At 43.8% G+C, this 238599-nt stretch overlaps 1 protein-coding gene across 3 annotated transcripts; it reads left to right on the forward strand.

The window, feature by feature from the left end:
* The first annotated feature begins 7093 nt into the window (after positions 1-7093).
* On the forward strand, positions 7094-196342 carry pard3ba (par-3 family cell polarity regulator beta a). 3 transcript variants are annotated; one of them, XM_014151297.3, is made up of 23 exons: positions 7094-7552; positions 25974-26078; positions 55796-55988; positions 67892-67995; positions 76733-76827; positions 85034-85120; positions 85247-85372; positions 86270-86766; positions 95879-96018; positions 96386-96514; positions 103349-103534; positions 106943-107134; positions 113431-113590; positions 118265-118400; positions 122963-123081; positions 128886-128930; positions 138123-138338; positions 141166-141373; positions 161204-161311; positions 161539-161856; positions 169539-169647; positions 185926-186002; positions 193231-196342. In XM_014151297.3, the coding sequence occupies exons 1-23, from the start codon at positions 7436-7438 to the stop codon at positions 193595-193597; spliced, it is 3834 nt and encodes a 1277-aa protein (XP_014006772.3). In that variant the 5' UTR covers positions 7094-7435; the 3' UTR covers positions 193598-196342. The 3 variants fall into 3 exon arrangements, with proteins under 3 accessions (XP_014006772.3, XP_014006773.3, XP_014006774.3); XM_014151298.3 differs by lacking the exons at positions 7094-7552; positions 25974-26078; positions 55796-55988; positions 67892-67995 and adding an exon at positions 76256-76593; XM_014151299.3 differs by lacking the exons at positions 7094-7552; positions 25974-26078; positions 55796-55988; positions 67892-67995 and adding an exon at positions 76256-76540.
* Positions 196343-238599: the final 42257 nt, after the last annotated feature.

Genomic DNA, 238599 nt, shown 5'->3' on the forward strand with positions numbered 1-238599 from the left:
CAGAGACTGTATTTCCTACGGAAACTGCACTTTTTTAATGTTGATCTAACCATCATGGTTCTCTTTTATAAATCATTCATTGATATCATTCTGTCCTACTGCTTAACCTGCTTGTTTGGGAATATCAAGGTTGCGCAGAACAATTGGTTGGGCACTATAGTCAAAAATAGCAGAAAAATCATGGGGCAGCAACAGCAAGAACTGTCATCTCTCTACCTGGGCAGAGCCTGCCATATGGAGAATAAAATAGCAGTTGACTCTTCCCATCCACTCCACCCTGAATTCCAGCTCCTTCCGTCTGGCCACAGGTACAGACTACCTAAGGTTAAAAATTCTGAATGCAATTCTGCAACTTAACAAAATGTTAGACTAATTATACTTAGCACTTGCACTATGAAACTGCACTTACCCTGCACTTACGCTGCCTATTTACTTGCAGTCTGGCCCAGGGGTGCGAACGTGAATGGCAAGGCACTGAAGTGACGAACCACCCTTGCTGTCTCTGTCTGACCACCTCCCCTCTCTCCACTGGTATTCTCTGCCTTTGAACCTATTACGGGGGCTGAGTGACTGGCTTGCTCGCACTTACCCATGCAGCCCCTAGGAGGGTCAGGGAGCATCATGTCATGCCAGCTATACTCAAATTGAATGGCTTAAGTCACTGACGTGACTCAGTCTGGTCTCAGAGTAGTAAATTAGTGGACTGTTGATATCCCTTTTGTGGTGTGGGGGCTGTGCTTTGGTAAAGTGGGTGGGATTATATCATACCTAAATTTGGAGGGGGCCACAATGTCCCCTGACCCCCTCTGTTTCAGTCCCCAGAATCTATGCTGCAATAGTTTATGTGTCGGGCGTTAGGGCCAGTCTGTCCTATCTGGTGTAATTCAATTCAATGGGTTTTATTGGCATGGGAAACATATGTTTACATTGCCAAAGCAAGTGAAATAGATAATAAACAAAAGTGAAATCTCTCTGTCTCCCCTCCCATAGGACCATGACTCAGGACTACCTGGCTTGACGACTCCTGGCTGTTCCTGTCCCCAGTCCACCTGGTCGTGCTGCTGATCCAGTTTCTTCTGTTCTGCCTGCGGCTATGGAACCCTGACCTGTTCACCGGATCTGCTACCTTGTCCAGGACATGCTGTTTCAAGCCTCCCCACATGAAAAAAAAATAAATTTTATACTATGGCATAAATACTATAGTATTTATGGGAACACAGGCCTCCCATGTGGTGCAGTGGTCTAAGGCACTGCATCGCAGTGCTAGCTGTGCCGCTAGAGATCCTGGTTCGAGTCCAGGCTCTGTCGTGACCGGGAGACCCATGGGGTGGCGCACAATTGTCCCAGCGTTGTCTGGGTTAGGGGAAGGTTTGGCTGGCAGGGATCTTCTTGTCCCATCATGCACTAGCGACTCCTGTGACAGGCCGGGCATAATATATGCTGACACAGTCGCCAGGTGTACGGTGGTTCCTCCGACACATTGGTGCGGCTGGCTTCTTGGTTAAACTGTCATGTTTCTGCGGACTGTAGTGTTTTTGTGGACATTACTGTAGTATTTCATAATTTTTTGGGATAATACTGTAATATTTACTATCGAAGATATGGGCAACTTTGATTGGCGTGGGGGTCACAGAAAATCTGAACTCATCATGAGGGGCCACAGTGGATCATAGATCTGTGTACCCACATCCAGTCAAACCCTCCCTCTTGACAGTGGAGAGAAAAATATGTAGATTTAGAGTTCATTTCCTGGAATTCTATACATTTTGCCACAGGGTGGAGAGAAATGTTTGCCATGACAGTGACTAACAAAATCAATTGGGGCCCGCGGTCGGTAATTCAACCATGATTACTACAAGTTTAGATAGCTGGCTAGACGAATTTACCAATCTACAAAATGTTAGCTGACTAATTGAGTGACAGTCAGTGACTGACATAACAAGAGAAAAACTGCTACTGCACAACCAAATTTCAAAATTGCACCTTGTGTATTGTATTATTCTAACTCTCAACATTAAGTGGAGACCCTGACTGAGTTCCAAAAATGTATCCGTTTGCCTACAAAAGGGGAGCCGCCAGTTGCCCATCCCTGTACTGCATAGTATTCTATACTACAAAATGCTACAGTAAGTACTACACATAATTGAGGGATACTGGTTCCTCTCTAGGATTCTTCCTAGGTTCCTGCCTTTCTAGTAGGTTTTTCCTAGCCACTGTGCTTCTACATCTGTGTTGCTTGCTCTTAGGGTTTCAGGCTTGGTATCTGTATAAGCACTTTGTGACAACTGCTGATGTAAAATACATGTGATTGATTCATAGAGATAAAGGAAAGAACAGCAAGATTAGTGTGTGCCATAGTTGACTGAACCGCTCTCACTGAGACAATAATGTATCTCTTTCTTTTGTGTTGAGTCTTAATGCATGACCACACTGGAGCACCAATGTCTGTGTAATGGCTTTCATCCTTCACCTGCCACTGCTCCAGTATGGACATTGACAATACCGCAGCACAATAATGCCCCTACAATGACACTCATGTACTCATGTAAGTTGAATGGGTTTGACCACTGCCAAGTCCACAGTACTATACAGTTAGTCCTACTACAATCACATTGTGGGGGAAAACATCAATTGAATCATATTTCTCCTCAATGGCGATGAAATGCTAGGTGTAAGACTGTGTAATCCAACATACATTTTTATTCTGAGTGTGTGTGGGATAAACAGTCCACCAGAGAGGAGGACAGGACACAATGCAGGATTGGCTAGCTTGGCCTGGGCTACCTACACAGATGTTTTTTTTTTCTCTCTCTCTCTCTCTCTCTCTCTCTCTCTACTGATGAGATGAGCAGAGGGAAGGAGGCATTGTTCAGTTCATAGTAGGGATATCTAGAGGGGATTACAATGCCAGAAAAAGTAATTGATTGTTGTGATTATGACTGCGTCCCAAATGGCACCCTACTCCCTGAATAGGGTGCCATTTGGGACGCATCCTATATGGATCCATCAGTTTGCGCTTTTGGGGTAGATGTGGCCAAAGAAACTCCCTTTAGAAAAAGGAAACAGACAGAATAAGAGGGGGAGTCTGTCTATATGCATGAATGTGCTATTTAAAATGTAAAAGCAATTTACCAGCTGTTTACAGTAGTAATGAGATGACAGAATAATTAAATGATTATTTTGAGGATAGAAGAGAGATGGGTGAGATATTTATGGGATCCTGTCAGGAATGGGAGGAGGGGATGAGTTGAGTGGATGTGATAGAGACGAGGGTAGTGAGTTGTGGTTGCGCTGTAAATGGGGTGAGGGAGTGGACTAATTCTGAATTCCAAATCGACTGCAAACCAGTGAATTGGATAGGTGGAAGCCATTTTTTTATTTCACGTTTATTTAACCAGGTAGGCCAGTTGAGAACAAGTTCTCATTTACAACTGCGAGCTGGCCAAGATAAAGCAAAGCAGTGCGACAAAAACAACACAGAGTCACACATGGGATAAACAAATGTACAGTCAATAACACAATACAAAACACTATATATAGTGTGTGCAAATGTAGTTAGATTAGGGAGGTAAGGCAATAAATAGGCCATAGTGGCAAAATAATTACAATTGAGCAATTAAACACTGGAGTGATGGATAGTGCAGAAGATGAACGTGCAAGTAGAGATACTGGGGTGCAAAGGAGCAAAAAAATAAATAACAATATGGGGATGAAGTAGTCGGGCGGGCTATTTTACAGATGGGCTGTGTATAGGTGAAATGATCGGTAAGCTGCTCTGACAGCTGATGCTTAAATTTAGTGAGGGAGATATAAGTCTTCAGCTTCAGTGATTTTTGCAATTCGTTCCAGTCATTGGCAGCAGAGAACTGGAAGGAAAGGCGACCAAACGTGGAGTTGGCTTTGGGGATGACCAGTAAAATATACCTGCTGGAGCGCGTGCTACGGGCAGGTGCTGCCATAGTGATCAGTGAGTTGAGATAAGGCGGGCTTTACCTAGCAAAGACTTAGATGACCTGGAGCCAGTGGGTTTGGCAACGAATATGTAGCGAGGGCCAGCCAACGAGAGCATACAGATCGCAGTGGTGGGTAGTATATTGGGCTTTGGTGACAAAACGTATGGCACTGTGATAGACTGCATCCAATTTGCTGAGTAGAGTGTTGGAGGCTATTTTGCAAATGACATCGCCGAAGTCAAGGATCGGTAGGATAGTCAGTTTTACGAGGGTATGTTTGGCATCATGAGTGAAGGATGCTTTGTTGAGGAATAGGAACCGATTCTAGATTTAATTTTGGATTGGAGATGCTTAATGTGAGTCTGGAAGGAGAGTTTACAGTCTAACCAGACACCTAGGTATTTGTAGTTGTCCACATATTCTAAGTCAGAATCGTCCAGAGTAGTGATGATAGACGGGCGGGCAGGTGCGGGCAGCGATCGGTTGAAGAGCATGCATTTAGTTTTACTGGCATTTAATGGCATTGAAGCTCGTCTGGAGGTTAGTTAACACAGTGTCCAAAGAAGGGCCAGATGTATACAGAATGGTGTCGTCTGCGTAGAGGTGGAGCAGAGAATCACCAGCAGCAAGAGCGACATCATTGATGTATACAAAGAAAAGAGTCGACCCGAGAATTGAACCCTGTGGCACCCCCATAGAGACTACCAGAGGTCCGGACAACAGGCCCTCCGATTTGACACACTGAACTCTATCTGAGAAGTAGTTGGTGAACCAGGTGAAGCAGTCATTTGAGAAACCAAGGCTGTTGAGTCTGCCAATAATAATGCGGTGATTGACAGAGTCGAAAGCCTTGGCCAGGTCGATGAATATGGCTGCAGAGTATTGTCTTTTATCGGTGGCGGATATGATATCGTTTAGGACCTTGAGCATGGCTGAGGTGCACCCACGACCCGCTGGGAAACCAGATTGCGTTGCGGAGAAGGTACGGCGGGATTTGAAATGGTCGGTGATCTGTTTGTTAACTTGGCTTTCGAAGACTTTAGAAAGCCAGGGTAGGATAGATATAGGTCTGTAACAGTTTGGGTGCAGAGTGTCTCCCCCTTTGAAGAGGACCACTGCAGCTGTCCAATCTTTAGGGATCTCAGACGATAGAACAGGTTAGTAATAGGGGTTGCAACAATTGCAGCGGATAATTTTAGAAAGAGGGTCCAGATTGTCTAGCCCACCTGATTTGTAGGGGTCCAGATTTTGCAGCTCTTTCAGAACATCAGCTATCTGGATTTCGGTGAAGGAGAAATGGGGGAGGCTTGGGCAAGTTGCTGTGGGGGGTGCAGAGCTGTTGACCTTGGTAGGGGTAGCCAGGTGGAAAGCATGGCCAGCCATAGAAAAATGCTTATTGAAATTCTCAATTATCGTAGATTTACCGGTGGTGACAGTGTTTTCTTGCCTCAGTGCAGTGGGCAGCTGGGAGGAGGTGCTCTAATTCTCCATGGACTTTACAGTGTCCCAGAACTTTTTGGAGTTTGTGCTACAAGATGCAAATTTCTGCTTGAAAAAGCTAGCCTTTGCTTTCCTAACTGCCTGTGTATATTGGTTCCTAACTTCCCTGAAAAGTTGCATATCGCGGGGGCTATTCGATGCTAGTGCAGTAAACCACAGGATGTTTTTGTGCTGGTCAAGGGCAGTCAAGTCTGGAGTGAACCAAGGGCTATATCTGTTCCTGGTTCAGAACTTTTTTGAGTGGGGCATGCTTATTTAAGATGGTGAGGAAAGCACTTTTAAAGAATAACCAGGCATCCTCTACTGACGGAATGAGGTCAATATCCTTCCAGGATACCCGAGCCAGGTCGATTAGAATGGCCTGCTCGTTGAAGTGTTTTAGGGAGCGTTTGACAGTGATGAGGGGTGGTCGTTTGACCGCGGACCCATTACGGACGCAGGCAACGAGGCAGTGATCGCTGAGATCGTGGTTGAAGACAACAGAGGTGTATTTAGTGGGCAGGTTGGTCAGGATGATATTTATGAGGGCGCTCGTGTTTACATATTTAAGGTCGTACCTGGTAGGTTCCTTGATAATTGACGATATGGCGACATTTCCTACTCAGCAGTTAGAAGATGCAGAAAAACTGAATTTAAGATTAAATAATAATGTTCCATCTCACCAAATTAAACAGACATTTTCAGGGATTTCAAATTAGCAAAGTTGGCCTGCTTGAGGAATAAATTGAATAACCTAAACAAAAATATTCCATATCAACAAGTCTCTTATGCTAAGGCTGAGGCTTGAATACCATGGCTTTGTGTTGGAATTACATGCTGACCACACCGCTCGTGTGCCATCACACGCTTGTTGATTTTGTCCACCCCACCAGACACGCAGGTTGAAATATCAAAACAAACTCTGAACCAACTATATTATTTGGGGACAAGTCAAAAATCATTAAACATTTATGGCAATTTAGCTAGCTAGCCTGCTGTTGCTAGCTAATTTGTCCTGGGACATAAACATTGAGTTTTTTTTTTTTACCTGAAATGCACAAGGTTCTGCCCCCGACAATGAATGCACAGATTAAACCCAGTTCATTTCTAGTAATCTTTCCTCCTTCAGGTTTTTTCTTTGGACTTTATGTGGCGGTGGTCAGCATGTTAAGCTCTCATTCACTCGCCATAATTGACGTATTGGCCCTTTAACAAAGTTTCGGCAGTGATTTATTTGGTCGTGTTTTTTTGCTAAGCATGTTGCCGCTTTGAATTTGTAACTTTTTAAAACTTACCTTAGGGTATAAAATCAAAGCAGGGTTTATGGTAAACAGGCTCTACATAGTTTACAATCATTGTCATGTTAAAAAGAAAATGGCTTAAAGTAGGAAAGACGAGGAAGTTGAATCTTTGAGAAGATACATTTTCGAAGCAATCGTTACGTTTATCAACAGCCGAACATTGGGTTGTCACTAGTTACCACAGCCACAGTCATAAACCATGCCCATTTCAAAAACGTATCTTCTTAAAATCTGATTTTAGAACTAACCACACTGCTAACCTTAAATTCATTTTTATTTGATACATTTTTTACGATAGGACTATAGCCAATTTTGACTCTGTGTTTGTGGTAACTAGTGGAAACCTACCATGACGTGATTTATGTTGATCAACTTCCGGATGTCAGTGCAATGACCAACAGGTATATTTCAGCCGACAAAACAAGGAAGGCTACTCCGTTTATTAATTTGACCGATAATTGAGAAAAGCAAATATTTTTTATTATCGTAAACTGTAGTTTTGAGTAGTACTTTTTTAATGCGCGCGTGTCATTTTGCCATTGTAAATTTGTCCAGTGACACCTTTGCTCCGGTTTCGGTTGAGGCTTGTGGGGTAACAAGCGCTTCGCAGCCTCTCGCATGTGAAGGAATCACAGAGGAATATACAGATTATCAAAGAAGGTCTGTTCTTCAAATAACTTTTTTTCGGATGACAAAGACAACATGAAAGTCACTGTAACTTTTGGAGCAACTGCAGTGGTCGTTCCGTGTAAAGGAGAATGGACAGTTCGGGAGTTGATAGACCAAGCCAACCAGAGGTATCGAAAGATTCTGGAACAGGTAAGGAAAATGGGCTCTTTTGGAATATATTGACGTATTTTACTTTGGCTGACGTTTGTTTTTATACCCCCCGCCCTTTTAATCTGGTTTGTTTGCCACTTAAATTATTATTTATTTGATTTTTAAACAATAGTCTACTACATATTTTCCTACATTAGGCTATATCCATTAACTCTTGAAACGGAAACCGTTTACCATTAACCAAGCGGAAGCAAATGGTACGAAACGGGGAGGGACTTACCTGCATTTGTCCAATAGAAACTGGTTTTCGTTGCAAAATAATTTCCAAGCCATAGATACACAGATACTTGAAACCCCCATTGTATTCTTCTGGACAGAGTGTATATGCCAGGCTACAAATCAACGGGACACATTGTAAATAACTTTTAATCACTTTCTTTGTAAGCACCAGAAAGCCAGGTGTTAGTGATCTGAGTATCATGTGCCCCAGCTAGCATGCAGCTGTCTAGGGATGTTCTATGTGGCTCTGTTGAAACGGTTAGTATCTCCCTGTGCAGGTGGGACTCTGTTTGATGTGCTCTGCATCGTTTCGCCTAGCCCGTGTGGCAGACAACAGCCTTTGTCCTCTGATTGATGGGGGATTAGGGTGGCTGACAGCTCAGTGTTATCAGCTGGTTTTCCCTGGCGTGGTGGTGGGAGGCCGGTGATGGACAGGGTTATGCCAGGCAGGCAGTGGGGATGGATAGCTTCCCATTAGAGCTTCCACCCAGGCACCCACCTGCGTTGGTGGGCTCTCATCTGCCAGGTCTCCCCAGGCCCTGGGCTGACTGGGACTGTGTCCCAAATGACATCCTATTCTCTATAAAGTGCACTACTTTTGACAAGGCCCTAAATTGGAAAAGTAGTGAGCTATAGTAGTGAACTATATAGGAAATAGGGTACCATTTAGGACGCACACTGAATTTCAGTTGCAGTCCAACATCCAGGCAAGTTTTCCCCTGCCATTGGTTATAGGACTTGCAGTATGTGGTTGCCTAGCTACCCTTGTCTAAATTATGTTTGGCTTCAATTGGTAGAATTAGTAGATTATGTGTGAAACACATCTCACTGACCTAGAAATCCCTCCGACATGATCAAAACAAACCCAGGGTCCCACAAAGTGAAATTCCCTGCGTCTAGTGAAATTCATCCTAGGAACAATCAAGGGTTTGGCTGGCGAGGATCCACTCTATCGTAAACCATGAACTTTACAGCTCTCTAATTGCCTGCCACTGGTGTGACAGGATTCATAGACCGTGTCCGGTGTCCTTGGCTTAAACAGAGATATCCTGGGTCTGTGTGGAGAAGGCACACAGAGGAATGTCAGTCACCTTCTCTCAGTGGAAAAGGGAAGGTAGTGTACCTGCATGGTTTGTCCTGCCACTCAGGTTACAGCCATAGCCCGTGCCAATATGGTAAGACTCAGACAGCCATGAGTTCTCTGTAGCTATGTGTCCATCAATATTATATATTTTTTGACCAGTGGAGGCTCCTCAGAGGAGGAAGGGGAGGACCATCTTCCTCAGTGAACTTCATGAAAATATAAATTGTGAAACAACATAAAAAATAACATACTAAATATATTCACTTGTCACCAAATAATTGATTAAAACACACTGTTCTGCAATGAAGGTCAATAGTAGCCTCAGCAGCACACACAGCTAGCTTCTGTCCTCCACTGGGTACATTGACTTCAATACAAAACCTAGGAGGCTCATGGTTCTTAACTCGTTCCATAGACTTGCAGCATGAACTGACATGTTTTCCACCCAATCAAAGGATCCGAGAATGAATCTAGTACTGAAAGCATAAGCTACAGCTACAGTGGACATAAAAAGTCTACACACCCTGTAAAAATGGCAGGTTTTTGTTTTGTAAAATAATGAGACAAAGATAAATCATGTCAGAACTTTTTCCACCTTTTAATGTGACCTATAACGTGAACAATTCAATTGAAAAACAAACTGAAATCTTTGAGGGGGAGAAAAAAAACAACAAAAAAATCACACTAACCTGGTTGCATAAGTGTGCACACCCTTAAACTAATACTTTGTTGAAGCACCTTTTGATTTTATTACAGCACTCAGTCTTTTTGGGTTGGAGTCTATTAGCATGGGACATCTTGATGTGGCAATATTTGCCTACTCTTCTTTGCAAAAGCGCTCCAAATCTGTCAGATTGCGAGGACATCTCCTGTGCACAGCCCTCTTCAGATCACCCCAGAGATGTTCAATTGGATTCAGGTCTGGGCTCTGGCTGGGCCATTCCAAAACATTAATCTTCTTCTGGTGAAGCCATGCTTTCATGGATTTGGATGTGTGCTTTGGGTCATTGTCGTGCTGAAAGGTGAACTTCCTCTTCAGCTTTCTAACGGACGCCTGAAGGTTTTGTGCCAAAATTGCCTGGTATTTGGAACTGTTCATAATTCCCTCCACCCTGACTAAGGCCCCGGTTCCAGCTGAAGAAACAGCCCCAAAGCATGATGCTGCCACCACCATGCTTCACTGTGGGTATGGTGTTCTTTGGGTGATGTGCAGTGTTGTTTTTGCACCAAACATACCTCCGAATTATGGCCAAAAAGTTCAACCTTGGTTTCATCAGACCATAACACATTGTCCCACGTGCTTTTGGGGGACTTGATGTTTGTTTTTGCAAACTTCAGCCGGGCTTGGATGTTTTTCATTGTAAGAAAAGGCTTCCGTCTTGCCACCCTACCCCATAGCCCATTCATATGAAGAATACGGGAGATTGTTGTCACATGTAGCACACAGCCAGTACTTGCCAGAAATTCCTGCAGTTCCTTTAATGTTGCTGTAGGCCTCTTGGAAGCCTCCCTGACCAGTTTTCTTCTCGTCTTTTCATACATTTTGGAGGGACGTCCAGTTCTTGGTAATGTCTCTGTTGTGCCATATTTTCTCCACTTGATGATGACTGTCTTCACTGTGTTCCATGGTATATGTAATGCTTTGGAAATTATTTTGTACCCTTCTCCTGACTGATATCTTTCAACAATGAGATCCCTCTGATGCTTTGGAAGCTCTCTGCGGACCATGGCTTTTGCTCTGAGATGCAACTAAGAAAATGTCAGGAAAATCCTACTAGAACAGCTTAACTTTATTTGTGATTAATCAGAGTCACTTTAAATGATGGCAGGTGTGTAATGACTTCTATTTAACATGAGTTTGAATGTGATTGGTTAATTCTGAATAAAGCCACATCCCCAGTTATAAGAGGGTGTGCACACTTATGCAACCAGGTTATTGTAAGGTTTTTATTTTTCATTTTTCCCCCTCGAAGATTTCAATTTGTTTTTCAATTGAATTGTTCACATTATAGGTCACATTAACAGTAGGAAAAGTTCTGACATGATTTATCTTTGTCTCATTCTTTTACATCACAAAAACCTGGCATTTTTACAGGGTGTGTAGACTTTTTATATCCACTGTAGCTAGCACTGCAGTGCATAAAATGTGGTAAGTAGTTAACTGAAAGAGAGAGAGAGAGACAATAGAACAGTTTTTAACGAATTAATTTCTTCCAAAATTAAGGAGAAGCAAGCAAGAGACAGCGAGCTATATATATTCACTTAGCTAGCAAATGCAGCGAGCTAGTTTAGCCTACTCAAACACCTGGCACAAACAGAGAGGGACTCTATGTTAGCTAGCTTGTTACGGCTATCCAACACTGGAACTCTTCCAAGTCAAGGTAAGCTTTTGGTTTTATTAATTTATTGCCACCGGGGCACGCCGGTGTAACTGCTAAACTTCTTTCTGACTGTACACTGTAGAGTATGATTGTAGCGGGTTTACTAACGCGTTAGTTCAAGTTGACTATGACATGACAACAATGTAGGCTCTGTGTAGTGGTTAGCTGTCATGATATGAAGGTTTGGCTTGGAAAGGTTTTTTCACCTGTTCACAGACAGCTGATGTGTTGTGCACTGAAGGTAAAAGGTGGGAGGAGGAGAGCGCGTAGAAGGAATTATATATGTGTCCGACCGGCTCGATTTGGTCTCATGTAGCAGAATTTGAAATAGTTTTTTACATTAGATAAAAGTAGAGACTCGGCGCTAGAAAATTGTATATCATACACTACAGTTGAGGAACAATGGGAAAGTAATTCTGCTTTGAAAGTTGATAAACTTGTAACCTCACTTTTTGAGGAAATGGCCCTTTGAATGTTTTGGTACATCTACTAGAGAGCTCTACTTTGTCTACACCCATTCAGCATCGTTCACACCCACTTAAGCCTTAGCCCCACCCATCTCTTTAAGGATTCACATGTGAGGCCATGTACTAAACATCCAAAGATGTCAAGAGTGAAGTCGGGTTTATACTACGGGTGTGTTGTAAGTTAAATCAGGAGTGCCAGAGTGTGCTCTGGGCGTTGTCAGATTGTCAGTTCGTAAATTCGGAGCATTCAGAGGGCACACTACACTCTGGCCGAGAAGTAGGGTTGATCCGAGCGTTCTGACCTCACAACAGCAGTCAAGCACCCAAACTAACTGGCTAGCTTGCTAGCTACTTCCAGACACATGAGGGAACAGCTCACTTTGACCATTTTACTCGCCTTAGCAGAGTTGTTTAGGCTGTTTTTATGTTATCCAGAGTGTTGGTACCTGTGCTTCTGGCAACAATTTTATTCCGCTTTTCTGCCGACGTTTACTGACCCCGGCCATATTCAACGGGTGTTGAGCATTCGGAAATTCATCAGTTATTCTGTGGTCTGGCACACTCAGACGTGAGTGCTCTGAAATCGGAGTAGATAGGTCAGAGCAAATTTACCAGCTACATCTATCGACAGTTGTCACATTGACATCATGAACATTCTATTGAAATGGTTACTTGCATAGTGGCGTAATTTGTTTAGACATCTAGCTAGCTAAACAATGAACCATAATCCCAACTCATAACATTTACTACCCTGCATGAATCTTTAGGTAACTAACCAACCAGGTTCAATGTTAGCTAGCTAGCTAACATTAGGCTATAACTAGCAATGCAAATGTCTCTGAGATACGAATAATATTACCAAACAGATCATACACGTAACGTTAGCTAGCGAGTCAGCCAACTAATGTTAGTTAACGGTACGCTTGAACTTGAAATGAAAAGCTGCAGTGTACTGTGGCACAGCTTGCATGGTGCCGCAGAATTCTATGGCACGTTATTTAACTGCCAACCACTGGTACCATGAATGCTAGTTAGTGCTAGAATGACCACCAGAGGGCATTTGATAGCCTTCAATAGTGTCTGTACTAGAGAATTTAAAACCTTTTTTAAAAAGAACATAGTATATGGGACTGATTTTAAGAAATGTAGCTTAATTTGATTAATATTATGGTGTTTCTATTCCAAGGGAAACCCCAAAAAAACCCTGGGTTTCCATTAGGATGGAACGGAAAATATGGCGCTGTACAACGTGACGGTCGGGAGTAGTCTACAGTACTTGGTTATTTAGCTAAAGAATCCCTGTGTCGTGCGGACACGCGGGAGACCGGGGTTCAATTCCCTGACGGGGAGGAAGGAGTAGGCTGTCCTTGTAAATAAGAATTTGTTCTTAACTGACTTGACTAGTTAAATACAGGTTACATTAAGAGCATAACGTTTCTACACCCTAATTGTATAATTGTAGTCTAACCAATACCCAAATGGAGATTCAGTGGAAATAAAAATCTAATTGATTTATCAAGACCAGTCCCCATGCTTGTCTCAGAGCAGCGTGAAATGGTGCTAAAATAGTTGTAGGCTATTGCTTCAAATCCTATTGCTTCTAACTTCAATATGCGTTTTAAATAAATAAGACCTACACCACTTTTAACAGCACATTACTCAACACTGTTGAGACTCATATTGCCTATGGTAGGCCAACATAATATAGAAAAATATGATCTGACTCTCCACCAATAATTACATATAGAGGATTCTAAATTAAAACCAAAAGCAGCCTCATGGGCCTCCCGGTGGCGGCCGGCACGGGTATCAAACCTGCATCTGTAGCATTTTGCACTGCGGGAGCCCCCATCCACTCCGGAGCCCCCATCCACAAGGTATCAGAATACAGAGGGGTGTTGGTAACGGTATATTGGTGTCCAGGCATGTCATATTTTTTGATAAGACTACATGGTGTCCAGGTCAGGATAACCAAAACATTTCTTTATTAAAGACTATCAGAAAGCATGTTGGTACTTACTTATTTTGATCCAAATCCATGAATGAGTGAGTCACCCAGCTGTATGTAGGTGCCGGGCTATATGACTGTGCCATCAACTTGATAATATATAATTATATTTTGGAGATTTTCATTTTCAAAAAGACGAACGTGAGCGATTGTAATCTAAATAAAGGCCAAAACATTTATTTCTGTTTTTAGAGGGAGAGAAACGCTGGGCCAATTGTGTGCCGCCCTATGGGACTCCCAATCACGGTCGGATGTGATACATAATAATAATAATAATACTTTTTGTTCTATTATTTGTTTTGTCTTTTCTGGTGGATTAAACTGAAATTGTAACCAGTCACGGCTGGTTGTGATACAGCCAACCTAACTAAGAAATACATTTGACGATAGAATTCTCCCCCTACCCTCCAAGGCAAGTCTATTGTCCAGTTACCTGCTAATAGCCATAATGGTGCTGTACAACGTGACCGTGTGTGTTTGAAAGAGTCTTTTCCAGTAAGCAACAATTTGTTTACCTTCATTAGACAACTTTGTTCCAATATTTCTGTAATTCAGTGATGTTTATTCCCATTGTAATTCGTTATGTATCCATAACTAAATAAACATTGGCATTTTGAAAGCGTATTTTTATCATTATTTTATTGACGAAAGCATAAAGATGCCATTATTAGTTAAATTGTTTTGGTTTGAACGTGCAGACTGGCACTAAGAACAGCAGCAACGTTTCCCTAGTCAGCTCCATTATTAGTGCAATGCCCCTTAAAGTGTTGCTCTGTGCTACCCAGTGTGTCGGGGTGGGGGTCCACCTCCCCTCCCCTTTCCTCCTCCTCCCTTCCCCATGGTCTAGGTCCGTCTTCTCTGCGGCCCATCCCGTGCCCCCTGCCCCCGTGCCTTGAACCTCAAGCGCTTTCAGTGGATACAGCTGGAGAACTGCAAGGCAATCCCATTGTGTGCCACTCGGCAGCCTTGATCAATATATATTGTCCTGCTGATAACAGGGTTAATAATATATTTGTGAGAATATCCAAGGGGCTTTTATATAATTCTAAATTAATAATAATAGCTTTGTTTAAAAAATAACTATTTTGGAGATTTTGTTTTCAAATAACGTAAAATGAGCGAGGAAAAAGGTCATTCTTGAACATGGGGTGAGACATTGTTACTGATTTGTAAATAAAGCCAGTTTGTTATTTAGAATGATTTATTTCTGTTTTTAGAGGGAGAGAAACGAAAAACCTACAGTCAACTCATGGGTCTCCCAGTCGAGGCCGGCACGGGTATTGAACCAGCATCTGTAGCAACACAGCTTGCTGTGTCTTAGATCGTTGCGCCACACAGGCGCTGTACAACGTGACCGGTCGGGAATGGGTTACAGTACTACAGTAAGAGCAAAATAATCCTAATAAAATAATAAAAACCTTAGTGTAACAACAGTTTTAGTAAGTAATACTGAAGTTGTACACAATTATCAGTTTCTATTTAGATTTATGTCGCCCATTCATTGTCAGTTCGAGACACTGTAGGACCCAAAATCACAATCAGTGCTCTAACTCCCCCATGCGCTGGTCTGGAGCAATGAAGTTGTGACGCAGAGTACCGTACTAAACTACAAATTACCTCTAAGTCTCGCAGCATAATCGCAAAACTTTTAGTGAAGCAACCACTGTAGCACACAGCCAGGACAAAGCAGGAGTGGCTTCAGGACAAGCTTCAATGTCCTTGAGTGGCCCAGCCAGAGCCCGGACTTGAACCCGATCTAACATCTCTGGAGAGACCTGAAAAGGGTTGTGCAGCAACGCTCCCCATCCAACCTGACAGAGCTTGAAAGGATCTGCAGAGAAGAATGGGAGAAACTCTCCAAATACCGGTGTGCCAAGTCATACCCAAGAAGACTCGAGGCTGTAAATGCTGCAAAAGGTGCATCAATAAAGTACTGAGTAAAGGATCGGAATACTTATTGAAATGTGATATTTCATTTTGTATTTTTTCATACATTTGCAAAAAATGTTAAACTTGTTTTTGCTTTGTTATTATGGGGTATTGTGTTTAGATTGATGAAGAAAATCAACAATTTACTACATTTTACAATAAGGCTGGAACGTAACAATATTTGGAAAAAGTCCATCTGAAAACTTTCCGAATGCACTTTATGTATTGTCGGGAAAAGTCTGTTCATGAATTCTTCTGACCTAGTTAAAAACAAGTTATCATCCAATAGGTTTTGGTTAAATTTCCAATCCTCGCCCACGTGGAAATTCTGTAAGGGTAATGTATATCCAAGTTGATTTGTCACATGTGCCGAATACAACAGGTGTAGACCTTAACGTGAAATGCTTACTTACGAGCCCCTTAACCAACAGTGCAATTCAAGAAATAGAGTTAATAAAATATTTACTAAATAAACTAAAGTAAAAAATGTAATCAATCAAAAAGTAACACAATAACTGTACATAACAATAACAAGGATCTAGCAAGGGGGTACCGGTACTGAGTCAATGTGCGGGGGTACAGGTTAGTTGAGGTAACTTGTAAAATGACTGCATAGATAATAAACAGCGAGTAGCAGCAGTATAAAAACAAAGGGGGAGGGACAGTGTGGTATTGCGATTTGAGATTGCTTCATCTGTGGATCTGTTGGAGTGGGGTTTCTGGTTTCTGGCATGATGGTGTTGATGTGAGCCATGACCAGCCTTTCAAAGCACTTCATGGCTACTGACGTGAGTGCTATGGGGAGGTAATCATTTAGGCATGTTACCTTCGCTTTCTTGGGCACAGGGACTATTGTGGTCTGTTTGAAACATGTAGGTATTACAGAGTCGACCAGAGAGAGGTTGAAAATGTCAGTGTAGACACTTGCCAGTTGGTCTGCTCATGCTTTGAGTTCACGTCCTGGTAATCAGTCTGCCCCGCGGCTTTGTGAATGTTGACCTGTTTAAAGGTCTTACTCACATTGGCTATGGAGAGCGTGATCACACAGTCGTCCGGAACGGTTGGTGCTCTCATACATGCTTCAGTGTTGCTTGCCTCGAAGCGAGCATAAAAGGCATTTAGCTCGTCTGGTAGGCTCGCATCACTGGGCAGCTCGCGGCTGGGTTTCCCTTTGTAATCCATTATAGTTTTCAAGCCCTGCCACATCTGACGAGCGTCAGAGCCGGTGTAGTAGGATTCAATCTTAGTCCTGTATTGCAGCTTTGCCTGTTCTGATGGTTCGTCTGATGGCGTAGCGCGATTTCTTATAAGTGTCCGGATTAGTGTCCCGCTCCTTGGAAGCGGCAGCTCTAGCCTTTAGCTCAGTGTGGATGTTGCCTGTAATCCATGTCTTCTGGCATAATGTATGCCAATTATTTGATGGTCCGACCGCATTCTGTCCAATATCAACACTTTTTAAACGTTTTTGTGCCAGAGAGAATGACATAAGAAAGAAGTCAGGATGACTAGCTTGATTGAGCCTCCACCATGTATATCTCACTAGGTCAGAATATTTAAGCCTCCAATATATCCATGACATTTGTGATTTCTAAAATGCACGAGGGTCATAGTTTGTTGTGTGATATCCTTTACGGTCCATAGAGGTATTTTAAACTGTATTATTATCTCCCACCATAATAAGAGTATTGTATTGCTTGGTGGATTTTCCAGTCCTGTGGGTGCGCTCCACCACAATCTTCCTGTGGTCCATCTTCCGAGATAATTTCCCTCACTTTGTCCTCAGACTCTGTCCAGGTCTCACGTGGAGAATCTGTAATTCTGTCCACAATCATGTTGTTCTGCTGTGATTGTCCCTTGAGATAATCAGATTTCTCTGTCATTGTTATCATGGTTTCACGTACAGAACTGATGCCACTTCTCAATGACTTACAGATTGCTTTCATCTTGCCATTCTCCTGTTTAAACTCAATGAGCTGACCCTGGGAGTACTGCAAACTGTTCTTCAGGTTCTGGACCTCTCTGGTCAGGTCGTCCATTCTTTTATTAGTTGACTCCACCAGTATTTGGACAAAACACTATTTTATTGTTGCTTTTTTCTTGTTGTAACCAACTGCATGTGTAACACTTGATTTATTTATTTTTTATTTATTTTTTAAAGATCCTTCACCTTATACCACTGTCCTCAACAGTACTCCCGCCCACTTTGGTCTTTGTCGTGGTAACAATATAGGTTATGCTCTGACTCCTCGCAGTTCCAAACAGGGCAGGTTGCAGAAGGGGTCTAGACAACCACACGCCTGGGAAAATACGCAGTTCCATCCACAATGGCTAACCGCTTCGCGGCTGTGTTAAAGCCCTCAACAAATCCATGCTAGCTTGATGGGTAGCTAGCTAGCAGCTAGGCTGCCTCCTCAGACTCTGCCTTGGTTGGCAGGATCGCTGAACAGATGGTAGCGCTCCCAGCAACTGATCCCAAACACGTTACGGGATCCAAACTCATAAGGTAGCTAGCTAGAAATGAACTTTTTCAATAGACTTTCAAAACTTTCCAAAACAACAAACTGAGCTATCCCTCGTTCCGCATTCAACAGGAAGTGACGACAGGAAGTGATGTTTGTCACGGTCTGTCACCTTGATTACTGAAAATTCTCTTCATCAAATCAAATGTATTTATATAGCCCTTCTTACATCAGCTGGTATCTCTAAGTGCTGTACAGAAACCCAGCCTAAAACCCCAAACAGCAAGCGATGCAGGTGTAGAAGCACGGTGGCTAGGAAAAACTCCCTAGAAAGGCCAAAACCTAGGAAGAAACCTAGAGAGGAACCAGGCTATGAGAGGTGGCCAGTCCTCTTCTGGCTGTGCCGGGTGGAGATTATAACAGCACATGGCCAAGATGTTCAAATGTTCATAAATGACCAGCATGGTCAGATAATAATAATGTGCACCTATATTGTAAGTGTTCATTCATAGGCTAAGTTGTAGCAACTTCACAATGGGTACAGGAAAAATGTGAGTATCATGTAGTAGCCTGAACCTGAAGCCTGTAACTGATGTTACATTGAGCTGGGTGAATGGAATATGCTATAAAAGAAATGAGGCCATGCTCATAAAAAAATATATTGTCCTCCCTCATCTTAAACGGCACCGACCGCCACTGTTGTCGACATTTATAAAGTTTACATAGAAAATAGATTTGACAATTGCTTGCTATGGTGCATTTCCATTTAACAATCTTGTCTCTATAAAAACAGCTGGAAGTAATGACGTCACACCTAAAATAAATAAATAAATAATAATCATTTTTAAAAAAACTAGCGTTGAAAAAGAAAAGTGGTTAATGTGTTTCCATTACCCATTTAGGCAAATTGCGCATTATTAAATTGGCATCAGCTTGTATGCCCTCTCACCTATCTGTTTCATGTCTCAGGTCGCCCGCAAAAGCCAGCAAGCGTAGAATGCAAATTGAGTAATATTTGCCATTATTCTAATAATTCTCATGCCATGGTGAAACTTGCCCTCCTGTAGATCTGTAATAATTGGATGGTGAAACTTGCATCCAGCCAACCAGAAATGCAAGGCGATGCAATTTAGCGTTTCTTGAAAGTCAGTTCAAGGATCCTGCAAAGAAATGTTGTATTTATAGTTAAAACATTGATTTAGCAGAATGAAACGTGAAGTGGAGCTTCACGTGCCCCGCCTCACAAATTATTTGGCTATCATCGTTTATTCGAGAATCACATCATTTTCCTTAATTTGTCGCAATCAATAAAATTAAACAAAATAACTGTACTCCTGTCGAACGGATCCCAAAAAATTTGGGGAGACATTGCTTTTGTCGAATAAACCAGTGTCAATTGTAACCTGCCTTGTGTTGACATTTGACAGCTTGGCATTTTCCTCTCATACAGTTGTTGCTGTTCGAGAAGTGGGCATCCAAAGTCTTATACGGGTTTCTCACAAACTCACGCTTTCTCCAATACCCTTTTTACATTATCGTGCTGACACTTCTATAACCACTTTCACTGTCTGTACTGTAGCTAGAGCAAAGCACTACTTCCTATGTACAGTAGGTAGAGCAAAGCACTACTTCCTATGCTGCTGTTCCTCTCCCTTCTAATAATACATTAAAGTGCTATGTTCATTACAGTTCCCTTTCTCTTGTACTTCCTCTGAGGTACTCCATAGCTTTCTATTGGCTTGTTCATTAATGCTTTTTCTTCTCTTACGCTAATCCAACACATTTCCCTTCAGCTGTGTAATTGTGTTGGGAGGATTAAAGTGTGAAAAACCAGCGCCCTGAATTTAGCGACGAAGCGCTTCGCTAATCGTTATGCGCTTCAACGCTCTCGAGATATTGCTTCAAATGGGCGACTTAGCGGTGTAATTTCCCGAAATGTACCCTCTGACTGTCACTGTTAGGCCTAATTCTATTGCTGACTGATCCACCATTGCCACATGTCCCATTGGTTTGAAGGGGACCCAAGAAATGTGAATGTCCATGATACATGGGAATTTATGGAGTTTGACAACAACAACTTAAGACAGATTTTTCTGGCCTGATTTTTGTTTTTCAATGTACTCTTGAAGTGTCACCGAGTGAGACAGGATTAAGGAAGAGTGGTAGAAACTAGGTAAGATAATAATTCAAATTTTTTTTTTAAGTGCCTTGAGATGTTTGGCAAAATAATCTACATACTAACCAAATGGGAGTATGCATATATCAAGAGAGCTAGCTGAAATATGCCAATTAGGCTAATGCCTAATGCATAGTAATATGCACAGAGTGATTTGAATAAGCAGTCAGGTGCAGTGTCTCCCTCTCTAGTGTTATGGGTGTTTCCTTTGGCTCTCTCCCAATGACAGAGGAATTCATCGGCAGTCTCCGTTCCTGAAGGTTGCCAGGTGAGGTTGCCCTGATATGCTGATCCTGGGTCACTTTAGTATTTTACCCACTAATGGTTAAGGTATGGATTGGGGGTGGGGAAGGTGATCTTATATCTGTACCTCAGGGGAAACTTCACCCTCCTACAACTGTGCCATGCACCTGCTCAGGGAGAAAAATGTGCAGGTCTTCCCACAGGTGAAACCTGTTTTTCAAGGGAGCTATTTGTGCTATGCCTGGAGATTAGATGGCCTACAGTTGGGTTCTTGTTTTGATGTGTTTGTGTGAGAGAGGATCTGTGTAAACCTAAATCCGTTTCTCTGCTCCCACAAGGTAACACTGACTACCCTCGACGACGTGTGTGTCCGTGTGTGTTGTTGAGCCAAACACACATATAGCTTTTTGTTATAATTCACAATCAATTTACGCTTGTACATTTGAATATCTCTATTTCTCAATTGTTCTATGTACCACTCAAGGAAAATAGAGGCTCGCCCTGTGTCTGGCATTGAGATTACAGCTTGACTAACTATTTGTTTTAAGAGAATTTACTTTTTTTGTCTGTCATGGGCCATTGTTAAAGCCAGACCCCTATTGGTAGTGTAAGCCTGACTTGGATGCAGTAGAGCAAGAGGCCCATTCGTAACATGATGATGGTCCACTGACGCCGGGTTACCAGTCTGGAACCCAGGCTAGCTAATGATCCACTAAAACACTGAGACTATTGGCCTAGTAGTTGCCTACACACTTGCTATTGTAAATATTATCGAGCTGTTAGCAGGGTCAATCTGATGTGATTTGTATTGTATGAAGCTTGACACTTATTCTCCGCGCAACATTAGGGACTCTATTTGAACAAACCTAACACAATGGTAACTCTAAGCATAGGCGGTAGCGCTATAGGTTCAGGGGCGTGTCAAATATTTTTGCTATTTTCAGTATCACAGTTATTGGCGTACTTGCTGACGTTGGCGCGAAAGGGATGGGTTTTGATAAAAAAACAAGTTGTGGGTGTGACCCTCACTGGGCAATCAGGATGTGATCAATGGCAAAATATGTGGTTGTTTCAGGTTGTGTATTTATGGTATTTTATGTATTGCCTTGGAATCAAATCTAATTCCAATGTTAGTCCGTTATAGTTTAAATGGCTTACAGAAACGAAATAACAAAATGTAGGCCTAACTAGAACCCATTTGCAGTCCACATTGTTAAGTAACTGTATGTCTTCAACAACATTCACAGTGATTTAGGGGCTAGGCCTACTGTAAATTGCATTATGGCTGAGCATGGACATGCCAAACATTGTCAATAAACAAGATTAAATTAGTTTTTGATAAGGCCTAACAAATTCTAAACAAAACGAAACCACTTGTTTTAAATAGGCTATGTCACACTTACAGGCACCATCATTTTCCGCCGTGGGCGTATAATATTAAAACAATGCAGACTATGGAAAGTTTTACGCACATCTAAAATGGGGCCTGCTTGGCTAAAATAATGTGACCCTGCCTACAATGCATAGCTAAAAAGGGAATGTCGGCTCACTGTTTTACTCCTCTCAAACTTGATATTTTAATAAAGCTTTGGTGATTAACATTTATTTCCAAGCGGTCTCAAGAGCCAATCCCTTTATCGACAGTCTTGACTACTTTGCGATTGCATTGGGCAGACACAAAAAAAAGCCTTAATTGAGAGGGGAGGTTATCCTTGGGAAAAACATTTAGTTTTTGTTTCTAAATATGAAGAATACAGGCACCAAAAGCACATTAGGCTACTCTTGTTCCATGCGTATATGGGCAGTGTGGATAGGCTACGTTTCTGCTGTGAAAATTCATGCCATAACCAACTTCGTTTCTGCAAAAACTTTTGTTTGGACATAAATATCCCTATCAGCTCTCAAATATTTCCACCCCGCCCATCTGAGTGCAAGCGTGCTGATATAAGACAGGTAAATTGCTGAACCCAGAGTTAGGGCTGGAAAATGCCAATGCACCAGTTTTTACAGTGGCTTGCAAAAGTATTCACCCCCTTGGCATTTTTCCTATTTTGTTGCCTTACAACCTGGAATTGAAATTGATTTGATTTACACAACATGTCTACCACTTTGAAGATGCAAAATATTTTTTGTTGTGAAACAAACAAGAAATAAGACAAAATAATTGAACTTGAGTGTGCATAACTATTCACCCCCCCAAAGTCAATACTTTGTAGAACCACCTTTTGCAGCAATTACAGCTGCAAGTCTCTTGGGGTATGTCTCTATAAGCTTGGCACATCTAGCCACTGGAATTTTTTCCCATCCTTCAAGGCAAAACTGCTCCAGCTCCTTCAAGTTGGATGGCTTCTGCTGGTGTACAGCAATCTTTAAGTCATACCACAGATTCTCAGTTGGATTGAGATCTGGGCTTTGACTAGGCCATTCTAAGACATTCCAATGTTTCCCCTTAAACCACTCAAGTGTTGTTTAGAAGTATGTGTAGGGTCATTGTCCTGCTGGAAGGTGAACCTCCATCCCAATCTCAAAATATCCCTGTATTTAGCACCATCCATCATTCCTTCCATTCTGACCAGTTTCCCAGTCCCTGCTGATGAAAAACATCCCCACAACATGATGCTGCCACCACCATTCTTCACTGTGGGGATGGTGTTCTCGTGGTGATGAGAAGTGTTGGGTTTGCTGTGGTGCCATATTCTTTCAATTTATTTAATAATGGATTTAATGGTGCTCCGTGGGATGTTCAAAGTTTCAGATATATCTTTATAACCCAACCCTGATCTGTACTTCTCCACAACTTTGTCCCTGACCTGTTTGAAGAGCTCCTTGGTCTTCATGGTGCTGCTTGCATGGTGGTGTCCCTTGCCTAGTGGTGTCCCTTGCCTAGTGGTGTTGTAGACTCTGGGGACTTTCAGAACAGGTGTATATTTACTGAGATCATGTGACAGATCATGTGACACTTGGATTGCACACAGGTGGACGTTATTTAATTAATTATGTGACTTCTGAAGCTAATTGGTTGCACCAGATCTTATTTAGGGGCTTCATAGCAAAGGGGTGAATATAAACTCAGCAAAAAAAGAAACATCCTCTCACTGTCAACTGCATTTATTTCCATCAAACTTAACTTGTGTAAATATTTGTAGGAATATAACAAGATTCAACAACTGAGACATAAACTGAACAAGTTCCACAGATATGTGACTAAGAGAAATGGAATAATGTGTCCCTGAACAAAGGGAGGGGTCAAAATCAAAAGTAACAGTCAGTATCTGGTGTGGCCACCAGCTGCAATAAGTACTGCACTGCATCTCCTCCTCATGGACTGCACCAGACTTGCCAGTTCTTGCTGTGAGATGTTACCCCACTCTTCCACCAAGGCACCTGCAAGTTCCAGGACTTTTTTCTGGGGGGGAATGGCCCTAGCCCTCACCCTCCGATCCAACAGGTCCCAGACGTGCTCAATGGGATTGAGATCTGGGCTCTTCGCTGGCCATGGCAGAACACTGACATTCCTGTCTTGCAGGAAATCACGTACAGAACGAGCAGTATGGCTGGTGGCATTGTCATGCTGGAGGGTCATGTCAGGATGAGCCTGCAGGAAGGGTACCATATGAGGGAGGAGGACGTCTTCCCTGTAATGCACAGCGTTGAGATTGCCTGCAATGACAACCAGCTCAGTCCGATGATGCTGTGACACCACCCCAGACCATGAAGGACCCTCCACCTTCAAATCGATCCCGCTCCAGAGTACAGGCCTCGGTGTAACGCTCATTCCTTCGATGATAAATGCGAATCCAACCATCACCCCTGGTGAGACAAAACCAGATGAGCAGGGACCCCGGGCATCTTTCTTTTGTGGTTTTTCAGAGTCAGTAGAAAGGCCTCTTTAGGGTCGTACGTTTTCATAGCTGAGACTTAATTAGTGTCTTAATGACCGTTCTACAGGTGCATGTTCATTAATCGTTTATGGTTCATTGAACAAGCATAGGAAACAGTGTTTAAACCCTTTACAATGAAGATCTGTGAAGTTATTTGGATTTTTACGAATTATCTTTGAAAGCAGGGTCCTGAAAAAGGGGCGTTTCTTTTTTTTCTGAGTTTATGCATGCACCACTTTTCCATTTTTATATTTTTTTCGATTTTTTTGTTTTTTAAACAGTTATTTTTTTTTCATTTCACTTACACAAAACAGTCCAAATTGGTTATGTTGATTACATGAAATCCAAATAAGAAACAATTTTAAATTAGAGGTTGTAATGCAACACAACGGGAAAAATGCCAAGGGGGATGAATACTTTTGCAAGGCACTGTACATAATGAAATTGCAAACTAATGTACGTTTGACGCTAGTGCCACCTTAACGCCAGCTGAAAATAGAGCCCTACATCTTAAACTTCTCCAATTCTTGCTTTTTGTGCATTTAACCTGTTGGCCACAAAAAGGGGAAGCTAGTGTTGTGTGGCCACCTCTCAGACAATACTGTTTAGTAGTGTTATTATTTATTTAAACGACTAATTGACCAATGTCGGTTCAATTATTTGAATTCTATTTTGTTCATGATTTTCTGAGCTAGATGCACACATTGCTGAGTTTCTCTAGAGATAAATCAGATCAAGCCCAAACTGTGTGATGTAGTAGGGAGTTGTAGTTTCCAGCAGGCCAATATTCTACATAGTTTAGCTCAGAAAACGTGGTAATTAACTACAATGACCATAATGCATTGCGCGACTACTTGTTCGGTCTGTTTCTTTTACACCTGCTACTGATATGTTAAAGGAACAGAAGAATGTGCGATCAAGGGGGATAGACTTGAAAATACATGATCGAAGGGTTTGGTAGTTGGTATTCAACAAGTATGCCTTATTTACTTTGAAGAACTACTAAGATAGTGATTTTTGTCAGACAGCATAGGCAGCAGATATATAGAGATGAGATGACTTGGAATAAAATAATAATAAAGTTATCAAATAAAACAAAAAAAAATGAGGTAAGTAAAGAAAAACAAGACATACACAATGTGTTATCCTTTTCCCAACCATATTTCTGAATCTGTAAAGATGAAACAGTGTGCAGCCATTTGGCGCGTCATAACCCAGTTTTGTCTTATGAAGGTTTGAGGAAATGACACTTTTGCTGCAGTTTACTGTATTCATATTAGCAGGTTGCAAAAGGTACCATTTCAACAATAACTGCTTTTCAGAAGTGTAAATGTATACAATTTAGCGGCTGCTTTTATCCAAAGCGACTCAGTCAGGTGTGCATACATTTTATGCATGGCTGGCCCCGGTAATCGAACCCACAAACCTATCGTTGCAAGCGCCATGATCTACCAACTGAGCCATACAGGACCATAAAGTGTGTTTTTACCCAATAACCACCCGATCAGGTACTTATCAGGCTAATGTTTCCATGTTTTCCATGTGCCTACCAGAATGGGGAGGACTTCCTGGTTCGGACCCACCGCATGGAGTACTGTGACGGGGGCATCTTGGACCTGGATGACCTGCTTACTGACCTGGTGGAGGACCGAGACAAGGTAAGGCCCAATGATGTCAACGTTAATATACATCATGAAAATATCTACGTCTGGGTGGAGCCTGTGTCTGGGTGGATAGGGGCAGGGTGAACTTGGCCCTAGACCTAGACCTCTGGTCAGTAATGCGTTTTCCCCACTACTGGTTAAGGTTATGAGTGTGGAAGTGGAAGTTGATCCTCGATCTGTACCTAGGGTACACTTCACCTCGGAGCAGGTGAACAGAGTAGTACAACTCAGTGCCTGGTATTAGCACAACACACATGTAACCTCTCACAGACGGGAATCTCTCATTGCCTAAACACCTTTATCAACTGTCATGAAGGGATGACAGCAAGATGCAGAAATTAATTACTGGCTTTCAGAGGCAAACAACCCATACCATGTACGTACATTCAGTAATTTGTGAACTATGACTGTAGTGTGTGCTGACGACTCTGTGGACTTGCTTATCTGGTCTGGCCTGTCTGATAATGGTTGGTTCATGATGGATTGCATCATTCATACTGAGAGGCAGGGTTTAGTTATTATCACTTAGTGTTTTGCAGTTAATCTTGTTCACGCCTTTTCTTTTTCACTCTGAAACAGCTGAACCATGAGGGAAGGGAGTTCCTCAGATGGGGAGCAATGGTTTGGTGTGAGAGTCAGAGGATGGGCAACCATTGTTAGTGTATCATGCCTTACCTGTGTGGTCTCCTTCATCTGCTGTGTACGCACGAACCCACACAAACTGCTCCACTTTCTAGGAAGAAAAAAATATTTGGCATTATACATTTCTAAAATGTGCTAATAACTGCTTGTAAACCATTTGCATAAAGCGGGAAGCAGAATAGAATGATACATTACCAACACTTACTCAGCAAGAACGGAATACAGAATGAAAAGGGAATATTCATATTAATTCGGTGGCGGTGCTGTGTTCTGCAACAACAATTTATATTTAAACTTACTGGGCGAGTGTAATGCGCTCTGTGCTTGTCCTGTGCCTCCAGGACTGAAACTAAAAGTATAGTTAGTTCTGAATATTAAAGGCACAAAGGGATAAATAATAGATGCTTGAACTCAGTCGCTAACTTAAAAAAAAACTGCTTCTCTTTCTTTTGTGATATGCTCTGTGGTAATTTTTATCGAGATGTTAAAGTTTGAAGTTTTATTAGTTGTATTTACAGGATACACATGGTATACGGCGTCTAAGGAAATGCTTACTTGCAGGTTCCTTCTCGACAATGCAACAACAATAAGAAATAATACAAGATAACAATACAAACAAAGTAAATGTAAAAGGTAGGGGAAGTGTGTTGCATCATTGTTTTACAAGGCCTACTGTAAGATTCTCAGGAGGAAAATATTTTAAAACAAAATGTAAAACTGTAAACATACTGTTACTGTTGGTGTTACATGTGCTTTTACAAAAAGTAGTAGAGGATATCCATGTGTAAGCCATGGTTAGCCCCCTATGTGATGACTTGAAAGCTTTGTGTGCTGTTGCCTATTGACTCCTCATCACAACATTTTTCACTGAGGGATGTTTGTTATATTGTTTAGCACATTGTAAGCGGTATAGCATAGCAAACATGCAATTGCTTTTCTGTTAAAAACACTCAAATCCTACTCTGAGACGCCTTATGTAATTAAGAATATGAAATTACGCTTGATTATATATTATTTATTTCTGTGACTATGGATTTGTCCCAAATTGCACCCTATTTCCTATATAGTGCACTGCTATCTACAAGCCATCAGACTGCTGAACACTTGAACTGACCACCCGACTGATTCTCTGCTCCTTAGCATACATGCACTCACTCATACAAACAAGCGCACAGACATACGCACACACGTACACTGAGTGGACAAAATATTATGAACATCTTTCTAATATTGAGTTACACCTCCTTTTGCCCTCGGAATTCGTCGGGGCATGGGCTCTACAAGGTTGAAAGCATTTCACAGGGATGCTGGCCCATGTTGACTCAAATGCTTCCCACCGTTGTGTCAGTTTGGCTGGATGTCCTTTGGGTGGTGCACCATTCTTGACACACACGGGAAACTGTTGAGCGTGAAAAACCCAGCAGCGTTGCAGTTCTTGACAGACTCAAATTGGTCTGCCTGGCACCTACTACCATGCTGCGTTCAAAGACACTTAAATATTTTGTCTTGCCCATTCATTCACTCTCTGAGTGGCACACACACAATCCATGTCTCAATTGTCTCAAAGCTTAACAATCCTTTTTTTAACCTGTCTCTACACTGATTTGAAGTGGATGTAACAAGTGACATCAATAAGGGATCATAGCTTTCACCTGGGGCAATCTAAGTCATGGAAATTGCAGGTGTTCCTAATGTTCAGTAGCAGTACAGTCATGCAACACACACACATCACAACTGCTGCAACCACACTCCTATTATACAGCTCAATTTATACACTTGCTCCCCCATCCCCCGCCCCCTACCCAATACACGTGTAGATATTGGACTATAAATTGTACTGCCATTTACTTTGTTTGTATTCTTTTATTATTTCGTATCACTGTTACGTTGTCGAGAAGGAACCTGCAAGTAAGCACTTCGTTGGACGATGTATACCATCCATATCCCGTACATATGACTAATAAAACTGGGCCCTGGTCAAAAGTAATGCTCTGTAAAGGAAATAGAGTGCAATTTGGAGCGCAGCCCATGTCAATGGTTTATTATTACTCCTCTCTGTGATGAAAAAAAGTTGTATCTTTATTGCTTTTGTCCTCTCATTCCCAGCAGCACTCCTCTCTCCATCAATGATCTATGAGGCGACCATTGTGAGATCGTCCACTGCACAGTATGTGTGCAGCGTTAGCCACGGATGTTAATGGACGATAATGGCCGTCTATTTGTCTGCTAGCGTAGCGACTAGCGAGCCCTTTACAGCCGAGGCTCTCCTACCTGTGGAGCCGTGGCCAAGCAGGTTAGCATAGCGCTGTATGTGTGTAGCGTAGCTCCTGCTCTACTGGTGGGAGATGAGGGGCAGGGGTGATTTGATTACAGTACACACACACACACACCAGAGGCTCCATTAACCCCCCCAGTCAGGAACACAGGCCAGAAGTCTCCTCATGAATATTCAGGCCTGCCTGATGAATGATGAGGGGAATACAGAAAGATGGAGGGAGGGAGGAGGGCGCTGTATCTGTATATGTGGCCCCCCTGGAGCAACAAGGGGCTGGGGCCACACCACAGAGGAGAGGGAGCTACCTGCTCAGTCATTTAAATACTTACATGTTTACCACCCATCCAACAATGTCCCACAGTTTATCTCTGTGTCTCTAGTAACAGAAGCAGGGCCCAGGAGGCAGCTGGTGGTATCCATAAAGAATGACATTCTACATTCATTCTATTTCTATGGTGGTATCAAATTATATTTGTCACATGCGCCAAATACAACAGGTGTAGACCTTACAGTGAAACGCTTACTTACAAGGCCTTAACCAACAATGTTGTTTTAAGAAAAATACGTGTTTAGTGAAAAATAAGAAATAAAAGTAAAAAATAACTAAAGAGCATCAGTAAAATAACAATATCGAGACTATATATAGGTGGGTACCGGTACAGAGTCAATGTGCGGGGGCACCGGTTAGTTGAGGTAAATAAGGTAATATGTACATGTAGGTAGAGGTAAAGTGACTATGCATGGATAATAAACAGAGATTACCAGCAGCGTAAAAATGGGGGTGGGGGTGACAATGCAAATAGTCCGGGTTGCCATTTGATTAGCTGTTCAGGAGTCTTATGGCTGTTAAGAAGCCTTTTGGAGCTAGACTTGGTGCTCCGGTACCGCTTGACATGCGGTAACAGAGAGAACGATCTATGACTAGGGTGGCTGTAGTCTTTGACAATTTTTAGGGCCTTCCGCTGACACCGCCTGGTATAGAGGTCCTGGATGGCAGGAAGCTTGGTGGCCCAGTGATGTGCTGGGCCGTACGCACTACCCTCTGTAGTGCCTTGCGGTCAGATACCGAGCAGTTGTCATACCAGGTGGTGAATGGACCAGTCAGGATGCTCTTGATGGTGCAGCTGTAGAACTTTTTGAGGTTCTGAGGACCCATGCCAAGTATTTTCATGTCTCCTGAGGGGGAATAGGTTTTGTCCTGCCCTCTTCACGACTGTCTTGGACCATGATAGTTTGTTGGTGATGTGGACACCAAGGAACTTGAAGCTTTCAACCTGCTCCACTACAGCCCTGTCGACGAGAATGGGGCCGTGCTTGGTCCTCCTTTTCCTGTACTCCACAATCATCTCCTTTTTGTTTTCAAAACGTTGAGGGAGAGGTTATTGTCCTGTCACCACACGGACAGATTTCTGACCTCCCTATATGATGTCTCGTCGTTGTTGTTGATCAGGCCTACCGCTGTTGTGTCATTTGGCAAACTTAATGATGGTGTTGGAGTTGTGCCTGGCCATGAAGTCATGAGTGAACAGGGAGTACAGGAGGGGACTGAGCATGCACCCCTGTTGGGCCCCCGTGTTGAGGATCAGCGTGACAGATGTGTTGTTACCTACCCTTACCACCTGGGGGCGGCCTGTCAGGAAGTCCAGGATCCAGTTGCAGAGGGAGGTGTTTAGTCCCAGGGTCCTTAGCTTAGTGATGAGCTTTGAGGGCACTATGTTGTTGAACGCTAAGCTGTAGTCAGTGAATAGCATTCTCATATAGGTGTTCCTTTTGTCCAGTTGGGAAAGGGCAGTGTGGAGTGTGATTGTATCATCTGTGGATCTGTTTGGGCGGTATGCAAATTGGAGTGGGTCTAGGGTTTCTGGGATACTGGTGTTGATGTGAGCCATGACCAGCCTTTCAAAGCACTTCATGGCTACATATGTGAGTGCTACAGGTCTGTAGTCATTTGGGCAGGTTACCTTAGTGTTCTTGGGCACAGGGACAATGGTGGTCTGCTTGAAACATGTTGGATTTACAGACACCGACAGGGAGAGGTTGGAAATGTAAGTGAAGACACTTGCCAGCTGGTCAGCGCTTGCTCAGAGTACACGTCCTGGTAATCCGCCTGGCCCTGCGGCCTTGTGAATGTTGACCTGTTTAAAGGTCTTACTCACATCAGCTACGTAGAGTGTGATCACACAGTCACCTGGGAACAGCTGATGCTCTCATACATGTTTCAGTGTTACTTGCCTCGAAGCGATCATAGAAGTAATTTAGCCCGTCTGGTAGGCTCGTGTCACTGGGCAGCTCGTAGCTGTGCTTACCTTTTTGTAGTCTTTAATTGTCAGCAAGCCCTGCCACATCCGACGAGCGTCGGAGCCGGTGTAGTACGTTTCGATCTTAGTCCTGTATTGATGCTTTGCCAGTTTGATGGTTTGTCAGAGTCATAGCGGGATTTCTTATATGCTCCCGGGTTAGAGTCCCGCTCCTTGAAAGCGTCAGCTCTACCCTTTAGCTCAGTGAGGATGTTGCCTGTAATCCATGGCTTCTGGTTGGGGTATGCACGTACAGTCACTGTGGGGACGATGTCATGTGGTAGCAAAACAGGCCTGTAGCTTAGCATCTGCTTCATCTGACCATTTTTTTTTATTGACCGAGTCACTGGTGCTTCCTGCTTTTAGTTTTTGCTTGTAAGCAGGAATCATTAGGATAGAATTATGGTCAGATTTGCCAAATGGAGGGTGAGGGAGAGATTTGAAAGCGTTTCTGTTTGTTGTATAAAGGTGGTGTAGAGTTATTTTTTTACTCTGGTTGCACATTTAATATTCTGGTAGAATTAGGGAAAATGGATTTAAGTTTCCCTGCAGTGAAGTCCCCGGCCACTAGGAGTGCCGCCTCTGGATGAGCATTTTCCTGTTCGCTTATGGCCACATACAGCTCATTGAGTGCGGTCTTTGTGCCAGCAGCGTTTTGTGGTGGTAAATAGACAGCTACGAAGAATATAGTTGAAAACTCTCTTGGTAAAAAGTGTGGTCTATAGCTTATCATGAGGTACTCTACCTCAGGGTAGCAAAACCTCGAGACTTCCTTAGATATCGTGCACCAGCTGTTGTTTACAAATATACATAGTGTCACCCCTTGACTTACCAGATGCAAGTGATCTATCCTGCCGAAAAAGCGTAAAATCCACCAGCTCTGTTATTAATGTCGTTGTTCAGCCACGACTTGGTGAAACACAAGATATTACAGTTTTTAATGTCCCGTTGGTAGGATATACGTTCTTGTAGTTAGTCTTTTTATCATCCAATGATTGAAGAGGACCGATGGTAAAGTCAAATTACCCACTCGCCACCGGATCCTTACAAGGCACACCGACCTTCGTTCTCGATATCTCCATCTCTTTCTCCTGCAAATGACGGGGATGAGGGCCTTGTCGATTGTCTGGAGAGGGCCTTGTCGAGTGTAATTCCCTCTCGCCCGACTCGTTTAAGAAAAAATTGTCTTTCAGTACGAAGTGAATATTCGCTGTCCTGATTTCTAGAAGTTCTTATCGGTCATAAGAGACGGTGGCAGAAACATTATGTACAAAAACACACACAATAGCACATGGTTAGGAGACTGTAAAACGGCAGCCATTCTCTCCAGTGCCATCTGATCAATCATGGCCGGACTTGATAGTAGGGGGCAGCCAGGTTAGTATGACGTGGTCACATATGGTCTTGTGTTGCTCAATATATCTTATAGTTAGGGCTGGGCGATATGGCCTAAAAGTCATATCATTATTATTAATTTTATTTTTTTGCTTATGGGCGATTCACTATTAAAATAAATAAAAAAAAAATATTATTTTCTCTAAATAAGCGTTGTCCAATTTAAAGGTCACACACTGCATTTCAAACCATCAGCAATAATCTAATGAATTCAGGGCTTAAACATTTTTATGAAATGTAACCTTTATTTAACTAGGCAAGACAGTTTAGAACAAATTCTTATTTACAATGACGGCCTAGGAACAGTGGGTTAACTGCCTTGTTCAGGGGCAGAATGACAGATTTTTACCTTGTCAGCTCGGGGATTCGATCTAACAACCTTTCGGTTACTGGCCCAATGCTCTAACCACTAGGCTACCTGCACCACCTAGGGTAAATATAAGCCTTCCACAACCATAAGACCCACTAATAATTACATTATTTTATGAAAATAATAATTTTTGTCAGTTATCACTGATCTGGCTTTCAAGTCAATGAAAATGCCCTTTTTTGTTACAAATGTAACAAGAACCATGCATAATGTAAATTCACTAATAATGACTAACTTCTTGTAGCAGGCATTAGGCTTTAGAAAATGAACACAGGTCTCATCAGCAATCTCTCAAGCCCACGTATTTGTGTTTATTATGGATCCCCATTAGCTGCTGCCAAAGCAGCAGCTACTCTTCCTTGGGTCCAGCAAAATTAAGGCAGTTTATACAATTTTAAAACATTACCATAACATTCACAGATTTCACAACACACCGTGTGCCCTCAGGCCCCTACTCCACCACTACCACATATCTACATTACTAAATCCATGTGTGTATGTAGTGTGTGTGTGTGTGTGTGTGTGCATGTGTCAGTGCCAATGTTTGTGTTGCTTCACAGTCCCCGCTGTGCTAGTGATTAGCCAGCTAATCTTTATATTTCAAGTTCAGCCAACTTGGATCTAAACTAAAAGTATGTGGACACCCCTTCAAATTAGTGGATTTGTCTATTTTAGCAACACCCGTTGCTGACAGGTGTATAAAATCAAGCACACAGTCATCCAATCTCCATAGACAAACATTGGCAGTAGAATGGCCCGTACTGAAGATCTCAGTGACTTTCAACGTGCCACTGTCATATGATGCCACCTTTCCAACAAGTCCGTTTGTCAAATTTCTGCCCTGCTCGTGCTGCCCCACTCAACTGTAAGTGCTGTTATTAAGTGGAAACGTCTTGGAGCAACAACAGCAAAGCCACGAAAGCGTACAGAACGGGACCACTGAGTGCTGAACCACAGCACGTAAAGAATCGTCTGTATACTGGTCTGGGGATGTTTTTCACGGTTCAGGCTAGGCCCCTTAGTTCCAGTGAAGGGAAATCTTAATGCTACAGCATACAATGGCATTATTGACGATTCTGTGCTTTCGTGCACAAAGCGAGGTCCATACAGAAATGGTTTGTTGAGATAGGTGTGGGAGAACTTGACTGGCCTGCACAGAGCCCTGACCTCAACCCCAAGTAACACCCTTGGGATGAATTGGAATACAAACTGCGAGCCAGGCCTAATCGCCCAACATCAGTGCCTGATCTCACTAATGCTCTTGTGGCTGAATGGAAGCAAGTCCACCCAGCAATGTTCCAACAACTAGTGGAAAGCCTTCCCAGAAGAGTGGAGACTGTTATAGCAGAAAATTGGGGAACAACTCTATATTAGTGCCCATTCTTTTGACCATGTAGTGTATTTGCTAGCTAACAGGGTTGAATTGTTATATTCACACCCTTAGCAAGTTGAAACCGTTTGTCAGAGAGTAAGTTGTGATCTCTCAACTTTGTTGGGGGGGTGGAGGAGGGGGGCTTGGTGTGTGTGTAAAACAGCCTCTTTCTCTAAGCAAAGCTCTCGCTAAAACGGGTCCAAAATAAGGCCAATGCATTTCTTTGAGCTTATTTTGGATCTAAGCTTGTCGCCTGCCTTCCTGCGGACAATGACTCCCATTGTTAGGACATCTCGTCATTATGTACAGATCTCTGGTGTAAATGGGAAGGTGCACAGAGGAGCGGAGATGACGAGACCAAAATCACAACATGAGAACAAGCGGACAAGGCATTTGGAATATCGTGCAAAAACATACATTCAAATTAATCGCCCAGCCCTACTTATATAGTCTTACTTTTTTTGTAGCACACATACACACACTCCCCTCTCCACACACACACCCACACCCTCTCTTGACAGAACCTTTTTGTGCTAATCAGAGCTCCAGCTCTCTACTCTCTCTGTGTGACTAATCCCCAACATCAGCCCTTGGTTCCTGATGAGTACCCATGATGATGTGAAAGTAGTCAGTTTCTCAATGTAAGGGGATATGCACGTCGTTAGAAGAACATCACCAGAAAGCCTCTCTACTCCTCGTAATAACTGGTGGCAGCACTTTACCTCTCCCAGACAGTCATTTACCCAGGTAGACCTGTCATTCACTGCATTCAACCACCAGAAAGGCTACATTATCACAACAATTAGCCTACTCTCTAAGTCTCGGGCTCTCCATATTGAAGTCCTGTCATAATAATTTACCATTGGGATAGTGCATCATTCAAATGGAACTAGATGGTAGCATATGTTTTCTATAGGCCATAAGTCTATAGGTACTTAGGAAGTCTATCATTTTGCTGGTAATAAGTGCACTATGCTTTATGTTGCTGTACTATTTTACCAATTCGTATGGATCGACCCATCAGAAATGGCTTGAATTTCTGTGTGTGTGCATGCATGCATGTGGTGTACTCGCTGTGTATGCATGTGTTTACGCATGTCTTTTGTGTGTGTGTGTGTGTATACACGCTGTGTGTTTTGCCTTGTGTGTGTGTGTGTGTGTGTGTGTGTGTGTACACTCACTGTCTTTCCCTTCTCATGTGATGGTCTTGTCAACCAATGTAATTAAACCCAGGGTGCATAGCCGTCCTCATGAACGGACTGCCACTCCTTATTACACATGTGCACGCACGCACAACCCCTAACCCATATGGACATACACTCTTCAAAAACTACCAAACGCGGCCAAATTAGAAATCTAATTTCATGGGAAATGTAATATAAAAAAAACAACTAATGATTCAATCCATCTCAACTAATTTGCCTTTTTAATTGCTGAGTGTACAAGTCATCAAGGGCCCCGGCTCTGTTTACACTGTGGTACCCTATTTCCTATTTAGTGCACTACTTTTGATCAGGACCCATACAAATCAAATCAAATGTGTCACATACACATGGTTCGCAGATGTTAATGCCAGTGTAGCGAAATGCTTGTGCTTCTAGTTCCGACCATGCAGTAATATCTAACAAATAATCTAACCTAACAATTACACAACAACTACCTTATATACACACACAAGTGTAAAGGAATGAATACGAATATGTTCATAAAAATATATGAATGAGTGGTGGCCGAACGGCATAGGCAAGATGCAGTAGATGGTATAGAGTACAGTATATACATATGAGATGAGTAAAGTAGGGTATGAGAACATTATATAAAGTGGCATTGGTGTGACGACCCTCCCACTCTGTCTGCCGTATTTTCTCTCTTTGCTCTTGTTCCTTATTAGGATGCCGGTGGGCAGAGTTGGGAGGGTCGTCAGCTAGATGGGAAACACCTGGGCTCGGGTGTGTCCCAGGATAAAGGCACCTCTTCCACATTCATTGGGGAGACTCTCTCCACGCAGACACCTCGTTGTTTTTGGTTGTGCTAGTTGTGGTATCTAATACATTTTTATTTTGATACTCCTTGTCTCCACGTTGTCTCCCTTTTGTTGCGTACTCTGAGCCGGTTCGTAACAGTGGCTAGTGATACATTTAATTACCGTAATTTCCGGACTATTAAGCGCACCTGAATATAAGCCGCACCCACTGAATTTTAAAAAAGTATTATTTTGAACATAAATAAGCCGCACATGTCTATAAGCCGCAGGTGCTTACCGGTACATTGAAACAAATTAACTTTACACAGGCTTTAACGAAACACGGCTTGTAACAACAATAAATAGGCTTTAACGAAACATGGCTTGTAACAAAAATAAATAGGCTTTAACGAAACACGGCTTGTAAAAAAAATAAAAATAAATTGCAGTAAGCTTTAGTTGTCTTTTTGCACTGAGTCAATTCCTCACGCTGCTGTTTCCAACGTCTTATCATCGACTCATTAAGACCAAGCTCCCGTGCAGCAGCTCTATTTCCTTTTCCAACAGCCAGATCAATCGCCTTCAACTTGAAAGCTGCATCATATGCATTTCTCCGTGTCTTTGCCATGATGAGGGTGACAATGACGACCGTAATCAGAATGATGGGAAGTTTGAGAGCGCTTGATTTAATCTAAACAGTAAACAAAAAAGTTGTTTCACCGTAACCCGTTTGGCAATTTCATTGGTCTAATGAAAGCTTCATGCCGCCAACAAACTGAGCATGTCACAGAATGTGTTTTTTTGGAGAAAAGAAAATTGAAAGCGGGAAAAATCCATATATTAGCCACGTCATTGTTTAAGCGCGGGTCGCCGGAAAAAAGTTGCGGCTTATAGTCCGGAATTTACGGTACATCAAGATGCAGTAGATGGTATAGCGTACAGTATATACATATGAGATGAGTAATGTAGGGTATGTAAACATTAAATAAAGTGGCATTGTTTAAAGTGGCTAGTGATACATTTATTGCATACATGTTTCCATTAACGTGGCTAGAGTTGAGTCAGTGTGTTGGCAGCAGCCACTCAATGTTAGTGATGGCTGTTTAACAGTCTGATGGCCTTGAGATAGAAGCTGTTTTTCAGTCTCTCGGTCCCCACTTTGATGCACCTGTACTGACCTCGCCTTCTGGATGATAGCGGGGTGAACAGGCAGTGTCCTTGATGATCCTTTTGGCCTTCCTGTGCCATTGGGTGGTGTAGGTGTCCTGGAGGGCAGGTAGTTTTCCCCTGGTGATGCGTTGTGCAGACCTCACTACCCTCTGGAGAGCCTTACGGTTATGAGCAGAGCAGTTGCCGTACCAGGCGGTGACACAGCCCGACAGGATGCTCTCGTTTGTGCATCTGTAAAAGTTTGAGTGTTTTTGGTGACAAGCCGAATTTCTTCAGCCTCCTGAGGTTGAAGAGACGCTGCTGCGCCTTCTTCACCACGCTGTCTGTGTGGGTGGACCATTTCAGGTTGTCCGTGATGTGTACGCCAAGGAACTTAAAACTTTCCACCCCCTCCACTACTGTCCTGTCAATGTAGATAGGGGGCTGCTCCCTCTGCTGTTTCCTGAACTCCACGATCATCTCCTTTGTTTTGTTGACATTGAGTGTGAGATTATTTTCTTGACACCCCACTCCGAGGGCCCTCACCTCCTCCCTGTAGGCCGTCTCGTCGTTGTTGCTAATCAAGCCTACCACTGTAGTGTCGTCTGCAAACTTGATGATTGAGTTGGAGGCGTGCATAACCACGCAGTCGTGGGTGACAAGGGAGTACAGGAGAGGGCTGAGAACGCACCTTTGTGGGGACCCAGTGTTGAGGATCAGCGGGGTGGAGATGTTGTTACCTACCCTCACCACCTGGGGCGGCCCGTCAGGAAGTCCAGGACCCAGTTGCACAGGGCGGGGTCGAGACCCAGGGTCTCGAGCTTAATGACAAGTTTGGAGGGTACTATGGTGTTAAATGCTGAGCTGTAATCGATGAACAGCATTCTTACATAGGTATTCCTCTTGTCCAGATGGGTTAGGGCAGTATACAGTGGGAAGGCTCTGGTCATTAGTAGTGCACTTTATAGGGAATGGGGTTCCATTTGGGATGTGGTGGCGTGGATGTCTCGATCGATGTCATTCATGCATATATCAATGGTAAAGCATTGGTGCCGGTCATACGTGATCATATGTATGGGCAAATCTATGTCTGCGTCCCAAATGGCACCATATTGCTTATTTAGTGCACGCATTTTGACCATGGCCTGTAGGCCTCTGGTTATTAGTAGTGCACTATGTAGGGAATGGGGAGCAATTTGAGATGCAGACTATGAGTAGATGTGAATGTTGGTTTAGGTTTGGAATGGATCTGATGAAGGGAATGGGGAGGTTGAATGGATCTCATTTGGAATTGTGATAACTCAGGAAATGGAGAAGGATATAGGTCTATGTATTATTCCAAGGAAAATCATTCGGATGCATCGCTCTGTCCTATGAAAAGCTTATTGAGAAACCCATTTATTGACATACGTTTATATACAAAATTCAGATTTGTACATTTCTTTCAACAAAAGCTAAAGCTTTTCAGATTCCATGAAAAGTATAGATTTGTGAGTCACAGAAAAAAGTTCACTGAATGAAGACTGATTTCAGGAAATGGGCACCATGCAAGACTTGTTGATTAGCCAGTGACGTTGGCTACATTGGGCTTTGTGAGAGTCGTTCAATCCATTCAGTTGGCACAGATGGCAGTATTTGACTGGCATCTGATGAGGAATATTCTTCTAGACATGGGAAAATAAGTAGTGATGAATAGGGTTGCACATTTTGGCGGAATATTCAGAGGTGGAAACTTTCCGTGGAATTAACAGTAATATATGAGAACATATGCAAATTAATATTAATACCATTTAAATGTGGATGTGTTTTTGCATTGGATTTATTTACCATATCATATGGAGACAGAAACATAAACCTTTTACCTTATCATAAGTAGACATAATTGCAAATGATTTAAATCCTTCCAATAGAAAAAAAAAAAAAACGATTTAGTAGCTAATTGAACTTTAATTAAATGAGTTGACTCCCAAAAACGTTTTCAATATACATCTGTAAAATGATCGTCTAGAAACGAAAGCTTTGGTTGTCTTCCTCTCAGGCTTCCACGTCTTCTCCCTGGACCTCCTCAATGTCCACCTCTTGAACATCAGACTCTGAGGCCTCATCTCCACCGTCACTTTCCAACCTCGTTGAGGATGGCTCGTTGTCAGGCTCAAAAAGCCTCAAATTTGCCTGGATGGCCACCAATTCTTCAACCCTTGTATTGGTCAGCCTGTTGCGTGCTTTGGTGTGTGTTCCCAAACAAGGACCAGTTGCGCTCTGAGGCGGCTGATGTTGGTGGGATTTGGAGGATGATGGAGGCAACCGTGGAAAGAGCCTCAGATCCACAAAGTCCCTTCCACCAGGTGGCTGATGATCTATTGGCACGACTGCCATATTGCATCTCCATCCCAAAGCCCTTGCTTGGAAGTGTACTTCACCAGACTGCAGACCGTGGCTCTCTTGTAGAGTGTATCCATTGTTTTCAATGCCATGATGTCCTTGAGGAGCAGATTCAATGCATGAGCAGCACAGCCAATGGGTGTGATGTGAGGGTAGGACTCCTCCACTTTAGACCAAGCAGCCTTCATGTTCGCAGCATTGTCTGTCACCAGTGCAAATACCTTCTGTGGTCCAAGGTCATTGATGACTGCCTTCAGCTCATCTGCAATGTAGAGACCGGTGTGTCTGTTGCCCCTTCTGTTTGTGCTCTTGTAGAATACTGGTTGAGGGGTGGAGATTATGTAGTTAATTATTCCTTGCCCGCGAACATTCGACCACCCATCAGAGATGATTGCAATACGTTCTGCTTTCTCTATGATTTGCTTGACCTTCACTTTAACTCTGTTGAACTCTGCATCCAGCAAATGAGTCGATAAAGCATGTCTGGTTGGAGGGCTGTATGCTGGGCGAAGAACATTCAGTAATCTCTTCCAATACACATTGCCTGTGCGCATCAGAGGTGAACCAGTTGCATGCACAATTAGTGCAAGACATCCATCAGCATTTCTCTGACTACGTTCCTCCATGGAGTCAAAAAAACCTTCTGATTCCAGGAGGACCATGATCTGTTGCTATCGATAAGGTGTTTGATTCAGAATTTTCACCTCAAATAGAAGTAGAGGGACTTTTGTCAGAGGTTACTTGTTGTGAGCGCTGAGGGAACTTTATGCACTTGGCCAGATGATTCTGCATCTTTGTTGCATTCTTCACATGTGATTTGGCACAGTATTTGCAAATGTACACAGCTTTTCCTTCATTAGCTGCAGTGACATATCTCTACACATCAGATAGTGCTCGTGGCGTTTTCCTGTAAAGATTTGATTTTTCCTGTAACAATTCCATGTTCAGATAAATAGTTAACCTCTCTGGGATATGTGGGATGCAGCGTCCCACCGCGACAACAGCCAGTGAAATTGCAGGGCGCCAAATTCAAAACAACAGAAATCTCATATTTAAAATTCCTCAAACATACAAGTATTATACACCATTTTAAAGATAAACTTCTTGTTAATCCAGCCACAGTGTCTGATTTCAAAAAGGCTTTTTGGCGAAAGCATACCATACGATTGTTAGGTCAGCACCTAGTCACAAAAAAACATACAGCCATTTTCCAGCCAAAGAGAGGAGTCACAAAAAGCAGAAATAGAGATAAAATGAACCACTAACCTTTGATCTTCATCAGATGGCACTCATAGGACTTCATGTTACACAATACATATGTTTTGTTCGATAAAGGTCATATTTATATCCAAAAATCTCAGTTTACATTGGCGCGTTATGTTCAGTAATGTTTTGCCTACAAAACAGCCGGTGATTTTGCAGAGAGCCACATTAATATACAGAAATACTCATCATAAACTTTGATGAAAGATACAAGTGTTATGCATAGGATTATAGATAAACTTCTCCTTAATGCAACCGCTGTGTCAGATTTCAAAGCTTTACGGTGAAAGCACACCATGCGATAATCTGAGTACAGCGCTCAGCCACCAAAACAAACCATACAGATACCCGCCATGTTGTGGAGTCAACAAAAGTCAGAAATAGTGTTATAAATATTCACTTACCTTTGATGATCTTCATCGGAATGCACTCCCAGGAATCCCAGTTCCACAATAAATGTTTATCTTGTTCGATAAAGTTCATCTTTATGTCCAAATACCTCCTTTTTGTTCACACGTTTAGTCCAGTAATCTAAATGCACAAGACGCGGGCACTAAGTCCAGACGAAAAGTCAAAAAAGTTCCATTACAGTTCGTAGAAACATGTCAAATGATGTATATAATCAATCTTTATGATGTTTTTATCATAAATCTTCAATAATATTCCAACCGGACAATTCCTTTGTCTTTAAAAAGCAAAGGGAACGGAGCTCGCGCTCACGGCCGTGCACGATCAACAACTAAAGGCTTTCAGCTGAGGCAGTTACTGTGCCTGGTCTTATTCGCTCCCCTTTCACAATAGAAGCCTGAAACAATGTTCTAAAGGCTGTTGACATCTAGTGGAAGCCTTAGGAAGTGCAATCTGACCAAATTTACACTGTATATTGGATAGGCAATCACTTGAAAAACTACAAACCTCAGATTTCCCACTTCCTGGTTGGATTTTTCTCAGGTTTTTGCCTGCCATATGAGTTCTGTTATACTCACAGACATCATTCAAACAGTTTTAGAGTGTTTTCTATCCAAATCTACTAATAATATGCATATCCTAGCTTCTGGGCCTGAGTAGCAGGCAGTTTACTCTGGGCACGCTTTTCATCCAAACTTACAAATGCTGTCCCCTATCCTAGTAAGGTAAAGCAGTTAGATTAAATAACTCCAAGCATTTCGCTACACTCGCATCAACATCTGCTAACCAAATTGTTAGAAATTAGTTAAACACACTTTGCTGTAGGCTACTATTTACTAGTTAACAAAAAATAATGTATGTCATATAAAACACCCCGCCCTGTATTGTAATCAAAACTTACCGCGAAGCATGTAGTCCTTGGCTGTAGTAGTGTGGGCTCAATAGCATCTCGAGAATCAGCTGTACATGTGATGGAATAATGCGCTGTGCATGCAGAGGGTTGCAATTCCATTGAATTATGGATAGTTTAACCAAAAAATGCCACAAGACCTAGAATTGCCTTGTGTATCCCACAAAAAGGTTCACTGTTATAAGCTAACTTTTTTTTGATGAATTTAAGCAAAATTATCCAAATTCCAGGACTTAACTTCACATTAAAATGTTTGGAAATTTACTGGAAAATGTCCAACCCTTTGCAACCCTAGTGATGAATATGAGCTCAACTTAAACCAGTATCACAATCCAGACATGTCTGTAACCATTTATTGTAATTCAATTGCCATTTATAAAAAATGGATTGTGATTTATTAGTGTTTATCAGAATTTCTAGGCTTATGAGAAGTCTAGGCCTTTAAAAAATACGATATTTTTTCATATTGTTAGAGCCCACCACATTAAGTCTTTCCTCTCAAAGATAACAAAAGTATTAATTTAGCCTATGGTCAGGTTCTGCCCCTACTGTGGAAACCTTCGATGGCAGTGGGGACAAAATGTTTAGTGTGAAGTGGCTATCAGGTTTCGTATGGTCATGAAAATCCTGGAAAAGTCATGGAATTTTAAAATGGTGTTCTTGAAAAGGATCAAATCCTAAACATTTTGGAAAAGTCATGGAAATGTATTTCTATTCATGTAATTTATTTAGTCTCGATTTAAAAAAATATATTTTAGCAATCAAGTAAAAATCCACATCAGCCAGGATCGGAATGAAGCTTTACCGCATCTGCATGTCTGCTCACATAACCTGCATATGTGCGGCTGCTGCTCAAGGAGAGAGAGACAGTCGGACATTGCAGCATCAGGTAGGCATACCCTATAAAATATGATAGAGTACAGACTTACTAGGTACCCTGTAGTTAACTGTTTAGCTATTATTAACATGTAGGCTATTCATGTTTTCGTCATGTCCCAAAAATCTTATCCCTGACACTTGCGAATAAGGCCATACAAAGTCGATTTACTATTTTGAACAATTCATATGATTCATTTAAACATTATTTTTGACCAAACAAACTGTTCACTTAGTTGGTATTCGGTTCAATCACATTGAAACAAATCATGTGAATCAAAATAAGAATTGGTGACTCGTGAACATTTAATTTTTTGTAAAAAGATTAGATGTAGCCTTTCTTTTGGATTATGTGGCTTCAGAAATGTTGTAGATTGAGTTGAGATTGAGTAAACACTTAAGGTAGCTAAGACAAATTTGACTAAACTAGAAAATGTACATTTCACGACAACAACAAAAAATGTGAGGCTTGCTTCAGCTGAATAAAAAGATTTGTAGCCTGCCATACTATTTGATCTTTGATATATTGAATGAGTGAATTAATTCAAAAGGCATTAAACGTATTTGGTTGGAATGTTGCAGGGTTTTACATCAAGGGTGGTCCACCATCCTCCCAGGAGAGCTAATGCATGTGCAGGCTTTTATCCCTGTCCCCCTCTAACAAACCACATTTTAGAAATGAGCTGCTCAACCAGACCTTGATCAACTGGGTTCATCAGACCAGAGAATCTTGTTTCTCATGGTCTGCGAGTCCTTTAGGTGCCTTTTGGCAAACTCCAAGCAGGCTGTCATGTGCCTTTTACTAAGGAGTGGCTTCCGTCTGGCCATTCTACCATAAACGCCTGATTGGTGGAGTTTTGAAGAGGTGGTTTTCCTTCTGAAAGGTTATCCCATCTCCACAGAGGAACTCCGGAGCTCTGTCAGAGTGACCATCGGTTTCTTGGTCACCTCCCTGACCAAGGCCCTTCTTCCCTGATTTCTCAGTTTGGCTGGGCGGCCAGCTCTAGGAAGAGTCTTGGTGGTTCCTAACTTCTTCCATTTAAGAATGATGGAGGCCAATGTGTTCTTGGCGACCTTCAATGCTCCAGACAATTTTTTGGTACCCTTCCCCAGATCTGTGCCTCGACACAATCCTGTCTCGGAGCTCTATGGACAATTCCTTCGACCTCTGACATGCACTGTCAACTGTGGGACCTTAAATAGAGAGGTGTGTGTGCCTTTCCAAATCATGTCCAATCAATTGAATTTACCACAGTTGGACTCCAATCCAGGATGATCAATGCACCTGATCTCAATTTTGAGTCTCATAGCAAAGGGTCTGAATACTTATGTAAATAAGGTATTTCTGTTATTTATTTTTAATGAATGTGCAAATTTAGTTTTTATTTCGTCATTATGCAGTATTGTGTGCAGATCCAGAATAAACATGTATTTAATAAATTTTTGAATAAGGCTGTAACGTAACATTTGGAAAAAGTCAAGTGGTCTGAATACTTTCCAAATACATTGTAACGTACCCTGCTGCGTGTTCCCGCCCCATCCAGCCTCCCAGCTAATCGCTCCAATTAACTTTAAGTCAAACATCTCTATGTGAGACCGGTGAGTGTGACGGTGTGTGCGTGCTCTGTGCAGCACGTGGACCCGAGCCAGGGGTTGTGGGGTTAACCGAAGGAGGGAGCAAAAAGCACGGGGCGAAATGCTTTACCGTGTTCCCGCCGCAATTAAACGTCTGAAACTGCACCTGCGTCCTCTCTGACAGGTCATTGACACCGTCGTCATTATTTTTTATCATCCGTCACAATCAATTTACACCAGGCGCCACCCGCCCGTACAAATGAATTGATTGTCTTAATGAATGGACATCTCTTGATTAGACGGTAATGCAACTGAATAGCCCACTTGAGTTGTTATTGTGACTTTCCATAAGCCTGACATGTAAGTGACAGGTAATACCATAGACCTCACAAAATGTAGGAAATTCATGGGTTTACATGAAAACCTTGCCAAGGCTTGCCACTACTCTTTAACAGCTGAAAAAATAACCATATCTCACCATTTCTAACAGAGTGATTTTTCTATATGCTCTTCTGTCTTTAAAAATCCCCCAACATAAAAGATCATCTTTTTATTTTTTAACATGTTCTATTTTCATGTTTTGAAGTCTAAACATTACCAACCACCATCCAGGGTACAACATGACACTCTATTCCATATAGTGCACTACCTTTGCACAGAAAGTAATTAGCAAATTGGTTAAATCTGAAATGGCACCCTCAGTCTTAGCTGTTCATAATTCCGTTCGACATTCATAATTCTGTCTTGGAGATTCTAGAAGGCTCTAAAAGATTTTAAATTCCTAGCCATAGCTGCGAGGGTTAGCTCACCATGGCAACAGTAAGTATGTTGAAGCCAGTAGGCTAAATGTACTGCCCATGACTGTATTATGATATGAATGGACAGAGTGCTTTCTGAGCCTTGGGTCAACACTGTAAGGAATGAGGATATTAGCACGGTTGATGACCAGAGGCTACAGGGAATATAGTGACTCAACTGTAAGCCTTTATCGCATCTGCTATTTGTGACACTTATGAGTGGTGGCAGAAACAGACTGGCCAAAGGGCAGTTTAGGCAAATGCCAGATGGGCTGGTCCATCTTTAGCCCAGTGGGCCAGTCTAAAAAAATGTGGGCTAAAAATGGGGTCTTGAGGAAAATAATGGACCGGTATGGGGAATGCATGTTAGAAATGCCGGGCCGATTTGTATTCCCGGTCCGTCCTTGAGTCGTGGCATGGAAAAATACCTGTTGAAAACCTAATTGCCAGAACAGCTGACTTGTTCTTTGCTGTTACTGTTAGTAATAAGCAACATTCTGTGGAGCATCAGTCTGATTTAAAATAAATGAATAAATGTTTTACTCAACAAAATGTGTGTCCCAAGTGTTTCCAACACCCACTAGTATTATACTGCTGTGAGCTTGAGAGAACAGACACCCACTCACTACTGCAGAGGTTGATATCACCAAGACACTCAAATTGTTCTCATTGCTTACTTGCAAGGTGAAGTTGGAACAAACATTATATGAAGCTGAGCCTGCTTTTCTCTTTTACTTTCTCTCTTCCTTTCTCCCCATCTTTCCCTTTTCTGCTCTCTCTTCTCTCTCTTCCTTTCTCCCCATCTTTCCCTTTTCTGCTCTCTCTCCTCCCACCTATTTCTCTCTTCCTTTCTCCCCATCTTTCCCTTTTCTGCTCTCTCTCCTCCCTCATTTCTCTCTCTTCCTTTCTCCCCATCTTTCCCTTTTCTGCTCTCTCTTCTCTCTCTTCCTTTCTCCCCATCTTTCCCTCTTCTGCTCTCTCTCCTCCCTCCTATTTCTCTCTCTCCCTCTCACCGTCTTTTTATAAATCTCTTTCCCCCTCCTTTTTTCCCTCTTCGCCTTCTCTTTCCTTTTCTGTCTCTGTTATCCTCTCCTCCTCCCCCTCTCCTCCCTCCTCTTCCCCTCTGTTCCTCTCATCCAGTCAGCACACATCAGCAACATAGTTGGCTAGTCCAAGGCTTTGTTAAATGAGGAGTATAGGAGGAGGTGTCTGTTAAGTGCCTATTAAGAGGTGGTTTAGTGTCTATTAAAAAACTAAGCGTGTGCCGGTGGTAATGAATTAATTAAGGAAGTTTCCTTTCCTTAATTAAAGAAGAACAATTAGGAGATGATTAACAGAAGTGGACTTGATTGACAGCAAACAATGAAGTGATGGGGAAATATAAAAACAGAGATGGCGTTTATGAAGAGAGAACAAGTGTGTGTGAATGCAAGAGAGAGCAGCAGATCTCCACAGGTGCATGGTTGTTCCAGCCTGCCAGCTTCCAAGTTGATCACTCCTTCCATTTCTCTCCCTGACGCTCGGGGGGTGAATGTGGAAAAGGAGGGATGAGGAGGGGAGGGGTGGTTGCGGGGAGCAGCTGGCCTTGCATTCGCCACAGGGTAAAAATAACCCGATTTTATTAGCTTCTCACAAGGACTTTTGGGAGGAGGTGGATGGTGGAACAGAGTAGGGGAGAAAACAGTCAGTGTGACCGTTAGTGATGTGTTTGCGCTGTTGGGGTGATAAATTCATTTGTAATTTTTTTTTTGTTTGTCTGTGACTTTGTTGTCACGTCCTGAGAAATATATGAAGCCTCAAGCCCCCCCCCCTTCCTCCCTCCCATCATAAATTGACAAAGACACACACATACACACTACCCTCCTGTTCCCCTGGGCACCGTGTGATTTATGAAGAGTTTACCCTCTGAGTGTGCATAACTAATAATAAGGCCTGTCACAACGCACAGCAAGCAAACAGTACCTCAGCTGATTTTGTGTGTGGGTGTGTTTGTGAATTAGAATCATCAGTCAGAAATGGAACGTGTGGGTGGAGTGGGCACACACCAGAGAGAGCACTCCGTCATCACAGTGGTTGATGGAAGAGATCAGGCATGCGAGAGGAAGACAGCTTTTACACCTGGAGAGAATGAGACATCCAGCTTTCTGGGCAGAGTAACCCTTCAAATCAACGTTTATATGTCGCGTACACAGATTAGCTGATGTTAAAGCAGGTGCAGCGAAATGCTTGTGTTTCTAGCTCCAGCAATGCAGTACAATGTCGAACAGTACAATACAAATAATCTCCCCAAAAAGCAAGGAAAAAATAAGAAATAAGACATTGAGAAATATCAGCGTGTGATGTCGGAGTCCAGAATATACGTGTGTGTGTGTGTAGACAGTATGGACAATATATACTGTAAATATGTAAAAGCTATGTACAGCAGTAGATGAATAAGATGAGCTACTGTATGTCAAATACAGTATGTACACTGGGTGTGCAGCAAATTAAGGACACCTTCCTAGTATTAGTCTTGTCCTCAGAACACCCTCCGTTCGTTGGGACATGGACTCTACAAAGTGTCGAAAGCGTTCCACAGGGATGCTGGCCCATGTTGACTCCAATGCTTCCCACAGTTGTCAAGTTGGCTGGATGTCCTTTGGGTGGTGGACCGTTCTTGATACACACGGGAAACTGTTGAGCATTAGAGTTCTTCACACAAACCGGTGCGCCTGGCACCTACTACCATACGCCGTTCAAAGGCACTTACATTTTTTTTGTCCGTCACAAGGCTTAAAAATCCTTCTTTAACATGTCCTCTTCATCTACACTGATTTGAAGTGGATTTAACAAGTGACATCAATAAGGGATCATAGCTGTTTTTCAGTATCTCGGTCCCAGCTTTGATGCACCTGTACGGTCTCTGCCTTCTAGATGGTAGCAGAGTGAATAGACCAGGGCATGACATTTTCTTTTTGGTCCACCAGCCACAGTGGTAGGTAGATTTAAAAATCTACCAGCCACTCCAGATTTTGTACCAGCAAAAATATTTTTGCCCACTAAAATTACAACAAAACAAAAAAACCAGGTGATCCTGCTTTGTAATGTTTCTAAACCAAATGTATTACTAGTAGGAAGTAATGTGGTAAATTGTTTAAGTACATTTTTTTGTGGCCTGAATCTTTTAACCTAAATATCACAGATGAGACAAACATTTTCACCTGGCCTTTTAAGGGTGGGAGGTTACCGTGGTAGCGGGACTCGAGTCAGGTTTGTGTCTGAGATTTGAGTATGAATAGTAGAAGCATTGTCTTCTCTTCCTTAGCAGTTGAAACGTAAACATGGAAAAACAACCTAGCATGTGAATAAAACAATGTAAATAGCCAAGAAACACAAGGACAAAGTCTCACTTCAGTAGACTTTCCTTTCAAGTAAATTAGACAGACTTTTATGCCAGTACGCAGCGCTTCTAAAAACAAATCTTTCCCTCAGCTCTTCACACGTGCACAACCCCCAGCCAGGCAGTGTTGCTGCACGAGGTGAACTAGCCTATATATGATTCTTAGTTCTTTGACTTTGTACGATTTAATTTACCAGCTATGAAACGAAAAGGCAGAAATACTTTGAAAACACCTTCTGCTGCAATTATTTTACTATAAATGTGATCATATTTGACACTTTGTATTCATAAATGAGATTGAAATGTTCCTGTTGAGCCCTGACCACCTGCCAAAGTGGCTGGTGAATAGGCATCTTACCCGCCAATGCCAAAATCTACCGGCGTTTGGCAGGTGGCGGGTGTTTATTTTAGGCTCTGGAACTGGACTTGGCTCGGGTGGCTGAGGTCCTTGATGATCTTCTTGGCCTTCCTGTGACACTGGGTGGTGTAGATGTCCTGGAGGGCAGGCATTGTGGCCCCAGTGATGTGTTGGGCTGACCGCACCACCCTCTGGAGAGCCCTGCGGTTGCGGGTGGTGCAATTGCCATACAAAGCGGTGATGCGGCCCAACAGAATGCTTTCTGGTGCACCACTCCGCCAGGCTCTCAATTCCTCCCTATTGGCTGTTTTGTCTCTGTTGGTAACCAGGCCTCCCCAAGGCCATGTAGTAGGGGTGTGTCTGTCGTTATTCATGGAGAGTGAGAGTTGGGTTGGCTGATGCTCACAGCCATGTCTGTGTGTTTAGGAGTGTATGTGTGTGCGTTTTGTACTGTGTGTGCATGCATTTCTGCGAGATTGGGGTATGCTGAAACCCAGCTGTGTGTTTCAAGGAGGGCTCCCGAGTAGCGGTATTAGGCACTGCGTTGCTAGTAGGCGTCACGGCAGACCCGGGTTCGATCCCGGGCCGTATCACAACCGGCCATGATCGGGAGTGCCATAGGGCCTTCCGAGTTAGGGGAGGGTTTGGCCGGGGAGCTTTACAAGTAGGCCATCATTGTAAATAAAACTTTATAGTTTTACTTTATTTATTTAACATCTGGATGTATGTTACAGATACACAAGGAAGTAGACATACGATTAGGGGAGTCTAGATGGTAATCGGTCCAATTTCCTACTTGTTTTAACAGCACTGTTTAGACTGAGCATGTGTTTGCACAGACGCATAAAGCATTGCATCATTAGAGTACATTTGGGTATGCATGTACTTTTAGCATTGCACCGCATGAAATGATAACCTGCCTACTGATGTCATGAGTCTTCTTCCATTCATCACACCCTCAGCACCAGAGTCACCTGACACTGGACTACAAATTCCAATTGGGCAATGCTCAAATGCATTCTTTCTTCCTCCCTTCCTTGATGACTTGATTAGTGTAGGGTTAGGAACGATTCTATCATATACAGTAAGTAGCCTTTCACCAATCCAGAAATGTCAGATCAGTGATTGCTTCAAGGAAAGGAGGAAGGAAGGATGCATTTTAAGGGCCCAGCACTTTTCCCTTCGTCCTATTTTTCACTATTTTGACACGTGATTCCGCAGGCATTTCAGTATCTGAAAAACGTCTTCCATCAGGTTTTGACATCTGATTCAACCTATGACTAAGGCTGTGTACCAAATGGCACCCTATTCCGTATGGGTCCTGGTCAAAAGTAGTGTAGTACATAGGAAATATGGTACCATTTGGGAAGCTGACAGAGGTGTAAGGTATTCTACTTCTTTCAGAGGTTTAGAGTAGGCCCTATATTTAAGAGAAGGCCCCCCACGCTTTAAGCTGAACAGTTCCCTGGCAGTTTGTGCGTGGGGGGGTAGAGGGAGACCGAGATGATTGGATAACTGTATTACCATCAGGATGCAGCCCGCGCCTCGCTTCCGCATTACGCATGCTAGGAGTTTCAAAGGAGAGAGGGGGGGGAAAATAGGGAGAGAGAGAGAGAGGTAGACTCTTAAGATACATGACAGGCAGACAAAAGCACAGCAGCCCCATAGAGATGTGGCACACAGCAACGGAGGGGATGGAGAGAAGAGAAGGAATGGTTGGAGAGAGATTAACTATGTATGTGGGGAGGGGCAGGTGTAGGGTATTGTGGTGCAGTGGTTGCTACTGTGTGTGTGTGTGTGTGTGTGTGATATGTTTGAAAGACGCTGAGCTGTAGTTGCTGTTGCTTCGAGCTAGGTGGCACTGTTCGTCTGTTCCCATGTAGGGTGTGTGCGCAAGCATGTTTTCCAGCTGCTCCTATATGTGAACCTCGAGACTGAATTTAACAATAGTGGAAACTCCTTCCAGCTAATGATTCACCAATCCAATGGTTTTAAATACATGATGGGAAGTGTGCCTGTCCACACTTGGGGTAAAGGGTGGAGAATCGGGATAGTGAGACCCACTGATTCAGAGAATTGTATATATTTAGGTTGAGATGGCATGGTATGGTTGACACCGCATGTCACCTGTCAGAGTCGGGCGGTATACCGTATACCGGGGTATTTAGAAATGCACACTGGATGGTGTTTACATATACCGTCGATACCGTTCAAACTATTTTGTTAAAGTATTTGAACACATTGTAATATTTGTAGCTACTTTTTAAGTAAATACCTACAGTCAACTTGTCCAATGCGTTAGGAGATAAAGCAGACAGCGTTCTTCATTTTGCCTGTCACATCATTTTTCATGATGAAGCTTACCGTAGTTCCCCAGAACAGCAGCCAGTCAAGTGTTGGTTGTAAAGAGCACAATGGGAGAACGCGGGCGCAGCTGACTCCGCTGCGTTCTGTATCTATCGCTGAGTCTCTCTCTGCTGTGCGTCGCACAGGTGATGAACTTACACTTGTATGCAACTCACTACTAAATGTTTGCTATCAGATATCTTCTAACTGTCTAAGATGTGTTGTGCTCTCCAGCTGGGTTTTCGTTAGTTAGCTAAGTAAGTGGCTGAATTAATATGGAGATGGGGTGTTAGCTTTCTGCTGTGTTTGAGAATGATCTGTACAGCTGCCATTTTGTCCCTGTGCTTCCCACTAGTGTTTTCTCCCTCTCCATTCTTCTCCTCTCTGCTCCGTGGACACATCAAATCAAACTTTATTTGTCACATGTACCGAATACAACAAGTGTGGACCTTAACATGAAATGCTTACTTACAAGCCCTTAACCAACAGTGCAGTTCAAGAAGAGTTAAGAAAATATTTACCAAATAAATAATAAAAAGTAACACAATACAATAACGAGGCTATATACAGGGGGCACCAGTACCGAGTCAGTGTGAGGGGGTACAGGTTAGTCGAGGTAATATGTAAGTGTAGGTAGGGGTGAAGTGACTATGCATAGATAATAAACAGCGAGTAGCAGCAGTGTACAAAACAAAAGGAGTGTGTGTGTCAATGTAAGAGTGTGTGTGTCATTGTAAATAGTCCGGTGGCCATTTGATTAATTGTTCAGCAGTCTTATGGCTTGGGGGTTGACGCTGTTAAGGAGCCTTTTGGTCCTAGACTTGGCACTCCGGTACCGCTTACCGTGCGGTAGCAGAGAGAACAGTCTATGACTTGGGTGACTGGAGTCTCTGACAATTTTATGGGCCTTCCTCTGACACCGCCTATTATATAGCTCCTGGGTGGCAGGAAGCTTGGCCCCAGTGATGTACTGGGCCGTACACACTACCCTCTGTAGTGCCTTGCGGTCAGAGGCCGAGCAGTTGCCATACCAGGTGGTGACACAACCGGTCAGGATGCTCTCGATGGTGCAGCTGTATAACTTTTTGAGGATCTGGGGACCCATGCCACATCTTTTCAGTCTCCTGAGGGGGAAAATGTGTTGTTGTGCACACTTCACAACTGTCTTGGTGTGTTTGGACAATGATAGTTGGTTGGTGACGTGGAAACTCTCGACCCGCTCCACTGCAGCCCCGTCAATGTTAATGTTCTTCCATCAGACAAGCATGCGTCACAATTTTGTCATCTTTCACTTTCGCTTGTAAATGTCCACGTTCTAGCTATAGCTATACTTGTGTAACTTCATGAGCTGGATTTGCCCGTCTTTGCAATTAGTACACTCGTTAGCATTTTAGTTAAAAGCTTCCATGAAAATTTGCACTGACTGCCTGCACGTTTGACTCATCAGCTGAGCTGAGCGATAGGGTTAGATAAACAGTAAGCTTGCACGTGTGTGTACACACACACACACACACACACACACACACACACGGCTATTGGCTAGACAACCTGTATTGCCCTCTACTACCAATTTACATGCTACTCTAGGCTATCCTCGGTGCTAGTGTCCCGAGGCAAGACTAATTGAGGAGAGCTGTGTGTGTGACACTGAGGATGTGTGTATCAAGGAGTAGAGATGGCTCTCGCTCTCTACAGGTGCTTGTTTTTGAGCTGTTCGTGACACTGTGGGGTTTCTCTGAATCTCTCACCTCATCACATCCACATGAGTCAACTCTCTCATCCTCTCTGAGGGACAAAGTCATCTGATTTAGAAAGCGGTAGAGGAGGAAAAGAGCAGGGAAGAGAGAAGGAGAACGGAAGGGACAGAGGCACCCATCAATCACATAGTGGATATGCTTTTCTCTGCTGGCCCCTCCCTCCCTCCGGCTGATGCTTTGATGCGGCCAATTTCCTCTGGTTTGGGGCGTGGAGGTGTCAGGATATTGAATCATGGCAGAAAGGGAGAGTGAGAAGCGTGACATTCACACGGTGATGTATGATTTATTTCTACCCACCGTGTTATTGCTTATTGTTTTCTCGCCCCCCCCCCCCCCCCCCCCCCCCCCCCAGTTATGGGTGCAGATGATTTTGAAAAACACCCCCTCTCTCTCTTTCTCTGTGATTCTCTTCCTCTTTCTCACTCATTTTCTCTCACTCACTCCCTCTCGCTCTGTCTCGCTCTCTCTCTCTCTTTCTCATGCGTGTGTGTGCGCGCGCGTACACACACCTCCCTCCTATTCATCTCTGGCTCTCTCTTTCTTCATTCATTTGTGTCCCAGTGTTCTTCCTCTCTGTCTTTCTTCATTCATTTGTGTCCCAGTGTTCTTCCTCTCTGTCTTTCTTCATTCATTTGTGTCCCAGTGTTCTTCCTCTCTGTCTTTCTTCATTCATTTGTGTCCCAGTGTTCTTCCTCTCTGTCTTTCTTGTTTTCTTCTTCCCCCTGTTCTGATTGTCGTTCTCTTTCATTAAGTGGTCATTTCCTGTGCTAGCACTGTTTAATCAGAGCGTCACGCCACAGTGCTAATTTGTCAAGCGACAAATTCACGGCAGCGTATTGGAGGAGCGCTACCCTCTAATCTGCCGTCTGTCTGTCTGTCTCTCATTTTCTCTCTCTTCACCCTCTGTTCTCCATCCCTGTCTCCATCCAGCTCGTGGAGGCAACTGTGTCATTGTGTTTGACAGGTTCTGATTCTCCTGTCATATTTCATTTGACTATTTATTCCGATGCGTACACAACTCAAATCTTACTACTGCTGGACTGTGTTTGTTTGTGTTTGTTTGTTTTAGTGAACACAGTTAACCAATAGCGATTAACACATGGGAACACACACACACACACACAGACAAACAGACACACACTGTGCATATGTATGTTTCTGATTTTGTATGGCTAACTGGGTTTTCTAACTGGGTTTTCTGAACTGGCTTCATGGAATGCATTTTGCTGCCATGATAAGACAAGCTAGTCCTAACTTCAATGTAGTATTATTATTTTTGAACGCACAGATCACATTCGTATGCTGCTCTTGTTGGTATGCACTCACGCACCGGCTTGGGTTGACAGAGAGCGATAGAGCCATTCTGATCCCTATAAATCACATTATGTGGGAGGGGAGTAACAGTAGAGTTTGGCTGGCATTCACACACACATTCTCTCTCTCGCTCTCTCCGCTCGCTCGCCATCCCTCACGCTGTTGATTGATGGTATTTGTGGAGCACCACATACTCCTCCTGGCCTAGAGAATGCACAGCCCTCTCCCTACTGTTTGGTAGATAAGTCTGTTTGTGCGTTTGCGTATGCGTACGTGTGTGAGGAAGCGGGAGACGGTGTCTGTCTGTCAGGCTTATGCTAATGTTAAATGCATTTCCCACCCGTTTGCTTCCCACAGAGATGAATTGCAGCTGTATGTGCAAAGAGCATGAACATGAGCGTTTACTGTTGTGACACCACTACATCCATAAAAGGGTCTAACTAGGCCAGGTTGTCCCTCTGTCTGTTGGTAAGCACTCTGTCTTTGTTAACGGTCTGAACGCTTTCACACATTCTGACACCCGCTCACTCAGGTTTGACTTGCCACCCATTTGAAAATGGGCCATTTGCCTCTGTGTCTGGTTGGTGTACAGTATGTCTCTATTACAGCATGATAATATTGTATTTAAATGAGGAAAATACATGTTTTATTGTCACATACAATGGCTAGGTGCAGTGAAATGTGTTGTTTTACAGGGTCAGCCATAGTAATACCCCTGGAGCAAGTTAGGATTAAGGGCATATCAACAGAGTTTTATTTTTTTTTACCTTGTCGACCTTTCAGTTACTGGCCCAGCACTCGAACCGCTAAGCTACCATACCGCCCTATTGTTTCTACTCCTGTATGATTCCAGTCCTGTTGTGCCTATGTGCTTGTATTTCAGCTGGTGGCAGTGTTCGAAGCACAGGAGCTCCAGAGGGGGGCGACAGTGAGCCCAGCGGGCAGCGGCGGAGGCTCCACGGGCCACTCCAGCCCCAGCCCTTACTCCGATCCTGACCCCTACGAACGCCAGCCCCCCTACTTTCAGCCACCAAGAGGAGGAGAGATAGAGGTCAACGCCTACACCCTCAAGGCCAGTACGTACCACAGTACAGCACCACTAACTGATTTGAAGTTCAGGGCTATGGCATGAACACTAAAATTACACCCATGATTTGGTGTTGGTGTCGGACAGTGTTTGAATTGGGCCAGTACACAACTCAAATGTTCAACTGCTTGAGTACCGGCACCTAAATATAAAGACTAACTGCAGTCAAAATGTGTACTGGCACATACAGTATTTCAGTCCACTTCAACTATTGATATAGGATAGTAACACTGTTGGGTGGTAACATAGTAATTCATTAAAAAATATATATTATATATGCAGGGGCGCAACTTTCACTGGGGATGGGGGGGAACGTCCCCCCCACATTCTGAAATGGCATTTTTGTCCCCCTCCCCCCAGTTTTATCATTGGAATGCGATACAAAACAAAGCAACGGTGAGCTTTAGGACCATGCAGATGCATCCGAGCAGTCTGGTAGTCTGTTTGGAGTGTTTGTCCGACTTCATAACAAAATGTATGTATAAGAATTATGTCCCCCCACTTCTAAAACCAAAGTTGCTCCCCTGGTTTTACGTGTTCCTTGTATTAGTTAGTAGTGTTGCTCAGCCCTAGCCTATTAGTCGGGGAAACACCACGGCCGTGTCCAAAGTTTGTCTTGCCTACTCCTTACTAAAACTACATAATCTGCACTAATCAAACTACATACTATTAAGAGCGTACTGTTTAGTAAAAATGTATGCTGTAAGTAACAAATATCAACATTGTAGGCTCACACACACTGAGAATGTCATCTTTTTCTAAATTGTTTAGTAGATTCTCTTCCTCCATAGCATGCAGTGGATTCGTACTAAATGAATGAATGAGTGTAACGTTCTGGCATTTATAGCATACTCAATTTCACATATTATACATTGCACATACCCATAGTTGCATCCTAAATAGTAGGCCGCTGGGGTATCTGGACACTACCCACATCTCATGTTTTGTCATATGTTGTTTCACTGGCTGTGTGACAAATATGAGCATCCGACAGCGAAGTATGGCTGTTGAGCCAGAGGCTCTCCCTGTATATCCCAGCTTGGGGCCCTCCTAGACAGCTGAGCCCTTTTTGGAGGCTCTCCAGGGTTAAACAAACACTACGTTTCCCAGGGCTCTCCATGCTCCCCGGGTGGGTTTCACTTTAGCTGACTGCCAAGGCCAGGCTGAATGCAGGCACACGCGCACACACACACACTCATTAGATGGGAAAAACATTGGGGCTCTCTCTGTGTGTGTGTGTGTGGGAGAATGTGAACGAGTATGAGTGTGTATGAGATGGCGCGACAATGTACGTTTGTGAGTATACGTGTGCAGTTATAGGTGAGTGGTTGCATGACTACGCATACTTGCTTGCATGTTCATTTCACAACCTCACATAATTTGAAACTGCTATGTAAAGAGAAGCTCAGCTTTTAATTCACTGCCTGTGAAAGAGGATTTAAGTGCGGCTCTGGCATTCTTTGGGATAAGTCATGTCCTTTAATGTAAACATCTAGGCCAAGGTGTACCGTTACAGAAAAAACGTAACCTCTCACACTTTTCCCTACTCCACGTTTCCCTGCCTCCCCTACTTCTCTCTTCTCCTTTCCCTATCCCCCCTTTCTCCTCATATTCTATGCTTTCCTTCGTCCCCTTTTCTCTCTTCCTACTCCCACTTTTTTTCAGTCTCTCCTCCTCTCCCACCATCCTTTAGATGTTCCATGACCCAGAGCAGAGTGCCAGCCCCTCTGACCCCCTCGTCCGTCTTCTTTCTGCCACCCCCTACCACACCATTCACTACCTGCAAGTCACTGACCCAGCCCCCCCATCCCTCTCACCGCGTCCCCCCTAACCCCTGCTGTTCTGGGGCACAGCTCCTCGCTAACTCCTCCAGCACTCTGAGATGGGGCTCGGCCACTAACTGGATTAGCACTGTAGCCTGTTAGCATGCCCAGGGTCCAGCTGAGCATGAACACTTTTTTCAATGCCTCTCTTTTTAACCCTTTTTTAAAACCTTTTAGGACCCCTTCCTGCCACCCCTCAACCCCTTACTAACCAAGTTAGGACGTGACCCTGTGGAGCTCCCCCACATAGACTGAGACTAATTCAATAAGGCTGCTTTTGTCATCTCCACCTACTAACAAAAGCCTGGGTGGAGAATTCACTTAAACAGGCTCAGCCTAAACCCGATCATCCAGCCACTGCTATGACTGTCTGGCAGGGACCACTCTGTATGTGTGCACAGGGACCTTTTTTTGTTTTCTTTATCACTTAAGTTAAGCAGATTGGCTGTTAGCTGCATATCGTATCACATGCAGCTGGTGGCCGGCGTTGTGGGGAGAGAGAGAGGGGCAGAACACACAGAAATCTGGACTGAAGTCAGTAGTTCTACCAGTAGCCATTCTACTAGCTATGTGCAATATAAGTATGTCCCACTCGTTATATATTCATGTGTTAGGCTACTTCGCCTACACAGTGTTACACTCAACAAAAATATAAATTCAACATGCAATATACCATAACCCCACCGCCACCATGTGGCATTCTGTTCACAACGTTGACATCAGCGAACCGCTCGCCCACACAACGCCATACACGCTGTTTGCCATCTGCCAGGTACAGTTGAAACCGGCATTCATCCGTGAAGAGAACACTTCTCGAGTGTGCCAGTGGCCATCGAAGGTGAGCATTTGCCCACTGAAGACGATTACGATGCTGAACTGCAGTCAGGTCAAGACCCTGGCGAGGGTCACGAGCACGCAGACGAGCTTCCCTTTGTGCAGAAATCCTTCGTTTGTGCAAACCCACAGTTTCATCAGTTGTCCGGGTGGCTGGTCTCAGACAGTCCCGCAGGTGAAGAAGCCGAATGTGGAGGCCCTGGGCTGGCGTGGTTACACATGGTCTGCGGTTGTGAGGCCGGTTGGACGTACTGGGAAATTCTCTAAAACGACGTCGGAGATGGCTTACGATGGTGAAATTAATATAAAATTCTCTGGCAACCGCTCTGGTGGACATTCCTGCAGTCAGCATGCTAATTAAAATAAAATCAGATTGTATTTGTCACATGCGCCGAATACCACAGGTTTGGACCTTACCGTGAAATGCTTACTTTCAAGCCCTTAACCAACAATGCAGTTAAATAAATAGAGTTAATAAAATATTTACTAAATAATTGAGCAAGAGGTTGTTGTCCTGGCACCACACTGCCGAGTCTCTCACCTCCTCCCTATAGACTGCCTCATCGTTGTCGGTGATCACTGTTGTGTCCTCAGCAAACTTAATGATGGAGTCGTGCTTGGCCACGCAGTCGTGGGTGAACAGGAAACACAGGAGGGGAATAAGCACGCACCCCTGAGGGGCCCCAGTGTTGAGGATAAGCGTGGCAGATGTGTTGTTACCTACCCTTACCACCTGGGGGCGGCCCGTCAGGAAGTCCAGGATCCAATTAGTGATGAGCTTCGTGGGCACTATGGTGTTGAACGCTGAGCTGTAGTCAATGAACAGCATTCTCACATAGGTGTTCCTTTTGTCCAGGTGGGAAAGGGCCGTGTGGAGTGCAATAGAATGCATCATCTGTGGATCTGTTGGGGCGGTGTGCAAATTGGAATGGGTCTAGGGTTTCTGGCATGATGGTGTTGTGAGACATGACCAGCCGTCATGGCTACCGGGGCGGTAATCATTTAGGCAGGTTACCTTCGCTTCCTTGGACACAGGGACTATGGTGGTCTGTTTGAAACATTTAGGTATTACAGACTCGGCCAGGGAGAGGTTGAAAATGTCAGTGAGGACTCTTGCCAGTATGGCAACGCATGCTTTCAGTACATGTTCTGGTAATCCGTCTGGCCCCGCGGCTTTGTGAATGTTGCCCTGTTTAAAGGTCTTGTTCACATTGGCTACGGAGAGCGTGATCACACAGTCGTCCGGAACAGCTGGTGCTCTAATGCATGCTTCAGTGTTGCTTGCCTCGAAGTGAGCATTAAAGGCATTTCGTTCGTCCTTATAGGCTCGTGTCACTGTGCAGCTCGCAACTGTAGTCCGTAATAGTTTAAGTCCTGCCACATCCGATGAGTGTCAGAGCCGGTGTAGTAGGATTCAATCTTAGTCCTGTATTGATGCTTTTCCTGTTTGATGGTGTTCTTATAAGCGTCTGGCTTAGTGTCTCGCACCTTGAAAGCGGCAGCTCTAGCCTTTAGCTCGGTGCAGATGTTGCTTGTAATCCATAGCTTCTTTTTTGGGAAATGTACGTACGGTTAACCTCTCTAGGGTCGGCGGGACGAAATCGTCCCACCTACGTAACAGCCAGTGGAATCCTGTGGCGCATTATTCAAATACCTTAGAAATGCTATTACTTCAATTTCTCAAACATATGACTATTTTACAGCATTTTAAAGACAAGACTCTCGTTAATCTAACCACACTGTCCGATTTCAAAAAGGCTTTACAACGAAAGCAAAACATTCAATTATGTCAGCAGAGTACCCAGCCAGAAATAATCAGACACCCATTTTTCAAGCTAGCATATAATGTCACATAAATCCAAACCACAGCTAAATGCAGCACTAACCTTTGATCTTCTTCAGATGACACACCTAGGACATTATGTTATACAATACATGCATGTTTTGTTCAATCAAGTTCATATTTATATCAAAAAACAGCTTTTTACATTAGCATGTGACGTTCAGAACTAGCATACCCCCCGCAAACTTCCGGTGAATTTACAAAAAAATTTACTAAATTACTCACGATAAACGTTCACAAAAAGCATAACAATTATTTTAAGAATTATAGATACAGAACTCCTCTATGCACTTGATATGTCCGATTTTAAAATAGCTTTTCGGTGAAAGCACATTTTGCAATATTCTCAGTAGATAGCCCGGCATCACAGGGCTAGCTATTTAGACACCCAGCAAGTTTAGCACTCACCAAAGTCAGATTTACTATAAGAAAAATGTTATTACCTTTGGTGTTCTTCGTCAGAATGCACTCCCAGGACTTCTACTTCAATAACAAATGTTGTTTTGGTTCAAAATAATCCATAGTTATATCCAAATAGCGGCGTTTTGTTCGTGCGTTCAAGACACTATCCGAATGGTAAAGAAGGGTGACGAGCACGACGCATTTCGTGACAAAAAAATTCTAAATATTGCATTACCGTACTTCGAAGCATGTCAACCGCTGTTTAAAATAAATTTTTATGCCATTTTTCTCTTAAAAAAGCGATAATATTCCCGACCGGGAATCTGCGTTTAGGTAAAAAGACGAAAGAAAATAAAACATGGGGTCGACTCGTGCACGCGCCTAAGGCCATTGTCCTCTGATCGGCCACTTGCCAAAAGCGCTAATGTGTTTCAGCCTGGGGCTGGAATTACATCATTCAGCTTTTTCCCTCCTTCTGAGAGCCTATGGGAGCCGTAGGAAGTGTCACGTTACAGCAAAGATCCTCAGTCTTCAATAAACAGTGTCAAGAAGCTCAAGGAATGGTCAGCGAGGGCACTTCCTGTACAGAATCTTCTCAGGTTTTTGCCTGCCATATGAGTTCTGTTATACTCACAGACACCATTCAAACAGTTTTAGAAACTTTAGGGTGTTTTCTATCCAAAGCCAATAATTATATGCATATTCTAGTTTCTGGGCAGTAGTAATAACCAGATTAAATCGGGTACGTTTTTTATCCGGCCGTGTAAATACTGCCCCCTACCCCCAACAGGTTAATGTTGTGACAACGACATCGTCGATGCACTTATTGATGAAGCCAGTGACTGAGGTGGTATACTCCTCAATGCCATTCGATGAATCCCGGAACATATTCCAGTCTGTGCTAGCAAAACAGTCCTGTAGCTTAGCATCCGCGTCATCTGACCACTTCCGTATTGAGTGAGTCACTGGTACTTCCTGCTTAAATTTTTGCTTGTAAGCAGGAATCAGGAGGATAGAATTATGGTTGTATTTGCCAAATGGAGGGTGGGGGAGAGCTTTATATTTCTCTCTGTGTTTGGAGTAAAGGTGGTCTGGAGTTTTTTCTCCTCTGGTTGCACATGTGACATGCTGGTAGAATAAGGTAAAACGGTTTTAAGTTTGCCTGCATTAAAGGCCCCGGCCGCTTCTGGGTGAGCATTTTCTTGTTTGCTTACGGCCTTGTGCAGGTCGTTGAGTGCGGTCTTAGTGCCGGCATCGGTTTGTGGTGGTAAATAGACGGCTACGAATTATATAGATGAGAGCTCTCTTGGTAGATATTGTGATCTACAGCTAATCATGAGGTATTCTACCTCAGGTGAGCAATACCTTCAGACTTCTTTAATATTAGACATTACGCACCAGCAGTTGACAAATACACACACACCCCCGCCCCTCGTCTTACCAGACGTAGCTGTTATGTCTTCCCGAAACACGGAGAAGCCAGCCAGCCCTATATTATCCGTGTCGTCGTTCAGCCAAGTCTCGGTGAAACATAAGATATTACATTTTACAATGTCCCGTTGGTAGGATAGTCTTGATTGTAGATTGTCCAGTTTGTTTTCCAATGATTGCACGTTGGCCAGTAATATCGAGGGTATTCTTCCTCCCTTTTCTCTGTCTTTTCTTCACGCTGATGACGGGTTTGGGCCTTGTCTTGACAAAGCAATATGTATTTTACGTCTTATTCGGAAAAATCATCCAGTTCGAGGTGAGTAATCGCTGTTCTGATGTCCAGAAGTTTTTTTCGGTCATAAGAGTCGGTAGCAGCAACATTATGTACAAAATTAGTTTCAAACAACGCAAAAAAACGAATAAAATAGCACAGTTGATTAGGAGCCCGTAGAACGACAGCCCACCCTTCCGGCGTCACGCTCCCTCAAAACATGAGACATCTGTGGCATTGTGTTGTGTGACAAAATTGCACGTTTTAGAGTGGCCTTCTATTGTCCCCAGTTCAAGGTGCCCCTGTGTAATGATCATGCTGTTTAATCAGCTTCTTGACATGCCACACCTGTCAGGTGGATGGATTATCTTGGCAATGGAGAAATGCTCACTAACAGGGATGTAAACAAATTTGTGCCCAGAATGTGAGAGAAATAAGCTTTTCGTGCTTAGGAAACATTTCTGGGATCTTTCATTTCAGCTCATGAAACATGGGATCAACACTTTACATGTTGCATTTATGTTTTTGTTCAGTGTCCATGGTCTTGTTTTATGATCGGTCATGATGTCCTACTTATGTGCCATAACCAGGGCACAGAGTTTTTTTCTGGTCATAGTTTTTTCCTGTGGTGAGTACATTTTTCACTTCAGTTTACTCCTCAATTCATGTACCTTGTTTGGAAAGCGAGATAGCGGCAGACAGCAGTAGTTCCTTCGCTAGGCTCTGTGGTGAGGAAATACTTCTGGCCCCAGTCATAACACTGGGTGTTGTTTAGTGGTACAATTTGACGTGTGTGTGGATGTGCTATAGCACTGTCGAGCAGGTAGAGGACAGGGTTGGAACCTGGTTGTTTTAACAGTGTGATTGAGCCCCACCAGAGTCCCAGTTGGATGATTAGACCTGCATCGATCGCTGTACTGCACTGAGCACACACTGGTGTCAGCACACTCCCGTCGACACACACACGTACTCCTGTCGGCGAGAGGGGAAGACAGTCCTTATCACTGCGTCCCATGAGCACCCTGGGCAGGAGGGTTCTATTGATCTGACGAGACAAGATCACTCTGGGCGCATACACAGACATGCCACACACAGACACGCGCACACTCACACACAGGACTGCATGCAGCCAAATGGGAATGGTTATTTCATTTGTGGCTATCCCTTTGTTTAGCCATTTTGAAGAGTGAGTTTTTTTTTCGAGATTATTTTTCTATTACAGATTACAAACTGAATTAGCAGTCCATTAGGATACATACTCCTCAATGGATTATCATTAAACTAAACATTGTGACAAAGACAGAGAAGACTGAACAATCTACTGCCCTCTCTTCTGGGCCATGATCTCCCATGAACGTCTGCTCTAGGGTCAGAGGTCGAAGATGTTTATCTGTATGGGGCGGGACCTCTGAAAATTCTACTTAAAAGTGTGTGTTAGGATTTGCTTCTTAAAGTGGGAGCATTGAAGAGAGACATTTAACTGATCTGTAGTTAAACTCTGATCACCAAGGTAGAGGTTTTCCTGGTCAAGTCAGGTGAAGGAGAACTCGGCCCAAATTATGTGTACTCAGCCTCTTCACATACCCAAAGCATTGGTACTTTTCATGACTGAGCTGGTATTTGGTAAGGCTGGGAATTGCCAGGGACCTCTCGATATGATATTATCATGATACGATACTGTGCCTTCAGAAAGAATTCATACCCCTTAACTTATTTCACATTTTGTTGTGTTATAGCCTGAATTCAGAATGGATTAAACATTTTTTTTTTTTTTTTACTCACCCGTCTACACATTATACCCCATAATGGCTACGTGAAAACATGCTTTTTGCCAATTTATTGAAAATGAAATACAGAAATAACTCCGTTACATACGTATTCACACCCCTGAGTCAATACTTTGTAGAAGCACCTTTGGTGGCGATCTCAGCTGTTTGTCTTTATGGATAACTCTTAAGAGCTTTGCCTGGATTGTACAATATTTACCCATTATTCTTTTTAAAATTCATCAAACTCTGTCAAGTTGATTGTTGATCTTTGCAAGACAGCCATTTTCATGTCTTTCCATAGATTTTCAAGCCAATATAACTCAAAACTGTAACTAGGCCACTCATGAACATTCAATGTCGTCTTGGTAAGCAACTCCAGTTTTGGCCTTGTGTATTAGGTTAATGTCCTGCTGAAATTAGAATTAATCTCCCAGTATCTGTTGGAAGATGTATTCCATTTCTTTTTATCCCCCCAAAAACCTCTAGTCCTTGCCGATGAAAAGCATACCCATAACATGATGCAGCCACCACATGCTTGAAAATATGAAGAGTGGTACTCGGTGATGTGTTGTGTTGGATTTGCCACAAACAACCATTTTTCCAGTATTACTTAAGTGACTTGTTACAAACAGGATGCATGGTTTGGAATATTTGTATTCTGAACAGGCTTCCTTCTTTTCACTCTGTCATTGAAGTTACTCCATAATATTAACCTAAATGTTGTTGATCCATCCTCCGTTATCTCCTCTCACAACCATTTAACTCTAACTGTTTTAAAATCACCATTGGCCTCATTGTGCCGGTCTTTATATGTACCACAGAAGAACCAAGAAATGAAGAGCGACACCATGGCTGTCTTTTTGGGATTTTATGTAGATCTGCAATGGTATTATGAAAAGTTGGTGCATTGAATACTGATGTATTCCTAAACTATCTGACAAGTTGTTCTTTCTGTTTTCACGGACCCACACAATCACATTTATAGATAAAGCAATAATGTTTAGAATAAAATAATGAGCAAACTTCAATACAAAGACTGTATAATAGTAATTTTTAGACAATATAACCATACCTGCAATTGTATTATGAAAAGCCAGGACAGGAATACATCATTCTTCAATGCACGATCTGACAAGTTGTTTTATAGAGGAGCATGAAGAAAAGTAAAACACATATCCTGTCTCACATCTTCATGTATTTGTGTGCTTAATTTAACATTATGGACTTCTACACAAGAGTAATCAGCGACACATACATTTCTCTTTGTGTTTTCACGGACTGAGGAGAACGGGAGCTACGGGTAGTACCAGGGTGTTAGTAGGTGATGTAAGCACCCAGATGAAATAAAATAATTGTTTATAAAATAAAAATCGAATATGTTAATATCATCCAGCTATTATAGCTAGCACCTTAACATCAACAGGCAGTACTAGTAGTGCAACAAATGAAAATATAATTCAAAAGTAAGACTCCTAGCGATCTGATTCCCCCTTCAGTCTGAACTTGGAACATTCTTGTTCGCGAGCTTGGGCCTCTGAACCTTAACCTGGATGTTCTGTTCTGTGTTGTGTACTTTTCTAAGGCACTGCATCTCCGTGCTAGAGGTGTCACTACAGACCCTGGTTCGATTCCAGGCTGTATTGCAACCGGCCGTGATTGGGAGTCCCATAGGGCGGCACACAATTGGCCCAGTGTTGTCCGGGTTAGCGCTTGGCCAGGGTCGGCTGTCATTATAAATAAGAATTTGTTCTTAACTGACTTGCCTGGTTAAATTAAATAATAATAAAAAATATCCAGCTGTGTGTATCTGTGCTCTTACGTATGTGTATGTGTGAACGTAAAGTGTTCATGCATATGTGTTTTAGATTGTGTTTAAATCATATTGAGATGTCATGCGGGTAGGTCCACCAGTAAGAGAGACTGGGCCAATATTGGTTGTACAGCTGTCCATTAAGGTTTTACTAGGCTACTGCTTCTATATACAGAACCCTTTTTAAATCTACCCTATGTGTACAAATGGGAAAGATCTGGGTTTGGGGTGTACCAAGAGTTGTTGCCTGGTCTCTGCGCCTAGATGTCATGAGCCACTTTTAGACATTCTAAAGTATAATAATAAAAAGAATAATAATAATAATGTTTAGTTAATTTAAGCATCAGTCAGAGAACCTAGAGTAATTGAGAGCGATAAAGACAGACACATGCACAGAGTAACAGACAGGCTGTGACAGTGAGACAAATGGGACACAGATCCAAGTGACATAGAGAGGATTAAACACAGAGCTTTACCACAGACAGACAATACATCATCCCATAACAGCAGCAGTGTTGGGTTAAACATTGGGGACACTATTCTAAGGTGTCTGTTTCTATGTACATCCTTGGAAAAACGGGCTTCCAGATGGTAGGCCTATTATAGGAGCATGGCACTGTAGGGGTTTGGAAAGTGGTCGTTGAGGGGGATGTATTTCTGGATTCCTTTACTTTGTGTGTGTGTGTGTGTTTACTCTAGTAGAGAGCACCTCCTGGTAGGTCTGGTCTGAGGTTGTCTGCCCTCAGTCAGACAGCCAGTATGGTTGAGGGTGACTTGCTTGGCTGACGTGGTCAGCAGCCTGGGTGGGTCACCACTAGAGCAAGGAGCAGTTGTCCTGGTCAGACATCCTCTGCAGAGGAATCAACCGTTAGGCCTTACGTACCGCCGCTACCATCGGGACGGAGTTTCCATCATGGTCCAAACGTCGACGCAAGGTCTAAGGAGCTAAGGGGGACTGGCCTATGAACTTTTTTCTAACCAACTCTCTTTAGGTTACAGTCGTATAAAAAGCTCAGCTGCCCCTACAGCTCTTAGATGTGGTTTTACATGATATGTCCCGAATGGCACCCTAGTCCCTATGTAGGGCACTACTTATGACCAGGGCTCACCCTGTTAGGGAATATGGTGCCATTTGGGAGTTTACCTGTACAGGCCTATTTGAGCTCTGATGCCGCTTTTAAAAATGGAGTGAAAACGTTTTCCTCCCCTGTAGTTCAGTGTACCTCTCTGGTACCCCAAGCCGTTTCATGTGGTGTAATTGTCTTGATTGCGTAAGGGGGAGTGGGCTAGGTTGCAAGGCATGGGTGGGGCAGCAGCAGCTGGTCAGATGGACTTTCCATTTAAGGAGGGGTGGGGGGCGCAAAGTGTCTCCCCGCTCACTCGCTTTTTCTCTCCCTCCCTCCTGCCCTCTGTCCCTCCGATACTTATTTCATCCTCTCGTCAAAAAGCTACTAAGGCACCACGAATGCTCCTGTAAGACTCTTTTAAAAACTCATGTTACGATTTCAAACCGTCATCAGGTATCTTGACGATTTGAAATCTTGCGCAGATTTACAGGGGATTTGTGTTGGAGCTTCAATTGGAAAACAGTGCCTAACTTAATACCAGGCGTAGATCAGTTTACACAAACACAATCAGTGTATTACTGCATGAGGCTCACATTTGCATTGATGGAAAACATTCACCTCCTCTCTGTCTGTCTTTTCCAGACACCCCTCTACTGGTGAGGAGCAGCAGTGACTCTGCCCTGGCCCCGCCACTGGAAATTGTGACACCTCCCCCTGATGACCTCAATGCCAGACCAGCTGAAACGGTGAGAAAGATTTTGTCTTAAAGTACAAACTGTGCTCAGCTGAGTAAAATACAGCAAGCCTAGAAAATGTAAAACAAAAAAAGTCCATGAGTCTGTTTGTGTCCAGAGATGTGGTTGGAGTCTAGATCCCTCACATTCAAATCTGTACCTCAAAGACAGTCCCACTGCTTTAAAAAAAATGATTCCCTGCTAATCAGGTTGGGGACTGATTTTAGACCTGGGAAACCAGGTGGGTGCAATTAATTCAGGTACAACCGAAACCAGCAGTAATTTGGACCTCCTGCAGGGCCTAAAATGTCATTTCCGAATTAATTTCTACCGTTTTGTTTAATATCTAGTAATGCACAAGGAAATCTGACTCCTACCGTTATAGCTATCCCACCTCGCGCAGCAATACTGCCTGTGACTGAAGTGCTGAACGTTGTTTTTAGAAGCAATGCGCACAGGCATAAAAATTGGTCTAATTTACTCTAAAGTCTACTAAAGTGAGACTTTGTCCTCGCGTTTCTTGGCAATTTACTTTGTTTTGTTCACATGGTTGTTTTTCAATGTTTGATTTTGTTTCCACTGTCAGCCTCTACTAGTGAGATTCTCACAGGCACAAGTGATGACTTGAGTGGCCCTCTTACCAAGGTAACCTTAAGGGGCAGCTGAACATTTTTCCCTCTGTGATATTTTGGTTACAAGAATATTACATTAAATTGAGCAATATACCATCTGTTTTTTGTGTTATTTTTTTGGTGTAATTATACCGAAAACAATATTTTGTCTGGTAAAACAATTGTGAGTGGCTGGTAGATTTCTTTATCTTCCTGCCACAGTGGATTTGAACACCCCTGGTCTAGAGGTTAATTTATGTATTCTCTCTGTTTGAGACTTGACTATGTTTCCACCACCCGACAACTTGACAACTTACTTACTTGTCACCCTGACAAATCACTATGTTGCCCTGTCCCTGTGTTGGAGGACATGCAGTTGTACTCTTACCCCTATACCTCTATCTTTACCTCACACCTGTCCCCTCTTCAGAAAGCAGACTCCTACAGTCACTCCTTATAAGAGGCTCTGCCAAGCGTGTATACACACGCACACACACACAATGATCCCTCAGCCTCCCAAACAGTCCGTGACAGGGGCATGGAAGTATGATCTGTCTGGCTTGACACGTCTGTGTCTCTCCATTGTCTTTACCCGTAACCCTCTCTTCCCCTGTTTGGGAACGCTCCCTGTATCACCTATTGTATTCCTATCCTCTCTTCCTAGTCTGCAGGCTATTGCTACCTGTAACTCCTCCATGCCCCCCCCTTCTCCCTCCCTCCTTTTTGTCTCTCCTTCTCTAGCACACCCTCTCCCTCCTCCTTGCGCCCTCTAGCTCATTCTGCCCATCCTTTTCTCCCTCCCTCCTTTCCTCCGAGCAGCCCTGTGGTCAGTCATTTCCTCTCCCTGAGGTTGTTTTTAATCCTCAAGGCTAGCAGCACCTGCGGCCCTCTGTGAGACCTCACCGCCAAGCCCCCCTCCCAACCACAGAGTTATTTTTGTCCTGGGTCTCACAGCACACTCATAAAATATGTCTCTGTGCGATCGTGGCTTGTGTGATTTTATTTATTTCTGCCCATTTTCCTCTGAGACAGTGCTTCCCAATGTTCTTGTTTTCACATTTAACATTGGTGTAAATGAAGGTACGTGTGTAACTGGCCTCTGTCCTGTAAACCTATATGTTGCGTACCAATAGCAATAACAGCATTGGACTAGTGGAGGCATGGGCTTTCTTATACCAGTCATTTCCTTTCAAATCAGCGAAGGGATGTGAACAGGAGAACACTTTGGGATGAAGAAGAGATAATTGGGACACAATCATGGATAGAGAGAGAGAAAAAGGGATGCCGCCCCTTCTCAAAATCAAATCACATTTGTCTGTCCTTCTGCCTGTCCTTCTGCTGGCTCCTGCATGATGGGATGGGGCTTTTGCATATTTGAGTCACTCTCTCGTTCTGATGGATGGGAGAGAGGGACTGCCCCCCCCCCCCCCCCCCCCCCCCCGAATACAGACCCAGAGGCAGGAGTTTGAAAGGGTTCAGCGTTTGAAGAACTCTCTCCTTTTGAAAATAGGGAACCATTAAGGAAGCCCTCCACTCTCTTTTCTTTTCAGGGGTGGTTTTGGAGAGACAGGTTGAGTGGGGCCAGAGTGTTTTGGCCCATGTGTGCAGGGTTGGGTAGGGTACTTTCTAAATGTAATCAGTTACAGTTACTAGTTACCCATCCAAAAATGTAATCAGTACTGTAACTTCTGGATTACCCAATCTCAGAAACGGGATCTGACTATTTTCAGTTACTTGTAGATTACTTTTCCCCTTAGGAGGCATACGAAGAAGACAAAAATGAATATTACCAATCGAACAACATCTATTGCAAGGTAAATCAATGTTAGTTAGAAAACTGGCCATAAATTAATGTTGCATCTTACGTTATGGGTTGGTTATGTAGGCTTCTTCTAACCCATCACTTTTAACTACAGATAATAATATGATTAGACTATATCTTTACATTAAAAACCAAAGTCTATCAGAATTGCAGTCATTACAATTCATTTAATACCCCTTGAGCTTCAATAACCCCAAAACGAAGGACTTACAGTGCCTTGAGAAAGTATTCACAGCCCTTGACTTTTTCCACATGCTTTGTTACAGCCTGAATTTAAAATGGATTAAATTGAGATTTTGTGTCACTGGTCTACACACAATATATCATCATGTAAACGTGGAATTATGTTTTAGAAATCTTTACTAATTAATACAAATAAGTATCCAACCCCTTTGTTATGGCAAGCCTGAATAAATGCAGAAGTACATATTTGCTCAACAAGTCACATAGTGAGTTGCATGGACTCACTATGTGCAATAATAGTGTTTAACATGATTTTTGATTTGACTACCCTATCTCTGTACCCCACACACAGAATTATCTGTAAGGTCCCTCTGTCGAGCAGTGAATTTCAAACACAGATTCAACCACAAAGACCAGGGAGGTTTTCCAATGCCTCACAAAGAAGGGCACCTAGCTATTGGTAGATGGGTAAAATAAAGTAGACATTCAATATCCCTTTGAACATGGTGAAGTTATTAATTATGCTTTGGATGGTGTATCAATACACCAAAGGATACAGGTGACCTTCCTAACTCAGTTGACGGAGAGGAAGGAAACCACTCAGGGATTTCACCGTTACGCATGCCAATGGTGACTTTAAAACAGAGTTTAATGGCTGTGATAGGAGTTACTCCACAATACTAACCTAAATGATAGAGTGAAAAGATGGAAGCCTGTACAAAATACAAATATTCCAAAACATGCATCCTGTTTGCAATATGGCACTAAAGTAAAATGTGGCAAATAAATGAATGGCTGCATCATGTTATGAGTATGCTTGTCGTCAGCAAGGACGTTTCTTTTACCAAAAAAAAATCTAGGGAATCGAGCTAAGCACAGGCACAATCCTAGAGGAAAACCTGGTTCAGTCTACTTTCCAACAGACACTGGGAGACAAAATCACCTTTCAGAAGGACAACCTAAAACACATGGCCAAATGTACCCTTAAGTTGCTTACCAATCATATATTAAATGTTCCTAAGCGGCCCAGTTACAGTTTTGACTTAAATTGGCATGGAATTCTTTGGCAAGGCTTAAATGGTTGTCTAGCAATGATCAACAACCAACTTGATAGTTTAGAAGGGAGGAACTCCCTCATACATGTATTCCATCAGCTGGGATCCGCACCATGCATCTGTTGCAAAAGCACATTTTTCACTGGCTGTCCACTGGTCGTAAAAACAATGATTGATAAGCAGCTTAAACTTTTAAATTCAACCATTATTAGGTTAAAATACAGATACACATTTGTGAACAGCCATCCACAGCAATCACAATCTGTGAAGCGCAAATAGCTAATAGAGGGCAGCAGTGTGATTCACACCAATGTGGTACAGTATGTGGATATCAATAAAAGTGATATCCGTATCGCCCATAGGCTACACCACGGCTGTCGTCCTTACCAGTTTGAATAGCTTGTATCTGGTGGCAACCCTACCTCCCTTACTGTCACGCCCCTAAACCAGATTGAGGCTACAGTCCAAATGGCACCATATTTCCTATGGTGCACTACTTTTGACCAGAGCCCTATGGGGGACCTTGACAAAAGTAGTGCGCTATATAGGGAATAGGGTGCCATTTGGGACGGACTCTTTTTTTCCCCCCCCAAGGATCGATGCACTACCATCTCATCCATACTCCTCTACTGCATCCTTTCCTTCCCTCCTTTTGATCCAGCTCTCCTTCCTTCCCTCCCACACGTTTTCTCCTTCACTCTCTTTCCTTGGGAAGATCTCTATTGCATACTCCTCGCGTCATCTCTCCTCATCTCCTTCTCAAAACTCATTGGATGCGAAAGCCAGAGGACCCTCCCATCTGACCTTTTCCTCCAATGGGTTTTGAGAAGGAGGTGAGAACACGAGAAGTATGCAATTGAGTTTCTCCCCTTCTCTTCCCCTCCCTCCCTCCTCTCTTTCTGAAGAGGGGATGGTGAAAGTAAGATTGTGTAATTAAGGTCAGTGCAGCGATAAACATCCCAGTTCGGCCCGTAATACAGTAGATGTTTCTGCTACGGTGATGTTCTGGGACGACGCACAGAGTGCGGTATCAAAGTGTGCGGAGTGTGCGATTTTTATGAATTGTTCAGCAGTCTAATGGCTTGGGGGTAGAAGCTGTTGAGGAGCCTTTTGGTCCTAGACTTGATGCTCCGGCACAGCTTGCCGTGCGGTAGCGGAGAAAACAGTCTATAACTTGGTTGACTGGAGTCTCTGACAATTTTCTGGGCTTTCCTCTGACACCGCCTAGTATATAGGTCCTGGATGGAAGGAAGCTTGGCCCCAGTGATGTACTGGGCCGTTCGCACTTCCCTCTGTAGCGCCTTACGGTTAGATGGCGAGCAGTTGCCATACCAGGTGGTGATGCAACCGGTCAGGATGCTCTCGATGGTGCAGCTGTAGAACCCTCCCAAGTTATTACGAAGGTCGAAAGCACCTTTGGCAGCCATTTCAGCTGGGAATCATTTGGAAAAAGATTCTACAAACATATATCCATTGTTTTTGTCAAAATTGCTCAAGTTTATTCAATTTGGTTGGGAATCATTAATGGACAGCAATATTCAAACCTTGTCTCTGATTTTTAAGCAGATTTAAGTCAGGACTGGGACTAGACCACTCAGGAACACTCAGCACCTCTTGGAAGGTCATTCTGGTGTGTCTTTTGCATATAAAAATGTGTATAATTGTAAATATTTTTTTGAACTTTTTATCTGGTCTTTGATCCTTTCGTATTTATTTTGATCTTAACAAACTCCCCAGTCCCTGCCGGTGACAATTATACACATAACATGATGCCGCCACCACAATACTTGAAACCACAAAGGGATCAACAACATTGCATTAATTCCATTTTACTGGCCTGTATGACAAAGTTAAAAAAAAAAGTAAAAAAATCCACTCCAAATAATCCATTCTGTTTGCAACAAGGCTGTTAGGTAAATCTGCACGACAACACGGAAAATAAATTAACTTTTTGACCTAAATTAATAACTACAGGGTTGGGTCAAATCCAATACAACACAACATGCAGCATCATGTTATCAGTATGCTTGTCATCGGCAGGGACTGGGAAGTTTGTCAGGATCAATATAAATATAAAAGGAGCAAAGCTTAGGTCAAACATTTGAGGAAAACCTAACCCTGGGTTAGTTTTATTTTTCAGCGAGACAATTACACAGATGTATTTTATTTATATTTTTACCTTTTATTTAACTAGGCAAGTCGGTTAAGAACAAATTCTTATTTACAATGATGGCCTACCCGGACGACGCTGGGCCAATTGTGCCCTGCCCTATTGGACACCCATTCACAGCCGGATGTGATGCAGTCTGGATTCGAACCAGGTACTGCAGTGACGCCTCTGTGGAGTAAGCTGTGTAGATCTGTAGGAAAACAATGTAATTGAATCCCTTTTTAGATTACATTTTAAGGCAGCAAAATGTGAAAAAAGTTCCAGGGGGTGTAGACTTTCTATAGGTACTGTATTGGGACGTAGGCCATAGTTCACCTCCAAACACTAAAACTGACATTTCTTTACCCTGCATGTAAAGAAGGGGAGCGAAGAGCGTGAATGTAGTGAAAGATTTAAATGGCGTCGGTTTTGGTTTGGTTTTACTGCTCATACCTTGTAATGTTGAGTGAGAACTGTACAGAGGAGCTCACATCAGTTTTGTGTGTGTGTGTCCTGACCCCTTCCCAAGAGGGGTAATGCTTCAGCTGTGAGTGAGGGGCAATTCTGTGATGGATATGACGGGGGTCAAGGGTCACAGGAAAGTACACCCTGCCCCAGACAGACCATTTCTCACCACATCTGACGTGTAGCATTCCCAGAGAAAACACACTCACACCTCATTTCTCATGCGTATGACAACAACCACACACACACACCTCATTTGTCATGTACGTTGGCATGTATTTGACCCCAGAATACTTAATGCCTCCTGAGGAAAAAACAGTCACACCAAAATAAAAAAAACACAGCAGCATACTATTATATTATTTACTTTATTAAATTCAAGCCTCAGTGCGTTTTCATTAGAATGTATTAGATACTAATCATGGGAGATAATTAATAACGCAGTTGGATATTTTGGTCAATGGTTCTGAATTTGAGTACCACAGCAACAAGAAGTTGTCCACATCCTTCCTGCTAATTGGGCAACTTTTGCTAATGTTTTGTTGTCTGAGTGAGGGAAATGCTGTAATTGAAGAGAACTCGATGTATTTAGAAAGATGAGACCTTGAGAATTATAAAAAATACCGCTTCGATGTCATACATGCAAGCCAAAAAGTCCAAATGTGCACTTTCCATTTCCGTTTCATAAAACTCATGCGTCAACGTTTATGATCACAATGTTTAATGTACAGTTACAAGATGACATGCCGCCATACCCTGGGTTGTTCTGAACAGAATGAGCCTATGTTAGTCTATTGTTAATTTTTTTTGCTGTGGAACACTCACTTGAATGCACTCACATAACAATCTGTTTCTCTGAATTGCCTTGTGAAACCCTAACACTGTAAGATAGTCGTTTTTTAACTTAGCTAGTCATGTTGGCAATAGAACAAGCTTTGAAATGATGCCCACCTGACCCAGATAGCGATTTAAAATGGCTGGTTTTTGAATTGTGTAAACAACAACAGTAATTGTGTTATGGCGGTGATGCTGGATTTCTGTTCCAAACAAAACAACTACAAGTGTACTTGCTCTAGTTCCTCAACGGCACAGCTAGGAGAGCTAAAATAATATGTATTGTTGACTGTTCTTTGAGGCATAAAAGTGCATTGAAATAACTTAGGACCTGTGCACACTTTGGAGGTGTGTGTGTGTGTGGGGGGGGGGCGCGCACTTGGAGACACCACAGTTAGTCTTCTCTCTCAAACCCTTCAAAATGTGTTGTCTTATGTTGCACCTACCCCAAATCTTACAACAATATTCTTATAATGTTACTGAATGTATCCAGAGTATTTTCAATCTTTTTTTAATCAAAAGTACACAATGTAAAATGCACATAAAATCAACAGTGTAATGTTTGGTTTCAGTCTTGTCAGGTGAACTGTTGTGTCCTGAACTTTGGTCTAATAATTTTCCCATATTCTCCAACACGCCCCCTTTCAATTGCTACCATGCTTATGCATATTTCTTCTGTAAGAAACATTTCAATTTACCCCTTTCCATATAGACCAACTCCCACGAGTGTAAAGGGTTAAACCCAACCTTAGCCTGTCGTCCTCTCCCTCCCCCTCCTTCTCTCTCACTCGCCCTGTCCCCTTCTTTCTCTGTTTCTCTGTCCATTTTCCCCTGGGCCATGTGAATATAGCAGAGTTCTTAATGGATGAGATAGAGGAATAGAGGTGCGATGCACAATAACAATGGAGACATGGTAACATGTGGCCCATTGTGGATAACCGCTTAGCGGCCTAATAACTGGGTCACTATTTGTCTATCTGTGCACGGAGCATCGTGTGCGTCGTGGAGATGTGTGTGTTTAGGGGAGGAGAAGCGGGGGTTGGACAGAGGGTCCTGGCTGGCCAAGGGCGTAGGGATCGGGGGAGGGGTGAGGTAAGTGGGAGGCCCCCCTGTATGTGTCATTACGAGGGGGTTGAGACAATGGAGGAGGGGGGTGACACAATGAAAGTGACAAGGCAGAAGGACGTAATTGGGACCCTCCTTTTGTATTGGCCTTTTTCTCCCCATTCAATTTCTTTTCTTCTTCCGTCAACAGTCTGATTGCGCCGTTATTTATTTTTTTCCTCTTTCCTTTACATTTCACCCCGGGGCTGTTGTTGTGGTGCTAGCATGCGCGACTTAAAAATAGCCTCTCTCTCCTGAGAGATACAGAAGGAGAGCAAAACAGAAAGAACAACAGATAGAGTTGACGGAGGAGAGGGGGACACTCACGGATGAGGTTGGAACCCAGGTCCTTCTGGCCATTGTCTTGTCTTAAAGGTCCTTGACTAGGTGATTGATATCAACTGAAAATCTTGTTTGATTTATTAATTGATTGGTGTCCCTGTTAGTGGACTAGTGGAGAGCGAGTGACTGAGATACCGACAGTAGACTTGGCTAACTGTGTGTGTGTGTGTGTGTGCATACACAGGATGCCAGCCATGCACTGACCAACAGAAGAGAACCCAAAGACCGATTGAGGCTTGACATCCCCACTACAGCCAAGATGAGCCGGGTCACACTCAGGTAGGGGTGTGTGTGTGTGGGTTGATATGTTTACAAGGTTTGTTTGTGTGCTGTTGTCTTGTATCATAAGCATGTGTATGTGTTTGCATATCTGTAACTACTTGTGTCTCTTATGTGTGTGCATCTCACTCTCTCTGGGCTTGACTGGGCTGGACTGACTATTGAGAGGGATTACAAATGCCTCTGTTCTTTGTTCTCCTGCCGTGACTAGATTAAACTGCCATGTGTGTGTGTGTGTGTGTGTGTGTGTGTGTGCGAGAGTGCCAGTGCGAGAGAGTTTTTAGTACACCATACCTTTGACTCCTGCCCAGTAGCCGATCAGAGACTTCTCACTCTGCAAGCTGAATTTGTAGAGACCTGGCTTCTGGGGGGGGGGGGGGGGGGGTCTCTCTCCATGGCAACCTCGGCTGTCTGTCAGTGCCGCCCATGGCTAGTGCCCCAAGGGACCATAATATCCCAGTCTATCAGTGGTAATGTGACACCCTGTGGTGTGTGTGACTGACTGTGTGTGTGTCTCCACTTCCTGTAGTTGTCACAGTCCCAGGAGCCAGGATGCACAACCTAAACTGATATTCAGCAAACCATGACCAATATATTGACCGTGTGCTCCAGTATTTTCCTTACAATTTAAGAATGGATTCGATACGTACAGAGTTTAAAGAGCTTTACTTTGTAAAGCCTTCCCTGTAGCTCAGTTGGTAGAGCATGGTGTTTGCAACGCCAGGGTTGTGGGTTCGATTCCAACGGGGGGCCAGCACAGAGAAGGAAAAAAAAAGTATGAAATGAAATGTATGCATTCACCACTGTAAGTCACTCTGGATAAGAGCGTTTGCTAAATGACTAAAATGTAAATGGAGAGAACTCACCTAGCTTACTAGCAGTGAAAATGCATTCAACACCAGCAATTGGCTTCGTTTATCACCAATAATTTGCTGTTGACATGGCGACAAAAAAAAAATGGAAAGCAGGTTTGTTGGCAAGGAGATTCGTCAGACCAAAGTTAATCTACGACTAGTCAGTAAAGATTGGGTGTTCCATCTCTTTCTCCTCTCGCTCTTTCCATCCCCTCCCTCTCTCTCTCCCTCTTTGCCTCCCTCCACCACCTCAGAGGAATGGATGTGTTTGTTTGTGTATGCATGGGATGCTAAAAGGGGAGAGGAATGTAGCATGCATGTATTATAGCCTGGCGCTAACAAGCTCTGGCTTCCTCTGATGAGCTTGTTTGTGCCAGCGTTTGTTTTTATGAATGTAAATTTGTTGCAGAGAAGGTGTGTGTGTTGTGTGTGTGTGTGTGTGTGTGTGTGTGTGTGTGTGTGTGTGTGTGTGTGTGTGTGTGTGACCCTGACCCAGGGATGCAGGTGTACTCTTTATCTATGAACTTCCCCATAAACAAAAAGGACAGAGGAGAAAGGAAGGAAGAGGGAGAAATAGAATAAATGACAGTGATGAGTTTGAGTCTCTCTTTCACCAGTTTCTCTCCAAAGCACTGAGCTGGGGCTTTCAACCAGAGATGAACAAGGACAACACAGCCCGATACTGAGAGAGCACGGCCTTTGATAGAGATAGAGGTCTCGTAGATGAGATCAGAGGAAACCGCAGTTTGTATGTGTGTGCGTTTTCACATGTGCGTGTGTGCATTTGCGCAGTGTGTGGGAGTTTTGCACAAGTGTGTGTGTGCCCATGTGTTTGTGTGTGCGTGTGTGTGTAGAGCTCAAGGACATGACTAATGTATGAGGATCATTATGGTAGTCATTAGTGTGTGCAGTATAATGACTAGTGAAGGGTTGTTGTTCTGAGAAAGGACGGAAGAGAAAACAGTCACTGTGGGAAGACTGGGGATATGTTAGAATTGACTACCTGTTGTATCTGGGTGGAATGGGTCAGGTTCATTACCTGCATGGCTGGCATCATTTGAGGAGAGGACTCCTCTGTCTCTGTCACACTGTACTTTTTAACCTCCACAAGGGTCACACACAACCACACTGCATACATACAGTAGTGGATTGTACTGTGCACAACCTCTATCAAATGACATTCACACATACTCACACATCCAATTATGTCCACTATACATTCAGGCAAACACACACTCACACAGCCTTACCTAAATTGAATGCATGCAAACATGCATCCATACTAGTGCATGTACAGTGCCTTAAAATTATAAATATTCACCTACCTACCTACCTTTTAATTTAGTTGTCTAAATGCACAGTTGCTTACAAATCACGCGCGCACACACACATGCATGCTTTCTCTCTCTCTTTTGCTCTCTGTCACTAACGCGCACACACAAACACACACACCCTTCTTTCCTCCATTGTTCCTCCTTGGCAGACCTACCTTCAAGCTCATTTGTTTGTCTATTAATGTAGCCCTCAGGAAACAGCAAATGGATCTGAAGTGGATGCTAGGGAGAGGGCGAGTGTGTGCATCTGTGTTTCTCTAGTGTGTGTGTGTGTGCCTCTGTGTGTGCACCATGTCCTTTTTGCTCACCACTAACACATGGTCCTATGTTGTTGATCAAGGCTTATATGATAGACAGTTGATTACCTTGCTCATTCAGGTTGATTTGCTTGCGTCTAATTTTCTCTTGTCCTCCCTTTCATCATTTTATTCCTCTTTTGCTGACTTGCCTAATGCTCCTCCCTCCCTCCCTCTTACTTTTTCTTTGATGCATAACCACTGTAATCAGGCTTCTGTTCTCCTTCTCTCCTGTCTGTGTGTATGAGTGACAGTCAGTTCTCCTGTGTTCGTAGCAGACCCCCGGAGCCACACAACTAATTACACTGCCCTAATGAGCACAGTGCAGGACAGGCAGCCAGCCAGTAGGTCATCCCTGGTGTGTGTGTGTGTGTGTGTGTGTGTGTGTGTGTGTGTGTGTGTGTGTGTGTGTGTGTGTGTGTGTGTGTGTGTGTGTGTGTGTGTGTGTGTGTGTGTGTGTGTGTGTGTGTGTGTGTGTGTGTGTGTGTGTGTGTGTGTGTGTGTGCGAGAGAGAGAGGGAGGGAGAACATTTGTGTTTGCGTATGCATGATTTGATTGGATTTATTTGTATTATAGTGGCATCCATCTTCAGGATGCCCAGCCCACATGGGCCTATAAGACAATGAGTATGTTTACATGCACACTAATAATTTGATATTAAACTGATTATGGCAGTAGTCATTTAAACACTTTACTCTGCTAATCTTGAAAGGTCAAAATCGAAGAAAGCATACACTGATTAAAACACCTTGTTTTCTGAGCTAGCTTTCAAATGATTAGGACATGTCAACAGCTTAATCAGCGTTCCAACTGTGTATTTGATCTGCACCTGTGCCAGCAACGGTAGCGCAAGCCTCGCTCTTACATGCGAATGACGAGAGTTCAAATAAATACATACAGTTGAAGTCGGAAGTTTACATACACTTAGGTTGGAGTCATTAAAACTCGTTTTTCAACCACTCCACAAATTTCTTGTTAACAAACTATAGTTTTGGCAAGTCGGTTAGGACATCTACTTTGGGCATGACACAAGTAGTTTTTCCAACAATTGTTTATAGTCAAATTATTTCACTTATAATTCACTGTATCACAATTCCAGTGGGTCAGAAGTTTACTTACACTAAGTTGACTGTGCCTTTAAACAGCTTGGAAAATCCCAGAAAATTATGTCATGGCTTTAGAAGCTTCTGATAGGCTAATTGACGACATAATTTGAGTCAATTGGAGGTGTACATGTGGATGTATTTCAAGGCCTACCTTCAAACTCAGTGCCTCTTTGCTTGACATCATGGGAAAATCAAAAGAAATCAGCCAAGACCTCAGAAAAAAAATTGTAGACCTCCACAAGTTTGGTTCATCCTTGGGAGCAATTTCCAAATGCCTGAAGGTACCACGTTCATTTGTACAAACAATAGTATGCAAGTATAAACACCATGGGACCACGCAGCCATCATACCACTCAGGAAGGAGACGCGCTCTGTCTCCTAGAGATGAACGTACTTTGGTGCGAAAAGTGCAACTCAATCACAGAACAACATCAAAGGACCTTGTGAAGATGCTGGAGGAAACAGGTACAAAAGTATCTATAGCCACAGTAAAACGAGTCCTATATCAACATAACCTGAAAGGCCGCTCAGCAAGGAAGAAGCCACGGCTCCAAAACCGCCATAAAAAAGCCAGACTACGGTTTGCAACTGCACATGGAGACAAAGATCGTACTTTTTGGAGAAATGTCCACTGGTCTGATGAAACAAAAATAGAACTGTTTGGCCATAATGACCATCGTTATGTTTGGAGGAAAAAGGGGGAGGCTTGCAGGCCGAAGAACACCATCCCAACCGTGAAGCACAGGGGTGGCAGCATCATGTTGTGGGGGTGCTTTGCTGCAGGAGGGACTGGTGCACTTCACAAAATAGATGGCATCATGATTTAGGAAAATTTGGTGGATAAATTGAAGCAACATCTCAAGACATCAGTCAGGAAGTTAAAGCTTGGTTGCAAATGGGTCTTCCAAATGGACAATGACCCCAAGCATACTTCCAAAGTTGTGGCAAAATGGCTTAAGGACAACGAAGTCAAGGTATTGGAGTGGCCATCACAAAGCCCTGACCTCAATCCCATAGAAAACGTGTGGGCAGAACTGAAAAAGTGTGTGCGAGCAACAAGGCCTACAAACCTGACTCAGTTACACCAGCTCTGTCAGGAGGAATGGGCCAAACTTATTGTGGGAAGCTTGTGGAAGGCTACCTGAAATGTTTGACCCAAGTTAAACAATTTAAAGGCAATGCTACCAAATACTAATTGAGTGTATGTAAACTTCTCACCCACTGGGAATGTGATGAAATAAATAAAAGCTGAAATAAATAATTCTCTGTACTATTATTCTGACATTTCACATTCCTAAAATAAAGTAGTGATCCTAACTGACCTAAGACAGGGAATTTTTACTAGGATTAAATGTCAGGACTTGTGAAACTGAGTTTAAATGTATTTGGCCAAGGTGTATGTAAACTTCCGACTTCAACTGTAGTTTTCTCATACAAACTTTATATGTCCAAACTCCTAATAGGCTTCGCAAAAATAACATGGTCGCTGTGGTAAAACTTTGATTTGGTTTGGTGGTTGATTTTCTGCATTTATTTAAGTCCCATCAGTAGCCTGATTTCAGATGTGTCCATGTAAACAGGATTATTAGGGGAATCATTATTCTTGCAAAGCATGTAAACGTTTTAAACAAACTATTTAAGTATTTGGACAAGTTCACCTATGTGCATTAGGTAGTCATAAGTTTGGTATTTGAAATTGTCATTTTGGAGTCACTTTTATTGTAAATAAGAATAGAATGTTTCTAAACACTTCTACATTAATGTGGATGCTACCATGATTACGGATGATCATGAATTCATTGTGAATAAGGATGAGTGAGAAAGTTGCAGAGGAACCAAGGTCGTACCCGCAAAGAAAGGTTAACCTCCCCTGGTACTGGTAATGGTGAGAGGTTAACCTCCCCTGGTACTGGTAATGGTGAGAGGTTAACCTCCCCTGGTAATGGTGAGAGGTTAACCTCCCCTGGTACTGGTCATGGTGAGAGGTTAACCTCCCCTGGTACTGGTCATGGTGAGAGGTTAACCTCCCCTGGTACTGGTAATGGTGAGAGGTTAACCTCCCCTGGTACTGGTCATGGTGAGAGGTTAACCTCCCCTGGTACTGGTCATGGTGAGAGGTTAACCTCCCCTGGTACTGGTAATGGTGAGAGGTTAACCTCCCCTGGTACTGGTAATGGTGAGAGGTTAACCTCCCCTGGTACTGGTAATGGTGAGAGGTTAACCTCCCCTGGTACTGGTAATGGTGAGAGGTTAGCGTCTATTGGGGGTGTCTTTGTGCCTCTAACTTTCTCACTCATCATTATTCACGATTCGTTCAGGATCATCCGTAATCATGGTAGCATCCACATTAATGTAGAAGTGTTCAGAAAGCATTCCTAGGGAAACAAAAAAGAATTGACACTCAAAACATAAAAACCTTTGGCTTCTAAGCTTTGGAAATAACATTTGCACCCAGGAATACTTATTTTTCTAAATAGCCATTCAAGTTTGTCTTAATCACTAATCCAGAATTGTTATGGTTTCTGTTGTTGCATTTTATCCTAGTTACTCTTAAATCATCATATAAAGTACAGTAAAATAAAAAGTACCGTTCATTCTCTATCCCATTCATTCTTCTTCCCTAAATTGCAGACTGTACATAGATGCTTTTCTTCATCAATGGCATTGAACCTACCTACTTCAATTGCCAGAGGCACTATCCCGGTTCTCGACTGGGCATACAGGGTCTTTTGATGCACATTTGAGTGTGTACGTGTGTAAATTTGTGGCCAGCCAGATCTAGTCATTAGCTCCATCCCCCTGCTTAGTGGTGTGTTGGTAAACCTTTGCAGGTTCTCTGTGGGAATCCTTCCCCTCTGTCTACTAGGGTCTAATGGCAGCCTGGTGTGTGTGTACCCGATAAAGAGGGTATGTGTTTACAGCCTTGGAATGCGTCCCTAATGATACCACATTCCGTCTATAGTACACTACTTTTGAACAAAGTCATAGGGCTCTGGTCAAAAGTAGTGCACTATATAGGGTGCCATTTGGGACACACATTAGGTCTAAGGACAGCCTGCCCTGTGGCCTGAAGCCAATCATGTTCGAAAGGCAAGCAGCTGAACCTAGCATCACACACCTCTCCGCTCCACCACGCTCCAGCGCCGTACTTACACAACCTGACAGGGCAGGTTTCACACGCTTGCATAAGCGCAGCTGGACCATGTAAATGGCAGTTAATTCACCTTGACCTTGTTCACTCAACCACTGTCTGTCTCAGAGAGCGAGGGAAGGGGAGAGAGAGAGAGTGACTGTGTGTATTTGTCTCTGTGTCCAAGGGTTAAAGTTCTCAGTCACTGTGGCGGATATCCATCATATGGATTCTGGAGGTCGTTTTTGAGATCCGTGTAGATCCGCAATAAAAATCTCTTGGGGAGGGGGGGGGGGAGGCTGGTTTGGAGATGACCGCTTAATACAGAAGCATGTCTGTTCTACAAAATAAATGGCGTAATAAATATATTGTCAAAAGTAATTTTTTCTGTTACGCTTTGTGTACTGAACTGACATGCATGATTGTTGCTGACACTGATGTTCAGAGGAAGGGAATGAAATAGTCTAGAATGTTCACCACCACCACCGCGGCACTCAACTAAAACTGCGGTGCGTGGCTTACTGTAACTGCTGGGAAAGTAATTAAGACTCAACTTGATCACTCAGGGTTGAACTTTCCAGTGCTATTATTTTTGTCATGTTATTAAAACCAAATCAGACGGCCATCTAGTAGATGAGTTGACCTATTTACCCAGTTGGCTTGTTGTGTGTTCGATGAGGGAGAAATAGTCTTCACAAGGCACGTTCAAGTTGTAAGAGCCATGGGGGAGGAGACATGTATTCTGACAAGCAGCAATAATAACGATCAGGATGTTGTGTCCAATGGGGTAAATGCAGATGGACCAACCCCATGCGTTGGGCCTATATTTACTGCTACTATGCTGCATCATTTGGGCTACAGGTGATAATGCTTATGGCTAATGGTACATCTGATAATATAGCCTATCCATGGTCTATATGATCAGATGTGCCATTAGCAATAAGCTAATGGCACAGATTTTAACATAATAATTTGTAAATTATTTTTACCACTATGTTATTGGGCTAATTTCTGCAGGTGGAAATTATACTTTTGAATGTGTCAGTATAATTAAATGTTTATTAATTTGGGAGTAAAAAGTCACCGGACCCCCTAAACAAGGGGATTAGAATTGGTTTTACTTGCAGGTAAATACATGTACAAAATGATCCTCTTTCCCTAGAAACATGGTCTTTACTTTTTTACATGAAAGGGGAGGTTAACTTGGCCCCAGACCATCGATCAGATTTTTTGTTTGTTGCTTTAACCCCTGTGTGTGTGTGTGTGTGTGTGTGTGTGTGTGTGTGTGTGTGTGTGTGTGTGTGTGTGTGTGTGTGTGTGTGTCACAAGTGTATGTAAAAGCTTGTAAATGTAAAGACTGAACGTACTCTAGAAAAGTGATGTGGGTGTATGTTTTACTGTGTGTGTGTTCCTATTTGTGTGTTTCTGTGTTCCTGTTAACATTTTTGTGTGTGTGAGTGAGATAGTTTGTGTTTTGTCTCTGCAGCCCCCTGACCGAGACAGTGGAACTCTCTGGAGAACAGGGGCCGCTGGGGATCCACGTCGTCCCCTACTGCTCCTCGCTGAGTGGACGGTGAGGAACACACACATTTACTTTCACTCACTCACTGTAACTCACTCACTCTGACACATTCTCTCCCCATACGTTGAAGGCTGTTTGTGTGTGTGTGTTCAAACTGTATTTCTCATCCATTCTCAGGACCCTGGGCCTGCACATTAAAGGTATCGAAGCGAACAGTCGCTCCAAGAGAGAGGGCATATTCCGGGAGGATGAGTGCATTGTTCAGATTAACGGCACCGAGCTAATGGACAAGACATTTGCCCAGTACGTACCTCGGCTCTACGCTATCGCAGGATGAGTCTCAAATGTCTCCGTATTCCCTTTATAGTGCACTCCTTTTGACCAGGCCCATAAGTCCCTGGTCAAAAGTAGTGCGCTATGTAGGGAATAGGTTCCCATTTGAGACTCAACCTTGTATCATTTTGGATGCAAGCCTGCTCTACACTATCACACGTCTACCATTGTGAGGCCGGTCTGTCACTCAGTTTCCCTTTTATTAGGAGCCCTTAATCCCTGCTCTTACAAATCCTCCCTATTCCTGGATTTATCTCACACCACATCTCCACAGCAACAAAAGGGTGTGAGAGAGAAAACCAAAGCGAGAAACACTCATTCTCTCGCTTCACTGTTGTCGGGAAGAGGTTAATTTAGTACTATCACAACATTGATTAGACTTCAAAAGGAGTGGGACAGTAGCTGTGAGGGCTAGTGAATGAGAAAGATAAGGGAGAGACAAACAGTAAAAAGAGAGAGAATTGGTGGGGTATCAAGGAGGATTGTCTCATCCCGTACCTGAATGAAATGCCCAGTAAAAGAGATGGACCTTGTTAGACCTTGGACCTTGACAATAGGTCTGACACGGCTGGCCTGGTCCTGGATAACCAGTTACTACTAGTGACTACTACTATAGATTACTTGTCTCTAGCGAATTGACTCTTGATGGTAGTAAGCTTGAGTTTGTACTGGTGTTGATACCGATGGAAGCTCTGTGCTTGGTGTACTAGTAACTACTACTAGAGTGACAGTGTGATCTTCCAACTCATTTCCATAAATACACAGTGGAAAACCGTACAATCAAGTCTGATATCACAGTATTCTCAACCTTCAGTCATGTCCTCCGAAGACGGACATTGATGATGTATCTTCCTCCCACACCCACAGGTCACAGGAATTTTTCCGTCAGGCCATGTGTTCCCCTCTGGTGCGCCTGGAGATCCTGCCGCTGGCCAACAAGCAGCGCTACGAGAAACGCCTCATCGGGCAGCTCTTCACCGACGGTCACGACTACATCCCCAAAGCCAAGAGCCCCCTCATGATCCACCAAAAAATGGACGCAAAACCAGAAGTGAAACCAGAACAGATCAATCCCAAACTGGAGCCGAGACGTCCAGACCTCCATATCCTACGCTCCAAGACCCCTGATCTGCCAGCTTCTCTCACCCCGCTAGGGGAGCACCAGACTGGGCACATCCCAGAGGAGATGCCCCTCAGTGTGTCCCCAGCCCTGGTGGTCAGGGATCGGGATAGGGCCTCCCCTACGGCGATGGGGGGCAGCGAGAGCCCTCTGCCCCGGGGAAAGAGTCCCACTGGGCTCCCTAACCTGGCCAACCTGACTAACCAGAAGGGAGGCCGGAAGCTGAAGATTGACCTGAACAAAGGTATGGAGGCACTATGGAAAAGGGGGACACTATAGCTGTGTTCAAATACCCATACTAACATACTGTATACTACATACTTAATGAGTATATACCATTAGTTCATTTTAGTATACTGGAAATGAACAATATCGTTTCAGATGAGTGTAATAGAGCTTCATCTGTCAACCCGGAAGTTGATGCTGTTGCTATGCAACCTCTTGATAGCTTGTTAGCTTAACAAATGACTAGCTAAACATTTTATGTTTTCGGGTGTGTTCGTAAATTCGAGTTGGAGTGCCAGAGTGTGCTCTGGGCGTTCGTAAATCCAGAGCGTTGTCAGATTGTCCGTTCATAAATTCAGAGCGTTTCGCTCTCGGAGAGTTCAGAGCGCACACTGGACGCTCTGGTCAAGGAGTAAGGTTGATCCCAGCGTTCAATGGCAGTCAAGCACCCAAGCTAACTGTAACTCTGCTGCTGGCAACAATTTAATGACGCTTTTTTTTGCAGACGTTTACTGACACCGGCCATATTCAACGGGTGTTGCGCTTTCGTCAATTATTCTGCGCAATAGTGCTCTGAAATCGGAATAGATAGCCATTGAATCGCACGACTATACCACGTAGCAAGAATGACGTGAATAATCAAGTCAATAAACGTTGGTTAGTTAGTTAGATAGCAGATAGTTAATATACTGCCTGGCTAGTTTGATGTATTAGTAGCCAACTAACGTTAGGTAACTAGCTAACATACCAGTACATACTGCTGTAATGCTATGCGGTTTGTAAGGATAGCATAGCTAACCAATTGTCATCCAACATAACGTGTAACGTAACTTATTTGAAAAGGCATGACTTTACGTTTTCTTAACATTTGTCATAATTAGTTTGTATCCGCTCTCGTCGGACAGCCATTTTCTTCAAATCTGAAAGGTTATGAAGCCATGCCCATTTTCGGAAGAATTGCATTGTGGGGCAGCAGGTAGCCTAGTGGTTAGAGCTTTGGACGAGTAACCGAAAGGTTGCAGAATCGAATCCCCGAGCTGACAAGGTAAAAATATGTTGTTCTGTCCCTGAACAAGGCAGTTAACCCACTGTTCCCCGGTAGGCTGTCATTGTTAATAAGAATATGTTCTTAACTGACTAGTTAAATAAAAATACTAATAATAAAAATATATATATGGGCCCTAAAAGCACAGAAATGGTGTCCACTGCATGTATACTTCGTATTTTGCCGAATTTAGTACGTCATCTGGGAACTTTTGGCATACTAACTATATCTATATTAAGCATATACTCAATTCACGTCACAAATAGTATAGTTAGTGCTGTTAGTATGAGTATTCAAACACAGCTTGCAGTGGGGGGGAAAAGTATTTGATCCCCTGCAAATTTTGTACGTTTGCCCACTTACAATGAAATGATCAGTCTATAATTTTAATAGTAGGTTTATTTGAACAGTGAGAGACAGAATAACAACAACAAAAAATCCAGAAAAACGCATGTCAAAAATGTTATAAAATGATTTGCATTTTAATGAGGGAAATAAGTATTTGGCCCCTCTGCAAAACATGACTTAGTACTTGGTGGCAAAACCCTTGTTGGCAATCACAGAGGTCAGACGTTTCTTGTAGTTGGCCACCAGGTTTGCACACATCTCAGGAGGGATTTTGTCCCACTCCTCTTTGCAGATCTTCTCCAAGTCATTAAGGTTTCGAGGCTGACGTTTGGCAACTCGAACCTTCAGCTCCCTCCACAGATTTTCTATGGGATTAAGGTCTGGAGACTGGCTAGGCCACTCCAGGACCTTAATGTGCTTCTTCTTGAGCTACTCCTTTGTTGCCTTGGCTGTGTGTTTTGGGTCATTGTCATGCTGGAATACCCATCCACGACCCATTTTCAGTGCCCTGGCTGAGGGAAGGAGGTTCTCACCCAAGATTTGACGGTACATGGCCCCGGCCATCGTCCCTTTGATGCGGTGAACTTGTCCTGTCCCCTTAGCGGAAAAACACCCCCAAAGCATAATGTTTCCACCTCCATGTTTGACGGTGGAGATGGTGTTCTTGGGGTCATAGGCAGCATTCCTCCTCCTCCAAACACGGTGAGTTGAGTTAATGTCAAAGAGCTCTATTTTGGTCTCATCTGACCACAACACTTTCACCAGTTGTCCTCTGAGTCATTCAGATGTTCATTGGCAAACTTCAGATGTGCATGTATATGTATTCTTGAGCAGGGCGCTGCAGGATTTCAGTCCTTCACGGCGTAGTGTGTTACCAATTGTTTTCTTGGTGATTATGGTCCCAGCTGCCTTAAGATCATTGACCAGATCCTCCTGTGTAGTTCTGGGCTGATTCCTCACCGTTCTCATGATCATTGCAACTCCATGAGGTGAGATCTTGCATGGAGCCCCAGGCTGAGGGATATTGACAGTTATTTTGTGTTTCTTCCATTTGCGAATAATCGCACCAACTGTTGTCACCTTCTCACTAAGCTGCTTGGCGAAAGTCTTGTAGCCCATTCCAGCCTTGTGTAGGTCTACGATCTTGTCCCTGACATCCTTGGAGAGCTCTTTGGTCTTGGCCATGGTGGACAGGTTGGAATCTGATTGATTGCTTCTGTGGACAGGTGTCTTTTTTACAGGTAACAAGCTGCGGTTAGGAGCACTCCCTTTAAGACTGTGCTCCTAATCTCAGCTCGTTACCTGTATAAAAGACACCTGGGAGCCAGAAATCTTTCAGATTGAGAGGGGGTCAAATACTTATTTCCCTCATTAAAATGCAAATCAATTTATAACATTTTTGACATGCGTTTTTCTGGATACTTTTGTTGTTATTCTGTCTCTCACTATTCAAATAAACCTACCATTAAAATTATAGACTGATCCTTTCTTTGTCTGTGGGCAAATTTACAAAATCAGCAGGGGATCAAATACTTTTTTCCCCCCACTGTATGTGTTATAGAGCACACTAAGATGATCCACCACCTTATTGGTTCACAACATTTCGATCAAAACGGATCTTCAACAGGTTTTTGTTCTTTTGTAAAGGTATAAGGTCTTGCCGTGTTGGGGTCAATTTAGTTTCCAATCCAGTTGATTCAGTGAAAGGAAATTTAAATCATGAATTGAATCATCGTGGAAAACAACGGACATATCAGAGTTTTTAATTGAAAACTGAATTCTTAGTCTGCGTTTACACAGGCAGCCCAAATCTCTTATTTTGTCATATCAGATATTTTGCCAAAAGATCAGAATTGGGCTGCCTGTGTAAACCCAGATTTAGAGATTATGTGGTTGTGCTCTTCCATGGTTAAAGTGGCAATCAGCTGTAGAAACAATAACAATTTGATCCCTGCCCCTGTTTCGGTAAAAAGCTGAGGCATGGGGATGGAGAAATGTAACCACTCTCAAATCGATAGTTTAAGTAGTTTTAACCATGTTTTGAAGCTATATAGTGATTATTTTTTTAGTACATTTACTTTGTTTACAAACATTTGAGTACATAAAACATTTTTTTAACCTTTTTTTATTTAACTAGGCAAGTCAGTTAAGAACAAATTCTTATTTACAATGACTGCCTACCCCAGCCGAACCCGGACAATGCTGGGACAATTGTGCACCGCCCTATGGGACTCCCAATCACGGCCGGTTGTGATACAGCCTGGATTCGAACCAGGGTCTGTAGTGAGACCTCTAGCACTGAGATGCAGTGCCTTAGACTGCAGTACCACTCGGGAGCAAACAAGCTTATATTTTGTGATCTGATGGGGTCCGACATTTGAACTAAGCTCATGAGGCATTTATAAATTATGTTCTTCAAGAATCAATGGGTACATACCAGTCATTTATAAGTCCAAAAATGGATGTAGCATCTAATGATTACCCCTTTAAAGACTTCTCTCCCAGCGTGAGTGACTGCAAGGAGGTTTAGAAGCATTAATGGAAGATGGGCAGACGCTTAGGTGCCAGATGAGATTTGATCGCTCACTATCTTTTAGTACGCCTTTTTGGCTTTTCTCCACTGCTCACCATGGTGGCAGTTTTCACTCATTGCTTGGAGGCACATACACACACAGGCATGCACGCGCAGACACAAATAGATACACATGTGAGCTAGGACACACACACACACACACTGTGTCCACAGGGAGAGGTGCCATGGGAGGGAATGATATCTCAGGATACCTCGCTCTCTCTCCCTCCCTCCCCTCTCCTTCTTTCTCTCCCTTCACCTTCCTCCATCAGGCAGTGTGAGGCCTGCTCACATGTGAAATTGAAGGCAGCCCTCCTCTTAATCCACATAAGAAAACAGTTGTCCCTCTGGCTTTGTGGCTGAGGTTACGTCTCGAATAGCACCCTATTCTCTTTGTAGTGCACTACTTTTGACCAGGGCCCATGTGCACTTTAAAGGGAATAGGGTGCCAGCAGAGAGGGCTCCACAGCAGACCAGTGGAAGTTGATCACCAATTTACTCAGGAGGAACCCACTAAACCCCACACAGAATGCAGGGTGAGTGGAGAGATGTCGCCCTCCATTTATTGGCACACCAAGTGACCTTATTGCGACGTGATGGGATGATGTGAGGTCATGATGATGGGGACAGGTCTGTCCATATTGAAGGAAGGCTCTGCTTTTTTGACTCCACAAAGCAAGTCCTGCAGCCTCTAATTTGATCTTATCTTGATTATTGTCCAGTCATATGATCAAGTGCTACAAAGAAAGACCTAATCTGTGTTCGAATACCCATACATAATGAGTATATAGTATATATACACTGCTCAACATAAATAATGGGAACACTTAAACAACACAATGTAACTCCAAGTCAATCACACTTCTGTGAAATCAAACTGTCCACTTAGGAAGCAACACTGATTGACAATACATTTCACATGCTGTTGTGCAAATGGAATAGACAACAGGTGTAAATTATAGGCAATAAGCAAGACACCCCCAATAAAGGAGTGGTTCAGCAGGTGGTGACCACAGACCACTTCTCAGTTCCTATGCTTCCTGGCTGATGTTTTGGTCACTTTTGAATGCTGGCGGTGCTTTCACTCTAGTGGTAGCATGAGACGGAGTCTACAACCCACACAAGTGGCTCAGGTAGTGCAGCTCATCCAGGATGGCACATCAATGCGAGCTGTGGCAAGAAGGTTTGCTGTGTCTGTCAGCGTAGTGTCCAGAGCATGGAGGCGCTACCAGGAGACAGGCCAGTACATCAGGAGACGTGGACAACCCAGCAGCAGGACCGCTACTTCCTCCTTTGTGCAAGGAGGAGCAGGAGGAGCACTGCCAGAGCCCTGCAAAATGACCTCCAGCAGGCCACAAATGTGCATGTGTCTGCTCAAACGGTCAGAAACAGACTCCATGAGGGTGGTATGAGGGCCCGACGTCCACAGGTGGGGGTTGTGCTTACAGCCCAACACCGTGCAGGACGTTTGGCATTTGCCAGAGAACACCAAGATTGGCAAATTCGCCACTGGCGCCCTGTGCTCTTCACAGATGAAAGCAGGTTCACACTGAGCATGTGACAGAGTCTGGAGACGCCGTGGAGAACGTTCTGCTGCCTGCAACATCCTCCAGCATGACCGGTTTGGTGGTGGGTCAGTCATGGTGTGGGGTGGCATTTCTTTGGGGGGCCGCACAGCCCTCCATGTGCTCGCCAGAGGTAGCCTGACTGCCATTAGGTACCGAGATGAGATCCTCAGACCCCTTGTGAGACCATATGCTGGTGCGGTTGGCCCTGGGTTCCTCCTAATGCAAGACAATGCTAGACCTCATGTTCCTGGTGTGTGTCAGCAGTTCCTGCAAGAGGAAGGCATTGATGCTATGGACTGGCCCGCCCGTTCCCCAGACCTGAATCCAATTGAGCACATCTGGGACATCATGTCTCGCTCCATCCACTAACGCCACGTTGCACCACAGACTGTCCAGGAGTTGGCGGATGCTTTAGTCCAAGTCTGGGAGGAGATCCCTCAGGAGACCATCCGCCACCTCATCAGGAGCATGCCCAGGCGTTGTAGGGAGGCCACACACACTACTGAGCCTCATTTTGACTTGTTTTAAGGACATTACATCTAAGTTGGATCAGCCTGTAGTGTGGTTTTCCACTTTAATTTTGAGTGTGACTCCAAATCCAGACATCCATGGGTTGATAAATTGGATTTCCATTGATTATTTTTGTGTGATTTTGTTGTCAGTACATTCAACTATGTAAAGAAAAAAGTATTTAATAAGATTATTTCTTTCATTCAGATCTAGGATGTGTTGTTTAAGTGTTCCCTATATTTTTTTGAGCAGTGTACTATTAGTTCATTTTAGTATACTGTAAACGAACAGTAACTTGTCAGTTGAGCGTACTTGCTCTTCACCTGTCTAGCGGAAGTTGGTGCTGTTGCTATGCAACCTCTTGCTAGCTAGTTAGCATAACAAATTACTAGTTAGACATTTTACGAATTTGGGTGTGCTCTTAAATTCAATCTGGATTGCCAGAGTGCACTTGTAAATTCAGAGTGTTTCACACTCGGAGTGCACTCTGGACGCTCAGGCGGAGTATTAGGGTTGATTGGAGCGTTCTGGCCTTACAACGGCAGTCAAGCACCCATGCTCATGTTGACTAGTTTGCTAGTTACTTCCAGACACAAATGAGACCACTCTGACCATTTTACTCACCCTAGCAGAGCTGGTTAGACAGTTTTCATGTTATCCAGAGCATTGTGACTGTAACTGTGATGCTGGCAGAAATGTAATTGCGCTTTTTTTTTGACGAGATTTACTGACACAGCCATATTCAACCGGTGTTGAGCGCTTGTAAATTCATTATTCTGCGCTCTGGTACACTCAGACGAGAGTGCTGTGAAATCGGAGTAGATAGCCAGAGCGAATTTACGAACGCACCCAAATGTCCATTGAGAACTACAACGACTATACCATTTAGCTACGCTAAGAATGACGGGAATAATCAGGTCAATAAACATTGGGTGGGTAGTTACTTAGCCTATAGTTAATATACTGGCAAGTTTGGTGTATAAGCAGCCAACTAACGTTAGGTATTTTGCGAACATACTGCTGTAATGATATGTGGTTCGTAAGGACAGCGTTGCTAACAAATTGTCAGCCAACACAACGTGTAAAGTAACTTATGTGAAAAGTCATTACTTTATTACATTGCTCAACATTTTCTTAACATTTGTCATAATTAGTTAAAGCAATGCATTTGTATCCGCTCTCGTACTTCGGCTGCATATTTACCACCATTTACTTCAAATCTGAAAACGATGTGAAGACACGCCCATTTCCTGAAGAATTGCATTATGGGCCCTAAAGTACGGTAATAGTTTCCTCTGCATGTATATTTCATATTTATCAAATCTAGTTTTATTTCTCACATACACATGGTTAGCAGATGTTAATGCGAGTGTAGCGAAATGCTTGTGCTTCTAATTCCGACCATGCAGTAATATCTAACAAGTAGTCTAACCTAATAATTTCACAACAACTACCTTATATACACACACAAGTGTAAAGGAATGAATAAGAATATGTACATAAAAATATATGAATGAGTGGTGGCCGAATGGCATAGGCAAGATGCAGTAGATGGTATAGAGTACAGTATATACATATGAGATGAGTAATGTAGGGTATGTAAACATTATATAAAGTGCCGTTGTTTAAAGTGGCTAGTGATACATTTATTACATACATTTTTCCATTATTAAAGTGTCTGTTGTTGAGTCAGTATGTTGGCAGCAGCCACTCAATGTTAGTGATGGCTGTTTAACAGTCTGATGGCCTTGAGATAGAAGCTGTTTTCAGTCTCTCTGTCCCCGCTTTGATGCACCTGTACTGACCTCGCCTTCTGGATGATAGCGGGGTGAACAGGCAGTGTCCTTGATGATCTTTTTGGCCTTCCTGTGCCATTGGGTGGTGTAGGTGTCCTGGAGGGCAGGTAGTTTTCCCCCGGTGCTGCGTTGTGCAGACCTCACTACCCTCTGGAGAGCCTTACGGTTGTGGGCGGAGCAGTTGCCGTACCAGGCGGTGATACAGCCCGACAGGATGCTCTCGATTGTGCATCTGTAAAAGTTTGAGTGTTTTTGGTGACAAGCCAAATTTCTTCAGCCTCCTGAGGTTGAAGAGGCGCTGCTGCGCCTTCTTCACCACGCTGTCTGTGTGGATGGACCATTTGTTTGTCCGTGATGTCTACGCCGAGGAACTTAACTTTCCACCTTCTCCACTACTGTCTCATTGATGTGGATAGGGGGCTTCGAATTTTGTACGACATCCGGGAACTTTTGCATACTAACTATATCCATACTATGACCAAAGTGTGGTTAGTATGAGTATTCTAACACCTCTCTAGTTAAGCTGCAGTTGGCCCAGAACAAAGCAGCACGTCTTGTTCTTCATTATAATCAGAGGGCTAATATTAATACTATGCATGCCAGTCTCTCTTGGCTAAGAGTTGAGGAAAGCACTTCTTGTTTTTATAAGAAACAATGTGTTGGAAATTCAAAATTCAATGCATAGTCTACACACAGCACTGACACATACACTTACCCCACCAGATATGCCACCAGGGGTCTTTTCACTGTCCCCAGATCCAGAACAAATTCAAGGAAACATACAGTATTATACAGAGCCATTATTCCATGGAACTTCCATCCATCTCCATATAGCGCAAGTGAACAGCAAACCTGGTTTTAAAAAACAAATAAAGCAACACCTCACAACGCCCCTCACCATGTCACCTACTTGTTGTGTGTATGTACTGACATATGTGGAACTGATAGATGCGCGCACACACACACTACATGTTAATGTTTTTAAATGTATGTAAATTGTAAAGTATTTTGAAAAGTCTCTTTTTCGTTTTGTTGGACCCCAGTAAGACCCCAATGGGGATCCTAATCAATCTAATCAAGGATGGGAAAGATAGTATAGCAAAGACTATCAGGATAACTGATAAAATCCCTCTGTCCCCCACTCTATCTCTCTCTTGTTTTTTAATCTCTTTTCCTCTCTCCTTCATTCTCTTTCTTTCCCTCTCTCTCTGTCCCTCTATCGTATATATTTCTCTTTCACTCCCTGTTTCTCTCTCCCCTCCCCTCCGACCCGCCCCTCTCTCGCTCTCCAGGTACTGAGGGGCTGGGTTTCACCGTGGTGACCCGGGACTCAACGGTCCATGGCCCGGGGCCCATCCTAATCAAGAACATCCTACCCCGGGGCGCCGCCATCAAAGATGGCCGCCTGCAGCCTGGCGACCGCATCCTGGAGGTGAAACAGTCATTTAACCTTTGAATTCCTTGAAAGTGCATCCTTCCTTCCTGCCATCCTTGAAGTAATGACTGATTCGGCATGATTCGATAGGTGAACTTGTCTTCCACCACATGGCATTCAATGGTCCATTCATTTCTAATCATCAGTGATTGCTTCATGGAATGGAGGAAGGAAGCACTTTTTCAAGTATTAAAACAGTGCCGTCTGTGGCTGATTAAACTAGTTGTATTTTGTTTCTGGAAGGTGGTCATTAAACTTTTTTAAATATCTAGGTGGAAGTATGTATTCTATGTATTTATGCACTGTGAAGCACATTGTGTATATACTGTACATATTTGAACTGTTTCCTGTGATGTGTGTGTAGGTGAACGATGTAGACATGACTGATCGAACTCAGGAGGAGCTGGTGGCCATGCTGCGCAGCACCAAGCAGGGGGAGTGTGTCTCTGTGGTGGTGGTCAGACAAGAGGATCTCTTCCTACCCAGAGAGCTGGTGAGAGCACCCACCTTTATCTCTCTCTAGCCACCTCCAATTGCTCTTGACTCTGCATGATCTGTGATGCAGATAGGTTACCAGGAATTTCCACCTTTCCCCTCTTTGTCTTAAAAATGTTGTTACCCCTCAAAACGTCTTTCTCTTTCTATTACTATTGAAGGGCGTTCAACCTCTTTGAACTGCCCTTTTGCCCCCTGCACGCATGCCCTCGCCTACAAACAAGCGCAGACACACACACACACACCCATTGAGGCCCAGCACACGTACCCAGCGCCCCATTCCTCTTCCTGCCCTTATCTGGGTTTGTTGACTCAGAGGCTGACAGGAAGTCACACACGCATCCCTGCGGCCTCACAGGAAGTGGCGCGTGTCGACACACACGGGTGTTAAGTGACCGTTTGGATGTGGCCAGAGACCTCTCTGACTCCTTGCTGAGTGGTGTGTTTTTACCCCCTTTATCTAAATAAGCTGCCCGTCAGCTTCCCAGGTGGTACCCCATAGCAGCGTGTGTGTGTTGGTCCTCTCCGGAAACAGCGCTCTGTCCTTGTGTGCCACTCACTACTCCTGTGATTATTCACATTATTCAATTTCCTCAACTTCAAAGCATTCAGGAGGGACAACTCTGACGCTTTGTAGTGAACGATGCATATTCACATGGAAACACGTGCACACACACACATAAACACACATGAGCACACACACACACACACACACACACACACACACACACACACGAGCACACACACACACACAGTGCTCACATTAGCCCTCATTAAAATACCCTACATTTCCACAACATCCGCTTCTTGATTTCCTCTTTTGTCTTGTTCTTTTGAACTGTCTTTATCTGGGCTGTTGAAGTTAGAGGCCCTTAAATATCAACTCCTTATCTTCTCTGCAGGCCTCTTCCTCAAAGATAGTTTGATGTCCCTCAAGCTCATGTACATGTTCACACTCACTCAAGTTCAGCAATGCTCACACACAGAACTTATGCAGACAGGCACGCGCACACACATGCACACACAATCAACCACAACTCATTCCAATACCTTAAACTTCCACATTTAGATGAAATGGTGGTCTGTTGTACAGTTGATGCATACATGTATAACACTTGTCTTCTCTCCTTATTATGCCTCAGTCACAACCCTAATACTGCAGCTGCACTCACAAAGCCCCCAACACAAAGACCCATCTCTTTAGCCTCAGAACATGACACCGGGCCTGAATACATGTTTATGAAAATTTAAAAATCCTCCCCGACCCATTCTAATGTAATTGGGTTAGCATCTCCCAGGGGCCAAGTATAGCTGTGTGTGTGTGTGCATATGTTTCTATGGGCTATAGTAGTGAAGGCCAAAACAAATAAAAGAATACATACCTAAAGGGGACCTAAAATTTCTAAATCAAATATCTAAATGATCCATGGTATGTCCCCCACCCCAACAGAACCTCTGCTGTTGGGAAGTCGAAACTGTCCATGAGCAGCTTGCGATGCCCATCAGCCTTCGTACTTTATCCACAAGAAGGCGCAATCTTGAGGCCGTATTTACTCTGTTTTGGAGAAAGAATCCCCTCTCAACGGGCACACTGGAAACAAGGACAATCAACACAATCTTTGCCAATTTTGCCCAGTCAGGGTACACCTTAGCTGAAGTCCCTTATGAGGACCTTGCGTCTTATGCGTGAGTAAAAATAGAAACACACATACCTGCCACTAATTTCCAAGCAGCTTGAGGATTTGTTAGCCTATGAAGTCTATAGTTGTAGCACATCCATTGGTATTTCCATCAATGAATAAAAAGCATTATTTTGCATAATTTTAGTTTTTTTCTCACAGACAATTTGGCCGGCAACAAATATATTTTTGTACTTTTACCCCCTTTTCTCCCCAATTTCGTGATATCCAATTGGCAGTTAGTCTTGTCCCATCGCTGCAACTGCCCTACGGACTCGGTAGAGGCGAAGGTTGAGAGCCATGTGTCCTCTGAAACACGACCCTGTCAAGCCGCCCTGCTTCTTGACACACTGCTCGCTTAACCCGGAAGCCAGACGCAGCAATGTGTCGGAGGAAACACCGTCCAACTGGGAACCAAAGTCCGCTTGCAGGTGCCTGGAGTTGGTGCCACAAGGAGTTGCTAGAGCGTGATGGGACAAGGAAATCCCCGCCGGCCAAACTCTCCCCTTAACTCGGACGACGCTGGGCCAATTGTGCGACGCCTCATGGGTCTCCCGGTCACGGCCGGCTGTCACACAGCCTGGGATCGAACCCAGGGCTGTATTGACACCAAGTTTTGTTCACTCGGGAGAACAATATATATATATTTTTTTTTTATAGACCGAAAGCCGCCATTTACTGGCTAACAGAAAACCTGGTGCGTGTGTGTGTGGACCACAGGAGAATGGCTTCTTCTATGAGCCCAAGATTAAAATATGAAAAGACCAAATGATGAGATTGCCCACGCATTTGTGTGAAGACTTTAAAATGCCAGTTAGACTCAACTACATTACAACTCACACTATTGTCATCAAATGTCCTATCCACCCTTACTTGTATGAAAGGACTGCGATCTCCGGTTTTGTGTGTGTGTGTGGTGTCCGAGCACACACACACATTGTGTTTTGATGGCAACATATATTTTCCCATGAGCTTTTAGCAGTTTGTGGAAAACTAATATATTTCACCTCTGGGCTTGTCAGCAACAAGAGGGCATAGCTTACATGCACGTTATGTTATTCTATCCTTGTGGGGACATAAAATGAATTTTCATTCAAAATCCTTTTTTCCCTTAACCTAACCCTTACCATAACCCTAACCTAAACCTGTAGCCTAAACCCTAAAACTCAACCTAACTCTTAAACCTAACCACTAACCCCTTACCCTAACCGTAATTGTAATCTTAATTCTAACCCCTAATTTTAAAATAGCCTTTGTCCTCATGGTGACGTGTGAAATTTCCCCACGAGGGGGGAATTTTCCTTGTTTTACTATCCTTGTGGGGACTTTTTGGGGATTTTAGGTCCTCTCAAGGATAGAAGAACCAACCCACACATACCCTCAGAAAAGCGTCCCTCTGTTCCTTGTGGAGGAGAACACACTTTGTTAACTGCCCTGTCTTCCTCTGTGAGGTGTTGAACATAGTTGTTGACATGCAGCTCTTCAGCAGAATAACATGGTGTAGTGAGCGATGGATTGATAGCTGGATATCCTGTCATTCACACAGAGACAGAATGACTCCCACTGTGCTGTTGGAAGGGGTTAATGGCCATATCCTCGGACCTTAAAACGGTGATGCAGTTCCTACTGATGTTTCCATGTGACATTTTCCAGGCTTATGTTTAGGATGATGTCATTATTTAACCTACATACGGTACACTGAGTGTACAAAACATTAAGAACACCTGTTCTTTCCATGACCTAGACTGACCATGTGAATCCAGTTGAAAGCTATGATCCCTTATTGACGTCACTTGTTAAATCCACTTCACTCAGTATAGATGAAGGGGATGAGACAGGTTAAAGAAGGATTTTTATGTATGGTTGTAGGTGCCAAAAACTGCAACGCTGGTGGGTTTTTCACGCTCAACAGTTTCCCGTCGGTATCAAGAATGGTCCACCACTCAAAGGACATCCAGCCAACTTGACACAGCTGTGAAAAGAACTGGAGTTAACATGACGAATCCCTGGCAAATTCAGGCCCTTCTGAGGGCAAAAAGGGGGAGGGGTTCTTAATGTTTTGTACACTCAGGGTATACTGCCATCGAAATTACTGATACTTACTCATTAATATTGTTAGGGAATAGTCAGTCAAATCTCAAACTGTGTTCAATTTATACATGTGCAGAACGTGACTCCGGTTACTTAGACAATAAGAAGTAGCGAGCGGGTCCCGAAAGTGAAGCCTGGGACTATATTTAGGTGTGATCCTCGCTTTTCAAGAGAAACTTGATGATAAAACCTGATCTGGACTTGATTGTCAGTGTTTAGTTTGTCCCTCGGATTGGATTGGATGTGATGTGGATTTATGGTTGGGGAGATGGTTGGATGTGCCCTGGGCAGGATCAAGGGGTCACGTCACACAAGGCTAACCTGGAAGTGTGGTCATGAGACAGAAAGCGTAGTGGCCTTGCAGCTAGCCAGACCTGTATGTTTGGTCGTGTTTCAGAGAATTAAAACCGTGATCTATCATGGATAAATTGAGACTGACTGACTGATTTTACAAATAATATTGAGTAGTTATTTGTGATGCAAGGTGATTTTGTAGATCAATCAGTCCCGACTCGCCTTTAAAAGTGGTCCAATGCTCCAATTGTCTTTCTGTCCATCCATCCGTCTTCAGACAAGTTCAGCGTGGCGGTCACTTAATACATCTGCATACCCATCATGCATAGACCTGTCAGCGCCCCCTCTCTTCTCCACTCCACTCTGCACTTCTTTTCTCATTGTTGGATTGGCACCAGGATGGTTGTGTCCTGGATCCGTTGTAGCTAACCACTCAAGCTGACAAACACACACATGCGTGTACACACACACCATTATCCCAAACATCAGCAATTTGGCTTTCTCTCCTCCCACTACTGAGGCACAGGTACAGAGAACAGAAGAACCCAACATTACTTCCCATAATTGGCAGACTTCGTCCGTCTCCGATCAAGCGGTGGCGAGAGATATCTCATCTTAATTGAATGTCGCTCTCGTCTCTAATCTGCATCTTTGAAAGCGTCTATTCAGAAGCCCGGCTGACAAAGGAGTGTGTATTAATCGGTCTCCTTACACCCCCACCTCTTCTTCTTCCCCATGGGTAGAAAAGTTCCTTTTGTCTTCCTCGTTCCTCTGATCAGGGGTGGTCTCCCCTCCTCTTAAAGCCTGTTAACAAGCACTCGAGGAGAGACAATGAGGCGTGTTGTGCGCCAGTGGAGCCACAGGGCTCAGGAATGGAAGGGTTTGGCTCTGCCCCTAAGGAAGGTATTATGGGATATTAGTGGGGGGGGGGGGATTATTTATGTGTGTGTGTGGACCACCAGGGGTGTGTGTCTCACACCGGGAGATTTAGTTGGCTGTATAAATGTGGTTTAGTCCCTTAAGAACGGTGGACATATCTGATGTGTGTGTGTTTTGAACTCCACCACACAGTGACCCAATAAGACAGCTCTTTGCATCAACAGATCAAACCAAAGACATTCATCAAAAAATGTAACGCTTCTTTAGTTGCAAAGTGCTGCTGGAATTTCTATCCCCTCACGCTGACAATGGAATATCCTGCAGCTGTTACGTCTCTTTAGATTCCACCTCTCCTCTTCCCTTCCTCTCCCTTATGGATGTGTGTCAGGGATAGAGATGCCCAAAGAGACCTGTCCATCTGTCACGTCAACTGTCAAAGTGTCTCGTCTGAGCTGGATTGCTGGATCCTTGCGTCTCACTGACTCCGTTGAATACAGACTCAACGGCGCTGCATTCAGAATGAAAGCTTCCCATCTTTACTACTCAGTGTACAATGGAGTTTCCACAATAGCTTGAGGTGATGGCGCTCCATGAGAGGGAGGCCCAGACTAGACTTCCCATTTGCCTAGGGGCTCTACTCAGGAAAAGAGAGGGTTGAGGGGGTAGGCTGAGGACCCAGGGGGGAGAACAGTGGGGCTGTTCTGTTGGCTAAACAAGGGCATCCTCAGGACTCAGGTGCATGTCACCCAACACCAGTGGGATTATAATGAGAAGCCAGTAAAGCTACACTGAGCTGCTCTTTCCTGCCTCTGTCGCTAGAGCTCTGGCCATATTGTATGGCAACCTGGGAGGTTCAAAATAAATCTGCTTCCAATAACATAAGGAATGAAGGAAAGCAGCTCAATGAGCTTTTTGATTGTAAATTGGGCAGCTGTGAAAAAAATCAATCAGACACGTCACATACACACTCTGTGTCCCTTAGTTTAAAACACACACAGTTATTGTTAACAAATGTAAACATATACAGTACACACAGTATTTTTCCTCACCTGCGTTGTTCGCTCTCCTCCTCACAGGAAAATAGGCCTGGTGACGTGAAAGAGCCTCAAAGCACCTCTTTACAGGCCTGTTTCCCTGGTGACAAAACCCCAGCACCACTTTCTTTCTCACCGCTCTGTCATAATGACAGACATTTTTCTTTTGTCTCCATTTCTTTGTCTTCCCTTTCTTTCATTTGGTAGCCAATTCTCGCTCCCCGTACCACCGGGTCATTTTGTTCACGTTAAGAGTAGGAGGAAAGAGGGGAGAGAAAAGAGGGAGCGCGAGTGAATGGCAGAGTGGGTATCTCCAGGGATGGGTTATTACTTTTAAATGATCCCCCTGTCGCCCTCCCTCCATCGCTCTCAAGAAGGATGTATAAAAAGGTTATTATGTTTCCTTTTGAAATGGCACGCGCTCTGTCTGTGCCTTTCATGTTCAAATGGAGTTGCCTCTGTCTCCCTCGTTCTCTCTTTCTCACCACCTGCTCCTTCTTGCTTCCCATCATCTTCTCCCTCTTTTTTAATTCTTCCTCCCCTCCCCTGTTTTTCACCACCTTGGATCCATAATGCAAATATCCCTCTTCATTTGTTTTTGTTTCTCTTTCTCCCTCAACCTCTCCCAAACCCCTTATCACCTTCTTTATTTCGTCCTCTTTTCCCGCTCTCTCTCTCTCCGTCATCCTCATTCGATGAGTTCTCACATTGATGAGGTGTTTCTCTTTCTGTGTCTGTCTATTTCACTCTCAGCATTGTATTTTTGAGTTTTTATTGACTGCACTATGCTTGTTTCAATATCAAAAGAATCTCTCTCTCTGTCCTCCTCTTCATCCTTCTCTATCCCTCTTTCAGAAAGGGGAGGAGGCAAGTCCCCTGGTGTTGGAGGATGGGCGGGAGCAGCTGATGTTCGAGGTGCCCCTGAACGACACGGGCTCGGCCGGCCTGGGCATCAGCCTCAAGGGCAACAAGTCCCGGGAGAAGGGCGAGGACCTGGGCATCTTCATCAAGTCCATCATTCATGGAGGGGCCGCCTACAAGGTACAGGAGCAGGAATGAACTATTTGATGTTGCTTCCATCTTTTTTCTATCTCACTGTTTCCGTTCTCTCAGTCTGTCTCCCTTTCTCTGTTGTCTGTCTTTTCCTCTTTCCAACTCTCGCTCAGCTTGCTCTCTATCTTGTTCTGTCTCTCTCTCTATCTCCACCCTGGTTCCCTTTCTACTGTCTCTTTCCTTCTTTCTTCCGCTCTCTCTGTGCCATCTGTTTCTCTTTACTCTGTAAACCACAACACTCAGCAGTCCTGCCCAGTCTGAAGCCCACATCTGTTTCAGTTCCCCTGACCTCTGACCCCTGGTGACCCTATTGACCTCGTCCCTCTGGCAGTGTGCTCAGACTTTTGTGGATCGGAGTAGGGGCCCTTTCTAGCATCTCCCACTGAAGGGCACACTCCATCACTGTAGTGACACTTGGAGTGGATAGATACTCTCTGAACTCCCCTGGTTCCCATCCTTTTCCACAGGTGTCCCTGTGTAAATAAGGTCTGCACTGGAACAGGGTGATGAGGTACTTAAGCGATACTAGTACATCCAAGCTTCGATGGAAGCCTCAAACTGGACTTATGAACTCTTTTCTGAGGTATTTGGTATTTATGAGGATCCCTATTTCACAGTCCCCTTTGTGCAGTAAGGTATTATTTTAGATGTTTTTTTAAATCTGGTTTAATTGCTAGCTTGAGTTACCTGGTGTGGCAGAGAGTTCCACATAGTCATGGCTCTATTTAATACTGTGTTTTTCCCAGCCTCTGTTCTGGACCTGGGGAATGTGAAGAGACCTCTGGTTGCATGTCTTGTGTTGTACCGATGAGTTTCCGAACTGTGTGCCAACTGGTTGAACAGACAGTTCGCTACCTTCAACACATCAATACCTCGCACCAAGACCAATAGTGATGCTGTCAATCTCTCCTTAACTTTGCATGTTACTGACACTTGCCCTCCGTGTACATCAAGGCGTGATATGTGCTGCTTTGTTCTGGACCAAATGCGATTTACCTACAGTCCCACTCAAAAGTTTGGACACACCTACTCAGTCAAAGGATTTTCTTTATTTATACATTGTATAATAATAGTGAAGACATAAAAACTATGAAATAACATGCATGGAATCATGTACTAACCAGAAAAGGGTTAAACAAATAAATACAAATATTTTTATTTTAGTTTCTTTAAAGTAGCCACCCTTTGCATTGATGACAGCTTTGCACACTCTTGACATTCTCTCAACCAGCTTCATGAGGAATGGTTATCAAAAAGTCTTGAAGGAATTCCCACATATGCTGTGCACTTGTTGGCTGCTTTTCCCATCTCAATTGGGTGAACTCTAATGAACGTATCCTCTGCAGCAGAGATAACTCTGGGTCCTCCTTTCGTGGCGGTCTTCATGAGAGCCAGTTTCATCATAGCGCTTGATGGTTTTTGCGACTGCACTTGAAAAAACGTTGAAGTTCTTGAAATGTTCTGTATTGACTGACCTTCATGTCTTAAAGCAATGATGGACTGTTGTTTCTCTTTGCTTATTTGAGCTGTTCTTGCCATAATATGGACTTGGTCTTTTACCGAATAGGGCTATCTTCTGTATACCACCCCTACCTTGTCATAACTGATTGGCTCAAATGCAGAAGAAAATAAATTCCACAAAGGAACTTTTAACAAGGCACACCTGTTAATTGAAATGCATTCCAGGTGACTACCTCATGAAGCTGGTTGAGAGAATGCTAAGACTGTGCAAAGCTGTCATCACGGCAAATTTGGAGAATCTCATTTAACATATATTTTGATTTGTTTAACCCTTTTTGGTTACTTACATGATCCCATATGTGTTATTTCATAGTTTTGATGTCTTCGCTATTATTCTACAATGTAAAAAATAGTAAAAATAAAGAAACCCTTGAATGAGTAGGTGTGTCCAAACTTTTGACTGGTACTGTATGTTCCTCCACACATCTGGACAGTAATCCTGGTGCGACTGAACTAGGGCCTGTAGGACCTGTCTGGTTGATTGACATGTCAAAAAGGCAGTGCATTGCCCTATCATGGACAGACCTCTTCCAATTTTATGTTTTGACCATGACAGCTTGGCCACCACTCCCTCTATCTTCCATCTCCTCTTCTGGTTGCCTTCTCAAAGTGTTTCACTCCAACCCTTTTTTCAAAAACAATAAACAGGGAAAAGGGAAGATTGAGAGACCGAGAGAGATAAAAAAGGCAAACTTGGCACGAGAGAAAGTTGAGATATTTTAGCATAAATTGAAAGTGTGTATGTGTGGGGGGCCGAGGTGTGTATGTGCGTGTGCCTCTCTCTCTTCTTGTGTGTTGCCTGTGAGTGTTGCCTGTTGTCGCAGGCTCCCTCCCTGCGCTGTGTGTGGGAATGCTAATTAAAAACTCTAAAGAGGCTAGCTAATGAGCGTGTGCAGGGAGGGAGGGTCTCTCTCTCTGGCTGTCATAGTCTCTCTACAGGCAGCCAGGGGAGGAGAAGCCACAGCCTCACACTGAAACTGGGACCTAACCCAATTCTGACAGTGTGGAGGTGGAGGTGGGGGTGGGGGTTACTATGCTTGTGGGGACCAGAAGTCATGTAGAAGTCAGTATCCTTGTGGGGACCAGAAGTGGGGACATTTTGCTGGTCCCCACAAGGAAAGAGGGTTAGGTTTATTTATTTATACATATATTTTTTTATTTAACCTTTATTTAACTTTAGGGTTACAATTACGGTTAGGTTTAGTGTTAAGGTTAGGTTTAGGGTTAGGTTTAGGGGTTAGGAGAAATAGGATTTTAAATGGGATTCAATTGTTTAACCCCACAAGTATTGTGAAACAAACGTGTGTTTTTGCTTGTCTTTTCAGGTGTGTTTGTGCATGTGTGCTTGCTCGCACACATGTGTGATTCTCTCTGTGTGTGTGTGTGTGTGTGTGTGTGTGTGTGTGTGTGTGTGTTTGTAAGTGTGTGTGTAAGTGTGTGTGTGTGCTTCTGCTTGCCCGTACGTGGTGTGTGTGTCTTGGGAAGTGTGTGTGTGTGGTAGGACCAGAAGGTTATTGGCGGTGTGAGAGGTCAGGGCCTGGCGGGGGCTGCTTAATGACTGAGGTCAGGGGTCAGTGGTGAATAATGGCGTGATGGAGCTGGTGGCACTAAGGATTCTTTAGTACCTCTGGCCATGTCTCTGTGTTTCAGTTTCTGTCTCTCCCTCACTCTCTCTCTCTCAGATCTACAGGTGTGTCTTGGTCTGTAGTAGCTGCTATATACAAATTATCTCCCTCTCTCTCCACCTCCTTGTCTCTCTCTCCTTCTTAATCTCTCCATGCCTCTTTATCTCCCTCTATCATTGTTCCTACCCCTCTCTTTCTCTCTCACTGCTCTCCCCCACCTCCACCATTTCCCACCGACTTTCCTCTCCAGGATGGCCGCCTGCGGGTCAACGACCAGCTGATTGCGGTGAACGGCGAGGCGCTGCTCGGCCGCTCCAACCACGTCGCCATGGAGACCCTACGCCACTCCATGTCCTGGGAGGGCAATGCCCGCGGCACCATCCAATTGGTGCTCCTCCGCCCCGCCCCCTCATCTGGCTCCGCCCACAACACCAACGCCCAGGTACGCTACGAACGGGACAACGATCACCGCGGTTCACTACTTCGCCGGCGAGCCTCTGACCCGAGGGGTCTCCGATACAGGCACAGATATATGCAGGGGTCAGCTCAAAGCTATACACTTAGTGATGCACGCAGGTACACAACGCAAGGGAACTTGCGTAGTCAAACACTCGGTAACATACACGAACACACGCAAGGCGCAGCTCACAGCGAGGTACAGAGCAGCACACACAGATACTCTGAAGGCCTGGCGCAGGTATACACACAGGAGAACACACACAGCTACACGGAGGACACCATGCAGAAACACACACTCGGCAATGTGCCACACAGCCACACGACAGGCAATGTAAAGAGCAACGCGCACAGGTTTAGGTCCTTAGACGACAATGTCGACAGATACACGCGGGAATGCACACGCAGTCACACACCCGACAACGTACGCAGCCACACACCCGACTGCATACGCAGCCGCACACACAACAACCCACGCAGCCGAACAACCGACAAAATACACCATTATACACGCAGCCACACACCCGACAACGTACACAGCCACACAAACCATTACACACACAGTCAAACGCAGGACAACACACGCAGTCACACACGTAGCCACTCACCCGACAACATACACATCAGCAACACACATGCCTATGCAGAGAGCATAAGGGCGCTGACAGGGGCAATGTACGGTGACTTACACAGACACGACAAAACACACAACCACTTAGACATAAACAGAAACGCACACGGATCCAACTACACACACAACCAGGACCTGATGCAACATCATCACCGCAGGCTCTCAGGAGGACTCTGAGAGAACACATACATGTTTGTGCGGATATTTACGTGTGGTGTGTGTGTGTGTGTGTGTGTGTGTGTGTGTGTGTGTGTGTGTGTGTGTGTGTGTGTGTGTGTGTGTGTGTGTGTGTGTGTGTGTGTGTGTGTGTGTGTGTGTGTGTGTGTGTGTGTGTGTGTGTGTGTGTGTGTGTGTGTGTGTGTGTGTGTGTGTGCGCAGCATTAACTCTTTCCCCTGCCCAAAACTGTTCCCTCTTCCCACAATGGCCACCATAATACAGGCAATGACTGTTAACCAACCGCTGTAACTAAAATTCAGGAGAAAATGTCTGTGCACTACTTATCAATAATTAATTGCGTGTTATTGATCATTATTAAAAAGTTACCACTAATTTTGACGACAATAGTTGGGCACAAAAATGGCCACTGGTTGTTTCCCTGTCTTCAAATCTTTGTCTGCAATGCTACTGACAATCTGGCAATATTGCCAACATCCCTGAAACACTTTTTAAACCTATTCTATTTCTTGTGTTTTACATATTTATTTACTTTCATTATTTTTGTATTGTTCACTTGTCTCCAGACCTGTCACTCAATGTTGTGTTTATAATCTCACAAAAGTCCTTTGTTGAATAAAGAGTCTTCCTAAAGTCTACCTCTTGCATGCTGTCTGTCTGTTTCACTGTGGTGTTGGTGTGGCGATTCCTTGCTTTCTACTGGCTAGTTCTCCTGTCCTCTCTCTTCCTGGTCTTTATATACCTCACCATCTCTCTTTGGAATGATTGTTTCTATCTTTCAGTCTCTTTCTCTCTCGGGGCTTATTCTTCTCTCTTCGCTGGGTATCGTCCCTATCCCCCATACTGACCCCTAACACACAGTCAAGTGGCTCACTCAGTCTCATCTAAACAGGGCAAAGTAATTTGGAAAACCAATTTTCCCCTTAGGGATGATCACGTTTTCTACTACGGTAGTTTACTGCGCTGTCCACTTTCTGTAAGTATATGCACTTCAGAATTCCACAGTCAGAAAAGGAAAAGCATTATATAAACGGTCTATAGCAATATGACAGCAAACGCATGACAATATAATACAGACAGACTTTCCATGCTTAGTTGTTGTTTTTTGCGCTACTACCAATTATTTACAAGGTTTTGTTACTGATTTGTACTCATTCTCAGTTAATAAAGACGGCAACGTTTGTGATGTTCTCTAGTGCAGTGGTTCCCAAACTGTGGGGCAAACTGTCTTCTTTTAAACTTACTATTGAAAGTTGTAATAGTAGAATGCACAAGGTGCAATTTGTAAATTGGGTAGTGCATCATCAGTTCCTATTGTCATGTCAGTCATTGTCAGTCTTAGAGCTACAGTTGAAATTGGATGTTTACATACACTTAGGTTGGAGTCATTTTCAACCACTCCACAAATTTCTTGTTAACAAACTATAGTTTTGGCAAGTCGGTTAGGACATCTACTTTGTGCATGACACAAGTCATTTTTCCAACAATTGTTTACAGATTATTTCACTTATAATTCACTGTATCACAATTCCAGTGGATCAGGAGTTTACATACACTAAGTTGACTGTGCCTTTAAACAGCTTGGAAAATTCCAGAAAATGATGTCATGGCTTTAGAAGCTTCTGATAGGCTAATTGACATCATTTGAGTCAATTGGAGGTGTACCTGTGGATGTATTTCAAGGCCTACCTTCAAACTCTGCCTCTTTGCTTGACATGGGAAAATCAACAGAAATCAGCTAAGACCTCAGAAAAAAAATTGTAGACCTCCACAAGTCTGGTTCATTCTTGGGAGAAATTTCCAAACACCTGAAGGTACCACGTTCATTTGTACAAACAATAGTACGCATGTATAAATGCCACGCAGCTGTCATACCGCTCAGGAAGGAGACGCGTTCTGTCTCCTAGAGATGTATGTACTTTGGTCCAAAAAGTGCAAATCAATCCCAGAACAACAGCAAAGGACCTTGTGAAGATGCTGGAGGAAACCGGTACAAAAGTATCTATATCCACAGTAAAACGAGTCCTATATTGACATAACCTGAAAGGCCGCTCAGCAAGGAAGAAGCCACTGCTCCAAAACCACCATGAAAAAGCCAGACTATGGTTTGCAACTGCACATGGGGACAAAGATCGTTTTTTTGGAGAAATGTCCTCTGGTCTGATGAAACAAAAATGTAACTGTTTGGCCATCGTTATGTTTGGAGGAAAAAAGGGGGGGGGGGGGGGGGGGGGGGCTTGCAAGCCGAATAACACCATCCCAACCGTGAAACACAAGGGTGGCAGCATCATGTTGTGGGGGTGCTTTGCTGCAGGAGGGACTGGTGCACTTCACAAAATAGATGGCGTCATGAGGTAGGAAAATTATGTGGATATATTGAAGCAACATCTCAAGACATCAGTCAGGAAGTTAAAGCTTGGCCTCAAATGGGTCTTCCAAATGGACAATGACCCCAACCATACTTCCAAAGTTGTGGCAAAATGGCTTAAGGACAACAAAGTCAAGGTATTGGAGTGGCCATCACAAAGCCCTGACCTCAATCCTATAGAAGATTTGTGGGCAGAACTGAAAAAGCATGTGTGAGCAAGGAGGCCTACAACCCTGACTCAGTTACACCAGCTCTGTCAGGAGGAATGGGCCAAAATTCACCCAACTTATTGTGGGAAGCTTGTGGAAGGCTACCCGAAACATTTGACCCAAGTTAAACAATTTAAAGGCAATGCTACCAAATACTAATTGAGTGTATGTAAACTTCTGACCCACTGGGAATGTGATGAAAGAAATAAAAGCTGAAATAAATCATTCTCTACTATTATTCTGACATTTCACATTCCTAAAAGAAAGTGGTGATCCTAACTGACTTAAGAAAGGACATTTTACGAGTAATAAATGTCAGGAATTGTGAAAAACTGAGTTTAAATGTACTTGGCTAAGGTGTATGTAAACTTCAGACTTCAACTGTATTTATACCTTGTCAGAAATGCCATGATCATCTAGCCCATGTCACTTTAAAAAAGTTTATTTCTGTTTTTTTAGATAGTAGATATTGTTGTAATTTTTTTTGTCACTCAAATATTAAGAGCAGTGTGCGGTTTCCTTTTTCCCTCACTCAAATATTACAAATACACATAAGACAATTTCTTTGCACCCCATGACAAAATGTGTAGAATTGCAGGAAATACGCTTTAAACCTGCAAAATGATCTCCACCAACAAGAGGGGAGTGAACAGTTTGTGCCATTAACAGTGCTTGTGCCCATAGAAATAGACGTGTCACGTGCGCACGGGTGGCGCGGGATGTTCCCCAATGCTGGGAGGGGGGGCCCCCCCGAGTGAAAAAGTTTCCATCTTGGGTTATCACAACAGCCACTCAGAAGCATTGTGAACCATGACGGGGTAGCTATTAGTGAAAGAAGAAAGACTAGAAAAAATGAACTATTACGGTGTTAATGTCTGATGGTAGGGTATAATGGAGGGGCAGGGTGGAGAATGAGATGAGACAGCAAGGGGTTATGGGATTAAATGGGTGTGACCAATGACCCTCCCCTTTTGTGTCCTCCTGTCAGTCTCTCCTTGGCCACAGCCCTTCTGGATGTCAGTCTTAAGAAATTGCCATGGAAAATTGTGTGTGTGGGTGCTCCCTCAAAGCCTGTTGAAAAATTGTATAACTGCTAGTGCAGTTCTCACTGCAAATCTCCGTAGGCCTCAGCCTATGTTCACTCAGCAATCTACACACACACACACACACACACACACATACTCACACTAGGTCTAATCTTATCAGACAACGAGACCCCAAGATGAAAGCCCAAAGCCTTGAGGGTAGCTCCAGGACCCCCACCTCTCTCTAACCCTACCAACTCAGAGGGGTGTTCCTCAATATCCTCATTGTGTTGACCAGCAGGTTCTTATTGTTCTGTGGATTAGGACGTGAGCTCCACTCTGGCTGCTTTGATGGCTCTGCCTGGCTGTCACAGACCCTTGAAACAATTGGGTGGATAGACGGAGCGGTACCATGTGGGTGTTGGGTGTGTGTGAGCTATTCTGACTGATGAAGATGTGTGTGACAGTAATACATGTAAAGAGCCGTGGTTCCCGCTAATGATACCATTGGGAACGTGTGTGTGTGACTGCACGCAGGAACAAAAGCACAACGGACACCCCCCCCCCCCCCAAAGCCAAACTCACACACTGCTACCGAACGCACACAATGAAAATCCCCTTTGATATGAGGATGATGGCCTAATGAAAGGAGTTAGCACATAGAGACGGTGAACGCGTTACGCCACTACTGCTCATTACGTATAATGTGACAATGATGCAAAGCCCATAGCCACACACCCACAGAGTTAGAGAGAGACAGGTTGTGGGTGATTTTGTGTCTGTCCATTTATTTGTGTGTGTGTACGCCTGTGTGTGTGACGGCTGTAGATCCCACCACACGTCGCTCTCAAAGGAGAGGCTTTCATCTTTTATCTACAGTATGTCTCACTCTGCCACCAGCCCTCTCTATCTGTCCGTGTGCATCCCAAATGGCATCCTATTCCCAACGTAGTGCGCTACTTTTGACCAAGGCCCATAGGGTGCCATTTGGGATGCAGCTTCTATCTGCTTCTCCATCTGCTCCTCTGTGGCGGTGGAGACTGTCCGATAACATGCCTGTCGTCAGCATGAGGGATTAACGGAATTACTTCATTTCCAACCCTCAACCAAACAGCGAGTCTTAGTGGTGCTACTGTCCTCTTACTGATGAAGCACACTCAAACACAATGTAAGCCAATGGGAAGCTGTCTGTTATGATTTCAGTATGAAATGGGTAGAGTTGGTGTACAGTGCATTAGGTAGAGTTGGTGTACAGTGCGTTGATACTGTGCAGTAGCCGTTTTAGACGCTGATACTGTACACATGCGAGCCAGTGCATGCTACTGCCAGATAAGCTTGAAAATCAATAGACTCAATAAGTGATTTGATTACTTCCTGAGGTCTCCCATGAGCATGAGGAAGATTCAGACTGAAGTCAATGGAAGAGTGGCACATTCTTATTCACTGGTGTGTTCAGGGTCTCGGTTTTCCAGCTTCTCTGATGCTAGCCCTCTGGCTCGAACGGAAATAGAATGATAGTGGGTAAGCGGCTACTGTGTCTCCAACTGTAGTCATAGATATAGTGCTCTGATACTCAAAGATATTCTATGATCGTAAGTACACTTCAACACAACATATGTGCATCTATACTATGCACTTATTTTCCCCATAACTTTTCAATTAAGAAACACATATTTTTCTCACTCAATGATTTAATGTCCAGTGTCATCCTTCGCATATTTTACATGTACCTCTCACATGAAAACCTAAAAACACATTCAATGTGCATCCAATGTAGGAAAAACTCTGGGCCATTCCAAATCAAGTGATGAGGAAAAATTCTAGGCACTAATGCAATTCACTGACCTCTGCTCCTCTCCCCCTGGCTGTGACAGGAGAGCCAAGAGGCGGCTAGCCACCAGGTCCTAGATGGCCCCTCCAGAACCCCAGCTCAAGCTGCAGCCCTGGAATCCCACCACCACAGCAACGGTCCCAGCCCCCAGCCGCCCAGCCAGCCGCCCATGGTCCCCAACAACATCTACTCCAGCTTTAGAGGTGAGAGGACACAATAGGGCCTGAACTAGAGAAGAGATGGACACTCTCATACTGGTGCTTGACTTACACACATACACACACAGATGAATATAGTATGCACACACAGTCCCCACACACACACACACGCAAACATTCACACTTGCCTTTAAGACGCTGTACAATGTTGTTTTTTTTAAATCACAGCAGTTATATACACTGAACAAAAATATAAACGCAACATGTAAAGTGTTGGTCCCATGTTTCATGAGCTGAAATGTTCCATACCCACAAATTTCTTTTACATTTTGTGCACAAATTTGTTTACATCCATGTTAGTGAGCATTTCTCCTTTACCAAGATAATCCATCCACCTGACAGGTGTGGCATATCAAGAATCTGATTAAACAGCTTGATCATTGCACAGGTGCACCTTGTGCTGGGGAAAATAAAAGGCCACTCTAAAATGTCCAGTTTTGTCACGAAACACAATCCTACATATGGATCAAGTTTTGAAGGAGATTGCAATTGGCATGCTGACTGCAGGAATGCCCACCAGAGCTATTGCCAGATAATTGAATGTTAATTTCTCTACCATAAGCTGCCTCTGTCGTTTTAGAGAATTTGGCTGTATGTTCAACCGGCCTCACAACCGCAGACCACGTGTATGCGTCATGTGGGCGAGTGGTTTGCTGATTTAAACTTTGAACAAGGTGCCCCATGGTGGCGGTGGGGTTATGGTTATGGGTAGGCATAAACTACGGACAATGAACAAAATTGCATTGTATCAATGGCAATTTGAATGCACAGAGATACGTGTGTGTGTGTGTGTGTGTGTGTGTGTGTGTGTACATTATATATACACTACCACTACTAATGTTGTAAATTACTATTGTAGCTGGAAACGGCAGATTTTCTATGGAATATCTACATAGGCGTACAGAGGCCCATTATCAGCAACCATCACTCCTCTGTTCCAATGGCACGTTGTGTTAGATAATCCAAGTTTATAATTTTAAAAGGCTAATAAATCATTAGGAAACCCTTTTGCAATTATGTTAGCGCAGCTGAAAACTGTTCTGATTAAAGAAACAATAAAACTGGCCTTCTTTAGACTAGTTAAGTATCTGGAGCATCAGCATTTGTGGATTCGATTACAGGCTCAAAATGGCCAGAAACAAAGCACTTTCTTCTCAGACTTGTCAGTCTATTCTTGTTCTGAGAAATGAAGGCAAGTCCATGCGAGTAATAGCCAAGAAACTGAAGATCTCATACAACGCTGTGTACTACTCCCTTCACAGAACAGCGCAAACTGGCTCTAACCAGAATAGAAAGAGTGGGAGGCCTCGGTGCACAACTGAGCAAGAGGACAAGTACATTAGAGTTTAGTTTGAGAAACAGACGCCTCACAACTGGTAGCTTCATTAAATACTACCCGTAAAACACCAGTCTCAACATCAACAATAAAGAGGCATCTCCGAGATGCTGGCCTTCTAGGCAGAGTTGCAAAGAAAAAGCCATATCTCAGACTGGCCAATAAAAAGAAAATATTAAAATGGGCAAAAGAACACATACACTGGACAGAGGAAGATTGGAAAAAAGTGTTATGGACAGACTAATCTAAGTTTGAGGTGTTCGGATCACAAAGAAGAACATTCGCGTGACATTGAAAAAAATGAAAATATGCTGGAGGACTGCTTGACGCCATCTGTCAAGCATGGTGCAGGCAATGTGATGGTCTGGGGGTGCTTTGGTGGTGGTAAAGTGGGAGATTTGTACAGAGTAAAAGTGATTGTGAAGGAAGGAAGGCTATCACTCCATTTTGCAATGCCATGCCATACCCTGTGGACGGCGCTTAACTGGAGCCAATTTCCTCCTACAACAGGACAATGACCCAAAGCACAGCTCCAAACTATGCAATAACTATTTAGGGAAGAAGCAGTAAGCTGGTATTCTGTCTATAATGGAGTGGCCAGCACAGTCACCGGATCTCAACCCTATTGAGCTGTTGTGGGAGCAGCTTGCCCGTATGTTACGTAAGAAGTGCCCATCAAGCCAATCCAACTTGTGGAATTTTATATTTGAGATTCTTCAAAGTAGCCACCCTTTGCCTTGATGACAGCTTTGCACACACTCTTGGCATTGTCTCAACCAGCTTCATGAGGTAATCACCTGGAATGCATTTCAATTAACATGTGTGCCTTGTTAATTTGTGGAATTTATTTTCTTCTTAATGCGTTTGAGCCAATCAGTTGTGTTGTGTCAAGGTAGGGGTGGTATACAGAAAATGGCCTTATTTGGTAAAAGACCAAGTCCATACTATGGCAAGAACAGCTCAAATAAGCAAAGAGAACCAACGGTTCATTATTTTAAGACATGAAGGTTAGTCAATATGGAACATTTCAAGAACTTTGAAAGTTTCTTCAAGTGCAGTCGCAAAAACCATCAAGCACCGCCACAGGAAAGGAAGACCCAGAGTTACCTCTGCTGCAAAGGATAAGTTCATTAGAGTTACCAGCCTCAAATTACAGCCCAAATAAACGCTTTACAGAGTTCAAGTAACCAACACATCAACAGTTCAGAGGAGACTGCATGAATCAAGCCTTCATGGTTGAATTGCTGCAAAGAAACCACTACTAAAGGACACCAATAAGAAGAAGAGACTTGCATGGGCCAAGAAACAATGGACCGCTGGAAATCTGCTTTGGTCTGATGAGTCTAAATTTGAGATTTTGTGTTCCAACTGCCGTGTCTTTGTGAGACGCAGAGTAGGTGAACGGATGACCTCCGCATGTGTGGTTCCCACCGTGAAGCATGGAGGTGTGATGGTGTGCGGGGGCTTTGCTGGTGATACTGTCAGTGATTTATTTTGAATTCAAGGCACACTTAACCAGCATGGCTACCACAGCATACTGCAGCGATACACCATCCCATCTGGTTTGCGCTTAGTGGGACTATAATTTGTTTTTCAGCAGGACAATCACCCAACACACCTCCAGGCTGTGTAAGGGCTATTTGACCAAGAAGAAGAGTGATGGAGTGCTGCATCAGATGACCTGGCCTCCACAATCACCCGACCTCAACCCAATTGAGATGGTTTGGGATGAGTTGGACATCAAAGTGAAGGAAAAGCAGCCAACAAGTGCTCAGCATATGTGGGAACTCCTTCAAGACTGTTGGGAAAGCATTCCAGGTGAAGCTGGTTGAGAGAATGCCAAGCGTGTGCAAAGCTGTCATCAAGGCAAAGGGTGGTTACTTTGAACAATCTCAAATATATAAAATATTTTGATTTGTTTAACACTTTTTTTTGTTACTACAATGTTCCATATGTGTTATTTCATAGTTTTTGATGTCTTCACTATTATTCTACAATGTAGAAAATGGTACAAATGAAGAGAAACCCTGCAATGAGTAGGTGTGACCAAACTTTTGACTGTGTATTTATATCATCACAGCTTTGAACCACCACATCTCCTCATGACCAACCACATACTACAAACATTATGCCTGCTGTTTGTAAATGTACCATGTCCTACATATTCCAACCGACTCCATTTCACTTTTATACTTAACTTCATCAGCGCCTATTTATAGCGAGGGGGGTGACTCATTAGCCATGTTTTTCCCTGTACGTATCTCCCTCGCGTTCATGTGCAAAGTTCTGACCTTGGAATCATTATGCTGATGAAATGGCTCCTAAGTGGGCCGGATTTGCATACGGACTATTGTGCGAGCAGCAGAAGAGAGGACTACAAACTGTTTTACATTTATTCTTTGGCTTTTTTTCTTTACTTCCCCAGAGAGTGCAGGAAGCCCACACAAAGCCTGTGCTTTCAGAGGGAACAGTTTGGAAATAGAAATACAGAAGTTACTTTTTGCCTTGGCAGTGTACGAGGTATTGTCATGTGGAGTAGTACCTAGTGGAAATGCTCACAACATTATATGGGCTTAGCTTTATCCACTGAAATTCACGTACTCCTCAATTTGACACACTTTCTACATATCGCTGTAGCTTGTCTCTCTCCTAATGTAACTGACTTAGGGGGGTGTTTGTGTGCTGTGTTTGTGTGTGTTCTGTACATGTTTCATGAGGCGTACAGAGTTGTGTGTGTGCGCGCGCAGTTGGAAATCCATCCCTCAATACTGTTTGGCTCCGTCAGATGATTGAGTGTGTGTATCACTGTCCTAGGCAGGCAGTCTTACAGACAGCTAGCATTGACACAACTTCCAACGCAATGGCTGTATACCAAATGGCACCCATCGGGCTCAGAAGTATTGCACTATATAGGTAATAGGGTACCATTTGGGACATATCCAATGCCCCCGGTCTCAGTGGCCCTTCATGAAAGTGATGACTGCTTTATCTCTAGCCAGAGGAAGATATATATTTTTCCTCTTATAACAGGACTATCACGTTTGCCACATGTGATCCTGCATTTACATGGCATAGACCTTCTTCATGAGTCTGAGATTTCATGTGTGCTTGACACGGTAGTATTAGAGTAGAAGTTGCCTGTCAGCACTGATCTAGGTTCAGCTTAACCACCCTCAATCCTAACTGTAGTCTTTAGGGCGATAGCCTCAAAACTGACCTTAGATGAAACACTCCATCCTACTCTATTAAAGGCGCTAGTCACTGGTGTAATTTCTGATTGTGTGTCTGTCTGTGCTGTTTGTCCCTATCCTCTCCCAATCCAGCTCCTCCCACTAATGGTGGCCACGCCCATTACGAGCAAGAGGAGGAGATGGAGGAGGATTTCCCCTCGCCGCCTTCGCCTGGCTCCGTGGAGGAGATGAACGCTAAACTCCAATACACAACACAACCGCACCGGAGGTAATTACACTGTGGCCCTGTTTGAATTCCAGACCAGGTCAAAAGTAGTGCGCTACATGGGGAATAGATTGCGATATTAGGACGTATTCCTTAGAGTTCCTTTAAAATTAGACATTGGTCATATTCATTTATGTACATCGTAGCAAAACTTTCTGCAATGGAAAATGAAAACAAACATTTCTTATTGGACAAAGATCGGTCCAAGGTATGTCCCTCTGAACGGGGTATGGTAGTAGGTGCCGGGCGCACCGGTTTGTGTCAAGAACTGCAGCGTTGCTGGGTTTTTCATACTCAACAGTTTCCCGTGTGTATCAAGAATGATCTACCACCCAAAGGACATCCAGCCAACTTGACACAACTGTGGGAAGATTGGGCCAGCATTCAACGTGGGCCAGCATTCCTGTGGAACGCTTTTGACACATTGTAGAGTCCATTCCCCAACAAATTGATGCTGTTCTGCTTGCAAATAGAGGGGTGCAACTCAATATTAGGAAGCTGTTCCTAATGTTTGGAATAGTCAGTGTATTTAGCTTATGCTGGTGGACGCTGATATTCGGGATCATATTTATAGTTATTATACCAGTAAATTAGTATTCTTGGGGGAAAAAATGAACGTTGTAAACACGCTGAAAAGTCACATTTGTTGTCACCCAAGGACACATTTGTTTTTTACAAAGCTATTTCACTATCATTATGGATAATGAGTTATGAATAATGTTGAGTGAGAAAGTTAGAGGATCTAAGGGAAAGTCAGTTAAGAATAAATTCTTATTTACAAAGACAGCCTTTCGGTTACTGGTTGTTTAAATACACCCACCCCATTTTGATCTTTTGATATTGGTAATTTTGAGTAAATGTATTAAACTAAGTGAATTTGTCCAAAATGCTTATGACACCTTCAAATAGGGAGGACTAGATACGTAAAGTGATTTCATTTCTAAACGGCAAACAGTTATGTACTTTCGCCTCGTATACTGTAAAACATTTTACCTGAAGTGAAATATTATCTTGCGTAGCACCCTGTATTTTCGACATATTCAACAGCGTTTAAGAAATATTATTACCTTCAACAGTGTTATCTTGTGATCAAGCCATCAATGCCATCAATGGGGCGGCAGCATAGCCTAGTGGTTAGAGCGTTGGACTAGTAACCGAAAGGTTGCAAGATCGAATCCCCGAGCTGACAAGGTACAAATCTGTCGCTCTGCCCCTGTTCCTAGTCCGTCATTGAAAATAAGAATGTGTTCTTAACTGACTTGCCTAGTAAAATAAAATAAATGTTTTGGTGTCGTAAAAATGTATCTAACATTTTTACGACACCAATAATAACAAAACATTTATTTTATTTTACTAGGCAAGTCAGTTAAGAACAAATTCTTATTTTCAATGACGGACTAGGAACAGGGGCAGAGCGACAGATTTGTACCTTGTCAGCTCGGGGATTCGATCTTGCAACCTTTCGGTCAGAAATTCAACATGTTTGACATTTTAGTGGAAATACTACTACTATCAGCTTTTTGATAAGCTGTTTAGCAACAAAAATATGTCCCGTATTATCGGCACCTTAAAATGTTGTTCAATTACAAGATATATCCGTTTAAATTTGTTAAAAAAAAGAGACACCAACCTCATATCCGAACTATTTTGTAATAGTTGATTAGTTGGCTAGCCTTCTGGTTAAAAATAAATAAATAACTTGCCTGAAATCAGTTAGCTATATTTCAGAGGTAAAACGCTGGATATTAAATGTGTGGTCTGTTGTGCAGTCGAATTTTACAATATAAAGCGTGTCCCACAATATGTATGTATGTGTATGTATATGTGTATATGTGTGTGTGTGTGTGTGTGTGTGTGTGTGTGTGTGTGTGTGTGTATATGTATATGTGTACATATATGTGTGTGTATATATATATATATGTGTGTATGTATATATATATATATATATGTATGTATATATGTATATATATGTATGTATGTGTATATATACTGCTCAAAAAAATAAAGGGAACACTTAAACAACACAATGTAACTCCAAGTCAATCACACTTCTGTGAAATCAAACTGCCCACTTAGGAAGCAACACTGATTGACAATAAATGTCACATGCTGTTGTGCAAATGGAATAGACAACAGGTGGAAATTATAGGCAATTAGCAAGACACCCCCAATAAAGGAGTGGTTCTGCAGGTGGGGACCACAGACCACTTCTCAGTTCTTATGCTTCCTGGCTGATGTTTTGGTCACTTTTGAATGCTGGCGGTGCTTTCACTCTAGTGGTAGCATAAGACGGAGTCTACAACCCACACAAGTGGCTCAGGTAGTGCAGCTCATCCAGGATGGCACATCAATACGAGCTGTGGCAAGAAGGTTTGCTGTGTCTGTCAGCGTAGTGTCCAGAGCATGGAGGCGCTACCAGGAGACAGGCCAGTACATCAGGAGACGTGGAGGAGGCCGTAGGAGGGCAACAACCCAGCAGCAGGACCGCTACCTCCGCCTTTGAGCAAGGAGGAGCAGGAGAAGCACTGCCAGCGCCCTGCAAAATGACCTCCAGCAGGCCACAAATGTGCATGTGTCTGCTCAAACGGTCAGAAACAGGCTCCATGAGGGTGGTATGAGGGCCCGACGTCCACAGGTGGGGGTTGTGCTTACAGCCCAACACCGTGCAGGACGTTTGGCATTTGCCAGAGAACACCAAGATTGGCAAATTCACCACTGGCGCCCTGTGCTTTTCACAGATGAAAGCAGGTTCACACTGAGCACGTGACAGACGTGACAGAGTCTGGAGACGCCGTGGAGAACATTCTGCTGCCTGCAACATCCTCCAGCATGACCGGTTTGGTGGTGGGTCAGTCATGGTGTGGGGTGGCATTTCTTTGGGGGGCCGCACAGCCCTCCATGTGCTCGCCAGAGTAGCTTGACTGCCATTAGGTACCGAGATGAGATACTCAGACCCCTTGTGAGACCATATGCTGGTGCGGTTGGCCCTGGGTTCCTCCTAATGCAAGACAATGCTAGACCTCATGTGGCTGGAGTGTGTCAGCAGTTCCTGCAAGAGGAAGGCATTGATGCTATGGACTGGCCCGCCCGTTCCCCAGACCTGAATCCAATTGAGCACATCTGGGACATCATGTCTCGCTCCATCCACCAACGCCACGTTGCACCACAGACTGTCCAGGATTTGGCGGATGCTTTAGTCCAGGTCTGGGAGGAGATCCCTCAGGAGACCATCCGCCACCTCATCAGGAGCATGCCCAGGCGTTGTAGGGAGGTCATACGGGCACATGGAGCCCACACACACTACTGAGCCTCATTTTGACTTGTTTTAAGGACATTACATCAAAGTTGGATCAGCCTGTAGTGTGGTTTTCCACTTTAATTTTGAGTGTGACTCCAAATCCAGACCTCCATGGGTTGATAAATTGGATTTCCATTGATTATTTTTGTGTGATTTTGTTGTCAGCACATTCAACTATGTAAAGAAAAAAGTATTTAATAAGATTATTTATTTCATTCAGATCTAGGATGTGTTGTTTAAGTGTTCCCTTTATTTTTTTGAGCAGTATATATATATATATATATATATATATGTGTATATATATATATGTATATATATATATGTATATATATATATGTGTGTATATATATATATGTATATATATATATGTATATATATATATGTGTATATGTATATGTGTATATATATATATGTGTATATGTATATGTGTATATATATATATATGTGTATATATATATGTATATATATATATGTGTATATGTATATGTATATATATGTGTGTATATATATATATGTATATATATATATGTGTATATGTATATGTATATATATATATGTGTGTATGTATGTATGTATGTATGTATATATATATATATATATGTATGTATATGTGTGTATGTATATATATATATGTATGTATATGTGTGTATGTATATATATATATGTATGTATATGTGTGTATGTATATATATATATATGTATATGACTTTTTTGGAAACTCTTAAAACCTAACTCAATTTACACAAATTGCAATGAAAATATTTAGTCGAAAAATGTACCGTTATTTTCCAGTCCATTTAAATGTTGAGCTAGAGGTGATTTAATCCTTTAACTGCTAGAGTGTGTCCGAAGTTAGGTGGTGTCCGAAGTTGGGGGGAAATGATCTAATACATTGGAATATGTGTAAGATTTGTATACATGCTTGGAAATATGTTTCCCTTTTATTCATTTAGGTGGCCCACCTGCTAAATGTTTGCCACCGGCACAAAAAATATTTTGTAATTGTTGTACAATAATTTTTGCCAAGACGTGCTTTTAAATGGACTGTTGTTGGCTCAATGACTGGCAGTCTATGGAAACAGCTACAATGGTATTGCTCTAATGCTAGTAGCATTACTATCCTTGCCACCACTGCTGGAAAATAAATAACACAAAGTATATTTACTTAAAATACCCTGTAAAAGAGTTAAACATTAAAATAGGACATAACAAAAGTACAGGCTACAATGTTAGTAGTGTTGATTATAACTTTGTATTTTTTTCTCAGTGAGTGGAACAAGGCTCCCAAAATTCCTGAGGGTCACCTTCACCCAGACACACAGACCGCACAGCCACCTGGGCAGACAGACAACCCTCAGACAAGGAACTCAAAGAGCATGGACCTGGGTGAGCACACACATGCACACAGTGTTGCACGCACACACAGTCCGATATGGAGTGATTTCAGTGCCAACAGAGATTGTATTTGAGTTCCATAGTTTTTAATTGGTATTAAGATATTGAATTTGAATTTATACTTTTTTTGTTGGATATGCACAAATTCAATCATTTCATTCATAAATTCAATATTGTATTTTATGATTTGAAACTAACTTGAATTAGTATTGCATTCAGTTTAAAAATCACATTTCAAAAAAGATTTATATATTGAATTTCAGTGTGGTAGATATTGCTTTCATTATCTGTTTCAAGTGTACAAACTATAATTTCAAGTTTACCAATGTTTCATACAGTGCCTTGCAAAAGTATTCACACCCCTTAGATTTCTTCACATTTTATACACATTTTACTGTGTAAATATATACACTGAACAAAAATATAAACGCAACATGTAAAGTGTTGGTTTCATGAGCTGAAATAAAAGATCCCAGAAATGTTCCATACCCACAAAAAGCTTACTACTTTCAAATTTTGTGCACAAATGTGTTTACATCCCTGTTAGAGAATTTCTCATTTGCCAAGATAACCCATCCACCTGACAGGTGTGGTATATTAACAATCTGATTAAACAGCTTGATCATTACACAGGTTCCTCCTTGTGCTGGGAACAGTAAGTGGCCACTATAAAATGTGCAGTTTTGTCACAAAACACAATGGTACAGATGTCTCAAGTTTTGAGGGAGCGTGCAGATGGCATGCTGACTGCAGGAATGTCCACCAGAGCTATTGCCAGAGAATGTAATGTTAATTTCTCTACCATAAGCCACCACCTTATGGATTAGGGACTATTGAATTTATTTCTATTGACTGATTTCCTCATATGAACTGTCACTCAGTAAAATCTATGAAATTGTTACGTGTTGTGTTTATTTTTGCTCAATATTTATATATAACCAGTCAAAAGTTTGGACACCAACTCATTCCAGGTTTCCATGTATTTTTTTCTTAAAACCGCATTGTTGGTTAAGTCTTGTAAGTAAGCATTTCACTGTTGTGTTCGGCGCGTGTGACAAATAACATTTGTTTTGATTTGAAATACAATTTGATTTGATATACAGTACAAGTCAAAAGTTTGTACACACCTACTCATTCAAGGGTTTTTCTTTATTTTACTATTTTAGTGAAGGCCTCAAAACTATGAAATAACACATGGAATCATGTAGTAACCAAAAAAGTGTTAAAACAAATCAAAATATATATGATATTCTTCAAAGTAGCCAACCTTTGCCTTGATGACAGCTTTGCACACTCTTGGCATTCTCTCAACAAGGAGTTCCGACATATGCTGAGCACTTGTTGGCTGCTTTTCCTGCACTACAGTCCAACTCATCCCAAACCATCTACATTTTATATATTTTTTTTATAATAAAAAATTCATAACAAATAAGTATAAGTATTCAACTTAACAAATCACATAAGTTACATGGACTCACTCTGTATGAAATAATAGAGGTTGACCTGACCCTTCCACTGTCCACCATGCATGCAACATCTGTAAGGTCCCTAGTTAAGTATTGAATTTCAAGCACAGATTCAACATTTACCACATGGGCCCATTGAAATGGTCTTATAATGCTATGTTAACACACGCATATGACCATGGAGGGTTTTTTAAATTCTATTTTAATTCAGCAAAGAAAGAAACATCCTCTCACTGTCAACTGCGTTTATTTTTCTTCAAACTTATGTGGAAATATTTCTATGAACATAACAAGATTCAACAACTGAGACATAAACTGAACAAGTTCCACAGACATGTGACTAACAGAAATTGAATAATGTGTCCCTGAACAAGGGGGGGGGGGGGTCAAAATCAAAAGTAACAGTCAGTATCTGCATTAAGTACTGCAGTGCATCTCCTCCTCATGCACTGCACCAGATTTGCCAGTTCTTGCTGTGAGATGTTACCCCACTCTTCCACCAAGGCACCTGCAAGTTCCAGGACATTTCTGGGGGGAATGGCCCTAGCACTCATCCAACAGTTTCCAGATGTGCTCAATTGGATTGAGGTCCGGGCTCTTTGCTGACCATGGCAGAACACTGACATTCCTGTCTTGCAGGAAATCGCGCACAGAACGAGCAGTATGGCTGGTGGGATTGTCATGCTGGAGGGTCATGTCAGGTTGAGCCTGCAGGAAGGGTACCATATGAGGGAGGAGGATTTCTTCCCTGTAACGCAAAGCGTTGAGATTGCCTGCAATGACAACAAGCTAAATCCAATGATGCTTGAGCACACCGTCCCAGAACATGACGGACCCTCCACCTCCAAATCGATCCCGCTCCAGAAGACAGGCCTCGGTGTAACGCTCATTCCTTCGACGATAAACGCGAATCCGACTATCACCCCTGGTTAGACAAAACTGTGACTCGTCAGTGAAGAGCACTTTTTGCCAGTCCTGTCTGGTCCAGCGACGGTGGGTTTGTGCCCACAGGCGATGTTGTTGCCGGTGATGTGTGGTAAGGACCTGCCTTACAACAGGCCTACAAGCCCTCAGTCCAGCCTCTCTCAGCCTATTGCGGACAGTCTGAGCACTGATGGAGGGATTGTGCGTTCCTGGTGTAACCCGGGCAGTTGTTGTTGCCATCCTGTACCTGTCCCGCAGGTGTGTTGTTCGGATGTACCAATCCTGTGCAGGTGTTGTTACACCTGGTCTGCCACTGTGAGGACGATCAGCTGTCCGTCCTGTGTCTCTGTAGTCTTAGGTGTCTCACAGTACGGACATTGCAATTTATTTCCCTGACCTCATCCGCAGTCCTCATGCCTCCTTGCAGCATGTCTAAGGCACGTTTACGCAGATGAGCAGGGACCCTGGGCATCTTTCTTTTGTGGTTTTTCAGAGTCAGTAGAAAGGCCTCTTTAGTGTCCCTAGTTTTCATAACTGTGACCTTAATTGCGTACCGTCTGTAAGCTGTTAGTGTCTTAACGACAGTTCCACAGGTGCATGTTCATTAATTGTTTATGGTTCATTGAACAAGCATGGGAAACAGTGTTTAAACCCTTTACAATGAAGATCTGTGAAGTTATTTTGATTTTTACGAATTATCTTTGAAAGACAGGGTCCTGAAAAAGAGACGTTTATTTTTTTGCTGAGTTCATCTAAATGTTTTGTATTTTTCTCCCAATTTCATTTATGATCTTGTCTCATCGCTGTAACTCCCCAACGGGCTCGGGAGAGGCGAAGGTCGAGTCGTTCGTCCTCCGAAACATAACCCGCCAAACCGCGCTCCTTAACACCCGCCCGCTTAACCCGGAAGACAGCTGCACCAATGTGTCGGAGTAAACACACCGAAGTCAGCCTGCAGGCGCCCGGCATGCCACAAGGAGTCGCTAGAGCGCGATGAGCCAAGTAAAGCACCCCCCCACCAAACCCTCCCCTATCCTGGGCGACGCTGGGCCAATTGTGCGCCGCCCTATGGGACTCCCTGTCACGGCCAGTTGTGACACAGACTGGGATCGAACCCGGGTCTGTAGTGACCCCTTAGACCGCTGCGCCACTTGGGAGGCCTGACCTTTAGAAGACAACGGTTCCTGAACTAGAGTGTCTAGTCAGTCTAACACTGCTCTGTGTGCGTGCGAATGTGAGCAGTGTCCGCACTCCTTCAGTCATACCCAACTTTTTCCCTGAAATGATATTGCACTAAGCAGCTTATTTCCTCATATTAGCACCTGGGTGACCCTGTTAGCCTCTCTTTTATTTTGCTCTCACACTCTCTCTCTCTCTCACTCCCACCCTCCCTCTGTCTTTTCTTCTTTCTCCCTCTTTTTTTTGCTCTCTTCTCTCATTCTTCCCCCATCTCTCTCTTTTCTCAATCCTCCACCCGTCTCCCTCCCTTTTTCTCTCTTCTCTGTTTCAGAGGGAGGTATATCTTATTCTGTTAATTATTTTTGCCTGTCGCTGGTTTCCAATCCCAGTTCATTAGGGATGTGGATTGGGTTCCCCCTTCGAAACTAGTTGCACGCCGCTACTGCACATTGATTGGCTTTTATTAGGAAGAGACCCCCGCATCCTACTCACTGCTTATCTTGTCTTTCTCTGTTTTCGTCATCTCTCTCTTTCCTCCTTGTTCTCTTTCACTCCCTTTCCGTCCTTCTTTCTCCTTTTTGCGCCTCTCTCTCTGTACATCTTTCTCTCTCTCTCTCTCTCCTTTTTCTCTCTCTCTCAATGCATCTACCTTTTCGTTCTCTCTCCATATTTCTACCTCACTTGACCTTTCTCCTACTCTCTACCCCCACCCCCTTGAGGTTGTTATCTGAGGATGGGGGAGCATTACCAGAGGCATGGGGACTGTATGACACTGTGACCCTGTGCTGCGTGTCACATTTGTAGGGATCATCCACTTTAATAGGGGGTAGTTTCCCATTTCCAAACGGGGGTTAAGCTGGGTGAGTCAAGTCTGAGGGTTTATTTTTGCACTAAGCAAAACGTAATAAGCAATATAAGCTCTGGTGCTTAGCAAATGTTTTCTTATGGGGACTGTAGGGTGCACAAGCAAAACACAGGCTGCATCCTATTCCCTATTCAGGAACTTTTGACCAGGGTGTGTACTTATACATCAAGCTGCCTCGTGCTACAAAGCTATTTATTTGTATAGTGAATAGGGTGGCATTTAGGACGCACACATGACTTGTTTAGCGTTTCAGAGGTATCTGACTTTGGTTAAATGGGCTTAGCCAAGACTGTGGTCCTAAACACTCACTCTCAAGTCTGTCTTAATGGTTGTACCTGGGCCCGTATTTATAAAGCCTTTCAGAGTAGGCGTGCTGATCTAGGATCAGTTTGGCTTTTGAAGTCATAAGGAATATAAGGTGGGAACTACTCTGAGTGTACTCTGAGCACTTCTACTCTGAGACACGTTTTGAATTCAGACCCAGGAGTTTTTCCCTGACCACATGACTTGATCTGACAATAGTTGAGTCGTGTACATGGTCATGTACGTGGAGAAGAAACAATGCAGTTCACTGAGCTGTAGTCATTATGAGCTCACTAACACCAGCAGCACATTCCTGTCCCAGCTGCAGAACATTTATTTATCTGTGTGTGTGGGTGGGTGGGTGGGTGGGTGGGTGGGTGAGACATTGTTGATGCTGCTCTCCGAACAGGGGGGGTGGGATCTCTGTAACAATAGAAGCAGATTTATATGCACATTATTTTTGGCTTCGTGCCACACAGCTCACACACACACACCCGCCACCACAACCTTTTTGTGGCTACTGTATTTGAGGGAAAATATAACGCGTGAAGCCAGCAAATATAACTGCCAGCCTAATCCATTGTCCCCTCCGTCACAGCTGCATTTTCTCTCCCTCCCTCTCACTCTTTTTTATTTTTCTTCTGCTCTCTCGTTTCTCTGCCGGGAGGACGTTGACCTCATAAAATATGAAAAGGGATTATTTCAGAGAAATTGCAACGTAATGAAAACCTATTATTGTGTCCTGTGGTGCAGTGCCCCTCTGGCAGCTGATGCCGCTCCCTGCCTGCCCCTCAATCCTGTTGGTGTGGTTTATAGAGAGGGAAAGACTGAGGACAAGAGAGAGGGGAAGGTAGGGAAATAGGGGGGGAATGAGGGAGAGTACCTCGTTCTTGCCCTCCCCACCCTCTCTCTCCTATACCATATCTCTCTTTCCCTCTCTCTCTTCTGTCCGTGTCTTGCTCCCTCTCTCTCTTTCTCCATCTCTGCTCAGAGAAAACAGACAAAGGCAACCCTTAAGGTGTTCCAATATTCACTGTCTGTGTTTTTCTGTGTTTCAGTGGCTGATGAGAGCAACATGAGATCCCTGGCAGAGCAGAGACCAGGTGAAGAGGCACGCTCTTCCCCCTATCCATATCCCCCCCCCCCACACACACACACACACACACACACACACACACACACACACACACACACACACACTCTTCAGACACACACAAACGCACACCTTCTCAAACAAAGACGGCAGGTTAACATTGAATAAAGGTATGGAAAATAATCATAATTTTCAGTGTGCTGTTATACTGACCGCACAACACATTATGACCTGTTCAGGACTCCTCTAACTCCTCTAATGGTTAAGGGAAGGATGGAGGGAAGCTGATCCTAGATCTGTACTTGTGGGGGAAACTTCACCCTGGAACGAACAGACTTCAGCGGGGAGATGCTTTGTGTCACTGAACCTGATTTGTGTGTTCTCCTTACTCAGCTGGAAGCAGCAGGAAGTGATTTGTTAAGCTACCTCTTTGCTCCGACAGCCCTAGATTGCATTAGACCGGGATGTTCTTAATTTGTCTTCTTTCACTTAAGTGAGAAAGAGGGTGCAGGGATTGAATGAAAGGCTTGAACGCAGACGCGCGCGCACACACACACACACACACACACACACACACACAGAAACACACACACCTTAAATCTACCACAGCATAAACTGTTGCCACATAACGACGACTCTACAAGTCCCACCCCCACAGTAAAGTACCACGCTCAGCTCCCTCCCCCCCATACACCCAAACCTAATTTTACCCATATGATTTCCCTCAAAGCCCATTTCTGATCAGTAGTCACAATCACCCTTATGGGCTATGATAAATAAAGAGATTCATTTTCTACATCAGCCTCTAACTGATGTGTAAGCTAATGCGTATTGACAGGCTACACTGAGGCCAGTTTGCTGACGGGGCCGTATTTGACGTGGCCCCCGTGCATGATTCTTTAAATGGCCCATGCTTCTTTATAGGCCTTGACATATTTCATTAGTAGGATGGTATTTAAGAGGGGCTCCACCTCCGGCTTTAATCTGGCTAAAACCGCTCTCTCTCTCTCTGTGTGTGTGTGTGTGTGTGTGTGTGTGTGTGTGTGTGTGTGTGTGTGTGTGTGTGTGTGTGTGTGTGTGTGTGTGTGTGTGTGTGTGTGTGTGTGTGTGTGTGTGTGTGTGTGAGAGCTACTCTCTTTCCTTCTATTTCTCTACTTCTATATTCCTGTCTCTCCCCCAACTTGCTCGCTCTCTCTCATACTATTTCTTTCTCTCTCTCCTATTTCTGTCTTGCTTTGTCTCTCGCTCTCTCATTTGCTTTTGTGATTTCTTACTCTCTTGTTCTCTCTTGCTCTCACTCTCTCTCAATACCTTCTCTATTCCTCGCTTTCTCCGTGCTCTCACTCTCTTTCTCTCTTCCTCACCCTTTTATGTTTGTTTTACGCCTCTTGTTACTCTTGTTACTCTTCTTTCTTTACTAGCTATCTCTCTCTCTCTCCTATCTCTCTCTCTCTCTCTCTCTCCGGAGCGGTCTGTCTTGTCTCTCTCCCGCTTAGTCTGTCCCCTCCTATCCCCATTTCATCTTCTCTTATTGTCCATATCCCAATTATCCTCCTTCCTCTCTCTTCCTCTGTTCTCACCCTCTCATGCTTCTCTCTCTTTCCTTCTCTCTGTGCTTTCCAAGTGTTATGCGATTATAGGTAACATGCTCCATCCTTTAAGCTTCCCCTACCAAATCATCCTCCTTTCCCTTCTCTCCTAGTGCCCCTATATCTCCTTCACTCTCTACCTTCTCATAGCTACCGCCTGAATAAGCCCGGCCTTTAAAGCATCCTGATTTGGGTTATTTTTCTCTCTCTCTCTGTGTGTGTGTGTGTGTGTGTGTGTGTGTGTGTGTGTGTGTGTGTGTGCGCGCGCGCCAAAGAAACACTAACGCGTAGACACATGCACCTGAGGATTACACATGTGCATGTTTGTGACATAGAAAGAGGGATAGCTCCAGTAATCCTCAGGTCCTCTGAATAGACTAGAGTGTGTGTATCAACAGCCAGAGGAGAACATGCTCATTTAGGAGAGGGGGATAAATGGATGTTTGGAGGGGGCCTCTCTCTCCATCTCTCCACTGTGGTCTCTGTCTCCATCTCTCCATCCTCCTCTGGTTGTCCCCCGGCTCTTAACATCTTCCCCTGGCAGCTCTACTCATACACAGGTCTGGGAACGCTTCCAGCGCGCGCGCGCACACACACACACACACACACACACACACCACTTAGTAGCCCTGCGCACACACAGCTTCTAACAAATTCTGTCTCAGCTGTTTCAAGCGTTTGGTGCGTGCGTGTTGTGGTGTGTGTGCATGTTTTGCTCCACTGATGCCTGGGTTTGTTTCTGTTGGAGATGGGGGAGATCCACCCACACTGAAGCCCTGTTAGATGCGGCAAACACTGGCTAGCTTCTGGCCCGCTGGGCAACTGGCAGTGCCCATTATTTTGTTTTGTCCCCTTCTGCAATTAGACTTTGAAAACATGTAGCCTTCCCTTTCCCCTGCCAACATGGAACCCTGCTTTGTTGTAGTTTGTATCACTCTCTCTCTACCCAGCCCCACTCTCCCTCATCTCACTGTTGTTGATTCAAGTTGAAAGTCACCATGTTGGGCTGATTTGAATTGATGGATCGCTCTGTAGCGGGAAGGGCCATCTGTCTGTGTGCTCTGCCCACACTACATGCTTTGTGGTCTATCGCAGTGTAGTAGTGCATTTATTAAACCTAGCTTTAACAAATGGTACATGTCCCATCTCTAGTCCCTGCCCCCCTCTCCCCCTCCCATCCCTCCACGTGACTAATCCACTAAAGGTGAGTCTGTAATTATAAAATGGCCTTTTAAGTCCCTGACCATTATCAGAGCCATACGTCTAACTGAGCAAATATGCAACCATAGGCTCCATCTATACATCTAAACACGATTACTGCCTTCTGCCTGCATCTGTGTCCCGCCCGGGGACGCATTGTTAGTGATTTATCAGAGTGCACTCGGGGAGCAGATAAGCTATGATTGGTTGCAACGTTAATTGGAACTAAATTGTGATTGGTCGGGACCTTAATTGGACTGTACTTTGATTGGATGGAACTTTTGAGTTAAGTTAATTATTTCACAATAGACAAAGTAGTGGCCACTTACAGTTGAAGTCGGAAGTTTACATACACCTTAGCCAAGTACATTTAAACTCAGTTTTTCCACAATTCCTGACATTTAATCCTAGTAAAAATTCCCTGTCTTAGGTCAGTTAAGATCACCACTTTATTTTAAGAATGTGAAATGTCAGAATAATAGTAGAGAGAATGATTTATTTCAGCTTTTATTTATTTCATCACATTCCCAGTGGGTCAGAAGTTTACACTCAATTAGTATTTGGTAGCATTGCCTTTAAATTGTTCTTGACGGGATACGGGACGGACATCCAGCGAAAAATCCTATCGCCATTAGCATAACAAAAGAATATTTTTTTTCAAATATAGGACTATTTTATATCGTTTTATAGATACACCTCTCCTGAATCGAACCACGTTGTCCGATTTCAAAAAGGCTTTACAGCAAAAGCAAAACATTAGATAATGTTAGAGGAGTATATCGTCAAAGTATTCACATAGCCATTTTCCGACCAACCACATGCATCACAAATAACCAAAAAACAGCTAAATGCAGCACTAACCTTTGACAATCTTCATCAGATGACACTCCTAGGACATCATGTTACACAATACATGCATTCTTTTGTTCGATAAAGTTCATATTTATATATAAAAACAGCATTTTACATCGGCGCGTGACGTTGACTATTTTCCCTCAAATGCGTCCAGTGAAACAGCGCTACAATTTACTAAATTACTATTCGAAAACATTTTTAAAATGTAATATTGTCATTCTAAGATTTATAGATTAGCATCTCTTGAAAGCACCTGCAATGCCAGATTTAAAAATAACTTTACTGGGTAATCACACTTTGCGATAAAAGGGATACTCAGAAAAATAGGCTAGCAATACAGGTCAGCGCCATCTTGGAACAATCGCATATCAAATCTAGTCTTGTATACTATTGTCAATAATCCCTTACCTTTGATTATCTTCATCAGAAGGCACTTCCAGGAATCCCAGGTCCACAACAAATGTATTTTCGTTAGAAAAAGTTAATCCTTTATGTCTTCTTGTTAGCGCGTTCTGAAGGCTGCGCCAAAAGTACCGTCGTGCGCGGGACTCCTCTCTTACCAATATTGATTTTTTTTTTATTTAAGTTCGTTCAAACATGTCAAACGTTGTATAACATAAATCTTTAGGGCCTTTTTCAACCAGAGCTCCAATAACATTCAAGGGGGACGATTGCATTGTCTTTCAAAACGTTTCGAAAGGGGAGGGTAGCCAGGGGCGCCGGCGTCATAATGGTGATGGCCCTCCCCATGTGACCACTTTCCACAGACTCTCATTCTGTCAGTTTTCACAGTAGAAGGCTCACACCACTTTGTAAAGACTGGGGACATGTAGTGCTCAATGAACCATTGCTCACGGTGTGATTTATAGGCAAAGTGATGAAGTTGAGTCCGCAATTCAGAATTCCACATCCTGTTACGATCTGCCTCGGGGTTTTGACTGCCATATGAGTTCTGTTATACTCACAGACACCATTCAAACAGTTTTAGAAACTTCAGGGTGTTTTCTATCCACAAGTATTAATTATATGCATATCCTAGCTTCTGAGTTTGAGTAGGAGGCCGTTTAAAATGGGCACAAATTTTTTTCAAAAATCGCTGTAGCGCCCCCTATCCTAGGCGACCGTCAAGAGGTTTTAACTTGGGTCAAACGTTTCGGGTAGCTTTCCACAATCTTCCAACAATAAGTTGGGTGAATTTTGGCCCATTCCTCCTGACAGAGCTGGTGTAACTGAGTCAGGTTTGTAGGCCTCCTTGCTCGCACACGCTTTTTCAGTTTTGCTCACAAATGTTCTATGGGATTGAGGTCAGGGCTTTGTGATGGCCACTCCAATACCTTGACTTTGTTGTCCTTAAGCCATTTTGTCACAAATTTGGCGGTATGCTTGGGGTCATTGTCCATTTGGAAGACCCATTTGTGACCAAGCTTTAACCTCCTGACTGATGTCTTGAGATGTTGCATCAATATGTCCACATAATCTATAATCACATAATCTATTTTGTGAAGTGCACAAGTCCCTCCTGCAGCAAAGCACCCGCAAAACATGATGCTGCCATTTTGCAACTTTGGAAGTATGCTTGGGGTCATTGTCCATTTGGAAGACCATTTGCAACCAAGCTTTAACTTCTTGACTGATGTCTTGAGATATTGCTTCATTATATCCACATAATTTCCCTGCCTCATGATGCCATCTATTTTGTGAAGTGCACCAGTCCCTCCTGCAGCAAAGCCCCCCCACAACATGATGCTGCCACCCCGTGCTTCACGGTTGGGTTGGTGTTCTTGGTGTTCTTCGGCTTGCAAGCCTCCCCCTTTTTCCTCCAAACATAACGATGGTCATTATGGCAAGCAGTTCTATTTTTGTTTCATCAGACCAGAGGACATTTCTCCAAAAAGTACGATCTTTGTCCCCATGTGCAGTTGCAAACCGTAGTCTGGCTTTTTCATGGCGGTTTTGGAGCAGTGGCTTCTTCCTTGCTGAGCGGGTTATGTCAATATAGGACTAATTTTACTGTGGATATTGATACTTTTGTACCTATTTCCTCCAGCATCTTCACAAGGTCCTTTGCTGCTGTTCTGGGATTGATTTGCACTTTTCACACCAAAGTACATTAATCTCAACGAGACAGAATGCGTCTCCTTCCTGAGCGATATGACGGCTGCGTGGTCTCATGGTGTTTACACTTGCGTACTATTATTTGTACAGATGAATATGGTACCTTCAGGCATTTGGAAATTGCTCCCAAGGGTGAACCAGACTTGTGGTCTACAATTCTTTTTCTGAGGTCTTGGCTGATTTCTTTTGATTTTCCCATGATGTCAAGCAAAGAGGCACTGAGTTTGAAGGTAGGCCTTGAAATACATCCACAGGTACACCCCCAATTGACTCAAATTATGTCAGTTAGCCTATCAGAAGCTTCTAAAGCCGTGACATAATTTTCTGGAATTTTCCAAGCTGTTTAAAGGCACAGTCAACTTAGTGTATGTAAACTCCTGATCCACTGGAATTGTGATGCAGTGGATTATAAGTGAAATAATCTGTAAACAATTGTTGGAAAAAGTACTTGTCATGCACAAAGTAGATGTCCTAACCGACTTGCCAAAACTATAGTTTGTTAACAAGAAATTTGTGGAGTGGTTGAAAAACAAGTTTTAATGACTCCAACCTAAGTGTATGTAAACTTCTGACTTCAGCTGTACGTGTGCATTGCTTACTGTACCACTCTAAACCTGTTTGTTTTGTTGTATCTGCCTCTCCTATACATTGCCCTATGAACACTAAGTTATTCTGTTTTCATCTGGTACAGCTCAAATGTCAACACCCAAAGGTTGTGGTATTAAAATAGGTTTGAAGGTTTCCACCCACCCACGTTATATACCTTTTCCATTTATTGGAAAGGGGAAAATATAGGTTGTTTTACTAGTTCCCATCACAGTGAGCGTGGTTTTATAGGCTAGCCCAGAGATTGAATCCAGGGTTCTCCGAGATGGAAAGGTAAACCGATAATGTCTGTCCTCCATGATGATGAGAAGAAGAGCGAGGCTCACACACACACACACACACACACACACACACACACACACCGACACAGACAGAGGTGTCTCCATGACAACTGACCTTTTTAAATCATCCACTGCAGGTTGAGGCTGCTTAAAACGTGGCATTTCCGTCATCGGTGGCGCCCTTGCTCAGTTGAGCTGCAGAAATGCTCACTCTAGTCAAAGAGGGGAAATGCTCGCTCTAGTCAAAGAGGGGAAATGCTCGCTCTAGTCAAAGAGGGGACATGCTCGCTCTAGTCAAAGAGGGGAAATGCTCGCTCTAGTCAAAGAGGGGAAATGCTCGCTCTTACAAATGCATCAATATCTCAGGTGCCACCTACTGCCGATGTTCCCTTGAGCAAGTAACTTAACCCCCAAAATTGCTTAGCCTCTCCAATCTAATGTGTGTTTGTGTATGTATATCGGGGGTTGGATAAAAGCAGAAGACAAATGTCCATCTTGCGTGGACTAATAAAGTATATCTTCTCTTCTTAGTTTCTCTATCCTAGCGCTGGGTGTGTTACTGCTGTCGGTTTGAAACCCTGAGGCTTACAGTGTGCTGCAGTATTCGAGTCGTGAAGCATTCCAGTGTGTGCGTCTATGCTTCTCTGCATCGTACATGTGGTTCTAATGTGTTTTGATTTGTATAACGTTGGTGTGTGTTGCTAGAGGTAGTTGCATAACATTACTCATATTGCTCAAAGTTGTATTCAGATGGGCACTATTGGTTTGTGTGAATCCCTTACGGAATTCCTGTCTTGCGCTGCACTGTCAGAGGATTGCACCGATCACCAATGATTGTTGACCTGACATGATGAGTGAGTGAATGAACCCACATTGAGCATCTGGTCCACAGCAGGCAGTGATGGGAGTCAAATGTTGGTTTCACACTTGAATGATTCTGCAAGAGGATGATCACCCTCCCGTCGCGTACGTTATTCATTTACATCTACCTTCACCCATTTGACATACCTACACTGGATATGGACGAAGGGAAGGCACACACACACACTGACACACACACACGGGCGCACACAACACACACACAAAAATATATGCGTGCATTTGCACAAACACACACACACACATATATATATACAGGTGGTGTTGTGCTTGCAAATGCACACAAGCGTGTACTGCACACACACTCTGAGCCCAGCGTTCACTGCTGCACTCCAGCAGCAAGCGGCTTAATTCTATCAGGCTGCTTGCCGGACAGCCACAATTACATTTGTGACACAAATCCTGCTTCTCAAATTGAGCATTTTATTCCTGAACGCATCCGCTCTCTATTTATAACCCCTTATTTCACACAAATCCCACTTCTTCCTCAAAGTCAATTTAGGACTTAAAAGCCACTGCTGCTGCAGCCCTGGCTCACTTTCCCTCCTTTCCCCTTGACTCTATCGCCCACTCTCCAAAAATCAATTTCAAGAGGAATATTCTCATGCTTTGAAGACTGAGTTGACAAAAGAGAGTCTAAAACGAGAACATTTTGAGCGTTTGCCTTCTCCAAGAACGTTTTGAAAAATAAATGTCTTGCAAATCCCTGGTGTGAGTTAGAAATAGACACTTAGAAATAGTCACTTTTTCAGTCGGTTTTAAACTATTTTCCATACCTTTTAGCAAAATAGAGTTAGGGCCAAATGAAGGATTAGGGAACGATTTGGGACTGGCTGTGTGTTTCTCGCCACATCCCCTTTGTTTGTCTGTCTCTGCGGCCTACTTATGCATGCCATGGTCTGGTGATGGACCTCTTTGACTAACCTACAACACTAGCCATTGGACCAACCTTTCTCCTTACAGAGCTATACCATCCTGCAGGCTTTTGCTCCAACCCTAATTTAGAACACCTACTGCTCTAGCTGCTCACCAGGACCTTTTGTTGTTTGTTACAGCAGGGTTGAAGCAAAAACCTGTGTACCCAGTAGCTCCCCATGAAGAGGGTTTGGCCATGTGTTTGACATGTGCAGGAGACCTTTTTCCTGCATGACCCTTTTGTTCCTTTTTCTCTTTCTTTATCCACTCCCTTCTTCGCAGCCCTCCTCTCTGTCCTCCCGCTTTAGTTTTTTCTGTTCGTCCTTATCCACCTCACTTCTCTCTCTGTTTCTCCGTTCTCTTCATTAACTGTGATCGTCCTCTTTTAGTCTGTCCTATTGTCTTCATAGTCCTCCTCCTCATGTCCTCTTGTTTTCTGTCTCTCTTCCTCCTAACTGTGGCCCATGCCTGTGTACTCACGGCAGTCCTTTGGCACTCCTCCACTCCCCTTCATCCTCTTCCTTTGCTTCTACATGAATGCATCCTTTCCCTCCCTCTCTCTCTTGCCTCCATCTTTTACACCTGTCTCTATGCATCCTTTTTACTCTAACTTCCCATTTGAAATTGTTCATCCATTTCTCCCCAACCGCTCATCTCCTTTTTCCTCTTCCTCTCTTTCCACTTCCCGTCCTCCTCCTCCATCCTTCTATCCATGCTGACCGGGGGCTCCCTCCCCTCCCTCCCTGTCTCTCCCCTTCTCAGAGTCCTCATCCAGGGGGAGTGACCTGGGTCCCACCTTGGGCCTATGGAAGTCCTGCTCCTTGGAGAGTCTCCAGTCAGCCGTGTCGGAGGCCCGGCAGCAGAGCCAGGTGCCCTTCCACCGCCCCAGGCCCCACATGGTGCGGGGGAGGGGATGCAACCAGAGCTTCCGCACCGCCATCGACAAGTCCTACGATGGGCCCTCGGAGCCGGAGGACGGTAAGGGAAATCGCCATCAACGTTAATGCAACACTGAGCATGACTATGTTCCCTCAGTTCCCACAGCCCTATGTTCCCTCAGTTCCCACAGCCCTATGTTCTCTCAGTTCCCACAGCCCTATGTTCTCTCAGTTCCCACAGCCCTATGTTCTCTCAGTTCCCACAGCCCTATGTTCCCTCAGTTCCCACAGCCCTATGTTCCCTCAGTTCCTCACAGCCCTATGTTCCCTCAGTTCCTACAGCCCTATGTTCCCTCAGTTCCCACAGCCCTATGTTCCCTCAGTTCCCACAGCCCTATGTTCCCTCAGTTCCCACAGCCCTATGTTCCCTCGCCCCTATGTTCCCACAGCCCTATGTTTCCTCAGCCCTATCTTCTAAACCAGGGTTCGAGGGGGCGGGGGGACAAGTACATATTCCAATTTTTTATATTTTGTCATTTGTATTTCACTGGCCAGAACTACAATACAATGTATTCTGTAATAAAATACAAATACTTTTCTATACCATTTTTATAGCGGTTCACAATTTTGTGGCCCCAAATTTACTGCATTGGTGTCAGAAGTGTGGTAAAAGCATCTGCTAAATGACCAAAATGTAAAAAATAGACACTTGCAAAGCACACTGGGTATCATTCTAATTATCCTCATCCCCAAACAAGGCCACATCTCATTACAATACAAATTATTCGTAAAATAAGCATTTGTGCCAATTTTGATTTGAAATTGGTCAGTGGGTGCCGAGGGAAAATACATAGGGACGATTTATTCAGAAATCTCCACACATGAGTTGTATAAACTTTGGTTTATCGCTGATATTAATAATGAGTAATTTAGCCATTGCGTAACTCGCTGACATTCGCTGCAAAACGCAGAGGTCACAAAAGGACACACTGTTTAGCGGCTCAATGTATATGTAGTCAGCGTTTCTGGGCAGGGAACTTTTTTAATCCCACAGCTGCACATTTTTGATGCAACATCTTTCATGTGAAGCCAAAGATCTGTCTGTATGTGTGTGTGTGTGTGTGTGTGTGTGACCATTTGAGCATCCAAACTGAACCGTAAAGCAGAATTGCCTCTGACTTTTCCTCTGGCCTCACGGAGTGGTTGCCTCAGGCTTAGAGGGGGAACCAGTGATTCTGAATACAAGATTGGAGGCAGCACCCCCCTCTCCCACTTTCCCAAAAAGACATGTTGGTGAACCCGGCTGCAAAGTATTGAGTCACTGCATGTGGGATGGGAGATGTATATGAGTGTGTGTTTGTCTGTCCGCCTGTCTACTTCATTGTGTGTATGGCATCTGTGTTGACTTTAAGGCTGTCCCGGCTAAAAAAAATCTTGGTCGACCAAGAGTCGTCCTGTTCTTTAAATGTTGTAACTTATTTGTCCATATATAGACACACACCCAATGTGTTTGAATAAAAGCAACTACATATGCACTGAGCTTGTCTGATGCTTTAAGCACACTGTTTGATTAAATAATTAAGACACACAAATGACTCGAAAGAGCCCGATGGTCACAATGTTAAAAAAATGACAGCGAGTGCCTGTGACTGGCACACGTTGTCTCGCTCTCCTCCCTACTGCAGCGTGAAGGCACCACACCACAGCAAGTGTTTATTGGACTGTCTATGCTGAAGCTGCAACATCATTTCAGCCATTTAGTTTATTACTTGTTTCTGACTGAAAAGTTATGTTACCGAAATCCCTAATTTGTTGAGTAAAAACATTCCCTATTCCCTCAACCATTGCTCTCTTTAGTTGACACATGTAAGCATCGTAAGCATGTGGCCAATAGGGCCTGACCTATAGCCTTACATAATCACAGCAATAAATTGGTTTGAACAATCTCTGAACACAGTAACACGTGACAGCAAAATGGAGGCGGAGGACGTGAAAAAGAAACTCGAAACGGGGGGAAAGGGGAAGTCCGATATGTGGAAGACATTTGACTTAGTTGTGGAAGACATTTGACAATTTGTAAGTCGCTCTGGATAAGAGCGTCTGCTAAATGACTTAAATGTTAAATGAAACTACTGGAGAGCCAGGAAAAAGGAGGGTATAGGAGCAAGTGCTGTGTGAGTATTATTTGTGCCAAACAGTTGCTGTTAGATTACAATATTATATATTTTTCTGATCATTTGGAACGGTGTAAACAACACTAAATATGTAAGTGTACCGGAGAGTCTGCTAATTACAAAAAACTAAAAACAGTTGCATGCATTCGTGAACTGCGCTTTATTTATTGTTTAGGCTAATTATTCAAAACTCCCTTTATTACATTTTTAAACTAAAATGCTTGATTGCATTTCAAAGCATGAACGTCTCGTATGCTGTGTGATGGCATGAACGAATGAATGAATGAATGAATGAGTGATAAATACAATATAATGAAATATAGGCCTAAATAAGTTATGGTATTAAGACTAAACAGGATGGTGGTTACTATACAAAGCCTACTAATGATAACGACATTGCTTATTATTATAGTGACGGTGATGACAGTGTCAGTATCCAACGCAGGAGAAAGCGCATTTGTTATAAAATAATATTAGATTTATTAGTGTTGCACCATTATTTTTGACATAATATAACCATCTACAATTTCAGTGTCTTAGAGTGATGGACTGTGCCATCCCCGTGGCCTCCGCAATGGATAAGTCCACTGAAACAGACAGGTGTCTTGTGCACCATGAAATATTTGTTTTTATTGCGACTGCTCGACTAAAGAAACCTTGGTCGACCATCAGCCTATTGACCAAACAATCGTCCAGTCGACTAAATGGGGTCAGCCCTAGTTGACCTTTTAACCTTTGCTACCTCCCTCTCAGATGACCTGTCAGAGCAGAGCTCAGGTCGAGACACGCCCGTCAGTGGCTCATCCCGCCAGGACCAGATTGAATCAGAGACAGGGAAGAAGAAGAAGAAGAAGACCAAAGGGAAGAAGAAAGAGAAGAAAAGCAAAGAAAAAGTGAAGAAAACCGAGGATTCTGAGGACCAGGAGAAAAAGGCCAAGAAGAAAGGATTTGGGCTCTTAAGGTAGGCAACCATTTACAATTTTACAATTCAGTAATTTAGCAGATGCTCTTGTCCAGAGCAACTTAACAGTAGTGAGTGCATAGATTTTTGTACTGGTCCCCTGTGGGAATCAAACCCACAACCCTAGCGTTGCAAGCTCCATGATCTTCCAACTGAGCCACACAGGGCCAATGTTTCCACTCTTTACGTTTCATTATATGCATCTCTGAATTCTAGTTCCACTCTTGCCTCTTTTAGCACTCCCCTTTTCCAACTGTTCAGGTCATTCAACCATTGCTTATTCCAGTATCACTTACCCAACGTTTTCACCATCCCAATAAGCAGCTAACACAAATCTCACAATTTCTTTCACTAGTACAGGACATTCCAACTCTGTTCCTGGAGAGCTACCCTCCTGTAGGTTTTCACTGTAAACCCATTTGTAAAATGACCTGGTTCAGGTTATCAACTAGCTAATTATTAGAATCAGGTGTGCTAGACTAGGGTTGGAGAGAGAACATACAGGAAGGTAGCTCTCCAGGAATAGGGTTGGAGAGAGAACATACAGGAAGGTAGCTCTCCAGGAACAGGGTTGGAGAGAGAACATACAGGAAGGTAGCTCTCCAGGAACAGGGTTGGAGAGAGAACATACAGGAAGGTAGCTCTCCAGGAATAGGGTTGGAGAGCCCTGCACTAGTTCTAAGCTAAGAATTATCTTGCTGAGATTTAGGGTAAATGTGATACTGAAAAGTAAAAAGATGGTTATCAATCTAGTCTTGTTATTACACCATAGAAGTTCAAACGTTTATAATTCGATTGCGATCAACTCAATTGCGATCAGTGTCTATCGATTTTAGGCCCTCGGATAAGAATCCAATCGTCCAGCATGTCAGTGGTAATGGTGGGGAGATGTACACAGTTAACATCTGACTTGGTAGCAGGATGGACACACACACACGCACAACCTTTTACTTGGTTGGTTTCTGGGAGGGTTGATGGTTGCAGGCGGGAGATGGAGAGGTCACTGGACAGGGCTGTTGTTATTGGACCTCTTGTCACACACGTACACAGATATGCATGCACACACATGCACATGCACACACACGTATGAATGCACGCACATTGGCACAGTGTGCATACAAACAATTACAGGAAAGTGCCGTTGATATCCAATTGGTAGTTACGATCTTGTCTCATTGCTGGAACTCCCCAACGGACTCGGGAGATGCGATGGTCGAGAGTCATGCGTCTTAACTGCTTCTTAACACACTGCTCGCTTAGCCCGGAAGCCAGCCACACCAATGGGTCGAAGGAAACAGTCCAACTGAAAACCTAAGTCAACTTGCAGGCGCCGGCCCGCCACAATGAGTCGCTAGAGCACGATGAGACAAGGAAATCCCCCGCCTGCCAAACCCTCCACTAACCCGGACGATGCTGGGCCAATTGTGCGTCCCAGTCTGTAGTGGCGCCTCAGCACTGCGGTGCAGTGCTTTAGTCCTCTGCGCCACTCGGGAGGCCCTCCCCCCCCCCACACACACCACACACACACACACACACACACACACACACACACACACACACACACACACACACAGACTTGCAAGTGTACACACACACACACACACATCCATGCTCACACACACTAACTACACTCACACTTTCTCTCACTCTCACTTACACTCACCACACACACACTCCATCACACACTCTCTCGCTCCCCAGCTTGTTCTGAGAAGGTTCAAAACATAGCCTTGTGCGCTCTCTGACTACTCACTGGGTTGAAGGCTTTAGCCAGGACATTCTTGAACCATTTGACTGAATAAAAATTCCAAGAAACATTTACATTGCAATTGAACATCCAGCCAAGTGCAGCCCTAAGCGCAGAGTGCAGCTGGAGCAGAAGTGGAGGGCAAGACACTTAAACGCTCCCAGATTTTCCACCAAACACTCTGGCCTGATGATTGCATGTGAACTATGACTTAATTAGCTGGAATACGGCGTAGCTCAAAATCTGCATCCCAAATGGCACCCTAGTCTCTATATATGGCACTACATTTGACCAGGGCCCATAGGACTGTGGTCAAAAGGAGTGCACTATATAGGGAACCGGGTGCCATTAGAAACACATCCAATCTAATTGTAGATCACAAATGTTGTTTTACTCTGATGGCTGTATTTCAAACTGGAAAAATGAAAGACTGATCGAAAGCGTGTGCAACACTGTAGCGGGACCAATGTATTTTGAGACTCTGAATTATTTTCATGGCCGTTATTGTTTTTATGTATGTGCCGTATTATTTTTGGGCAGCCTGATCCTTTGTTTGCGTAGGCAGGACTTCCACAATCCATTGTGTTATTTGGACTCACCACTCAACAAGGCTATTCTGAAATCAAAATACTCAGTGCCAATATTAACTGGATTATTGTATTTTTGTCTTTATATTGCTCTTTCTTTGTACTTAGTTTCTTTATTTCGCTCTTTCCCTCTTTTGTTCCCTTTTCCTTTATTTTATTTCATTCTTTCTCTCACTCTGAGAGGACAGCAGTATGGTCTCTGCATTCACAAAATCTAGTCGATACTTCCATCGCCGCTCCACTCCCCCCACCGCCATCCACGCACTCCTACACACTTCATATCCCCCCCATATCCCCCCTTCGATGCGAGATGACTGGTTGTCCCTTCGGTACCTACAACAGTAGAGATTGAAGTGTCCTTGCTGAGCGAACCGCCTGAGGGAGTTTCAGCATTGACAGGCCTTTTGAAGATCAGCCACATTACTCGTCAGCCACGTGAGACTCCTCACCGTGTGCATACATATACAGTACACTCTCTCATAGGCTCTTATGAAAGATGTGTACGGTATGTTCAGTACAGAGACGGGTGTGGCAGCTTTATCAAAGTGCCGGTGGAGACTAGAAATGACTACATATTCTCATGGGTATATGTGCAAGATGTCTACATTTACTGTATGTTGAGGTGTCTCAATGGTCCTGTCAACACGAGCCTGCCTGTTTTGAGGTCCTCTTCCTGACTGTAGCTGACTGGCCGGGCCCGAATACCCAACCCGTAATTGTGTTCTTAATAGTAAGCTGATTGGGTATGCGAAAATAGGAAGTTTAATAGTATGTGACATTTATAAAGTTTTGTGTGCTTTAAATGCCAAGATGTCATACTCATTTTAGATTTTCATCTAAAACGATTTCACTGCATGCTATTAAAGGAAATAAATCGTCTTTTCTGACCCACGTGTGTTTGACAGCAGCTGATAATGAGATGATAATCAGATTAGAGCAATTCCACAGTTAAAGATTTTTCACTTTAAAATGTATGTTAAACAAAAACCAATCATTGCAAAGTTAAACAAACCTTAACTCTACGCACAAGGACTACTTTTAACATTTTCCCCCCATAAAATATATATATATAATCATTCGCAAGGAGATTCCTGCAAAAATATTATTTGAAGATATTTATATTATATATTTTAAATTATCTGAAGAACAGTGCAGATGCAACGTTTTGTAACAGAATGACAGTTTGTGCCGTCATTCTGTTACCAAACTCTGCATCTGCACTGTTCTTCATGTAAATGTGTTTTTGTAAAACGTTCAGTGGAAATTGATGAAAATCGTTCTTGTGTATAGAGTTATATGGTTTAACTTTGCAATCATTGGTTTTTGTTTGGCTTACATATTAAAGTAAAAAATCTGAGTCTCTGTATCATTCTGTTACCAAGGAATTGCCCATAAGGAATGAATGGCACCAGACCTCCACAATTGCGCATCAGTGGACGCATTCTCAGTATGGGTGAGCCTAGTATGTTGATATTTGTTGTACCCAACCCGTAATTGTATGTGTTATTATAAGTACACAGTATTTTGTTTTAGTAAGTAGTAGTAAAGACCGATTCCGGACACGGCGTGTGTGTGTGTGTGTGTGTGTGTGTGTGTGTGTGTGTGTGTGTGTGTGTGTGTGTGTGTGTGTGTGTGTGTGTGTGTGTGTGTGTGTGTGTGTGTGTGTGTGTGTGTGTGTGTGTGTGTGTGTGTGTGTGTGTGTGTGTGTGTGTGTGTGTGTGTGTGTGTGTGTGTGTATGTATGTATGTATGTATATATGCATACATTTGTCTTTGTATTTGTGTGGCTGTTTGTATGTTGCATTTACTCGTCTGCCTGATCACAACTTCAATAACAGGCACTTTCCTGTGACCTGTGTGTGTGCGCGTATCCTTATACATTTCTGCGTCCGGTCTTTCTTTCCCATACTGCCTCCTCTCTCTCCGTCACCCTCCCCTCCCCACCTCTTCTGCCCGTCACTCCAGCTCAGAGTGGCTGTCACTAAGGCCCTCAGTGTGACAGACAGACAGGACACGGCCGTCCCCACTACTATTGCCAATTTGGGGACATGAAAGCCAGCACGCTGATCCGCTGTTTACAAATCCCCCTCCGCTCGCTTCCATCCTCTTTCCTCTCTTTCTCTCCCTCTTCCCGGGGACAGATATAATCCATCAGGAAACCAAGCCAATTTGCGGGGCCCGTTCCGGACCTAAATTCTCTAATTTACTTCAAAAAGCCCAGTATGTGGTTGTGTTATCCTAAAGGATGGGTGCCGTAGACGGACCACACCCTTCTCAGACCTACTGTAAATCCCCCATATATGGCCTGCATCCCGATTTGCCACCCTTCTCCCGAAGTGTACACTTGCATGGTTTCCATCATGGATTTAACAATTGTGGAAACTCCCTTCAGCCAATGCTTACACCAATCCAATGCTTTTAAATCCATGACAGAGTGTGTGCAAGTGCAGACTTTGGGTGAATTGAGACTAGTTCTTGTAAGTGGACCAGAGTGATTCTGGAGTTGTATGGCGTGTTTAGATGTGTTGGTGACATTAAGCTGTGACGAGCTGAAGCTGAGATGTTTTTTCTTAACCGTAATGTTGTTAGCTAAGTTTGTCATGGTTTGTCACGTCATGGTTTACCTTGTTGACGCTTTGAAGGCAGGTGGCTTTTTGTCCTCACAGGAGTTGACCTTGAAAACATGTCAGGATGTCTTGGAGATGTTTTTGTCTGTTTTTTGTTGTTGTCTGTTTGCAGGTTGTATTTACTCCCAAGTTAGTCTCACCACTCATCCTGTGGGTAAATTATTTACTATAATCTTTGAGTACTCAGGACAGTAGTTTTCATTCCATAGTTATTTCTTTCAGATTTATGGAATGTTGATTTAAAAACCAGTCCAATGTCCACCAGCAACCACCAGCCAAAATGCCTCCTCCCTGAAAATGTTTGTCGTTCTGAGGCACGGTGCATCCTATATCTCTGGCATGGCGCAATTCTTATTTCTAACTTCCCTATGGACGTCAACGGAGGGTCGCGCTATCGAGGTGCGCAGGTCGAGAAAAACAAACGATATATATGTTTTGCCTCATGTTGGACTGCTTCCTGAAATTATTTGGTAATTTACTTGTTGCTGTGGTGACCTGTCAATCAAGCATTAGAGGGATTTTGGAAGGGAAAAAACCAGCCAAAGAAAGGAAAATCCCCATGCATATATATCAGATACTAAACCGTCAACATGACAGGCAGGCTTCTTCTTTCCTGTAGAGCGTAGCTCCCTTAGTACAACACCACTGATCTATGTCAAGAGGTTTGGACCTCTTGGGTTAATGGCTTGGGCTTTGGCCTGACAAACAAAGGGCAGTGGGTTCAAGTCCTTTTATTTCTAATCACGGATTCAGTGCAATATATTGGCAGGTACAATGATGGATAACAAGACAAATTGCTTCAGGATAAGAATATATGGACGTCTGGATATTCCAGACATATCATTATGGCTAGACGAAAACACCGGTCAACCTCAGACGACGGATGCTCATCATCGACCAATGAAAGCAGCTCATTGAGCCATCGGGGAGTTGTCTCCTGGTCATCTGATCTCCAGCACTTCAGGTCCTTCACTTATCTGGCTGAGTTTGACGTTGTTGTCGAGACTGACTGATCTACGAGTCTCCTTGCATCATAAATAACTACTCAGTATTATTTGTAGATCAGTCAAAATTTACCCATGATGCATCGCGGGTTTTGATTCTGTTAATCATGGCCTATGTCTTCATGGAGGCTGATCCACCAATGAAAGAAGCTCATTAAGACCTCTTCAACCAATGTAAGAAGCCCGTTGACCTATCAGGAAGTTGTCTCCTGGTCATCTGATCCACAGACCTTCAAGTCCTTCACTCTTATCCAGCAACATGGAGGCTCATCGACCAATGTAAAACGCCAATTGAGCCATCAAGAAGTTGTCTCCTTCTACTGGTCATCTGATCTCATTGCTTCAGGTCATTCACTCTGTCTTCATCCAGCAACAAAGGATGCCAGGAAGCGATTACACCTCTTCCAATGGCCGCCATCCCGTCATCAAGCTCAATGTGATCGATGGGCTTCCTCTGCCATTAGGTGTCTGCCGGCCATCTGGCCGTCCCAGGCTCGTGTGTGTGTGTGTGTGTGTGTGTGTGTGTGTGTGTGTGTGTGTGTGTGTGTGTGTGTGTGTGTGTGTGTGTGTGTGTGTGTGTGTGTGTGTGTGTGTGTGTGTGTGTGTGAGACATTCCTCCCTTACAGGAAAAGATTAAGTGGCTCTTATGAGGTCTAAGGAGAAGGGCAGGAGTGGTCACAGCACGTTAACCTCTAATCCTGCCCTTTTCATGGGGTAGGAAGGCTGCCTGTAGGGGGGAGTTGGGGATATGGAGGGTCACACTTCTTTCTTATTCTCTCATTTTCTTCCTTGGTTTGTTTTGAAATCAAAGTGCAGTGCAATTATTGGCTGGCCAATGGTGCCTCTGCTTTGCTCTCTTTTCCTTTTCTCTGTCACATACATTCTCTCTTTCCTCCCCCTCTGTCTTTCATTACACCTGCTCACTGCTTGTTAGGGTCTTTGTCATTGTTCTGGTGTGTCTGAATCCTCAACACCTTTAGTAGTCTGGATGGAGTAGTTCTATTGAGACCTTTGATCAGTCACTCTCACCCTACAGTATCTCTTCATCCCGGATTCTGTGTGCTGTCCTGGACTTAATGACTGGCTCAAACAGTGCTTGGATAAACACACACACACACACACAGATGAGCACATTCACACACCACACACACACACACACAGATGTGCACACACATTAACGCATGCACACGCACAGATGCTCACTCGCACACACAAACAAACACAAATAATCACTCACTTGCACGCACGCACACACACACACACACACCAAAGATCACTCTCTCCCTCCCAAATGAGTGTGGAAGTAAGACGTGTAACTGACTCGTTAAATATTCATTTGTTTTTGACAGAAGTGGGGGGGGGAAAGGAGACAAGACAAATTGCCTGGAGCTAGCGCTTTGTGCATGAATCATTAAAATATGCCAGAAATCAGAAACGCAAACAATTAAAATAAAGCCCATATTTCACGTGCCGCCCTTGGGTGACAGACGCATCTCTCACTCTGTGGCCGTCAGAGAGGGAGCGCGCCCCTCCCTCTCTCTTCTCATTCCTCTCTCGGCTAAGCAGTCTGATTGACACGCCATTACACCCGGGACTGGCCAGACACTGTTTAAAGATGCACGCTCTCCCACACACACACACACACACCTTTCACTTTTCTCACAGACACACATTACACCTTTCACTTCCCACATACGCACTCTTCCCTCATTAATGAAGCCACTCCTGAGAACATTATCAATCCCACCAGTCAGACCTCACACCCTGGAAACATCTTTCTCTCCATCTTGTCTCTCAACTCACTATCTGCTTACTCCCTACTTTCTCCCTGGTTCTTCTTCCGTTCCCTATTCTCTGCCTCTTTCTCCCTGGTTCTTCTTCCGTTCCCTATTCTCTGCCTCTTTCTCCCTGGTTCTTCTTCCGTTCCCTATTCTCTGCCTCTTTCTCCCTGGTTCTTCTTCCGTTCCCTATTCTCTGCCTCTTTCTCCCTGGTTCTTCTTCCGTTCCCTATTCTCTGCCTCTTTCTCCCTGGTTCTTCTTCCGTTCCCTATTCTCTGCCTCTTTCTCCCTGGTTCTTCTTCCGTTCCCTATTCTCTGCCTCTTTCTCCCTGGTTCTTCTTCCGTTCCCTATTCTCTGCCTCTTTCTCCCTGGTTCTTCTTCCGTTCCCTATTCTCTGCCTCTTTCTCCCTGGTTCTTCTTCCGTTCCCTATTCTCTGCCTCTTTCTCCCTGGTTCTTCTTCCGTTCCCTATTCTCTGCCTCTTTCTCCCTGGTTCTTCTTCCGTTCCCTATTCTCTGCCTCTTTCTCCCTGGTTCTTCTTCCGTTCCCTATTCTCTGCCTCTTTCTCTATGTTGGTAATTATATTCAGTGTTGTATTCATTTCTTTGACTGTGCATTGGAGGTTCCTGTATGTCTTGATTTGGTCTGTGCGTGCAATTGGATGTCCATGCAACTGGATGTGGTGCGGGTGCACGCAGTGTGTGTGCTTGCATGCGTATTGCATCCAACGAGAGAACTGATAAATCAATAACGACACCATACATTTTTGGCCTACAGCTGAACTAATTGTTATTTCACTCAAAGCTCGCTTCAACACAGTCTTTATTGCTCGACAGCAGTGGCGGTTCTAACGGCAATAGATTCGTCTGGGAGGGTGGTTTTGATCTATTTGGTCGTATAACTCTTAATACGAAGTGTTAATGGGAGGTGATTTAGCCCAAATTGCCGCCGCCTGCTGCAGTATGCATATGGAGGAAATAAGATAAATAGATTTAATTATGCCCAGTGGGAATAATGAGAGACTCTGTTTTAATTATTGAAGTGGGGAGTAACTTTCGGCTGCCAGGAAGGAGCTGTGATTCGCTTCTCATGCTGTCAATCAGGGGAAGAAGGTAGAGAGGGGTATAGTGAGGAAGTGTGTGGAGGGTGGCTGAGTTCTGTGTGCGTGTCTGTGTTTCCGAATGGGAAAAAAACACAAATGAGAGTGATATGACCCCCCTGCTTTTAGAAGAACCGTTTAATTCTTTCTCAACATACTTGTACACTTCAAGTTTCTTAACTGTCCTCTGCGTGATGTACACTACTGCAGTATTCCAGTGTTCTGTACCAGAAAACACCAAAGAGCCCCTGTTACATCACACCTCTTTCTGTAGTTTTTAATTTAACTCATCCCTACTTGTCTCTCTGGCTTCCAAAACTTCCAACTCCACCGAGGTACCGGTAGAAAATACACACAGCAATCTAATTACCGTGAAAACATTTATAGGCTGTGAGATTAAGTGTTCTCTCTCTATCTCTCGCCGCCTCTGGAATCCTCACTGTTCTCTATATTTCTAAGCTCCAACCGTGCCATACTTTCATGGGAGCTTTGGCTTATCCCTCCCTCTCTCTTTCTTTCTCATTTTCTCTCTCTCATTCTCTCGTTCATTCTCCATTCGCTCTATTTCTCTTTCTCTCTCTGTCTCCTCTCTCTGTCTCTTTATCTTTCTCTCTGTCTCTTTATCTTTCTCTCTGTCTCCTCTCTCTCTCGGTCTCCTCTCTCTGTCTCTGTCTCTTCTCTCTCTGTCTCCTCTCTCTCGCTCTCTCTCTCTCTCTTGTTGTCGTTCTCGCTCTTTCTCTCCCAGCTTGTTATTTTGGTACTCAAAGGCAGATGCATATTTTTCTGGCATTATCCCCGCTTCTTTATGGGTGATCAACTCCTCGTCCTCTGGAATGTGTAGGAATGGTTATATCATTGTGTGTGTGTGTGTGTGTGTGTGTGTGTGTGTGTGTGTGTGTGTGTGTGTGTGTGTGTGTGTGTGTGTGTGTGTGTGTGTGTGTGTGTGTGTGTGTGTGTGTGTGTGTGTGTGTGTGTGTGTGTGTGTGTGTGTGTGTGTGTGTGTGTGTGTGTGTGTGTGTGTGTGTGTGTGTGTGCGCGCGCGCGCGCGGTGCTTCAGCTGGCCTAAGAGGTCAGGCCTACCCACCTGGAACAATGTCAGAGTTTGTGTGCGCATGTAACTGGAAGTGTGCGGGTGCCCGCAGTGTGTGTACACATGCTTGCATGCATATGTAACACCAGACACACCGTCTCAGCTATTAGCCTCAATCAATTCCATCATAGAAGACAGACGTCATCAATGAACTCCCCTGACAGACTGACAGACCGACCGACCGACACTGTGAACTGTCTCCTGACATCATCACTCTTGCCGACTGAACGCCTGCTTAGACTGAATGCCTGTTTAGCTAGTTGTTAGCGCTTCACCAGTAACCAGTTTCCCACTGGCTCCATCCAACAGCGCTGAAGGAAGCCTATTTATTTACCGCTCTCTGCTTGTCGTCACACAAACAGCTTCATTTCCTGAGCTGCCAACCACATATGATAATGGAGGAAATGAGTCTAGCACACATACTGATAAATAGGCTACAGTATGTTTCCTTACTCTCTCTATTTCCCTCCCCTGTACCTCTGTCTGTTTCTCCCTCTTTTCCCTCCTTCCCTCCCTCCTTCCCTAGGGAGCCTATTCCACAGGTCGCAGGGCAATTATATCACCCAGGCTGTCTGTGATCTCACTGTGTTTTGAACCTCATTAGAAAGAAGACACAATCCTTTTATTTTACTCTTCCCCCCTTCTCTCACCCACTTCCTCAGAATGTCATGTAATGAGCATGGGGAAGCTTCTGGAAGAGGTGATTAAGATTATGAGTAAAGGCACCTTCCAAAAAAGCTGATTTTTCACTGGAACTCAACCGGACAGTCTTTTGTCTTGTCATACTTGGACATTTTGGGGATATTGGTTCTTGTTTCTTCATCGTAGAGCCGTTCTGGTGACTCTGGCGCAGAGGCAGACTAATGATGAGAGCGCTATACTAATAATGGTTCCGTTTGGCCCCTTGTGACAGTAGGATCACATTAAACCGCGACACCAATGACCTAGTAACCCAGAGCATCCATCTTACACCATTATGAGAAAGTAATGCAGCCAGTGCTATGATGTAGGTGTTGTGTGTTTTTAAATGAGATCTCCCACTCTTTGTGTGGCTGTGTGTGGCTCCCAATGAGCTTTCCCACACAGAGTGGTGGCCAGCTTCCTGTGTTGGTTCTCTAGCTTTTGGGGCTGTCAGGTGTCTCAGCATCAAACGGGAACAGGAAATGACAATGAGAAATTACATCCATATTTCTGAATAAACATGATTCGATAAGGACAAAGTTACACAGCGAGATAGAATCCAGCCCTCAAAAAGTCTCGCTCCATGCATTTTTAATGTCTTAAAACAATTCAGACTTCAAATCTGACCACCAATTCAGATCTCCACACCACCTGATTGTCTTGAAAAGAAATGCTGAGGAAAGGGTAGAGGGAGAGATTAGGGAAATGAAGGAGTGAATTATGATGGAGGGGAAGTGGGTTTATACCTTCCCCATGGCAGGTACATACACTGAGTGTACAAAACATTAGGAACATGCTCTTTCCTAGACATAGACTGACCAGGTGAATCCAGGTGAAAGCTATGATCCCTTATTGGTGCCACTTGTTAAATCCCCTTCAATCAGTCTAGATTAAGGGGAGGAGACAGGTTAAAGAAGGATTTTTAAGCTTTGATGCACAGATTGTGTATGTGTGCCATTCAGCGGGTGAATCGGCGAGTCAAAAGATTGAAGTGTCTTTGAACAGGGTATGGTAGTAGGTGCCAGGCACACCGGTTTGATTGTGTCAAGAACCGCAATGCTGCTGGATAGGCTTGGGCGGTATACTGTATACCGGGGTGTTTGGGAAAGGACACAGGATGGTTTTCAATACCTTCAACAAATATTGATTTGAAGTTTTTCAATACATTTAAACTAGTACCTGCTGTCAACTTGTGCACCTGCCACATCATTTTACATTATGAAGCTTACCGTAGTTCCGCAGAACAGTTCAGCCATTCACGTGTTTGTATGCAATTCACTACTAAATGTTTGCCATCAGATATCTTATAATGGCTTTCTGCAATCTGTTTTTCTCCCATTTGCTCCATGTACAAATGCTGCTCTTCCTTCAGAAATGAATGAATCACAGGTGTTCATTTCCACAATTTCTCTTGTTAACTTAAGCTTGTAAAGGTCTACACATTCAGTAGCTACTAGCTGTGCTTGTATAACTTTATGAGCTGGATTTGCCTGTGTTTGCAATTGCTTTGTTCGTTTTCTCTCATTAGCACTTAGCTAACAGCGTCTATGTGATTTCGCTATCAGATTTTTCAAATTTTGTTAGCATTCTGGTAGTAGAAGCCCAAAAGGCTTTTCTTGTGATTTTAGTGCCCCCTTGTGTGCTATGCCAGTAATACCGTAAAACCCGGAATTAGAGAAGGACGGTATGATGATATGAAAATCTGCATACCGCCCAAGCCTACGGCTGGGTTTTTCACGCTCAGCAGTTTCCCGTGTGTATCAAGAATGGTCCACCAGCCAAAGGCCATCCAGCCAACTCAACTGTGGGGAAGCTTTGGAGTCTACATGGGCAAGAATCCCTGTCGGACGCTTTCGACACCTTGTAGAGTTCATGCCCAGACGAATTGAGGCAGTTCTGAAGGGAAAAGGGAGGGGGTCTAAATATTAGGAAGTGGTTCTTAATGTTTTGTACACTCTACGTCTATCAAATTGTGAGTCTCTCTCCCCCCCCCCCCCTCTCTCTCTCTCTCTCTCTCTCCTCTCTCTCTCTCCTCTCTCTCTCTCTCCTCTCTCTCCTCTCTCTCTCCTCTCTCTCTCTTCTCTCTCTCTTCTCTCTCTCTCTCTCACAGACAGACAGTAGAAGAGCGAGATGCTCTAATTTATGTACACGTAATGATCGGCCTCCATCACACACACAATACTGTGTGAAAGAGAGGGACGAGCCACCCAGCTCACTTCTCTCATGGAGGGCCAGACTGCCAGTGTCAATGAAGTCTGTGAAATAGATACTACTGCCAGCACCATGCTACGAATGGGCAATAATATCACTCATTCATATTACTGTTCTTCTAACAGTGATTCAATGTCTGCAGGTTGTACGGGAAGCAATGATAGGCTAGTTGGGCTTGAAGAAGTGTTTGAATGCCAAGTGAGCTTTGTTATTCCTCAAGCAGTTTTTCTAGTCTGGAGATGTAATCTGGAGTTGGCTGCACTCTCATATTCAAAGGTGTTAAGTGTCACTGGTGCAAAGTTGACTAGCATTAACTTGTGTCATGAAATGTCATGAATAGAGCTGACGCGATCCCTTATTCTCTACGTCAAAGAGGCATGTTCGTTTTACATATATTTCTAGAAACGTCATGATTTCTTATTCTACATGTTACTGAGGTGTGTTTGTTCTACAATCATATGTTTCTATCTGAATGTTTTCTGCTGAATGCGGCCCCCATAGGAAAGGGTTGTGACAGATTTGCCCCCAGGCCATGCCCCTGATAACATGGGGCTATAAGACCAGACATACTCTACCTGACAGAACACCCATTGTGTAATATAGATATGTGAATTAACCCATGGATTTGTATGTCTTGCTGCCTGTGAAGGCCATTGGGGGAATAATTAGTGGCTCAGAGAACCATGTTTTGGTTGAGAGTCCCTTCGGAAGCTTGAGAGCGACATGTGATTCAACTCCATGCCTGGAGGGCAAAAACACTTTGGGGCCCGTAGTCACAGTGTGCTGTCTAGGATCAGTTTTGCCTTTTGCGTCCAAATGATTGGGGGGAGATCTGTTTCTAGAGCAGCACTCCCGCTGATGTTTTGTGAGTACAAGTCCTGGTTTGCAACATGTAAAGTGTTGGTTTCATGAGCTGAATTAAAAGATACCATAAATGTTCTATACGCACAAAAAGCTTATTTCTCTCAAATGTTATTTCTCTCAAATGCACAAATTTGTTTACATCCTGTTCGTGAGCATTTTTCCTTTGCCAAGATAATCCATCCACCTGACAGGTGTGGCATATCAGGAAGCTGATTTAAACAGCTTGATCATTATACAGGTGCACCATATGCAGTTTTGTCACACAACACAAGGAGTGTCTGAGGAGTATTTGTGTCTGTAATAAAGCTATTTTGTGGGGGAAAACTATTTCTGTTTGGCTGGGCCTGGCTCCCAAGTGAGTGGGCGGCACTGCCCAGTCATGTGAAATCCATAGATTAGTGCAAATTTAGCATGTTGCATATATATTTTTGTTCAGTATACAGTCGTGGCCCATAGTTTTCAGAATGTGAAAATTAATATTTGTGTCAAAGTCTGCTGCCTCAGTTTGTATGATGGCAATTTGCATCATACAATTAATTGCAAAGTTCCTCTTTGCCATGCAAATGAACTGAATCCCCCGAAAACATTTCCACTGCATTTCAGCCCTGCCACAAAAGGACCAGCTGACATCATGTCAGTGATTCTCTCGTTAACACAGGTGTGAGTGTTGACGAGGACAAGGCTGGAGATCACTCTGTCATGCTGATTGAGTTCGAATAACAGACTGGAAGCTTCAAAAGGAGGGTGGTGCTTGGAATCATTGTTCTTCCTCTGTCAAACATGGTTACCTGCAAGGAAACACATGCCATCATCATTGCTTAGCACAAAAAGGCTTCACAGGCAAGGATATTGCTGCCAGTAAGATTGCACCTAAATTAACCATTTATCGGATCATCAAGATCTTCAAGGAGAGCGGTTCAATTGTTGTGAAGAAGGCTTCAGGGCGCCCAAGAAAGTCCAGCAAGTGCCAGGACCATCTCCTAAAGTTGATTAAGCTGCGGGATCGGGGCACCACCAGTACAGAGCTTGCTCAGGAATGGCAGCAGGCATGTGTGAGTGCATCTGCACGCACAGTGAGGCGAAGACTTTTGGAGGATGGCCTGGTGTCAAGAAGGGCAGCAAAGAAGCCACTTCTCTCCAGGAAAAACATTGGGGACAGACTGATATTCTGCAAAAGGTACAGGGATTGGACTGCTGAGGACTGGGGTAAAGTAATTTTCTCTGATGAATCCCCTTTCCGATTGTTTAGGGCATCCGGAAAAAAGCTTGTCCGGAGAAGACAAGGTGAGCGCTACCATCAGTCCCGTGTCATGCCAACAGTAAAGCATCCTGAGACCATTCATGTGTGGGGTTGCTTCTCAGCCAAGGGAGTGGGCTCACTCACAATTTTGCCTAAGAACACAGCCATGAATAAAGAATGGTACCAACACATCCTCTGAGAGCAACTTCTCCCAACCATCCAGGAACAGTTTGGTGACGAACAATGCCTTTTCCAGCATGATGGAGCAACTTGCCATAAGGCAAAAGTGATAACTAAGTGGCTCGGGGAACAAAACATCGATATTTTGTGTCCATGGCCAGGATACTCCCCAGACCTTAATCCCATTGAGAACTTCTGGTCAATCCTCGAGAGGCGGGTGGACAAACAAAAACCCACAAATTCTGACAAACTCCAAGCATTGGTTATGCAAGAATGGGCTGCCATCAGTCAGGATGTGGCCCAGAAGTTAATTGACAGCATGCCAGGGTGGATTGTAGAGGTCTTGAAAAAGAAGGGTCAACACTGCAAATATTGACTCTTTGCATCAACTTCATGTAATTGTCAATAAAAGCCTTTGACACTCATGAAATGCTAGTAATTATACACTGCTCAAAAAAATAAAGGGAACACTAAAATAACACATCCTAGATCTGAATGAATGAAATAATCTTATTAAATACTTTTTTCTTTACATAGTTGAATGTGCTGACAACAAAATCACACAAAAATAATCAATGGAAATCCAATTTATCAACCCATGGAGGTCTGGATTTGGAGTCACACTCAAAATTAAAGTGCAAAACCACACTACAGGCTGATCCAACTTTGATGTAATGTCCTTAAAACAAGTCAAAATGAGTCTCAGTAGTGTGTGTGGCCTCCACGTGCCTGTATGTTCTCCCTACAACGCCTGGGCATGCTCCTGATGAGGTGGCGGATGGTCTCCTGAGGGATCTCCTCCCAGACCTGGACTAAAGCATCCGCCAACTCCTGGACAGTCTGTGGTGCAACGTGGCGTTGGTGGATGGAGCGAGACATGATGTCCCAGATGTGCTCAATTGGATTCAGGTCTGGGGAACAGGCGGGCCAGTCCATAGCATCAATGCCTTCCTCTTGCAGGAACTGCTGACACACTCCAGCCACATGAGGTCTAGCATTGTCTTGCATTAGGAGGAACCCAGGGCCAACCAGACCAGCATATGGTCTCACAAGGGGTCTGAGGATCTCATCTCGGTACCTAATGGCAGTCAGGCTACCTCTGGCAAGCACATGGAGGGCTGTGCGGCCCCCTAAAGAAATGCCACCCCACACCATGACTGACCCACCGCCAAACCGGTCATGCTGGAGGATGTTGCAGGCAGCAGAACGTTCTCCACGGCGTCTCCAGACTCTGTCACGTCTGTCAAATGTGCTCAGTGTGAACCTGCTTTCATCTGTGAAGAGCACAGGGCGCCAGTGGCGAATATGCCAATCTTGGTGTTCTCTGGCAAATGCCAAACGTCCTGCACGGTGTTGGGCTGTAAGCACAACCCCCACCTGTGGACGTCGGGCCCTCATACCACCCTCACGGAGTCTGTTTCTGACCGTTTGAGCAGACACATGCACATTTGTGGCCTGCTGGAGGTCATTTTGCAGGGCTCTGGCAGTGCTCCTCCTGCTCCTCCTTGCACAAAGGCGGAGGTAGCGGTCCTGCTGCTGGGTTGTTGGCCTCCTCCACGTCTCCTGATGTACTGGCCTGTCTCCTGGTAGCACCTCCATGCTCTGGACACTACGCTGACAGACACAGCAAACCTTCTTGCCACAGCTCGCATTGATGTGCCATCCTGGATGAGCTGCACTACCTGAGCCACTTGTGTGGGCTGTAGACTCCGTCTCATGCTACCACTAGAGTGAAAGCACCGCCAGCATTCAAAAGAGAGCAAAACATCAGCCAGGAAGCATAGGAACTGAAGTGGTCTATGGTCCCCACCTGCAGAACCACTCCTTTATTGGGGGTGTCTTGCTAATTGCCTATAATTTCCACCTGTTGTCTATTCCATTTGCACAACAGCATGTGAAATGTATTGTCAATCAGTGTTGCTTCCTAAGTGGACAGTTTGATTTCACAGAAGTGTGATTGACTTGGAGTTACATTGTGTTGTTTAAGTGTTCCCTTTATTTTTTTGAACAGTATACTTCAGTATTCCATAGTAACATCTGACAAAAATATCTAAAGATACTGAGGCAGCAGACTTTGTGAAAATTTATATTTGTGTCATTCTCAAAACTTTTGGCCACGACTGTATGTGAGAAAATAAAACCCAAATATTTTAGGGGTCAGATAGATGCTGACCCTGGGTCCGTTTTGCATTTTCCCCACTAATGGTTAAAGTTAGGATAGGGGGATGGGAAACTGATCCTAGATCTGTACCTAGGGGAAACTTCACCCCGGAGCGACACACTCTGTCTGTCAGCATGTCGTATCAGTTCAGAATACATACTGTATATTAATACCAGTTAATCATCATCTCAACCACATTTCCAACTCACTAATACACCCACTGCATTAACCCACTCTAGCAAATCATCACACTGCATTATCACCAACCTTTAACCATTGTACCAGAGGAAAGGGCGCTAATAAACATGTGGGAGTGAGTTTGGTTCGTATGTGTGTGTAATAGTGTTTGTGTGAGCGATGGGTACTGTTTCTCTGCTGTGAATTGCTAACGTGTGTGTGTGCGTATGCATGCTAGTGCACGTGTGTGGTCGTCATGGTATCTGTGTGTGCACATACGTACAGTACCAGTCAAAGGTTTGGACACACCTACTCATTCCTTGTTTTTTCTTTATTTTTACTATTTTCTACATTGTAGAGTAATAGGGAATACATCAAAACTTTGAAATAACATATGGAATCATGTAGTAACCAAAAAAGTGTTAAACACTTTATATTATATTTTATATTTGAGATTCTTCGAAGTAGCCACCCTTTGCCTTGATGACAGCTTTGCACACTCTTGGCATTCGAGCTTCATGAGATAGTCACCTGGAATGCATTTTAATTAACAGGTGTGCCTTGTTGAAAGTTCATTTGTGGAATTTCTTTCCTTAATGCGTTTGATCCAATCAGTTGTGTTGTGACAAGGTAGGAGTGGTATACAGAAGATGGCCCTATTTGGTAGAAGACAAAGTCCATATTAGGTCAAGAACAGCTCAAATAAGCAAAGAGAAACAACATCAAAGTCAGTCAATCCGGAAAACTTCAATTACCACCAAGTGCTATGATGAAACTGGCTCTCATGAGTACCGCCACAGGCAAGGAAGACCCAGAGTTACCTCTGCTGCAGACGATAACTTCATTAGAGTGAACGGCACCTCAGATTGCAGCCCAAATAAATGCTTCACAGAGTTCAAGTAACAGACGCATCTCAACATCAACTGTTCAGAGGAAACTGCATGAATTAGGTTGAATTGCTGTAAAGGAACCTCTACTAAAGGACACCAATAATAATAAGAGACTGGCTTGGGCCGAGAAACACGAGTAATGGACATTAGACCGGTGGAAATCTGGCCTTTAGTCTGGAGTCCAGATTTGAGATCTTTTGTTTCAACTGCTGTGTCTTTCTGAGATGCAAAGTAGGTGAACGGATGATCTCCACATGTGTGGTTCCCATTGTGAAGCATGGAGGGAGGTGTGATGGTATGGGGGTGCTTCGCTGGTGACACTGTCAGTGATTTATTTAGAATTCAAGGCACACTTAACCAGCATGGCTACCACAGCATTCTGCAGCGATACGCCATCCCATCTGGTTTACACTTAGTGGGACTATCATTTGTTTTTCAACAGGACAATCACCCAACACACCTCCAGGCTGTGTATGGGCTATTTGACCAAGAAGGAGAGTGATGGAGTGCTGCATCAGATCACCTGGCCTCCACAATCACCCAACCTCAACCCAATTGAGATGGTTTGGGATGAGTTAGACTGCAGAGTGAAGGAAAAGCAGCCAACAAGTGCTCAGCATATGTGGGAACTCCTTCAAGACTGTTGGAAAAGCATTCCAGGTGAAGCTGGTTGATAGCTTTGCACACTCTTGACATTCTATCAAGGCAATTGTTTATTTAGCCTTTATGTAACTAGGTAAGTAAGTTATTAACAAATTCTTATTGACAATGACGACCTACCCCGGCCAAACCCGGATGACGCTGGGCCAATTTGTGCGCCCTATGGGACTCCCAATCACGTCTGGATGTCATACAGCCTGGATTCAGACCAGGGACTGTAGTGATGCCTCCTGAACTGAGATGCAGTGCCTTAGACCATTGCGACACTCAGGAGCAGCAAGGCAAATGGTGGCTACTTTGAAGAATCTCAAATATGAAATATATTTTGTTTTGTTTAACTATTTTTTGGGGTTACTACATGATTCCATATGTGTTATTTCATAGTGTTGATGTCTTCACTATTATTCTACAATGTAGAAAATAGTAAAAATAAAGAAAAAGCCTTGAATGAGTAGATGTGTCCAAACCTGTGACAGGTACTGTATGTGTGTGTGAGATGCATGCGTGTGTGTGTGCAGGGTCTATGTGTGTAAGTTTGTGGAAGTGTGAACACATGTTTGGCTGCGGGGTGAACTGGATTCTGGATTCTGCTGTTTGGTTCCTTCTCTCCCCTCTTGTAGTCTCTCCACTGCTATGTGGCCTGCTGCTCAACTAGTTCCTTTCATAATCTCTGCAGCCTCTATTGTCGCTTTACGAACTGCCACAATGTTTTGAATCCCAAATGAAACATCATCTTACCAATTTTTTTCACGTTGTGTCTCTCTCTCTCTCTCTCTCTCTCTCTCTCTCTCTCTCTCTCTCTCTCTCTCTCTCAATCCCTCTCTCCCTCCCCAGGTTTGGCAAGAAAAAGGAGGAGAAGAGCAAGGCAGAGGTGAAGGCTTCCAAGCAGAAGTTGGAGGCTCTGAGCGAGGAGGAGCTGAACAAGATTGAGGAGGGAGTGAGGTGAGCTCACACTGTTTGCCCTGTTGTCTGTGTGTATATCAATCAATGGTCTGTCTGTGTGTCTGTCTTCCTGTCTGTCACTCTCTGGCTCCACCCTTTATCATTCAAACACCTCGCTATTACATATATACAATGTATGCAGTTTTTTAGTCCAATCCCATCAAGTTAATGTGAGTTTGATTCAGACAGTGAGTGACGGTATCTGTCCCCTCTTATATGACCGACAGACACGAGCTCCGATACATGGAGGTGCGCGACGGCCACGTGACCCCCGACCCCCTGCCACCCGACTTGGAGGACGATGACCATGACCCCAACTACGCCCGTATCAACACCTTTCGGGAGCCCCCCAAGGGCCCTTCACCCTCCTACCTCAGCCGCACCCCTTCTCCTCAGCGAGCCCTCGGGGGACCACCCCCCGGCGGACCCTCACACAGCCGCCAGCCCTCGGGAGAGGACTTAGAGGGGCTCTATGCCAAGGTAAACAAGCAGAGAGCCCCGCCCTCGACTTCCACGTCGCAGCTTCAGCCCCCTCCGAGCGACAGGTGAGTTGATCCAAAAACCTAAAAATCACTCCTTCACAGTGCCCTCCAATGTATGACCTTGAGTTGCTGTAGTGGGTCATACTGTCACTATGGGCTCAGTGGGATTGGGCAAGCATGGGGGGATAGTTTATCTTTGTTGCCTTCAAAGATCCATTTAAAAACAGAAATATCCATGATAGATAATGTATGTATGTTTATTTAATTATTTTACTTATTTTACTATACATTTTTAGGATAAACAAACATGTGCAGTGCATTCAGAAAGTATTCAGACCCCTTGCCTTTTTCTATGTTTTGTTACGTTACAGCCTTATTCTAAAATGGATAAAAAATGTCCTCGTCAGTCTACACAAAATACCACATAATGACAAAGCGAAAACAGTTTAAAAAAAAAACATTTTTACGTATTTACATGAGACTCGAAATTGAGCTCAGGTGCATCCTGTTTCCATGAATCATCCATGTGTTTCTACAACTTGATTGGAGTCCACCTGTGGTAAATTCAATTGATTGGACATGATGTGGAAAGGCACACACCTGTCTATATAAGGTCCCACAGTTGACAGTGCACGTCAGAGCAAAAACCAAGCCGTGAGGTTGAAGGAATTTTCCGTAGAGCTCTGAGACAGGATTGTGTCGAGGGACAGATCTGGGGAAGGGTACCAAAAACATTCCCCAAGAACACAGTGGCCTCCATCATTCTTAGATGGAAGAAGTTTGGAACCACCAAGACTCCTTCTCGAGCTGGCCACCTGGCCAAACTGAGCAATTGGGGGAGAAGGACCTTGGTGAGGGAGGTGACCAAGAACCCGATGGTCACACTGACAGAGCTCCAGAGTTCCTCTGTGGAGATGGGAAAACCTTCCAGAAGGACAACCATCTCCGCATCACTCCACCAATCAGGCCTTTATGGTAGAGTGGCCAGATAGAAGCCACTTGTCAATAAAGGGCACTTGGAGTTTGCCAAAAGGTCTATGTGATTGAACTCTTTGGCCTGAATGCCAAGCGTCACATCTGGAGGAAACCTGGCACCATCCCTACGGTGAAGCATGGTGGTGGCAGCATCATGCTGGGGGATGTTTTTCAGCGGCCGGGACTGGGAGACTAGTCAGGATTGAGGGAAAGATGAACGGAGCAAAGTACAGCGAGATCCTTGATGAAAACCTCAGACTGGGGCGAAGGTTCACCTTCCAACAGGACAACAGAGAATATTCCTGAAAATAGCTGTGCAGTGACGCTCCCCATCCAACTTGACAGAGCTTGAGAGGATCTGCAGAGAAGAATGGGAGAAACTCCCCAAATACAGGTGTGCCAAGCTTGTAGCGTCATACCCAAGAAGACTCGAGGCTGTAATCGCTGCCAAATATACTTCAACAAAGTACTGATTAAAGCGTCTGAATACTTATGTAAATGTATGATTTCATATTTTTTTTTATATTTGCTTAAATTTCTAAAAACCTGTTTTTGCATTACGGAGTATTGTGTGTAGATTGATGAGGGGGAAAAAAACAATTTAATCAATTTTAGAATACGTCTGTAACGTAAGAAAATGTGGAGAAACTCAAGGAGTCTGAATATTTTCCGAATGCGCTGTATAGCTAACAACAATACTGTAGCATTTCTCAGCATGAGGGTTTAGGGTTCGCAGACCCTCAAGCTTTGCCCGAAGCAAACATTTAAAGTACACTATTTAGAATCATTAAGTAGGTGGTGTCATTTTAAAGGGAGAGAGGAAACGAACAACCTCTATGCCAAAAGAAATGTCAAAGCCTGTTCTCTTTGCTACCACACGACAAGCAGTACTAGTGCACCAAATCTGGAACCAACAGGACCCTGAACAGCTTCTTCCCCCAAGCCATAAAACTGCTAAACAAGACTGCTACATAGCTAATCAAATGGATACCCAGAATACCTGCATTGACCCTTTTTTGCACTAACTCTCTTGTGCTGACTCTGAACACACACTAGACCCTACCCACACACTCACACATACTTACACTGAAACCTCAACACACACACGCGACATACGCCCATACCATAGAATACACACACATGCATACTGACACCACACATACACACGTTCACACTCACCACATATGCTGCTGCTACTGTCTATTATCTACCGTGTTGCCTAGGCACTTTACCCCTACCTATATGTACATAGCTACTTCAAATAACTCGTATCCCTGCACATCAACTCAGTGCTGGTGCTCCCTTTATATAGCCATGTTATTTTTTTACTCGTTATTGTTATTCATAATTCACTGTGTGTTTCTTCCTCATGTCACTATTTACTTTCTCTTTTTTTAATCTTTATCTTAACTCTGCATTGTTGGGAAAGGACCCCTAAGTAAGCATTTCACTGTTAGTCTACACCTGTTTACGAAGACTAGTCAAATAACATTTTATTTTATTTGAAAGTTAGAGGGAGATTGTGATAGAGGGAAGGAAAGAGAGCGAGAGGGATGGGAAAGGAATAGATTTGACTGTTATGAAGGGATCGAGTCAGACATGGAGAGGGGGAAAAAAGGGGAGGATAATTAGCCACAGTCTAGCAGCTTGACAGATCAGTTAGACTCCTCCCCTCTCCTCTAACTTAATTACTCTACCATTCTGTTCTTCTTTCCTCTTCCCTCATTTTACATTTTTCTCCGTCTTACTGTCTCGCTGTCGCTTTTTCTATTTCCTCATTTTCTCTCTTTCTCTGCCTCTCCCTCTTTCTCCCTCTCCTCTCCCTGCTCGACTACAGCAGCATAATTTGAACACTCCATATTCTACTGACATTTGTAATGGATGACTAATTGGAGCTAGCAACAGTGTAACATGATCAATTTAGTCTGGTTGGAATTGACTGTATGATAGTTTAGTTACGCCACATAGTCCTGGGTTCCAACCACACACACATTTACAGACTTACAACACACATCTGCTTGCGAAACGCACCCATTCATTGATTCATTCATGCATATGGACACACAGCTTTGCCGACACACACACTCAAACCCGCCCAGTGGTTTTGCAGCGAAGCCTTTTTGTAACCTAGCAACACTCCAGTCTAGAATCCAATGCCGCTTTTAGAGGACCAATTTGGATAGGGGAGAATTCTATTATATTGTGGCTTCGTGTGTGTGTGTGTTTGGTGTGCACATGCTCAGTAGTGGTACGTCCTTCTCCTCCCCCCTCACCTGTCAGAGAGGAGAAAGTTGACTCTGGAGTGTCTACATAATTTAGTGCTGGAAATGTTTTCATTAGGACTTCCATGGCAGGTGCGTCCATGGATGGGCGTCACATTTGATTACAGCGACGCTAGAGGCTGACCTGTGGAGAGAAAAAAACGTACCTACGCTTGTCAAATATTATTAGAGAATAGGTCAGCTAGTCTCTCCACAGACCAGGGAAAGGAAGGAGAGGGAGGAAAGAGGGAACAAAGAAAATAGTCACCTGAGGAGTTTCTTAAAAAGCCATGTTGCTTATGTGCCGTATTTCAATGTTGTTAAATAAAAAATATGATTGTCAGATTTTCTAAGTATATAGCCCTAATCCTAGACACTAGTCCATCTGCAACCCATAAGGACAGTATGCACTAGTGGTGTCAGTAGGAAAGACAGGAAGATAAAGTGTGGGTTGGAGTTCTCCAGAACTATGCTGACCGAATCCTTGTACTCATCCACCATCGCCCTCTCAGCCACCACAATTGCAACGTTCCACAGCGGATGATCAATACAGCACCATTTCCGTTTACTTAAATTTCCCTTCGTCCTGTCCTGTCTTCTCTTTGATGTGGCCAGTCAGAGACAGTCCCAGTCCCGGTGGCCCTAGTTCATTGGCCAAGTCTCCCTAATTAGTCCTCCTGAGGTTGGACATATACACACACACAGGTTTGACAAACATCCCTGAGACCAAAGGGAATGGAAGGTTCTGAAAGTTCCCCCATCCCTCCCCCCTGGAAAAGAGGGAAAATAGATATCTTTACCCTTTACTGAACTTTCCACTGGCGCTCTGGGCTCCCTGGTGTCTGGCTGGCAAACGAGGAGAAATTAGCTTCTGATGACAACCTGGTCCGATGCTCCCATAAACATACACGAATGGACTTACACACACACACACAGACATAGACACACACGTGCCTGCATAGACATGGTGCAGGTGGGTGTACCTGACCTCAAAGGCCAGCTGAATCATCAGTTCTGTATCTAAAATAACTTCTCAGTCATCTTACTATTTCTGCTTTCTGCCTAAAGTGTATGCTTAATGGAGGAGTTATAACCTCACACATTATTCTGAAATGTTTGTATTCTGTTAAACAGTTGAAGTAAGTAAAGAAACCTCTGCCCAGTTCCCACTAGGGTTAAATATTATCCCAGGAAAATGTTCCATCCCTAGAATAAATCACTTTTCTCCCAGGTAACCCGGTATTTCCCGCCAAAACCGGAACTATCATTCAAAAGCATTATAAAGCATATAATTATGCCTATGTCCGGATTTGATTAGAGCCTGATGCTACCTGAGCCTGATGAGACATACATTAAGTACATGTTATGAGCCCTACATTAAAGACATTTAATGAGGCCAAGCCCAAATGATTGTGCCGTCATCCAATACATATATGATATAGGCTACTGCACATTACGCACAGCAGAAAAACATAAAGCCCATAGATGTAGCTAGCTATATGCTCTCTTGGGTAAACAAGTTTTATTATCTCCAGTGGTCTATATATGGTGATATATAGTATCACTCTAGAACAGGATTATCTATTAATTATCTATTAATTTGCAAATAAATTCATAAAAAATCCTACAATGTGATTTTCTGGATTTTTTGTATGTATGTATGTATGTGTATATGTATATGTATATGTATATATATATATAACTATAACTATATATATATATAGTTATATATAACTATATATATGACTATGTGGCGTAACTATATATATATATATATATCATCTTACAATTAAAAAATAAGGTGACCCCCGAAAGCCAGATAGAGATGGGTAAATCAGACACGCATTCCATCTTTATATTACTGCATAGACTATGCTGCAGAAAAAGCAGGCCTACTTGTCACAAAAAAGGAAGTTACCATGATGAGATGACAGGTCTACACGCATTGTGAATTGCACTCCATACTGAGATAGGCTGTCTGTCCCCACCCTGAGCGTTGATTATCATGCAGAGGCCGCAGAGAACCAATATTTAGACATTGCATATCATTTAACAGTTCCATTTCACGCCATGTGTTCATATAAATAATTTATTATAATTTACCAGGGTTATTTATCCTGGGAAAAGGGAGTGGTTTTAGGCGGCATATGTCGGTAGCCGGGGTTCCCGCAATTCAACCATAGTGCCCACTACCTTCTCTCTCTCTCTCCCTTGATACTTCAAAGTACTTTCAGTAGTAGTTCCTATTGGTGCACTGAATTGTTAGGAATTGAAAACTGGTCAAGGTGTGGAGAAATGCTCGATGCAAGAGCAATATATTTAAGTGTTTTATTAAACAAAAATGTGCACAGGGACACAAACTATACTTCTGCAAGGTTTGTAATAATCTTGCACCCTCAAGATGGTGGGCACTCGAGTGGCGCAGCAGTCTAAGGCACTGCATCCCAGTGCAAGAGGCATTACTACAGTCCCTGGTTTGAATCCAGGTTGTATCACATCTGGCTGTGATTGGGAGTCCCATAGGGCGGCGCAAAATTGTCCCAGCATCGTCCAGGTTTGGCCGGGGTAGGCCGTCATTGTAAATACTTGCCTAGCTAAATAAAGGTTAAAAAAAATGTAGACTACACGGAGGGCCTTGTGTCTGCAGGTTTTCTCTCCACCCATGTAGTTGATTGATAAATTAAGATTACTAATTAGTAAGGAACCCCTCAACTGTTTGTCTAAGTCTTAATTGAAAGGAAAAACCAAAAACCCGCAGACACTCGGCCCTCCATGGAATGAGGTTGACACCCATGCTTAAATACTCTTCCTTATCTGTTCGTTGTTTCATCCTTCCGTGCCTAGTTCCAAAACATTACATGAAGGCTGAGACCCCCAGTTGAATAGACTATTCATTTGAAACTTCTTAATCACTTAAGGACACCCATGGCCGATTTTTATGGCTCAGGGGCCCAGATACCAATTACTAAGACTTGCTTTACGGTAACCTCTGACCTTAGAGAGGGTACCTAGAGACCAAATTCCAGTAGGGAATAATCATCAAAATAGGGTTCTTATTAACAGAATGAATGGGGAGTCATTTAGTAGGTACGTGCTGAGCCTTTACATGGGCTGAGTCTAAAATGGCACCACCCTATTCCCTGAAAGAAGTGCCCTACAAAGTGCAGGGCTGCTCAACCCTCTTCCTGGAGAGCTACCCTCCTGTAGGTTTTTGCTCTATCCCCAGTTGCAACTAACATGAGCTTATCAACCAGTTAAATGTTATAATCAAGTATGCTAGATTAGGTTGGAGCAAAAAACTACAGGAGGGTAGCTGTCCATGTACCGTACAGGGTTGGGCAGCCCTGCACTTTGTAGTGCACTACTTTTAGGGCATAGGATGTCATTTTGCACGCACCCATGATCTCTCCTCTGAGAAAGAATGTCATGACTTGCTGCCCTGCAGTTTCAGCACAAGACCTAATAGTATTTATTTATTTATGCAACACTGATATCTGGAGGGTCTCCGATGTGCCGGGGAACATCATTATAATCATTTTTTCATTACGAGAGACGACATGCACGCTCAATCAAGATGGCAGCCCTAATGACGGATCGAGGACCGCATCAATGGGTTTTTGAAAATGGGTTATTTTTCTGCTCTGAATGTCCCTGCTCAGCTGCTGTAGCTACTGGGGGGGGGGGGGATTAAGCGGGTGATGGGTGAAAGGATTGCAATTTCAAAACAAACAACATCAACGATGCTACGTGAAGAACAAGGGTCTGTCTTCACGTGTTCTTGTAGGGCCCAGTCCTAATTTGGACCTTCTTGTAAATTGCGCATTTAAATCAATGGAAGAATTAGGCGAGAAATACATTTATGTGTCCAAATTTCAAATTGGTATTGGGCCCTGAGTGGTGGTAGCTGCAGGATATTGTACTTGTGTGTTTGTCTATGTGTCTGTTTGATTGTGTGGCAGGTGAGGGACTGCAGCTCTGTTCTTCTGTGTATCAGGCTGGGCTGGGTTGTGTAGAGAGAGAGACTCTGCATATAAATGGATGTCTGCCTCAGTCTGTCCCCATTGACTGGCGGTAGGATGATTTAGAACGACACATTCACATCCTCTTGTCAGCGCACCACCAGAGCACCAGCCAGGCCTGCTAATTAAGGCCATGGTCATTAAAGGAACTTTTAGCATGTATGCCTGTGCTGGTTCCCCTCTAATGAAGCTCTCACTGCTGCCCCAGAATCAATACCTGCTGTGGGTCACATCATTAGTATGAGTGGGAGAGGTTGGGAGTCTAGTTTGTTTGTGCATTATGTGGGTGTGTATGCATCAATTAGTATATTTGTGTGTGTGTGGGTTACCGAGCTCTTCCTCGCTGTCTCTCATCTTATATTGTTCTGTGGTCTCTTTCCATGTAACACACAGTACATTTTACGTCTGTTCTGTATATGGCTCCTGTGTTATGGTTCATGTGTCAGCCTGTGATTGGAACTCTTTATCTTTATTTCTCTCTTTCTCTCAGTGAGCGTGTCCAGAAGCTCAGGAGAGAGCTCCAGCAGGCCCGTGCTGCGCCCGCTTACGAAGAGCTAGAGGTCATCCGCCGCAGAGCCCTCGACCACGACCCACCACGAGTGAGTGTGTGCGTGCTCTCGGGCACATGATGCATCTGTGTGCGTGCTTGAATGTATGAGTGCATGCATGTGTACATGAATGTGTGTGTGTCCTCACTTGGAGACCTCTGGCTCGCCTCCCGCTGTGCCTACGCAGATCACAGTGACTAGATGAACCACCACAAGTGGTTTACATGCATCTTGTCAACAGAACATGGAGATTAACTACATGGTAATCCATACTTTGCGTCCCTGCCCACTGCCTAGAGACACCAAGTGTCTTTCTCTGGCTGATTCCCAAATGGCACCCTATTCCCTATAAAGTGCACTACATTTGACCAGAGCCTGAGCTAGGGTGCCATTTGGGACAAACACACTCTGGCTATGAGAGAAAGGAGATCCTAAGCACACTATATTCTGAGTGTACAAAACGTCTCTTTCCATGACATAGACTGACCTGGTGAATCCAGGTGAAAGCTGGATTTTGAGGCCCACAAGCCTCAAAAGACTCTCCTGAAGGTAACCCGGTACCAGTTTAAAAAAATGGAAGTATACACTGAGTATACAAAACATTAAGAACACCTACTAATTTTATTAGACTGACCAGGTGAATCCAATGATCCCTTATTGATGTCACTTGTTAAATCCACTTCACTCAGTGGAGATGAAGGGGAGGGTGGCGTGTGGCTAGTATGTGTGAAAGACAGGTTTAAGCCTCGAGACAATTGAGACATGGAATTGTGTATGTGTGTCATTCAGAGGGTGAATGGGCAAGACAAAAGATTTCAGTGCCTTTGAACAGGGTATGGTAGTAGGTGCCAGGCGCAGCGGTATGAGGGTGTGAAGAACAGCAACGCTGCTGGGTTTTTATACCCTCAACCATTTCTCCTGTGTATCGATAATGGTCCACTACCCAAAGGAAATCCAGCCAACTTGACACAAATGTGGGAAGCATTGGAGTCAACATGGACCAGCATCCCTGTGGAACGATTTCGACACATTGTAGAGTCCATGCCCTGAAGAATTGAGGCTGTTCTGAGTGCAAAAGGGGGTGCAACTCAATATTAGGAAGGTGTTCCTAATGTTTTGTACACTGTGTTGATCATAATACGAATCATTCCATAGGATATCACCAGGCAGTATTATCATATGGGGATGTGATGGTGTACTTACTCATTTTCCTTCGTGCGTATGGTAACTAAGGATGATTTTGCAACAGGCAATTGTAATAAAGCTATGTGTGTGTGTGTGTGTGTGTGTGTGTGTGTGTGGGCGTTTATGTTTGTGTGCAGGCGTTGGCATGTTTTCCTCCCAATTGTGGAGCTGAGTCACAGACGATCCATGTTGTCTTAAAGCCTGGCTGGGTTTATTTGGAGCTCTCTCTTGTTAGCATTAAGTATTCTACAGTGGCAGCACCCTCTTTCTCTCTCCATTTCTCTCTCTTTAAGTAAATAAACATTAAGGTTGGTGACATTTTCATATGATCTTTTTAGCACTACTGCTCAACCTAAACAACCATGCTCTCTTTCACCCCCCCCCCTCTCCTCTCTCTCTCTCTCACTTCTGGTTGCGTGTGTGGAACCGTCTTAGAACGTTATCCAAACACTGAGACCGTTAGAACATCCTTCTGATCCCCGGTTCTGTTTGATCCATCGAAGAACATTATTCACACGCTGAAACAGCCTAACGATGCCTCTTGGAATCGGTTGTTGTGTGTTCCTTCGTATACCCTTATTACAATGTGTAGACAATTAGGAGGCAGTGATTGGGAGGCAACTCGCCATCTGATTGTTAGTTGCAATAGAAACAAATACAGCGTCAACAGCACAGCTGTAGGTGCTTCCCCTGAGGCAGCTGCTTATGGGACGTTATCATTTAAAACAGAGACTCCGATGAAATCACAGGCTGAGAGAGAAAACGTGTGTTAAACCTATATACTGTATAGCCCATATAGAATGTGTGAGGTAAACCTTGAGAACAAAAAGAAATACTGTAAGTTAAATGGAAGGAGACAGCAGACCAATAGTTACAACATATACAGAGAGAGAGAGAGTAAATCAAATGTTTCAACGTTTCATTCACTCTGGTAATTGTTGCGCCCATGTCTCCCCGCGTAGCCCATTTTGTGCCCTCCTTTCAGCTGTCTTTGCTCTTTTCAGCAGCCTAGTCTGGTCACCTTGAATGTTTTCAAAGATTTAATGACACTTGAGTATTGCGCTGCTCATACAAGGTCACACAAGGCCCATTCTTCCTTTATGTACCTCGTACCGCGCTGGGGGAAAGTGCTGCATTGAAAAGAATATAGAGCTACATGTAGCATTTCTCCATCTTTAAAAAAAAATCTATATTTTATTTCTACATTTTCAGTTTCACAGACAGACAATAACCGCAAACATAAAATACAATAAGAGTAGTTTTTCTTTTTATGTCCTTTTCTATTTAATTGTTTGTCACTGGGAGTACACTATCCTGCTTAGTAACCTGCATACCTGATTCTATTTAATTGTTTGTCACTGGGAGTACACTATCCTGCTTAGTAACCTGCATACCTGATTCTATTTAATTGTTTGTCACTGGGAGTACACTATCCTGCTTAGTAACCTGCATACCTGATTCTATTTAATTGTTTGTCACTGGGAGTACACTATCCTGCTTAGTAACCTGCATACCTGATTCTATTTAATTGTTTGTCACTGGGAGTACACTATCCTGCTTAGTAACCTGCATACCTGATTCTATTTAATTGTTTGTCACTGGGAGTACACTATCCTGCTTAGTAACCTGCATACCTGATTCTATTTAATTGTTTGTCACTGGGAGTACACTATCCTGCTTAGTAACCTGCATACCTGATTCTATTTAATTGTTTGTCACTGGGAGTACACTATCCTGCTTAGTAACCTGCATACCTGATTCTATTTAATTGTTTGTCACTGGGAGTACACTATCCTGCTTAGTAACCTGCATACCTGATTCGTTTACTCCTCAATAAAACATATTTGAAACATAAAATACAGTAAGGGAATTTAACCAACAAGATATTAGATAGCCCCCCCACTCTCCATCCCCTGCTTAAACATCTCCAACTTAATACAAATTAAACCATTCCACAGCTCTTTGAGGAGAAAAGCGCAGATTGTGAATTGATGCTTCATTCAAAGCCTCCACACATTAAAGGTTTTTTTCTCATCAAGATGTGTGTGTGATCCTTTTCTCATCTTTTCTTGCCTGTGACTCCTGCATACTCTCTCTTGTGTGTTCCCTCTCTCCTTTTCATCCCATGTTCCCCTTCATCTCTACCTTTTTGTCTTGACCATGTCAGTCTCAGTACACACCCACATATACCATCTGTCCAAGTACAGGGGCTGCCTCCCAAATAACACCCTATTTTCAAAATGGCTCACTACTTTTGACCAGGGCCCTATGGGGAAAGAGGATACCTAGTCAGTTGTACAACTGAATGCATCCAACCTAAATGTGGCTCCCGCATTTAACCCAACCCCTCTGAATCTTAGAGGTGCGGGGGACTGCCTTAATCGAATTTCACACCATCAGTGCCCGGGGAGCACTTGTTTTTAGGGGTTAACTGCCTTGCTCAAGGGTAGTGCACTATATAGGGAATACTGTGCCATTTGGGACAAAGCTTTCTAGCTTTTTATCCCTTCGAGGCATGATAATGATAGTGTATATGATGTCGTGTCGCCTGTTGGGCCTCAGTGTATACAGACTGGCCAGTTTCTGGTATTTTTAGATGTGGCTGTCCATTCGGCTGCCACAGTAGCTGGCAGTGATGTCCCCTACGCAGTAAGCCACATGCAACTGGCAGCCATTTTGGAGTTCCACTCTACCACAAGCACGTGGCATAGGCAAGGAAAGGAAGTGTGTGTCCAAAATGAGCCCTGGTTAAAAGGAGTGCACTATTTGGGGAATAGGGGACTATGTCAGAGGCAGCCATACTTGGTCTAATCCAGACATCTTTGGTATTCGGTAAATGTCTAACCGACTGAAAAACACCCAGCTAAATGAAATAGAATTAAGGGTTTTACAAGTCCTTTTCTGAAACGTCCATGTACCAAAGCTTGCCATTTACAGTGGAAAATGCCCTTGACCATGGAAGATGGATAGAAGACACATTGGATTTGTCCTAAATGGCACCTTATTCCCGACATAGAGCACTGCTTTTGACCAGAGACATACTGTATGGGCCGTGGTCAAAAGCAGAGAACCATATAGGGAATAAGGTGCCATTTGGGGTGTAACCATAATTGAAGTAATGAAAGGAGGAAAAATGAAGGACTGAGGAAGTGAACTGGCTCCAAGAGAAGCTAACTCGGATATCAGGGCCGATAGTGCAGGAGGAATATAATATCAACACCTTATCTCCAACTCATTACCCTGGGAATCACATTAATGAACACAAATCACACACACACACACTCTATCAAACACACACCTACTCTATCACACAAATACACATACTACCCACACTCCACCATCCCACACATAAACACACTCCGCAAAAGATGTGACCCGTCAGCTCTGGAGCAGTTCAATGTTGTCGGGCGGACATCAATCACGTTGATGATGTTTTAATGTCAACTCCTGGGGGCAGATGATGCGAGCTGTGGCGGGCGCGGCGTCGCTTCATAAACACCCTCCACATCATTAAGTAAACAAAAACCACCGCCGTCACAGTGATGGATGGCTAGCGTGCCTCTCATCTGATGGTGATGGTCTACTCTACCCCCAGGAGCACTGTGGGAGTGTGGGACGCCCAGGGGGCAGGAGAACCCCCTAGTGCCACACAGGTGCCCAGGCATAACCATAATTGTGTGGTGGGTGTGTAGAGCCTAGTCTTTTTAGCATGATGTTCCCTTTAGATGAGGGGTGGACGGGGGCAACTGAGGGCCACGGTAACCGCAGGCTTTTGTTCAGGCCTAACACTAACAACTCAAACAATGACTTGATCATGTGCCCGTTCAATTTAGACCTCAATAAGTTTGAATGTAAATGTTATTAAAGCTGGAACAAAGCCCGTACAGCACACGCTACGGCCCTCCAGGACCGGAGATACCGGCTCCTACTGCAGTCTAGATGATCCCCGCTAGCAGCAGTCGGACCATTATCTACTCCTTAATCTAGTATATCAAAGCCTCATAGGAGGGAGCTAATGCTGTACTACAGAGAAGTGACCTGTGTTGTGTTTAGATCAGTGACTGATCTACCACTGACCAGAGATCAGTCTTGTTTTGGGCCTGACAGCCCAGCAGCACCAACACAAAGGGATAATGGATGAGCTGGTGTGCTACCTCCTGCTGTGTGTTTGCTTACTGTTGGGGGCTGCTGACATACTGTAGCACCGTGGGTAGCCTACTGCAGAATTATGTTGTGGACTGGAGGAGAGGGAGGGGAGGGAGGGAGGGGGAAGGTGGGGGGTAGAGAGAGAGAGAGAGAGGTCGAATGATGGGAAGCGATTAAATGGGGGGGAGAGATTAAAAGAGAATGCTTTGTGGAGAGACTGGTGAAGAACAGGAAGGTGTAGCAAGAGGGGGAAAAGGGAGGTTTATCACCAGAGAGAGTAGAAGTGAGAAAGGGGAGGTTTATCAACAGAGAGTGAGGAAAAGGGTGGTTCATTAAGAGGGGGAGAGAGGGTAGAAGAGTCATTCCATGTCATTTCAGCAAGCCATGACACCCACCATCTCAGAATGTTCTGAAATCGTTTTTGTAGTTAGAGACAGGTAAGATTAGCATTCCTGAAACATCATTTTGTTGAAATCTTTTTTGATCTAAGCGAAATTAACCTAATTGATTGCACTAAAATTGGCCATTTTAAATTATAGGATTAAGATAATATTTAATAAATAAACCCAACATCCAATTTGGACTAAACTTTCAGGAATGTTAATCGTGTCTGTTACTAACTACAGAAACGATTTCAGAACAATCTGAGATGATGGGTTTCGAAATACTTTCTTTTGCTTTTCAGGTGGAACGACCCAGAAGTGAGAAAAGGGATGTTTATCAAGAGAGGGAGAGTGTAGAAATAAGGATAAATATTTCCCCAAAAATCTACTAAGTTTCAATACCGGAAATAATTCATATTTATCCTGAGTGTCCCTGGTAATACTGCACAACTCGGAAGTGCCCATATAAAGCGTTTACAATCAGGATATGGTTAATATGCGAGGCTTCTCCCAAAATAAGAGTGACGCACAGAGAGCACCCCGAGTAGGCTATAGCGTTGTCGAATCGTACAAACTTTTTAACGGCAATCAAACAAAAGTAAAATGACCAACGTTGCTAAACTTGCTAGATAACGTCATTCAACGAATGGCAGAATATCTCTGATATTTGGCAAAATTGAGTTGATGATTATACAGATGGCAGATCAGCTCATGAATAATGGGGTGTTAAAGAGTGGAAATAGTTTAAATGTCAAGATATATTAACGGGGACCAACTCTGTTTAAGAAAATATCGATATCTACTCTCATACTGTTGATCACACATTCTCTACCGATGCGCTCATATGGGCAGCAAGTACGAGACAGCGCGGAGAAGCTGGGGAAAATGTTAGAGCGGTATTTTGACATGCATAGGTAAGAGATGTGCTTTCTACACATTTAAAATGAGGCATTTTTCATGCAAGACAGGAGTCAGGATGTTGGGTTTCAGTGGGATTGGGACTGGATAGGAAAATAGCCTAGGCTCTTACTACGTGAGTCGAGACTAAAATAATACACTTGATTTGTGGTCAGTGATAGATGAGCAAATGAATAAATGAGCTACCACCTCCACTTATCCAGTAATGGATCAATTAACCAAATATACAGACGGAGACTCAGCTAGCAAAATCACATTGAGTGGCTAGGTGAATATTTTATCATAAAAATTGAGTTATTTATGACAATGCATAACTTTGTTTGGACAGTACCATACTTCGACATCCTAGTTTTTAGTGATGTTCGTTCATGAACCGAATCGCATTGGTGAAAGAGCCGTTGATTTGGCTCCCTGATTTGCGTACTGTTACTATTGCTTTTTGAGCTCCAAACATTGTTTTTCTGCAGGTAAGTTACAAAATAATTCTCTAAAGAAAGTTTGTTTTGAAGTGTCTGTCCTATATCTGAGAAATATAAGAAAGATCAGGAAGCTGTTTGTATATATTTTTTTAACACATTTAACCCCTTTTTTTGGCACTAAACTACTTACGTACTGAGTATACCAAATATTAGCAACACCTTCCTAATATTGATTTGCCCTCAGAACAGCCTAAATTCTTGGGGGCATGGACTCTACAAGGTGTCAAAACCATTCCACCCGGATGCTGGACCATGTTGACTCCAATGCTTCCCACCGTTGTCTAGTTGGCTGGATGTCCTTTGAGTGGTGGACAGCTTGATACACACGGGAAACTGTTGAAAGAGTGAAAAACCCAGCAGCGTTGCAGTTCTTGACACAAACCGGTGTGCCAGGCACATACTACCCTACCCCGTACAAAGGCACTTCAATATGTTGTCTTGCCCATTCACCCTCTGAACGGCACACATACACAATCCATGTCTCAGTTGTCTCAAGGTTTAAAATCTATAACCGGTCTCCTCCCCTTCGTCTCCACTGATTGAAGTGGATTTAACAGTTGACATCAATAATGGATCATAGCTTTCACCTGGATTGACCTGGTCATTCTAATAAAATTTGTTGGTGTTCTTAATGTTTTGTATACTTCCATTCATTTTATTTTTTTAACTGGTACCGGGTTACCTTCAGGCGAGTCTTTTGAGGCTTGTGGGCCTTTTGAGGCTTGTCACAAAACTGCAAACTCTGCCCATCTGGCTCTCTAGGCAGGCAAAAGCAAGGTCTCTCCTTTCTCTCGTTCTCTCCCTTCTAAGCTCTTCTCATGTCAGCATGTCTATTGGACACTTTGGTATAACTGAGTGCCCAATTGTAACCCCCTTTCACGTTTCACTGATCATAGTCTCCCTCCCTTTCCTAACTATGCCAGTCGCTCAGTTATTCCTGGAGTATTATACAAAGACTAACTTCTAACAGACCCATATAATTACATAAGCTGCAGTATAATTGAGAAGTTCGGCCTAGCCCAAATCAAAAGTGGGGACAAACACTAGCCTTTAATCCCAATAGCTATAGGCTGTAACTGCAGCCGTTCGGGACAGTGGCCTCGCTTCAGCCCTGAAGGGGGGGGAGGGGTGTTGGCTTATTTCAGCCACACCTGTTGCTGACAGCTGTATAACTTCGAGCACATAGCCATGCAATCTCTGTAGAGAAACATTGGCAGTAGAATGGCCTTACTGAAAAGCTCAGTGACTTTCAACGCGGCACCGTCATCAGATGCCACCTTTCAGATAAGTCAGTTTGTCACATTTCTGCCCTGCTAGAGCTGCCCTGGTCAACTGTAAGTGCTGTTATTGTGAAGTGGAGCAACAACGGCTCAGCCGCAAAGTGGTAGGCCACACAAGCTTACAGAACGGGACCGACGAGTGCTGAAGCGCGTTGCGCGTAAAAAATTGTCTGTCCTCAGTTGCAACACAGTTCCAAACTGCCTCTGAAAGTAACGTCAGCACAAGAACTGTTTGTCGGGAGCTTCATGAAATGGGTTTCCATGGCCGAGCAGCCACACACAAGCCTAAGATCAACATGTGCAATGCCAAGCGTCGGCTGGAGTGGTGTAAAACTCGCTGCCATTGGACTCTGGAGCAGTGGAGCATGTATTCTGCAGTGATGAATCCCGCTTCACCTTCTGGCAGTCCGACGGACAAATATGGGTTTGGCCGATGCCGGGAGAATACTACTTGCCCCAAAGCATAGTGCCAACTGTAAAGTTTGGTGGAGGAGGAATAATGGTCTGGGGCTGTTTTTCATGGTTCGAGCTAGGCCCCTTAGTTCCAGTGAAGGGAAATCTTAACGCTACAGCATACAATGACATTCTAGACGATTCTGTGGTCTACAGTTTTGGGAAAACTATTTCCTGTTTCAGCATGACAATTTCCCCATGCACATACAGAAATGGTTTGTCGAGATCGGTGTGGAAGAACTTGGCTGGCCTGCACAGACCTCAACCCCATTGAACACCTTTGGGATGAACAGAAACGCTGACTGCGAGCCAGGCCTAATCGCGCGACGTCAGTGCCCGACATCACTAATGCTCTTCTGGCTGAATGGAAGCAAGTCCCTGCAGCAATGTTCCAACATCTAGTGGAAAGCCTTCCCAGAAGAGTGGAGGCTGTTATTGCAGCAAAGAGGGGACCAACTCCATATTCATACCCATGATTTTAGAATGAGATGTTTGACGAGCGGTTGTCCACATTCTTTTGGTCATGTAGTGTATTTCAATTGAACTGGAGACCAATGGGTCTGGCCAAAGAGAGACTGGGACCCTGCAACCCAGGCGAGCAGCATTAGAGATCGAAGTTAGACCTATGCACACATCTCGGATCAGCATTCTTCCCTCACATCCCAAGCCATAACCATAAGAGGGTATAATGACAAATTGACCTTAGATCAGCATTTAGAGACCATGACATCTTCAGCCCTCAATCTGTGTCATCAATGGCTTCTTTATTCTGTTTTGTTTCTAAGTTTTGTCGGTGGTTTAGCTAGCTTACCTCACGTTGGCTTTGGAATGGCTTTTGATATTTCCTTTTTTCTCCTGTCCGCTTTGAGGTTTCTTTGATGAATGTGTTTGCCGACACCCTACATGTAATGTGCAATACACACACACATTTTTAATGTGTCGCATCAGTTCTCTCAAGAGTTTTCCTCCACACTTTTCAAAGTCACAATGAGTCATTCCGAACACGGAACCCCCCTCTCCTCTCCGTCCTCGTTCCCCCACGCCGCCTCCTCATCCCCAGACACAAAGAGCTTCACTTCTCTTTGTTTTATGTCGGTTCATTCTGAATTCCGTAAGCGCCGTCCCGACTAGGTTATCTCCGACGAAGACTACCGGGACTGATTTGAGCCTCTTTATCCCTGAGGCTTGTCTTTGACCTACAGGAGAGTGTGTGTGATCTGTTTGCAGTTTAAACTGCAATCAAACACCATCCCCGATTCCCCGCACTCTCTCATTCCCTTGGGTTGGGACACATCACCTCATCACCTTTCCCTCAGTTGTATTTTGCATGGGAGAGTGTGTGTGTGTGTGTGTGTGTGTGTGTGTGTGTGTGTGTGTGTGTGTGTGTGTGTGTGTGTGTGTGTGTTGAGGTCATCATAATTTCCCATCTTTAATGTTGGCAGGCTCCCTGGGGGTGCATGCTGCCATGACTTGACAGAATACTGTAATGCTCATAGAACTGGAACCACTCTGTGAGTCTAGACTATGGGGGACATGTTCCTCTCACAAACACATGCGCCGTGAGCAAACGGTCCGTCACATTTTAAATAGACGATACTGCAGCTCACCTGGAGCCAGACAAGCGGAAATATTCCTTTCCTGACCACCTCCACCAAAATCATTGGTCAGACACTTTTGTGGATTTTCCTCACACCCCAACCTTTTGGAATCAAAGTTGTAACCCTGAACATGAGGAGAACACCACTCAAACCCACAGTTGCCAATACTTCCTCCTGGAGATCTAACTCCTGCAGGCTTTTGCTCCAACCCTAATGGAGCACACCTGACTCTACTAATCAGTTGCTCACCCGGACCTTGAGGACCGGTATCCAAACCAGCTGTGTAACAACAGGATTTAACGAGAACCCTGCACCCACATAGCTCTCCAGGGAAGGGCTTCTTCGGCCGCCCCTGTCGTCGAAAAGTCAGAGGCCGATAGGACAGCGCACCCCCCAAGGGCTACAATCAAGTTTATATGAACCTCACCCTACCCCTGCACCCACCATCCCACCCCAATTTCCCAAAACAAGTCAATATAATTACAGGCCAATTGTGCCATGTACTTGCACTGCTCACGCTAGCTCTCCGTTCCACTCTGTTTGGAAGTAACCTTACATGGCTGTAAGGGGAGGCATGGGGAGGGGATGCATGTCTTACCATCTGCTGCTAACAAGCTCTGGAAGTGTTTGGGGGGCATTGGGCGGCACGGGCCTGCATGACTGTAGCAGTGAAGCATCAAACAGACCAATACCACACGTACTGTAGGGCTGGATTGGCCAAACATGGGGGAGAGATCCGCAGAGTGAGAGTTGATTAGACACTGACTGAGTGCAGTTTGTTCATTTTACAAAACACCAAGAGCAACATGAGCACAGTTTGAGTTAGCAGCGAGACACAGTTTGAGACTTCCGTCTCCCTGAAAGCCCCCACTCTCCTGCCACGGCTAAAACTATTCCCTCAGTGCCCGTTTGTTTCCCGAGCGGAAATCAATGGAATCTCATTACGGAAAATGATGAGGAATGGCAGATATTGGATGGATCTCGCTGCCGCTGCTTCATGCCAGCCGACTGCAGGAGGGCGCGTCCGGTGCCAGCGGGAGGGAGTTCAGGGGATTCGGCGGAGGGGGGTGGCGGCATGTGCCAGGCGCCAGGCTGTGTATCCTCACTGAGAGATGCGGCTAATTAGCATCAGAGATGGATGGATGGCAGACAACACAAGCAATTACTCTTTTCAAAAAGAGAGGGAGCGAGAAAGAGAGGCTCAGAAGATGATTTTTTTCCCCCTCTCGTACCTCCGTTTTACCATGAAAGCATTGCTCGTATTTTATGTCAAGACATTCAGGCCCTCGTTTGAGGCTTATTGTACGCACGTGACTATAAATTGCGAGGAGAGTAAAGTGCTCCAGGAAATTCATTTCCTGTATATGCACTGTATTTTTGATGAATGCGACAGCTGGCTTTAGCTACTTGATTGGTGTGTTTTTGTGGAACACTTAGTGGCACTCCAGACGCTCCAGAAAACGAGCAAGAAAGGGTGATTTTCGAGCTTGAAAATCAACTTGTCCTTTAGTCAAAAGCCCATTCTTTCTGTGTGGTTCTCCATTGGCTATGACGTTTGTCTTTTACTGTGAAGAAAAGTAGTCCGTCAGTCTTGTATGGCAGTCTGTAGTCCGGTCAAATTGGAAAAGTTTTAATTTCATATGACTAAAGGGTCATCCATGGTGGGAAGAGTGGGCTGCCACATAGCACTCTTAACGTTCTCAGTGCAGGAGGGAAACCCCAGCCTCTCACAATGCCCCATGGGCTGCTTGTGGCCTGGCCTCAGCTGCTTAGGGTGTCCAGAGAAAGTATGGTCCTCTGTAAGCTACCCTACCTGTAGAACACATTAACACTGCCTCTGCGATCCACAGCAACACACACACACACACACACACACACACACACACTTACACGACATCGTCAGGCTCATAACCAAAATGTCTGGGTTTTAATAGGAAACAAAATGTTATATGATCTTCTCTGTTTTGTGTCCAATAGTTGTTGGAGAGACTGCCATGAATATAATTTGTCTGCTCGGATGTGGTTCATTAAAATTCACTGAATCTAGATTTATACTCTACCCCGTTGCCATGGTGAGAAGTTATGCCCCGGTGTGTGTGTGTGTGTGTGTGTGTGTGTGTGTGTGTGTGTGTGTGTGTGTGTGTGTAGGATGGAGGTTGAGGGGTCAGACAGACTCCAGGAAGTGTTAGGGCCTTCCCTGTAGCTCAGTTGGTAGAGCATGGTGTTTGCAACACCAGGGTTGTGGGTTCGATTCCCACGGGGGGCCAGCACAGAAAAAAAAAATGTATGAAATGTATGCATTCACTACTGTAAGTCGCTCTGGATAAGAGCGTCTGCTAAATGACTAAAATGTAAATGTAAAAATGTTAACCACTACCACCCCAGAGGAGTCCAGGCCTTTGGACACACACACACACACACACACACACTTATCAACTGTTCACTATTCATAGAGACTGACCGTAACCTGCTCAACAGCTACAACATGAACAAAATGATCATGTTATATTCTTGTTTGATAGTCCACTAGTAGTCCACTGGCCAAATTCACCCCTCCAACTCTGTCACTAAAATGTTTGGAGTGAATTTCGGCTCTCTATGCAGACATTCTCTCTGTCCTCTCTCTCGTTGTCTTTCTTTCTCTCCCTCTATCTTTCCTTCTCTGTCTCTCTTTCTCTCCCCCTCTCTACCCCCGCTTTCTCTCTCTCTCTCCCGCTCTTTCCCTCTTCTTATCTCTTTCTTTCCTTCTCTCCCTCTTATCGCCCACTCTCTCTTCCTCTCATCATTTCTCCCCCCCTCTCTCTCTCCTCCATCTCTCCCTCTTCCCCAGAGACACATATGACCAGACTTAACATGCAACCAAGCGGCTCTAACCTGAGCTCTGGCCCCCGGCTTACCGTGCTCCCTGGCTTCGTCCCAAATAGCACCTTATTCCCTGTAGTGCATTACTTTTGACCTGGGCCCATAAGACCAGCTCATAGGGCACTGTTCAAAAGTAGTGCACTGTGTAAGGAATAGGGTGCCATTTGGAACATAGCCGACGAGACAAATGGCACACAGCGACTACAGCCATTACCCCGCACCTCTTTGCATAATGCCTTTAACCTTCACACAAAGATGGAGCGGCTCAATACTCAATACCCAAATGGCCGACTCCTCGGCATAATGTGGTTTATGCTCATGGTTTATGTCTAGCTCGAGACATGGAGGGTTTCTACATACATTTTCAGAGGAGAGTAGGCTACGGGTATGGCGGGATGGTTAGGAAAGCCTTGTCGTAGCTAGTTACAGTTGCAGCCAAATACAGTATATTGGCACCCTTGCACTTTTGTTAAATAATTCCCCATTTCTTGTTAAATAAGTTGGAAAAAAAGGATTGCTCTCCACACCTTACTGGATTTTCAACATTGGAGAACCAATTACATTTTAGTACATTTTGTATATGATTTTAATTACAATTATTGGCACCACAGAGCTACCAAAAACCTAAAAAGCATTCAAACATTGGGGAGGTTCAATAATGTTGTGGCGTAGCTTTGCTGTCTCTGTTACTGGAAGCCATAAACGTGTGCAAGACATCTTGAAATCAGCCAATTATCAAGGTGTTTTGGAGTGCAATGTTCAACCCAGTGTCCAAAAACTGTCTCTGTTGAAGTGTGCGCGCGCGTACGTGTGTGCGCGTGTGTGTGCGCGCGTACGTGTGTGTTCGTACGTGTGTGTTCGTACGTGTGTGCGCGTACGTGTGCGCGTACGTGTGTGCGCGTACGTGTGTGCGCACGCACCCATCAGCCCAGCCCTGTGGATAAATTGATAATATACCGTACCAGTCAAAAGTTTGGACACACCTGCTCATTCTCATTCCATTTTTTTTTATTTTTTTTATTTTTTACTATTTTTACTAAGACATCAACTATGAAATAACACATATGGAATCATGTAGTAACCAAAAAAGTGTTAAACAAATCTAAATATATTTTATATTTGAGATTCATCCAAGTAGTCACCTTTTGACTTGATGACAGCTTTGCATGCTCTCAACCAGGTCCTCCTTATTGTTCTGGCACCACACGGCCAGGTCTCTGACCTCCTCCCTATAGGCTGTCTCGTCGTTGTCGGTGATCAGGCATACCACTGTTGTATCATCGGCAAACTTAATGATGGTGTTGGAGTCGTGCCTGGCCGTGCAGTCATGAGTGAACAGGGAGTACAGGAGGGGACAGAGCACGCACCCCTGAGGGGCCCTCGTGTTGAGGATCAGCGTGGCAGATTGTTTTGTTACCTACCCTTACCACCTGGAGTTGGCCCATCAGGAAGTCCAGGATCCAGTTGCAGAGGGAGGTGTTTAGTCCCAGGGTCCTTAGCTTAGTGATGCGCTTTGAGGGTACTATGGTGTTGAACGCTGAGCTGTAGTCAATGAATAGCATTCTCATATAGGTGTTTCTTTAGTCCAGGTGTGAAAGGGCAGTGTGGAGTACAATAGAGATTGCATCATCTGTGGATCTGTTGGGGCGGTATGCAAATTGTATTGGGTCTAGGGTTTCTGGGATAATGGTGTTGATGTGAGCCATGACCAGCCTTTCAAAGCACTTCATGGCTACAGATGTGAGTGCTACGGGTCGGTAGTCATTTAGGCAGGTTACCTTAGTGTTCTTGGGCACAGGGACTATGGTGGTCTGCTTGAAACATGTTGGTATTACAGACTCAGGGAGAGGTTGAAAATGTCAGTGAAGACACTTGCCAGTTGGTCAGCGCATGTCCGCAGTACATGTCCTGGTAATCTGTCTGGTCCTGCAACCTTGTGAATGTTGACCTGTTTAAAGGTCTTACTCACATCAGCTACGTAAACAACAGGTGTAAACTAACAGTGAAATGCTTTTTCAACAATGCAGAGTTAAAGATGTATTTAAAATCTGAATTATAGTGACACGGAATAAATACACATTGAATGTGTTGTGTGAGGAGTGGGATGTGGGATGTGGAGGTAAAGAGCTCTTTTCAGGAGAGCCAATATTAACCCTTACCCATATAACTAACGCTATATAACTAACCCTTACCCATAATTAACCCTTACCCATATAACTAACGCTATATAACTAACCCTTACCCATAATTAACCCTTACCCATATAACTAACGCTATATAACTAACCCTTACCCATAATTAACCCTTACCCATATAACTAACGCTATATAACTAACCCTTACCCATAATTAACCCTTACCCATATAACTAACGCTATATAACTAACCCTTACACAATATTAACCCTTACCCATATAACTAACGCTATATAACTAACCCTTACCCATAATTAACCCTTACCCATATAACTAACACTATATAACTAACCCTTACCCAATATTAACCCTTACCCATATAACTAACACTATATAACTAACCCTTACCCAATATTAACCATTACCCATATAACTAACACTATATAACTAACCCTTACCCATATAACTAACGCTATATAACTAACCCTTACCCATAATTAACCCTTACCCATATAACTAACACTATATAACTAACCCTTACCCATATAACTAACACTATATAACTAACCCTTACCCATATAACTAACACTATATAACTATCCCTTACCCAATATTAACCCTTACCCATATAACTAACACTATATAACTAACCCTTACCCATATAACTAACGCTATATAACTAACCCTTACCCATAATTAACCCTTACCCATATAACTAACACTATATAACTAACCCTTACCCATATAACTAACGCTAACCCTTATATGAACCCTAACACTAAGCCATCCGCAGGCTTAGCCAGTGACGTTGGGGGGGTGAGACAGAGACCGACAGACAGGTGTGTAATAGTAATAATAACATTAACCACTATGTGCCTCTCTCCTCTACAGATGGCCGTGAGAGGACCTGATACTGGCCCGGCACCCCGCTATGAGGACGTGGAGCGACAGTACGCAGCCCACTCCAGGTAGGCTGTGTGTGCCTGTCAGGGTTGGGCTCAATTCGAATTGAAGGCAGTTAGTTTCAGGAAGTACATTTTAATTACGGTTCAATAATAGAAATAAGGGCATTTCTTATTTTCAATTACTTTACAGCTATTTATTTGAAAAGTTTTTACATTTCAGAATTTTTATTTCAAATCACTTCCTGAATTGACTGCCTTCAATTTTGAATTGAGCTCAACCCTGGCATGTGTGTTTGTGCATGCAAATCTGTCGGTCCGTCTGTCTTCTTATCTGTTTTAGGCCACCATCAACACGCGCACACACACACACACACACACACGGCAGTAGAGCGAGTAATCCTCTTTAGAGCTTATAATTAAATCTGGAGTGTTTGCCTTGGGAGAGCCTCCTCATCCCGGGAGTAGCCCTGATCAGCTCCTGGGAGACAGAAAGGATAGAAGGTGGATGGATCCTTTCTCTGCGCCACAGAGGTCCACCTATATTATGCATGAGCATGATGCGGTTCTGTGCAGCTCAGTTAGTAGAGCACGGCCCAATGCCAAAGTCGTGGGTTCGATTCCGGCTGGGACCACCCATACGGAAATGTATGCACGCTCTACTGTAAGTGTTTTGGATACAGGGTCTGCTAAATGGTTTACATTATATTACAATTACCATGTTACTCTATCCGTCTGATTCAACACATGTAGACTTAGTACCTTCTGTACATATACTCAAACACTCACACACTCTTTCCCCTCTACCCCCACACAGTATTCTGTGTTAAAGTCCCCCAGCGCTAACCAGGAGATAGGTGCAGTGTGGTGGGCCTGGGAGACAACCAGAGCACACAGTGGAGAGAGCGCGGAGAGAGCAGTCATTTCACGGGTTATTGCTCCGGCTGATATGAGGGGCACCAAGGAGAAGGGAGTGGAGCCACACTGACTGAGATACACTATAACTAAACAGAGCGTAGACTGACAGGAGCAGTGTGACTGATTGGGTCTGGAAAACTGTGTCTGTTCTAGACTGTGAGCTAACGCTAAGATTATGCTAGCACGTGTCTGACTAACTCATGGTCACTCGCACTCGACCGGCGTCGAATCGCAGGCGGTTAAATGAACTGTCGAGAGAAATGTCTGAGCTGTCGCTTAGCCCTCTCTTCTGATTTTACTGAGAGGTGTCAACCCCATAAGCTTTTGTTCAAGTCTCAGTGTGAGACTACAGTACACAGAGTGACAGAGCATTAAAACCACTGGTGGGGAGCAGCACGTCTTCAGCACCAAAACAAAGAGAGAAGAAAGTGCCGCACGCACTGCCTCCGAATGATTCATTCCAAACCTTGTATGTTTTGCTCTCTTGTTTTAGATGTTCACTCGAGGATGAAACACAAGCCCTGTACCCCAGAAACACTATATCTCCCCGAAGCGTCAATACCAAGACAGGGGGACCTAAATTTATTCCATGCATCTGTCAAAAATCAAAGAGAGAGAGAGAGAGATTGGGGGAATATATTTCTGGATTTTGGAGGGGGACAAATACAGAAAGAGGGAGAGCGATATGGAGAGAGAAATAGAGAGGGAAGTGAAATAAATGTGTTTTTCAAACCGGGCCCAGCTCATTGAAAGCCATTTCCTCTCAAATGAGTGTGTCTCTGCTGTGCGGCTGTGTTGCATTAGCATACATTTGGCCTGTCTTTTGTGAGGAAGGAGCCAACACTGACTGGGGAAGGGGCTGGGGCTGTACGTCTGGAAGTCCAGTGCCTTAGGGGGGAATGGTGGTACCCCTCCCCCCTGCTCCTGTAGTGGGGATCAGCTTTTCCCTAGACTGGGGTTTTGGTGCTGGGGGGGACAGGGAGGGAGAGAGAGGGAGGGGTAAAACACACACACTCTATCCCATATGGAGCACATTAAGGTCATTACTGTTCTGAAGCACTGGGTCATGGGCTCCACGGCTCAGCCCCAGGTTAGCCAATCAGAACGGCCCATGACCCGTAGGTGATTGGATTAGGCTGCTGATCCGAGGTTGTGTGCGTGAATGGTGGTCGCTGGGCTGATAATTGTGTGATTTAATGTGTAGCCGGTGGCCAGTGCTTCAGATAGAGGACTGATATTACCCTCATGAATTAGGGTCTGCTGAAGAGGGGTGTGTGTGTGTGTGTGTGTGTGTGTGTGTGTGTGTGTGTGTGTGTGTGGTCTGAATGGCACATTTAACTCCAGAACTACTGTAGTAATGTAAATGTCTTCACAAAGTGCAAGGCTTCGCCATAAACCAGAAGGATTGTCTGTGTGTCCTCTTCAACACCTGAGGACCAATCTGACCACACAAACACTCTGCCCCTGACTTTCACCTTCCCTGGTCTCAGCTCAGTCATTTTGTTCCACGGCACCTACAGTATCTCCCACCCACTGATCCGTGGTCTTTTCTCTCCTCCTAATGATCCGTGGTTGGAGCTGTGAGTGCACGTTTTCTCCCTTGTGAGGATGGCTTAGCTCCCCGACAGATGGCCACGTCAGCACTGTATGTCACTTAAACAGGTGCATGCTGGGCAAATGTTTGATCAGCACATGAGCATTGGTCTCTCACTAACCGCATCCCTTATTTCTCATTTCAATTCAGGTCATTTCAATTAATTGACCTTTATTGGCATGCTAAGTAATTATAGGTTTCTCAGACCCAAGAGAAGAGTTAAACAGTAGACTTTCCTCCTTCCTCATTCACAACGCTCCTTAACACGGGACATGATCTGGTGCTGTATGTATCAAGCGTCTCAGAGTAGGAGTGCCTTATGATCACAATGAAAACAATTACATGGACAGGGGTGAACTGATTCTAGATCAACACTCCTACTGTGAGAAACTTTGTGAATATGGGTCCTGATCGGTTCTTCAAGTCTCTGCGGAACCTGTTAAGAAGGGATTTGACCTTTTTGTTTGACGTCGCCACGTCATTGCTCCCTTTTGTGGCAGTGTGTTGCCGTTTCGGTCCGGAGTAAATGCAGGCCGCAGCACTCTTTCCCCCGCTAACTCTGTTTTCGATGAAACCGAGGGGCCCGTAATGAAATCAGTGTTTTGGAAATGAAACTGGTTTAGCCATTAGGCTTTCATAAAGGCATTGCGTCAGTGGACTCTGGCTGCCTGGAGAGCTCGCGCTCTTTCTGTCTCCCTCTTTCGGTCTCTCCCTCTCCGACAGTCACCGAGGCAGGCACAAGCATTTTTGGAAAACGAAATCATGGCTTTCTAAATAAAACAAAGGATAAACACACACTTTGAGTGGATGAGTCATCGACTGCTGACCAATGAAGTCACAAAACAGACGGAAAGATCTAGTCAAGGCTGACAATGTGTTTGAGATCTGAACCAGTTGAAGTACCAGTAGGTAAATCTGAAAAGTTTATTTTTACCACTTAGTAATTGGCCACCAGGATATCTGATAGAATTGTTGATGCTGTTCAGTCTCATTTTAGTTCGTGTTACTCCTGTGTAAAGGTCTCAGTGGGATACAGTGCTGCGAAGTGTAATTCACACTGTACTCACTATAGAGTAGACAGAGGGATGGCAAACACAGAGACATTTTGTGTGTGGGTGTGTGCATGCTTGTCTGTGTGAAAGCCCTCTCCCCAATGTTTATCTAGCCTGGTTTGATTAACAATAACCTCTCTCTATAGCAGCCTAATGGTTTTTCTTTAAAGGGATAGTTTGGGATTTTGACAATGAAAACCTTTTATCTACTTCTCCAGAGTCAGATGAACTCGTGGATACCATGTGTATGTCTCTGCGTCCAGTATGAAGGAAGTTAAAGGTAGTTTTGCGACTGGCACAATGAATGGAAATCTATGGGTATCTAGTTCTGGGGAAGTAGATAAAAGGCCAAGTTGCCAAATATCCCTTTAATGTGAAACCAGCCTGGTCTGGCCTCTGTCTCTAGCACTCAGCCTGCCATGTGTATGTCTATCCCTCCGTCTGTCCGTTATTTTGGAAAGTCCATAGCACAAACTGTAACACTCGCACGCATACACACACACTTATGCAGATTGTCAGTAAGTGCTATGGATCCTCCAGAGAATGGGTTAGATCCCCTCCAAGCAACCTCTCTGTGGCCTCCATGGCTGCTAGCTACCAGCTGTGTTCCCTCCCACCAATGGAGGTCAGATAAGAACCACGGGGCCTAATTAGCCTTCCGTTTCCTTGGGCAGGTGCAAATAGTCCCCCTCACTCAACCAGGGCCAAATTCCTCCTTGTCGTAAGGTGGAAACTATGCTCAAATGTCATTGCACACACACACACAGCGCATAGACGCACACACATAACACACACACACAACACGCCACATAGAGACACACAGACCACATAAACACACAACCCACCACACACACACACACACCATCTCCCCATTTTCAGGCCACATCTCAAGGGCTGTTTGCATGGTATAGCATGTGTCCCAAAATGTAAATAGCACCCTATACCCTATATGGTGCACTACTTTTGACCAGAGCCTTATGGTCCCTGGTCAAAAGTAGTGTGCTATATAGCGAATAGGGTGCCATTTGGGATGCAGCTATAGAGTGGTGACAGTTGAGAGGTGTGAGTCAGATTCATTACATGACATGTTATTGGTAGCGTTCACTTGGCCCATGTGGATAGGATCACACCTCCCTCTGTCAGGTTGTATTACATGACCAAAAGTATGTGGACACCTGCTCGTCGAACATCTCATTCCAACATCATGGAGTTTGTCCCCCCTTTGCTGCAATAACAGCCTCCACTCTTCTGGGAAGGCTTTCCACTACATGTTGGAACATTGCTGCTTCCATTCAGCCACAAGTGCATTAGTTGGCTGCTTCCATTCAGCCACAAGAGCATGATGCTGGGTGATTAGGCCTGGCTCGCAGTCAGCGTTCCAATTCATCCCAAACGTTTTTGATGGGGTTGAGGTCAGGGCTCTGTGCAGGCCAGTCAAGTTCTTCCACACTGATCTCGACAAACCATTTCTGTATGGACCTCGCTTTGTGCATGGGGGAATTGTCATGCTGAAACAGGAAAGGGCTTTTCACAGAATCATCTAGAATGTCATTGTATGCAGTAGCGTTAAGATTTCCCTTCACTGGAACTAAGGGGTCTAGCTCGAACCATGACAATCAAACCAAGACCATTAATTCCTCCTCCACCAAACTTTACAGTTGCATTCAGGCAGGTAGTGTTCCCCTGGCATGAACTGCCAGATGGTGAAGCGTGATTCATCACTCCAGAGAACACGTTTCCACTGCTCCAGAATCAAATGGCAGGGAGCTTTACACCACTCCAGCTGAAGCTTGGCATTGCGCATGGTGATCTTAGGCTTGTGTGCGGCTGCTCGGACATGGAGACCGTGAGCTCTTCAGTAAGGCCAATCTATTGCCAATGTTTGTCCATGGAGATTTCATGGCTATGTGCTCTATGTTATACACCTGTCAGCAACGGGTGTGGCTGAAATAGCCGAATTCACTAATTTGAAGGGGTGTCCACATACTTTTGTATATATATAGTGTATATTACACACCTTTCACATACACTCACAGACACAAACATGCACACACACACACATACAGTGGGGGGGAAAAGTATTTGATCCCCTGCTGATTTTGTACGTTTGCCCACTTACAAAGAAATGATCAGTCTATAATTTTAATGGTAGGTTTATTTGAACAGTGAGAGACAGAATAACAACAACAAAAATCCAGAAAAACGCATGTCAAAAATGTTATAAAATGATTTGCATTTTATTGAGGGATTTAAGTATTTGACCCCTCTGCAAAACATGACTTAGTACTTGGTGGCAAAACCCTTGTTGGCAATCACAGAGGTCAGATGTTTCTTGTAGTTGGCCACCAGGTTTGCACACATCTCAGGAGGGATTTTGTCCCACTCCTCTTTGCAGATCTTCTCCAAGTCATTAAGGTTTCAAGGCTGACGTTTGGCAACTCGAACCTTCAGCTCCCTCCACAGATTTTCTATGGGATTAAGGTCAGGAGACTGGCTAGGCCACTCCAGGACCTTAATGTGCTTCTTCTTGAGCCACTCCTTTGTTGCCTTGGCCGTGTGTTTTGGGTCATTATCATGCTGGAATACCCATCCACGACCCATTTTCAATGCCCTGGCTGAGGGAAGGAGGTTCTCACTGTCCACTCACAGGCATGCTCAGTGTGACGGCTCTGCACCTGTTGACTGTGCGTCAAGTTGTGTATGTGCTTCCCTTGGGAGATCTCTGGTGTGCGGGGCAGTGGACTAGGCATGCCAGATATCAACAGCATGTGGTTTATGTAGACTTGGGGCCCCTATGATGTCACTAAGGGCCAAGAGAAGCGATAAGGAGGGAGAGAAAGAGAGCGAGAGATGGAGAGAAATGAAAGCCAGATGTTTCATCACTAGTGATTAGCAGCCAGCCAGCGGGGGTTTTGAGGGAGGGGAGAGCATCTGAGCCTTCACCCCAGCTCAAGGCCTCCAAACAGGCTTTCGCCTCCACATCCTCCTCCATCTTCCCACTAGCCTGAACATCTTTCCACCAGCTTACACACGCCAAATCTGCCCTGAAATGACCCTTTCACAGCATCACATCTATTAATCTATCCCTTTATCCATCTCTCCATCCAGAGATTGAGGGATGGCTGGATTGATGAATAGATGGACATGTTATTGTCCTCAGAGGATGTAGAGCTGGTGGGTGGGATGTGGTTTATGGTCATGTGTGTAATGCCACCTTGGGGAAGTGTGTGTGTAAGTGAAGCAAGTTGGTATCACAAGTACATGTATGAAAATGTACAGGGAATTTACCAGTGCAGTTTCCCCTCTACTATCACCTCTATCTGACCTGGGAGAAGGCCTAGTTTTGGGCTTTGGTCCTGGTTGTTGGCTGTGTGTGTAACTTAGCCCAGGCAGGGCAGAGCGTGAGCAGGGAAAATGTGAATGGGGCTGTGAAAGGTGATCCATCCTGCCTCTGTGAGTCACCCTGAGTGTCTCCTTACCCCAGGAGCTTAGCCACCTAATCACCCCACAGTCACTGGGAGGGAATCTGAGACACCCAGCTGCCTGTAGCCTCCTTACTGCGCTACCCCCCCCCCCCCCCCTGGGTCACACACTCACACACTCAATCAGATATGTGCATTTACACACAAGCATATGCACACACACAAGTTGACTGAAAACACATTTTTAGGGAAAAAATGGTCTACACTCTAATGTTTCTGTCCTCTGTGTGTGGGTGTGTGTGTCGCAGGAGAACGGATCCAAATGACTACCCCACCCAGTCTAGGACAGCACCCGGTTACCCCGGCCGGGACAACTACTACCCCCCTAGAGAGGCCCAGCCCCGCCCCTCCAGCCTGCCTCGGGTCACCTCGTCCGCTGGGCCACCGCAGGTGGACCCCAGGTACTACCAAACCTCGCCCCACCGGGCTGCTCAGCGCCAGGATGTGACCCCCACACCAGGCACCCGTGCCCCCCGCTACGAGACAGTGGGCAGGGGCGGTTACCGTGACGCCAGCCCCGGACGCTTCGCCAGCCCCGAGCGCCACGGCGACGGCTACAGGGACGGCAGGCAGCCGGACCCACGCCAGAAGAACTCAATGATCGGAGCGGTGTAGGTGTGATAGCTAGATGGACTCAGACTGGGGTTGCAGAATTCTGGAAACTTTCCCAAAATTCCAGATTTCCCAGAAATCCCAGTTGGAAGATTCCCAGGATTCTACCTTATTTGATTTCTTCTTGATTCCCTGGATCTTCCAACCCGGGATTTCTGGAAAACCTGGGAATTTTGTAAAGATTACTGACTACTCCAACCCTAAATCAGACGCACTCGTTGCTTCTCTACAGCCCCCCGTCTGAAAACATCCTCGCCCCCCTGCCTCGTTTGGTGTCTCCGGATCTGAACAAATCAGACTGGTGTAAGTAATAAGGCTCCAACTAGATGTCCAATGGGCTTGAGCCATACTGCTTACACCTATCCAGGTCTTTGAGATCTACAAACATCAAAGCAGTAGGGGAAGTGTTCTCTATTCCGTATCTAGTGCACTTCTTTGGACCAGGTCAAAAGTAGTGCACTGTGTAGGGAATAGGGTGCCATTTGGCAGGGTTGGTTTATGGACCAGACCATCATCGGAACACCACTCCTCTCAGCTGCTGACACGTTTTAGAAGCAGTGAAGGTCTGTGTGTGTACTGTATGTATAGAGGTATGTTTAGAAATGTTTCTTTATGTGTGTGTGGGGATGTAAATAATGACTTTAGATTCACAGGGGTCCAGAATGACTGGAGGTCGACATAATGTACAGATTGGAAAGAGACTTTTAATTGAATACCAGCCGAGCTCTTGCAGGGTTGCTGGCTTGCACAAACTTAAAGACAGGCCCCTCCCCTTCTGGAACAACAGTGAGAGGCCAGGGATGGTAAAATTAGGGTTTCGAGATAACGGAAGACAAAAAGACGACTGGACAAGAAGTTGACACTGGACAGGAAGTTGATCCTAAGAAACAAGGTCGGAGGAACAGGAAGTGAGGAACAGGAAATGAAGTCCATATCGAAGCATCTTTTCCCTCCTGCCGTGTCTCTTCCATCTGCCTTTTTAGATGTGGGTGTTTTTTGAATTTGTTTTGATTTGGTTGTGGCCTTTGCTAAAAACCTTCCATTTAACTGTTGTTTGCCTATAACAAAATTCTGCTGCCCATAATGTATTTTTTTAAGTAAAGTATAATGTGTGTGGTGTTTATGATTAAAATGGCTATGTCAAATTTGGGTTATGTAATCATAAAGACACTGTTGAACAAATGAAATGTTCTGTGTTGACTAACTATATTCATCACATCACATGTCCCAAACGGCACCCTATCCCCTATATACTGCACTTTTGAGCAGAACCCATATGGGCTGTGTCCATAGCCTTATGAGACCTGGTCAATAGTAGTGCACTAAATAGGGAATACGGTGCCAGTCTCCAGTGATGAAGGCCTAAGAGAGACACTTGAACATATTACTCATATGCACTGGGATAATCCTTTCTCGCCATTGATATCATTTCCCTTGTGTGATGGTAAAAAACCACAACGCTGACCATATCATGTTGTACGTTAATGATGATACATTTTATATTATGCTGTGCATTTAAATATACATTGTAAATGATCATATGCAGTATGCAAAGATAAATTCATTTATTGTTCACCAATTTAGCGGTATCATTTTACAGGATGATGAAATTGCAAAGTTATGCAAATGATCCCGACTATCAATCGCCAATATGATGACTCATCTCGCCCCAAATGATTCATTAAGATTTTCAACTCCGTTTAGCTTTCCCATTGGAGATAAATTAGCCCTCTATGATAACAGAGAGGCCCAGGGTGCGTCCCAAATGGCACCCTATTCTCTACATAGTGCCATGCTTTTGACCAGGGCCCATTGAACCAGCTCATAGGGCTCTAGTCAAAAGTATTGCATTATTTAGGGAATAGGATGCCATTTGGGACGCAGAACCCAGTCTTACTGCTGATAAAGACTGAAACACACTCAACGATTAAAACTGAGATCTCTGTGCTGAAGTGATTACCTCCCAATTTGCTCCCACAGAAATGGAAGATCTGGCTGATTGGTGGAATTAGAGGTTGAAATGACGATAATTAGAATCTGTTGAGGGCTCATTTTATAAGTTAGTGTTTAATTACTGCCGAGGCCAGTCAGTGTGTTTCAGACTTCATCCCAAATGGCACCCTATTTCCTACATAGTGCATTGCTTTTGACCAGGGCCAGTAGGGCATATTGGGGACGATTCTGACCCGAGTTAAGCATGCGTAAATGGAACGTAATTCCCTTGAATGCACTCTCTCTCTGCGTATTCTGACCCTGAATTTATGCATGATAATAGCATGCTGTTCACCCGCTATTTGTTTTGGATGGAGACCTAAGAAATAAAGGTGTGTTTGAGGTGTCTACAGCTGTATTCTGACCTTGACTTAATGCCACGACCTTTACGCGTGAGGAAATCATGAATAACATATGTATTGTGGCCCATTTTCCTCAGTGAATTAGGCTATAAATAGCTATGCAGTTATTCAAACATTTTATTGTGTGCCCTCATAATTTGCGTGGATTCAATTTGGAATACCAAGCTATAGGTTTGTAGGGCTGAACCTGCCAAGTTGATGTATGCACTTTAAAATGTTTTAATTATATACCCAAGCTTTTTTCCATTTTATTTTACAATTTGTATCATGTTAAATATTAGCCACTATCAGGAGTCACTGTCAGTAATACCCACATAGACTGAACAAAAATATAAACACCACATGTAAAGTGTTGGGCCCATGTTTTGAGCTGAAATAAAAAATCCCAGAAATATTCCATTCTCACTAAAAGCTTATTTCTCTAATTTTGTGCACAAATTTGTTTTCATCCCTGTTAGTTAGCAATTCTCCTTTGCCAAGATAATCCATACACTTGACAGGGGTGGCATATCAAGAAGCAGGTTAAACAACATGATCATTACACATGTGCACCTTGTGTTGGGGACAGTAAAAGGCCACTCTAAAATCTGCAAATGTGTCACACAACACAATGCCACAGATGTTTCAAGTTTCAAAAGACCGTACAATTGGCGTGCTGACTGCAGGGATGTCCACCAGAGCTGTTGCCAGATAATTTAATGTTCATTTCTCTACCATAAGCTGTCTCCCAATGTTGTTTTAGAGAATTTGGCTGTATGTCCAACCGGCCTCACAACTGCAGACCACATGTATGGCGGTGTGTGGGCAAGTAGTTTGCTGATGTCAACTTTGTGAACAGAGTACCCCTCGGTGGCGGTGGGGTTATGGTATAGGCAGGTATAAGCTAGGGACAACGAAAACAATTGCATTTTATCGATGGCGATTTGAATGCACAGAGATACCATGACGAGATCCTGAGGCCCATTGTCGTGCCATTTATCCGCCGCCATCACCTCATGTTTCAGCATTGTAATACACGGCCCCATGTCGCAAGGATCTGTACACAATTGCTGGAAGCTGAAAATGTCCCAGTTCTTCCATGGCCCGCATACTCACCAGACATGTCACCCATTGAGCATGTTTGGGGTGCTCTGCATTGACGTGTACGACACCGTGTTCCAGTTCCCGCCAATATCCAGCAACTTCGCACAGCCATTGAAGAGGAGTGGGACAACATTCCATAGGCCACAATCAACAGCCTGATCAACTCTATGCGAAGGCCATGTGTCACACTGTATGAGGCAAATGGTGGTCACACCAGATACTGACTGGTTTTCTGATCCACGCCAGGCTAACGTTGTGCAATAATTTGGGACATGTAGCCTATTTGAATCATTATGGAACTCACATTATGGACCACACGTAGCAGGTTAAACTTGGAGCACGGTTCACTGGGCCGTTTTCATACAGTTAAATGATTAGTGAGGATTAGGGTATATTTATAGGACTATTGTTCAACCCTTATTGTACACTTTTTTTCCCACCTTCCTATAACTCATGGATTGAACTTGAATATGACTACTTTCAGGATGACTCAAACCACTGTATTACTGATTCATCAATCTATTTTGTACGTAAAGGCTCTCCAAACCTTATGATTCATTCATACTTTCCTAACCCTAACCTAAAATGTGCATAAATAAGGGAACCACTCCTGCAAAGGCCGTTACGCACCTGCATAAGGTAAGTCTAAATACCAACTACTGTGAAGTGTGTTGAAAAGGCAAACATTTCCTAAGTCGGAATCGGGCCCATAGGGAATAGGGTGTCATTTGGGATGCATCCTTAAACTTCCACAGGTCACTGTCTGTACCCTGTACCCAGACTATGGTGAATCACCTTGACACCCTTCACTCTACCTGGGTCTTGTTCATTAGTGCACACCGTATCAAAACCTTTTTGCAACAGAAAAATAAATGTCCATTTAGTCCAGGTAGCCGCCTTCCAGTTTCAATTTGTTTTCTTCTGTTTGATGCCTAGTCAATACAACCCAGACTGGGTTGAAACATTTTTACATTTTTACATTTTAGTCATTTAGCAGACGCTCTTATCCAGAGCGACTTACAAATTGGTGCATTCACCTATAATATCCAGTGGAACAACCACTTTACAATAGTGCATCTAAATCTTTTAAGGGGGGGGGGTTAGAAGGATTACCTTATCCTATCCCAGGTATTCCTTGAAGAGGTGGGGTTTCAGGTGTCTCCGGAAGGTGGTGATTGACTCCGCTGAAACACCCTGACCCCTTTACCTTATGGGTTGTGTTCATTAGTGTTGTGTTCAAAATGTTCTGCAAAGGAAAATGTGAATGAGCTTTCTTATTGGACAAGTCCAGGTAGTCCATTCGTGTTTCAGGCCATTTTTCTGCATTTGTTGCCTAATGAACACGATTCTGACAAAAAAAGAGGTTTATGCAGATGTGATAATATGTATTTGTAATGCGTGGTATCTATGCATGTCTTTGTCTCTAATCTTTAGGATATACCATATAGGATACAGAGAACCTCAAAGATATTGTGGTAAGCATCAATTTAAAGGGAACTCCAAACAAACTTAAATATGGCTGCCAGGCCTCACACTATGTATTACTTTAAATTTGAGTGTCTGTCCCATTATGATCCTTCTACTTCTGAGAGCCAGGACTGTCTGTCAGTCTGTGCGAGTGTGTTGTCTGTGTCAGTCTGACTGTCTGTAAGAGTCTGTCTGTCTGTAAGAGTGTGGGTCTGTATCAACGTGTGTGTGTCTCACTCCCACTCAAGCACGGTCACAGAAGGACACAATAAATCTACTATCACACCGCATGACAAATCTACTGTCACACCCCATTATATGGAGTCGGCCACGTTCACAGGGTCGCGGTCCCTCATTTGCTGCCTCAGACATCTTTTCATGCTTTGTTGGGTTTGTTTCTAATCTTCATGTCAAGGTCTTATCATTTCCCCACTTTGAGACAGAAGTCGTCTCGCTCTAATAAAAGGCCTATCTGGTGAGTCACATTTCCACTCCGTTTTCTTCTTCCTCTGCCAGTTCTGAATACCTGGCCTTTGGATTTTTGATATCCTAGAAATTCAGCTAATTTCTTAGCTTTTTTTCTCTTCTAAGTCCTATTTGTCAGTTCTGAATGTCTGGTCTTTGTCTTTTTGATCTCCTCAATTTTACAAATGTATGACCTTTTTATAATATATTTTTTTACTTGTTTTCTTTTTCGGGGCTAGGTCGAAGGGGTGTTGTGAATTCATTTGAAACCTCCTAATTTCACATTCTGATGTGAATCCCCCCCCCAAAAAAAACACGTAATCCTAAAAAAACAATGCTCAGGGTGCTCTAGTCGTTTCTCGAAAGCAGAAAATAGGCAGACACGGTATTCCCTTGATATGTTCTTCAGCTTCCCTATTCCACCAGCGCCTCCTAGCACACCTTAGCTTGTTAACATCTGTCAATCAAAGCCCTACTCTGGAGCGGGTGAAGCGGGAAAGAGTTATCACTCCCATGCGGCCCCTAAAATAATTCTAGAGCTGAGCGTTCAGGAGCATGTAGGAGTCCCGTATGCCCTCGCATTGCCCGAACCGCAATAACAGACGGATGCTCGCTCTCTTTATGACCTCACCCTCTTCATAAAACCACATTCCGATGCATTAAGCCCTATTCCATCGTCCATCACCGCTGCCCGCATTCATTTCAACCCCTCCTTATCATGACATCATGAGCTCCGTATCGGAGTTAATCAGACTTCACTGCGTAGCCTGAGTGGATTTCCTCATTTTATTATACACTCCATTATAAAGCCAGAGACTCCTGAGCTGGGTCCCAAATGTCACCCTCTACCTATATCGTTCACCAATTTTGACCAGAGTTCAAAAGTAGTGCTCTATGTAGGGAATAGGGTGCCATTTGGGATGCAAATGGTCTTGGGGTTATATGGGCCATGGGAAAAGGAAAGTGGGTGGGTAACGTGGAGTTAAAAAGGGGATTGTTTAAGTGGGTGCTTCAATGGAGATGGGAATGACGGGCTGATGAGTTAGTTAGTCGTTGACTGGACCTTCACCTGTCCTCGTACCCATTGGACTAACACAGCCGTCTGCAGAAAGTGCTGTGGCTGTTTCAGCTGGCTCCGGGGTGAAATTTTCCCTAGGTACAGATCTAGGATCAGCTTCCTCTCCCCTAATCTAATCTTAAACCTTAACTGAACTCAAGAACCAACTTCTCTCGTTGAAAATAGCATATGTGACATCGATAGTCGTCAGAAACATCTATTAATGCCAAAATTGACAAAGCGCAAGTAGGATCTGACCCTTTTTTTACAATTTTCGCCTAAAATGACATACCAAACTCTAACTGCCTATCAGAACCTGAAGCAAGGATGTGCATATTCTTCATACCATTTCAAAGAAAACACTTTGAAGTTTGTGGAAATGTGAAATTAATGTAGGAGAATATAACACATTAGATCTGGTAAAAAAAAAATACGAAGAAAAAAACAACCGTTTTTTTTTAACCATCTTTGAAATTCGAGAGGCCATAATGTATTATTCCAGCCCAGATGCAATTTAGATTTTGGCCACTAGATGGTAGCAGTGTATGTGCAGACTGAGCCAATGAACCATTGCATATCTGTTCAAAACGTTGTAACAAGACTACCCAAATGTACCTAATTGGTTTATTAATACATTTTCAAGTTCATAATTGTGCACTCTCCTCAGACAATAGCGTGGTATTATTTTACTGTAATAGCTACTGTAAATTGGACAGTGCAGTTAGATTAACAAGAATTTAAGCTTTCTGCCCGATTCCGTAGAGGTTCATTTTGGTAGTAAAGTCAATATCGTCCAAACGGAGTTTTGTGAGATTTGTGTACAAGACTTCATAATGACTTGAGGTTTGGGTTTTGATTTCAACAATACCCACTACCACGGGATATCCCTGACCTGTTCACCGGACGTGCTACCTGTCCCAGACCTGCTGTTTTCAACTCTCTAGATACAGCAGGAGCGGTAGAGATACTCTGAATGATCGGCTATGAAAAGCCAACTGACATTTACTCCTGAGGTCCGACCTGTTGCACCCTCGACAACTACTGTGATTATTATTATTTCACCATGCTGGTCATTTATGAACATTTGAACATCTTGGCCATGTTCTGTTATCGTCTCCACCCGGCACAGCCAGAAGAGGACTTGGCCACCCCTAATAGCCAGGTTCCTCTCTAGGTTTGTTCCTAGGTTTTGGCCTTTCTTGGGAGTTTTTCCTAGCCACCGTGCTTCTACACCTACATTGCTTGCTGTTTGGGGTTTTAGGCTGGGTTTCTGTACAGCACTTTGAGATATCAGCTGATCTAAGAAGGGCTATATAAATACATTTGATTTGATTAAACTGCTGGGGTGATTGTGATCTATCCAATACTGCACCAAACACATTAGCAACAGTTGAAGTCGGAAGTTTACATACACCTTAGCCAAATACATTTAAACTCAGTTTTTCACAATTCCTGACATTCAAGTAATAATTCCCTGTCTTAGGTCAGTTAGGATCACCACTTTATTTTAAGAATGTGAAATGTCAGAATAATAGTAGAGAATGATTTATTTCAGCTTTTATTTCTTTCTTCACATTCCCACTGGGTCAGAAGTTTACATACACTCAATTAGTATTTGGTAGCATTGCCTTTAAATTGTTTAACTTGGGTCAAATGTTTTGGGTAGCCTTCCACAAGCTTCCCACAATACGTTGGGTGAATTTTGGCCCATTCCTCCTAACAGAGCTGGTTTTTCAGTTCTGCCCACACGTTTTCTATAGGATTGAGGTCAGGGCTTTGTGATGGCCACTCCAATACCTTGACTTTGTTGTCCTTAAGCCACTTTGCCACAACTTTGGAAGTATGCTTGGGGTCATTGTCCATTTGGAAGACCCATTTGTGACCAAGCTTTAACTTCCTGACTGATGTCTTGAGATGTTTATTCAATATATCCACATAATTTTCCTTCCTCATGATGCCATCTATTTTGTGAAGTGCACCAGTCCCTCCTGCTGCAAAGCACCCCCACAACATGATGCTACCACCCCCGTGCTTCACGATTGGGATGGTGTTCTTTGGCTTGCAAGCCTCCCCCTTTTTCCTCCAAACAAAATGATGGTCATTATGGCCAAACAGTATTTTTGTTTCATCAGAACAGAGGACATTTCTACAAAAAGTACGATCTTTGTCCCCATGTGCAGTTGCAAACTGTAGCCTGGCTTTTTTATGGTGGTTTTGGAGCAGTGACTTCTTCCTTGCTGAGCGGCCTTTCAGGTTATGTCGATATAGGACTCGTTTTACTGTGGATATAAATACTTTTGTACCTGTTTCCTCCAGCATCTTCACAAGGTCCTTTGCTGCGGTTATGGGATTGATTTGCACTTTTCGCACCAAAGTACGTTCATCTCAACGAGACATGCGGTATGACGGCTGCATGGTCCCATGGTATTTATTCTTGCGTACTATTGTTTGTACAGATGAATGTGGTACCTTCAGGCGTTTGGAAATTGCTCCCAAGGATGAACCAGAGGTCTTGGCTGATTTCTTTTGATTTTCCCATGATGTCAAGCTAGCTACATAGTTGCCTTTGTATCATGTTAAGGTGTAGTACTGAAACTATCGAGGTTACCTAGCCAGCTACTCTTTCAAACAAAGTTACCAACGCAGCCACTGCTAGCTAGCCTACTTCACCAGCCAGCAGTACTGTATCATTTTAATTATTTTAGTCAATAAGATTTTTGCAACGTAAGCTTAACTTTCTGAACATTCGAGACGTGTAGACCACTTGTCATTCCAATCTCCTTTGCATTAGCGTAGCCTCTTCTGTAGCCTGTCAACTATGTGTCTGTCTATCCCTGTTCTCTCCCCTCTGCACAGGCCATACAAACGCTTCACACCGCGTGGCCGCTGCCACTCTAACCTGGTGGTCCCAGCGCGCACAACCCAGGCAGAGTTCATCTCAGCCTATGCTACCCTCCAGTCCCTCGACTTCTTGGCGCTGACGGAAACATGGATTACCACAGATAACACTGCTACTCCTACTGCTCTCTCCTCGTCTGCCCACGTGTTCTCGCACACCCCGAGAGCTTCTGGTCAGCGGGGTGGTGGCACTGGGATCCTCATCTCTCCCAAGTGGACATTCTCTCTTTCTCCCCTGACCCATCTGTCTATCGCCTCCTTTGAATTCCATGCTGTCACAGTTACCAGCCCTTTCAAGCTTAACATCCTTATCATTTATCGCCCTCCAGGTTCCCTTGGAGAGTTCATCAATGAGCTTGACGCCTTGATAAGTTCCTTTCCTGAGGATGGCTCACCTCTCACAGTTCTGGGTGACTTTAACCTCCCCACGTCTACCTTTGACTCATTCCTCTCTGCCTCCTTCTTTCCACTCCTCTCCTCTTTTGACCTCACCCTCTCACCTTCCCCCCCTACTCACAAGGCTTGACCTCATCTTTACTAGATGCTGTTCTTCCACTAATCTCATTGCAACTCCCCTCCAAGTCTCCGACCACTACCTTGTATCCTTTTCCCTCTCGCTCTCCTCCAACACTTCTCACTCTGTCCCTACTCGGATGGTATTGCGCCGTCGCAACCTTCGCTCTCTCTCTCCCGCTACTCTCTCCTCTTCCATCCTATCATCTCTTCCCTCTGCTCAAACCTTCTCCAACCTATCTCCTGATTCTGCCTCCTCAACCCTCCTCTCCTCCCTTTCTGCATCCTTTGACTCTCTATGTCCCCTATCCTCCAGGCCGGCTCGGTCCTCCCCTCCTGCTCCGTGGCTCGACGACTCATTGCGAACTCACAGAACAGGGCTCCGGGCAGCCGAGCGGAAATGGAGGAAAACTCGCCTCCCTGCGGACCTGGCATCCTTTCACTCCCTCCTCTCTACATTTTCCTCTTCTGTCTCTGCTGCTAAAGCCACTTTCTACCACTCTAAATTCCAAGCATCTGCCTCTAACCCTAGGAAGCTCTTTGCCACCTTCTCCTCCCTCCTGAATCCTCCTCCCCCTCCCCCCTCCTCCCTCTCTGCGGATGACTTCGTCAACCATTTTGAAAAGAAGGTCGACGACATCCGATCCTCGTTTGCTAAGTCAAACGACACCGCTGGTCCTGCTCACACTGCCCTACCCTGTGCTTTGACCTCTTTCTCCCCTCTCTCTCCGGATGAAATCTCGCGTCTTGTGACGGCCCGGCCGCCCAACAACCTGCCCTCTTGACCCTATCCCATCCTCTCTTCTCCAGACCATTTCCGGAGACCTTCTCCCCTACCTCACCTCGCTCATCAACACATCCTTGACCGCTGGCTACGTCCCTTCCGTCTTCAAGAGAGCGAGAGTTGCACCCCTTCTGAAAAAACCTACACTCGATCCCTCCGATGTCAACAACTACAGACCAGTATCCCTTCTTTCTTTTCTCTCCAAAACTCTTGAACGTGCTGTCCTTGGCCAGCTCTCCTGCTATCTCTCTCAGAATGACCTTCTTGATCCAAATCAGTCAGGTTTCAAGACTGGTCATTCAACTGAGACTGCTCTTCTCTGTGTCACGGAGGCTCTCCGCACTGCTAAAGCCTACTTTCTCTCCTCTGCTCTCATCCTTCTAGACCTATCTGCTGCCTTTGATACTGTGAACCATCAGATCCTCCTCTCCACACTCTCCGAGTTGGGCATCTCCGGTGCGGCCCACGCTTGGATTGCGTCCTACCTGACAGGTCGCTCCTACCAGGTGGCGTGGCGAGAATCTGTCTCCGCACCACGTGCTCTCACCACTGGTGTCCCCCAGGGCTCTGTTCTAGGCCCTCTCCTATTCTCGCTATACACCAAGTCACTTGGCTCTGTCATATCCTCACATGGTCTCTCCTATCATTGCTATGCAGACGACACACAATTAATCTTCTCCTTTCCCCCTTCTGATAACCAGGTGGTGAATCACATCTCTGCATGTCTGGCAGACATATCAGTGTGGATGATGGATCACCACCTCAAGCTGAACCTCGGCAAGACGGAGCTGCTCTTCCTCCCGGGGAAGGACTGCCCGTTCCATGATCTCGCCATCACGGTTGACAACTCCATTGTGTCCTCCTCCCAGAGTGCTAAGAACCTTGGCGTGACCCTGGACAACACCCTGTCGTTCTCCACTAACATCAAGGCGGTGACCCGATCCTGTAGGTTCATGCTCTACAACATTCGCAGAGTACGACCCTGCCTCACACAGGAAGCGGCGCAGGTCCTAATCCAGGCACTTGTCATCTCCCGTCTGGATTACTGCAACTCGCTGTTGGCTGGGCTCCCTGCCTGTGCCATTAAACCCCTACAACTCATCCAGAATGCCGCAGCCCGTCTGGTGTTCAACCTTCCCAAGTTCTCTCACGTCACCCCGCTCCTCCGCTCTCTCCACTGGCTTCCAGTTGAAGCTCGCATCCACTACAAGACCATGGTGCTTGCCTACGGAGCTGTGAGGGGAAAGGCACCTCCGTACCTTCAGGCTCTGATCAGGCCCTACACCCAAACAAGGGCACTGCATTCATCCACCTCTGGCCTGCTCGCCTCCCTACCTCTGAGGAAGCACAGTTCCCGCTCAGCCCAGTCAAAACTGTTCGCTGTTCTGGCACCCCAATGGTGGAACAAGCTCCCTCACGACGCCAGGACAGTGGAGTCAATCACCACCTTCCGGAGACACCTGAAACCCCACCTCTTTAAGGAATACCTAGAATAGGATTAAGTAATCCTTCTAACCCCCCCCCCCCCCTTAAAAGATTTACATGCACTATTGTAAAGTGGTTGTTCCACTGGATATCATAAGGTGAATGCACCAATTTGTAAGTCGCTCTCGATAAGAACGTCTGCTAAATGACTTAAATGTAAATGTAGGCCTTGAAATATATCCACAGGTACACCTCCAATTGACTCAAATGATGTCAATTAGCCTACCAGAATTTTCTAAAGCCATAACATCATTTTCTGGAATTTTCCAAGCTGTTTAAAGGCACAGTCAATTTCTGTATGTAAACTTCTGACCCACTGGAATTGTGATACAGTGAAATAATCTCTCTGTAAACAATTGTTGGAAAAATTACTTGTGTCATGCGCACAATAGATGTCCTAACCAACTTGCCAAAACTATAGTTTGTTAACAAGAAATTTGTGGAGTGGTTGAATAACAAGTTTTAATGACTCCAGCCTAAGTGTAATTTAAACTTCCAACTTCAACTGTAGACGTAAAATTGCGCTACTGAAATCCCCTCTGCAAAAATGTCAATTTATTAGAGATTTCTTGAGGTATCTTATATTCATTCTAACTATTTTGAAGAAGTGATACTGGATTTGATCCTATGGCGTCTCATGGGGGACAAACATCAGTAAATGCCACATCGAACCACACCCCCAAAACTGAAATCTCGTTTTTCTTATTGAGCAACAGAAAAACACGTGCGGAATCGGTTCGTTCAGTCGCTCTTTAACCATTAGTGGGCGAAAGCAAAACTGACACAAGATCAAGGGCAAGGTTGTCCAATTCAGTTTTTTGTTTCTAACTGGTAGTTATTTGCACCCACCTGGTGTCCCAGGTCTGAATCAGTACTTGATCAGAAGGAGAGGATGCAAATGAGTGTTTTGGCCGTCCAGGACCGACATTGAACAGCCCTGGTCTAGGGGCAACTTCATCCAATTTGACTTATTTTATTTATTCGGCTGACTTATTTGTGAGATTTCTCCTTTGAATCAGACTTGGTACATGGTATAAGTGTGCAATTCTGTGCTGTGACTATTCCTTCTTGTATAGTAACCTGGTGTAAATTTGTGCCACATTTTACCATGAAAGCACTGGCTGCTTCCCCTACTTTCAGTCAGTCACACACGAGAACCAACCACCATCTTTTTCAACCGACCGTTGTCATAGCAACGCCGTGGCTCCTGGCACAGCATGCCTCACTGTGGGGGCAGGGGGCCAATGAACATGCTAGTCTGTTTGTCATTCAATACCTCAGATAAAGTTATTAGCTCAGGTGTTAGCATGTGGCTAACATAACCTATACAAGTTTACACTGTGACTCAGTGATATGACGTTGCCACGGGCAGCTGTTTACTTTGCATCAAACTAATCAAATAGTGTTTGCGGTTCCTGTCTGGTTTGTGGTATTTTACTCCGAGTGTTATGACATTCACAACATCACTTTCAGGACTTTCCTTGTAACCGTTATAAATAGCAAAGTTATCTAGAGGGAAAATACTCAATTTAAATACATGGGAACTAAAAGATGGTCTGTGTCCCAAATGGCACCCTATTCCTTATTTAGTGCACTACTTTTGACCTGGGCCCAAACACATGAGCAATGGTGATGTGGCCATGGTGTGTTGAAACTGAACAACTGGATTCCAAAGCTTGGGAGCCCATCCATCTGTCTTTCAGCACCAGGCAGGCTCCAGGCGACACATTCTGTTAGGTACAGATCTAGGATCAGCTAACCCTCCCTTAATCCTAACATTAACCATTAGTCGGGAAAGTGCAAATCTGACCCAAGCATCTAGGGTTAACTTTAACTGCCAGACCCCTGCGCTGAAGGAATGTAAGCATAAAGGAGATTTTTTTAATGTATCTTTATCAGTTAAGAACAAATTCTTATTTACAATGACGGCCTACCGGGGAACAGAGGGTTTAACTGCCTTGTTCAGAGGCAGAACGACAGATTTTTACCTTGTCAGCTCGGGGATTCAATCCAGCAACCTTTTGGTTTCTGTCTCAACGCTCTAACCACTAGGCTACCTGCCTCCTCTAACCACTAGGCTACCTGCCTCCTCTAACCACTAGGCTACCTGCCTCCTCTAACCACTAGGCTACCTGCCTCCTCTAACCACTAGGCTACCTGCCTCCTCTAACCACTAGGCTACCTGCCTCCTCTAACCACTAGGCTACATGCCTCCTCTAACCACTAGGCTACCTGCCTCCTCTAACCACTAGGCTACCTGCCTCCTCTAACCACTAGGCTACCTGCCTCCTCTAACCACTAGGCTACCTGCCAACTCAAGGAGATGCTTGAGTAGTGCCTGACCCAATCTCATACATAGGCATTCACACACCCACATAGAGAGACACACACACACACACACACACACACACACACTGACAAATAGCCTACACACATACACGGCACTGTGTTCCATGTGAGTGACCGAGAATCCGTTGCCAGCTTGGCACAAGGTGTGAAATTGGTTCCCTTTCCAGAGAAATGCCAGATGTTTTTGTTGGCAGTCACAGGGGTGCCAGGGTCAGAAGTACTAGGTTGCCCTGTGATGGTATGTCAAGTATTCCTGTTAGTTTAACACTCAGATTGATGTGCCTGAGTTTGGTCCAGCAGTTAAGGCTGCTGCCCTTGGCACATGTGGCGGCAGGATAGCCTGGAGGTTAGAGTGTTGGGCTAGTAACTGAAAGGTTGCTGGTTCCTAACCCGGACTTGACAAGGTGAAGAAGAAAAAAAATGTCGCTGTGCTCTTGAGCAAGGACGTTAACCCTCCAAGGGCCCTGGAAAATGGTGACCCTGGTCGTGACCCCACTCTGTGGGTGTCTCAGGGGGCGTTGGGATATGCAAGATACACATTGTACAGGTGTGTAACAGGACAAACATAAGCGCCCAAGCAGACACTGCCTGCTTGGGATTGAGTCCTGTTCCCACCGCACTTCTACACAGTATGTCCTCTATCGGTCTCCCCCTCCTCATTTCATCTCCCTGTCAATAAAACCCCAAAGAATGTAACTTAAAAAAAATCTTGCAACTAAGTAAGTCGGTAAGTCAGTTAAGAACAAAGTCTTCTTTTCAATAATGGCCTAGTGGGTTAACTAGGAACAGTGGGTTGTAACACCACTCAACTTTGTTCAGGGGCAGAACAACAGATTTGTACCTTGTCAGCTCAGGGATTTGAACTTGCAACCTTTCAGTTACTAGCCCAATGCTCTAACCACTAGGCCACGCTGCCGCCCCATTGACTTAGGGTGTTGGGGCATTCCATCCCTTTGTTCCTGAAATAAGTTTTGTAGTGATTCCTATGTTGATGTAAGTCATTTTTGTTGGTCCATGGTGTGTAATGAGGCGTAAACAGATGTTGCACTTGACACATTTATGAAATTACTTATCCCAGTTACTAATAAGCATGCAGCCATTAAGAAAATGACTGTTAAAACTGTTAAATCCCCGTGGATTGATGAGGAATTGAAACATTTTATTGTTGAGAGGGATGAGGCAAAAGGAATGGCAAATAAGTCTGGCTGCACAACCGATTGGCAAACGTACTGCAAATTGAGACATCATGTGACTAAACTGAATAAAAAGAAGAAGAAACTACACTATGAAACAAAGATAAATGACATAAAGAATAATAGTAAAAAGCTTTGGAGCACCGTCAATGAAATGTTGGGAAATAAGGCAAACTCCGCTCCATCATTCATTGAATCAGATGGCTCATTCATTAAAAAAAACGACTGATATTGCCAACTACTTTAATGATTTTTTAATTGGCATGAAACGCTACACATTCAAGTATATCTGACAAAAATGATGGTATGCAGGTATGTGTATGCTCATCTTGCTTTTTAATAAATACAAAATGAACACCAAAATAACAAAGAACGAACGATCAACAAAAACAGTCTGGTAAGGCACAAGGCTAAACACAGAACAATCACCCACAAATAACACACACAAACACACCCTAATATATGGGACTCTCAATCAAAGGCAGATAGACAACACCTGCCTTCAACTGAGAGTCCCAACCCCAATTAACCAAACACAGAACCAGACATACTATACTAAACATAGAATACCAGAAAACCAAACAGTGCCCAAAAACCCCGGAATACTTAAACCAAATGCCCCTTCAACAAAACACACCACCCCGAACCACATAAAACGAATACCCTCTGCCACGTCCTGACCAAACTACAATACCAATTAACCTTATACTGGTCAGGATGTGACATAAAGTGAGTGTGGAAGAGGTGAAAAAATGGTTTATTAACAATGACAAGACACCGTGGTCTGACAACTTGGTTGGAAAATTACTGAGGATAATAGCAGACAATATTGAATTCTTTAATTTATTAATTTACCATATCTTCAATTTAATCCTACTAGAAAGTGTGTACCCTCAGGCCTGGAGGGAAGCTAAAGTCATTCCGCCACCCAAGAATAGTAAAGCCTCCTTTACTGGCTCAAATAGCCGACCAATCAGCCTGTTACCAACCCTTGGTAAAGTTTTAGAAATTTGTTTTGACCAGATACAATGCTATTTTACAGTAAACAAATTGACAACAGACGTTCAGCCAGCACGCTGGTAGGGAAGGACATTCAACAAGCACAGCACTTACACAAATAACTTGTTGATTTGCTGAGATAAATTGATGATAAAAAGGTTGTGGGGGCTGTTCTGTTAAAAAAATCGTTAAAGTAGTTTAGGCTTTGATTAAAGCCAGTGTGTCTATGTATGCGGATGACTCAACACTATACACGTCAGCTACTACAGCCTGGGTGGCAAGGAATAAGTTCATCCTAAATATTTCAAAAGCTTAAAGCATTCTATTTGGGACAAATCATTCACTAAACTAAATCTTGAAATAAATGTGGAAATTGAGCAAGTTGACGTGACTAAACTGCTTGGACTAACCCTGGATTGTAAACTGTCATGGTCAAAACATATTGATACAACAGTAGCTAAGATGGGGAGAAGTCTGCGCTGCTCTACCTTCTTAACAGCACTATCTCCAAGGCAGGTCCTACAGGCCCTGGTTTTGTCGCACCTGGACTACTGTTCGGTCATGTGGTCAGATGCCACAAATTGGGACTTAGGAAAATTGCAATTGGCTCAGAACAGGGCAGTATGGCTGGCCCTTGGGTGTACACAGAGAGCAAACATGAATAGTATGCATGTCTATCTCTCCTGGCTCAAAGTGGAGGAGAGATTGACTTCATCACTACTTCTATTTGTGAGCGGTGTTGACATGTTGAAAGCACAGAGCTGTCTGTTTAAACGACTAGCACACAGCTCAGACACCCATGCATACCCCACAAGACATGCCACCAGAGGTCTGTTTAAACGACTAGCACACAGCTCAGACACCCATGCATACCCCACAAGACATGTCACCAGAGGTCTCTTCACAGTCCCCAAGCCCAGAACAGACTATGGGAGGCGCACAGTACTACATAGAGCCTTGACTACACAGAACTCTATTCCACATCAGCTAATTGGTGCAAGAAGTAGAATCAGATTTAAAAAAACAGATAAAAATGCACCTTATTGAACAGCGGGGACTGTGAAACAACACAAGCAGACAGACATGCGTTGTCTACACACACGACAATATGCGCACTATACACACACGTACACATTTTGTGTTGTAGATAAGTGGTAGTGGAGTATGGGCCTGAGGGCACACACTTAGTGTGTTGTGAAATCTGTAATGAATGTATTGTAATGTTTTAATTTTGACGGACCCCAGGAAGAGTAGCTGCCTTGGCAGCAGCTAATGGGGATCCATAATAAATGCAAATAAGACAGAAAAAGACCTGTAACTCTTAACGTTGTAAAAAAAATATATGACACATGTTGTGTAAACAGAGATTTTTGGGTGGCTGCTGATTGCGATAAAGTTCAAACTTCAACTCGAACATGTAAAACAAAGATACATGTGGGTAAATGCAGAGTTACATCTATGAAATTAGGCAAACTATGCCGTTTTTATGCTCTGAAAACCTTACTCGATCATCGATTTTTAAGAAGCACAATATAACAGCGTCTGCTAATGACAAATGTTAAGATGTTTGTAATTTACTTTTTATTGATAAGCTATGTTAACATTTGTACGCATTTTCTCAATATCTGAAATTATTAGTGGGAAACATTTAGTTTAAGCCTAGGAACATTTCTGAAAATGTTTGCCTTACCTACAGTAAGCCTCTTTTATGACATTATGGTTGTATTCCAATTGTATTATCTTCACCCTCTCAACCCTTTGCTCTACCCACTTGTTTCAGGTGGATACCCTTTTAAAACCCGATGCAGTTTCCCACCATGTTAAAAGCGTCATTCAAAAACCTAGACGTGTGTTGTTATTCCCTCGGGGTGCAATTAATGATTCATTTAAAACACTTTGGGATGGTTTCACGGACACAGATTAAGCCTAGTACATGGCCAATCACTATAAACAAAAGAAAAAGTGTCCAGCACCAGACTTAATCTGTGTCTGAGAAACCACCTTATATGCATTTAAATCAGTACTAAACTTTTAATGCAATAAACATATGGTGAATTTAAAATATAACTTAACACGTATGATGCATTTGTATCCCCTTAATTGCATTTTCATTCACCACCGCCAACTTGGCTATGTTTTTGTTTTTATATTACTTAAGTTTAAAATCATTTTCACCAATTAAGGTTAAAAACATAAGGAAAGTAAGGAAAGATTGACAAAAGAAAAACCCATCCCATTGAAGGGATACAAATGTTGTCAATATTTAGAACATTTCTCCTATAGCTGCCATTTCCATTGCACATGTCGCAATATATATATTTTTGCTACATTGTTTTCAATGGAAACCTGCATAGTGTTCTCTTTTCACACAGACATTCTGATATATAAATGATGATTGGTGGCTGTATCTAAACACAGTAGTCAATATGGATAATGCTTGGCTTCTGTATTATTGTAACCACTTTCTAGCTGGCTGGTAGTGGTGAGAGAGTTGCTCTTTGGCCACGCACACAAGTGGTGGGTTTGGTGTCAAAATGATCCGTTCTAATTTGAGAATTTATTAGGGTTGGGCCTGGGCTTGTATTTGCACCACATTGTATGTTTTGAGACCAGTGTCAGGGGGAAGTCACCTAAGCCATAGACTGTTCTCTCTGCTACCGCACGACAAGCGGTACCGGAGAGCCAAGTCTAGGACCAAAAGGCTTCTACCCCCAAGCCATAAGACAGCTGAACAATTAATCAAATGGCCACCCAGACTATTTACATTGACCCCCCCCCCCCCCATTTGTTTTTACACTGCTGCTACTCGCTGTTTATTATCTATGCATAGTCACTTTACCCCTACCTACATTAACAAATTACCTCAACTAACCTGTATCCCCGCACATTGACTCAGTACCAGTATCCTGTATGAAGCCTCATAATTGTTATTTTATTGTGTTACTTTTTGTACTTTTTTACTTTAGTTTATCTAGTAAATATTTTCTTAACTCTTTCTTGAACTGCATTGTTGGTTAAGGGCTTCTAAGTAAGCATTTCACAGTAAGGTGTTGTATTCGGCGCATGTGACAAATAAAGTTTGATTTGATTTACATCAGCAAATGTCACGAAGTGCTTAAACAGAAACCCAGCCTAAAACCCCAAACAGCAAGCATTGCAGATTTAGAAGCATAGTGGCTAGGAACAACTCCCTAGAAATGCAGGAACATAGAGAGGAACAAGGCTTTAATGGCTGGCCAGTCCTCTTCTGTCTGTGCTGGGTGGAGATTACAAGAGTACATGGCCATTAAGGTCTGATTGTTCTTCAAGATGTTCAAACATTCATAGATGACCAGCAGGTCAAACAATAATCACAGTGGTTGTAGAGGGTGCAGTAGGTCAGCACCTCAGGAGTAAATGTCAGTTGGCTTTTCATAGCCGAGCATTCAGAGGTCGAGACAGCAGGTGTGGTAGAGAGAGAGAAGAAGGGAGGGAAAAAGAGAGAGAGGGTTTAAAACAGTAGGTCCGGGACAAGGTAGCGTGTCCGGTGAACAGGCCAGGTGAGATGTGAGAATTAGAGGGTGCATACCGTGGCCCTGTCCGACAATACCCCCGGACAGGGCCAACCAAGCAGGATATAACCCCACCCACTTTGCCAAAGCACAGCCCCCACATCAATAGAGGGATATCAACAGACCACCACATTACATGCTGGTCATTTATGAACATTTGAACATCTTGGCCATGTGCTGTTATAATCTCCACCCGGCACAGCCAGAAGAGGACTGGCCACCCCTCATAGCCTGGTTCCTCTCTAGGTTTCTTCCTAGGTTTTGGCCTTTCTAGGGAGTTTTTCTTAGCCACCGTGCTTCTACAGCTGCATTGCTTGCTGTTTGGGGTTTTAGGCTGGGTTTCTGTACAGCACTTTGAGATATCATCTGATGTAAGAAGGGCTATATAAATACATTTGATTTGATTTGATACTACCCTGAGACAAGACTGAGTATAGTCCACATAGATCTTCCCCACCGCACGAGCCCGAGGGGGCGCAAAACCGGACAGGAAGATCACGTTAGTGACTCAACCAATTCAAGTGACGCACCCCTCCTAGGGACGGGATGGAAGAGCCACCAGTAAGCCAGTGACTCAGCCCTTAGTAATAGGTTTAGAGGCAGAGAATCCCAGTGGAGAGAGAGGAGCTGCCAGGCAGAGACAGCAAGGGCGGTTTGTCACTCCAGTGCCTTGCCGTTCACCTTCCCACCCCTGGGCCAGACTACACTCAATCCTAGGACCTACTGAAGAGATGAGTCTTCAATACAAACTTAAAGGTTGAGACCGAGTCTGCGTCTCTCACATGGATAGGCAGACCATTCCATTAAAATGGAGCTCTATAGGAGAAAGCCCAGCCTCCAGCTGTTTGCTTAGAAATTCTAGGGACAGTAAGGAGGCCTGCGTCTTATAGCTTATGTGTAGGTATGTATGGCAGAACCAAATTGGAGAGATCGGTAGGAGCAAGTCCATATAATGCTTTGTAGGTAGCAGTAAAAACTTGAAATCAGCCCTAGGCTTAACAGGAAGCTAGCACTGGAGCAATACGATCACATTTTTGGGTTCTAGTCAAGATTCTAGCAGCTGTATTTAGTTCTAACTGAAGTTTTAGTGCTTTATTTGTGTAGCTGGAGAGTAGGGCATTGCAGTAGTCTAATCTAGAAGTGACAAAAGCATGGATTAGAGCCCTTTAGAAAGTATGCACTTTTTCTCTAACACTAAATATACAAATATGTATTTTACAGTTCAAAAAAAAAAAAAAACATTTCAATCCTTATTCATACAGTTTTTTTGAATAGGAAATACATCATATAAATATTTTCAAATTTCAAGTCATGTTTGTACTGTGTACTTGAGCTTGTGTCCTCAAAAGTGACTACACCTCAGCAATGTTTAACTATTTACACCAGAAAGGTGAGATTTTAACCTTTCTTGGAGTATGCAGCATTACTAGTTATTGTTTATGGCCCTCATGATAAGTCATTTCTTTTGGGGATTACACTGTTGATTACATTTAGTTACATTTAAGAGGTTTTAAAATATAAAATAGTCCCTATTATTACTATTCAAAATCAAATACAAATTCACTATAATTGTAACTCTGTTGACCGCCTGCACAATCAATAAACCATTAGCATGGCATAGGCCTCTCCCATCCTCATTGATAGAAAGTTTGAAATGTACCCTATTCTAACCAGTCCATACAGTATGCATACAGTCCACAATCAAAGACTATTCATTTGATTCATTTTGCTGTAGACCAATACCAAAGACATCTTAAATCTACGGGCTTTATTTACTGTTTTCCTGCCGTGCGTAGGATATACGTTAGGCCCAAGTATTGTATAACGGCACAATCATGTTTTATCATTCGAGCTTGGGCTCGTAAAATATTTTTTAAATAAGGCTCCGGTAGGGTTCGGCTTGAGTTTTCATATGGGTATGGGTGATCTGCAGTCTCAGAAATGCATTGAATTAATGAGCACCTTAGAAAGCGCTGTCCAGTCCAGTACACCTACCACAGATACACGGTGGGCCACAGATACACAGATTTGTCCGCTGTGCATTGTGTTGGTTACTTTTTTCCCCTCATGCATTCCTGTACCTCAGAGCACCTCAGGTCATCATTTACCAAGTGGTGTTGGAGATGAGGACCATTTTATGAGTTGATGAGAACAGGACAATTTGCCTGGTCTCATAGGTTAAAGGGGAATTCCACAGCTTTTCAAACTCATATTCATCATCCCCAGTACCACCGCAATGTCAACATACAGTTTATGACGCAAATTATCTTTTTCTATATTTTTGACTACAAAACATAGAAACCTGCTGTTTCTATATATATTGATGTTGGGCTGGTGCTGGAGATTATGGATTTGATGTTTAAAAATGGTAAAGTGCCCCTTTAATGACTTTGGATTCCTTAAGGATGTTTTGGACTCATGTTACAGTATGTTGGGTTACTATTTAGAATTTCTTTAACCCCTTATTTTACCAGGTAAGTTGACTGAGAACGCACTCTCATTTACACCAATGACCTGGGCAATAGTTACAGGGGAGAGGATACATAGAATAGACATAAAGCCATGAAGAAATGACTGGTTCGTTGCTCTGGAAAACAGTGATGTAGTCCAGAGAAACATTCCTGATGGAGAATTGTAAACATCCCAATGAGCTACAGATACATGGTGGAGACATCTCTGGCCACACACACACACACACACACACTCTTGCATACACTTTGACAGATTAAACATACACTCATGTGCACACACACACACACACACACACACACACACACACACACACACACACACACACACACACACACACACACACACACACACACACAGCCTCTTGAGTGACACCGGCTTGGCTGCCAGAGGCTTCATTAAGGCTGAGAAATGTACTGCTCATTAAGGCAAAGCAATTAGTGGCTAATTGAGTGAAAACCAACTTAGACGGTTACTCTTACTCTTCAGCTTTGCGCTCCATGCTTCTAAATCTTGACCAATTTACTGAATTGAAGCTCACTTTCAGGTGTTTTTTTGGGGGGTATTTGGTACAATATGGCACCTTGGGAATCGGAGAGGAATATATTTGAGAAGTTTCCGTTTGTTTGGTCTAGGGATTTTTAAGACTTTCGCAGCATTTACGCAGAGAGCCTAATTCTGATATTTTTTTCCTCTAAATGGTCTTTTGACAAATCACATCAGATATTTTTCACATCTGAGTAGTCAGAAGACCAATTAGTAAAAAATATATCAGAAATGGGCTGCCTGTGTAAACACAGCCTTTGAGATACAGGAAACTGAAAATTATCTTTGCAAACGTGTTGAAATATTGGATCTCTATCAGATTGCTTTAGATGGTGAAATTATGCCATTTGTAGAGTAAACATACAAGTGTTTAGTTAAGAGTATCCATTCATTCGCACCCCACACACACACACACACACACACACACACACACACACACACACACACACACACACACACACACACACACACACACACACACACACCAGATATGAGTGTCTCATTAGAGTCAGGTTCCTATGTCTACATTGTATTCTTCTATACATTCCCTAGATCTCCAAGACATAACAGTTCACTAACCTCCCTGACCCATTTATTAGTGCACACACACACACCGCTCCACATCTCACTACTGCACCCTGTCATAACCAACTGCTTGCCCTTCTCACTCCTCTCCTCCACGCAAGTTTACATCCCTCCCTCCATCTCCCATTCCCCCTCCACATCCTTCCCTCACCACCTTCTCCGGTTACCTACAGCCGTAGACAACCAGCAGGAGTCCCAGAGATAGCCATGCACACATGTACACAGCGGATTGCAACACACACACACACACACACACACACACACACACACACACACACACACACACACACACAAAGAGTTTATTTCACACACACAAATGTTGGGCACAAAATGAGGAGAGGGCTTACTCTCTCACACATCAAACACTCTCCCTCACACTCACACACATGTTGGAACCAATGAACTGAGAATACACAGTTGATAGCACATGTACACAAATATTATTGCAAATATTATTGATGACACACATACACAAATATACTTACCGCCTCACACTTAAAACACACACCCACATGTGCACACACACACCTGTCTGTGTACACCACCCTGTTCTTTGTGTGGTTTGGATGCCGGGAGTCCAGAACAGTGATTTATATGTACCTTGCTCCTCTGATTGTCTGAGCTGTGGTGGTTCACTGCCATGGGAGTGCCCTTTGACCTCTATCCCACATCAGTGCATTCTCTGGGTGGAAGCGCTTGATGAGGTGGGTCCATCCTAGTTTGGCGCTAATGACTCTGGACCAGGATCTAACAAAGTAGGGACGACCAAAGTAGGGACGACCATTGTCGAAAGGGTCTAAGGGCCCAACAGAGTCAGAGGCCTCATTACCTGGAAGCAGTAAGGAAACTTGGCAAACAGTGACTGTGCTTCTGGTTAAAGTGAGGCATACGACCTATAGTGACCTAGAATAGTCAGCTCTTATTGTTGGCTCTCTGAGACACACACACATACACACACACACACACACACACACACACACACACACACACACACACACACACACACACACACACACACACACAGTAAGATACTAACACTTTTGCTTTGAGAGATTATACATTTCCCACCAAACAATCCTTGCTTTCTGAGCCCATTTTTATTTTTTATTTTTTTAAATCTGGATAACAAGTATTCCCCTTTTTGCGACCCAGGATCAGATCAATCCGATCTTGAGCCAGTTCGTTCTGATCCAAATGCCTCAATATCAAGATTGCAGATTTGAACAGGCCTACACCTTGCCATCTACTGGACAGGTTGTGTTACTACTTCTACACTGTCATAGGGAAACTGAGATGAGTGGACTACACGAATGAAGGTAACTATAAATAAGAAATAGAGGCTGCATTTCACTTGTAAGTACATGCATTTGTATGACACCCAATATAACGACTGTCCAGATACCTACACAGCAGTCCATTTAACATAATGAAGCTTTGTTTTTTAAACCTCCCCTTAGTTACATTGAAATGTCTTGGTTGTAGTGCTTTTTACCTTTCTGAATCCACCTTTCCAGTGGGATCAAGATGATCCACATTGTTAGCATCAAAACTATCCTAGTCACTACCATTGGAGTTTTGAAAAACGCAAAATGAACATTTAATCCTGATTACAGGTCAAGATTGGATTATCCAATCCAAATCCCTATCCGGAGGATCAGAATCTCGTTTTTCAGTTTTCAAAATCAGATAGAAATGTTTTGAGAAACTGGGCCCAGATGACTATCCTGCCTAAGTTTAGAAAATAAACCCCCACCCTACAATACACACATCCTATAAACGCTTTGGATAACTGACCTGGCCCCTCTGACCACCCTGTGAGTGTGAGTCATTATAGCAAGCCTTATCTCAAACCACATACACACACACACACACGTGGGAAGGGGATTGCCCTTCTGTTTTGGTTGAGGCCCAGTCCCAGCACACACAAGGCCTCTTAAAGAGAGACAGACAGAATAATGTTGCCATTGTAGCCCCCAGTGCGTGTAGCCACCCAGTCCCCATCCTGCACTGAGACTCCAGCCACACGAAAGCCAGGGACAGAGACAGTGGCCTGATAAATGACTCATGAAAGATTCCTTCTGGACACACACACACACACACTGGAGCCCCCAACAAGCACACACACATTCACACACACACACACACACACACACACACACACACACACACACACACACACACACACACATAGGGCGTCCATGGGAGCAAGGGATCTCCTCTCGTCCTCTCTCCGAACCCTCTCTACGTCCAGTCAGGAGGCAGGGCACGAGGCTCCACTCATGGCTGTTGGGGATGAGTGAGTCATCGCAGGAGAACGTGATACTGCTGTGTCACTGTATGCAAGAATACAGGAGACATGGTACCACACAGCACCTTGAAGGGGCAATCTGGGATTCAAACTACAAGAAAGTAGTCACCCTTGCCATGTTTTTGGTAAACAGCTGAGAGATGGAGCTGGAGAAATATAACCACGCTCAACTGTATAGACAGAACTATGGATGCAAGGACTGATCATCCATGAGGTGAAAATGATGGGTCCATACTTGCGAACAGTAGAAAAAGTTTAAACCTTTTCTCCGTCTCAAAATGTGCATCAGCCAATTAAAATAGTTGATGTAGTTGCATGTGATTAAAATTATATACATCTTAGCTGTTCCCATTAGATAACCTGGCACATTTTACCCTATGATAACCTGTAACAAATACTGCATCAGCCTATTAAAAAATCTTTGACTTTATGTCCACCAGCTAATGGCATTTCTTAAAATAGGTCAACTTGGGCACCAGAGGGATATTTTAAACCTCCAAAGTGGCATTTTGACAGAATTGATGAAGGATGATGTTTGAGGACAGGGTTCTGTTCTTTCTGGATTCCATTAGAATGACGATCGCAGAGAAAGGGACAACTCCATCTGTTGAATCCTGCAAGATACTGTTCTTAATTACACTACCTTATTTTTGCCAAACTTGTAGTTGACATGGAGTAAAACAAGCATATCTTTTGGTTTGCGATGGAGTAAGACAGTTGCACCAAGTTCTTCAAGAATCAGTGGGTATATAGAAATCATTTAAAAGTCCACAAATGGATGTGTCAATCCGAGATGGCCTCTTTAAAGTGAGCTTTATATTTGCTTCCGTTCGTTGGGTTGAGTCATTGTTGAACCGTCTTTAAGGTATGATCCCAGAATCTTATTTTCAATCTAACACTGTGAGAAACAGAGGGATTGGCCCGTTCACATGTCAAATCATTACTTCCATGATGCGTTTGTCGGCCTTTGTTTACAAAAGACCTTAGTCTCCTAGCCAACATGGATCAATTGTCTGCTGCCCGGGTGTGTGTGCGTGCGTGCGTTTGAGAGATGTGAGAGAGTGTACAGTAACGTGTGTGTGTGTGGGGAGGGAGGGGGGGGGGGGTGGTGCAGTCGGGTGCGCTGACAAAATAGCCATTAAGAAACAGGATCCCAATCTGATCTAGATGATAAGACCCCCTTAAATAGATAATGCTCCTATGGTGCAGTCCAATCCCTTCAATCACTGGGGAGAACATACGGAGAAACGCCTACTGGACTTAGACAGCTGGACAACAGCCAAAGACTGCAACAGTTTAAAAAGTCATACCTACAGTAACTGAACCTTGAAAGTGGTTGTCAGAGTGGTGTAGGATCGACACAACTAGCAGTCTTATACTGTGATCTGTGTGGACCGGGGGGAGGGGAGGGGGGGGGGGGCAGAAAGGATATTGAGAGGAGAGAGACTTGTCTACATTAATATCATCATTGCATTCACAGAGAGCGAGGTAAGTAGAGAAGGAAAGAGAGTCAGAGTGAGATAGAGAATTAAAAAGAGAGAGAGAGGGAGATGGGAGTAAAATAGAGGTGGAGAAGGAAAGAAAGAGGGAGGGATAGAGAGAGAGAGAGAGGTCATTGAACTAGGTCAATGAGAAATGAATAGCTAGGGCATTAGGGTACAGCTTGTCAATCTTTGGTTCTGAGCTGAACAGGTCAGCTCGCCCCTGACTGACAGAGTCTAATGAGTCAATTACAGAGCAGCGTGTTAGAATGTCACACCGTCGTGGACTCTAAACCTGGGCTTAGTGTCCAAAAAGCATCACTAGGCACTGGGGAAATCCACCAGAGTGCCTCATCTCCAGAGGGTAGGAGTGTATGCAACATGCATGCACTCCCTCACACACCACACTCTCTTTCTACCTCTCTCTCTCTGGCTCTCAGAATGATAAAGTGGCTTCATTTGGTGTTCTGGGTGCTTCTCGTTGTATTTGTTTATTCCAAGGAGGCTGTACTTTTAGTTACAGCTGGGAATGTCAGGATAATGAGCTAGGCTCCTCAATAATGAAACAAAGGATGTTGTGCATCAATTAAGAGCCATTTACTGCATCTGAAATGTGTGTGTGTTGCTAAATACCTTTTTCTAAACAGATGAATCAATATGGAAGACAACTCATGCTTGTTTGATATTGAAATGAGCAGTCCGCGACCACATTAAATACATTGTCAAACTAATTGCTCATTGATGTCCAGCCTCTCTGGCATAAATATTGAATTGCTTCCAAATGTTTACGGGCAACAAATGTCATTAGACAACAACAGTGAACCGATAAGTGGAAGAACAACACAGTGCTAACAATTATGACTCTGAGTCTATCCTACTATGGACACCAACAGTTCTATATCCACAGGTGTGCTGGTAGATCAGAGTCGTATTCAAACCGATTACTCACTTTACTCACAGTAAGCATTTTAAAACATAACTAAAACAGTTTCTGTTGCTAAATGTTTTGTTATGGTTTGCTATGGTGTCCAATAATGAATACAACTCGTATGTAGTATATTTGAGGTGGGGTTGAGATCCTATCCTCGACAAATATGTCAAAAGGTTTGGGCATGGGCGACTTTTCTAGGAGTTGAAGTAGTAAGGAAATGGACAACGTGTGATATTTCTCCTTCCCTCTACTTTGTTCTGGGACAATAGTTTATTGTGACTAGTGGTATTAATGACTATGGCATAATGGTGCTGTTGGTTTAACCTTTTAGCATTGGCAACAAATGACTAGCTGACCTCAGAGCGGCCATTAAGAAATAACCTTTCATATAAACCCGGCTGACCCCAGAACAGTGTTTTGGAAAAGAATGAGCAACGAAACACTCATTTACGTGTGTGTGTGAGAGAGTGTGCATGTCTGGGCATGTATTTGATCAACAAAGTCGCCATGCCAAATTTTTGTGTCGTTTTGGTGGGGTAGGAGGGTGCAGCTCACGGATAGAAGATTGAATTTGCATAGAACTGAATGATGGTTTGATGGCTTGTGTTCAGTCCGGAATTTAAGACGGTATTTCAAGAACCTCCGGTTACATTGATGTCACACCACACGGCGTCCCCAGCTCTTTGTTGTCACCCATAGCGTTTGATCATTCGAGTGCAGAAAAAACACAAAACTGTCCCGTCTCCAATCAGGGAAGCACCCCTTCCCTATCACCACGGTGCCATGACAGCTTCCATTGAGTCCCCCGCTCCCTCCCTCCCCCTCACTGGTGTACTCATCTGAGCAGTTGTCCAGAAGGCCATTCAAAGCGGTTTAGTCTCACCCAAGCCAACATCAAAGGGCTCTCACCTAGTTAATGTTGGTGTATATGTGAGATTGAGAGAATGTTGTCCATTATTGTTTTTGCCAATTGTCCTTTAGCGTTGACAATGATGTTAACATTGTTCATGACAATCATTCCATTTCCAATGTACGCTTTGGCAACATGCACATTATGTTATGCCAATAAAGCAATTTTAAAATAGAAAAATGTAACTTTAAAATGTAATGAGAGAGGGAGTAGAGAGAGAGAGGGTGAGTAAACAAGAGATCAGCCTGTATACAATCATTTTGTGGCATTCCTGTAATCAATGTGTTTGTGAGGTGATTGACCAACTATTTAAAAAAAAAGTGTATGTCCCTCTTTCCGTATCTGTGTATTTACAAACCAACTTAATCACCCAATCTGTTTTACTTGGTCAAGCTCGGGTTCACAAGTAGTAGGGGGTGAATGATACAGTGGCTTGCCAAAGTATTCACCCCACTTGGTATTTTTCCTATTTTGTTGCCTTACAACCTGGAATTAAAATAGATTTTTGGAAGGTTTGTATCATTTGATTTACACAACCTGCCTACCACTTTGAAGATGCTAAATATTTTTTATTGTGAAACAAACATGAAATAAGACAAAAAACCTGAACTTGAGCGTGCATAACTATTCACCCCCCCAAAGTCAATACTTTGTAGAGCCACCTTTTGCAGCAATTACAGCTGCAAGTCTCTTGGGGTATGTCTCTATAAGCTTGGCACATCTAGCCACTGGGATTTTTGCCCATTCTTCAAGGCAAAACTGCTCCAGCTCCTTCAAGTTGGATGGGTTCCTCTGGTGTACAGCAATCTTTAAGTCATACTACAGATTCTCAATTGGACTGAGGTCTAGGCTTTGACTAGGCCATTCCAAGATATTTAAATGTTCCCCTTGATGGATTCGGGGTTAAACCTGGAACATTGTTGTTCTCATAAGTACAGGAACATTAGTTACAAAATCAAATCAAATCAAATTTATTTTTATATAGCCCTTCGTACATCAGCTGATATTCTCAAAGTGCTGTACAGAAACCCAGCCTAAAACCCCAAACAGCAAGCAAAGCATGTGAAAGAAGCACGGTGGCTAGGAAAAACTCCCTAGGAAAAACTCCCTAGAAAGGCCAAAAACCTAGGAAGAAACCTAGAGAGGAACCAGGCTATGAGGGGTGGCCAGTCCTCTTCTGGCTGTGCAGGGTGGATATTATAACAGAACATGGTCAAAATGTTAAAATGTTAAAATGTTCATAAATGACCAGCATGGTCAAATAATAATAATCATAGTAGTTGTCGAGGGTGCAACAAGCACGTCCGGTGAACAGGTCAGGGTTCCATAGCCGCAGGCAGAACAGTTGAAACTGGAGCAGCAGCACGGCCAGGTGGACTGGTGACAGCAAGGAGTCATCATACCAGGTAGTCCTGAGGCATGGTCCTAGGGCTCAGGTCCTCCGAGAGAAAGACAGAAAGAGAGAAAGGGAGAATTAGAGAGAGCATATTTAAATTCACACAGGACACCGGATAAGACAAGAGAAATACTCCAGATGTAACAGACTGACCCTAGCCCCCCGACACATAAACTACTGCAGCATAAATACTGGAGGCTGAGACAGGAGGGATCAGAAGACACTGTGGCCCCATCCGATGATACCCCCGGACAGGGCCAAACAGGCAGGATATAACCCCACCCACTTTGCCAAAGCACAGCCCCCACACCACTAGAGGGATGTCTCCAACCACCAACTTACCGTCCTAAGACAAGGCCGAGTATAGCCCACAACGATCTCCGCCATGGCACAACCCAAGGGGGGGGGCGCCAACCCAGACAGGAAGACCACTCAAGTGACGCACCCCTCCCATGGACGGCATGGAAGAACACCAGTAGGCCAGTGACTCAGCCCCTGTAAAAGGGTTAGAGGCAGAGAATCCCAGTGGAAAGAGGGGAACCGGCAAGGCAGAGACAGCAAGGGCGGTTCGTTGCTCCAGCCTTTCCTTCACCTTCACACTCCTGGGCCAGACTATACTTAATCATAGGACCTACTGAAGAGATAACCTTTAAGTCTTTACTGAAGACTTGAGACTGAGTCTGCGTCTCTCACATTGGTAGGCAGACCATTCCATAAAAATGGAGCTCTATAGGAGAAAGCCCTACCTCCAGCCGTTTGCTTAGAAATTCTAGGGACAATTAGGAGGCCTGCGTCTTGTGACCGTAGCGTACGTGTAGGTATGTACGGCAGGACCAAACCGGAAAGATAGGTAGGAGCAAGCCCATGTAATGCTTTGTAGGTTAGCAGTAAAACCTTGAAATCAGCCCTTGCCTTAACAGGAAGCCAGTGTAGGGAGGCTAGCACTGGAGTAATATGATCAAATTTTTTGGTTCTAGTCAGGATTCTAGCAGCCGTATTTAGCACTAACTGAAGTTTATTTAGTGCTTTATCCGGGTAGCCGGAAAGTAGAGCATTGCAGTAGTCCAGCCTAGAAGTAACAAAAGCATGGATTAATTTTTCTGCGTCATTTTTGGACAGAAAATTTCTGATTTTTGCAATGTTACGTAGATGGAAAAAAGCTGTCCTTGAAACAGTCTTGATATGTTCTTCAAAAGAGAGATCAGGGTCCAGAGTAACGCCGAGGTCCTTCACAGTTTTATTTGAGACGACTGTACAACCATCCAGATTAATTGTCAGATTCAACAGAAGATCTCTTTGTTTCTTGGGACCTAGAACAAGCATCTCTGTTTTGTCCGAGTTTAAAAGTAGAAAGTTTGCAGCCATCCACTTCTTTATGTCTGAAACACAGGCTTCTAGCGAGCGCAATTTTGGGGCTTCACCATGTTTCATTGAAATGTACAGCTGTGTGTCGTCCGCATAGCAGTGAAATTTAACATTATGTTTTCGAAAGAGACATGAGACATGAGGGGACATGAGGGGTGCCACAATGAAGCTTGGGAGGGGCTGAGTGCAGGGAACATGATTGCATGTGACAGTACTGATAAGGGGAGAAACCATTGAAGGCTCATATCACTTAACTCCCTGCTTAGAAAAAATGATAAAAAAATAAAAACATAACCCTGATCTGTACTTCTCCACAACTTTGTCCCTGACTGGGGGAGAGCTCCTTGATCTTCTTGGTGCTGCTTGCTTGGTGGTGCCGCTTGCTTAGTGGTGTTGCAGATTCTGGGGCCTTTCAGAACAGGTTTATATATACTGAGATCATGTGACAGATCATGTGACACTTAGATTGCACACAGCTGGACTTTATTTAACTAATTATGGGACTTCTGAAGGTAATTGGTTGCACCATATCTTATTTAGGGGCTTCATAGCAAAGGGGGTGAATACATTTGCACGCACCACTTTTCCATTTGTTAATTTTTACAAAGTAATTTTTTTCATTTCACTATACCAATTTGGACTATTTTGTGTATGTCCAATAAATGAAATACAAATAAAAATCTATATAAATTACAGGTTGTAATGCAACAAAATAGGAAAAGCGCCAAGGGGATGAATACTTTTGCAAGGCACTGTGTATATTTGTTATCTCTATCTCTTTACTATCTGTGTTATCTTGGTCACTAGCCACCTCAGGGGGTGATAGCACATACCACCATCAACTCGTTCCCTCTAGTGTGTGTGTGTGTGTGTGTGTGTGTGTGTGTGTGTGTGTGTGTGTGTGTGTGTGTGAGTGTGGTAGTGTGTGTGTGTGTGTGTGTGTGTGTGAGAGAGAGAGAGAGCGAGAGAGATGTGGGGGTTAGGCCTATGAAAGCTGTGGTACTCGTTCCTAAATGAACGTGTTTGTTTTGTTTACAAGCCAATCTGTTTTACTTGGTCAAGCTCGGGTTCACACGTAGCAGGGGGTGCCTGCTATCTCTTTGTTATCTCTTCACCATCTCTTTACTATCTGTGTTATCTTGGTCACTAGCCACCTCAGGGAGTGATGGCATGTACCACTGTCAACTCGTTCCCTCTGTTCCCTCCAATTTACACATTTCCTGAACCTGGAGACAGGATGCGTCCCAAATGGCACCCTTTCCCCGATGTAGTGCACTACTTTTGACCAGGGCCCATAGAGCTCTGGTCAACAGTAGTGCACTACTGTGAATAGGGTGCCATTTGTGAAATAGACATTGAGCTTTGATAAACACTGTCAGTTGAGCAGAAGTATTTTTATGACTGACGGTTATTGGATTGGCAATGCATATTTGTTTTTGCACCGAGTGCAATTGATTGGCTATAGAGAAAAACCAGGAAGGTCTTATTGAATTACCACTGGAATAGATTGAGTGGCGGTCCAATTGGAGCACATCTCTGTCGTCTCTCGTCTGTCTCTACATTATATCATATTAAAGCCCGTCTCAATAATAGAATACCAATAGGAGAGTCTTGTATCCTATTCTTGATATTCTATATCCTCAACTAATAATGATTCATCCCTGCCTTGTCAATTTAACCTGTTCTCTCTCTCTCTCTCGCTCTCTCAATTCAATTCAATTCAAGGGGCTCTATTGGCATGGGAAACATATGTTAACATTGCCAAAGCAAGTGAGGTAGATAATAAACAAAAAGTGAAATAAACAATATAAATGAACAGTAGACATTACACTCACAGAAGTTCCAAGGGAATAAAGACATTACAAATGTCATTATGTATATATACAGTGTTGTAGTGATGTACAAATGGTTAAAGTACAAAAGGGAAAATAAATAAGCATAAATATGGGTTGTATTTACAATGGTGTTTGTTCTTCACTGGTTGACCTCACACTCTCTCTCTCTCTCTCTATTTTATCTCTCTCTCTCTATTTTCTCTCTCTCTCTCTATTTCATCTCTCTCTCTCTCTATTTTATCTCTCTCTCTCTCTATTTTATCTATTTTTTGGCACATTTCTATACAGGATTTACTCCAGTGTTTTACAAAAACCGCTTAGACTTCCCACTGGACACAGACCCAATTCAGCATCTATTCCACGTTGGTTCAACATAATTTCAATGAAATGACGTGTTAGCGACGTTGATTCAACCAGTTTGTGCCCAGTAGGTTTTCTGTTTTGATCTACGTGAGCCAGCAACTGTGTCTCACTGGGCCATGGCTCCGGTGGACCTGCTTTCACCTGGGGCCAAAGCCAGGCCACTGGTACTTTTCAGCTGGTATTTATGTAACAATCTCCAACTGTGAACTTCAACATCTTCTCACAAAGTAACTGTCTTGATGATGAGGTGGTTGATTCTGTTCTCCCGAAGTTCTTAGTGTCACACTCCTGATGGAAACACAATTATACTAGAGCCTACATTAACAGAAAACTCCGGCGACACACTGGTGTGGGGGTAAGTTTCCATGGAAATAAGGCATTTGTCTCTCCCTCACTCACTCACTCACTCACTCACTCACTCACTCACTCACTCACTCACTCACTCACTCACTCACTCACTCACTCACTCACTCACTCACTCACTCACTCACACTCTCTCTCTCTCTCTCTCTCTCTCTGGCACTCGGTGTAGATGTGATGTGACTGGTGGTGACGGACAGATATTGAGACACCACATTGGCGTCAGAAGCTGGATCCAGTATTTTCCTCCCAGCAGATTGATGTGTATTGATGTGGGTGTTATGAACTCAGTTATTTGACACACACAATGCACAACAATTGAAATCTCAAACAATACTGTGGTTTAACAGTGCTGGATTTAGCTAGATAGCTCATTATCACCCGTTGAGTGTGTGCGTCTGTCTGTCTGTGCGTGTGTGTGATTTGAAAGGGGGTACATGAGTGACACACGTTACTTTAATGCTCAGACAGAGGCTGTAAGTTGATTAGGTTTGTCTGCATGGGGATGGGCAGATAGCTGTCTCCACGCCACGCAACTAGCACTAAATCAAATCTGAAATGCCCTCTCTTCATTTCCCATAGCCATCTCCTGTTTCCTTGTCGGCCTCGGCACACACACTCATATGCTCACACACACAAACACACACACCATGGCCTCGTAGTGCCATGGACACATTATTATTTTCCTTTTCATGAGATTACTATGATAATGTGGATGCTACAGGACTAGACTGGTTAAGCCAGTCCTGTTAGAAACAAAAAAGTACTGGTATTACCATTAACTCAACTCTGGCATTACCACTCTTTTTCATTATTATATTATTATTATAATATTATTATTACCCTCTAATCAAGGACTGATTTAGACTTGGGACACCCAAAGGCTCCAGTCTCACATGGCAGGTGGGTGAGAGAGGCAAGCGAAGAGATCACCTGACAGGAGTTTAAACATACTCATGAATACTATGGCGTTCCCATAGACTCCGTTAAACTAAACCGTAAACGCAGCAGAATTCCGCAATAAGTCACCTTGAACAGAGGAAGAAGCAAGAACGGTGGTCCTTTACTCGTTTCCTGTCTAAACAGAACACTCCACTGACTTTCTCTCTCTCTTTGTGTGTGTGTGTGTGTGTGTGTGTGTGTGTGTGTGTGTGTGTGCGTGTGTGTGTGCGCACTGCCTGCGTGTCTTCCTTGACCTTACGATCTCCTTATCCTCTCTCTCTTTCATACACACACAGGATGCGGTGGGGCAATTGCAGCCTCCTCACAGTGAAACAATAGGGCTTGGTGATTCACCCACTTGAACGGACTGGGGATCATTAACATCCACTTGTAGCCTCCACTGTTATCTTCTCCCAGTTTGTTGAGGGCTGCGCCCGCATATAGAGGCCAATTGATCTAATCCCCACAGAGCAAACAAGGTGTGGGAGAGTCTGGAGAAACTAACTGGAAACTGGAGACTGGCTTCCGAGATGTAGAGATCATTTCATCTCCATTCTAAAGTGATTACGGAGCAAGGTGGCATAACAAAAAAGTAACACACAAACACACAGGAAAGCATATGCCAACTCACACAAACGAACATATGAACACACATATGCATAATGCAAAAAGAGCTTGTAAAAGTCAATGCTCTCTCCTTCCTTATTTTTCTCTCTCTTTCACTCAGTCTTGCTATCTACAGCCAATTTAATTAAGGCCACTAAATTTGATGATCAACTTCTAAATGGTGAAAATGATACAACGGGTGGGTCTAATCCTGAATGCTGATTGGTTAAAACCGCATTCCAGCCTGGTGTCCACAAGTTACCACCTGCTAAATCTATAGTGTTAAAAAGCCTATTTATTGTGTTTCATCTGACTGCTCAATCCACGAACAGGCAACCAAACCGATAGAACGAACGACCGGACGGCTTGGGTAGCAACCCTAGATTTGTGTCGGGACTATATCTTGTGGAAGGATGAATTGGTATGAATAAATTCCTCAAAATAACGTTTTTAATAAAAATGTGTAAATCATTATTTGAATAGGTTGGTAACCCGTTGTATAAAAGTGATAATGCCCTCGAAGCTAGTGTTTTGGAGAATATATTGGCACGGTTTGCAGGGCCGAACAACACCTGTGATAATATATCCTTCAAACCCCGGCTTCTATGGCCATTATCACTAATATTGATTGATTAAAAAAACATGTCAGATACACGCACACATTCCACAGAGCCTTTCTCTGGAGTGGGGAATTTGTAGAGGAAAGGGATTAGTGTGAAGTTGTCCCTAGACGCTGACCTTGGGTCAGTTTCGTTTTTTCCCCATTAATGGTTAAGGTTAGGATTGTGGAAGGGTGAGCTGATCCTAGACCTGTACCTAGGGGAAACTTCACCCCGAAGCAGAGGAACGAGTCTGGTCTTACTGGGCTTCTTTGATGTGTCTAAAGACACCCTAGAACTTCTGAGACTACAGGATGACAGAGTATGAAACAAGAGAAAAGTGGCTCCTGTTAAACATAAATAAAGCCCCATCTCTTTCTCTGCTCTCGACGTGCCAAGGTATAGCGTTCACTTACAGTAAATAAGACCAAAGAGCTATGTATTTGAGGTGGCCATCTTGTAATTAAGGAAATAGGCTAATAACAACAACAGTGGAAATCTGACAAGGAAGGCCTATCATTGTCGAGAGAAGTCTCTCTTTATGGCCTCCTGAATTCTTAGATGGTTTACAGGTGTGTAGAGGATTCTTATCTCACTTGTTTATGTTTAGGTGCTTCCTTAGAACTGTTTCTTGGAACACTCCAGAAATAGCCTGCCCCCATATGGCCCAGACATGCACTGCACCGCATATAGTCACTGCCAAGTGAGTGAATGAACTGTAACAATTACTTATATTGTTAGCATGTTTTGGTTCAATGGATATCTGCAAAAGAACTAAGTCAACCACTGTGGGGCTGGTGGCTATTTTAGCACAAAGGCTTTGGTAGGATTGCGAGCTATTGAATACTTTCTGTCTAACCTATAGATGTGACACAGGGAGGAGGATACATTTTTGTTATACTCCAGTCCAGATGTGCACATATCTTACAGTAGAGACAGTCGCCAGGCAGATTAGTGGAAAGTGTATGTGTATAATTATTACCCTGGTTTAGGCAGGCCTATGCAGTGGGTGGGCTGGAATTCAGTGGTGAAGAGGAGCCGTTTTGGACAGTAGACAGGCGGGGTACTCAAGGGCGAGGTCTACTCTCAGCGACGGGGAGAACTTGCTCATCAGACATCAGCATGCGTTGCGTTGGAAATTAATTTGTCAAAAAAGCAGAGCACTGTGTGACCAAATAAAGAGGCTCTTGGCGTTCCCTTAGGATGCAGATTGTGTTCACACGTTACTATATTTGAAGAAATATAATCATATTTTTCTGTTAAGATTTGAAAAAGAACTAAATAAGGAAACATTCTTTTTAAAGAAAATAAGGAGTAGGAGTAAGACCGGTGGAATTTGTGTTATGTGTGTATGGAGAACAGGTTCAGATACTGGACCATTGCATGTGGTGTGATTGATTACAAGGAACAACAAAACTTCCCTCTGTTTTGCTCACACTGCCTTGCCTAACCTAGGACTTTGGGTCAAATAAAGTCCAGCCCAGCCTTATCTTCTGCTCTGAGGAAGTTTAAAAGGCATCTGTTGTTCTTTCAGAGGAAAGAGATAGCTGATAACCATGCTCACTCAACCTCCATTGACCAAACAATTTCAAAGGGTGTTTGATAAGTTGGCTGATGAGTCCCTAACATGAGCGAGAGAGACGCACTTCCCTTGTTTTGTGGGGAATGGGTGGTGGAGGACGGAGTAGTGGGTGAATGATTGGAGAGGTGTGGAGATGGGTTGACAGTCAGGATGTCATGTAGGTCAGGTGACACCTCAGGGCTGTGGGCGGAGCAGGAAGTGACCTCGCCAAGGCTGAGGATCCTGGTGGACTGTTCGCTCTCCCTCTTTCTCTCTTCAAATCAAATTTTATTAGTCACATGCGCCGAATGCAACAGGTGTAGACCTTACAGTGAAATGCTTACTTACAAGCCCCTAACCAACAGTGCAGTTTCAAAAAATATGGATAAGAATAAGAGGTAAGAGTAATAAGTAATTAAAGAACAATGTATGCAGGGGGGTGTCGGTACAGAGTCAATGTGCGGGGGCACCGGTTAGTTGAGGTAGTATGTACATGTAGGTAGAGTTAATTAAAGTGACAATGCATAGATGACAACAGAGAGTGGCAGTGGTGGGGGTGGGGGGTGGGGGGCAATGCAAATAGTCTGATGTTCAGGAGTCTTATGGCTTGGGGGTAGAAGCTGTTTAGAAGCCTCTTGGACCTAGACTTGGCACTCTGTTACTGCTTGACGTGTGGTAGCAGAGAGAACAGTCTATGACTAGGGTGGCTGGAGTCTTTGACCATTTTTAGGGCCTTCCTCTGACACCGCCTGGTATAGAGGTCCTGGATGGCAGGAAGCTTGGCCCCAGTGATGTACTGGGCCGTTCGCGCTACCCTCTGTAGTGCCTTGTGGTCGGAGGCTGAGCAGTTGCCATACCAGGCAGTGATGCAACCAGTCAGGATGCTCTCGATGGTGCAGCTGTAGAACCTTTTGAGGATCTGAGGACCCAAGCCAAATCTTTTCAGTCTCCTGAGGGGGAATAGGTTTTGTCATGCCCTCTTCACGACTGTCATGGTGTGCTTTCTTTCTTTCTTTCTTTCTTTCTTTCTTTCTTTCTTTCTTTCTTTCTTTCTTTCTTTCTTTCTTTCTTTCTTTCTTTCTTTCTTTCTTTCTTTCTTTCTTTCTTTCTCTCTGTCTCTCTGTCTCTCTGTCTCTGTGTCTCTGTGTCTCTCTGTCTCTCTGTCTCTCTGTCTCTCTGTCTCTCTGTCTCTCTCTCTGTCTCTGTCTCTGTCTCTCTCTCTCTCTCTGTCTATCTCTCGGCAGGGGGCTGTTGAGTGAGGAAGGCCTGATGCCTCGGCAGAACAGACGCTGTTTCTGTTTCATAGAGACGTGGGGCGCCTACATGCATGCACGTACACACACAACTGGACACAAAAACAGCACACATACGCTAGTTGTGGTGTACATATACACTCTAGGTAATTTTTTATATAGATTTTTAGGGTGTAAGTAACTGTTAACACACACTCAAAACCACATGTGGTACATACGGTATGAACATGTGGGCGAACATGCTCACACAGAATGCATAACCCGTAGGGGGCCATAAAACATACAGACACTGACAAATAACTGCAGGATTCAGCGACATCGGCCAAAGGGGCTGGCAGCCTGTCTGGGCTGCCTGTCTGGGGCGACGCCCAGGAGCTCAAATTAGCCAATCACAAGTGACGTGTGACATGGAACCTCTGAGGCTATAGGTAGAGTCCCGATTGATTGACGGGGTGTTAGAAATCTGTGAAATGACTGGGTGCCTGAGGGCCAACTTAGATTGACATCAGACAGAGGCTACATACATGCCATGACACACACAACGTCACATGACCTGCACCAAGGGCATTGTGGTCAGACATTCAACTAACGTTTAACTAATGTCCTACATGACTTCTCCACTGCACTCCCATTGAGTCTTAATAATAGACTCGCTAACTGATTAACCCCCTAAAGTCGATTGATGCGCCGATGCGTACATAACAACAAAAAACATCCAAATCTGTCCGTTTAAAAAATCAATCCACCTTATCCGCCAGTGAAAGGTGGCAGAGCTAGAGCTGTGTTTGTCAGACCATGAGACATCCCGAAAATCAATCTTCTCACAAAAAAATGTCTGTAGCTTCCAAACAGTTTGACTCTCACAAACAGGATGGTGTCGCGTGACTTGTCTGAAGGTAAATGGTACTGGTTTACAAAAACTAATGGAAGTATGAAGATAGTTTTGTGCCAACCACAAAAAATGTGTTAAATATGTCAAAATATATAAAATGGATAAAAATTTAAAAGAATTGTCTATGTATACACAATACCCCACAATGACAGAGAAAAAACAGTTTTTTAGAACATTTTGCAAATTTATATAAAAAAATGTTTTAACTGAAATATGACATTTACATTTTGGAATAAAGCTGTAACGTAACAAGATGTGTAAAAAGTCAAGGGGTCTGATCCCTTTCCGAATGAACTGTGTATATCTACATTGCCAGTCAAATGTTTGGACACACCCACTCATTCCAAAGTTTTTCTTTATTTTTACTATTTTCTATATTGTAGAATAATAGTGAAGACATCAAAACTATGAAATAACACATATGAAATAATTTAGTAACCAAAAAAGTGTTAAACAAATCAAAATATATTTTATATTTGAGATTCTTCAAAGTAGCCACCTTTAGCCTTAATGACAGCTTTGCACACTCTTGGCATTCTCTCAACCAGCTTCATGTGGTAGTCACCTGGAATGCATTTCAATGAACAGGTGTGCCTTTTTAAAAGTTCATTTATGGAATTTCTTTCCTTACTGTGTTTTAGCCAATCAGTTGTGTTGTGACAAGGTAGGGGTGGTATACAGAAGATAGTATGGACTTGGTCTTTTACCAAATAGGGCTATGGCAAGAACAGCTCAAATTAGCAAAGAGAAACTACAGTCCATTAAGACATGAACGTCAGTCAATGCGGAACATTTCAAGAACTTTGAAAGTTTCTTCAAGTGCAGTTGTAAAAACCATCAAGCGCCATGATGAAACTGTCTCTCATGAGGACAGCCACATTTAGCTCCTACCGTCCTATAGGCAGAAACTCAAACAGGATGTATCAGTGACTAGAATTATTCAACGCTTGTCTAACCAATTGGAATCCACGCTTCAAGATTGTTTTGATCACCCGGACTGGTACAGGTTCCGGGCAGCCTCAGAGAATAATATTGATTTATATGCTGATTCAGTGAGTGAGTTTTTAAGGAAGTGCATCGGAGATGTTGTACCCACTGTGACTATTAAAACCTACCCTAACCAGAAATCATGGATAGATGGCGGCATTCGCACAAAACTGAAAGTGCAAACCACTGCATTTAACCATGGAAAGATGACTGGGAATATGGCCGAATATTAACAGTGTAGTTATTACCTTCGCAAGGCAATCAAACAAGCGAAATGTCATTATAGGAACAAAGTGGAGTTGCAATTCAACGGCTCAGACACAAGACGTATGTGGCAGGGTCTACAGGCAATTACGGACTACAAAAAGAAAACCAGCTACGTCACGGACACCGATATCTTACTTCCAGACTAACTAAACTCCTTCTTTGCACACTTTGAGGATAATACAGTGCCACCGACGTGGCCCACTATCAAGGACTACGGGCCACCCCTCTCCTTCTCAGTGGCTGACGTGAGTAAGACATTTAAACATGTTAACCCTCACAAGGCTGCCGGCCCAGACTGCATCCCTAGCCGCGTCCTCAGAGAATGCGCAGACCAGCCGGCTGGTGTGTTTATGGAGATATTCAATCGCTCCCTGTCCCAGTTTGCAGTCCCCACATGCTTCAAGATGCCCACCATTGTTCCTGTACCCAAGAAGGCAAAGATAACCGAATTAAATGACTATTTTCCCGTAGCACTCACTTCTGTCATCATGAAGTGCTTTGAGAGACTAGTCAAGGATCATATCACCTCCACCTTACCTGCCACCCTAGACCCACTTCAATTTGCATACCACCCCAATAGGTCCACAGACGATGCAATCGCCTGTACACTGCCCTATCCCATTTGGACATACCTATGTAAGAATGCTGTTCATCGACTACAGCTCAGCATTCAACACCATAATACTCTCCAAGCTTATCATTAAGCTTGAGGCCCTGGGTCTCAACCCCGCCCTGTGCAATTGGGTCCTGGACTTCCTGACGGACTGCCCCCAGGTGGTGAAGGTAGGAAACATCTCCACTTCGCTGATCCTCAACACTGGGGCCCCACAAGGGTGCATGCTCAGCCCCCTCCTGTACTCTCTGATCACCCATGACTGCGTGGCCATGGACGCCTCCAACTCAATCATCAAGTTTGCAGACGACACAACAATAGTGGGCTTGATTACCAACAACGACGAGACAGCCTACAAGGAGGAGGTAAGGGCACTCGGAGTGTGATGTCGGGAAAACAACCTCTTACTCAATGTCAACAAAACAAAGGAGATGATCATGGACTTCAGGAAACAGCAGAGGGAGCACAGCAGTGAAGAAGGTGGAAAGTTTTAAGTTCCTCGGTGTACACATTATGGACAAACTGAAATGGTCCACCCACACAGACAGTGTGAGGAAGAAGGCGCAACAGCACATCTTCAACCTCAAGAGGTTGAAATTTGGCTTGTCACCTAAAACCTTCACAAACATGCACAATTGAGAGCATCCTGTCGGGCTGTATCATCATTTCACTGAACTCGCATTAACATCTGCTAACCATGTGTATGTGACCAATAAAATTAGATTTGATTTGAAAGGAAGTCCAAGAGTTACCTCTGCTGCAGAAGATAAGTTCATTAGAGTTACCAGCATCAGAAACTGCAGTCCAAATAAATGCTTCACAGAGTTCAAGTAACAGACACATCTCAACATCAACTGTTCAGAGGAGACTGCATGAATCAGGTTTTCATGGTCGAATTGCTGCAAAGAAACCACTACTAAAGGACACTAGACTGGTGGAAATCTGTCTGATGAGTCCAAATTTGAGATTTTTGGTTCCAACTGCTGTGTCGTTGTGAGACACAGAGCAGGTGCACGGATTATCCCTGCATGTGTGGTTCCCACCGTGAAGCATGGAGGAGGTGTGATGGTGTGGATGTGCTTTGCTGGTGACACTGTCAGTGATTTATTTAGAATTCAAGGCACACTTAACCAGCATGGCTACCACAGCATTCTGCAGCGATACACCATCCAATCTGGTTTGTGCTTTGTGGGACTATCATTGATTTTTCAACAGGACAATGACCCAACACACCTCCAGGCTGTGTAAGGGCAATTTTACCAAGAAGGAGAGTGATGGAATGCTGCATCAGTTGACCTCCACAATCACCCGACCTCAAGCCAATTGAGATGGATTTTGATGAGTTGGACCGCAGAGTGAAGGAAAAGCAGCCAACAAGTGCTCAGCATATGTGGGCACTCCTTCAAGACTGTTGAAAAAGAATTCCTGGTGAAGCTGGTTGAGAGAATGCCAAGTGTGTGCAAAGCTGTCATCAAGGAAAAGGGTGGTTACTTTGAAGAATCAAAAATATCAAGTATATTTTTATTTGTTTAAAACTTTTTTGGTTACGACATGATTCCATATGTGTTATTTCATAGTGTTGATGTCTTCACTATTATTCTACAATGTAGAAAATAGTAAAAATAAATAAAAACCCTTGAATGAGTAGGTGTGTCCAAACTTTGGACTAGTACTGTGTGTATATATAATGTAAGGGGTGCGTACTGGCGGCAGAGAAGTCAGACGCAGGAGAGCAAAACCTGTGTTTCCAACGGCACAGTTTAATAAATAAAACCCACCAGAAAACAGAACAATCAATAAATGGGTACAAAACCCGACGCACACCAGACATAACGTGCACAAACACTTACAATAAACAATTCCGGACAAGGACATGGGGGGAACAGAGGGTTAAATACACAACATGTAATGAATGGGATTGAAACCAGGTGTCTGGGAAGACAAGACAAAACAAATGGAAAATGAAAGGTGGATCGGCGATGGCTAGAAGACCGGTGACGTCAACCACCGAACGTCGCCCAAACAAGGAGAGGGACCGATTTCGGAGGAAGTCGTGACATATAAATTATATTTATAATTCCTGAGTCGTTTTATATCTCCTAGATTTAGGACAGACACTTTCAAAACCTTGTTTCTGATTATACATTTTTTGAGTGTCCTTTTTGCCATTGATGAATGTGTTATTCAATGCGTTTCTGGGCTTCAGTGTCAAGGCCAAAGTCAATATTTTATCAATATTTTTTTTACATATATTTTTTGTGACACATAGTATCACCATCTTAAAACAGTTTAGCACCCCCTCCCTCCCCCAACATCTTAGACCCGAAAGAATTAACAAAGCGTCATCAAAGATAATAAACAGTATTCTCTCATGTAATATAGCTAATATTAGCCTGGTAAAAGATGTGTTCGTTGGTCAAGACAGCACAGACCGATCTGGGACCAGGCTAATGTAACGCCCCTTTTCAATTAGCTCTGGTCCAGGGCATTGGTGCAGCTTGCTAATGTTGAGCCTTCCTGTCCCTTGCCTTGGACCAG

This window comes from Salmo salar, chromosome 17, assembly GCF_965601325.2.
Source record: "Salmo salar chromosome 17, fSalSal1, whole genome shotgun sequence".
Taxonomy (NCBI): domain Eukaryota; kingdom Metazoa; phylum Chordata; class Actinopteri; order Salmoniformes; family Salmonidae; genus Salmo; species Salmo salar.

Excerpts from the sequence above, each read along its gene's own strand:
- pard3ba (XM_014151297.3), top strand. The coding sequence starts at position 7,436 with ATGAAAGTCACTGTAACTTTTGGAGCAACTGCAGTGGTCGTTCCGTGT. Across the intron at positions 67,996-76,732 it reads ATGCCAGACCAGCTGAAACG|GATGCCAGCCATGCACTGAC; the intron begins GTGAGAAAGATT and ends GTGCATACACAG. Across the intron at positions 103,535-106,942 it reads ATGGAGGGGCCGCCTACAAG|GATGGCCGCCTGCGGGTCAA; the intron begins GTACAGGAGCAG and ends TTTCCTCTCCAG.